Genomic DNA, 282,380 nt, shown 5'->3' on the forward strand with positions numbered 1-282,380 from the left:
CCACCAGTGTTGATTCCCAAGCTGTGTTACACGGAACCAAGTCTCTACCATCATGATTTTCCAATCTCTGCTTTCCCTTCCTTCCACACACAGCTTTCTGTTTTCCTCTCTTTCTCCCAGCCTTTCTCTCTAAATTTCTGACACACCCCTTTCCTTGTCCTTTCCCCATTACTAACCCCTTCTGTTATGCCTGTCTTTTTGCTTGGTTCTCTCTCCAACAAAGAAAACCAAAAGATGAAATTCAAGTGTTTTCTGCTGAATGTCAGCGTACCTTAGTGTCTTGTCAGGGCACAGTTCATGGGCAGAAATTATGAAAGTTGATTTTCCAATTCATTCCATTTCTATACCAACCTCTTCAGTGATTACATCATATGAAGGGCATCAGAAAAGAAAGACAGAATTATGACTCAAAGTCGCTGCTATGTAACCTTGGATAAGGCACTTAACCTCTTAGGATCCTGGTTTCTTCAGTTCTCAAATAAGGGTATTAGATGAGATAATGATCTCAGATGAGTCTATAATTTGAACATCAAAGTTAAAGCTAATCAGTCTGGTGAATTTGTTTTCTCCCAAGACCACTATGTACAGTTGCTCAGGTTGTGCACTACCCAAACCCAGGGACTCCACACATGTAGCCATTGTGTTATGGTGCCTAAAAACTGCACAACTCAGCAAGCATCCCTTCAACAAATTATCCCTCCCTGGTCTTCATGCTAACTGTCCACGGGGACCTTCTCTCTGACCACAGTTCTCAGCCTCTCCCATTCCCAGTGCCATCCCCATCCTGTCCCTTACAGAACCCTGCAACTGTCTGTGTTAATGTATTTCCACCCCATTCTCTGCCTTCCCTGTCCGCCTACACCTCCCAGAAATGTACATACATCTAACATGGATGAACTGCGGAAAATAGGCTTCTATCTAAGCAAGGAAACTTTAAGGAGCATGAAGGTTGGAATGAGGAAATTAGTTGGTAATTGATGGGATCTACATGATGGAGAAATTCTGAAGAGGGATAATGAGACTCTGGTTGCCTACCTAATAGAACTCCACCCGGAGGAAACCATGTATATGGTGTTGCATTGAAAGGGACTTGGCGTTATCATAGACGCACAAGCACAAATGCATCGCAGACGCGGGGAGGCTGGCGCAACGAGGACTCTGAGGCTGCAGATGCCCCTCTGGGATATACCGTACTGTTTAGCATCCCTGTCATTTTTTCAGTTGAGGTGAAATTCACACAATATAAAATTAACCATTTGAAAGTGAACAACTCAGTGGCACTTAGTACATTCACAGTGCTATACAATCATCACTTCTATGTAGTTCCAGAGCATTTTCATCATCCCGAAAATAAAACCCCACACCCATTAAGCAGTCCTTCCCTCTTCCCCTCCCACACAGCCCCTGCAAAGCACTAATTATTTCTGTCTCTTTGGATTTACCTATTCTGGACATTTCATATAAATGGAATTATACAATGTATGACCTTCTATACCTGACTTCTTCCATTTAGCATAATATTTTCAAGGTTCATCCATGTTGTAGCATGTGTCAGTACTTCATTCTTTGCTATGACTGAATAATATTCTATTGTATGGATATGTTACATTTCGTCCGTTGATGGACATTTGGGTTATTTCCACCTTTTGGCTATTGGGAATAATGCCACCATGATTGTTCGTGAACGACTATTTGTGGAGTCCTTGTTTTCAATTCTTTGGGGTCTATATACCTAAGGATGAAATTGCTCTGCATCCCCATCATTTTGATTTCACAGCAGACCCTGCTGAGACCTTACGTTTCAGTGTATTCTGTGTAATATCTGCTCATATTTTCAACATTTATCTTGAATCTTTTTGCTGTAGATCAAAGGTCAGCAAACTTTTCCTCTAAGGGCCAGATAAGTAAGTAGTTTAGGTTTCATGAGCCTTGTGATCTCTGTTGCAACTACTCAGCTCTGCCTTTGTAGCATGAAGCAACCACAGACCATACGTAAAATATTCATGGTCCTCCAATAATCCTTCATTCACAAAACTAGGCAGCAGGCCAGATGTGACCTCGCACTGGAGTGCGCCAACCTCAGCTCCAGGACGAGCACAAAAGGATGTGACCTCCTTCCAAGTGCTGCATCCTCCAAGGATGGACGGGACAGGATAGGAGAGAACGCATATACATATACACATATGGGTACAGGCGCAATTACATCTCCACTGCCAGGGAGGATGCCAAGGGAAGTGAACTTCACTTGTGGCAGATGGGTCTCGAGACAGCACCGTAAGAAATTCTTGATTATGAAACATCTGAAGTCCTGGGGTGTGTTCCCGACATGAACAGCTGAGTGAGTTTGAGGAAATGTGGCCACCCTCTGGCTGGGCTGGTTTTGAAGATGAAAGGCCAATGACTTCATTGACAAATTCCTCAATGTCTTTTCTAACATTCACCCTGTCTAAGATTCCTCAGGGCAGGAAAGGGGCGCCCAAGCTCAGAAACTTATTCATCCAGCAAGCATTTATTGAGTGCCGACTGTATATAGGCACCATGTTATATCTTGAGTATTCCAAATCATGCATTCCAGGAGGTCTTCTTGGGCAATTTGGTTACTTCCAGTAGCGGGGAGCTCATGACTTGCACAGAGCAGCCTACCCCATGGCTGGACAGTGCTTTGCTTCCTCAGAAACACCTAAGCCTCCACAGCATGATTCCACGCTTGCTTTCCACCAGTCAAATATCAACAGGCACCCCCGCCATATACAGGTTCAAAGAGAACAGGCAAGGAAACAAGGAAATAGCAGGCAAACAAAGGAACACTGACAACAGCTTTTATCACTCCCGATGTTTTTAAAAGCAAAATCGATTTCACATCTGATGACTTCCTGGGAAGTTCCCTAACTCGGGCTGTTTCCCACAAAGAAGAGCACATCCTCCCTCCAAGGACACTGTCAGAGCCCTTCCCTTAAACAGTGGTTTCCGGGCTTCCCTGGTGGCGCAGTGGTTGAGAGTCCGCCTGCTGATGCAGGGGACACAGGTTCGTGCCCCGGTCCGGGAAGATCCCACGTGCCGCAGAGCAGCTGGGCCCGTTAGCCATGGCCGCTGAGCCTGCGCGTCCGGAGCCTGTGCTCCGCCCGGGGAGAGGCCACAACAGTGAGAGGCCCGCGTACCGCAAAAAAACAAAACAAACAAACAAAAAAATGTGGTTTCCAAAAAAGGCAAAGAGAGTCTGGATAACAGAGATGAAAACCACAGGCCTGGGGGCCAGGCAGGTCTGGGCTGGAGGGGCTGCCCTTTCCCCTACTTGCTGCAGGACCTGGACCCGGGGCGAGTTAGCAGCTGGAGAACTGGGTGACAACCGAGCAGCTTCACAGAGTTGCCTGGATGAGCCACCCCATCTGCAGGGGCCGCGAGGCTAGGCGCTAACAGTCAGAGGCCTTTCCCACCTGGCTGCTCACGAGAGGCTAAAGAGAATCCAGTGCAGGCCTGAGCAGAGGGAACCCCATGGAAACCAAGCAGCCGTGGGGTGAGGGATTAGGCTGACAGCCTGAGGATAAAACAAAAAAAGTAAGCGTGATGGAAACAGAGGCAGACAGAGGTCAAGGCCAGGAGACAAGGGGAGGCGCCCCAGTGCTGAAGCCACAAGAAGCAGGCCCCTCCCCCCGCCAGCCCAGGAATTCCTTGCCTGCATCACAAGCCTCCATGCATCCTGCCCACGCCTGTAAGATCTGTTCCCCAGCAGCCATCTGTACGGGGGCTCAACCCACCAGTAAGGCATGAAACCAATTGAGATATCACAGCCAGCAATTGATAAAAATGAAACAAGAATGGACTAGAATAGAATATGTAAGAATGCATAGCATATGTAGGGTGAGTGTGTCGTGTTACACTGTTTCATCAACATGCACATGCATGTACATGCATGTGTATACATACATGTACATACATGGATACATACATGGATACAGGTATACTCACATGGCCTAGAACCAAAAATGTCAGCATGTGTGTGTACTTTAATTTGCAGAAACCTCCCCAATTATACACACACACACACACACACACACACGTAGATGTGTATGTATGTATACACGTATTTTGCTAAACTTTTCTCAGTTACAGCTGGGAAGGATTGGAAGCCTCTGTCTAATGCATCCTTCAGGACCTCTGGGAGCCAGTGAGGGGAAACACCTGTGGTTCAATTTCATGACCCCATCGTGCTGTCTGGGGAAGGTGGACAGGGCAGCAGAAGCAGACGGTAGAGCCAATCAACAAGTATTTTATGTATGGGGAGCCGTGAGGTGTTCATTTATTTCCTGAAGAGACAGGTTCATGAAATTAATTCTAAAGGCAACAAAGAAATTCCACAGTCAATAGAAAAATGTGGAAAAGAGCTCTAATCGTTACCAGCCAGTGCCGCTTTGCATCTTTCCCAGTCCCATTGGCGTAAAGTATAAGCCAAGCTTGTACCCGAGAAAGATCTGCATTTTCATAAACCCAGTGTTCACATGCTCAGGAAGCACAGATTAGAATATTGACTTTTCTAGCTTTCAGCGCCAGCTAACAACACCTGGCAGGGGGCGGTGGGCGTATAAACTGCAACAAATCCACTAAAATATCGGCATGAAGAATGGAATCCTGATTTTACAACACTCAAGTAGAGATACCAAAACCTGTGGGCTCGTGAAGAACTTTCTAGTCACCAATCAGCCTGTTGTTACAGCAAAATACCCAAGTCTGAGGACCCCAGGCAGGTGTCATCAGCCTGGGAAGCCCATGGTGAAGCAGGACCCATGCAGGTGGTGCCCAGGGCTCCCTCTCAACCTGTCCGTTCATCGTGCTAGTGTTCTGAGGTTTGGGCTTTACGTCTTCCCTCTTTTGAGGCACTAGATTTTAAATCAGGTGACAAAGGGTGGGCCTCCTTTTAAGTGAGTTGCGAAGAAAATCAAAATCCCACAGGACTCCCTCCCCTTGAAGGTCAGGCTTGCAGCCTCCCACCCTCCACTGTCACCTGCCTTTCCTTTCCTCCTGCTCATGCCCTGGCAATGCCATCCCACAGGGTGACGGTAGCTAATGCTTGCTGAGCACCCAATGGGGTGACCAACTCATCCCCATTTGCCTGGGACTATCGAAGTTCTAACCCTGGAAGCCCGGTTTCCAGAGAACTTCAGTCCCTTCAGGAAACCCCAGGAAGATCAAACAGCTGGTCACCCTGACCATGTACCCAACGTTCTAAGCACTCCTGAGATATCAGCGCATTTGACCTGGGCCACCCATGGATCAGCCCCTGATCTCCTCTCCTCTTAACAGGTATGGAATTGAGACATCAGGCGGTGATGGGACTAGAAGAAATGATAATTATGGGATGTGGTGGAAGTGTTAGCTAATGCTACAGTGGTAATTAAACTGCAATATAAATGTATCAGATCAATCTGCTGTACACCTGAAACTTACACAATCTGTCAACGATATCTCAATATTTTAAAAAACAGATGTGTCTGGGTCACACCAGTGGTAAGGATGGAGTTGGGATTCTGACCTGGAGCCCAGAGCTCTACATCAGGGCTCCTTCTCCTCTGCCTCCAACCCTGGCCAGCTGGGACCATGCCCCAGCCGCAGAGCTCCACGTGGAGGGCGGGGACCATGGTAGAGCTCTTCTTTATCAATACCTGACACGGCACTGGGCTCACGACACAAGCTGCCCTCATGCCTATAATCGAAGGAATTCGTTCCTTCCAGAAATATTTATTAAGGGCTATTTTGTATCAGGCTGGGAAAAATAGTGGGGAAGGAAGGGAGGGAGGGAAAGAAATGTACAACATGGTTGCAGGAAGCCAGGAGACATTCCTAGTGAGTAAGCTCTAGTTCCAGGGGTCCTAATCAGGAGTGTCCATGGGCAGAACTTAGGGGGTCTTTGAAATTGCATAGGAAAATCATGACATTTATATTTTCACTAATCTCCAACTGAAAATCAGCATTTTCTTCATTACAAATGGACACAACAAACAGCATGGACAGAACCTGGTACTTGGTCATGGATTTGAAATCATAGATACTTTGATGGAACATTACAGGAGTTCCAGAAATCTCAGAACAGCACTGATTGCCCACCACTAGTTTCGTATGACTGGTTATCAAAACTGCTGGTAGGTCTTATTACAAAATACAGTAAAAATAAGAGCACAAGTTTTTTAATTTGATAACTGTATCGATACACTAATTGATTTCTTTCGCAATCCAGAGTGTTTTATTCTTTTCTTTATTTTATGCATTTAAAAACATTATCCTAACAAAGGGTCCACAGGCTTCGTCAAAGACGTCATGGCACCCGGAGAGGGAAGAACCCCTGTCCTAATCAGAACCCAGCTCACAATAGCTGGGAGTACACCCAGGAGACCCCGAAGCGAGGCTTCGCCCCTCCAGGTGAGCAACTGAGCAGCTCAGACTCCAGGGAAGGCGGCGCGAAACGGCTGCTCCTGGGGCTTCCATCAAAATCTTCGCCACGTTCACACTTTGGTGTAACTAAACTGTCTCAAAGCTTTTCTGCAGAGCAGAGATGACTGGTTATAAAATGTTTCATTCTCACCTAACAGTTTACAGACAGTACGCGAGCCACGGCACTACAACCCCGTAACTGCGAGGCTGGCAGCTTGGAGATTTTGCCATTTTTTAAATAAAGAAATCGAAACAAAGAAATACATTTGTGTCTTGCCCAGCATCACGCAATCCACGTGCCAGTGGTGGGGCGAAGCCTCATGCCTCGGCCTGCGTGGAGCTAAGCCCTGGACCTGGCGCTGGCCGCCCTCCGCCGGGGCATCCTTCATGCCTGCCTGCGCCGCGCATGCGCTCTGTGCAGCCGCCCAGCACCCCGGCCTCCCAGCCCACCTGACTTTGACCGCCCCTCCGCCTGAACTTAGGTGGATGCGACACCACGTGACAAGGTCCGTTAGGACAAGTATGCCCTTGTTTATTGGCCTGGGTGTCCCTTGGTTTCTTAAAGCATGGTGCTACCTCCCCGTCTTCCGTTCGGGTGCCCTTGAGGATGCCATGAAAGCCAGGCAATGACAAATAGAATCGATGAAAATAACAACGGGGGAAGCACCCGGCCAGTCTCCCACTTCCTCCAGGATATTCGTAAAAGTACACATAAAAGGTCAGAAAGCATTTTGATTTCCTGATCCACTGCTGTCCTTAGACTCCTCGGGCTTCTCCAGATGGGTTCCCCATTAAAATCCGACACCTGAAGGGGTGTGGGGGGGCGGGGGGGCTGCCTGATCCCAGCCACTGTCACTGGGGAAGACCCAGCAGGCAGCCTAGTGATGGTAACCCTCCCAGGAAGCAGCCTCAAGTACAGCGCATCCTCTCAGATGGCGCTCTTCAAGGAGCCGGAGAGACAATTTCCTCTCGTTTTACAGATGTAGAAACTGAGGGACTCCACTCGGGTATGGGCGAGACAGGTTGGCGCCTGCCCCCTGTCCTGAGCTCTCTTTCTACCCCCTCCCCCCCATTGGTTCTGCAGAGGGGAGAGAGAGAGCGCACACAGGCTTCAGCGTTCTGCATGAAGCTCTGTGATCTACAGTCGTGATTGCCCCAAAATAGTCTGGCAGCAGCAAAACTGCCCTTTGCCCTCTTACCCTGCCCTCTGACCTCTTAAATCTCCCTTCAGGCTCTGCGACTTTCTTGGAGGAATCTCCCTGAAGTACTAGTCACAGGATTGCATGGGGTGGAGCTGGAACATTTTGCTTAGGAAACCAGATCCTGTTTAAACTGCACAGTTTTGCAAGCACCCGCGTTTAGCATCCTTCAATCTCCTGAGTGCTGGGGTGGGGCACGGGGGGTGGGGAGGTCACTCAGTCCGCTAGGTTGCATAAGCCTTGCACAGGAAAGACGAGAGAGAAGCCAGGAGCACATATGTGCATGAGCATCTTCATATCATCAGCCGTTGGATAGCATATCTGTTTTCTTGCAGATTGGAGGTAAGGATTCAAAATGCTGCAAATGGGCTCGCTGAGCCTCTTACCGAGGAAACAGTCAATGGCCACTGAAGTTGGGGGGCAGGGAGCACTGGGAGGTCCAGGACCCAGCCCTAATGAGCTTGAGCCAGGTCGAAATTTTCCTCACAGCTGCTGGGCATTTCCACAGTTGAGAATACCAAAGGGTGTGGGCAACTTACTAAGTGCCAAGCATAACAGGATGGACAATGGCCACCTCCTGGACCCACACTAGTGGCTGCACTGCTGCCATTGGGTGGGGAGGGGGAGGGGGGCTGGCAGTGGGAGGTGGGAGGCAACCAAGGTTTGACAAAGGGACAACAGATGCTTCCTCCCTGGTGAAGTAGGAGCTCCCACTCCGACTCTTTCTCCCCCACCTGGCCAGTGTCATCTGGCCCTTTGTAAGAGGCACAGGCGTGCTTGTTAAAGATGCAGGTTTGACCTAGAGGGGTAGGGTAGGGAGGGTAGGAGGGAGACGCAAGAGGGAGGAGATATGGGGATGTATGTATATGTATAGCTGATTCACTTTGTTATACAGCAGAAACTAACACACCATTGTAAAGCAATTACACTCCAATAAAGATGTTTAAAAAAATAAAAATAAATTTAAATAATTTTTTTTAAAAAATGCAGGTTTGGACCCTGCCCCAGAGCTCCAGAATCCAGCTCTCCAGTGGCAGGACCTGGGGTGCTGCAGCAACAAGCACCCCCGTCCATATGCCGGTGGCTCACAGATATCAGAATCCCCAGGAACATTGTCAAAATGCCTGCACCTTCTTTCCACGCCAGATAAGGGTCCATACGGCTTTGTTCTGGATTCCCATCATAACTTAAAGGGAAACTTTCACAATGTCCGGGGCCCTTGATGTCCTGCAAATGAAGGAGGAGGATGTCCTCAAATTCCTTGCAGCAGGAACCCACTTAGGTGGCACCAACCTTGGCTTCCAAATGGAACAGTACGTCTACAAAAGGAAAAGTGATGGCATCTACATCATAAATCTGAAGAGAACCTGGGAGAAGCTTCTGTTGGCAGCTCGTGCCATTGTTGCCATTGAAAACCCAGCTGATGTCAGTGTCGTATCCTCCAGGGATACCGGCCAGCGAGCTGCCGCCACTGGATCCACTCCTATTGCTGGCCACTTCTCTCCTGGAAACTTCACTAACCAGATCCTCCCGGGAGCCAAGACTTCCGGTGGTTACTGATCCCAGGGCTGACCACCTGCCTCTCCCGGAGGCCTCTTACGTTAACCTGTCTACCATGGCTCTGTGTAACGCAGACTCTCCTCTGTGGTATGTGGACATTGCCATCCCATGCAACAACAAGGGAGCTCACTCAGGGGGTCTGACGTGGTGGATGCTTGCCCGGGAAGTTCTGCGCATGCGTGGCACCATCTCCCGTGAGCACCCACGGGAGGTCATGCCTGACCTCTACTTCTACAGAGACCCTGAAGAGATTGAAAAGGACGAGCAGGCGGCAGCTGAGAAGCCTGCGACCAAGGAGGAATTTCAGGGTGAATGGACCGCCCCACCTCCTGAGTTCACTGCTACTCAGCCTGAGGTGGCGGACTGGTCCGAAGGTGTGCAGGTGCCCCCGTGCCTATTCAGCGGTTCCCCGCTGAAGACTGGAGTGCTCAGCCTGCCGCTGAAGACGGTCTGCAGTTCCCACCACTCAGGCCTCTGAGTGGGTAGGAACAACCACTGAGTGGTCTTAAACTATTCTTCCACAAACTCTTAAAACGGAAATAGGTTGACGGAAAATAAAGAGTTTCTAAAAAAAATGCATGCATCTACCCCAATACATGACAGACTTACTGAAGTCGAAATCTCCAGAAACTAGGCCCAGATGAGTCTCAGGCGTCCAAAGTTTGGGACCCCATCTTAGACATGTGGTTCTCAAAGTGTGATCCCCAGACAAGCAGCATCAGCATCACCTGGGAACTTGTTAGACATGCAGGTTCTCAGGCCCCATCCCAGACTGGCTGAATCTGAAACTCTGGGGGTGGGGCCCCACCCTCCAGGTGATTCTGATGCAGCTGAAGTGTGAGAATCTCAGGGGAGACTGTGAGCTCCCAAGGGCATGGACGTGTCCATGGCTGCTCCAGAGGGGGCTGTCTGTGCCTCCCAGCTCCCAGGGCAGCTGTGTCTGTGCAGGGGAGACACTGCTGTGAGGGGAGAGAGCTGCCTGCCTACTGCTGTGGCAACCTCTTGAAGGTTCTGGTTTGGTCTGTCTTGCACCACATAGGCCCTAAAACCTGACCAGCGCCTTATGCATTCCCAGAGTCCCAGGAGTGCAAAGTCCAGCGTGAATGTGCTTTCTCTACTTGTTTGACAAGTAGAACAGATATCCCCAGCTCCCAAATTCACACTCAGGGCCAGTTCTAGGGACAGCTCTGAACGAAATAGGGAACCCTATGTGGTCCCCATTGAATTGACTTGGACTTCACATTCCTGCTGCAATTCTGCTCATCCCCTGGGAATCACGTGACACGTGGAGCCTCCCATCCCACACCCACCTGTCCCTTGTGCTTTGAAGCCCCGCTCAAGCTCTCCTGTCCATGAATCTTCTCTGGCCCTTTCCAGCCCTCACTGACCTGTCCATTCTCCACTCATGGAGACTCAGTTACCCTCAACATTTGGCTCTTCTGGGGCTCTTGGACTTCTGTTTTATTTCCCCACTGAAAATACCAAGTCTGTGAGAGCAGGCCCGATATTCATATACTGGTTTTTTTCCCCTTCCTTCGAATTGTTCAGCACCCAAGAAAGTCATTGCCTAGGTGCTCAGCAAAGATCTGCTGATGACAGTAAAATCCTCATCATGGAAGGCAAGAAATCTGTGTCACTCTTGCTGCACGAAGAGCTCTAGCTTTACATGCACCTTAGGACGGTTCCAGATCAACAGGGCATTTGTCCTGAGGCCTGTGGGTGAGCTTTGGTCCTTTATAAAGACAGGAAAGCAGTACCACCCGCTGAAAACCATGCCTCACGGTCAACCTGGCTCCGAGGGACTTCACACAAGCCCCCACACGTGCTCCTGTCGACAACGTAACAAGGGCTTGGGCGTCCACAGACACGGGTTCAAGTCCCAGCCTCACAGCTTATTAATAATATTAATATAACTGTTAACCACAGGGGACCTGCTTCTCCCTGGAAGAGTCTGGCTTCACACACCTGGTGTCTCCCCTTCCTGCACCCATCCAGGCAGGTGTCCTGCTCTGGGAGGCATCTGAGTTTGGGAATCAAGAACTGGGAAAGCATTTCAGAGAGGAGACTCGGGCATTGGAAAGGTGTCCAGAGAAGAAAGCTGCAGTGCCCGGGAGAAGGAGGAAAGAGCAGGGTTGCTGGACGTGATCGACTGCAGCTCTTTCAAGTCTTTCCAGACCACGGATAAAGAATGGCATTTCCAGGCTTCCCTGGTGGCGCAGTGGTTGCGAGTCCGCCTGCCGATGCAGGGGACACGGGTTCGTGCCCCAGTCCAGGAAGATCCCACATGCCGCAGAGCGGCTGGGCCTGTGAGCCATGGCCGCTGAGCCTGCACATCTGGAGCCTGTGCTCCACAACAAGAGAGGCTCCAACAGTGAGAGGCCCGCATACCACAAATAAAAAAAAAAAAAAAAGAATGGCATTTCCATCTACCTCACTACAAATATAAATAACTAAAAATATCTCGATTTCCTTTCTTTTTATGGCTGAGTAATATTCCATTGTATATATGTGTCTGTCATACAGAGTGAAGTAAGTCAGAAAGAGAAAAACAAATACCGTACGTGAACACATGTATATGGAATCTAAGGAAAAAAAAAAGGTCATGAAGAACCTAGGGGTAAGATGGGAATAAAGACACAGACCTACTAGAGAATGGACTTGAGGATACGGGGAGGGGGAAGGGTAAGCTGGGACAAAGTGAGAGAGTGGCATGAACATATATACATACTCCAATAAAGATGTTAAAAAAAAAAAAAGAATGGCATTTCCTGTACATGATCTTTGATGACCAGACTGTGCCTTCCACAGCGAAGCGGCAAGAGATCAGAGTGATGTAAGGGCCGTGAGTCAAGAACTGAAGGCACATCTGGAAGCTGACAAGGGGAAGAAAAGGGATTCTCCCCTTGAAGCCTCCAGAAGAAATGCAGCCCAGCCCATGGCTTGATTTTAGGCTTTTGACCTCCAGAAAGGTAGATGGAAGCAGATTACGAACAAGAACAGGAACAAGAAATGTGAACTTGAACGTGTTTGAGGGATAAGTCCTTAGATGATACTGATTTTGGTGACCAGCCAGATGATCTGCCGGAAACTGATCGGTATTTCTGTCAAAGTAAATCGCGGTGGGTTGTTAAAGTAACGGAACCGATGAATTACACCTCCCAATGTTTAACTCCACATGTGGGCCCCCTCTCCTATTTAACTCCTGGTCGGGCCATATGATTTGCTTTGGCCAATGGGATGCTGGCAGACGTAACACAAGCGAAAGCTTAAAAAGAACTTGTAGTATATATCACATCTCTGAGATTGCCACGAGAAGGAGCCCAAGCTACCTCTTGGAGGATAAGAACACAGGGAGCAGAGACAAGCCATCTCAATGGAGACTCCATAGCCCGGGCAGCCCCAGCTTACGCACCAGGAGATCACAGCGTCGATAGTGACCCAGGCAGAAGAGCACAGCTGCCCAATGACCCCAGCCCAGGTGCTGGCCTACAAAAGCATAAGCAAATAAAATGGTTGTTATTTGGTGGTAGTTTGTTATACAGCAGCAGATAACTGACATACTCCATTTCCCTAAATTTCAGGTCAAAACTTAAGTAAGTTGAAATTATCCTTTAAAAATAGAAAAATTCTCAGGCAGACTCACAGCTTCAGTAAGGCCCCAGCATTGATAGCGAGCATTTACTGGGCATGGGAGCTAAGGGTCACACGTGATCACCCCTTGTCATAAGCACATTAGGGGGGTTCAAGGAAGCACAGAGAGGTTAAGAAATTGCTCCAGGTCCCACAGCTTGGCATGGCAAAGCTGGGCTGCGAGCACAAGCCTGTCCTGAGGGCTGTGCTCTGGGGCAGGCAGAGATGTGGACCCCACAAGCCAGCCCTGTCCACGTGGGGCTTCACCAGTTTCTCTTCTCCCTTCCCTAGAAGTGAGCCAGGTCCAGGATTGAAAGCCTGAGGCTGCCAGCCCTGGAAACTAAGCCCCGAGCTGACGTCTAAGGATCCTGTTTGCTCCGGATCCGCCTCATGAGAAGCCAGCTGAGGTCTGAGCTGGGGCAGTGGGGACAGAGCCACCCGGGGGGTCTGGTGCCAGTGAGGCTCCCACAAGGAGGGGATGCAGCCCTCGGGTGGAACGGAAACCAAACGGGGCTGTCAGAGCCGCAGGGTCTGCTGTCCAAGGGCCTGCAATTAATTAAGACAGAGGGGAGCGCTGAATGGCCCTTTTGTGGGTCAAAAGCCTTCACTTGGAAACCCAGCTGACAAACCCAAGAAAACCGACTTCATGGTTTCTTATAAGAAAACCATTAATACATCGTCGAGGACTGAAGAAACGCTTTGTTCTGACCTTCATGTGACCACCAAAGATGCGGATTACAAAGCAGCTGGTACTGCCCAGTGACAACAGACATCACCTCGCAAAGCCAAGGCTGCCCAGGTATAAGAAAGCCAGAAATAACACATGACAGCTGACCCCAGAGCTAGGGTGCCCGCAACTGCCCTTTCACGATGTTTCATTTACCAAAAAAAAGATACACACACACCCTACAACTAAGGACCCAGCAAGGCTAGAAATTGCATCGACCCCCTCCACCAGGTGGATCCCCAACTGAGCCTGTCTCGGTTTAGATTTCTCAGTATAAAAGGCAACTGAAAACACAAGACTCCCTTGGGTTTTTCAACAAAGGCTGCATGTTGGAATCACCAGGAACTTTGAAAACTCCCAGGTCTGTGTCCCGGTCCCAGGTCTGGTGTAACTGACTTGGGGTGAGCCTGGACAGCAGGAGTTTTAAAACCCTCCAGGTGTCGTGGGCTGAGTGGTGTTGCCCACCAGGAAATATGTCACCCGGAACCTCAGAATGTGACCTGATTGGGAATAAGGGCCTTTGCAGATGTAGTTAAGGTAAAGCTCTCTAGATGAGATTATCCTACATGAGGGTGGGCCTTCCATCCAATGACTAGTGTCCTTATAAGAGACAGAAAAGAAGACACACAGAGACACAGGACGAAGGCCATGTGAAGATGGAGGCAGAGATTGGAGTGATGCGTCTAGAAGCCGAGGGATGCAAGGATTGTGGGAACCACCAGGAGCTGGGGGAGAGCCTGGGACAGAAGGAACCAGCCCTGCGGACACCTGGATTTTAGCCTCCAGAACCATGAAAGAATACATTTCTGTTGTTCTGAGCACCCAGTCTGTGGTTCTTTGCTACTCGTAGCAGCCGCAGGACAGGATTCCGTAGGTGAATGTCAGGTGCAGCAAAGGCTGAGAATGGCTGGCGGGTCAGGACTGAAGGTGACGCCTGGAGAGGCTGGGGGTCAGGGGGTGGCCAGGTTGTTGGCCGGATCTAAAACGTGCCGCCCACAGCTCCTAGACCAGTGACCTCCAAGCCTGGCTGTGCACTAGAATCCACTTTGTAAAATCTTGCTGTCCAGGCCCCCCTGGAGATTCTGATGACACTGGTCTGTGTCGGACTCTGTTGGGGGCACACTTTTTTTTTTTTTTTTTTTTTTTTTTTTTGGTGGTACGCGGGCCTCTCACTGTTGTGGCCTTTCCCGTTGCGGAGCACAGGCTCCGGACGCACAGGCTCAGCGGCCGTGGCTCACGGGCCCGGCCGCTCCGCGGCATGTGGGATCTTCCCGGACCGGGGCACGACCCCGCGTCCCCTGCATCGGCAGGCGGACTCTCAACCACTGCGCCACCAGGGAAGCCCGGGGGCACATTTTTAAAACCCCCGAGGTGACACTAACGTCCAGCCAGGGTCTGTAGCACCTGCCAGAAACTCAAGGCCTTTGGAAAGCAAAGCTTGGCTGTGTCCACATGCTGGACACCAGCGATCTGGCCCTTAACTAGCACGACGCACACAGAGGGACAGTTCCGGGCTTTCTTTGCTGAATTTCCCACAGCTTTTGCTGAGTTGAGCAACCTTAACAGCTGGAGAGGAAGCTTCTCTCCCCAGCCACTTCCCCAGTGGAGCTGGACCCAGAAGGTGTCCAGTTGTCGTTTCTTTGCTTTTTGCTGTTGCTGTACGGTTGGTTGGTTTCTGTGGGGATTTTTCTTTGGATTCTGAGATGCTCCAAAGAAGCGGTGCCTGAAAGCAAAGCGGAAGTGCCGGGAAAGCAGAGCCAGTCAGTTTTCCCAGGCGGTCAACGCAGGCAGGCGCCTGGCTGCCAAACAGTGTCCCACAGACTGAGGGGTTTAAACGACAGAAATATACTGACTCAGGCTCTGGAGGCCAGAAGTCCGAGGTGAAGGTGTGGGCAGGGTTGGGTCCCCCTGAGGGCTAGCAGGGGGGATCTGTGCCAGGCCTCCCCAAGTTTCTGGTGGTTTGCTGACAATCTTTGGCTTGAGAAGCGTCACCCCAACTTCTGTCTTCCGCTTCACGTGGCCTTCTCCCTCTGCTTGTCTGTGTCCAAATTTCCCCTTTTAATAGGACACAGTCCTATTGGATTAGGGCCACCCTAATGAGCTCACTGTAACTTGGTCACCTCCATAAAGAACCTGTCTCCACATCGTCACTTCTGAGGTACCAGGGGCTAGCATTCCAACATATCTTTTGGGGAACACAAGGCAACACCTAACAGGCCCCGAGCTCACACACCCGCCCAGACCCCAGAGGCTGGCACTGGTCCTTTCAGGGTGGAGGAGAACAGGGCCCAAGAGGACTTCTGGGATGATTGAAGGCCTCCAGGCTCTGGCCGGCTCCTGACTTATGGGAACCAACAGGTTTGTTCGGGCTGTCCACAGGTCCCGGTGCCTCGGCCTAAGACCCCTGGCTTCGTCTTCAGGATCTCTGGTCCCAGGTTGAGGGTGAGTGAAAGGGCGGGTACCCTGAGCTCAAAATGGAGGTGACCCAGCTCCTTGGCAGGTGTTCGGGGGCAAGGAAACCTCGAGAAGGGGCTTCTTCCAGGGGCAACCAGAAGGTACATTCACTTACAACAGGGACTAGATTTTAGCTCTTTTAATCCCAACAAAACTCCCCACATCTTATACTGAAATAAGCTGTTCTCAAGCACTCTTACCAAAAGTATCTATTTTGATCCTTAAAACAGGCCAGACTCAAAAAAAAGTAGGTGCTCAGCTAAAGGCCACGAATGGTAATATTAAGCTCAAGGTCTGGTGCTGATTAGAGACAAATCCAGGTCCAGGTCCCCTGGGTTCTAGAAATTTCTGTGCTCAACACACCACTCACCTCACCCCGCTTTTTTAGGAAGTTGACTCATGGCTCGGATGACACACTCTCCCTCCCCTTCCTCCCTCACAGCCCTGGATGCTGACCACGTCCCCCCCCTGCTCTCCCCCCTCCCATACTTCTATCCTTCCTGGGCTGGGGAGTGGGGAGCCAGCAGAGGGCAGCTCCCCTGGCATCTGACTGGTTCCTTGGCCGCAGAGAGAGTTTGTGAGTTTGGGCTGAAATTGTTCATGAATGGGCAACTAGCCCAGCTGGTTACTTGGAAGGTTCAATTTTGATTTTAATTTCTACGTCTCACAGTATTGCCAGAAAGAAACAAAAGCCTCTTTTATAGATTGAGACCCAAAAACACAGACCTACTCCTGAGCTAAACAAATACTGATTCATGGACACAAGGTGGGCATCATTTATAATAGTAAAAAAAATCACTGTGCTAACACCAGGACGTTGAACAAATACATCGGGGATAAAAATTAATTCCATATTGACAAAGTAAGTCGTATTGAAGGAATAGTAGCATAGCAAAACATTTTAACGTGGGAAGATGTTCATAATACAGCTAAGCAAGAAGAAAAGCAGGTTACAAGCATTGTGGGTAAGATGGAAATATCAACCCCACATCCTGGGCAGAGTATTTGACAGAAAGCAATGTTGACATTTTTCCTTTTAATTGATCTATTTTCTGCAGTGAACAAACATTAATACTTTCATAACAAAATAGCTCTTTTCAAATAAAGTTAAAGGAAAAAAAAACTTCCATTCATCTCACTGACCCCTTTGGTTGTCCAGGGACCTCTCAGTGGAGGGGATTTAGAAACGCGACACCAGTCGAAAGACCAGCCGCCTTGGAGGGATCTGAGTTCGAAGTGCAGCCTTGAAGAGGAAACCAAAGGAATGCCAAGTCCAAGACGAGCCTTTCATCCGCTCCCCGGGCACCCGGTCCCCATGCTGACCGAGCCTCTGACCCTTCCCACTGCCGGGGTTTTGCCATCCTGGCCTGGAAGGCAACGCCACCCTCCGCCCAGCTTGGTGCTGATTCCCCGTGAAGCGTGGGATCGGGTTCCAGCTGAGGCAGCCCCAGAGTCTCCGTGAGAAGAGTGCAGTGTTGGACGCTGAGGCCAAAGGGAAGGAAAAAGTCCTCTGTATCCAAGGCTCCTGATGCGGGTGGCCGTGTGGGGGGAGCCTCTGGACCCCTTCACGAAAGAATGTTCTCAAATACGTAAAATAAAACACGTACGAGTACAAAGGAAGCCCGTGATACCGACACATACGGTCTGATCAGAACAGTGTTTCCTTTTCTGGTATAGAAATAGATGTGCTATCTCTTAAAGATAGTTTTTCCTTGATTGTCCTACTAGCCTAACTTAGTCCCAATTTATCAGATTACCTTACTTCTTTCACAGAATAATAATAAAACAAATATTATCTTTGGTGGAAAAAAAAAAATAGATGTGCTCCTTTCACTCATTGGATAACAAGGGCAGGCAGCGAGTCTAACACGCCAGCCCGATGTTTTGAAGGAGTAAAGGGTAAACCCAATTTCTCTAACTCTGTAGCAAGTGTACCACAGCGGGAAGTGACCTGGGGTTTCCGTGGGGACAATGTGGCAGGAAGTCCTGCCACCATTGCTGCTGGGCACTGGCTCCACCGTGCAAGGAGATGCCAAATTTGGTCCAATTGCTGGTGGTGGTGAAAATAGGGATATGGTTTGTTCCCAAGTGGGTCCAGGACCCTTGAATTGGATCTGTGGTTGAGAAGGGCTCCCCAAGGAGGAGGGTGAGGGGCTCGCTGTGCTTCCTGGCCCCTCATCCGCCTTCCCAGCATCGCTACCGTCTCACGTCTCCTCCACCAGCCTGGCCGGGCACTCATATACACGTGGGCCCCGGCTGAGCCCTGCCTGTAACCATGAGACCATAACGATGACTGGCCAGTGGCAGTCAAAGACAGCATCTTTCCCAGAGATTCCTATAGTCTGTGCCCTCACAACCAACTCCAACCCTCAGCGAGATGGGGCAGCCAACAAGTGCAGATGCTACCCAACTTACCTGCCACTGTGACAACAGGTGAAGTAGCCGCCCTTCCTGGTGACCCTGAGAAAAACTCAGGAGTTATCAAGGGAAGAAGAAAGTGTCCAAGAGACACCTCTCCTTGTCCCCTTCTTGTCCCCCGTACATCGTAGCCCACTTGTAGAAACTGGCCAACATACACTTAGGAACTCCTGTTTCCCCAGGTGAAGGGAGCCTGTCCAGGTGAGGAACCCATGGAAAGGGCGACCCATTTTGGAAGCAGCTGAGAACAGTAGAAATGGCAGCTTGCCTGTCTTGAATTAAACTGAATAAGCAAAGCCACGACATCATTCGAAGCCACAAACAAGACACGCAGTGCTTAAGAGGACTTTTCTCAGCTTCTTTAATGTCAGTGGCCCATGGGCAGTGTTCCAACCATGGACCGTGGCTCTAGGTTTGGCAGGGGTGATCTTCAAACACCACAAGCAAGGCAAGCCCTGAACCCCAGGAGCCCAGGATGACACCTCATTGCCTCATTCCGTTCTTAAAAAGCCCTCTCAGAATCTGTGCTGAGTACCATCCTTATTTTAGATGCCTGGTTCACTGAAGGCATACGTCATAGTTCTATAAGCAGTTTGGGGTTTCTTTTTTTCTTAAATTGAATTGTTCTGCTCGTTTGTTTCACTTCCTCTTTGGGGAATACCAGGGAATACAAGTTCCCCTTTTCCTGGTATTCAAAGTACGTCAAGTCTGATTAAATGACAAGTGAAGAATAAGAGGTTGGCTTCATTGTTTGGCAAATCACATCCGCTGTGAGATTTGGGAAACTACGGTTTGTCACTGTTTTCCTTTGTTTTCTTTTCCAAAGTGCCCTCAGAATATGAGTGAGTCTCTGAAGAGACGTCTGCACCTGGCAACACGCGGCTTCGATGGCAGGATGGGGGTCCAGGGACGTGTCTGCCCACTAAACTCCACAGCCTTGCAACCTCCAAGTTATAACCGAACAGAGCGTTCAGCTCAGCAGTGACCCTCTGTGCTTTCTCTGTCCCTTTAGGACCTTGAACCTTCTGAAAGCTTCGGTGTGAATAATGAATTCTGCACATGAAGAGGACGGCTTCTGATCTATTCGTTTATACCATCTCAACATGATTCGAAAATAGAGTAGCAAGTATATTGATAAGAAAGACTGTTTAAATACACTATTAGAGTCAGAGAACATGGGAGGTATATGTGGACGGCAATTTGCATAAAACTGACATTTTTCGTGAGAGTTTTAGATTATGATTTTATTTTGGATTTTTGCCCAGAACACCACAGAAGTGATAACGTGTCTTGTGTGCTTCCACCACCTGATATTCATTTGTTCCCTAGTTCAGGTGCTTTCTGCAGGATTCCTCCGCTATGCAGTTCATATACTGTATCTTTAGTAAATGTTTGATGTGATTCACTGAGAAATGTGCATGAACCGTCAAGGTAAATGTGGAAAATCCCGTTTCTTCTTAGTCTTGTTGTTTTTTTTTTTCTGCTTGTAGTTTGCTTTGGAAAATGAACGTTGTCACCTTTGTCTACTAAAGATATTGGCTTTTCAAAAAAAAATAAAGCCGAGTAGCAAAAACATATTTACCCCAGGAATTCCGTGGTGGTATAGTGGTTAGTGCTCTGCGCTCTCACTGCCGAGGGGCCGGGTTTGATCTCTGGTCGAGGAATTAGGATCCCACAGGCCATGCGATGCGGCCAAAAATTTTTAAAATGTACCCCTCAAAATGCCACATTATCCAATGTGAATGGCAACATGGATTTCCTCCCTAGCCCAGGACAGAGAAACAGAAGGGCTGTCAGGGCTGGATACACAGGCCCAGTATGACGGCAGATAAGAATATAATGTCTACGCGAAGAGCACAGTGTCACAGAGAGCTTCAGTGGATGAGATCCATGAACTCCAGTATCACACGACATATAAAGGCGCACCGTACGTGTATGCATCACTTTACACAGGACCTGACAGACAGGGTCCTCCTGGGTGTCAGCGACCTTCAGATGAGGCCAAGTTCTAATCCTCCTTCACCAAGTCCTCACGAGCTTAAAATAATTGCATTTTTAAAAATCTGTCCCCTTTTGAAATTTTCCCAAGCTCTCTCTCTCCTCTGGAAGAGGCTGTTTCATGTAGACCCCTACACGCTTCTCCCATCCAAAGGCTGGGGGCTTCCACATGGGCCACCAGGGCTGCTCTGACAGGTGATTTTCTTCTATGTGTTCTCTTCCTTGGTATTTATCTCTACATTAACCTGGTAGTATAGGAACTCAGGACATGGGAGTCCCTTGTGCTGTGTAGCTGAGTGAGATATAGGAAAGCATGAGCACAGAGGTGAAGGGAGAAGATTTGGAAGCCAGACACACACGGCAGGCCCGGCTCTCACCGTCCTGCCTGACCATGGGCGACTCCTCTGTTTTCTCTGATGAAGGCAGATAACTTGTGTAAAGCCCTGACCTCTCTTTCCCTCCTGAGTCAGGACTCAGTAACAGCAAGGCATGTCCAGTGCTGAGTATTAACACCAAGCAGCCCAGGGAAAGGCTACAGGGGGGCCCCGTCAAGAGGCAGGGTCCTCCCCAGGCCCGGTCACCGTGGGAGACCCAAAAGCATCCCCAGGGTGAGTTTGCGATTGGAGGGGCCTGCTGTCCTGGCAGAGCCACCCTCAGAGCTCTCAGGGGCCAGATCGGAGGATACTAAGGTTTGATCTGGCTTCATAGAAGTCACCGCACACCTGGAAAAGTCACTGTCTTTTCCAAGCGGTGGAACCACATACAAACGCCCTTGGCGGGAGCATGTCTAGATCCTTCAGAATCTCACTTTGTGCAGAGGCTGCCAACAAAAACGCATCCTATCACATTACAGTATAAATTTCAGAAGTGAAGACAGGGAGTAGGGGGGGGTCCTGCTTCACAGGACCACCAGCGGGGGAACGGCAGCAGATAAAATGAGAGGTTCGAGAGACACGCGGTGGAAAGTGCCCATGGGGAAACTGTGACATCGAATATTAAACTGCAAAGGATGTGCAGCCCAGATAAACACGGTGAGCTAAGATCAGCTGAGGAAAGTGTGGTTTGCTTGGAGGAAACTGGTACATTCACATTAATGCTTGTAAACGGGCCTCTTAATAATTTCTCCCAAAGGAAGGACCTTGAGAGCTGATTCTTCAGGGTGGCCACAGGTGAGACGACGTTCTTTCAAGTGACTGACCTGAAGTCTTTGGGCTCCTCTCCAGGCCCCCAACAGGGGGTCCAGAGGAGCTCACCAGCAAAGCCCACCCAGGTTTAATCTGGTTGGAAACAGACAGAAGCATCTGAAAAAAAATTAAAAGAATATACATGTGTTTGTATATACATAGATGTGTTTATATGTATATATGTGTGTGTGTTTATAATATTTGGTTTTATGTATTTATTTTATACACACACACTTTCTTTTTTTTTGTAATCACAGAAAGACATATCGGAACAGTTCTCAGCGCTTTCTGAGATGCTCTTCCCAGGTTATAATCCTCAAATTTGGCTCAAATAAAATTTTCCAATTATTTCTTTAAAAAAAAAAAAGAGACAGTGTATCTTTCCTGTAATATGGAATAAACTCTACTGATATAGATTCAAGTGGTCCAAAGGAAGGAAGGGGAACATGGAAGAAATTTCTGCAAAAGCATTCTGCTTGGTGAGAATGGGAAATGCAGAGAGAATGAGCTCATTAGGGAAGATGGGAGATGCACAGAAGTGCAACGAAGAAGACGAATCACCCATACTCCATCGCTCGAGCTGCTGTTCACATTTGTGTCTACATCCTTCCAGACTTTTTTTTTGTGGTACGCGGGCCTCTCACTGTTGTGGCCTCTCCCGTTGCGGAGCACAGGCTCCGGACGCGCAGGCTCAGCGGCCATGGCTCACGGGCCCAGCCGCTCCGCGGCAGGTGGGATCCTCCCGGACCGGGGCACAAACTCGTGTCCCCTGCATCGGCAGGCGGACTCTCAGCCACTGCACCACCAGGGAAGCCCCTTTCCAGACTTTTTTATTGAGTATATTTATTTCAAATGTTATATACACTTTTTCACCTAATATTCTATCACACAATCTCCCATATTATTGCCTGGCCTTAGCAGCCATCATTTTCAGGGCCATGTAACATTTCATCAAGGGATACACCAGTGGACATTATCCATTCCCCTACTTTCAAATATTGTTTTGAAATTTCTCCTGGTATTAATCACATAGCCATGAAAATCTCTAAGAAAAAAAAAAATCTGGATACTTCTCAAGCCTGTAAGCTTGTCTTATATGTTTTCATATTCTCATCAGTATGGGGGGGAAATGAAGGGAAATAAATACATGAATAAAGGTTTGGATGGATGATTTGATAGATGGATAAATGAATGGATGGATGGATAAATTGATGGTTTGATATGGATAAATGGGTGGATGGATGGATAAATGGATGGGTGGATGGATGGATGAATGGCCTGAAGGCTTTAATCTTAGGCTTCTTTTGACTCAAAATTCTCTAACAAAATATCATCTCTCCAGCTAGGATATGGGTCACCTCCTATTTCTGATATGAGAGCCAAACCTCCTAGATATTTCTTTTGGAACACAGCCTTCACGTACTCTTTTTTGAAGGTGAACTCTCTTGATCCCTTGAAAATCTGGAAGAGGATTCCACCATGTAACCCTTTTGTTCCTCCAGCTGACGTGTATTAAACACCTGTTGTTTGTACTTGTTTGGACCAAGTACAAAGAGATGAAGGTGAAGAAAACCAGGCTGGTCTCTGGATAGCTGGGCAGCCCCTGGACACCAGGTAGATCAAGGCTGGCTCCAAAGTGCTTTCTGAGAAGGAGGGTAGTGGCTCTGGTGGCTAGAGAACTGAGCTATGGTCACACAGATGGGGGTCACAGAATTGACCTTTGGTCTGCGCCTGACGAACACAGACGGCGCTGCTGGGCGTGGAGGGTAGTGAGGGCATCAGACAATGAAAAGCTGGCTGTAAAGACCAGGAGCATCCAGAACAACCCAAGCGCCCAGTTAGGTGGATCACGGGAACCATGGAAGGAGGGGGTGACACAGGGGAGGCCAGCAAATTGAGGCGGGTCACGAGGGCTGCACAGAACAGGCGATGGGATCCCACCAAGCCTCGGAGCACGTGTACGAGCCCTGGGACTGTTCCCAGCCCTCCCCGCAGAGGTCCTGGGCTATGACAGGGAGGTTCTTCAAAGTCAGGCCAAGACTTGGCCCCTGAGGTGACCATGCCGCCAAAAGAAGGAAGACCCGCTGTCGTGGGTCAGTTGGTGCAGTGTCTGGAGCAGTGAGAAGAGAGAGGACCCGCCTCCCTAAACCGCCACCATCATAGTAAACATAAAGGCAACTGGAATCTGTCCTGATTTCATCCTCTCTCCCCTCCCGCCCCTCCCCATGGCCTTCCTGCCTTGTTGTGCTCAGACCTCTGCCGACTCCCAAGGTCCCTCTATATGTTTTCTCTGCCTGGATCATTCAACTCAAAAGTTCACCAGATCAGTGCATTTCTCCACGGAGGCCAGGAATGCTGCTGCCTTTGAAAGCCAAATGTGCTTCTACAAAAGATGACCTTTGGCAAGAAACAATGTTTTCTTTTTCCTGTGGTTTTAACAAGATATTAGGGAAGTGAAAAAGAACAGTCGGCTGAGGAAGTGGAAGTAAACTTTGAGGGGAATCAAACAAGACTTGTAAGCCTCCAACTTAAGCAATAAACCTGAATGTGCAGTTTTCGTTTCTTGCCAAAGTGGTCTGGGCCCACCTGTGGGCTGGACACGCTCCAAGCCAGTAAGACATGTCCCCCGATGGCGTCCCAAGTTCACACAGGACCCATGTCAGAAAGTCATGAAACCGTCATTCCAAAAGCAAAAGTACCCTCTTATTCTGCCAGCTTGTCCCCTTCCAGGTAAGGAAGTGTCAAACATGCAAAAATCGCTGGCGTGATTTCTTGAACAAGCAACTGCAGGTCATTGGCAGCATTTCAAAGTGCCGATGAAAGAGTCTTCATTTAAAGACAGAACAAAAACAAAGCCTGCCCTTCCCCTGTGTGGCCTCCTCGGCAGAGCCCCCGGTCCTGTTAACGAGCTTTTCTGCAATTACATCAGTTCCATTTGTATCTGGTTTCCATCAGTAGCAGAAGTGTCAGCTCTCTTGCACCGGGGCCAGATGGTCATTACGCCTGGGAGCAGAGCTGTCAGTGACACCCGGCAATCTCTCCCCGTAAGTGCAGGGTCCGTGCTAACCACTCAGGGGACGGCCCCCGCGTAACTGGGGTGAAAATCTAATAGAGCACCGTCTGGAAATTTTCCCCATACACCTAAGCCAGGGCTCGGGAATTAAAGTGTCTCTGACGTTACGCTGCCATCAAATCTCCTGCACACCTACTTGCAGAGTGAAAATGATCCTCTGTACAAAACCCGGCCCCGTCTGAAACCTACAAGGGAGTTCAAAAGAGACGTGACAGACTGCAGTTTCAGGTCAGTTGTATCGATGAAAAGAGAGTTTTGTAGGAAGGGGCAGACAGGAGGGTGGCAACGAGCAGGGCATGGCATCTAATTTTTAAATCACAATTTGGTGTGCAGATTCTAGAAAACCCGATTCTAGAACCCTGTGATCATATCCCCACATTGCTGTTCCCAAGTTAGGTCTCAGAAATCTGGAAAATCCTCATGCGTGGGGGACACCAGAGTCATCGATTAGAGGCCAACGTGGTGCATGTCAACCCCAAATTGGCCTTGGGTTTTCCAGCAGCAAAGCCCTGCTTAATTAATTATTTGTGATATGAAGTGACCCAGCACAACGTAGGGAGGTATTGTGTGTCAGTGACCCCCAGGAAAAGGACAGGGTCAAAAGTCATCCCAAGAGGAAATTTGGCCTTGGCACCCAAGGCCTCCCATCTCTGTCTCCAGGAAACTCACATCTAACAAATCAGAGATTCGTGCCATGGACCCTGAGTGAGACCCAGGCTCTGAACTCGCTCAGCAACACTAGAAAACACTTGGAGTCATTTACTCCTCAGTTACCCAAGGGCCGCCACCGAAGACAGAGAGTGAGAAAAGGAACCACGCTGCAGGATCTTGGTGGACATTTTATGGCCATATTCACTTGTTGTTGGCATCTTTATCACTTTACTCCCCAAAGACAATCACTATGGCAACCGATGATTTTTCCTTTAGCCATTCAATAAATAAAAAGCCTTCTTTAAAAATTTTTTAAATCTCTTTCAAGCTTCATGTCAATTATCTCAGGAAAAAAGTCTCAACTGCATTAACTGGGTCTTTTAAAAAAGATTCATTGGCTGTCGTAAAGTTCTAAGTTAAATTGAAAAATCACGAGACATGTAATCCCAGCCAGAGCAAATGTGGACTTTCTGAAGAGGAGCCTTTCATCCCCCAAAGCCTCTGAGAATTTGTATTACACTGTTTCACCTTTATAGCTGGGAGAGTAAGCGTCTTCTACAGCCTGTAAAGAACTGTTTTCCTTGGTAACCTGGGGACTGATCCCACCTGATGAAGGGATCACCCAACCCTGCAGGAAGTGTCCCCTGATGAATTCATCAGAATGAAGTGCTCTTAGGATTCTTCCACATGCCTACAGCACCTACCAAGTGCCCAGCCTTCACTCATTCATTCTTTCATTCATGCATGCATCCAACAATATTTATTGAGGCTAATTATGGGTTAAGTGCTGACTGTATTCAATACAGGAGTGAAAAAGACACTCCTGCCCTCATGGGGTCACCATTCCAGTGACAGGGACCAAATAATACATAAATACACATGTAATAATGAGTCAGGTAGTGAAGAAAAATAACACCATGGAAGTAGACAGAGAACCATGGGCAGGGAGCCAAGGGATTCCTAGGGTGGTCGGAGAAACCCTCTCTTAGGAGGTGATGTCTGAGCAAAACCTGAGTGATGTGAGGGAAGAAGCCAAACAAATATCTGAGAAGAACTTTCTAAGGAGAGGGAACGGAAGTCCTGACTTGGGAACAAGCTTGTTGTGTTCAAGGAACAGCCAATCAAGAAGGCTGGAGTGACCTCACACCTGTTAGGATAGCTATCATCAAAAAGACAAGAGAAGGGCTTCCCTGGTGGCGCAGTGGTTGAGAGTCCGCCTGCCGATGCAGGGGACACGGGTTCGTGCCCCGGTCCGGGAAGATCCCACATGCCGTGAAGCGGCTGGGCCCGTGAGCCATGGCTGCTGAGCCTGCGCGTCCGGGGCCTGTGCTCTGCAACGGGAGAGACCACAACAGTGAGAGGCCCGTGTAGCACCAAAAAAAAAAAAAAAAAAGACAAGAGAAGACAAGTGCTAGTGAGGATGTGGGGAAGAGGGAAACCTCGTGGCTGTTGACGGGACTATGAATCGGTATAGGCTCTATGGAAAATAGTGTGGCAGTTTCTCAAAACATTAAAAATTAGAATTATCTTGTGATCCAGCTATCCTATTTATTTATCCTATTTATTTATTATTTATCCTATTTATTTGGGTATTTATCCAAAGGAAATCAAATCACTGTCTGGAAAAGATATCTGCATCCTGTGTTCAGTACAGCATCTTTTACAATAGCCAAGACATGGAAACATCCTGACTGTCCATTGATGGATAAGTGGATAAAGAAGATGTGAAGATATATACACACACACACACACACACACACACACATATATATATATATATGTACAATGGAATATTATTCAGCCATTAAAAAACAGAGAAGGAAATCTTGCCATTTGTGACATCATGGATGGGCGGGCCTTGAGGGCATTATGCTAAGTGAAGTAAGTCAGAGAGACAAATACTGTATGACCTCACTTACATGTAGAATCAAAAAAACTCATAGATACAAAGAACAGATGGGTGGTTGCCAGAGGTACAGTGTGGGTGAGATGGGTGAAGGGGGTCAAAAGGTACACATTTCCAGTTATAAGATAAATAAATCCTAGGGATGTAATGTACACCTTGGTGACCCTAACCCTAACCAATACTGTACTATATATTTGAAAGCTTCTAAATCTTAAAAGTTATTATCCCAAGAAAAAGAAATTTGTAACTATGTGAAGTATAGATGTTAACTAAACTTATTGTGGTGATTACTTAGCAATATATACATTCATCAAATTATTATGTTGTACATTGTGGACTAATACAATGTTATATGTCAATTATGTCTCAATAAAACTGAGGGATAAAAGGCTAGAGTGACATAAACAAGGTGGAGGGTTGCAGGAGATGAAATTGAACGGGGGGACCAGGTCGTGCAGTCTTTGTCAGCCATTGTAGGGAACTTGGATTTGATTCTTTTGAGGTTTCCCTTTGTCTTTGGTGGCCAGCCATTTTACTGTAATGCACTTAGATGTGGTTTTCTTCCTATTTATCTTGCTTAGGGCTCAGAGTCCTTCTGGAATATGTCATTTGATACGTATTTTGGAATTTTTTCTGTCATTATCTCTTCAAACATTACTTCTGCCTCATTTTCTCCCTTCTCTCCTTCTGAACCTTCAGATATATACATGTTAGAGCTTTCTCTACATTGTATGTCTCTGGCTCTCTTCTGGTCTCTTTTCTGAGCTTCCTTCTAGATATTTCTGTTATTTTAATTCACTAATTTTCTCTTTAGCTGTGTCTAATCTGTGAATGAAAACTTAGTGTCTTAATTTGTTACTTTATGTTTCATTTGCAAGATTTTCTTTTGATTCTCCTTTATAGTTTCTATTTTTCTACCAAAATCCTCATTTTGTATTCATTTCCTTGAATATATTAAGCATAGTTATTTTCCCCGTTGGTATGTTTCCTTTACCTCTTAATTCTCTCTTTTTTGAATATCATTGTTTTGTCTCCCCATGCACAGGTTATTTTGATTGAATGCCAGACATTGTGTATGAAAAACGAGATCTGGGAAGGTGTTTCCTTGGTTCACCGAGAAATTGCATCTACTTATGGCAGGCAGCTGTGGGCACTAGCAATGCCTAATCTCCTTAATCCAATCTGGGATTGAAAAAATTCAAAGCTGGGCTTCATTTCTTCAAATGAATTTCTTGTCACCGCCTCACTCCTAGACCAAAGCCCTGTGCCATTTTCCCAAACCAAACGCTCTGGGGGCATGGGGGTGTCAAGGGTCTCCAGTTCCTTGTGGGCCCAAAATGCCAATGTTTGTTCTTCTATCCCCATTTGTCTATCAACAACTCTGTTAGCTTCTTCTTCTCAGCTTCTTTCTTCTTCTGGAAAAAGAACACCTGGGGGAAAGGAGTCACAAATGCTGGCTCACATTGCTGTACTTTATTCTTCTCCCAGATCCTGGCCCTAAAATTCTTCACTGCTCTGTTAACTCTCCAGTACCTTCAAATACTTTTCCTATTGTCCTCATTTCCAGCTGTTCTCAGGAGGAGAGTTGGATTTCATTCTGTGTGTGTGACGGATTGCTTGCAAAAATAACCCAAATTCTCCACTCCTCCCTCTATAAACATAGACACACACAAACATATTGTTTATAAATTATCAGCATGCTCTGTTTTAGTAATAGATTATGTACATTAGCAAATGTACAATGTGTACATTTTTAAATAGATGGAAGGATGGGAAATGAGAAAATGTAAATAAAAGATTTAATGGCTTCCTTTCCTCCCTACTCTGGAGACCACTGGTCTAGGAATATTTGAGGGATGGGATGCTAACTATTATAGGTCAGGTGGTGAGGGTGGAGGTGGTGAGAAGTTGTTGGATTCATCATGTGTTTTGAAGGTTGAGTTGAAAAGACTTGCTGATGAATTGGATGTGGAGTGTAAAGGAAAGAGGACAAATCCTGTTTTTGGTCCCAGCAGCTGGATGCAGGTGCTATTGAATGAGATGGGGAGGACAAGGCTCGGGGCGGGCAGTGGGTGGGAAGGGGAGGATGAAGAGTGTATTGTGAACAGTGAATATTAGCTTTCCCCCAAAGAATCCATCTGAAGTTGAACTCAAGAAAGTTGTTTAGTCCCCTCACCTTCTGAGATGGCCCACACCATGGAATGTGTTTCTCCCAGGCTGCTCTCGCCTTTTAAGATGGACCTCGTTCTGTCTATGGAATGTGTATCTCTCTAAATAAATCCACTTCTTACCTATCAAAAAAAAAAAAGTTGTTTAGACTTAAATCCCAGCTTTTCCAAAAACCCTCCTTGGACTCTTCCCACCCCTTCCAAACTGTGCTCAACAGGTTTAGGACCTCTAGGCCAACATTTCCCAATCTGGGTTCTTCAGAATACCAGTTCTACAAGGAGTTAATATGTATCCTATGGTGAAGAAGGAGGAGGAGGAAGATTCTCAGGACCAAGTGTGGGAAATGCTGCACTAAGTAAACAGTGGGAAATGCTGCATAGGTTATTCAATTGCAGGACTTCTCAGAATCTTTATTATGCTAATGTGTACCACGACTCTCTAAGAAGGATACAGAGTCTGTAGTAGTTCCCAAACTTATTTTTCTGCATGCCTATTAATAGCCCATGAAGTAATTTTGTCCTACTAACCAATTCAGGAGACACATCTTTAGACCAGGGATCAGCAACTACAGCCCACAGATCATATCCAGCCCACCACTTGTCTTTGTATGGCCAGCAAACTTAGCTGTTACATTTTTTAATGGTTGGAAGAAATCCAAAGAAAAACAGTATTTCATTACAGGTTAAAAGCATATGAAATTCAAATTTAGCATCTGTAATAAAGTTATTCTGAAACATGCCCATGCTCATTTGGTTATATATCATCTAGGGCTGCTTTCTTTTTATATATATATATTTAATTATTTATTTATTTATTTATTTTTGGCTGCATTGGGTCTTTGCTGCTGCACACAGGCTTTCTCTAGTTGCCACAAGCCGGGGCTACTCTTCGTTGCGGTGCGCAGGCTTCTCACTGTGGTGGCTTCTCTTGTTGCGGACCATGGGCTCTAGGTGCATGAGCTTCAGTAGTTGCAGCACATGAGCTCAGTAGTTGTGGCTCATGGGCTCTAGAGCACAGGCTCAGTAGTTGTGGTGCCCGGGCTTAGTTGCTCTGTGGCATGTGGGATCATCCTGGACCAGGGTTCAAACCCATGTCCCCTGCATTGGCAGGCAGATTCTTAACCACTGCGCCACTGCACCACCAGGGAAGTCCTAGGGCTGCTTTCTTGCAACAATAGCAGTTGAGTAGCTGAGACAGAGATGGTACGGCCCATTAACCCTAAAATATTTACTAACTTTATAAAAGAAGTTTGCCAACCCCTGCTCTAGACTCCCAACACAATAGAGTATTAAAATATGTGCTCTCAGAGGATTTTTAGGACAACGAGACTGTTTGGTATGATGCTCTCATGGTGGATACATGTCAAACATTTGTCCGAACCCATAGAATGTACTGCACCAAGAGTGAACCCCAATGTAAACTATGGACTCTGGGTGATGATGATGAGTCAGCGTAGGTTCATCAATTGTAAAAAACGTACCATCTGGTGGGGGATGTTGATAACGGGACAGATTGTAGGTGTGTGGGACCAGGGGGTATATGGGAAGCCTCTGTACTTGTGTTCAGTTTTGCTGTGGACCTGAAACTACCTTTAAAATAGTGTACTTTCGATGAAAACTCTAATTCAAAAAGAAAAATGCACCCTAATATTCATAGCAGCGCTATCTGCAGTAACCAAGACATGGAAGCAACCTAAGTGTCCATCAACAGATGAGTGGATAAAGATGTGGTACATATATACAGTGGAATATTACTCAGCCACAAAAATAATGAAATAATGCCATTGGCAGCAACATGGATGGACATAGAGATTATCATACTAAGTGAAGTAAGTCAGGCACAGAAAGATAAATAGCATATGATATCACTTATACGTGGAATCTAAAAAATGACACAAATGAACTTATCTACGAAACAGAAACAGATTCACAGACACAGAGAACAGACTTGTGGTTGCCAAGGGGGAAAGGGGAAGGGGAGGGAGCCTGGGATTAACAGATACAAACTACTGTATATAAAATAAACAACAAGGGCCTACTGTAGAGCACAGGGAACTATATTCAACATCTTGTAATAACCTATAATGGAAAATAATCTGAAAAAGAATATATATGTATACATATATATGTATATGTATAACAGAATCACTTTGCTGTACACCTGAAGCAAACACAACATTGTAAATCAACTATACCTCAATTTTAAAAGATAGTCTAGGGGCTTCCCTGGTGGCGCAGTGATTGCCAAAAAAAAAAAAAAAGTAGTCTATGTTTTTTTTTTTTTTTTTAATTTTTTTTTAATTAATTTATTTATTTTATATTTATTTTTGCTGTGTTGGGTCTTCGTTTCTGTGCGAGGGCTTTCTCCAGTTGCGGCGAGCGGGGGCCACTCTTCATCACGGTGCGCGGGCCTCTCACTGTCGTGGCCTCTTTTGTTGCGGAGCAGAGGCTCCAGACGCACAGGCTCAGGAGTTGTGGCGCACGGGCTTAGTTGCTCCGCGGCATGTGGGATCCTCCCAGACCAGGGCTCGAACCCGTGTCCCCTGCATTAGCAGGCGGATTCTCAACCACTGCGCCACCAGGGAAGCCCTAGTCTATGTTTTTAAGTGCATAATGTATTATCATTTGTGTAAGAGAGAGAAATGCATGTATGTATTTATTATATATATATAATGCACATGTGTATGTATTAACATATGCATATATTAACATGTATATATATATAATATGTATAAAATACATATACATAAAACATCACTGGAAGAAATTAGTAAGATTGATTGCTTATGGAGAAGAGACTGGGTGGCTGGAGGATTCGTGTTGAAGGAAGAGCCTTCTGTGGCTTATTAATTTTTTTTTTTTTTTGTGGTACGCGGGCCTCTCACCGTTGTGGCCTCTCCCATTGTGGAGCACAGGCTCCGGACGCGCAGGCTCAGCGGCCATGGCTCACGGGCCCAGCTGCTCCGCGGCATGTGGGATCTTCCCGGACCAGGGCACGAACCCGTGTCCCCTGCATCGGCAGGCGGACTCTCAACCACTGCGCCACCAGGGAAGCCCTGACTTATTAATTTTGAGCCATGTGATCACATTACCTATTCAATGTTTTTTTTAATTAAAATTGTTGAGAAGTAAATTTTTTAAAAGCATGTGCTCTCTCATACTATATTTCTTCCTCAGTTCTACTCACTACTCAGAGAGCAGGAACCATGTCCTATAATCTTCCATCTTTGGCAGAACCTGGCACAGCCCTGAGCACAAACATCCCTGTTGTGATTTTCTTGCCAAGTGTCCAGTATTTGTTAGGAGGCGGCATTTCCACAGGCCATGAGGAGGCACGTGAAGCATGGCACCTGCCAGAGTAGATCTATTAGGGAATCAAAGCCACTCTGTTCCTCAGGACTCAGGTCTGCTGCATGGAAGAACTCCCAGCGCTGGGTGTACATTGGCCCCATGTGTGCAGTGCCGTGATCATTTTTCTTCCAGGAAAGAAATTTAAACTACATGATGGAATTACGTGACGTGTTAGCTTCAGAGCATTCAATACTGTCAAGTGGGGAGTCACAGTAATACCCCGGTCTGCGGTTGCTTTGATAGTTAATAAGAGCAATCAAACGAGATAATATAAATTAAAATCACTCAGTCGATGGTTGAGGCACCATAACGGCAACTCAGGAGCACCATTCCGATTGGGCCCACCCTTAACACTGAGGGGACCCAGGCCGAGAACTAAAGTAGAGGCATACAGACCACACATTTAAATATTTTAAAGGGATAAATCCAGTGGACAAAGTGTTCAGTTGAGTCCTAGCCTTCCACCCCGGTAAATAGATCTTATAACAACCTGGAAAACTCAGGTTGAATGTAGACCACTCCCTCTCCCAGGGGTTCCGGAATTGGTGGCAGGGGAGCAGACGGCCTCCATCCACCAGTCCAGGACCCCTCCCTCACTCTGTCATCTCTATACCCCCACCCGGCTCCCTCCATCCCCTGCGAAACCTCCCAGCCACTGTAGCGGTCCATCTCACTTAGCTGTCCAGCATTCACCTCACAAACAGCCATCCCACAGCCTCCTCCCTGGGCCTAAGGGGGCACAACCTGCCGCAGGTTCACCCTGGGGAGGGGGGCAGACCCCAGGGAGATGCAGTCTTGGGACCACGGGGGTGGGAACTCCAGAGTCCCCGGCACCTGGAACAGGGCCTAGAAGGGGGGCATGGGTTCAGCCCCACAGATTTCTGACCCCACGGGGAAGCCAAGGTGGAGCCCTTCTTGTCCAGACCTCAGGGCAGGACTGATCATGACATGAAGCTCAGTGATCGTCGCTCATAAAAATCATAATGGGGCTTCCCTGGTGGCGCAGTGGTTGGGAGTCCACCTGCCGATGCAGGGGACGCGGGTTCAGGCCCCAGTCCGGGAAGATCCCACATGCTGCGGAGCGTCTGGGCTCGTGAGCCATGGCCGCTGAGCCTGCGCGTCCAGAGCCTGTGCTCCGCAACGGGAGAGGCCACAGCAGTGAGGGGCCCGCGTAACGCAAAAAAAAAAAAAAAAAAAAATCATAATGTCAGTAGCTACTTCCTGTGGAGGGCTCTATATGCCAGGAACCCGTGTGTGTGCTTCACACAAATTACCTTACTCCATAACAACTCTGACTGTCAAGTGACTTATCTGTTTCCATCTCAGCAAGACTGTCCCTTGGAAGGCTGTTCTCATTGAGAAGAAGGATTTTCTGAGTTCTAAACGGAGGGGGGGGGGGGTCAGATCATCACGATGCTTCCCTGGGGAAGGGAGGATCCCCCTTTCCTTGTGGCGACCAAGCCGCGAGTAAGAGAAGATTGTGACATTGAAAATGACAAGGGAATTCCCTGGTGGTTAAGACTCCGGGCTTTCACTGCCATGGGCCCAGGTTTGATCCCTGATCAGAGAACTAAGATCCCAAAAGCCATGTGGCACGGCCAAAAAAAAACTAAGTTTAAAATAATAAAAATAAAGAAGAGGTCAGAAAACCAGTCCTGCATCATGTGATCAGGGGGTCAGAGAGAGGAGGAAGTGAAAACCTGACCCCTTCTGGCCCACACCTCAGTGGCTGGGACACAGAGCCGTTAGAAAAACCCAGAAAGATACCTGGAAGGCTTAGAATATCCCAGGCACAGAGGAAGGATTTCTTCAAGCCCCATGGAGAACTCCAACCCTCAACTCAGATAAGAAGAAGATGGAAGAGGAGGGGACCATAGATGGAAACCTAGATGAGACTGAGAAATGGCCCCCACGACCTGTGTACAGCGTGCAGGGGACCAAGTGCCCCAGTGAGGGGGTGTGGACTGGCTGGGTGTGTAGGTGAGCTGGAAGGAAACTGGGGAGCAGCAGAGGTATTTTTTCCTCCTTGATAAAGTCATGTGAGGAGAAATGTGTCTGCCTCTAAACAATCTGTCTGTTGCAGTGATTGCTGGAGCAGCAGCAGCCATCTTTTGACCAGAAGAGGACAAAGGCTACAGAGCAGCAAATCCAAAGGGGAAAAGGATTCTGGTCTTTGATGACGTCTGTGGGCCACTGAGCCCCAGAAGTGCTGCCTCTGGGCTTTAGAGAAGTGGTGTTTTGTTTTCATATTTAAGTCTTTGTCACTAGGATTCTCAATGGCTCATAGCCCAAAGCTCCCTAAGGACAATGAACCTTTTCCTGGTCATACGTGGAAAGTTTCTTTTCTGCAAAGGGACTTAACATCTTTGATTTTCCTGGAGAAAGGAACGGGAAAGTAAACAGATCACCAGCAACCACTAGCGTATTTTGTGAGAAAACAATTGTCTAAGCAGGATGATCCTTGTGAGAGAGAAAAACACTTGAAAGTATTTAATGAAAAAGAGGACATCTGGTTGAACAGCAGCTTTGAAGGAGGCAGCCCGGGACGAGTGGTAAAGAAAAGAGGAGGATAAAGTGAGGAAGCCCAGAGCAGCCCGCCTCCTGAGCTGACAGATATGCAAGATGTCAGCTTCCCTCGGATCCCTGGCACTGAGATGCCAAGGGAGGCTGTGCAGGTCCAGTGAGCTCTCTGAGCTTCAATGTCGTCATCTCCAAATTGGGCCTAATGAAAAAACCAGCCCTATCTACGGCAGGTGAGTGGGTGTCACATGGTGAAAGATGAGTTTTCCTCAGCGTCCTTGGATGTGGAACCACTGTGGTCCACACGACAACCCCATCTAGCCACTGAAGGGCATGGGCGTTCATCTTCCAACCTGCTCTGATGAGGACAACGCAGCCGCTCATCACTCCTCCCCAGCGCCAGCCTGGGCCACGCGCTTTCCTGGAGCCCATGCCCCCTCTAATGAGAGCCCACCCCTGCCTCTGCTACCCACCCAAGGACTTGGTGGGTGGGGGGGTTCTCGGGGTGTCTTGCCCATTCTGTGAACAAATCTTGTCAGATGTCCAATCACCACCACCTACATCAGCTGTTTCCTTCTCAGCTCCTCCTGGGGGCCCAGGTCCAGGCCCTACCATGCCCACCAGGTGCCACCTGCCCCCGGATTTCCTTCCCGCCATGTGTACCAGGTAGCGCAGGACGCCTGCAGCTGCCCCGTGACTGTACACACTGGACGCTGAGAGCACGGGTCAAAGCCAAGGACTCTCTCACCGACACACACGGTAACACACGTAAAAGGAAGCCGTGAAAACAAATCCGTGTAAAGTACAAACATGGGTTGGCTATTCGAGCTACGGGGTGTTTGCAAGTGTTTATAAACAAGTAAACAAACTTCATAGTCCCTGGTTATTGAAGTAAACCAAGTCACTCTCCACTGGGTTTTGTTTTTAACTTTGCCACGAAGACAGCAGGGATCTCAGGCGCAGTGAGGAACAGCAGCTTTCACGCTGACTATTTTTCTTATAATCCCCAAATTATAAATTCCGTGTTGAATCAGAAGTCACTCATTTAGAAAATATCCCTGATTGAGACAGAAAATGCATTGTCCAAGCCTGGGCAGTGCCCGGCATACGGACGGCACACAAGAAAGTTGTGGTGGGAACTTCCCGGCTGGTCCAGTAGTTAAGACTTCTCGCTGCCAATGTAGGGGGCACAGGTTCGATCCCTGGTCAGGGAACAAAGATCCCACACGCCGTGTGGCCCAGCCAACAGATTAAAAAAAAAAAAAAGATGTGGTGTCTCCTGCAATCTACAACTAATGCCACGAAGGACCAATGATGTGAGCTACCTAGAGGCACACAGTGCCTGCGAAATTTAAAAATAAGTAAATAAATAAAAGAAGCTAGGGCTTCCCTGGTGGCGCAGTGGTAGAGAGTCCGCCTGTCGATGCAGGGGACGCGGGTTCGTGCCCCGGTCCGGGAGGATCCCACATGCCGTGGAGCGGCTGGGCCCGTGAGCCATGGCCGCTGAGCCTGCGCGTCCGGAGCCCGTGCTCCGCAACGGGAGAGGCCACAGCAGTGAGAGGCCCGCGTACCGCAAAAAAAAAAAAAAAGAAGAAGAAGAAGCTAATACATGAATACAGTCAACTGATCTTGTCACCCACCATCTCAGACACACCAGGAAGACAGACAGGGTGGGGAAACAGCAACGTTGATTCGTTTCGTCTTGGGCCTCTGTTGCTTTGCTGTCCCAATAATACATTCTTGACTTGCAAGCCTTTCAAGAGAGGCTGAAAAGGAAAGGGGGAAAAGGAACAGCCTTGGATAAAACTTTGGCCACCAAGTCGAGAGGCTGGTCCACATGCATGTCTTTGTGTGGGTTGAAATCTATTTTCTCTGGGTTCCAAGGATGGTTATAGCACCCAACGTTTTCCCAAAAACGTCAGGCGAATTTACCACAGCAGTTAAGCTGTCTGCCATCTGCAAGAGGCTCGGCTTAAGGTTTCCTGAAGTAAAATATATTTTGAAAAGAAAAAAATTAAGTCTGTCAGTGTTTTGAGTATCAGGCAAGCCCAGCTGCGTGAGGCCTCGGGATTCTCAAGAGAGGGTTGTTCTCTCTAAAGGAATAGTTTAGTGTTGGCACGTTGACATTTCAGAACACAAGGAACATTCTGAAAAATGAAGTATTCCTTAAGAAACACTTCACCTAGTCTTGGGATTAGCAAAGTTACAACGTCTCTAGGAAATTCGGCCAAGCAGTTGAGATCAACACTCTTTATCATCTTCCCAAACGGCAAGTTATTTTCAGAAAAAAACCAGACTCGAATGGTAGCTGAATCTCATATTCCCACCCCACGGTCTCTTTAAAGTAAATAAGTGTCTAAAACGATGACAGTAAGACCTGTGGTTTAACATTCTCAGTGTCCGCAAAATCTTATATTCTCTCAGCAAAATCCCGCGGCTGAACAAAAGCTTTCATGAGAAAGGGAGGGGGGAGGAGTGGTTTACATTGCGATAGCACATGTGCCTGGGAATATTATGATTATTTTCAGTTGCCCGTCTTTAACCCAGAGTTATTTATTTCTTTTTATTTTTTTATTTATTGAGAATAAAAAGTTTATTCTTTATGGAGAAAGAAAATATTCCAGAAAGCAAAAAAGCACCGTCGATTTTATCCTCTGAACGAACGGGGGCGGAGTACGGGAATCCAAGCGTCTTCCTCATTCTCCTCCGGGAATAAATGACAGGAGATTTTTCTCATCTTCAAGCAGTGGTGTGTAGGTAAACCATCTCTCTGAGAGGAAAATTTGCTGCCTTTGCCAGTTTCCATGATGTAACTATTCCTACCATGGCCAATGTCAAGGCGTCAACAGTTTAACAATCAGATCCCTCAAATTCCTGAATATTTAATAACTGCTTCTCGGAAGAGGGTATAAGCCAGCGTCAGCTCACCGCTGTCTTGAAGAGAATTACTATTATTGTCCACAACATGTATTATTCATCTACGTAGCTAACTTTACGAGGCATTGGTACAATCCTAATAGGAAGGATAGAATATAGGAAAGGTCCCTGCTGTTAAGAACCTTACAATTTAACGAGAGAGAAAAGACACACAATAGAGGGCTTGAAAAGCACAGCTGGGTAGCATCCTCTTTTTATGCTACGTCAGTTTGGAATGTTCTCTCCCCTTCCGGACACAACATTTAAAGACAGTCATAGTATCCAAGAGTGTCCAGGCAATTAAGATGGTGCCAGACATTGAAACCATATGGTTTGGGGATGATGGAGGAGAGCTAAGTGTGTCTAGCATGGGATGGAGGAGGTACGAACCCAGAGGATGCACTTCAGTACGTCAGGCAAAGACAAATATCACATGATAGCACTTAATGTGGCATCTAATTAAAAAATGATACAGGGCTTCCCTGGTGGCGCAGTGGTTGAGAATCTGCCTGCTGGTGCAGGGGACACGGGTTCGAGCCCTGGTCTGGGAGGATCCCACATGCCGCGGGGCAACTGGGCCCGTGAGCCATGGCCGCTGAACCTGCGCGTCCGGAGCCTGTGCTCCGCAACGGGAGAGGCCACAGCAGTGAGAGTCCCGCGTACCACAATGAAGAGTGGCCCCTGCTCACCGCAACTGGAGAAAGCCCTCGCGCAGAGTCAAAGACCCAGCGCAGCCAAAAATAAAGAAATGTTTTTAAAAAATGATACAAGTGAATTTATTTACAAAACAGAAACAGACTGTAATTTGAGAGTTTCTTCTCAGAATAATACTAGAATGTGCCACATTGAAAGGTGACCACTGCTTAAAGAGCCTGAAGTGAGTGCAGTGCCTGGAGTCCCAGGCCAGGCACCCCCCTCCCAGGCACTGGATTGGGGGTGTGAACTGAATCCAGTCTACATACAGGCACAGTGTGAGTGAGAGAGTGTTCTCCTGGAAATGGTCCTAACTTAGCGATTTAGACAACCTGAGTGGGAAACAACGAGTCAATGAGAAGAGGTGCTGCTGAAGGGCCAAGGTCCCCGTGGACATAGTCCTGCAGGTGCAGGGATGCGTCCACCAGGGATGGCTCGGAACAACTTTATCCCACTCCTGGGGACGCGTCAAGGTAAATATTCCACACTCGGAGCCACAATCCACCACAAATGAAAACATTGCTCATTCAAAGATCACGAACATAATTCTGAGGAGAACAGTGGTTTCTTCTCTGGGGGTTGTTAAGGATTGTCACAGATTCAAGAAGTTTCCAGAACAAGGTAGACATTCCTCTCTCCGCATTGGTCCAGCCACTGCCCACCCAGCCGCCTGCATCCCAAGCCCTGCACTTAACCCAGGGCCCAGACGGTAAGACCACAGGCTCCCGACATTGGGGTCTCTCTCGCGAATAACTATCACTTTGTAGATAGAAATTGCAACGCACGAACCGATCTGCAGACCTCAGAATAAAACCTGGAGATCTTTCAGGTGGTGTTTTTAAGCTGCCAAAGGCACCCCTAGTTGGGATAATCGTGCAGATGTTGGATGCTTCTTTGGGCTGACCGTGAACTCAGGACGTACAAGGCCAGCTTAGCCCTGCGGTCCCCCCTCACCTCCCCACACAGCCATCCCTCAAGGGAGCTGACCCCGGCCAGTGAGCGCTGGTGGCCAAGCTTGCCTCTGGCGACACAGCCAGCCCCCAGCAAGGCTTCAGGGCCCCCTGGCAGGGCTCGCCCCTGCTGGTACTCGTGCTGTGAGGTAGTGTCGCCACTCAAGGGCTAAGTGTTCAGTGAGTGTCTTATCCTCTCAAAGACGACAAATGCATTACCCTACAGCTTGGGGAGCTCTGGGCCCTTTCGGGCAATAGGGGAGTGGTGAGTGGAAAATGAAACCTCGCTGGGAAGGCATTGAACGGTTTCCAGATAACACAGTGGGAACTGACACAGAAAACCAGAATGTTTTCTATGCACACATGGGCAAACCCACACCAGCTCCTGGGGGAAAACAAGTCTGCACCACACTTTGCCCCTAAACAAGGTCTCTCATCTCTCTGGATTTGGGCGTCTGGAGATGGTGTCCCCCGATGACTTGCCGGGGAGGATGGTGGAGCAGGAATGAGGCCTCCGCTCAGGCTGACGTGCTATCCATCCATCCCAATGTTACACCCCCCTCCCCCGCCTCCAGCCCCTAGGAAGGCAGAAAAGCTGTCGAAAATTTCCAGGCGCTGGGGGAGAGCGCAGCTTTCCACCAGCCTTGCCCTTTGTCTCCGGCTGAGGTGCGCTCTGCGTGTCCCCCCACAGAGGGTGGTGATGCTTCTCCTGCAATCATCGCCTTGCTCAGGATTCTGGAACCTCAGCCCTGCAGTCTCAAGAGCCCAGCACTGGGCCGCTATGGCGTCCCTGTGCACAGCACAGCTGCACACGGACCTGCCCGCCACAGCAAGCCTCGGGGTCTTTCCCACCCCACCTCCTTGGCGGCCCAGGCCCAAGGCAAAGGCCAGGAGCCTTCCTGCCACCCACCACAGGTCAAGCCTAATGAGACCCCCTTCCAAGTGGTTCTCCCCAGGCCCCAGGGGAACTGAGTCCTCAGGCTCCCACGCACTCCCAGCCCAATCATGCCTTGGTTACATTTGATTTTTTAATTTTTAAAATTGTTTAATGGTTACGGGTTGCGATGGTTAATTTCATGTGTCAGGTTGGCTGGGCCACAGTGCCCAGTTGTTTGGTCAAACACAGATGTGGCTGTGAAGGTATTTTTTGTTTTTATTGAAGTATAGTTGACGTACAGTGTTGTGTCAGCTTCAGGAGTACAGCAAAGCGATTCCATTATATATGTACACATATATATTCTTTTTCATATTCTTTTCTGTTATACATTATTATAAGATAATGAATATAGTCCCCTGTGCTATACAGTAGACCCTTGTTGTTTATCTATTTTATATATAGTGTGTATCTGTTAATCCCAAACTCCCAGTTTATCCCTCCCTCTCCCTTTCGCCTTTGGTGACCATAAGTTTGTTCTCTAAGTCTCTGAGTCTGTTTCTGTTTTTGTAAATAAATTCACTTGTGTCATATTTTAGATTCCACACATAAGTGATAGCATATGGTATTTGTCTTTCTCTGTCTGACTTACTTTTAGATGTGATTAACACTTAAATCAGTGCACTCTGAGTAAAGCAGTTTTCCCTCTGCAATGGGGGCAGGCCTCGTCCAAGCAGTCGAAGGCCTTAAGAAATAAGACTACGTACGGTCCCCGGGGGAAGAGGCGGCTGCCACCAGACTTCCTTTGGACTCAGGCTGCAGCATCAACTCCTCTGGGAGTCTCCAGCCTGCCAGCCTGCCCTGCAGATTTTAGATTTTTAGAAAGATTAGATGGTTGGATAGATAATCGCTAGTTAGCTAGCTAGCTAAATGGTAAATATATATATATATATATATATAATTCGTTAATTACAAAAATCCTTTATATATATGTTCTTTCTCTCCATATATATGTGTGTGTGTATATATATGGAGAGAGAGAGAGAGACACGGAGAGACAAGAATTCACATCCTATTTGTTCTGTTTCTCTAGGGAACCCTGACACACATTGGTAGACATATGGGCCTCCCCAAAATGCTATCCGGATAGTAAGTCACGAAGACGCACAAGCTGAGTGTCTTTGACCTCTGTGACCCCCAGCAGGTGCCCAGCCCCCACCTTCCACAGAACAGACCCTCAATAAACACATATTGGACGGGACCGGCCCCCAGCCTGGGCCGGGGCGAAGGGCAGGAGGCCGGGCAGGGCAGGTTGACGCCCCGAGAGCCCAGGCGCCTCCCGCGGGGTCTGCGGGGAGGAGTCGCTGGGCCACGTGCACTGACGGCTCCCCTCCCCTCCTCCCCCGCCCACAGGGCCAAGCGCCTGGCTGGCACCGCCCTAAACGCTTGCGGTACCCGCTGGGCATGAACGAGGGCCAGGGATGGTCTGCAAATTTCAGCTGACCACAGTGTCCCGGGGAGTCAGAACCTTCCAGACCGCGCACAGTTCTGCCCAAAGGCCGAGCGGTGCCCCTTTCCGACGGCCCAGGGCGGCCCGCAGCAGGCGCGGCCCTCAGCACAGGGAACGGGGACCCTGGCCTGGCCGCCCCAGCGCTGAAGCTTCTCCTCCACGAAGGATGTGGCCTCGGGTTCCCTCCATCCCGGCAGCGCTCACTGTTTCCCGCTAATCTGGGAGGAAACGGGTGCTGATACAAAACCCCGGCGTCGTGCCCCAGGGCCTCGCAGCTCCACGCACAGCTCACACCCCCAGGGCGCCCTCGAAGGTGCCTCCTGTCTTGTCACCGCTGCTCGTGGCTTTTCCTGTCCGGAATCCCGACAGTGGACCCACATCCTTCCTGGGGCCTGGAACGCTGGTTCTCCTTGAATCCGCAGCCCTTTGGGGATGGAGCCAGGGAGTCAGGAGCCACCGAGGCCTCCCCTGGCCCCGCCCCCGGCAGACCCCGGGTGTCCCGTTCCTTCCCCTGCCCGCTCCCGTCACCACCACAGAGTAAGCAGAAGTACACACGCCTTCTTGCTTTGCGGTGTCGGCACAGGAGTGACTCAGGGATCTGAGGACATCTCACATCACAAGAGGCCATGAATGAAATTCTTGATTTGCTCATCGATTTGTTTGTTTTGGGCCGTCCACGCAAAGTGGAGAACTCTGGGGGCTGCCAGGCGCCTCCTGGGGACCACGCCCTGAGATCAGACAGCTGATAAAAAAAACTTGGCGGGTCTAAGAGCCCCTTCAACGCTGACAAAACAGCTGGTTCGGCCAGGTGGGCGTTGAGGGTGGGGTGAGGTGACGGGCAGGTAGGAAAGCCGTCAAGGCCACGGCTCCCACATGGGGGCTGGAAAGGCACCTCGACTTGTGGCTCTTTCTCTCTCCTCGGAGCAATCAGGGCCGACCCCTCCCAGCTCCCCCACCAGACTTGCACTGCTCAGCTGAGGGCCGCAGGGTTTCAGGGTGCTCAGGGCCCCGAGAGACAGAGGGCACAGAGAGAAACCACCGCTATGCGCTCACAAGCTTGGAGCCTGGGCCCCCAGCATCCTTGTCCATCCCAGTCTATCCCCAGCTCGGGGAGGGGGCTTTGAGCCAGCCTGGCTATCCCTGCAGCCCTGGAGCCAGGCCAGGGGAGCCCCAGCAAAAGTTGCCTTCCCCAGGCCTCCCCAGGGCAATTATTTGCAGGCTGGCTTCCCCCCACCACAACATAAAGGGAAATGCTTGGAAGGAGGTGGGAGGGCGTCTGGGGGTGAGGGATGAGGCTGATGAGCCCTTTTCATACTAGAAGCTTCTATCTTCCTAAAACCCCAACGACCTCAAGTAGGCCTTTTATCCAGCCTCTAGGGAGACAATATCAACCTGCTGATAGTAATAAGAAGATAAGGATTAAGGAGAAGGTGAAATTTCAAATCCCCCAAAAGGAAAAAGTAGATTACCTACTGTGTTAGTTTACCTGGGCTGCCCTAAGGAGGTACCACAAACTGGGTGTCTCAGAACAACTGAAATGTCTTCTTTCATAGTTCTAGAAGTCCAAGATGAAGGTGTGAGTAGGACCAGCTTCCCTCTGAAGGGTCTAGGGGAGAACCTGTTCCAGGCCCCTCCCCCAGCTTCTGGTGTTTGCTGGCGCTCCTTGGCGCTCCTTGGTTTGTAAACACATGACTCCCATCTCTGCCTCCATTGTCACATGGCATCTCCCTGTGTGTCTGTGTCTCTTCTACTCTTCCAGTCGTATTGGATTAGGGCCCCCCCTACTTCAGTCTGACCTCATCTTAACTAATTACATCTGCAACAACCCTATTTCTAAATAAGGTCACATTCACAAGGTACCAGGGGCTAGGACTTCAACATATCTTTTTAGGGTACCCAATGCAACCCACAACTCCTACAAAAGGTCAAAACCAAATTTTCACAGAGCTGTCAATGGTGACAGATACAAGAGAACAGCAGAGAATCACTTAAATATTTGGAAGGAAAAGCATTTTAGCCTAAAACGGTATATCCAGGTTTGTGATGAAAACTAAATTATTACTTAACATAATAAGTAACATTATTCTCATACGTACGTGATTTCAAAGAATTTATCCCACAAAATCCTCTTTGAGAAAATCCTTGAGTTGTTGACTCTGGTAAGAAGAAGAAGAAGAAAAAAAAGGAATCCGGAAGAAAGCAGAAAGATACAACAAGTAGGGATCAGGATAAAATTTAGCAAAAGAAAAAAAAATGTTGTCAAAAATCATCAACTGCTACCAAGTCCAAGCTCGTACTGCTCGCTACATGGCAGGCCAATAAATCAGGAGACGAGGTGTTGGGGCAAAGAACAGTGGCTTTATTAGAAAAGCCAGCAGACCGAGAAGATGGCATTTGCCCCATCCCAGGGCTGACTTTGGCCAGTGATGACCACCGGTGAGCTGATTAGAGCTGGATTCCAGCCACTCACAGCCTTTCCTGCCACGTACCCTCCCCCCACTCCTCCCGAGCCCCTCATATACCCCTTCCCAAGACCCCCTCTCCAAGGCTCTGCTTCCAGGAACTTGGCCTGAGGCACGAGGAACCTAATTTTATTTTTTAACATTTTAAAAAATTTATTTATTTTATTTATTTATTTTTGGCTGTGTTGGGTTTTCATTGCTGTGCGCAGGCTTTCTCTGGTTGCGGCAAATGGGACTTCTCTTGTTGTGGAGCACGGGCTCTAGGTGTGTGGCTTCAGTAGTTGTGGCACGCAGGCTCCGTAGCTGTGGCTCGCGGGCTCTAGAGCACGGGCTCAGTAGTTGTGGGCTCTAGAGCACGGGCTCAGTAGTTGTGGCTTAGCTGCTCCACGGCATGTGGGATCTTCCTGGAGCAGGGCTCGAACCCATGTCCCCTGTATCGGCAGGCGGATTCTTAACCACTGCGCCACCAGGGAAGCCCAGGAACCTCATATTTTGGACTCGTGTAATAGGGAAGAACAAATCTAACTCCATATTGGATCTGTTTCTTTTACTTTAACCTTTGTATTCTGTTGCTTTTGCTTTCAGTTAAGAATGTTGCCTGTAGCCTGAAATATACGGGATAGCCCATCCTCAAGGCTCTGACCTTTAAGAGTATAATACTTTTCCATTCATATAGAGATAAAAAGTTGCATAACAGACAATAACATTTGTCTCGTTGGAGGTTTGTGACCTGACCTACCTGGGCAGATGAAAAAACAAAGAATTCCTGCACGAAGAAGTTTCCAACAACCAGCCACCCTCCCTCTCCTTTTAATATAAAAGAAGCCTGAATTCTAACTGGGACATCAGTCTGCCATCCTCTCGGTCTGCTGGCTTTTCTAATAAAGTCACTATTCTTTGCCCCGACACCTTGTCTCCTGATTTATTGGCCTGTCGTGTGGCGAGCAGTACGAGCCTGGACTCGGTAACAGTTGATGATTTTTGACAACATTTTCTTTTCACTCTGGAGCCGAGAAGCTCAGCCCCAAGCCCTCTCCCAGCTCTGCGGGCCTGAGAAGACCACCCTCCCCCAGAAGCAGTTCACCCATTGCTTTGATGCCAGCACTGTGTTTGAGGGGCTTGTGAGATCCCCAGATCCCTTACAATCAATACCACACTCAGAAGGTCACCAGGGTCCGCCAGTCTTGGGGGAGGAGGTCTGGGGTGCAGCCCTCCCGAGCAGGGGGTCTCACTGTGGATGCAAAGACGCAACCATCTTCAAAGATGCTCACATATTTCATTTTAAGAAAATGGAACCAACTTGTTTCTGTCGAATTGAGCACACGTGGAACATTTTTTCATGCACCCCAGTCGGCTGATCTGCCAAAGTTAAAGACGTCAGAGGAAACAAAAAACTCACCCACACTCACAGCCAAAGATGTCATGAACATCCAAGAAACGCAGGAAGGGTTCAACACAGCATTGCTCAGCCTCATGGTCAAGAAAAAGGCGGGCTTCTTTCCCACTCTGGTAACAACTGCTTTCCTCCAAATTGTCCCCCCAAAATGGTATCAAGACTTCTCAAACACATGCGTGACGTGCACATGCACACACACTGGATCTGTGTCCCAGGAGAGCATGTCCCACTGGAGGTGGCCATGCACGTGCAGCTGTGAGTCCAGACACAGGCTGACGGGGGCTGCACGCTCGGGTCCCAGCACCTGCCCTGCTGGGAAATGACGAAAGCTGAAAACAGGCTGAAACGGAGACTCTCGTTAAAGAAAGCTGGCCTTTTCCTCCTCAGATAATTTGAGGGCAAGATATTATTTTTTGTCTGAGTATATTTATGGTATTTTTCCATTTGATAAAGCATTAACAAAGGAAAAGGAAACAATGCTAAGAAACACTATTTCCGTTTTCAAGGGGGGGTGGGAATCCCTTTCGGAGGGGCTGTGCCCAAATCTGTAAATAGCCAACCTTGGAACGAACACAAGGGAAACCAACGTGCGTGCCTACGTGTGAGTGGGGGGCGGGGATCCTCACCTTCCAGAACGTCCCCATCCCTTGTGGCGGAGGGAAACCATCTACAGCTGGAAGGCTGCAGACCTGACAGGAGCCCAGGCATGAGGAGTTGCTCCTGGGGTCCAGGTAAGACCCTGTCCCACCACCATGAGCTTGCAGGCACGCGCGCGCACACGCGCGCACACACACACATTACATACACTTGTTTCACTGTGTTTCTTTCCACTGCAGGAAAGGGACAATCAGAGGTTGGGGGCACAGTGTAAGGGACACTTGCTTTACACTGTCTATCTCTTTGTGCCTTTTGTGTGTGTGTGTGTGTGTGTGTGTGTGTGTGTGTGTGTGTGTGTGTGTGTGTGTCCTTCGGATGAACTGTTGTCTTCTAAGAGATTCTGGCTCTACTTCCTAATCTCCAGCAAGGACCCACTCTCCTTCTGGAACACAGCATGCCCTCCCCTCCCCACCCACTCTGACACACACACCACATACAGCACACACACCACCCGCACCCCACGTGCATGTGCACACACCCCTGGCCCGGAGGACACCTCCCGCAGAGTTTCTGAACCCAGGTGCTGGCAAGGCTCAGCTTGCAAAACAGGTCAAGCCAGGTCAGGATGCACCCTCGGATGGGACAGGAAGGGCCCTGCCGAACAAATCTCCAGGGTGCAGTGCCACCTAGAGGCTCCTCTGTGGCGCTATTTCCCAACTCCGGTGGAAAAGGAACGCCAGCGCTTGGCGTCATGAAGCGGGGGGCGGGGCTGGGATCCAGAGGAAGGCGCCACGTTTCCTAGGAGGACTCGGGAGCTGGGGCTGCCCCTTCGACGTGCTGGCCTGGCCACCAAGGCAGCCAGATGTGCTCCACACTCCTGCAATTTTGTGGCTCCACCTTTTATATATTTATAACTCCTCCTTTTACACACATGCACACACATATTTACATTTTTTTCGAATTATAAAAGTAAAGCATTTGAAAAGAGGCCAAATGTCATTAGTCATCGAAAAATGCAACCTAAAATCATACACTCCCACCCGAACGCTCATAGGAGGAACACTGAGTATTGGTGAGATCGTGAAGCAGCTAGACTCACACCACACACATCAGGGCATAAACCCAGTCACCGGCGGAAACTATGTAGTGCTTACCTGTGGAAGTCGAGCCCGGGCAGCCCTTGGCACTGCAGTCCCTCTCCTGCTGTACTCCTAACACTCAAGTGGGCACTCAGACCCGCTGCCCCCTCCCAGGTGGATAAAACGAGGCTCTAGGGGACTTCAGCCCCCTCACTGAGCCCTTCACCCCTGCAGGGGAAGGTCCCCCCAGGTGCAGTGGCATCACGGGTGTGGCTGGCCCCCTCCACCTGCGATCTCTCCATCCCCTTTCGAGGCAGCAGTCCTCCACCAGGGACGGTTTGGCGCCCAGGGCGTCTGGAGACGTTTCCGGTTGGCAGCACAGGGGAGGATGTGCCTCTGGCATCTAGTAGGTGGAGGCCAGGGATGCTGCCCGACATCTTCCAGCGCACAGGCAGGCCCTCACCATCGAAGGCCCATCTGGCCAAAATACCAATAGCGTGAGGTTGAAAAATGCTGCCTGAAACGCCCAACTGTGGAGCAGTGGTGTAAATTATTACTGCTTTTACATAAATGGACGTTTTAGCTAAAAGTTTAGAATAAAAAACTTCTAAGTAGAATTAAGCAGGACACGGTTATAATGTAAATACATTCAGTCTGTATCGAACAGGACAAAGCTGCAGAAAGACAAAGTCAGGGAATGAGAGCACGTGTTTTCCGGGGCTTATGTGCAACTTTTTTTTTTTTTTTAAGAGGGATTTGGTTTTTTTTTAAGATGTTGGGGGTAGGAGTTTATTAATTTGTTCATTTATTTTTGCTGTGTTGGGTCTTCGCTTCTGTGCGAGGGCTTTCTCTAGTTGTGGCAAGCAGGGGCCACTCTTCATCGCGGTGCGCGGGCCTCTCACTATCGTGGCCTCTCTTGTTGCGGAGCACAGGCTCCAGACGCGCAGGTTCAGTAGTTGTGGCTCACGGGCCTAGTTGCTCCGCGGCATGTGGGATCCTCCCAGACCAGGGCTCGAACCCGTGTCCCCTGCATTAGCAGGCAGATTCCCAACCACTGCGCCACCAGGGAAGCCCTATGTGCAACTTTTAATGCTTCCTTTATCAGCGGCGGGGCCACTCTGGTCTCCAGCTAATACTTCTCTCCTTCACCTAAGGGCTGTATGTCTTTGGGCTTGTGAGGGTGTCCACATCCAAATGCTTCTATATGGAGCCATTCAAGAAATACATTTCTGTGTATTCTTCCCTCCCCTAAAGAGAGTGTCTTGCTCGACATTCCTTTTGCCTATTTGGGTAATTTGAGTGATTTAATTATTTTAACTCTGAGATTGATGATTGAAAGATCAACATAGTCAAAATGAACTAGTCATATGATCTATTATCATCGACATTAGCCGTGAAAATTGTTTCCACCCACCATGGAGTTATTAAGCATTTAACTTAATACTACATAGAATTTACTGAATGCCATGGAAGACACAAAAAAGTAGAAGACATGGTGTCTACACGTGAGGAATTGTGTGTGTTCATTTTTTGCCAAATGCTGTCTCGATTGTGGCTCTATTTGGTGTCTTAGAAACACTGAAGCCTCTTTCAGTGACCTTTATTTGTTGATTCACATCATTCAGATACAATCCAACAAAGTTTCAAAATTTATTCTGGCTGTTTTGCTGTTGAAGAATTAAGTATTACCCTCTGGAAAACAGTTTTGTAGAAGAAACCAAAACCCAACAGCTCCAAACATCTCAGCAGAAACCAACATAAGGAATCAGTATAAGCCTCAAGGGCTGGCCCCAGAGTAATCTAAGGAATCAATGTAGGAGAAAATCCAATCTCCTCATTAATAATTTGTTTTAAATTTTAGAAGTAAGACACGTACGTCATAAACTAAAATTCCAAACAGCACCAGAAAACATACAAACGTTGGTCTCCCCGTCATCTGATTTCCCAGCCTCCCTACTGTGGGTTTTTTTGTGTATTCTTGCAGAAATTCTCTATGTATACAAGAAACAAGCATACATGTTTTTATAAATTGGGGTTGTGCTACATATTATTTTTGCACCTTGCTTTTTTTCAACTTTTGATACGTATAAAATTTACCATATTAACCATTTTTAAGTATACGGTTCAGTGGCATTAAGTGCATTCACATTGCTGTGCAAACGTCACCACCATCCATCTCCAGAACTCTTTTCGTCCTGCAAAACTGAAACTCTGCCCCCATTAAACAACAACTTCTCACTCCTCCCCTGGCACCCACCATTTTGCTTTCTGTCTCTATAAATCTGACTACTTTAGATGCTTCATATAAGTGGAATCATACAGTATTTGTCTCTTTGGGGACTGCCTTATTTCCCTTAGCATTATGTCATCAAGGTTCATCAAGGTTGCAGGATGTGTCAGAACTTCCTTCCTTCCTTTTTAAAGCTGAATAACATTCCATCGGAATGGACCACAGTTTGCTTATCCATTCTTCTGTCTGTGGATACGCGGGTTGATTGTACACTTTAGCTACTGTGAATAAATAATGCTGCTGTGAACATGAGTGTACAAATATCTCTTCAAGACCCTGTCTTGAATTCTTTCAGGTATATCTCAGAAATGGAATTGCTGGATCATATAGTAATGCTATGTTTAATTCTTGGAGGAGCTGTCAAACTGTTTTCCTGGGAGGCCATACAATTTTACATTCCCACCAACAGCGTACAAGGGCTCCAGTTTCTCCATATCCTTGCCAACACTGGTTATTTTTTTTATAGTAGCCATCTTAACGAGTACAAGGTGGAATCTCATTGTGATTTCAGTTTGCATTTCCCTAATGACCTAAAGATGAGTGATGTTGAGCATCTTTTCGTGTGCTTATTGGCCATTTGTATGTCGTCTGTTCACATTCTGTAGATTAGAGCTTAGTCACATGGCAACATCTAACTGCAAGGGAGCCTGGGAGATGCAGTATAGTTGGGTTTGCATTAGCTATCTATTATGCCTAATAATGTTGCCATTAATTTAGTATCTTAAAACTAAACATTTCTTAGCTTGCAGTTCCTGTGGGTCAGGAGCTTGGGCACAGCTCAACTGGGTCCTTTGCAAGGTTGCGGTTAAGGTGTTGGCTACGGCTGCAGTCTCATCTGAGTCTGGACTAGGGAAAGATCTGCTTCTGGTTGTTGGCAGCTGTAGAACTGAAGGCTTCAGTTTCTTGCTAACAGCCCCATCTGAAGCTTCCCTCAGCTCCTAGGAGCCATGTTCAATTCTTTGTCATATGGGATTTCCTCGAAGCCAACAAAAGAGAGAGAGACTCCAGCAAGATAGGTGGTGCAATCTTACATACATCATCATTTGCACACAAGCATGTGTGTCCTGCTACCTTTGCCATATTCTATGGCTAGAGACAAGTTGCATGTCCTGCCCACACTCAAGGGGAGGAGACTATGCCAGGGCATGAACATCAGGGATTGTGGGCACAATTCTGGAGTCCTACTGAGGCCTCCCTATTCCACAGCAATGGAAGAAAGAATACAGATTTCAGAGGGCACTGGCTATCAGCCCCCACCACATTAGGTTGCAAGTATTTTTCTTAGCAATGGAAAATTGCTAGGTATTTTAGCAATTTTATATTTTAATATAAAATTCATATTTTATTTGATGGTTACTTTTTGGTTGATATTTTAAATTCGTTTGTGGTACCCTTGACATAAAATCTTTCAAATTGCGTGCAGTCAAATGTATCAATATTTTCCTTTACAGCTTCTGAATTTTGTCATGATTTGTGTCATGTCATGCAAGACCTCCCCCCTTCCAAGATTATATAAAATCCCATTCACATTTTCTCCTAAAATAACTCATTATTATGGCCAAGCATCCCATTTGGGGGAATTTTTCTTCACTACTAATGTAATTTATGTAGACTGTTTTGCTGCTGACTTGCTTGAAAAGCTATTTGTTCACAATTTTGCTAATCAGTGACTTTTTAAGGGGAAGAAGTAGGATTTCAGCAAATTATTTTCACCCTTTAATATACAATTCTTAGTGTGGTTCTCAGATAAGCACTAAAATTTGACGGGAAGCTCTTTTTTGGTGCAAAATCAGCATTATTCACATGTAGTCACTGCTACTGTTTATTCCAGTTCTGAGTTCTCAGCCTTTCTTGAACAGGGCATGACTTTATGTGCTCTGGGCTGTTTACCCTCACAGGTCACTCTTTTGCTGAGTGTTTACTTCCAACAGAAACTAATGATTGTGCCAATAGTATTCACTCAAATAAAGTCACCTGCCTCTCAAACAGAGGCTAAATCGTTTGGGAAATCATGAAGAAACAGAGTTTCCTTCTTTTCCCTCAGCAAATATTTAGTGCACCCCCGACTCTGGGCAAAGCAAACTATCCAAAGTGGGGAGCTGCTAGCAAAAAAAGTACTTTGAGAACTTGCCACCGGCAAAGGAACCCCATAATTTAGTTCTACAGGTTCTACACTCGTGTTAATAGTATAATAGCCCAGCATTCTTCAGACATCCAAGTAGCATGAGACCTTCAAGCTTGGCCACCTTAGGCCCTGGTGGCTGGAGTGGAGAATAAAAGGATAGAAAGAAGAGACCAATGTCTCCTGCATCTCTGTGTCTGTGACAGTTTTTGCATCTGCAATACTCATTATTTTGCCAGGCCCAGAACTGATGTCCATAAAGCCATGTGTAGTAGATACAAATATCGGTTGATAAATGCAGGTGTAACTCTGTTCATTTCTCTGTAGCTCAGCATAATTTCCACCAATCGAATCCGGGTCCCCGGACTTTCCTGAGTTGCAGCTGAGTTCAAGGAGAAGTTCATGGTTCCCTGGTGTTGCAGAGGGGCTCAGGGGGGGTCATCTGTCCATGCTTGCCCCTGCTGAGGTGGCCTCAGGCCCACCCATCCTGCTGAGTCAGGCCCCTCTCCCCGGCCCAAGGCCCCCAGGGCCCGGTTTTTTGTCTGGGTCTCTCCCACCTGCTCCCACTCAGTGGTCTGCACAGAGGAGTCCTTTCTGATGCCCCCCAGGGTTGGCCCAGACCAGACTCCAGTTTTTTCTCTCTGTGGTCCCCTCCCTTCCCTGAGACAAAAAAAAAAACCCACCTGAGTGAAGGATCAGAGGGCAAAAAGGAAAACATCAACTGATATTTCCAAATCATATGCTGCCACACTTGTCAGATAGGCTGACACACCACAGGGAGATTCAGACCCAAGAGCAAACTGGACCGTCAACCTACCGTAATGCAGAAAACTCCTTTTTTAAAAAAGGAGAAAAAAATAAATAAATAAAAAATAAAAAATAAAATAAAAAAGGAGGCTATACATTGTTGCTTAACAATGCAAGGCTAGGTAAGCTTTGATTTGGTTAAGTGTGATTAAAGTTAGCTTTCGGGCTTCCCTGGTGGCGCAGTGGTTGAGAGTCCGCCTGCCGATGCCGGGGACACGGGTTCGTGCCCCGGTCCGGGATGATCCCAGATGCCGCGGAGCGGCTGGGCCGGTGAGCCGTGGCCACTGAGCCTGCGCGTCCGGAGCCTGTGCTCCGCAACGGGAGGGGCCACAACAGTGAGAGGCCCGCGTACCGCAAAAAAAAAAAAAAAAAAAAAAATTAGCTTTCAAGAGACCCTAAAGCTTATTATTTTACATTACGACATAGGCTCATAGCTTTACAGAGCTGTAACCACATTAATACTGGTTTAAACAAGAAAGACTTTTCTTTTCTGTCACATCCGGTCTGGGTGTAGGGTCCCTCTGTCTCATCGCTCCATCAGTCCTGGAGGTGGCTTCAGCCGTGGCATTCAAACTGGCTAAGTACCACCATGGCCACCTGCCTGCAGGTAGTAGAGAAAAAAGGGAAGGGTGTCACTCCTGGGAGTTGCATCTAATGCTTCCTCCCCTTGGCCACACTCAGCTTCAAGGAAAGCTGGGAAAGGTAGTCCTTAGGGAGCCCCAAAACTGGGAGTGTCATTACTGCAGAAGATGGGACAGTGGCTAGTAAAGGACAATTAGCAATCGGTGATGCTCTTCTATAATAAAACAGCTACTTTGTAAAAATGCTATCCATCCTTCAAAGCCTAGATCAGACACCTCCTCCCTCATCAGTTCTCTGAACTAAGTGATTCCTTCCCCCTCCAAACTATACCCACATCATTCATGTGACAATTACTCTCAAACAGCCTCCTCCCCACAAGCTGACCCCTGAACCTCCTCTATGTCCCTATATGGCAGCATCCACCTCAGACAGCACCCACCAGGGGAGGAAGGGTCGCCTTTCCCAATCACGTAAAGGGCCTGTTTATTGAGTTTGTGGCAACAGACCCCTTCTATTACCCCCCAGCATCCATTCAACACACACACACTCACACTCACACACTTCTCTGCTAACAACCCCCCATGTCTTCAGCAAGCCCCTGCCCAGTGCTGGGGGGGGCCACGATGGGTCTAGACCCATCTTGGCAATTTCTTTCCACTCTGATGTCCAGATGTGGCCACGTGACCTGGTTCTGGCCAGTGAGATGTAAGGGGACATTCCCTCCAGGGGCTTCACCAAAAAGGGTGCAGCCTTGGCTGCCAACACCCTTCCCCCTTTTCTTTCCCTCTTCCTCTGGCCTCTGTCCTAGAGGCACTTTCTGGAGACGCAACTGCCTCTGCAACCACGAGTGGCCAAGGCAACGGGCTGCAAGGGCAGAGCCAAAAGAGTAACATGGGTCTCTGAGCCCCTGCAGCAGCCCATGACCAACCCACTCGGACCTCTTGATAAACAGGACTATTCCATTCATCAGGCTAAGAAGAAATGCACTAGCACGCCACAAAAAGACATGCATGTTGCTTACTACTGAGTGAAAGAAGTCAATCTGAAAAGTCTGCACACTGCACCATTCCAACTCATGACGTGCTGGAAAAGGCCAAACTATGAAGGCAGTAAAGAGATTAGTCTCCAGGGTCTAGGGGGAGGGAGGCATGAAGAGGGGGAGCACACAGGATTCTTAGGTACTGAAAATTCTATTCTATATGATTCTCTTTTTCTTATCAGAGCATAATTGCCTTACAATGTTGTGTTACTTTCTGCTGTACATTGAAGTGAATCAGCTATATATATATATATCTATATCCCCTCCCTCTTGGATGGACCTCCCTCCCACCCCCCTCATCCTACCCATCTAGGTCATCACAGAGCACGGAGCTGAGCTCCCTGTGCTATATAGCAGGTTCCCACTAGCTAGCTATTTCACACATGGTAGTGTATTTATCTCAAACCTAGTCTCCCAATTCGTCCCACCCTCCCCTTCCCCGCCCTCCACATGTCTGTTCTCTACGTCTATGTGTCTATTCCTGCTCTGCAAATAAGTTCAACTGTTCATTTTTCTAGATTCCACATACATGCGTTAATATATGACATTTGGTTTTTTCTTTCTGACTTACTTCACTCTGTCTGACAGACTCTAGGTCCATCCACATCGCTACAAATGACCCAATTTCATTCCTTTTTATGGCTGAGTAATATTCCATTGTATATGTGTACCACATCTTCTTTATCCATTCATCTGTCATTGGACATTTAGGTTTTCTCCATGTCCTGGCTATTATAAATAGTGCCACAGTGAACATTGGGGTAAATGTGTCATTTTGAATTATGGTTTTCTCAGGGTATATGCCCAGTAGTGGGATTGCTGGGTTGTATGGTAGTTCTGTTTTTAGTTTTTTAAGGAACCTCCTCCATACTGTTTTCCATAGTGCCTGTATCAATTTACATTCCCACCAACAGTGCAAGAGGGTTCCCTTTTCTCCACACCCTCTCCAGCATTTACTGTTTGTAGATTTTTTGATGATGGCCATTCTGACTGGTAAGAGGTGTTACTTCATTGTAGTTTTGATTTGCATTTCTCTAATAATTAGTGATATTGAGCATCTTTTCCTGTGCCTCCTGGCCATCTGTATGTCCTCTTTGGTGAAATGTCTATTTAGGTTTTCTGTCAGTTTTTTAATTGGGTTGTTTGTTTTTTTGATATTGACCTCCATGAGCTGTTTATATATTTGGAGATTAATTCTTCGCCCATTGTTTTGTTTGCAAATATTTTCTCCCATTCTGAGGGTTGTCTTTTAGTGTTGTGTATGGTTTCCTTTGCTGTGCAAAAGCTTTTAAGTTTCATTAGGTCCCATTTGTTTATTTTTGGTTTTATTTCCATTTCTCTAGGAGGTGGGTCAAAAAAGATCTTGCTGTGGTTTATGTCAAAGAGTGTTTTTCCTATGTTTTCCTCTAAGAGTTTTATAGTGTCCAGCCTTACATTTAGGTCTTTAATCCATTTTGAGTTTATTTTTGTGTATGGTGTTAGGGAGTGTTCTACTTTCATTCTTTTACTGAAAGATGTAAAATGCAGCTGTCCAGTTTTCCCAGCACCACTTATTGAAGAGGCTATCTTTTCATCATTGTATATTCTTGCCTCCTTTGTCATAAGTTAGGTGACCATATGTGCGTGGGTTTATCTCTGGGCTTTCTATCCTGTTCCATTGATCTATATTTCTGTTTTTGTGCCAGTACCATACTGTCTTGATTACTGTAGCTCTGTAGTATAGTCCGAAGTCAGGGAGTCTGATTCCTCCAGCTCTGTTTTTCTTTCTCAAGATTGCTTTTGCTATTCACAGTCTTTTGTGTTTCCATACAAATTATGAAATTTTTTGTTCTAATTCTGTGAAGAATGCCTTTGGTAGTTTGATAGGGATTGCATTGAATCTGTAGATTGCTTTGGGTAGTATAATCATTTTCACAATATTGATTCTTCCAATCCACGAACATGGTATATTTCTCCATCTGTTTATGTCATCTTTGATTTCTTTCATCAGTGTTTTATAGTTTTCTGAGTACAAGTCTTTTGCCTCCTTAGGATTTATTCCTGGGTATTTTATTTATCTTTTTGTTGCGATGGTAAATGGGATTTTTTCCTTAATTTCTCTTTCTGATTTTTCCTCCCTCCCTCCCACGGTTCTAGGACCGACATGGCCCAGAGGGGGCTTCAGAGGGCGGAGGACCCGGCCCGGGAGCCCAGCAGCCTTCCCGGAGCCCGACTGGGCAGGGAAAATGCTAGGCGCACTCCCCCCGATCCTTCAAGCCCCCAAGCATCCCTCCAGGAGTGGGAACCCCTCCCTCCTCCCAGCCACCCCTCAGGGGTGCTGGTCCTGTCCAGCCTCCACTTCTTGTCCCCCCTCCCTCCCCCCCATGTCCTACCCAGCTGCTCGGGGGTTCCTCCCATCTCCTTGGGCATTGAGGTCCCCCACCAGCATCCAGCAGGTGCCCTAGGTGTGGGGAGACACAAATTCCGCATCCTCCCATGCCCCATCTTGACTCTGTCCCTCTATATGATTCTACAGTGGTGGATACATGTCACTGTACATTGGTCCGAACTCACAGAATGTACAGCACCCAGAGTGAACCCTAATGTAAACTATGGAGTCTGGGCGATGATGCCATGTCAATGCAGGTTCATCGATTGTAAAACGTCCCCCTCTGCTGGTGGGTGGTGATAGTGAAGGAGGTTGCATGTGTGGGAGCAGCGGGTAGATGGAAGACCTCTGTACCTTCTGCTCAATTTTACTGTGAACCTAAATTTGCTCAAAAAAATAAACTCTATTTATTGAAAATAAATGCTTATGACTATTCACCCCTGTTTGCTTCCACCTCTGCCGTCAGGTGTTCTGATACGAGCAGCCAGATGTGACACGAGCTGCAACCTACCTTCTCTCCACGCTGGTGTGAATTCACGGAACCCACCAATCCCCTCCCCGGGCAGAAGGGCTGGGAAACAACCCACCTGAGTCCACTGGCACCCCATCTCCCTTGGCCAACCCCCTCATCTTGGTGGCCGGGGATGGCCCTGGGTTTTGCGGACAAGAGCTGGGATCCAGGTTGGAGCAGACCCAAGAGACCAGACAGCTCCCAGACCACAGCCTCGGGTCTCGTGACCACGTGAGTCTAAGGTGACCCAGGACTCCCTTCGCAGGGAGATCTGAACTCTTGGGGTGCTCCATGCTGGCCTTACTTCTGTAATGGATGGGTTAGCTCGCTGGGCCGCAGGCTCCCAAAGGGCAGGCCCAGGACTGGGCCGGGCATCGCATCAGTGTCCGTTAAACAATATCAAGCCCCTATTGAAATTCTGCCGTGGCCTCAGACAAAGAAGAGAGCTCCCACACAGTCGTGAGGCAATTATACTCCAATAAAGATGTGGGGGAAGAAAAAAAAAAGCACTTCCTACACAAAGTGAATATCTAAATGTTTTGAGGACCTTAGTTTCATTCATTTTACATATTAATGTTATAAATAATATAATATTCATTTGATAAAAGATTGCTACCAACTTTGAAAAAAAAAAAAAAGAAGAGAGCTCCCAGCAGGCCAAATGGAAGCCACCAGAGAGAACACGGAAACTGTCACCTTCCATGTCACCGTGGATCCAGCCTCTTGAGTCTGCAGCCGCTCCAAAGAAAACCCACATTGATGGCTCGAAAGCAGAGCCCTGTGTGGGGTGCCGAGCTACCTAGAAGGAAGCCCAGCAGACACAGACAATTTATGGTTCCCGAGGGGGCAGCTGGAAGCCAGCCTCTTCAGAGGTGGCTGCGGGAGCATGTGGGGTCACATATGGAAACAATCTCGGCGTGGGGGGGGGTGAAGCTGGCCTCTGGAGATGTGGCCGGGCGGGGCGCGCAATTAACCCAAGAAGAAGCCTCGTTAACGAGCCTGCAAAACAGCACACGCAGCCCCGGGGTCCAGGAAGGAAGAAAACGCCTGGCGTTCCAGCAACTCCTAGGTCAGACGTCTCAAAAAGGAACAGTGCAGGAATCCACGCACTTTGTTTTGATAAACGTCACCATCTGAGACCCATGCAGACCAGCATCGAGGGGGATGTGACGGGGCTCAGTTTGGAACAGGCGACGGTGGACCAGGACATTGTGTTCTGGGAGACCCCTCGGCTGTCCCATTCATTAGTGACCGTTGCCCCTCAGAAGAAACTGAGGCAGCAACTGAAACATCCAAAATAACTCATTCTTGAGTTTCTCAGCCAACAGGCTTCCCCACAGATCAATATCTCCTCGGGAACAAAAATTCCTGAATCTTAAGAATATTAATGTCTCCGGGGCTGGATGTTCCAGCACTGCTGATAAAGAACAGCGTCTTCCAGGAAAGGATCACTTTTTCATCTTTGGTAATAATGAGCTAGAGTCGCATAAAAATTTCAAGAGAAAAAAAGTCCCTAAAAATATTTTTAAAAACAGTCAATAGACATTTTTATAAAGGTCCAATGCCTACAGATTTGGGGGGCATGTTTTTGATTGCTTCCGGGTCTTCGAAGAAGGAAGAACAAAGAGTATTACTGATACATAGATGTATTTAAAAAGAGCAGGTGACCAGCTCCAGGTTCAGCAGCCGAAATGAAGAATCTTTGTGGGGCAATACTGCCCCCTCGTGACCAACTTTTACTTAACTATTTCAGGACGTTAACCTCTGGAAACCGACACAGGTGCCTGATTTGTACAACCTGCAGGAATATATTTTCACCCCCGGCTAACGCTCCTGTACTCCTGAAGGAGGTGGACAGATACAGCACCACCTCTAAGTAAGGAGAAATTTGATTTAACAACAATGTCAGCAAAGAGTCACAATGGCGTTCCCAGGACAACTTTAGAAAATGTGGACTCTGCTGACATGGTGAAGAAGGCCTCACCTCCATCCCAGCTGTTTTTTTGTTTGTTTGTTTGTTTGTTTGTTTTTTAACATTCCCCACAAATAAGGGAGCTGCAAATGCCTGAGGGATTTAAAGTGTAAATTCCTTCCAGCCCACATAACTCACCTGCTGGATTGTTTGCTGTAAGGAGAGACTGCTGTTCAAAACATTTCCAGCGATTTTTAAGACTGTGTAAAGAGCATTCACTGTGGTCATTTTGTTTGTTTGTTTGTTTGTTGTTTGTATGTTTTTAACTTTTTATTTTATATTGGAGTATCGTTGATTAACAATGCTGCGTTAGTTTCAGGTGTACAGCAAAGTGATTCAGTTATACATATACATGTATCTATTCTTTTTCAAATTCTTTTCCCATTTAGGTTATTACATACTATTAAGCAGAGTTCCCTGTGCTACACAGCAGGTCCTTTCGGGTTATCCATTTAAAATATAGCAGCGTGTATATGTCAACCCCAAACTCCCTAACTGTGGTCATTTTTACCCTGTGAATCATGGGTAGTCACCCCTATGGCACTTAATCCTCATCTTCACCAAATATTTACCCTATTCACCAGGGACTTAACTGAGCATCTACTCTATGCCAGTGTCACGGGGACGCCATGCTCAGCTGAGCCCGCCCACCAGCAGAAGCTTCAGCACTGGGAGCTTATGAGAGAGGCAGGATCACAGCCCCGCCCCTCCCCAGCCCCCGACCCCTGAACCCAGAGTCTGAATCTGCATTTCGACAAGATCCCCACATGGTTGAAGTTGAGCGTTTGGGATGCTCTGCGGAGGGGGGTGGGGGGTTCCCAGGTGTGAACAAGCTTCAGAATCATCCAGAAGGCGTGTTAAAACACAGGCTGCTGGACCCGACCCCGGGTGCCTGACTCAGTGGGTCTGAGGCGAGCCTGAGAATTTCCAGGTCTAACAAGTTCCTGGGTGACGCTGGTGATGGTGGCCTGAAGACCACGTTGGTCCTCCAACCCGGCTGCCTGTTGGCATCTTCTGGGAGTTGTAAAAAATAACGATACCTGGGTCTCACCTACAGAAACGAATGTAAATAGTGTGGTGTGTGGCTTGGGCATCAAGCATTTGAAAAGCTCCCTGGGTGATTCTAAAGGCAGCAAAGTTTGGGAACCCCTGTTCTTTGTTTTGTTGTCTCTTCATTTTCTTACTGAAGTACAGTTAATGTACAATGTTGTGTTCCTTTCAGGTGTACAGCAAAGAGATTCAGTTACATGTACATGTATGTATATACATGTACTGTATATATGTATTTTTTCAGATTCTTTTCCCTTACAGGTTATTACAAGATATTGAATGTAGTTCCCTGTGCTATAGAGTAGGTACTGGTTGTTTATTTTATATATAGTAATGTGTATTTGTTAATCCGAAACTCCTAACTTATCTCCCCCACCCCCTTTCCCCTTTGGGAACCATCAGTTTATTTTCTGTGTCTGTGACTCTATTTCTGTTCTGTAAATAAGTTCATTTGTATCATTTTTTTAGATTCCACATATAAGTGATATCATATGATATTTGTCTTTCTCTTTCTGACTTACTTCCCTTAGTATGATAATCTCTAGGTCCATCCATGTTGCTGTCAATGGCATTATTTCGTTCTTTTTTATGGCTGAGAAGTATTCCATTGTGTATCTGTACCACATCTACTCTATCCATTCATCTGTCAATGGACATTTAGGTTGCTTCCATGTCTTGGCTACTGTGAATAGGGCTGCCATGGGGAACCACTGTCCTAAGGGATAAAAGGGAGAAATTAGAAATCCTTTATCACCAAGTTTCACTATGCTCCATGATTTTTTGATGAAAATATTTCGATGGCTTTGGTAAGGGCCCTCCAGGAACCTATATGTACCTCTTTGAGCGATAACACGGGACAAAACATAGTGTTAGCAATAAAGGGCCGTGTGCAATGCTCACCATAATTTCCCACTATTCTCAGTTACAATGTGTGTGAACTGCTATGTTTCATGCACTGCATGCCGCGGTCCTCACCTTTTTAAGGTGGCAGGTGAAGGACAGGCAGAAGGTTTTACTGGTGTGTCCCTGGATCATCACCTAGATCAATGCAGCCTCTTTTCTGGAACCATGGAATGATGGGCAAGGTTTGTCCTCCTGACCGAGAACCCTGCAACAAAGAAACAGATATGACCAACCCTACGTCACAGAAGAAGAGGTGCAGGAAGAGTAACTGTCCAACATCACTTAAAGTAGCACAATTAGTCTGCAGGGCTGATGGGTGGGCATAAGGCTACTGGGCTGAGGACAGAACAGCGTGGAAAGGCTTTGAGCTAGAAATCAGAGGGCCTGGCTCTGTGAGCTCTTGGGCAATGTAGACCAAGCCCCTTGGTCTCCCCAAACTTCTATTTAATTACTCATAAAATAGTGTTAAGAACTGTCGCCTAGCTCCTTAGGCTGATGCAGAAAGCACGTGGAAAACATCTATGGAAACACTTCATAATTGAGAGAGCATCAATAAAGTGTTTTCTGACTACACAGAGGCAACTAAGTTAAAATAAACACACAGCACATGAAACATAGCTGTTGCATACGTTTTAACTAAAAATAGTAGGAAATTATATACTGCATATTCCCTTAAGAATCACTTTTCCCTTACAGTTTAGAAGGCCTTTGGGGGAAATTGTTCAATGGCAATGAGTTTCCAGAAGGTTGTCCAGGATAGTTTCTTCATTAATTTCTTCATTCAACAAGGTTTTATTGAATGGCATCTGTGTGCCAAGTGAAGTGATGTGTCCTTTATTCTTTGTAAATATCTTTATGACAATAACATTCAAACTATTGATGGGGAAATACATACAGAAAGTTCTGTGTAAAACAAGATACAGTTATTTTCCTCCTTCCAAGAACCCATTCAAATGAAAGCAAAGGATATTTAAAAGCAATAAGCCCATAAAAGCATTAAGTTGAGACCTCTCGTGGTAGAAATGAAGCAGACGAATGGTTTTCCCTCCCGGTAAATCCTCGTGAAAGGGAATTTATAGGAATATAGTTCACGTAGAAGGCGTGTGATTTCAGATGAGAGGTCTAAAGAATGCAACAGGAATGGAGGACAAAGAAAGTGTTAAATGGGGAGATTTAGTGGGGAGATTTGGGGAGAAATGGGGAGATTTCAGTGACCATCAGTTATCTAAATTGGTAGTAATAATAACCACTGGGTTTTTTAAATTTGTATAGGTAGACCTAAAACCCCATTTGATAGTCACATAAGTCAGGAGCATGAATAGGCTGAATGTTTCCTAAGATCTGTGTATTATCTAGGAGAAGAGTAAAGGTCTTCATACATTTTAAACAATAACTTAATTTTTTACATTGTAATTTCTAAAGTAACCACTAAAAGAATAAAAACAGACAGTATAATTTACAAACCAGTGAATGGGGAAAAAATGGAACAATATAAGAAGAACTCATTAGATGCCCAAAAATGCAAAAAAAAAAAAAAAAAGAGAGAGAGAGAACACAGACAGCACAAAATAAGATGGCAGAAATAATCCAAATATAACAATTACATTAAGTGTAAATGCAGTAAATGTTTCACTTAAAAGGCCGTCCATTTTTTTTAATCCAATTTACAGGAGATGCAGCGAAAATATATATTTATATACAAACACTAAGCAAATACTAACCAAAAGAGAGTGAATGCCACTAATTAATATCAGATGAAATAATATAATTCAGCCTTGAAATAGAAGGGAATTTTGCCTTTTGCAAAAGTATGAATGGACCTTGAGGGCATTATGCTAAGCAAAATAAGTCAGAAAGAAAAAGACAAATGCTGAATGTTCTCACTTTTATGTGGTATCAAAAAAGCCAAACTCAGAGAAATAGTGAGTAAAACTGTGATCACCAGGGGCTGAGGTTGGGAGAAATAGGAAATGTTGGTCAAAGAGTACAAACTCCCAGCTTTAAGATGCATACATTCTGGGATCAAATTTACACACGGGGACTCTAATGAACAATACTGCATGATATACTTGAAAGTTGCTAAGAGAGCAGATTGTAAATAGTCTCACTACACACACACACACACACACACACACACACTAAAAGTGTAACAAGTGAGGGGATAGATGGGTTGACTAACCATTTTTGTGGTAATTATTTGCAATATATACATGCAGAAATCATCACATTGTGCACCTTGAACTTACATGTGTTGTATGTCAACGGTATCTCGGTACAGCTGGAGGAAAATATATAAATAAATAAAAGTAGTGGGTGAGGGACTTCCCTGGTGGCGCAGTGGTTAAGAATGTGCCTGCCAGTGCAGGAGACACGGGTTCGAGCCCTGGGCTGGGAAGATCCCACATGCCGCGGAGCAACTAAGCCCATGTGCAACAACTACTGAGCCTGCGCTCTAGAGCCCACAAGCCACAACTACTGAGTCCGTGTGCCACAACTACTGAGCCCGCGTGCCACAACTACTGAGCCCGCATGCCACAACTACTGAGCCCACGTGCCACAACTACTGAGCCTGCATGCCACAACTACTGAAGCCCGTGCGCCTAGAGCCTATGCTCCACAAAAAGAGAAGCCACCGCAATGAGAAGCCCGTGCACCACAATGAAGAGTAGCCCCCACTCGCCACAACTAGAGAAAGCCCGCGGGAAGCAATGAAGACCCAATGCAGCCAAAATTTAAATAAATAAATAAATAAAGGTAGTAGGTGAAAGTTAAAAAATGTGTATCAGATAAAATATAATTTTAGTCAAAGGCATTTTTAGAGACAGATAAGATTGCTAGTGGAATGCCATTTGGGGGCAACGTCCCTGTATTTGACCTGGGTGTTCACAAGAATGTGTCCACTTGTGGCCGTAGGTTTATGATCTGTGCACTTTCTGTACAGGGGAAGGGGGTGCTGCTCTGGCCACTCCGGCCTCAGGTCTCGTTCCCTCCCCAGTGTGGCTAAAAGAGGACTTTCACAAGTCAGACTTGCACTTCGTGAAAAGACAGCATCTGTTCTGTGTCTAAGGTTTGGGATCCTAGAATCTCCCCCATGTGGCCCTGAAATGCCTTGTATTACCGCTTATTTGGCTTTGCCTAATTAAGACTGCATTTGTGTGCCAACTGCATGTGATAATTAAGGGCATAAACCGCCCCCCCCAAAAAAAGCACTAGAAGTGAAAAATAGCCTTCTAAAGTTAGATTTTAAGTCCCTATTTATATAAAAATCTTTTTAAAGAGATATACATGCAGAAAACATTCTAACCCACTGAATTTATAAGGTGATTGAAAGGTACATAATTTGTGGATTGGAGGGCCGCATGCCTTGGTTCTCTTCTCGTTTCATGAGCAGAAAAGTGAGGTCAGAAAATCCAGGACCTGAGCTCTCCTTGCAAGTCCTCCTTCCCCCTTGAGGACATCAGGGCCTCATGGGTGAGCCCTCTCTACCGAGCCCCACCATCCGTGAGCAGCGCTGCAGGTGCCCCAGCAGGCACGGTCCTCCCTCTATAGGAACTGCAATACCAATATGCTTAATCAACACCATTATCAATTGTGCTATAGGTGGCTGTCTCTAGGTACCTGCCTGTAGATGCAGGAAGATGCTCAGGTATCACGACAAGGACCCTCGGGAAAGCAACATGCACACTTCAGAGCCGGCTGGTTTCAACCAGCTAGGAGGGAGACCAGGGGTCTTTGGGATACCCTGATGGAGGGAAGGGGAGCCCAGAGAGTGAGTGCAATCATTCTCTTCCTCCCCTGTGTTCTACCAGAGCCCAGGTTTCCAAGAAAGCAGAAAGATACCACAGAAGAAGCCTTTGCGCAGGACTAACTAAACCCAAGTTTACATCCTGACTGTGTCACTCGCTAGTTGGTGATGGACAAGTTACTTCTCTGATCTGCAGTTTTCTCAATCATAAAAATGAGGAAACACTTACCTTAGAGAATTGTTACAAGCGTTAAATACATCTGGAATACCAGGAGCTGGGCTCATCGTAGACTCTCAGCTAAAGCAGGTCTCTCTGCTATTGGCTGATGACAAAGGGCCAGCAGACAGACAACCCACCAGCTTTCCTGAGGGTCCCAACACCCCTTTGGGGATCTCTCCAGACTGAAGACCACTGCCCTCCAAACCCATTCCACGTCCCCAGAGCGATCCCTGCCAGCCTGGCTGCTCTCTACCCTAAAGGTAATAGAACTTTCTGTAATCCCGGAAATGTTCTATATTTCCACCACCCGCAGTAACCCCATGAGGCCACTGAACATGGGCAATGTGACCAGAGCAACTGAGGAACTGAACTTCTCCTTTCCTTCATTTCACTGGAAAGAGCCACATGTGACCAGTGGCTTCTGTTCGGGACCGCTGAATCTTCACGAGCTCCGCTAGCCCCACGTGGTAGCTGGAAGGGTCAGACGAATTCCAAGCAAGGGTAGCCCGCGTTTATTAAGCAGCTCATCCAGGGTGACGTCTGCACGAAATGCTGGATTCCGTGGCTGGGAGTACAGACTTCGGATAAATATTTATTTTTACACTTTCATAAAGCAAGCCATCCTGATTGGACATGAAGCCAAACCCTAGCAGAGCCCAATTTTGATTCGTTGGGTAATTACATCTAAAACATTTCTGTTTCTATCTGCATTGTTTCATACCCCACGTGTCCAACGCACACACACACACACACACACACACACACACACACACACACACAGGCACTTGGAACCTCACACGCTTAGCGCTTGGATGTCCCAGCATCCTCCGTCTGCTCTTCAGCTGGTGGCCAAGGCTGCTAAGCAGGCGGGAGCTGGGGTTCTGAGAGCTCGAACCCCGCTCGCCATTAAAAGCTGGGGAGAGTGCGTTTGTCCTGCTTCCTTTCTCAACCCCAGGACCTCCAAGGCCTTCCAGGACTGGCCTGGGCCAGGATGTACTTCTCCGCAACCAGAGTAATTACAAGATTTCGTTTGCTTTAAAATAAACTGGTTGCCAGCCGCAAAGCGAAGCCTCCACTGTGAGCGAGTGGTCTATCATCTGGCAACTCTGTGAGCTGAGCACGTGCTGGCGCTGTCCTGGGTCGTGGGGTCTGGAGGCGGGCAGCGCAGACAGGGTCTCTACCTTCATGAACCCTCAGGAGGGCCAGGGGGCAACAAACAAGTAACAAATTCCAGGCAGTGATTGGAGTCATTGTGAAAAATAAAGAGGGGTGGTGTGATAGAGAACGACTGGGTAGGGAGGGCTCTCAGGCTCTTCCAGCCGCCATAACACAATGCCTCGGGCTGGGGGGCTTAAAGGACAGGCGTTTGTCTTCTCACAGTTCTGCAGGCTGGAAGCCCAAGGTCAAGATGTCAGCAGGGTTGGTTTCTCCTCGGCCTGTAGACGGCTGTCTTCTCCCTGTGTCCTCACGTGATCTTTCCTCTGCCCGTGTCTGTGTCCTAATCTCCTCTTCGCGTAAGGACACCAGCCAAGTTGGATTAGGGCCCATCCACAGGATCTCATTTTAACTTCCTCATCTCTTTACAGACCCATGTCTCCAAATAGAGTTCCATTTGTAGGTACACATGAATTTGGCGGGGTGTAGGGGGCCCAGAGTTTCAGCCTACAGCAGAGTTTTAGATAGATGTTATTTGAGGTAGTATGGGAGGCGAAGAGGGAATCAGTTTGCCGTGGACCTAGGGGTAGACGAGGTCAGGCTGACTTCTGAACTTCACCTCTTGGCGGTAACAGATGAACAGAGCTGTGGTGGTCAGCCTGGTCCCTGAGGTCAATTTCCTCCATCATCCCTGTGCCCGGAGGGAGATGGTGAACCACGTCTCCCACTGTGGAGGCCAGAGGCTGCCTGCACAGAAAGGGCTGGAGGGAGGATGTCACAGAAAAGGCACACATACCAAATTGCCCTGGGCTGAGGTCTTGGAAACCATCCCGCTTCTTTGTTGCTTAGTCTAAAGAAAAAAAACTGGCCCCCAGCAGTGCTTGGCTTTGGTTAAGTTTCACTAGGAAATGCATGCATTTTAGTACCCTTCACTAGAAGCTGAAGGAAGGGAACTTCCAGACACACCAGAGAAAGACCTCGAATGTTGCTGCAAGGATCAGGGGAGCACTGAGGGGGCGCACAGAGAGAGGGTCTCCGAGATGCCAGAACCACGTGCTGAACGGACACCACAGGGTGGAGCCCAATGGTGCCCACTGGGCCCCCTCAGAACTGCAGCCCAGAGGGAATTCCCCCAACCAAGAGAAAAGGGAGGATCACTCCCAGTGGTTTTGCCATTTGGGGAAGAGGTATATGTTCATTTTGCAGGTTGGAGAGGATGACAAGCAATCAGAGTGGGGCTTCCCAAGCCCTGGGGGCACCTAAAGCTGAAATACCATCCCCACATCCCCACTGCGGGGTGTGGCGGGAACCACAGCGCTGTTCAGAATCACCACCTGCAGTGGTAACAGCAGTACTAAGTTCAGGGTGATTTGTAGAGCGAAATCTGATGTGGTCATAGAAAAATCCCTGCACAGTCCTCCACGTTTGCTCTTCATGCAGCTTCCAACTGAAAGGAAAGGACTCTGAAGGTCTAGAGGAAGGAGGAGATACAAGACGGAAGAAGCTGGTCCCTGAGTCACCAGGTGAAGCAGAGTCTTCCCTCCCCTCCCCCAACCCACACAGGACTAACATGAGCAAGAAATGAGGGCTTCCCTGGTGGCGCACTGGTTGAGAGTCCGCCTGCCAATGCAGGGGACACGGGTTCGAGCCCTGGTCCAGGAGGATCCCACATGCCGCAGAGCAACTAGGCCCGTGAGCCACAACTACTGAGCCTGCGGGTCCGGAGCCTGTGCTCTGCAACAAGAGAGGCCACGACAGTGAGAGGCCTGCGCACCGTGATGAAGAGTGGCCCCCATTTGCCACAACTAGAGAAAGCGCTCGCACAGAAACGAAGACCCAACACAGCCAAAAATTAATTAATTAATTAAAAAAGAAAAAACTGAAATGAACATGTCTTCTGTCAAGGCCCCCAGGTAAGATGACAAAAGAGTACCCAGGATCTTTCAGACCATGAACATGGTATATCCCTCCATTTTATTTAGGTCTTCTTTAATTTCTTTCATTAATGTGTTTTAAATTTCAGAGCAGGTTGTTTGTAATATTTTCTTGTTACCCACTTAATGTTTTTATGATCTGTAGTGATGTTCCCTCTTTCATTCCTAATTGGTAATTTGTGTCTACTCTCAATCCAGATAAAGGTTTGTCAATTTTATTGATCTTTTCAAAGAAACCGCATTTGGTTTTTTTGTTTTTTTCTATTGTTTTTCCATGTTGTATTTTATTGATTTCCCTACTGATCTTTATTATTGCCTTCCTTCTACTTACTCAGTATTTAATCTTCTCTTCATTTTTAGCTTCCTAAGTTGGAAGCATAGTTCACTGATTTTAGAACTGTCTTCTTTTATAACATAAGCTTTTAAAGCTATAAATTTTCCATATAACCACTGCTTTGGCTACATCCCACAAATTTGAATATGTTGTGTTCCCTGTTTCATTGTTTGATGCATTTTCTAATTTTCCTTGTGATCTCTTCTTTGACTCATAAGTTAGTTAGAAGTGTGTTTAGTTTCCCCGTATATTAGGATTTCTCAAATTTTGTCTGTTGCAGATTCCTAAAGTTATTTCCATTGTCATCAAAGAGCATGCTATATATGATAGTAACCTTTTTAAATGTACAGACATTTAAAATGTTTTATCATCCAGCATAGAGTTTATTTTGTAAACATTCCATGTACATTTGAAAACAAAAGGTATTCTGCTGTTGTTGGGTGAAGTGTTCTATAGATGTCAGTTTGGTCAATTTGTTTGATAGTGCTGTTCAAGTTTTCTGTTCTTACTGTTCTACTTGTTCTATCGCTTACTGAGAGAACAGTATTGATATCTTCAGCTATAATTATTGGTATTTCTATTTTGTCTTTCAATTCTGTCAGTTTTTACTTTATGAATTTTGGACCTCTCTTTTAGGTACAAATAAATTAATAATATTTCATTTCTTTCTCTTGTATTGACACTTTTATCATTATAAAATACTCTGTCTCTAGTAATATTCATTTTTTTAAAGTCTATTTTGTCTGACATTAATAAAAAATCATTCATCTCCCTTCTGATTATTGTTTATGTATTTGCCTCCTATATATTATTCATCCATTTACTTTAACCTCTTTATGTCTTTGAACTTAAAGTGATCTCTTATAGGCAACAGCTCTCTCTTTTTTCCAGTCTGACAGTTTCTGTCTTTTGATTGGAATTTTTAGTTCATTCCCACGGTTATAAGTCTGCCTTTAGCTATTTTTTTCTTATTTGTCTCATCTTTCTCTCTTTTTAATCCCTGTTACTCCTGCATTTTTATATTAAACAAATATGTTTTTGTATTTCATTTTAATTCTTGTATTAATTTTCTATTTTTTTAAAAAATTTTATTTTGTTTTAGCTGCATTGCGTCTTCATTGTTGTGCAGGCTTTCTCTAGTTGCAACGAGCGGGGGCTACTCTTCATTGCAGTGCACAGGTTTCTCATTGTGCTGGCTTCTCTTGTTGCGGAGCATAGGGTCTAGGTGTACGGGCTCAGTAGCTGTGGCTCGCGGGCTCTAGAGCGCAGGCTAAGTAGTTGTGGTGCAAGGGCTTAGCTGCTCCATGGCATGTGGGATCTTCCCAGACCAGGGATCGAACCCATATCCCCTGCATTGGCAGGCGGATTCCCAATGACTGCACCACCAGAGAAGTCCCTGTATTGACTTCTTAGCTATATTTCTTTGCATTAATTTTAGTGCTTTACCTAAGTATTACAATATACATCTTTTATTTATCACCATCTATTTCAAGTTAATACTGACTAACTTCAAATAAAATGTAGGAACTTTGCGTTTATATAACTCCATTCCCTTTTGTGCTATTTTTTGTGCTATTGTGGTCATATATATAATCTTTATATGTTAAAGCCCAACAATGTAGTATTATAATTTTTGCTTCCAATAGTCATATGTCTTTTTTAAAAAAGTAATAGAAGAAAAAAATGTATTATTTCCATTTGGGGTATTCTTTAGTCCTTCTTGAATCTAAGTTACTATACAAGTTACCACCCGATGTCACCTCTCTTTAGCAGTTCTTTTAGCACAGGTTTGCCAGCAACAAGTTCTTTCAGTTTTATTTTCTCTCTCTTTTTTTAACCTAGAAATGGTTTTATGTTTTGTCTTCAGTTTTGAGAGACGGTTTTGTTGGTTATAGCTTTTTATTTTCTTTTATCATGTCACTAAACAGAATAGGCAATCACTAAAAAAGAATAGGAAGCCACTGTTCTTTCACAGAAAATGCAGCAAATTCACAAAGTATTTTAGGCTTTCAATGTCCTTTGGCTTCCGTTATTTCTATGAAAAGTCAGCAGTAAATTATATTGTTGTTCCCTGTGTAGAATGTAACATTTTTTTTTGCTCTCTTAAAAATGATTTCTTGGGACTTCCCTGGAAGTCCAGTGGTTAAGACACCATGCTTCCACTGCAGGGTTTTGATCCCTGGTCGGGGAACTAAGATCCCACATGCCACAGGGCATGGCCAAAAAATAGGAAAAAAATGATTTCTTTACTTCTAGCTTTTGGCAGTTTGATCATGAGGTGTTTTCTTTTTGTTCTTTGGATTAAATTATTTCTATCATTCTATGAAATTCAGCAATTCTTTCTTCTCACATCCCAAATAAACTCATGCCATGAATTTTTCATTTCAGTTAGTACAGTTTTAAGCTCTAGAATTTCCATTTGCTTCTTTTTTCCATTTCTCTGTTGAGATTCTTTATTTGTTTATTTGTTGTTGGCATAGTTTCCTCGAATATTTTGAATATATATATTTTTTAACATCTTTATTGGAGTATAATTGCTTTACAATGGTATGTTAGTTTCTGCTGTATAACAAAGTGAATCAGCTATACATATACATATATCCCCATATCTCCTCCTTCTTGTTTCTTCCTCCCACCCTCCCTATCCCACCCCCAAGGTGGTCAGAAAGCACCGAGCTGATCTCCCTGTGCTATGCGGCTGCTTCCCACTAGCTATCTATCTAGTTTACTGCTTTGAAGACTTCGTCTGCTAGGTGTAAGTCTGAGCTGACTCAGAGTCAGTTTCTATTGAATGATTTCCCTCCTTCCTTCCCTCCCTGGGTATGGAAAATATTTTACGTTTTCTTTGCCTGTCTAATAATTCTTTATTTAAAACCAGACATTGTAGGCAATATGTTGCAGCAATTCTGGATTCTGTTTTGCTCTTCTGAGGGCTCTTATCTTTAGCAGACAAGTAACTTGCCTGGATTCAACCTGAAAATCTATCTCACTTTCAATGGACAGCCACTGAAATCTCTGCTCATTTTTTTTAAGGGGGTGGGGTCTGATTCTTAGGGGTTTCCCCTTCACCTGCATGGTTTTATAGTCACGCAATGATTTAGGCAGAGATTATGCTCAGACACTTCAAGCCAGTAAGTCTTCCGCTCTCCGCTGCCTAAGCTATGTGTGGACTGAAGCGTGTTCTCAAAAGTGCAGTAAAGTCACACATCTCCCAGGCTTTCCATTTTTGCTAGACCTCCTGTGGTTCCCATGTGCCTGCACTGTCTAGCAGTCAACCAGCAATGTGTGGAGAGACTTCCGTCTGTGCTCTTCCTTGGCTCTCTCACTTCCAAAATCTCACCCTTAAATTTCTAGCTGCTCTGTCAACTCCCTGAATCAAATCTGTCAAGTCCAGCTGGTAAAGTTGTAAGTTTTCCTCACCCAAGTTGGGTGAGATGGAAATGCCTCCAGACTAGAAGGCCACAGACTCACCACTCTTACCCAATGTTGTAACAATTTTCATGGGTAAATTCTTCTCAAGTTGTTGCCTATCTTTTGTCACTTTCCAGTGACCTGAAATGATTGTCTTTAATAATTTTGTCAGTTTTGTACTTATTTTCTGCAGAGGGAAGTCACTTGATTTTCTTTCACCACCATTACCAGAAATAGCCCCTAGATTTTATCTTAAATGGAACAGGAAGTTACTGAAAGGACTCAATCTACAAAGTGACATGAGTCAGCTTTGTATTCTTAAGTGCGCACTCTGACTGCCGTGTGGAAAATCAATTGGTGGGAGAGAGTTCCAGTCAGGATGAGTTCCAGGGACAGGTCACAAGAAACACAACGCATTTAGCTAAAACAATGAAAGCGATTTGTTGTCACATAACTAAAAAGTCCAGAGGTACGACAGTGCAGCTGGGGCCCAATATTCATGATGTCTTCAGAAGCAGTTGTTTCTCTGGGATGCCCCTGGGTCTGTCTCAAGCCCTCATGGTAGTGAGGTGTGTGTCAGGAGCCTACAGGCTCATGTATCGTCATTTATTTCCAAGCAGAGGGATCTTCTCTTTCTTCAACCATTGAGCAAGAACCCTGGGCTTCTCTCTGGTTGGGTCAATATGCTCAGTCTTAGACTAATCGCCATAACCAAAGAATTCAACGTGCAGATGGCTTTGATTGATCAGAATCAATCCCACCCAGTTCCCACATAGCTGGGAATTTCTGGATCCCATTAGTAAGGGTGGAGGGCTAAGTGGAGGCTGAGGAAGCTCCGGGGTACCAGAGTGGAGAAGCCCTGATTCCATTCTTCATTACCAGAGGTATTAGTCAGCTTGGGTGGCCATAACAAAATACCACAGACTGGGGGCTTAAACAATAAAAAAAATTTATTTTCTCACACTTCTGGAAGCTGGAAGTCCAAGACCAAGGCATCAGCAGGGTGAGTTTCTGGTGAAGCCTCTCTCCTTGGCTTGTAGATGGCCACCTTCTCCCTGTGTCCTCACACGGCCTTTCTCTGTGCACGTGCATAGAGAAGGAGAGAGTTCTGGTGTCTCTTCCGCTTCTTACGAGGACCCCAGTCTTTGTGGATTAGAGCCCACCCTTATGACCTCACTTAACCTTAACTATCCTTAGAAGCCCAGTCTTCAGATACAGTCACATTGGGGGTTATGGCTTCAATGTATGAATTAGGGGGTGAGTGGGGGGGACACAGTTCACTCTAACATCAGACAAGAAGCAAGGCTTTGGACCACCACTGCTCTCCTCCATCCTGGCCAACATAGCTGCAGAAGATCAGCAATGAGACCACACTCCAGCCCAGAGGCTTTGCAGTGGACTCCCAGGCCAGCCTGGTAGGGAAAGGAGGAAGGGAGAGTCACAAAACCCAGCGATTCTAGTAAATATTCCACTCAGTTAAGACTGAAGACTTGGGAAAATAAATCTTTCTTTGGTAATGAAGGGATTAAGATAGTGTTTGCCGGCTGTGACGCAAATGCAGTGGCCGTATCCCAAAAACTGTACGTTCAAGCTCCAAACCATCCGTAAGTCAGGGGGAGAAATGGTAAATGAAAATGAAAAACAAAACCTTATCTTAAAAAATAACTCATTTTTTAACCCACGTAAGAAGTTATAAATATAATTGGATTTACTCACTTGCAATGCGTCACTGGAGTGGCAGCCTGAGGACTGCTCTCCACACCGTGGAAACGTGTATCCTCAGCAGCCTCCAGTCTCCCTCTCTGCACTTTCTTTCCATTCCTCCCCAAGGGCTGAGTACAGAATTATCCTTCCCTGACTATCTATAACCTCCTTTTGCAGGCCTGCCCTGCAGGGCAATTGTTCTCCCTCATTGCTATGGGCTAATTTTTGTGTCCCCCTCCCCCAAATTCACATATTGAAGCCCTAGTCCCCAGTGTGATGGTGTCTGAAAATGGGGCCTTTAAGAGGTAATTAGGGGACTTCCCTGGTGGTGCAGTTGTTAGGAGTCCTCCTGCCAATGCAGGGGACACGGGTTTGAGCCCTGGTCCAGGAAGATCCCACATGCCATGGAGCAACTAAGCCCATGTGCCATAACTACTGAGCCTGCGCTCTAGAGCCTGAGAGCCGCAACTACTGAGCCCACGTGCCACAACTGCTGAAGCCCATGCGCCTAGAGCCCGCGCTCCGCAACAAGGGAAGACACTGCAATGAGAAGCCCGCGCACCACAACGAAGAGTAGCCCCCGCTCGCTGCAACTACAGCAAGCTTGCACGCAGCAACAAACACCCAATGCAGCCAAAAATAAATAAGTAAATAAAGTTATTGTTTAAAAAAGAGGTAATTAGGTCATGAGAGTGGAACCCCCGTGATAGGATTAGTGCACTTATAAGAAGATACACGAGAGCTTGCTTCCTCCCTCTCTCTCTCTCTCTCTCTCCCTCTCTCTCTGCCATATGAGTATCCAAGGAGAAGACAGCTGTCTGCAAGCCAGAAAAAGAGTCTCATCATTAACCAAGCCAACTAGCATCTTGATTTCGGATTTCCCAGCCTCCAGAACTTTAGGTAAATTTCTGATTTTTAAATCAGTCAGTCTGTGGTCATCTGTCGTGCAGCCTGAGCTAAGACACTCAACACAGTTCCTCCTGTCCCACACAGCCCCAGTCCTCAGGGCACAGGACTGTCACCCTGCCAGCCGTCCACCTACCAGGAGCCTCTTTGGCTGGAGACCTCTAAACCCAGTGGAGTCCATTCTCATTATTCATGTTAGTAGTAAACTTGCCATAAACACTGGATCAGTGAGTGCTGAGCCATTGCCCTAGGGGAGATGTAAACCCATTGATGGTATGTATATACCAATCTCACACAGATCACAATCTGTAATCTTAAAAACAACTCATCCAGGCAGATCCTATTTTCTTTATTTTACAAAAGAGAAAACAAAGGAGGCTCAGAAGTGTTGAGTGAGTTGCCTGAGGCCATCCCACTAATGGGTTCCAGAGTTGGGATTCAACCCCATCCAGCTGGCCCCAGAGCCAGAGCTTCTTACTCTGCACTGCACTGTCTGCTCCCGGCTCCATCCTCTGGTCATCTATGTATGATGCCGAGGCAAGGAGGCAGAGCATCACTTGGTTCAACCTCAGCTGGAAACATGTGCATCAGGCAACTCGAATTTTTTGTTGCTCTGCGCATGGCCACACAAAGGACCAAAAAAGTATTGGGAGTATTTGGGGCTTACAAATAAATTTTAGTGAATAGGGAATTTTGCAAATACGGAATCCGCAAATAATGAGGATTGGCTGTACTTTTCTGCTACTGTTAACATGTAATAGCCTAGACACAAGTTAGCTTTGTGAGGAAGATGTCTGCATGTGGGGCTGTTCCTGTGTTTGCTTGTTCAGAACTGGGAATCTGGGGGTCAGATCCATGCATCCATCAGGTCAGTCCCTCAAGGGCCACAAACTCTGTGAGGACAGAAACTGTCTACCTTGCCCGTTGCTGCATCCCGAGCACCTGGAAGTAAGAACATGCTGAATGGTGGACAGAGGGAGATGAATGACAAGGTTTGGAATTAGTGCTTTAACTTGGGTCTTTACGAAGATTAAACAAGATTTGCTGGGCATGGGCTTCCCTGGTGGCGCAGTGGTTAAGAATCCGCCTGCCAATGCAGGGGGACACGGGTTTGAGCCCTGGTCTGGGAAGATCCCACATGCCGCGGAGGAACTAAACCCATGTGCCACAACTGCTGAAGCCCACGTGCCTAGAACCTGTGCTCCACAGCGAGAGAAGCCACTGCAATGAGAAGGCTGAGCACTGCAACAAAGAGTAGCCCCCGCTCACCGCAACTAGAGAAAGCCCGTGCGCAGCAACATAGACCCAACGCAAACAAAATTAAAAAAAAAAAAAAAAAAGAATAATATTAGGAAAAAAAAAAGATTTGCTGGGCATCCTGAACACACACACTGAAATGAGATCCAAACCAGACATGTTTAAGAATGAAACAGAGTGGGTCTTTTTTTATAGGTCATTGGTTTGGGTTTTTTTCCCCCTAGTTATAAAAGTAATTCATGTTCAATGTTGAAAAAAATTTAAGTAGAAAACAAAAAACTACCAAATCTCCACCACCCAAAAACAGTTCTAAAATTTAAGTAAATATTCTCCTTTCTGCCCACAGTTTCTTGCAGTTTGACTCAGGTGTGTTTTCCTCGTAGATCCCTGCACCCCGGCCTCCCTCCAGCACTCCCTGCTTCGTGCCTCAGAGAATGGATGACATGCCAGAGCTCAGAGAACAGGAGTCAGGCTGTGGCATCTTGAGTTCTGAAATGTGAAGTCGGGCTTCCCTGGTGGTGCAGTGGTTGAGAGTCCGCCTGCCGATGCAGGGGACACGGGTTCGTGCCCCGGTCCGGGAAGATCCCACATGCCGTGAAGCGGCTGGGCCCGTGAGCCATGGACGCTGAGCCTACGCGTCCGGAGCCTGTGCTCCGCAACGGGAGAGGCCACAACAGTGAGAGGCCCGCGTGCCGCAAAAAAAAAAAAAAAAAAAAAAAAAAAGGCTGAGGATCATATTTTTAGTGCCCAGATTTTTAATTATTTTTTCAAAAAGACACATGCACCGCAATGTTCATAGCAGCATTATTTACAACAGCCAAGATATGGAAGCAATCTAAGTGTCCATCAACAGACGAGTGGATATAGAAGATGTGATAGATAGATATGTGTATATATATATATATATATATATATGTGCAATCCCACTCCTGGGCATACATCTGGAGGAAACTCTTATACACACACACACACACACACACCATATACAACGGAATATTACTCAGCCATAAAAAAGAATGAAATTCTGCCATTTGCAACAACATGGATGGACTTGGAAGGTATTATGCTTAGTGAAATAAGTCAGATAGAGAAAGATAAATACTGTATGTTATCATTTATATGTGGAATCTAAAAAATAAAGCAAACAAATGAATATAACAAAATAGAAACAGACTCACAGATATAGAGAACAAACTAGTGGTTACCAGTGGGGAGAGGGAAGTGGGGGGCAAGAGAGGGGCAGGGGAGTAAGAGGTACAAACTACTATGTATAAAATAAATCAGCTACAAGGGTATATGGTACAGCACAGGGAATATAGCCAATATTTTATAATGACTTTAAATGTAGTATAATCTATATACATTTTGAATCACTATGTTGTGTACCTGAAACTAATATAATATTGTAAATCAACTATACTTCAATTAAAAATTAAAAGAAAAAACACATAAAATAAATAAGCCATGAGGATGTTATACACAGTCTAAGGAATATTGTGAATAATACTGTAATAATTTTCTGTGGGGACAGAAGGTTACTAGACTTATCGTGATCATTTCACAGTGTATGCAAATGTCAAATCACTATGTAGTACACCTGAAACTAACAAAATATTGTATAGTAACTATATTTCAATAAAAACCCTAGTTCTTTTTATTCCACACCTTGTGATCTCTAATGAACAGACTTTTCCCCACACTTAAAGATCTGTAAATTAAAATACATTTTAATTTAAAATATATTTATTGAAAATATCTGTGTATAAGTGGACCCATGCAGTACACACACATGCATGTGACCTTCTTCCTTTTCAAAGCTGCCCTGCACTTACCAAGTGTGTTCTGATATTTCTATTCTCACGCTTGCACTTTCACAGACATCTCTGCTCCCGCCCATGAGTTCTCCAAAATCCTCCCAGAGCATCCTGCCCTCACCCTCCAAGGTCTTCCCTCGCAGTGAGGTCCACACAGACAGCCCCGTTTCTAGGTAGACAGTCATACATGCGGTAGGGCTCTGCAAACATCCAAGAGCAGAACAGACGGCTTTCAGCTGAGCAGCTGGGGGCGGCTTTTGGAAAAGGCAGCATGTAGTTGAGTTTTGAAGAAAGGGGGTGATAAGGTGAGAAAGATAAGGTAGATCTAGACCGTTCAGGAGCCTGAAATGGGACCAGATATTTGGAGTGTATCTTATAAACAAAGGGTTCCCACAGAAAAAAGAACCTTCATACACTGTTGGTGGGAATGTAAACCAGTGCAGCCACTATGGAGAACAGCATGGAGGTTCCTTCAAAAACTAAATATAGGGGGCTTCCCTGGTGGCGCAGTGGTTGGGAGTCCGCCTGCCGATGCAGGGGACACGGGTTCGTGCCCCGGTCTGGGAGGATCCCACATGCCGTGGAGCGGCTGGGCCTGTGAGCCATGGCCGCTGAGCCTGCACGTCCGGAGCCTGTGCTCCGCAGCGGGAGAGGCCGCAGCGGTGAGAGGCCCGCGTACCACAAAAAAAAAAAAAAGAAAACTGAACTAAATATAGGGCTACCGTATGATCCTGCAATCCCACTCCTGGGCGTATATCTGGAGAAAACTCTAATTCGAAAAGATACATCCACCCCAGTATTCATTGCAGCACTATTTACAATAGCCAGGACATGGAAGCAACCTAAATGTCCATCAAAAGACGAATGGATAAAGAAGACGTGGTACATACATACAACGGAATATTACTCAGCCATAAAAAGGAATGAATTTGTGTCATTTGCAGAGACGTGGATGGACCTAGAGACTGTCATACAGAGTGAAGTAAGTCAGAAAGAGGAAAAACAAATATCGTATATTAATCATACATGTGGAATCTAGAAAAATGGTATAGATGATCTCATTTGCAAAGCAGAAACAGAGGCACAGGTGTGACGAACAAACATTGGATACCAAGGGGGAAAGGGGCAGGGGTGGGATGAATTGGGAGATTGGGGTTGACATATATACACTATTGATACTATGTATAGAGTAGATTACTTAGTGCTCTGCGGTGACTTAAATGGGAAGGAAATCCAAAAAAGAGGGGATATATGTATACGTAGAGCTGAGTCACTTTACTGTATGGCAGAAACTAACACAACATTGTAAAGCAACTATACTCCCATTAAAAATTAATTTAAAAAATAAAAGCCAACTTCAAAAAAAAAGAAAAACTGGGCTCCCACGTCCATGCGGATGTGGGTGGGGGAGGGGAAATGGAGGTGCCCAGGCTGAGAAGGAGACCAACGTGGTGACACGGTGAGCCTTCTGCTCACCTGAGACCCGATTCTCTCCGACGAGGCTCGTCTAAGAAGAGGCGACTGGGTATTTAGGAGGCGCTGAACCTGGTCAGCTAGGTGGTCTGACTGCGGCGTGCACCTCAGCAGACTATTGCTCCAGAAGCGCGAGAGGGCAGAGGACAAGAGAGGGGGTGGGAGCTTCAGGGAACAGCAAGGCTGGAAGAAGCCTGGAGAGTTCTAAAGCAGGGCAGAAGTAACCACGTTTGCTGATGGAAGGACAGCATCCCGGGGAGAGAAACAGAAAAAGGATTTAGTCAAAAATCTAACCAGATCATGAGTCCAAAAGCAGAATTCCTTTTGTGATTATAAATAACATTTCAAATTTTTTAAATTAAAAAGACTGCATCCGTTTAAAGTCCAACCGTTTCTGTGAACTTGCAGCCGTAACTGCAGGGCTTTTTAGCCTTTTCTCAGGATGCCTTTAAAGTGCACTGCACATGTGAGGATTCAGATGTAAACTCCCCGCTTCCCTTGAAATAAATATGCTTTGAGCTATTTTGGTATCAGTCATGTTTAATATCGGTTTCACAGTGTATAGATGTGAATCTATGAACCATCTCACATTTTAATATTAAGAGACAGAGCAGATGGCTGAGTTATTAATATGTGTTTAAATCCAGCACTCCAGCCTTTGGAAAACGTGCGCGGGATTTCTGAGTAATCACCGGCCATGCTCAGCAGTCTGGCAGCCACATGGCAACCCGAAAAGCGGGTTGTTTTGTTATAAACGTCAAAGGCCCAGGCTTGACCCGGTGGAGACAGGCACCACCCAGAGCATTCACTGGAGCAAGACCTCCATGGGGAGCTCGGAGTCCAGGGGTCAGAGGCCCAGGCCTTGCCTGCACCTCGAGGACAGGGCAGCCGGGGTATCTGCTCCTCCTGGGGCCTCTCAAAGCTGGAGGCATCCTGGGAGCAGAGAGAGAAACCCCACCTCTCCATGGGCGAGCCCAGAAGCCAGCCTGGGCGGCCAGGCCTGCAGAGAGGCTTGGTCTTGGCAGGCCGGCTGGCACTCGGCACTGGCCGTCAGGTCTACGGCCAGGCCTAGCGGGTGATGCTGTCTGGATTCAGACTCGAGGTGGAGGGTAGGCAAGCCCTGGGACGGCCACCCTGGCACTTCGGCCGCTCCTGTTTGGGCCCCACCGGTCTCGTCTCAGGAGTTGACGTGCCCACCAGACGGACTTCCAAATACCCTTTTGCCGTCGAGAGCCCAGTTCCGCTGCCAGGTCTCTGATCGGCGGTATATCTTACCCTTCACTAAACGCTTGCAGACATCCTCAGCCTGGCAGTGTGTGAGCCACAGCCTACGCGGCCTCTAATTCCCTTTCCACTAGGACCTGAGACTTGGACCCTTGCTCTGTCTGCCCAGCCAACTGCCCACGCTTTTCAAACTGTTGCAGCAGGAAACGGGTTCCTACAGAGACTGCCGTGTTCACATCAGGGAGGGACATCAGCAGAGCCAGGCCCAGAGCTCTGAGCATGTGGCCCGCGGGCAGGCACCTGTGATGGGAACCCTCGGGCAGAGCTTGGAGAGGCCAGCACTGGGCAGCCTTGCCCCGTGTCACCCTGGCCTGGCCAGAGGCCGCCAGCCGGCGTCCAAGCGCCCCAGCTGTGGCTGAGATGGAGCTGCCGAGGCTGGGAGCCTGGCGCTTCTGGACGCTTTCCCTCCCATCAAGGTGGAGCGCAGGCTCCAGTGGCAGCAGGGTTTCCAGTCTGCTGGGTGGTCCCAGCCCCCAGGACTTCGCGTCCCCAGGCAGGGCAGGTTGGCAGGATTGAATCCACTCCTTACCAGGGCCCAAGGCTGTTCTACTCAACTCATTTGTATTGTCAACTAGGCTCTTCCTAGGCCTGTTTCAAGAGTGATATGATATCAGGGGAGGGATAACTTAGGAGGTTGGGATAAACACATACACACTACTATATACAAAATAGATAACCAACAAGGACCTACTGTATAGCACAGGGAACTATACTCAATATCTTGTAATAACCTATAATGGAAAGGATCTAAAAAAGAAGATATATAGATATATATAGATATGAATCACTTTACTGTACAACTGAAACTAACACAACATTGTAAATCAACTATCAATATATTCCAATAAAATTTTTTTAAAAAAAGAAACAAGGGACTTCCCTGGCAGTCCAGTGGTTAAGACTCCGTGCTTCCAGTGCAGGGGGTGCAGGTTCGATCCCCAGTCAGGGAACATGCTGCACGGTGTGGGGAAAAAAAAAAAGAGACACACACACACATACAAAACAACAACAGCAACAAAAAGAATGATGTGAAATGGCAAACATAACCCTGCCTAGGCAACGTCACATACAGTGTGAGGATTTAACAAGCATTAGTCCCCTGTGCTCTGGTTCTTTTTAGGAGGGAATTCAGGTGGAAGGGGAGTAGACGCATCTCCAAACGGCACCGAGGATGGAGAAAGGAGAGGGGGGTTTAGTTCATTCTGTTCATCGTTTTTCTAAATAAGCGAGTCTGATGTTCCTGGCTGGAAGTTATCATTTCCCACAAGGAACAACACTGACCTGGCTTCGTTGGAAACCGTCCCCTCCCACCCCCCGTCTCGGCTCTGCTGGAGGAAAAGCCAGGACGGCCCAGATAACTCTGCAGGGAACTCAGGATCGCCTTTGCCAGACATATGAACAGTCATCAACATGATTTGACGTTCAGCTCCCCTTCTTTGCTTTTCGGAGGCACTAATGAAGAGCGACACTGCTGTGGGGTTTCACAAATTATAAAATATAATTTGCAGATTATGCCGAGACAGGGCTCCTATTTGTGGCCATAATGGAGTGTATTTAAGCAGCGTCAGGCAGTGCTTTGTTAAACAGGTCATGAGATGGGGAGCTGGGGACAGTGTTCATATTGCAAAATGGTTGTGGCGGCCGTATTTAATGGGAGGGGGTGGACCACAGACTGGATTACCAGCACCGAGACATTCTAAAGTTGGATGATTAGCTCAGAGCTGCACAGACGTGGGCGGCATGGCATGCAAACTGAGTTCCTCCTGTTATTGGAGGCTCTCGACCAAGCCGAATCTGAGCTGTTCTTGAGCCCTGATTTATCTGGAAAGTCCCAAAGGGGAATCCAAGCTGCATCACTCATCCCACTTCCCTAAGAACCCAGAATTCCAGGCCGCTCTTTCTCTTTTCATCTTTCTCACACCTTCCCCTTCTCTCTGCCCTCTCCTCTGCCCAAATGAAGATCGCGAAACTTTACAACTCAGAAATGAGTCTCCATTGCATTGAAAAGACAGAAATCAGAATTAGAAGTAATCGTTTGTGTACGTTCTGCTGTTTACTTTTCTTCAGAAACCACCACCATTCACATTCGTGATCCACAAATCCTAAACCTCAGAACAATTATTGATCTGTTATCCTTTATGAATCTCTGTGCAAAATAAGGACTATGTAACTCATTCAACCAACCACCACACAGAGAAATCCAACCTCAGTTTCCTTGATGTGTCTTCAGCATGAAGCCCAGGTAACAGTCCTTCCTGCTTCAAGCACCTTCTTCACAGGCTTCCAGGAAACCATGGTCTCCCAGCTCCATCCTCCTTTACCGGCGGCCCTTCTCGGTCTCCTGGGATCTCCCTGACCACTGACACTGCAGGGCCCCGGGGCTCAAACCTCAGTCCCTTGTACACATTGCCCGGTGATCTCACCCAGTCCCAAGGCACTAAATGGTCCCTTTGCCGATGACTCCCATCTTTAGCCGCCAGCCGGGACCTGTCTCCCAAACCCCAGCCGGTGTCCAACTCAACATCTCCACCTGAACACCCAGCTGACACCTCAAACTTATACCCAGAACCACACTGAGCTTCTCTCCTTAACCTGCAAGCAGCCCCGCCTCGGCTGATGTAATCCCACTCTACTAGGTGCTCAGAACACAGACCTGGGGTTCACCCCGGCTCCTCCATCCATCTAAGCTGTTAGCAGATCCTACTGGTCGGATTGCTCAGTGGCTGGAGGGGCAGTGTAGATGCAAGGAGTGAATACTATTGGGAGAGAAGTCTCACACATCTGCACTTGTTAAGAGCAGAGATGCTATCTTTTCAAGGCTGTTTGTAGAGCAGACGGTCTTGGAAGACAGAGGTGGTGTCTCCTGGAGCAAAGGGCAAGTCTGCTTAACGTCCAGTGAAATAATGTTTCCTACAGAGAAAAGACAGGTTTGCTTGCTGTCCATCATAAAAGATCTGGATTCCCTAAGCCTGAGGGTCCTCAGTGGTGATGCAGACCCACTGCGATCACAGTATCCACCTGGATGGTTCTGCATCATCCTTGTAGGACTTGACGGGGGCAGGTGAAACTGATACAAACAAGAAGCACAGGCTTCATGCTATGCTGTAATACAGTCCTTTGTCCCTATCCCAGGGTCTCAAGTCTATACCAGGATCCAGGACATTGTGGCAGGCTTACCTGTAAGTTTGCAAGTCAGCAAAATCCCTGACCCTTCACAGTTGTTGACAGTGTGATGTTTGGAGCATGGAGCAAACTATGATTATATACATAGAGGGAATTCGTGGTTAGGGCTCCACGCTTCCACTGCAGGGGACATGGGTTCGATCCCTGGTCAGGGAACTAAGATCCCGCAAACTGTGCAGCACAGCCAAAAAAAAAAAGATACCTAGAAAACCCACAGTGTTTTAAGGGTGTTGTATTTCGGGCACTCATCTTTCTATGAATCAGAAAGCTACAGAGCTGCTAACAAAGCCCATTTCTTTGAGAGTAGACAAGGCATGAGATGAAAAAGGACACCTTAGATAAAGGCTGAGAATGAGACTGAAGAGGCTCTGTCAGAGGACAGAAACTGGGCCTCGTCAAGGAACACTTCTCACTCCCAGGGGAGGGGAGCTGGGCACTATTTGCCCAGCGGAATTTCAGAGTCGGTACAGACCAACGCCTACAGTCTATGTCCTAGTCTTTCCTAGCCGTTTCAAGTGGAAGCACTTCCTGCAGATGGCCTGTCCCTGTCTCACCGCTGTGCACTGGGTGTGTAGAGAACAGACACCTTGTCTTCTTAGTTTGTTGGTTTCTGTAGAAGATGCATCTAGACCTGATCTAGGTTACAAGATTCTAGACTTCAAGCCGGATACTGGACGAGACGCTGGGTGTCCTAGGACTGGGACGCACATATTTTGCACGTGCAAGGGGCATGAGTAACTGTGGTCAGAGGGCAGACCAGGCAAAATTAACGGCCCCCTCGTCCCCACCCCATCCACACCTTTTGGTAGTGCCCCCCTCCCCCATACTGTCTGGATGTGACCATGGGGATTACAGCAAACTTGATACAGAAACTTGAAGAAGCACTTGCTAGTTTCTGTTCCCTCTCTTGCAGCTCTGTAATCACCATGAGAAATGCCTAGACAGCCCTGACCCAGGCTTGTCTGCTGGGGGGACAGGAGTGACACATGGAAGAGAGCCAAACCACACCAGCTGAGGCCATCCCAGAGCAGCCAGGACCCCGTCAACTCACATCAGACGCCTGACCACAGATACAGGAGCCAAGACCAGCTGACCAGGATCACTCATCCAACCTGCAGACTCAAGAAATGGATCATGGCTGCATTTAGTCTCCAAGTTCAAGTGTGAGTATTAGGCAGTAATAGCTAGTGGACAAGTTATCATTTTGCTCTTATGTGCCTAGCACTTTGGCCTTTAGGTTCGGTACATCTAGCTTTTTATGTCTTCGTTCTTACCACTGATGGGGCTCTTTTAATTTACAGACTCAAAGTCTTTCTTCACTTCAGAAAAATCTCTGTTGTCGTTCATTACTGTCTTGATCTGATCCCTTCACCAGGACACTACCTACATGTTGGAGGCAAGCTATCTTGTGCCACCTTGGGTCATCTTTCCATTTCTGTCCTTCGGCAACTAAGGACACCACTTCAGCTTAGTCTGCAACATAATGGCGCTGTATGATATACTGTAATTTACATGTAACAGTATATACACTTCAGATGACATACTGCACTCGTTCTGCCCTTCACTTCTATACGATACCGATTTTAGTTCTAAAGTTAAAATCTTGTCTCTTTCAAAATCTTCTATGCAGTTCTCAAATTTTCCTTTCATCTAGCTTCATCTCATACATTCTCATTCTTTCAGAAAAATCCAAAGTCCCTGAATTCTAAAAAATAGCCGTTTTCTATAGTTTTCAATAGAATGCGCTTCTGTATTTTTAAGGCCGTTTCCTATCCTTTACATCACCAGTTCTCTTCGTGGGGCTCACGTATGTTGTTTCGGCTTTGAATGGGAACCCTACCCAAGCCCGACGTTTGCCCGGAAAAGGCGACCTCCCAAGTCCGCGAGCTCTGAGTCTCCCCCGACACCTCCCGCGCCCCCCGCACAGGGCTGTGGACCCACACACCCTACACCAAGTCTCTGGTATCTCGCTTTTCACTGCGGCCCCCTCTGCTGCGCGGATGACCCATCTCCCACAGGTGCCACCTGCTGCTTCTCGCAGAGGCTTATTCCTGGATAGCTGAGGCCGCCTGTGGTTCTTTCTTTACCAAAATTAATGAGAAACCACCATCCCAGGGTATCTGTTTTTATGGTTTTCCCAGGATCACGCCTGATGAAACTTTTCCAACTACTCCACTCCTGGCCGCTCTACATCGCCAAGAATTGTGGTTCTCAGATTGGTGGGAGGAGTGCTGAAAAGGAAATGGCCTCCTCCTGGCTGCACCATGAGGTCGGCATCTTTGGCATGTGTGTACACGTGTGTGTGTGGGGGGGGGGGAAATACCACTCTACTGTTCACCAAACGCATTTTTATATTTTTATTCTTACAACCACCCAACAATGTAAGCAGAGAGAATCCTCATCAGGCAGGTGAAAACCTGAGACTCAAGGGAAGTAACAATGACTGCACATTTACATTAATTCATTAAACTTTGATTTCTAGTTTTGTTTTTTGTTTTTTTATTTGGTTGTCCCAGTTCTTAGTGGCGGCACGCATGTGGGATCTAGTTGCCTGACCAGGGATCGAACCCAGGCTCCCTGCATTGGGAGCATGGAGTCCTAACCACTGCGCCACCAGGGAAGTCCCTGATTTCTAGTTTTACCTGCAGTTTACAGATGAGGAAACTGGGCATCTGCCCTGCTTGAAGGCATCTGCCTTGAGGTCACCAGCCTGTAAGGGTTGCCCTGAGATCTGAACAGAGGTTCACTCCAGGATGGATCTTCCTTACTTTCCACACTAACCCTCAGGGCAGAAAAAGACTCCAGGTCCAGCTGGGGCCAGAACCCAGTGTTACCTCAGGGCTGTACAAACGCAGTGCCGGATGGATACATACATTCTTGCAAGAAGTAAAATATTTCAGTTTCTATCACCCGGGCACGTTGACGTGTGCTACGCATAAGCCTCACAGCACTTGACTACGAGAGAAACCGAGCTTACTTGGGGAGCCGACAGTCTCCCCTGCCCACCTCCAACCAGTAGCAACAAACACACTGAATCTAGAAGACAGAAATGGGTAAGCTGTCTCAATCTATAACATATCAATGACTCAATAACGAAATAGGAGGAAAGGTAGAAGACATAAGAAGCACTTCTCCACTCCACTATCTTAAAATTTATCTTCACTGATGCAGGTTCCAGTTTAGTTTGTGGGTTTGTGAAGCAGTGTGGCTCCTTGGAGCTCACGATCTAGTCACATTCTAGTGTAATACTCTACCACAGTAGAGCTGGGGACATCGACACATTAACCCTGCAAAAGAGCCCAGAAAGTCTGCGTAAAGAGGCTTCTGTGAGATATTACTGAAAATGAGGAAACACAAATTTTTTGGTTTCACTTTGAGTAAATTGATTTTTATTCACACAAAAAAAACAAAACTGAAGAACTCATAAAATAGAACCTTTCCAAATAATAAGAATCACCAATAGATCATCAACTTTCAGGTTTCATACAGAATTTTTGCACCAAAGTATATATTTTTCCATATTATAAAACCTGTCGTTATCTGTAGCTTTTGAACAATTTAACTCTATTACCTTAAAATATTCAAATAAAACAATACTCCCACCTAGTGGATAAAGAAAAACGTCTGACTTATTTCAGGTGTGAACAGTACCACCATAAAAAAGGAACAAAAACTACAATGAATTTAAAATAAGTTTATTCTGTTAACATCCTCAAAATACCTCCCTGAAAAAAAAGTAACCTACAAAACAGTGCACGCCGCTCCCCTTCTAGGAATGGATGGGTAATATACTCTACAAAACAATCTTTGGAATCATGTGTAAATGTTACTCTGAATCTCATTTGTTGTCATCAATTTCTTCAGTATCTCTGTGCTCTGGGGAATATTCTGGAAGGAGAGAAAAAAGGCGTTCATATAGTGAGGCTGAGCATTCAGTCAGGAGCAAGGCACACTCTCGAGGCAGAAGCAGAGAAGGGCACCAAACGTGACAGGCCCTGCCCCTCACCTCCTCGCTCGGCAGACACGACATTGAGCGTGTCCCCCCCCCCGCCCCCCGCCCGAAGCTCTACCGGGACCTCAGGTCTCCCGGGAGCCTAAAGCCCTCAGACGGACACAACACTCTGCTTGGCCCACCCGAGCTCATGCCCGTCTGCACCCCAATACCACGCTCCCCACCGCTCTCCTCAAACGCACCCTGAACTTGCCAACTTCGTGCTCACGCCGCCTCCCTCTGCACGTTCCTCCCCCTAGGACTCACCCACCCTTCCAGTCCAGCTGGAGGGCCACCCTCCCCGTGGGGCCTCTCCTCGGGTCAGCCTCGCCCCCATCCCCCCGCCCTGGCTGGCACCTGGCAGAGCGGCCGCCTGTGCCACCTCCAGGCTGTGGACCACCCAGCACCATGGGGTCCACGCGGCAGGCGTGCAAGAGAATTCCATTTTGTTGACCAAATACCACTTTGAGAAGGACAGAAGAGATGACCTAAGCCAGGATGACTGTATCTGGTCATTAAGAAAACAGCACCGTTCAAAGAGCCACTTTAAAAAAGTTAATTAAATTTCCTCTCCAAAGAATATTTTTAGACACTGGAAGTTGACTTAAACCCCACATGGCAGATGATTTGCAAGTCTGAGAATGAGTGCAGATGCTCCTGGAGCGTCTGTGCCCTGAGCACCAACTGCACCACGAGCAGAACCCACCCGGCCCTCCTGCTGCAGCCCCAGCTCCTCTCTACTGTGCGCACCGCGGGGCTAACTGGCCGCACGGCAGTTCAGCTACAGAAGACGAAACAACTGGCCGACAGTCTGGGTCTCTCTGTTGACACAGGACTCTCTAAGTCACTTAAGCCTTGGCCCTCATGATGGTGTGCAGGGTGACAAGCAGACCTGGCGTCTTAAAACAGGGGATCGTGACAACTATGCACATCGACTTGACACAAAATACGGTGACAAAACTTAGGGGAAGTGTGAAACAGGAGAGGATAAAGCCAGATCGTGTACTACACTAGAAAACGGTAACACACCAGTTCACAAATCCTTCGGTGATCTGAAGGTGCAGAGTGGAGTCCACATTTCCCATACTACTTAGAACGTCCACCAGTGGACATGTGACAACAGGCCAAGAACAAACAGTGCAGAAAAGGTTTCACAAGGCAATAAGGAGGCTCAGGTCACACATATGCATCCCAGTCTTGGAAACTGATATCTCTCTTAATGAAGGAAGAAATTTTGGTGAAAAAGAATAGGTGCAATGCTGAAAGAAGAGACAAATCAACAAGCCTGTGTGTGTGTGTGTGTGTGCACGCACATACACGCGCACATATATGTATACGTATATATACATACACACGTATGCTCACATGTATGTACAACTTGGAAGACAAGAGCTTACGTACAACCCACAGAATCTGTTATTTGCACAGTACCGCCATAAATTTACATATTTAAATGTATTCAAATATTTTGTATTTTGCAATAAAATCTTTCTAAATTTGTTATTCATTTCTCATGTTTCACTATGTCCTTTTTAATGTCCCTCTTTTATTTTTCGTTATTTTATCTTTTATGGCAAACTGCCTTTCAGACAATTAGTTATGTGATGAAAATTTCTGCAGTGAACATGCTTGCAGCCACAATGTCTGTGGCAAAGATGCTCCAGTGAAAGTGCCCAGAAGAGACACAATGGCCATGGCCCCTGCTCTCAACGAAGTGGGAAGAGCCAATCGGTTAACTACAGATGCAAGCAGCACTATTAGTCACTATATCCTCGGAAGGAGATGCTAAATACAAAATAACTCAATTTGTCTGAAAGATTATCCATGACTCTAGCTCATCTGAAAGATATACTTGAATTATACTAAGCTACAGTTTCACTCTTACTAATTCAACAAATGGTTGAGGGCCTTCTACACATCATATTCAGGATGATCTGGGGACACCAAAAGGGAAAACGTTCCCACGGAGTTGACAATCTAACTAATTTATGAGAGCTATGAAATGAGATGACGCCAACAGAACTTACAAGAAAAGCTGCCCTAATACCAATGGCCATTCTAGAATAAAACAAGGCTTCCAACTTGGAACAATGTTGTTATAATCTCTTCCCTTTAAGGAAGAAGTTCTTAAACCAGGAGTCCACGGACTTTCAGCTAATCTCTTAGGGAGAGGATTGGAGTTCCTAAACTACCTGAAATTACTGGCAAAACTTTTCTATACATGTTCCCATATGTATTTTTCTGGGAAAGGAGCCCACAGATATATCCAGACTGAGAACAGGGAACAGATTTATCTCATCTAGTCCCATGTAAAATTAAGTGAATAAACATGACGATAATTTGATCCATACTGTGCTCAAAAATGCCTTCTCAAAAATTACACCTTCCAAATTAATTAGTTACAGAAACTTCTTGAACAGTGAAAACATCTTTCCACACAAACATCTGGGATTTAAAGCCCTGATCTATCCTGACAAAACATGAACAAAATATTCTCCAAGTTACAGAAGTATATCTAGAAGAATATGTGACAATCAAATTCAAACTGCCAGACCAGCAGTTTTCTCTTTACGTGGAGAAAAAAGGATCTCTACGTGCTGCTTAGGTTTCACACTGATACCATACATTTATGTTTGTTACTAAGTTCATTATAATAACTCAGCTATTAAGTCAATGAGATAAAACCTTACCTTAACCAAACTTTTCAAGCTTCTGGAAGAAAGTACAGGCTTAAAAGCTTCAACTGTGATTAGGTCTAATTTCATCACATCAGTATAACATAAGTACAGAATTGCAGAGATTTTCCATACTTGACAATAACTCAGAACTATGAATATACAAGAAAAAAAAATCACTTAAGTTTTCTGTTATATGATTTTGAAATTAAATACCTCTAACTCATAAAGGCTGCTTTTAAAAAGTCATCTCTGTTGCCTCTTTTAATCAAAGCATTTACTGACATTCTGAACCAATTATAATGCACATTTTCTTTCAAAGCCAATTTATCTTCCTAAGTTATCTCTTGCTTTTACAATTATGTTTATTTTGCATTTTCTGAACATACTACTGAGACACATCTGGGTTAGCTAAGACACAAGATTAAAATTTTGCTGACTACACTAAAGTAAACTAAATAATAAATATACAATGCACAATGTAAAATATTTAGCCAGTTATTCTAGTAAATTTAACATTTAAAGTTAAAAACATTTTATTTATTAACAAATAACACTGAATTATCTATTATAACATATTAGCCACTAAAAAGTGACAATCATAATTTGATATGATGTTATCATATCAACATGTATAATTGGTAACAGGAATAAAAAATCATATCAACATGTATATGTATAATTATCAACATGTATAATTGGTAACAGGAATAAAAAATAAACTATTGAAGCAACTACCAAAATTCAATATCTGAAGCTTCTATTCTGACAATTAAAACGTACTTTACCAACTTCTCATACACCAACAACTTACATCTAACACTAGCTTGCATGATGAGTTATCAAAGACCAAAAAGAAACGGCAACTCGGAAGCTAACAGTTAAGAACTCTGAGCTGCTCTCATACAACTGTGTGTCTGGAAAGTTTCAAGACACAAACCAAACAGAATATACCAGCAACTAGAGCAATTAGTGAGGACAAACAGCAATACAATGGCATCAATCATCATTAACAAACGGCCTCAAAAAGATCCCTACTGGTCCAACTCATAACTATGAATAAAGTAATAACAAGATAAAATGTGAATGCTATGCACTGTAATACCACCTGCTGCAGGAAGGTCATGCACGATATTTGGTTGTTCTAGCAGTGAACAGCAAAGAGGCTCTCTGAAATTCTGTGTTTTTAGGGCTTTCAGGAAAGGAGTATGAAGACTGCTGGTAGATTCTGAAGTTTTATAGTCAGTAACATGTCGACATGTAAGAATAGTTACTTGCATATTCTTCCTTGGACAAGAGCCAAAAACCTAGCACAAAATTGATTTCAAATTAAAAAATATATATATATAATTTTGTGACAGAATAGAAACATCCCTCTAGTTGTTTATCTACACCATTCATATATATATACACACATACACACACACCTTGCAGGGGTGGAACTGTCCATTGAAAAACAAAACCCATGCTTTGCTGTGCCCTCACCTGGGTCTGATCTTAATTCTGTCACTTTCTAGTTGGGTAACCTTCTCCAAGTTACCTTCCTCCCCTGTGAACTAAGGGCTACTTACCTGAGGGAGGTGTGATCTGGATTAAATGAAGTCAGGAACAAAGGAGGCAGAGCAGCTAACAGCCAGGGATGCCATGGCAGGTAAGGCAGTCACTCAACTATGAGCACCTGTTCGTTTACGCCCTCTCCCGCCCGCCACAGATGCCTGCAAATTATTCTTTTTGGTTTGTTCCAGTTTGTTCTGTTTCTAAGATCACTACTTGCAATCAGTGTTGAGAACAGTGTTACACTGAATAGAAGTGAATGGGAATGACACCCATTCTTTACTGGATAAAGTGACGTGATCAAGATCTCTTCTAACACAGGTATCTCTAAGAACGCTCCACTTAGACTAGTGTTGTATCAGCAACAGGAAGTGATCCTTTCACTAATATAATAGGTTCAAGAACACTGTATTAAGGATGTTTCTAAGAACATCACTTGCAAGTTGCACTCATAAGTGTTGTATCAGTGCAAATGATTCTTAAATTCGCTTTTAAATTTATTTCAATCGTAGACTAAGTTTCAATCGCTCAAGACCTCAATGTCCACCTAAGTTGGTATTTCATGGATTTCCAGGGACCCTTCCAGCTTTTAAAATCTTTGGTGATGGAAGAAAAAAAAAAAAGCAGCTATCTTTTAAGGAAAAAAAGAGTAGATTTTAGGTCATTGCACCTTGTTTGAAAATATTTTATGAAGAGAGCAAAATGGCTATTTCAAATAGCAAGGGAACTGAAGATTTTATATTATGTGCCGTAAGTGATTTATAAGGCGACTTTAATTGTAGTGTAGCTTTATAAATAAACACAAAACTTAACACCACATACATTTGTCAGCAGATACGTCCCATTTAAGGGCTATAACGTTACTCACAAGGCCTGATTTATCATCCTCCCTAAAATACTTATCATCTGAAGCCACAATACTTGACACCTGTTGGACTGTGTGTGATTATCAGGATTATGCAGCTGACATGAACCCAACAGCAGAGGGACCCGAAGAGTATCCCCGGGGCGGGGAAAATACTGATTAAAAAATTCTGTTTTGGAAATGCATAATTCTACATTTTTTCAAGTCTGAGAGAGAACAGCTGTTCCATAGTACAAAAATAATAAAACGTCCTACATAAACTGACAATACAATCAATATGGCAGCTTCCCACCCTTCTGATATCTGCTGAAAGCTATGGACCCTCTCTCTAGAAAATACACATAGGTACACAGCATAAAATCATATATACAACCATAAGATTCACAGATCTTATTAGAAAATTCCTCATTTAATAAAATGCATTGAATAACTTTTAATAAATGTTTCTAAGTATGCCAATCTGGTTTAAAGCAGGTGTACATCAAATTTTTTATTTCTAATGAACTTAATTGTAATACCTACATAAAAATATGCCTAAGATTTAAGTTGCAATGTTGAAAAGACGTATATAAAAGGGCTATTTCATTTAAAAATAACCTGCAACTACCAACTGGACTTCCCTGGTGGCGCAGTGGTTAAGAATCCGCCTGTCAGTGCAGGAGGCACGGGTTCGAGCCCTGGTCCAGGAAGATCCCACCTGCCGCGGAGCAACTAAGCCCGTGCGCCACAACTACTGAGCCTGTGCTCTAGAGCCCACGAGCCACAACTACCGAAGCCCACGTGCCACAACTACTGAGCCTGCGTTCTAGAGCCCACGAGCCATAACTACTGAAGTCCGTGCGCCTAGAGCCCATGCTCCGCAACAGGAGGAGCCGCCGCAATGAGAAGCCCACGCACCGCAACGAAGAGTAGCCCCCGCTTGCCGCAACTAGAGAAAGTGTGCACAGCAACAAAGACCCAACGCAGCCAAAAATAAGTAAATAAATAATTAAAAAATAATAACCTGCAACTACCAAAATTAATGATTATTCTCTAAAATTTCTAGCTAAGTTCTTCACTGAAAAATTTGTTTTGGTGGACACATACCATGTGCTCAATTTTCCCACAAAATGAAGCCTCAATTGATCCATTTTAATGCTACGAAAAATGGATGAAACCCCGGTGTGAGTGTCAGCTGAGCACCAACCCCAGGAACCCAGGTTCTCACCTCCCGTCCCTGCGCTTCCGGGCAGCATTGTCAGCACGGCCCATTTTCACCCGTGGCTGCAACCCTGCTCTGTTTCATGGGGGTAACTTGTTCCAACTATGTCTTATGTTTTTATGACCAACGATCTTTAGCACATTGCTGATCACATCTGCCAAATGAGTTCTTTTATTCTTTATATTCTGTAACAAACTCCTACTATATTTCTAAGGGAAAAAGCAAATACTTACCCCACTTCAACATCTGACTACATGGGTTTAAGTGTAAAGAAACGGAACCTTGATGAAGTAGCAACCCCAGAATCTCTCTTACCTTTTCCAGCCACTGATACTGCTGATCTTCAGCAACGTAGCAACTACATTGACAGAGCACAACCTGAAAATCAAACCCCGAGTTTTCTGTCAGGTCAAATAAATGTTACACACACCCCACACTGTCATCATATACATATCATGTGAATCCCAACATAACCTCTGGATAACACTTGTTTTGCTTAATCTGCTACTGCCTTACTTATTTTTCTTTTTAAAATTTAAGAATCAAGCCACTACTGGCAGTTAGTATCAGAGAAAAGTGCACATTGACAGAGCAACTGTGATGGCCGGCACAGAATCGAGATTCTAAAGATACTATCAGTAAGTACTACCGGAGTCCTCTTTATAAAACAGAGACGACACCAGGCCTGCTGCCCATCCGGGGGTGGGTGGTGCCACACACTGTGAAGATCAAACTCAGAAAGCGTTACAAAAACATTAAGTGCTATCAGGACAGCAGCCCAGCAGCATCTCAGCCCAGCGGCACCCTAGGACACTGCTGATGCCTGGAAGGCAATATTATTCTAGCCACCATGTCCAGACCATGTGCTTGAAGTGAAAACATGCAATGCACAATGCTGTAAAAGGATGACATTCCGGATTATTAATGCTTGTGGAATGATAGCATCCATAAAAGTCAACTTTGTCTTCTATTGAAATATCGCCAGAAACACTAACACTTAATGACACAAGTGGGAAAAAATGAAACACAAGGACTTCCCTGGTGATCCGGCAGTTAAGACTCTGCACTTCCACTTCGGGGGCACGGGTTCGATCCCTGGTTGGGCGGAACTAAGATCTCGCATGCAGTGTGGTGTGGCCAAAAAAAAAAAAAAAATGAAGCAGCAGCACAAGAGGGAAAAAGAGGGCCCAGGGACAGGGGGAAGAGAAAGACTAGATATGGAATTAGCTACACACAAAGATTCTGGATAGTCAAGAGACACCCAACCAATCAATGGTATAACTAAATGCAGTAACAGAAATTTCTACTGCTTGACCTCCATGATGTATTCTAGAGTGAAAACTTCCTACTAAGGATCAGATAAAGAACATGCTTTGGGACTTCCCTGGCAGTCCAGTGGTTAAGACTTCGCCTTCCAACGCAGAGAGTATAGGTTCAATCCCTGGTCAGGGAGCTAAGATCCCACATGCCTCGGGACCAAGAAACATAAACCAGAAGCAATGTTGTAACAAATTCAACAAAGACTTTAAAAATGGTCCACATCAAAAAATCTTAAAAAAAAAATGCTTAGTTTCCTTATTACTTATTTCCTATAAATACTGGATGTTTACAAAAATCCTTATGTAAACTTTAATAACTTTGGATAACATATTACAAAAACAAACTGTAAGTATTACAAAATCAAATTTTATAGTTTTCAAGGCTAACATTAAAGTATTATGGAATTACTGACTTCTTGCATTGTCTGAATCCCTGCCCCTGGCCTCTGTTCAAGCACTCAGCAGCTGTGGAACGGCACTCTGTCAGACAAGCAGGTGGCGAGACAGACATCACCTGCCCGGCCACCTCACCTGCCTGACCTGTCTCCCAAACCGCCCAGGACACTCCTTTCTCTCAATGAACCCAAGGATAGGATTAGGACAAACGGTTCCAATGAAACCACTAGGCATCAGCTACAGAGTTATCTTTCATAACTTAAAAAATCGGGATGAATTAGGAATTCGCTGACGGTCCAGTGGTTAAGACTCTGCACTTCCACTGCAGGGTGCACGGGTTTGCTCCGTGGTTGGGGAACTAAGATTCCGAAAGCCGAGGGGAGCGGCCAAAAGAAAAAAAAAAAAAAAATCAGGATGAATCAGGTGAGGATGAAAGCTTAAGGTCAACAGAATTGTATTTAGAATGCACGAAGCATCCATTTGCTCAATGTTAACTGAGTCCCTAGGCTGTGCTCAGCATTGGCTGAATACCGGGTGGGTATACAGCGACAAAGCAGAACTCCCTGCTTCCACAGCGGGTACGCATTTTCCCATGTTTACCTTTGCCAGCTTAAATCATTCTTTGAATGTGGGCAAAGTTTAAATATCTAATGTTTCTGGTTTGTTTCTAAAAAAGTTATTTCAGAATTTCCTCAGAAGTTTACCAACACACCACGGTAACATTTATATAAACAAAAAAGTGACGTTGTTGACCAAGTATGCTTCAATAAAAAAAGGTTTTTTAATTAAAATTTTTTTAAATGTTTTTAATTTTAAAAAATAAAAATAAAAAAACAAGAACCAGACAAAAAAGTGGTTACTAACACTGCCTACAGGCAGAAGTCCTCAGCCCAAAAGGAAACATAAAGGAACATGAAATTCAAAGGAACACTACATAAATAATGCCTAAGGAACCCCACTTAAACATACAAGTCAGGCCCCACATACCGAGGGATTCGATTTTAGGTGATAAAACACACAAAAAGCCTCTGTGGGGGACAGGTGTGTAGTGTCCACTGTCCTACACCATTCATTCCAGAGTTTAGCACAACCAACTTCTTCCCAGACTCCTGAATTCATGATGAATGATGACAAAAATGCTGTGAAAAACAATTCGCATAAGTTAGTGTTTGGATCCGCAAGTTGCATTTTCTATTCAATAAAAAAGATATTCAGGTTACTTGAGAATCTTAGAGCTGAAAGAGCCATGGAGACCATCAACCTTATGCACACCATCATCTTGCAGGAAAACACGCTGAGGCCTCAAGAAGTTAAAGGCCACACCCTGAGTACAGGTGGTACTGGAGCCAGGAATCGAGAAGACAGGTTTGCTGACAGACTTTACCAGACACACACTGTAACACCCTTGTGGAAAATTTCAGGCCAGGAGAACTTCATGTAAATGAGTCAGCAGTTATTTACCATGTACTCCTCTACAAGCACTAGGGGTACCTTACAGGGCAAGGAATCTTCACTGGGGTTCCCCAAGGCTCTCCTCCACGCCTGTGAACCCCCTAAAACGATACAGGTTTGTGTACTTATGTGTCTGTGCGTTGTTCTAGCTGCACTCTGCACCGTTCTGGCTTTAACCTATCAAATGAATTCATATATGTGAAGATCTTAGAAACCAAGTACTGAAAAATGTAGCAATTATTATTGTCATTTTTAGAGTGCTCCATATGTTTTTAAAGGAGCTGGTTAACTCAAAAACATGCAAGGACCACTGTGACAAGGGGGCCGTGTTGCACATGCCACCGCTGCCCTCCCAGTCTGGCCACGACAGGCCCAGAAGCCTAAGAAAACCTGTATACTAGAAACCGTGTTTCCTTGACTTCGTAAGTTCCCAAAACCAAGAATATTTCCTCTAAATCTCATTTTTCAAGCTTATCAAAAAGACAGTGCCGCATGAGCAGGGATAGAATTCACTCAGATACAAAGTTACTCTGCTACGACTTTTTCTAAAAAAGTAACAGACATTAGAAATCTTTTATGGTGGAAATAAATAAGTAACTTCAGCTTTTGCTCTTTCAACAAAATGTGTAGTCTAATGCACTTGCACTTACCTACTGCATTATTTCCTATAGCAATTATAAACTTGGAGCAAGGATATTTTTCTAGCAGAGAAACTTCCAAAGTTGTTTTTGTTTGTCTTCGAAGGAGCCGCACCTCCCTAACACAAGAAAACGAAAGCAATTTAAATGTAATCAGTACTATACTATGACAAAAAGGCTACTATAAGTATGATTTTGTATTAAGTAAAATGCAAACTTTAATTCTATAAAGCACATAATTATAATCCTAAGGAAACAATGGATTCAGGCGACGATAACTAACAGGTAAAACCCTTTGCTGCAAAGTTCCTGGAGAACTGTACAAGAGGGATCAAGCTGTCCAGCTGACCCACTGATCAATCCATCTTAGAACCCCTAAAAGTGGGACAACTGGGCACAGTGTGCAGTGAGAAACTGCAAATACCACCTCCGAGGCATCCGCGCCAGCAAAATACTGACCAAGCCTCTTAGAAGGAGCTTCCCTTTACAGGAGATGCAGGTGATGGACACACATCTGCATAAATGACACCAAGAGGAAGCAATCAGGCAAATCCAGAGCATGGGACAGCCTGCAGGACAATCAGTCTCTCAGCCAGGGTGAAAAAGGAGGGGGACTGCTCCAAACGAAAGGAAGCACAAAAGAAGAAACATCTAAATGTAAGGTGCGAGCCTGGCCAGGATTCTGATTTCCAGAAGCCCACTGTAAAATGTCACGTCTGAGACAACTGCATAAATCTGACCACGGACTGGCTATTAAACAGTATCCAAAAAGTATTATTAATTGTTAAGGAGGATGACAGCATACGTAAGACAATGCCTATATCGTTGAGACGCATTCGGAAAACTGTAGCGGTGAAAGGCCACGGTGACTGGGACCCACCTAGGGGGTGGAGGGAGATAAAATAAATGTGGCAAAATCTTCATAACTGTTGAACTTACGTGACTGGATGGGCTTAAAGTGTCATTTTACTATTTTCTCCAGTGTCTGTGTGTTTGGAAATAATCCAGTTTTTAAAAAGACATATCCATCTGCTACTGACACGTAATACTGAGGTGTGCGGCGGCGAAGAAAGTTCTAAGAGACCTGTCTTATGTCCATAAACCAAAGACACGACAAACCTGGAGCGGGAAGACAGCCCTGCAGCGGTGGAAAACCTAACAAGCCCGCAGAAAACCACCTGCATCAAAGCTAAAGAATGCCTTTAAAGACGCGAGGATCCGACGGCTCCACGGAGCCTGCAGCAAGCCCCGTGAGCCGCCTCCACCCGGCGCCCCCGGAGCTGTCTGGACCCCCTGTGCCCCTCGAGGACCGGTGCCGAGCGCGGAGCAGCCGCGACCCCTGGGCCTGCACGTCTGCTCCTGCGCCCGCCAGGCCGGGTCTGCGACGTCGCGCCCAAGACCTCACCTCTTCCGCGCCAGTTGCTGCCGGACCTCCCCGTCTTCGGGCGTCTCCCTCCTCCCCTCCTCTTCCTCCTCCTCCTCGTCCTCCGTCCCGGCTCGGCACGGCGCCCTCACCACCTCTCCGAAGAACGTGGCTGCCATAACCGCCCTCACACCCTCCCGGCCGAACTGCGGCTCCACAGCACGACGCAGGCGCCCCGCGCAAGCGCTCCTGATCACCACCACACACCGCCCCCGCCCCCCCCCGAGGGCACCACCCCCGCGCATGCGCCCCGGTCCTTGCGGCGGCGCAAGCCCGGCGCGTTTATTCTTCAGCCGCCTGAGCTCTGCGGGGCCACCGAGAGATCGGATGACTGCGGGCTAGAGAGGCAAGAAACGAGAGGCGAGCCAGGGGGCGGGGCCTCCCGTCCAGCAGGTAACGGGCAGAGGAGGGGCTCGGCCGCCCCAGCCCCAGTTTGTAGCGCTCCGGGAAGAGGGCAGCCAGGTTACCTTTCCTTCGTTAAATCCGTTTCCGTTTTCTTCTCCGTTAGGAGTGACTGGGTGAACTTTGGTTTATTAAGCACCCGGCTTCAAACCGCGACCGCCCCAGGTAGGTGCCAGCCCGGCGCGTCCTAGGGACAGTGGACAGAGGAGGGCAGGAAGAAATACAGTGCTTCGCGGTGTTGTAAAAATGAGCCTTTACTCTGGCAATAAGAAGTCACATTTCAAAAGCTGATGCTTGTCAAGCTGATCTAAAAGACTTAATGAGAATGCAAAAATAGTTGCTTCTTTTTTAAGACTTGGCCATTTCTAATACAAAGTTTGTTTTCGTTTTAAATAGCCTTTCATTAATAAGCAAAGTACGTAATTTTTGAATTGGTTCTCATCTTTCAAATTTAATCGAGACAAAGTTAACGGAGCACTAATCCAAGCAGGAGAGAAAAGGGACACTATACCATAGTGTAAATGAAAATACCCAACGGAAAAAAAAGTCCATTCACCTAGATTTAGTTGTGCTGAAACTAGAGGGCATTGCTTACATTCTGAAACCCTATCAATAAATAGTAACAAAGTTAAGTGCTAATTTGGGGTCGGGGGAGCCTCTTGAGATTAAAAAAAAATCTCAGAAATCTGTTGCTAGAAACATCTTGTTTAAAGAAGTGGAACAAGCCTTTCCATAAAATCAGTATTTAGCAATTTTACACATTACTGCAAAATAATATATTGAGTTTTGAAGAAATTTGAACATTTAAGTATAAACAATAAGACCAAATTGCTATCCAGTTAGAGCTTAGGAAACTTTGGGTATAGCTAGCAAGCTAGAATATACAAGATTACCAGTGTAATATTTTAAAACTGCATTAACACTCCTGGGTTACTTGGTTTTATAGAATGACTGAATTGCAGAATAAAAGTTTGGGCATCACTTAGTCCTTCTGTTCAATAAAATAGCTTCATTTTTACCAGTAAGATCTAAATTTGATTTCAATTACATTATGAAAAAAATCACTTGTGGAAAGCTGATTAAAATTATAAATAGGGTAATGATAGTACATTTAGCCATGATTAAAATTCTGCATACATTTCAGAGAGAGAGAGTTTTACAAGAATGTTAAATTTTAAACAAATGCTTACTTCATGCAGTTACAATAAATTTAGGCCAAACACTTAAAAAAAGGCACGTATATGTTCAAATTAAAAAGTCAACCAGAAAAGGGATTCCACTATGAAAGAAGGCTGATGATACAATCTCAAGTACTGACAGAAATTAACCCCACCACAGTAAGTTATAATTTCAAAATGAAATTTTCATGACACTGAACCTGTCAAAACACTTTGAATAAAATAGTCTTAAACTGAGATTTTAACATTTTCATTTTATGGCATTTGTTGAGGACACAGCATACCCAATAAGAAGTTTCTATGAAATTAAGTGTAAATATGGGACTGAAAATGGGTTTAAACATTTCATTAAAGATCAAAAATCAAACCTCATGCACCTAAAAATATTAGTTTATTAGGAATTCTTCCCTTTCTCACCTGTACTAGTAACAAGTTACTGGTATCAGTATTTCAGATGAAAATATACTATAAACAGAGCAAAGAACACAGACTCCGTAGGTTAGAAATACTCTGGCTTATGCTAAGAAAAAGAAAATGACAACAAAAAGCCTTTTTTTAAGCAGACATGCAACCACAAATTTCTCAAGTAATCAAGACACTCAGTTGATCTGTATAACCAAAAAATATGCACTACATTAGTCTAATGAAAAAGGAATAGAAACCCTTAAGTTTCTATATTTTACTTTCTCAGATTTACACATGCAAATCTTATATTAATATTCACAGATATTTTTAAATGGGAGAACAGCTTGCTTCTAACAATTCAGTTTTCCAATAGCATGTTACCATGTTAAAAAGATTTGACAGTGCGTTCATTTAATCTGGTGATTTTAATTTCAACTATTAACAAATTAAACCTCATTGCAAATAAGTTCTTTATAGTATCAAGACCAGATTTTCCAATCCTAGTGAAGGACTGAAATAGCCCAGACATGCTGCCATTGTGATGAGACTGCAATAAATTTGTAATAAGTTCATAAAGTTCTTTTAAGGTGCTATAGAGAAACATAAGAGGATGTGACTGTATCATCTAAAAATATGACTGTTTTGATCTACACTTTTTATTTTCTATGTCATTAAAACTAAGATCTGCCTCATAGTGAGGCACATTTTGGCCATCTCTGTAAATGCTGCTACATGAAAGTAAAAATGAGAAAAAGTTGTGATAGTCACCTTCATAGCTTTCATAGAAAAATATATATTCCCTGAATTAGTCATATCAAGTGGTCACCATTCAGTATGAATTCCAGTATTATAAACAAAAGAATACTACTAATGGATTTTCTCTAATTGTCTATTTCCAACGCTCTACTTCAGAACTCATTTATCAACATCCCCATCATTGAATCCCCAGGTCCTTCTATAGTTTAAGTTGTTTATAACTTTCGGGGCTGCGAATTATGGGGACTGGATCTTGTTAAAGTATTTGCTTCAATCAAAAGTCAAATAGGCTTGGGCGTCCCTGGTGGCGCAGTAGTTGAGAGTCGATGCAGGAGACGCGGGTTCATGCCCCGGTCCCGGAGGATCCCACATGCCGCGGAGCGGCTGGGCCCGTGAGCCGTGGCCGCTGAGCCTGCGCGTCCGGAGCCTGTGCTCCGCAACGGGAGAGGCCACAACAGTGAGAGGCCCGCGTACCGCAAAAAAAAAAAAAAGGAAAAAAAAGTCAAATAGGCTCAATGGCACTTCCTCTTGAAATGTGCCTTTTTTTCTCTTATTTCATTAATGACACTATAGTCATGGTGGTCTGAAATTTTATACTGTAATGCAGAACGCTGAAAATTAGCATCAGGTTGAGATTTTGAAATCTCAACCCTGTACAATTCCCATTATTTTCTTCCTCTGAAGAATCAAGAGATTTCTTCAAGGCCCTCCCTTTCTGGAAAGGAATAATCTCATGACAGGCCATTTGTCTTTTCTTTCCGCCTCTCCAGCTACAGGCTCCACAATCTATTTCCCCTTCAGAATTCTCTGTAACGTGTGTCTGTACGAGGGCTGACTAGGAGGAAGCCGTCCTCCCACTTTGACCCACTGGATTATGGCTTTTAGAAATTCCTCCGAAGGTGCCAACAAGGGATTAACGTTTAGAGCTAGGAGCAGAATGCAACTGCCAGTTTACTTGTGGCCCCTGGTTTTCAATTCTACTCTACATTTTCATAGTCACTACTGTGCTTTTTCTTTCCAGGATCTGAACCGCCTTAAAAAAGGCATTTTTCTATTAATATCTTCTAGCTCCTTTTCACTTTCAGAATTTATGGTTGTGTCATCCTCTTTATAAACATTCAGGAATTTTTCTTAGCTGCAGCAGCAGCATTTCGACGGGGCAGTCTTGTGCTACTCTCCCTAATCCACCCCTTTTCTGGTCCTGAAATCGTTTCCTTTAGATTACTCATTAGCTTTATTTTATTTGCACCAACAGTGGCACATCTGCGGGGAACTTTCTCAGGCACCATTTTTGCTTTCAGAGTTTCACTAGGCATTTGCACTGCATCCTTCTGATTATGCATACATGTTCTCATTTTTGTATTGGGGTCTCTGTCTCTAGAACAGATTCTGAAAAATGAGTGAAAGTTCATATAAATGGAAAAATCTTGTAACACAAGATTTTACTACTACTTACATTCCTCAACAATAAATGTTAAAACTACTCACATTGCTAAATTAAAAAACATAAATGATCATCGTCAATGATACGTTTTCGACATTGATACAACCTTCCATTTCCTTATCTACAAAAGGAAGTCTTGGGTAGAAGCTACGATCCCTTGCACCTGGCATACTTTGCAATCTGGAAGGATAACTGTCACTCAAAGCAGTAGCAGACTTGTAAGAATGGAGTTAAGTACGTTCAGTCACTAACCTAAAGCTACTAACCTAAAAGCACTTTTTAAAAATCTGAATTTTTTCAATAGAACTTTGTAGGTTTTAAATTTTTGGTATCATTTCTAATACTCTATGTTGAATTACTTTAAAATACTCAATATGATTTCTGAAATAATTTTCCTAGAACCTAAACAAGGAAATGCCATCATGACTGATGATACAGCATCAGCCCTACTTCAAGATCGTTAAGGTTTTAGTTCCAACACCAATATTTCCTTCAGTCAAAAAAAATTACATGGGTAACTAGTAGATAAAAAGGAACTGTATATTAGTTTTACATAACTGAAATGTGGTTTTCATCCTAGATTCATTTTTTTTCAAATTATTTCAGCATTTTATATAACTGAAATGATTAAATCCTAGTTTCACTATTATTCAGATACTTTCTGAGCTGGTATATGCTGGGCACACAGAGGATCAGGCTAAATATTCTAAAAGAAATGAACTCTACACACACAAGTATAGTTGCTATAAGGAAGCACAGGGTGCTGTGAGATATACTCTAGAAACCTAACTTCATAAGGGACAAGGAAAGCTTCCTTTGAGGAAGTGTTATTGTAGCTGTGAGCTAGAAACTGTGACGGGATCCACCAGCCAAAAGGCAGGACAAAAGGCACACTAGAGAAGCAGGTCCTTCATGTGGCCTGAGGCAGCCTCCATGGTAGCTCAGATGGATCTTAGTGGGGCTGTGCTGAGCTGCCCCATGGTGCTGGGCCTACCAATCCACATCTACCAGCTTAGATGGGCTCATATCATTTTTATTTTTGCCAACATCTGAATGCTGTATTTTCAGGTTTCAAATACAAGATTAATGAGCAAAAGTATCTGGGGCAAAAATATCTCTTGATAAAAATGCATCTGAAGTTCATCAGCCCCTGAATATTGGGCCTTATCTGTTGGCAATCTAGTCTTGCTGCCACTGAGTCAAACTATCTAAAACTGTCTTAAAGGTTCACAAGTCTTGCTGGGGGGTGAGGTTGTAGGACCCTGCCTCATGTTTCCAGACATTCAGCAGTTGATAAGGAAAGGCTGCAGATACTGAAATCACCACACGTCTGGAGGACTCACTTCCACTATATCCTCTTCACTGCTAAGGAGAGAAAGTAAGGGTTTTCTCAGCTATCAACACGGTTACTCTGTAGCAGTGAAACTACAAATTACCAGCCTTCTTAGTTTTTCCTTTTGTGAGGGGAGATGTGTATCTTTCTGTCACCAAGGGCAAATGAGTACAGGTGAAAATGGCTTCTGTGGATTGACATGTTCATTAACAACAGAGCAAGGATTATGAGGAAGGTCTTCCACACTCAAAAGAAAAACCCTTCAGATTTTACCTTAAGTCTATGAAACTCGTTTCAAAGATGTGCTTTGTGCTTTCTCCAAGACCCATGAAAGTTCTTCCAAAGTAGATTAGGAACTACTCTGCTAAAAGCAACCCCCCACAAATGCCTCAGTCTTCTATTTGTTTTTCCAGTGAAACTCTATTTCTAAAGACATGATGTGCTCAGTATAAGTCCCACGGCATTGCAAAAATGGCATTTTAGCAGGCTGAGCTACTCAGCAGGGCGGGGCTCCATGCAGCAGGTCCACCCCCCCCCACACACACACACCCTTCGTTGGGCTCTGTGGAGTCCCCTGCACATGAAATTGGGGAGTGAAAGGAGGACTGGCTTAAAGTGGTATCTTTACCACTTCAAACAATGTTTTTAAATTATAAACTACTGTCTCAGCAAACCAACCCTGGATTCAAAGTGAATCTTTAGCACATTAAATCAATGTTAAGCAAATGCTAGAATATAAATGTGCTACAACAGATGTTTTTAAAAATATATGGCAAAATTAAGGTGAAATTTGTACTTTATGGTAAGATAAGGATATGCTATTATCAGTCAACAAACTGCATCCATTTGCATGTTGAAAAAAATATTAAAAATAGACAATTGGGGCGTCCCTAGTGGCGCAGTGGTTGGGAGTCCGCCTGCCGATGCAGGGGACACGGGTTCGTGCCCCTTCCGGGAGGATCCCACATGCCGCGGAGCGGCTGGGCCTGTGAGCCATGGCCGCTGAGCCTGCGCGTCCGGAGCCTGTGCTCCGCAACGGGAGAGGCCACAACAGCGACCGCAAAAAAAAAAAAAAGGCAATTGGTTCATTCCCAACAACATATCCAGTTGAATGGTATAGATAAAATCCTATTACACTAAAATTTTCTGTGGGACAAAATGATTTAAATTGCATTAACTAATTCCTTTTTATTTTTTTTAAATTCCTTTTTAATGTAGTGATGAAAGTACTTATACTGACAACTTAGGAACCTAGTAATACCAACTCTTAAGACATTTGTAATCCAAAATAAGGGAAAAGTTAAGATTCTACAGAAGAAACTATAATTAGCCTTTTAAAAATGCTTTAAGGAAATATGAACTATGTCCAGAGGGGAGAGAATACAGGAATAAGTTATACTGTATAAACAACTTCAACTTGATAAAGCTGTTATCTCTGAAGACTTAGACCATAAAATGGGAATTTCATAAAAACAATCTGAGGAAGACAGAAGAATGACAGTGGTGAACTTTTTAAAATATAATAATAGATACATGTAAGTCAGTGTTAATTTTATTACTGAGAACTTAGTAAATTATAAAGTGTTTTATTGTCCTTGAGAAAATCACAAACAGTTTTTAGAAATATATACAGGATAATTCAGGGTTAGAGAGAAGTCCAATTTATGTATTAGGGTACAAGCTTAAAATTTTTGGAGGATACTGCTCTAAAAATACATCTGTGATCGTGTCATTTACTACTAACAGATCAGTATAATCCCCAAAGTCCTACTGTCCTAGATGGTCTTGGGTCAGCCACAGGTGTTGGAACAGTCACTGAGTGCTAGAGGCATTGTTGCTTTTCTGTAAATGATTCCCTATTTGGGTATGGTAAAAACTTCACTAGTAGAGTGAAAATTTACATCTTTAATAGTGCCTCATCACAGTTTACCTAGATGACCACTTTAAATTATAACTCAGAGATCACTATGTATTCTAATATAGTCTGTAGTGAATAGAAACCTAGATATAGACATTACAGTTCTGATTCAGAGCAGCAATCTCTAGTTTCTGTATTTTAAGGATCATTCATATTCCAATTATGATACTTCATGATACAAAATTGTATTCCTAAATCCAAAATAAACTTCATATCACTGCTACAGAAGCATAAACAATTTTAATCTTATCAGCATTTCAATTGGGAGTATTAGAAACAAATTTGATACTGGAAAAATATAAAAGAATGTCTGAATCAAAATGAAAATATGCTAGCCTATTTCATATACTTTAAGTACAGACATTATCGGTCACTGTGATTGGTGGATAAATCAAATCCCTATAAAGGGGAAACATTTTAGTTGCAAGTCATAACCTCTGTCCTGCAAGCCTCTTATCAGAGCAGATATGAGATGTCCTTTCTTCATTCTCTCCTTCATTGATAGGCAGTGAAATGACCAAAACTCAGGAAGCAAATAGCATTTACTACTGATATTCCTTACAGCGTAAATTTCCAGAAGATCCCATAAACTGAAAGTCTCTTTAGAGAAGGGCTACAGAATAGTGTTTTCTGTAACTCGCTGGGTTTAACATTTTTCTAGGGGGAGTTGGTAACACTGAGAAGTCAATGTCTGTAGTATGGCAGTGTCAGGTCAAGGGATTGTCAGAAATAATTCTGTAACCAAGAGCTGTTCTCTGCTAGTTTGGTCACTTCTGTGGTTGAACACATGAACTTAAGTCTTTAATTCATTCAATGATGGGTACATAGAACCTTATTTTGTTTTGCATCTACAGCTAATCTGACTCTAGTTTTCTTTCATCTCTAGGAGCAATTAATTGGTAACAGTCATATAATGATTCTCACAAGAGTTGTGATGGCTACTGCAACTTTTTTTCTAAAAATCTGATAAAGACTATATGAAGTATGAATTCAGGGATCTCACATTTATCTGCTTAATGAATTTTTTCAGAGAGATCTTAACATCATTTCAGACTAACATAGGCAGGATAAGAAGATATCAGAAGTAAATACTGGCTTTTCCATCTACTTTATTAGTTACGAATGAAAAGCAGCAGGGCCACACAGTCCAACGGCAGCCCCTTTGCAAGAACATCTGACTCCCTCCAGTTTCCCCTGGCTCACAACGAACTGTAGCCCTGCATTCTGCCTGCATGAGAAGAAATCACAAATGAATAAAGGCTGGAGAGTTGCTTAAGACAAGAGGTAAAGATGAGCTGCAATGGAAATTGACTGGATGTTGCAGACCTCACAGACTTAACCAGCTAGAAGGCTCGTAGTAGTTTAAAAAAAAAGCCTTTGCTTATAATTATGATGACTTAAATTTATTATACTCTACTACTTCAGTTGTCTAAAAAATTGGTTCCTAGGTGACAATGCTGACTCAGTCGTGGTAACGAGCTAATTTAGAAAAAGTTAAAGTAGAGCTCTCATGTGGGAGTGAAAAATTAAAGATGTGCCTTTCTGACAAGCTCCACTAAAATGGTAGAATTTTACAGATGAACTGAATATGTCCATACAGTCCAAGGACTAAGGGTGGATCAAAACTTAGGAAATCAACTTCAACCTATTAAAAATTAAAGATTCCTTTAACATTTAACCACTGATCGAAAAAGGTAATGATTTCTATATAATTTTCCTTGTGGAACCAACAGTAAGTAGGGCTGGCTGCTGCAGTCCACATAGTCTGTGCGATCTCATTTCAATTTCAGAATGCCTCTTTCTCTTTACAGTCCTAATTCCCATTAAAGATTTTAATAAATGATAAAACTTACCTTAAAATTAATGTAAAAACTAAAGTGTGACCAGACAATATGCTGTAGCACTGATAATTAAATTCAATGAAATGATCGGTCTTGACAAATAGTCTGTAGCGACTTGCATGCTGCCAAAGATAGAGCCTGCAAATCTGTAGGACTCAAATGCTGTGAGTGCCCCCGCCCCTCCTCCCTCCATCAAATCCATAAAGGCAATCTTTGAAGAGATACCAAGTAAGAGTCTTGATATTCTTCTACCAAATTAACAACATATTAGGAACCAGTCTGGCAGATTATGAGTGATTGGTAAAAATTTCTCTTAACTTTGAGAATTCCCATGTATCCTTAGGCAACATATATAATTTTAAGAAACAGCTATAAAAACTTTTCTTAAAATGTGAGAAAACACAACACAGCCCTCACCATTATACTTTTCACACTTCAGTTCTTTCCATTAAATTCACAATTTGAGCTATAAGTAGGATTAGCATTTACAAATCAAGTTGGACTAGATTCTTCCACAATGCTCCATTTTCTCCCTAGCTTTGACAAATATATTTGAGCTGGTATGTGTGTTTCCGAATACTAGAATAAGAGACAGTCTTATTCTGTTAGGTTGCAAATTTCTTAGGGTTTCTGCTTTATTATTCCCTGATACCCACAGCAGAAGTTGAGAGATATAACTTAAATAATTAACAGGCGGAAAGTTCTTCTACAATGAAGGTGCTTTGTTAAACTCCATCATACTAGAATAAGTGAACTATAATTTCTATACAATGTACGTACTAAAGGATTTGACGACAACCACAAGATACCTGATAAAGTAAATATATTGACTTAGTATCAATGAAAAGAGTGGAGATGGCATTTCAGCTCTAAAAAGGCAGGCAAAAAAACCTTTTCTAGCCATTTAAATATTACTCAAAAAAACGAGTACAACTGAGTAGAAAGGAAAACCAAAAATATTGTATGCACCTTTAACAATGTTCTTGCAATCTACTGATATACCAACCTCTCATTTTCTTCAGGTAACACAAATTCAATTTGTACTGACAGGAGAGATTAATAAAATCCTTTCATTTTAGTTTTTAATACCATACAGTGAAGTTAATAAATTCTGTGTTCTGATTATTCTAAAGAAAAAAAGGCTGGAAGAGGGACAGGGAACACAGTACGGACCCAACATTACTCTAAATAACAATTTTTACTTAAGAAGTCATCAAGCAATGGAGTGTGAAGGATTCAGTGACGTGTCTTATTTTTGGACAGTAGTTACCTTCAGATGGCATGTTTATTGGTTTACGTCTCCTTTTCCCATTTGCACTTCTAGGTTTTGAAGAGCCTTTTCCTAAAACGTAAGTTATTTCCCCCCATTCTCTTATTATAAAACTAATTTATTTTTTAGGTACAACTCTTAACTATCTAGAAGAAACTTTTTTGTTGTAACTTAGAAGCTGTGAGTAAATAAATGCTTTATCATTCTTTCAAGGATTACTAAATTGACAAAGGGTTTAATCCCTAAAATAAAGGGAGAATGATTACCCTAGGAATTATCTGAAAATGGGATAAACTTTTCCTTTTATTCAGAAGTTACTACACATTGTCAGTATACCCTTTTTAAATAAGCAGGAGTGGGGGAAAAAAAGCTTTTTTAAACCTCACCTTTTTTTTTTAACGTCTGAAATCTTTTTGTCTTAATATGCTTGGTAAAATTAGTCTTTCAAAGGAATCAAAAATCAAATCTAAATACACCTCAAACCTTTTTTTTTTAACCATAAATGAATAAAATCATAGGACTTTGGACATAAACAACCACAGTAGTCTTTTTTTCATATACATCATTAAGTTACTTCAAGTGCAACTGAAAGCTATAGCACTTACTTCTGGATCAGTTCACATTCACTTTGTAACCTTTTGTCTTTTTTCACAAGAAAAATACAAACTGATCCCAAACATATTAAAGTACATCTGTGCATTAAATCCCTGCTCATTTCACATAAAGTAGAAAAAAAGTCAAACATGTTCTAGTGCTCAATGTAAACATTTTGAACTATTAATTATTTATTAATTTTCCTTAAAGGTACTTAGCAGTGTGTGTCACATATTCAAAGTTAACCTTAGGAATAGCACCGTGACCAAAAAAACCCATAAAAATGATTCTTTCTATAATCCCTTAGTTTTACTTCAGAACTTGAGAAGCTACCATTGTCAACCATGCTTTCAAAGTCACCAGGCCAATTTTTGGGGGGGTTTGTTTGTTTGTTTTTCAGATGAAACCAAAATACTGCTTCTACACACAAAGGCCTAACCATTTTGGACAAAATGAACAATTATGAACGGTTGACCAGCCAATCAATTCAGTTAATTCAGTCCAAAAGATAAGACTAGTTCTATTGATGAAGCCTAAATGGTCAAAGTATCATTTTACCAAAAGAACTGATGTATTTATGAATATATTCCATATTTATTTATGGATTTTTTTGGTACCTTTTTCCAGGTGATGGTAAACATGGAGTTATAACCCTGAGAATAGATATAAAACAGAGAAGCTTAAGAAGAGTTAAAATAAATTAATGGATACGACATCTATCACCATTTCTTAAAATTAAGGAAGAGCATGCCATTAATTTTTTTCAGGTCAGTAGTCAAGGACAATTACCCTGACTCAATCTGTTAACAATACAGTTAACACGAGCTTTGAAAAGAAAAGCATCATAGTTTTGAAGTGGTGATAGCTCTCTCAACAACCAAAGGAGAGGTAGGTATACCACCTACCTCAGTTGGTAATGTCTAAGAACATCCTTCCCCTTATACCAGAGTAGAAAGAGAAAGTACCTTCTACCATGTCAACTGGAAAAGATAACTAAAAAGTAGCAACACTTAAGAACACTCTAACACTGATACCAGAGTCTGATGCTTTTCCTTATCTGCCACCTTAAGGATACACAGGAGAAAAGGGTTGATTTTGTCTGAAACCAAACACAGTTAGGGCCAATAAATAACAAAGGGTGGGAGTACTGTAACATACCCCTTTAGCTACGAAATATGTAAACCACTTGAATCAAGTCCATCTTCAGGCACAAACAAGCTAGGAATGGCCACCTATACTGTTTGGAGTAGCACAACCTATCAAGTAAAAATATTTGGCTCGAAAATAAGTGTACTATGGTATTTGATGATGTAAAAGTTACGCTTTAAGTGGATTTCAAAATTATTTTCCAACAACACATGACAGTTTCTTAGATTTAAACTAGAGGTCACTAATAAAGATACTTAGTTGCACCAGCAAAGAATGCTTGGGATTGCACATGGCAGCAGTAGACTAAAAGAGATGGAGAATGACATTTAACTATTTTCCTATATAAATGAGATTTGTGATTGCACTCTTAACAAAAATCAACTCTACAATTTCAAGAGATGGGGGGAAATTACACATAATTTACTCTTTTAGCCCTGTACACTCTATTAAAGAACACACTTTATCTAAATCTAAGGCACACAAACTCCTCTATTTCACAGAGTAAGACTATGGAAGACCAAGATTTTGGTTAAATTCCGTACATGGAAACCAGGAGATCTTGGAAAGACAAATTATATAGCATTTTGTTAGTGCACAATTTAAAAGAAAATGCTAGTACTATGGTCTGGCCTTAGAGGTTTATAATGCACAAACGTTAAAAAAAATAATAATTTACCAGCACTTTATAAATTCAAGTTTATAAAATATAATGGATGATATTTTCCTTAAAAATAAAGAAAAAGAGAAAGACCCAACAGGGCTTTGAAACAAAAATTGGAAACCATTTCAATGAAAATGACCAATCTGGTATAATGCATTCTACTCAAGTAGCCAGGGAAAGAAAAAAGTGGTAGGTACCTTGCCTACTAATCATGGTTACCCCTCCCACAATTGTTATGTCAGTATGCACAGAATATTTATGAAGAATCTGTAAACAAAGGTCACATGAAATTCATACTACAATAGGACTGGGATTAGAAACTACCACCTCTTGACGAATTCTGAAAATAACTGTATGACAATTGCTACCATGAAAGTAATGCTCATTGGTTTTGATAACCAGAATGTCTAGTGTTTAACGTATTTCAAACTCTTGCTATATGTAAATACTGTCAAAGTAGATCTGCCCCCAAAATGAAGCATATTTTGGCACCTGTGCTGAATGCTGCTACAAAGGCAAGCAAGTGCAAATAAAAATAACAGTCATGATTTAGTCACATTCATAACTTTTCATAGAAAAATATAAATATATTCCCTGAATTGTAGGACAAAAAATAATTTCAACAGCCAGCTTTCACTATAAATTCCAGTCCATTCCCTCTTTAAATGAACTGGTTTTCCCTCAAGGTCATAAGGTGCAATCATCAAAATCTAACACATTTTCTAAGCTTCTATCGTCATCCCCATCATGGTATCTCACGGTCCTCCTACCCTGATTTCTCGTCTTTATTTTTGAACGCCGAAGAACTCTTTTAGATTTTGCATAGTCCACATCCTCCCAGTCATTATCATCCACGTTTAACCTAGGACGTTTGCTTTGTCTTTGTCGTCTCACGGTTTTAGATACGTTAGCTGTAAAAGTTTTACCTTTTCTAACTACTTTTGCTTTTCCTTTCATTTTCCTCTTTTTGGTTTTTGTATCATCAGTAAAGTCAGCATCTGATTCAGTGGCAGACCCCAAATCTGAATCAGATTTGGGACTAGTGTCAGGTCCACACTTTGAGCTCCCTGTTGTTTCAGAAGCTTTCACATTTTCCAATTCAGGATGCAGTCTCTTCCTTTTCATTTCTGCCATCTCGGCTGCTTCCTGCGAATCCCGCATCACTTTCGTCTTACTGAAAGGAGCCTTCCCATAGGTCCTGAGTCTTCTGCCATTCCACCTGCGTAGCCCATAATTCAGTTCCTCTTCAAAGTTATTCTCTGCAGTAGCCTTTTGCACCGGAGTTGACTCAGAAGAACATTTTCTACCAGTCTCGTTCCCTGGAATATGGCTTTTTGAATCTTCCTCCGAAGACCCAATCAAGGAATTCTTTGTTTTAGAAGGTGCAACATTTGTTTTGTGACTACTGGTATGCCTGTTCTTGTGTCTTGAATTCAACATACCTTCAGAGTCTGAGTCTTCATTTAAAGACTGATTAATACTTTTTGTACTACCGTCTGAGTCGGCTTCAGGTGGCTTCCCTTCACAGCCATATTGTTCGTTTGGCACGTCACAGTTTACATCTCCCTCAGAATCACTCACTACCTTCTTAGCTGTGGTACATGCAAAATGGAGGGACTTTTTCCTTCCCTTTTTGCTTCTAGTACACACATTTTCTAAACCGACGTCTTCCACATCACTCATTAGCTTGATCCTAGTAGCAGCGGTAGTGGCACATCTTCGAGGAACTCTTAGGAGACCCGTTTTGGCTTTTGATGCTTTCTTAACCACCTTCGAATTGCTGTCTGAGTCACTGGAACAGACCCTTTTCCTGGCAACTTTTCTGCTTTGTCCATGGTCTTGTGATGCAGAGTCTAAAAATTAAAGAGTACTCTTTTAATCTTTAATAGAAGATTAAGTCTAAAGGAATTAAATGTTCAACATTTTAAACAACTGAAGTCCGAGATTCTTTCTAACTTGGAAAGAGGGTGGCGGTGAATGGGTTGGGCTTTTACTACTTTAGAACAGTGACTTTTTCAGCCTCAGCACCAGCCACAACTATAACATACTCCCATCAATAACATCCCATGCCTTTCTGTCTATATACACAAAGCACCTGACACTAGAGTGTTTTATTTACATGAATACAAACTGCACTCTCTTCATCACTGCACTAAAGTATGCAAACTCATCACTCTCAGCCTCCCTGAAACTTCTTAACTTCACAGGTTCCATCACACACTACAGTTAGTCTTAGCTTTAGATGCCTCTTGCTCTTTAATACTTTTCAATCTCCATTTACCAGGACAATCTTAATTCAGAAAGTTATCTAAATTCTCCATGCTCCAGAGTTATTATCAGTAAAATGGACATAATAATAATAATAGTACTTATCTCATAAAAGATATGAAGACTAAACTGGTTCATAAATAAATGTAAAGCACTTAGAAAAACTTCCTGATAAGAAATAGCTTGGTAACTTGGTAACTGTTCTTAGCTGCTATTATTATTTTTGTTTGTTTTTTTGTTTTGCAGTACGCGGGCCTCTCACTGTTGTGGCCTCTCCCGTTGCGGAGCACAGGCTCCGGACGCGCAGGCTCAGCGGCCATGGCTCACGGGCCCAGCCGCTCCGCGGCATGTGGGGTCCTCCCAGACCGGGGCACGAACCCGTGTCCCCTGCATCGGCAGGCGGACTCTCAACCACTGCGCCACCAGGGAAGCCCCTGCTATTATTATTATTACTTATCACATTCCTTTCAACCCTTTTCTTTCCTCTCCTCAAACTATTATCACCAACAGCTTATAAATGTGCCAGCCTCTGCTTTTCTTAAGCCCACAGCCAATACAATATCCCCATTCCATTATAAGAACTGAAATCTCTATTAAAAACAGCTATGAGGCTTCCCTGGTGGCGCAGTGGTTGGGAGTCCGCCTGCCGATGCAGGGGACATGGGTTCGTGCCCTGGTCCGGGAAGATCCCACATGCCGCAGAGCGGCTGGGCCTGTGAGCCATGGCCGCTGAGCCTGCGCGTCCGGAGCCTGTGCTCCGCAACGGGAGAGGCCGCAACAGTGAGAGGCCCGCGTACCGCAAAAAAAAAAAAGACAAAAAGAGAAAACAAACAGCTATGGCCAAGGCTTCCTGTTACATAAGCAAAACTAAACAGGTGGCAAAGAAAAGTTTTATGGGGGGAAAAGACATGTATGCTATAAAAAAAAAAAGACAGTGAGAAAAATCAGTGAACCAAGGTTAAACGTTTTGAATTACCTTTCATAAAATTGTTTGGTTTTTCTTTTGTTTTCTTGTCATCATCTGAATCCAGATCAGTTTCAGATACATGATCTGAAAAACACTGGGACCCAGCAATAGGTTCACACTTCACATTCCCTGAACTCGGGTTAATTTCCATTTTATGACATCTACCGTCTTCTCCATCTTCTGCTTCAGATTCAGAGTCCTCTGAATCACTGAAGATTTTTGCTTTTTTAAGGAAAGCAGCATTCTTGCGACCTGTGTTGTACCTCCTACCACCATATTTTCTTGGTTCAGAATTTGCTTCCTCCTCTTCCTCTGAGATGCTTTCTGCCTTAGGTTTCTGCGAAGATGTTGATGGGCCAGCAGTTCTGTTACGTCCATTATCTGAATCATGACTTTGAGAGTCTTCCTCAGAAGACTCTATCTTAAGAAATTTTGTTTTAGAAGTTGCTGCAGTTTGGGACTTGTAACCATTAGCATGCCAATTTTTCCGGGCTACCCGCAAATCACTTTCTGACTCTGAATCTCCATTTTCAGTATTCTGGGCAGCATGAGAACTGGACAATGGTGATGGTTGATTTTGATCTTTTAGCTCCTCTTCTTCAAGTTCTGACTTTAAGCTCTGGTCATCCTCAGAATTATGTAATAACTTTTTTCTAGCTACAGCAGAAGCATTGCGGTGAGGCAGCTTACGGCCAGAACAGACACTTTCAGAGCTAGAATTCTCCTCTACGTCACTCATTAACTTTATCTTATTGGCAGCCACAGCAGCACACTTTCGTAGCACTTTTCGGTTACTTCCAGCTCTGGCTTTTAGACTTTCACCAGTCTCCAAAAAATTGTTATCAGAGTCACTTAAATAGACTCTCTTTCTAGTGGCTCTTCTACCACATCCATTTTCTAAAGAAACTGGACCTAAAAATAAAGTAACAGTAAAATTAGAGAGGTCTTCCTTATTTCAACATTTTTAAATGACTTCATTTTAGTACTGATGTTCCTTATTTTTTTAATGCCAAAACAAGTTTACCTTTCTAAATTTAAAAAGTTTAAAGGACAGAACAGAGAGTCCAGAAATAAACCCATGCATATATGGTCAGATAATTTACGACAAAGGAGCCAAGAATATAAAAATGGTAAGGGACAGTCTTTTCAATAAATGGTGTTGGGAAACTAGACAGCCACATGCAAAAGAATGAAACTAGACTACTATCTTATACCATACACAAAAATTAACTCAAAGTGGATTAAAGAATGTAAGACCTGAAATCATACTACTAGAAGAAAACATGGGTAGAAAAATCCTTGACATCATTCTTGGCAATGATTTTTTAGATCTGACTCCAAAAGCAAAAGCAACAAAAGCAAAAATAAACAAGACTACATCAAACTAAAAAGCAAAGGAAATCATCAACAAAATGAAATGGCAACATACTGAATGGGAGAAGATATTTGCAAATCATATACCTAATCAGGGGTTAATATCCAGAACTCATACAACTCAATAGCAAAAAAACAAACAATCCAATTTAAAAATGAGCAGAGAATCTGAAGAGGCATTTTTCCATAAGAGGCATACAGATGTCCAACAAGCACATGAAAAGATGCTCAACATCACTGATCATTAGGGAAATGCAAATCAAAACCACAGTGAGATATCATTTCACACCTTTTAGAATAGCTATCATCAGAAAGACAAGAAATAACAAGTGTTGGTGAGGATGTGAAGGAGAGGGAGCCCCTGTGCACGGCTGGTGGGAAAGTAAATTGGTGCAGCCACTATAGAAAACAGTATCGAGGTTCCTCAAAAAATTACAAATAGAAATATTATATGATCCAACAATTCCACTTCTGGCTATTTATCCAAAGAAAACAAAAACATGAATGTGAAAATATATGTGCACCCCCATGCTCACTGCAGCATTATTCACAATAGCCAAGATACGGAAACAACCTAAGTGTTCGATAATGGATGAATGGATAAAAAAGGTACACACCCACACGAATACTTCCCAGCCATAAAAAAGAATGGACTCTTGCCATGTGCGACAACACAGATGGACCTTGAGGGTATTATGCTAAGTGAAGTAAGTCAGACAGAGAAAGACAAATACCCTATGATCTCACTTATATGTGGAATCTACAAAAACAAAACAAAAAACAAGCTCATAGATACAGAGAACAGACTGGTGGTTGCCTGAGGGTAGGGTGCATAGGGAGTGAGTGAAATGGGTGAATGGAGTCAAAAGGTACAAACTTCCAGTTATAAAATAAATAAGTTATGAAGATATAATGTACAGCATGGCAAGTATCGTTAATAATACTGTATTGCATATTTGAAAGTTGCTAAGACTAAATCTTAAAAGTCCTCATCACAAGAAAAAAGAAAATTTTGTGACTATGTATGGTGACGCAAAGTAACCATTCTGTAAAGTACACAAATGTCAAATCATTACATTGTACACCTGAAATTAATATAATGTTATATGTCGATTATACCTCAAGAAAAAAAAAAGCCTGAAGGACATGTAATCATGTGCAGATGCGTTAAGTCAGTAAACCATCCAGGACTTGCCTGGTGGTGCAGTGGTTAAGAATCCACCGGCCAATGCAGGCGACACGGGTTCGATCCCTGGTCCAGGAAGATCCCACATGCCGCAGAGCAACTAAGCCCGTGCGCCACAACTACCAAGCCTGCGCTCTAGAGCCCGTGTGCCGCAACTGCTGAGCCCAAGCGCCGCATATACTGAAGCCTGCACGCCTAGAGCCCGTGCTCCCTGCAACAAGAGAAGCCACCGCAATGAGAAGCCCATGCACCGCAACGAAGAGTAGCCCCCACTCGCCAAAACTAGAGAAAGCCCACGTGCAGCAACAAAGACCCAATGCAGTCAAAAAATAAATAAAAATTTAAATTAAAAAAAAAATTTTTTTAAGTAAATAAATAAATAAACCATCCAATATTTAGCTTTTGAATTCTCTTGATATACATTTCTCCAAAGTACCACTGAGCCTCTTCTCACCAGTTTTTCTTTTAGCGGCTCTGGTTCTGGTCATCCTGCTCCTGGCCAGCCCACTACGTAAGGAGGATTCACGAGCTCTTGAACTCTCTTTGCTTTCCTCTGAACTATTTGAAGCTGAAGATGATGAAGAGGTACCTAAGGAATCTTCCATTTCACTTTCTAAGAAAAATGAAGCATCAACAGTTCATTACATATATTCTCCTATCTTTACACACAAGCAGTTATTTTGTAACAATAGACTAAAAGCAGATTCTTAAAATACTCTGAAGAGGAGAGTATATTTTTTAAAACCGTTCCAAAGAATAGCTGATAACATTTTGGTATTAAAAGGTACATAATCAGCATCTGAAATCAAGTTTGTTCTCTTATTTCTGAAAGTAACATGTGAATACTGGTTTGGATTCAGAAAATACAATTTATATATTTTATAAACAAGCTTTCATTAAAAATTTAATTAGCTCCACTATCTTCTTCCTTCTGTTATGAGACAGGTATTTCCTATAGAAAAGACAATCATTTCAAGTCCAGTATTTCAGTAGGCTTTCAGGTCTCTTTCTAGTAGCCCTTCCTAACAGCATAGTTGTACCATACAGGCTTCCAAGCTCAAGAAAGAGCATTTCAACACACACACACACAAAAAAGGTAGAAAAGGTGTGAGATGAATAATTTAAATAGTACAGGTCATTTCCCCCCACCATAATACTTAATGAGTATATGCACAAGTGTAGGCACAAGATAGGAAACCAAATTTCCTGCTCCTTCATCCAGGCTCAGTTCTTGCATGCCTTTCACAAAATAAATATTGCATCAAAATGAGTGGGAACATACTGTTGAAAGACAAAATTCTGCTCCATATTACAACCCAACTATACGTCAAAGAACAGAGTGGCTGTTAGAGGGGTATCAGTCACCAAATCGTGTTCCTTCCTTTGAAATTGCTCTGCAGTTTGCCCACTCTGCCTGCTCCTACTGTATCCCACTTCCCATCATGTTGACTATGTTTCCAGATTCTTCTCCTTCCCCACATATCACTGCCAAACTGATTAATCTTCCTGAAACAGAATTCGTCATGTGATTCCTTCACAACAAGAGACCCTATTAAGTAATCCAAACTTTTCTGCAAGACTTGCCAGTCTCTAAAATTTGGCTGCATTTTACCTGTTTGATCCTACTATTTTAAATCACAACAGTTATCATTATACCATCATCACAAGTCACCAAAATCACTCAGAGCAATATGCAAGTATGTACACACCATGGCCTCATTCGCACAATGCTAACAAAGGGTCAGCGTCAGCTACAGTTATACCACCAAATAGTAATAAAATAAACAGTTTAGAATTTACTAGGTCATCAGCTTTAAACTTACATGATTACCAAGTCCTTTTTTTAATTTAAAGAAATTTTTAAATGTCAAATTTTGCACAAACAGTGGTACTTATATCACATTATTTAAAACCTGAATGATTCAAATTTGCTTAAAATGTGGCTGCACCACTTGCAAAAACAGTATTTATCAAATATAATCTAATTATTCCATGTATTACTTAAATCTCTTCTGTTAAATTTAAGTTCCTTGAATGTCAAGGTCATGTCTTACTTCTTTATTCTCTCCTCTAAACTCACAGTAACTACCAATGTTACAAACGTGAGTGCTCAACAGGTGAATATATAACATTCCATTTCTCACCAGATAATGTAGAACCATTTGTTAGAGTGACAGGTGTATTTCTCCTCATTCTTTCTGATGATGCCGCTGAATCTGAAGAATCACCAGAAGTAACACCCGAAGAGACACTAGCACTTGTCTTGTGGCTTGTAGAATAAGCTGCCCTACTTGAGGTAGACTGGACAGGAGAACCTACCAACTCAGGAATTACTTTTGCCTGAGATTTTAAGCGCTTCTGCTTGATATTTCTGGTCAAAGAAAAAATAAAACAATATTTAACAAAACAGAGGATGCCTAAATAAAGTGTATTATTACTTAACCTGAGAATAACTTTATGATCAAGACATTAAAATATTCATTATTAACATCTTATTCTAGCATGGATTACTGTTCTCTTTAAACTTGACATCATTTTATTCCAAATTTGAGTAATGAACAAATGATCCAAGTAACAGAATTACAGAAAATCATGCTGAATACCTTAGATTCTTTGGATTAAATGCTAAGAGGAGCCAACATTTATGTAATACAGGCATTCATTCATATTACAAATTTTTTTAAAGTTATATCTGCAATAGAGCTTGTGATGTGATGTGATTTTGACTGACTGATTGATTTTTGGCTGCACCACGGCTTGCGGGATTCTCAGTTCCCTGACCAGGGACTGAACCCAGGCCACACAAGTGAAAGCCTGGAATCCTAACCACTTGGCCACCAAGGAACTGCCCATATTACAAATTTGAGTCTCAATATGACAACATTCCCTCTAGGCTCCTATTTATATATTCCTAAAGACAGTATAAAATTAGGAGAAATTGACAAAACCTGAAGAGAAAGAACAGAGAGGCAAAAAAGAGAACAAGCTAGTTTTTTTCTGAGACCAATCTGTTTACATCTAAGGGCCAATTCACCAAAATTGGCCCCTGAGCCATGGATTATGGTGAAAAACAGTGGAAGTTTAAGATAAGACAATCTTTGGGTTTAAATTACAGATCTGAGTAATATTCATGTTTTTTAAAGATAATCCTTTAAAACAAAAGGATTTGGTTTTGTTTTCCTTTAAAACAAAAAGACAAAGGAGCTTTTAGGAGCTTAAAGATAACCACAATTAATCAACTATACTTCAATTTTTAAAAAACACAGTTCTTTTAAGCAGTTATTGTTTATCATAATCAAGAAAATTCAAGTTTCCAAATGTAAACAGACCATGTTTAAAGACAAGTAGTCTTTCAGTTTCCATGTGTTAAATCCAATCTGTCAGCTACAAATGGGAGGGGGACAAATGACTGTAAAACGTAACATCTTGGTTTCCTCCTTTTATTAAAAAATAAAAATAAAAAAAGGAAAACTCAAACTTGTTATGTCAAAATTTTAACTTCCATTAATATCAGCTGGAGGGTAATACAAAAAGAAATAATTATATGCTTATATACTTATCATAAGTATATACATATTTATTTATTTATTTTTGCGGTACGCGGGCCTCTCACTGTTGTGGTCTCTCCCATTGCAGAGCATAGGCTCTGGACGCACAGGCTCAGTGGCTATGGCCCACAGGCCCAGCCGCTCCGCGGCATGTGGGATCTTCCCAGACCGGGGCACGAACCCGTGTCCCCTGCATTGGCAGGCGGACTCTCAACCACAGCGCAACCAGGGAAGCCCATAAACTTGATTTTTAACAGTAGACAAGGTGATAGTAGCTCAAGAGTGAAAACTTTTCCTTTTTATCCTATCCTTTATGAAGAAAAAAAATGCAGAAGGCCTCAGAGACCTTTGGGAGACCATTAAACATACCAACATATGGGAGCCCCAAAGGAGACAAAAGGAGCAGAACAAAGTATCTGAAGAAATAATGGCTGAAAACCACCCAAATCTGATGAAAAACATTATACATCCACAAAGCTGGACAAATTTCAATAAGGATAAATGGAAAGAAATCCACACCTACAGTCATTTGCAAGATGAAGACAAAAAGAAAACCTTGAAAGCACCAAGAGAAAACTCCATATGCACAAGGAAGGGAACCTCAGTAAGATTAATAGCTGACTTCTCATCAGAAACACTGGAGGTCAGCAGGCAGTAAGATGACATATTCAAAGTGCTAAAAGAAAAACACTGCCAACTAAACTAGTTTTAAATAATAAAAGTGAAATTAAGACATTCCCAGATAAACAAAGATTAAGGGAATTCACTGCTCGCATGTCTGCCTTACAAGAAATATTAAAGGACTTCAGGTTGAAAAGAAAGGACACCAGAGGGTAACTCAAATCTATAAAAAGAAATAAAGACCACTGGGAAAGATAATTACATAAGTAAATATAAATAACAGTATAAGTAATTTGTTTATTCTTATCTGATTTAAAAGACAACTTCATAAAACAACCTATAAAGATATAAACTGTATGACAGTAACAGCACAAATAAGAAGGGGAAGGGAGCTAAACTAGAACAGAATTCCTATATCTATGGGAATTAAATAGTATTAACCTGAAGTAGATTGTTTTCAATTGAGATGCATGGTGTAATCCCAAGAACAACCATGAGGAAATCCATCAAGGGTATAGTGCACATTCAAAATGTACATGATGGGTTTCCCTGGTGGCGCAGTGGTTGAGAATCTGCCTGCCAATGCAGGGGACGTGGGTTTGATCCCTGGTCCGGGAAGATCCCACATACCATGAAGCAACTAAGCCTGTGAGCCACAACTACTGAGCCTGTGCTCTAGAGCCCACGAACCACAACTCCTGGGCCTGTGTGCTGCAACTACTGAAGCCCGCGCGCCTAGAGCCCGTGCTCCGCAACAAGAGAAGCCACCACAGTGAGAAGCCTGCGCACCACAACCAAGAGTAGCCCCCGATCGCCACACTAGAGGAAGCCCACGTGCAGCAACAAAGACCCAATGCAGCCAAAAATAAATAAATAAAATAAATTTATAAAAAAAAAAGTACATGAAAACAAACTAAACACTGGAAAACTCAATTTCCCTATTTCTACATGTCAAAATATCTATAAATTTGATAGTAATGTAAGCTACATAGTCATAAATGGCAAAATATAAATTAATATTAATTTACTATAAAGAGAATAAATCCTTCATTTTATATTTCTTCTCTACAACTAATCCCCAGTGAAAATAGAGTGCATTACATCTAACTGGCATTTTCCCTTACACGATCAAATGCTCAATAGCCATACACAGTAATCATTTTATCCTCTGCATTAAAAACAAAAATTCTTATGCAAAAGACAAGAAATATTTTGAATAATCCTTAGTAAGATTTAGTTGATGCTTTTCATTAAATGCTTACAAATGTATATAATTAAAAATTAATGCAACAGCTCTATATGCAGAGAATGCTTTCAAGCCATAAAAAACAATGACTATTCTTTAGTGAATATACTGTAAAATGATTAAGAATTTTTAGCTTAATAAAATCAAAGAAGTATCACAACCTGAAATTTTTAAAAACTGCACACAAAGACTGCAATAACCAATTTACCTGATACTTTTGTTAGACTGATTGACACGGTTACAATTTTGCCGTCTCTTGAACCTCTGGCTTCTTCGAAGTTTTTCACTGAATTTTTGACCAATCTTAAAATCAGAAGAGATTTTCTTCATTTTTTCTTCAAATAAGGCAGACAATCTCAACGTCATACTGTAAATCTGCAAGGACATGAAAGCAAAACTAGTACTATAAAATATCTTTTAAAATATTTTTACAAGTAAAATTATAGTCATTGAGGCTACTTGTAATCTATTATATCACTGTTATAGATAAATGACTGTTCCTTACTTCATTTCCCATCGCTTCCCTGCAAGGACAGTGGAAGTATCAAATACACACTTTTCCGATGAAAAGAAAGTAATTTTAAATCAATCAACCCTAGGGTTGTATCTAGGATTTATGTCTGTATGTCAATGGTTCTCAACTGCTTTCTTCCACATCCACCTGTACAAATCCCCAAAACGCTTCCTTCTCCCAAACTTAGATAGGAAGTTGGTTGTTTTTTTTTTTGCGGTACGCGGGCCTCTCACTGTTGTCGCCTCTCGCGTTGCGGATCACAGGCTCCAGACGCGCAGGCTCAGCGGCCATGGCTCACAGGCCCAGCCGCTGCGCGGCATGTGGGATCTTCCCGGACCGGGGCACGAACCCATGTCCCCTGCATCGGCAGGCTTACTCTCAACCACTGCACCACCAGGGAAGCCCCCTGGTTGGTTTTAAGGCTGCTATTTGGGCAGCAGAAAAGCAGTGTCTCCTTGGGGCAAGGGAACAAAAGCACTTCTACACTACTCTCTACTTGAAATCTGACTGCCTCTGATGCCACTTAGATTATTATTGGGAAAAAAACGATTGCTTACATCCAAAAGGAGACATTACGCCCTATAACTTTATATAAGATTGTGTTCTAATAACTTTTATAATTAAATAACATCAAATCTTCAAAAGAACAGCAATGTAATGTTGAGTGCCACTATAAATAACTTTTTGGCACAGCTCTGTATTCACAGGAAGTACTCTTTACTCATCCACAATCATTCCTGTAAAGTAAAAATCTAATATTCAAAAGCTAAATATCAATCATTCTGGTGCATGGTAGAGGAGGGTGAAGAGACTAACACTGGGGAACCTTTAAAAAGTATGTAAAATGTATGAATTTGCCATATTCATATATATATATATATATACACACACACACACACATACATATATACACACATACATATACAGGTATCCCCACTTTCAAAAACGCTACTTTCTGCCACTTCACTTTTACAAAAGACCTACTTTATTAGTACTTGTTTTCGCTAACTGAAAAAAAAATCCAAAGGAGATTTTCACTTCTATGAAAAAAGGTGAAAACAGAGTTCAGCATTTGTTTGCAGCAAGCTGTTATAGAGGTAGTGCGTACCCCAAACAGCAAGAGTAGCACCGCCAAGCTCCTTCCCCAGCAACTACACTCAGCATCTCAGCATCAGGTCACCTCAGTTTTTTGTTTGTTTGTTTTTGTTTTTTTTAGCAACGCCCCAAACCAGAGAGATATATTTATTATGGTTGCTGAGCTTGCATTGACACGTTATCACCCAAAGTCCATCAGAACCATTAGGGTTCATTCTTGGTGTTGAATATTCTATGGGCTTTGACAAAAGTATAATGACAACAGATTTTCCCTTTCGGCACTTTGAATATGTAATTCGACAGCCTTCTGGTCAGCAAAGTTCTGGCAGAGAAATCAGCTGACAGCTTTAAGGGGTATCTATTACCTTATGACTCTGTTTTTCTCTTGCTGTCTTTAGAATTCTCTCTTTATGCTTAGCTTTTACCATTTTAATTATGATGTGTCTTGGTGTACACCTCTTTGTGACTCATTTTGTTTAGGCAGGTCACCACAGTTTTGAACTGTATCTGTGAGCATCTGTGCTTTATCTTGATCTATTCCGTGTATCTGTTATCAAGATGTGTCCTAAGGTAGCTGGTTCTTCACCTAGAAATGGGGTATGTTCAAATACAGAAGGAAACCTATATACACATACATATAATAAGTATATGTGAAATCTGTAATCCCTCTTTATCTTTGAAGTAGTCTTTAACAGTTATTTCCAGTATTTTGTATATATATTATTCTTTTCCCTCAAACCTGAACTCTAGCATAAGTCACCAATTTTAACAAGAGTGATTTTTTTTTCCTCAATCGTATTAAGTTTGAAAGCTCTGATACTCCTGAGTACCACCACTTTCATCTGAAAAATTCAATAATACATTTGAATTAAAAATAAAATTGTTTAACAAAAATGAGTGCTAAAATTATTGGTTCCTCAACATGAAAAAGGGCATGTGTGAAAAACCCACAGTTATCATTATACACAATGGTAAATGACTAAAAATCTTTCCCCCTTAGATCAGGAATGATACAAGAATGCCTGGTTTCACCACTGTTATTCAACACTGTACCTTAAATTCTACCAGAGCAATTAAACAAGAAATAAAAATAATTCAAATTGGAAAGGTAGAAGTAGAACTATCTCTATTTGCAGATGAAATGATCCTATATATAGAAGCAATCAAAGATTCTACAAGAAAGCTATTAGTGCTAACAAATTAATCCAACTAAATTACAGAGTATGAGATTAACACACAAGAATCTGCTCTGTTTCTTTACACCAACAATGAACAAGCGAAAAAGGAAATTAAGAAAGCAACTGCAGGGCTTCCCAGGTGGCACAGTGGACAGTAAGAGGCTCGCGTACCACAAAAAAAAAAAAAAAAAAGAAAGAAAGAAAGCAACTGCATCTCAAATAGCATCTGAAACAATAAAATATATGGGAATAAATTTAACCAAGGAGCTGTAAGACTCTCCACTGAAAATTACAAAACATTGCTGGAAGAAATTAGACCTAAATAAATGGAAAGACATCTGGCGTTAAAGGATAGAAAAACAGTAGTCAGGATGTCAATACTGCCCAAAGCAATCTACACATTCAATTCAATCCCTATGAAAACAGACACGGAAAAAGTCAATCCTCAAATTCATAATGAATTGCACCCCCTGAACTGCCAAAACAATCCTGAAAGAGAACAATGTAAGAGGACTCAAATTTCCTTTACTGCCAAACTTACTACTAAAGCTACAGTAAACAAAACATTATAGTACTGACACAGAGACAGACACTCATATGTATAAACCAATGGAACAGAACTGAGTTCAGAAATAAACCCATATATCTATGGCCAACTGATTTTCAAAATGGGTGCCAGGCCATTTAATAGGGAAAGAATAGTCACTTCAACAGATGTTGCTGGGACAACTGGATTTCTACATGCAAAAGAATAAACTGGACCTCTATCTTACACCATACACAAATATTAACTCAAAATGGATCAATAGCTTACATAAGAACTAAACCATAAAACTCTTAGAAGAACACATGAGGTGAATCTTCATGACACTGAATTTGGCAGTGGATTTTTTTTAAACTATTTTGAACACTATTTCCAAACATTTGCCTCTATAAATTACTCCTTAATATATATGTTTTGTGCAAGTAGTCTTTTCCACAGTTAACACTGTCTATAAAAAATAATAATTAAAATTAGAATTAATGGGGCTTCCCTGGTGGCGCAATGGTTGAGAGTCCGCCTGTCGATGCAGGGGACACGGGTTCGTGCCCCGGTCCGGGAGGATCCCACATGCCGTGGAGCGGCTGGGCCCGTGAGCCATGGCCGCTAAGCCTGCGCATCCGGAGCCTGTGCTGCGCAATGGGAGAGGCCACAACAGTGAGAGGCCCGCATACAAAAAAAAAAAAAAAATTAGAATTAATGGGTCAAATGGCACTTAAGTTTCTGACACATATTTTTCAAATTGCTCCATAATAGTGTTGGGCATCTTACAGGCTGTGTGATGCTAAGTAGCAATGGGTTCTTAAACATGAAACCAAAAGCACAAGAAACCAAAGAAAAAAAATAGATTAATTGGACTTCATCAAAATTAAAAACTTTTCTGCATCAAAGGACATTATCAAAAGTGAAAAGACAACCTACAGACAAAATAACTGGAAAACATTCATCTGATTAGGACTTAATATCCAGAATATATTTAAAAATTCTTACAACTCAACAACAAAAGGACAAAAATCCAATTAAAAATTGGGCAAACCACTTGAATAGATATTTTCCCAAAGAAAATATACAAGTGGTCAATAACCACATGAAAAGATACTCAACATCATTAGTGTACTGACTATATTTTCTTATTTTCTGTATCATTGATGCTCTGGCATTTGGAGCCTTGATCCTGGAGAGACTACCCCATCCCAGGGCTAGTTCCCAGAGATAGCAAGTGGCTTTTTTTTGCAGGTGTACCTCTGATACAGAAAACAATCAATCCAGAGATCAAACACCTAACAAGTCTTCTTTATCAAACTCTCATACACCAAGCCAATATTCCCCCTACCCAAATCACCCCAGGGCCAGGAATCAGACATCTAGAGACCACCCCTACAAATCAAAGCTCCAATTACTACAAACTAGCCAATCCCAGACTGTTTACTCTGCCCTGCCTTGCCGTCCTGTGAAAACCCCAATCTAAGCTCTGCGCCATACTCTTCCCTTCCCTCCTCTCCCCACTGCCTACTCATCAACCTTGTATCACACACTTCTGTTTCTAGGGATCTGTGAGTATAAACTTCTTCCTTCGTGACAATTCATGTCTGCATGTCTTACTATATCTGATTTAAATAAATTCTAGATATAATTTTTAATAAGTCATAACATAAATACAAATCAAAACTACAAGGAGATAACACTTCACAGTTACTACAATGGCTATAATTTTTTTAAAAAACACAGAAAATAACAAATTTTGGCAAGTATGTGGAGAAACTAGAATCCTCGTACATTGCCAGTGGGAATACAAAATGGTGCAGCCATTATGGAATATAGTTTGGTGGTTCCTGAAAAAGCTAAACATAGAATTACTCTATGAACCAGAAATTCCACTCTTAGATATATACCCAAGAAAACTGAGGAAAAGAACTCTTACAAATACTTGTATTCCCATTAATCACAATAACCAAAAAGTAGAAACTCAAGTGTCCATCAAAAGATGAATGAGCAAAATGTCATATACCCATACAATGAAATATTATTCAGCCAAAAAAAGGAATGAAGTTCCAATACAGGCAACAACATGGATGAACCTTTAAGATACTATTTTAAGTGAAATATGCCAGACACAAAAGCCAAATATTGTGTGATTCAATTTGTACGAAATATCTACAATAGGCAAATTCAGAGGGATACAAAGTAAATTAGAGGTTACCAAGGGCTGAGGGAAAGGGAGAATGTGGAGTTACTTGCTTACTGGTGACAGAGTTGCTGTTTGGGATGATGAAAGAGTTCTGGAAATAGCAGTGATGGCTGAGCAACACTGTGAATGTAATTAATGCCAGTGAACTATACATTTAAAAATGGTTAAAATGATAAATTTTGTTTTATATATATATGTAACCACAATTTTGAAAATTTGGTAATATACTAAAGCCCACTAAATTGTGCACTTCAAATGCATGAGTTGTATGATGTATCCTCAAACATATTTTAAACAAAAGGGAAAAAGACATGAATGAAATTTATTTTCTGTCTGGAAAGAAAGTCTCGCAAATGGTGAATACTGACAACACAAGCTTGGAAAAATGTTAGACTTGTATGTTAAACTGATCCAATAAGCAATTTGGATACTGAATGCAATGAAAAGGTTCTCAGATTAAGAGAAGAATTAATGCAGGCAGTCTGATAATAAGTAATGAGGGAGAAGTGAAATTAAGACAAAATGGTTAATTAGCAGTGATAGTCACTGATGATAGAGAAAGTGCTGTAACATCAAGCAAGGGCTTTATTTTAAAGTCTTACTCTCAAATTATTGCTTTTTTTTTTAATTACCCAGCACACTGGCTACAAAGGTTTATGAATATTCACTGAGAGTACGTGTATCCTTTTGTGTATTTATTATGTTTCAACAAGTTTTGAAAAGTTATCCAACATAGAACATTTGAACAAAAATTTAGGAATGTCCACTCTACTTGTGTTCTTAACTAATCAGATGGCCGATGTGTTTCTTCTTCAGATAAAAAATGTTAGTATGCCATCAGTAGTCCACGCTCACTTCAGATTTTCCTTTTCTTACTTTTAATATTCTTCCAGCCTCTATCACTAAGTTCCCAATCCACTTTTCAAGATTCCCATATGTAAGAAAACACATTTTTCTCACTCTATACATCAAATACAAATTTGTTCATTTTTCACTGGTGTCCTCACTCGCACCAATCCTCTTTTGTTTATAAAACTTGAGGAAAGCGGAACAGTGTCACAAGGAAATGATGTTTCCTAAGCAGATGCCTGGGCAGTGGCACTCTATGCTTAACAGGGGTCTTACTCTACTCACTGATCTTTTATGCTCCCACCTCTACCAAACACTAGAAAATTACCATCTACACAGGTCACACGTACTTTTTTTCTTTTTTATAAACCACTTTTAAAATTACCTTTGATCTTTTATTTGGTGTATATGCTTTTGCATTGCTAAATATCAACCGGATGTCTTTGCAAAATTCCAAAGGGCTGTCATAATTTCCCGCTTCTAAAGTTTCCCTTACTGTTCCAAAATCCATTGGAGTATCTATAATATCTCGGTAATCCTAGGTTTTAAAAACAATAATTAGTTCAAAGATTCGATTCCTGTTTTTAGAAATGTAAGTGCATCAAATCTCTAAAATATTCAAAATGACAGAAGAAAAAAAGGGTACAAGGATCTTAAGAATCAACAATAATTTTAAAGAAGACATCCAAACATATGGACAAGAAATATAACAAAATTATATACTTGGCAGCAAGATATGAAATTGTTTTTATTTCCTTCTTTATACCCTTCTATAATTTCTAAGCTTCCTACAGTAAATTTGTGCTTTCTAATCTTTTTTTTTTTTTTTTAGGTCATTTTCCATTTCCCTATTAGAAAGTAAAGACAGACACTTTTAACCAATTCATAGTTTTCCTGGGGCTGGGCCTACTAATCCTCCAATTATATTACGTAACACTGGTTAACTACGTCTTAACCCAAGTTACAAGGGTGTCTATTAATTCAAGAAAACTGTGTAAAACAACTCTTCCACAGCTGAATTAGTGGTCAGAGACAAAGTTAACAGGAAGCCTAGTCATCTTACTTTTTGGTTGCTGGGGATTTTTTCTTTCTTTTTTTTTTGCGCCACGCCACGTGGCTTGCAGGATCTCAGTTCCCCGACCAGGGATTGAAGCCAGGTCACGGTAGTGAAAAACCCAGAATCTTAACCACTAGGCCACCAGGGAATTCTAGACATCTTACTTTTTAATTTGAATACCTCTATCCCAATCTCCTCTACACCAACAAGAAAAGCCCCAAACATTCAAATAATGACAACTTACTGGATATTCAACCAAATCAACAGGTTGTCTAAATGGTTCAGAATCTTCACATTGAAATATTAAGTTCACTAGTTCCTTACACTGTTTCTTCCAGTTGCTTTCAACATAATTGGTTGCTTTGATGCTCCTTGTTTTCCAATCATGAACCTAAAAATACATTCATAATATTAAAAGTTTTTTCAATCTTGGAAAAGCCACACTATGGTATGATATAGTATAATGGCAAGAATGCAACTGAGCTGTTGTCTTCTGTATTATGTCATAATATGTCATTACATGATTTTCTATCTACTTGGGGAAAAAATCCACTTTTTTAAAAAACCCAGTGTCACATCTGTTACTCTAAAAACATTTTCATTCCACCACTTATCTCCTAAGTTTAGAAAATGTTCTCACAGAACATGAAGTATTACAATGGATAATGCAGTAGGCAGAATAATGCTCCCGAACACGTGTACATCTTAGTCCCAAGAACCTGTGACTATGGCAAAAGGGATTCTGCAGATATGACTAAAAGAGTAGACAGACTTGAGATGGGGAGACAGTCCTGGATTATCAGGGTGGGCCCAATGTAATCACAAGGGTCCTCATACAAGGGAGGCAGAAGAGTCAGAGGCAGACTGGAAGATGCTATGCTGCTGACTTGAAGATGCAAGGGGACCATGAGGCTCCAGAAGCTGGAAAATGGAAGGAAATGAATTCTACCCTAGAGTTTCCAGAAAGGAACACAGCTATGCTGACACCTTGACTTTAGTCCAGTGAGACCCATGCCAAACTTCAATCCACAGAACTACAAGGTATTTTTATTGCTTAAGGCACTAGATTTATAATTTGCTACAGCAATCATGACAAATACTAAACAGATACTAAATACTTAGAAGTCTGTTTACAAATGAAATTATATGAAAATGGTAATAATTCAAATCTTAACTTTTCATTGTTATTTGAGGCAGCATATTATGAAAATTGATGTGATAAACAGCTTAAATTTAAGCATTTGAATGAAATATAACACTATTAAGCATTTTCCAATTAATAAGCTTTACTTTTAATTAACATTTACATAAGAGCTTCAAGAACTGCTGATGACACCACAATTTTAACTACCCAATATCCAAAGCTTATTTCCCACTTTGTTCTCCCCTATCCTCCCAACAAATCCTCATTTTTAAAAAAGGTTCAGTCACCAAATCCTAGTTAATTTTCCCATTAAAAGGTCTCATCTTCTTTCCTTCCTCTCTATTGCAGGCCAACACTATTCTTTTGTTTTTCTTTTTTAATGGCCACGCCACTGTGCGCTTGTGGGATCTTAGTTCCCTGACCAGGGACTGAACCCGAGCCCTCGGCAGTGAAAGTGCGGAGTCCTAACTGGACCGCAAGGGAATTCCCAGCCAGCACTATTCTTGACTAAGTTTCCCACTTTTTCTCTGAGATTCTTGCAATGAACTCCTAACTTTAATACAAATCTATCTAACTTTAATCAAAATCTGTTTTGGCTATGGAATTGACTCTCTACTGTAAATTTAAAAGAAATCTTTGGTTTACAATATCACCATAATCTGCTCCCAACGTAACAGCCAGACACAACCACTTTGCTCACTCCAAAATTCAACCCCTACGCCAGTCAGGCCAATGCTCTCAGTAGCCCACTGACATGCCACACTTTCCTACTTTTTTAGCTTGAATCATAATAACCCTTACTTTTCAAGTGTCCTCTTCTTACTCTATCTCATTCTGAGGACACAGTCCAAATCCCAACCCTTCCACTAAACCTTACCTAGCCATCCACCTTACAGTGATTTCTCCCATTTCTCTTATAAAATATTCAATATCAATATCAATGTAACTTTTCAAAAACAACACCTAAAATCTTATGTTGATTTTAAAACACAGAGTAAATAAACAACTAAGGTTAATCACACAAATTAACTTACTCTCCTTCTTCCAGAAGATGTTTTCGGAAGATCACTATCATCCTAGGAATAAAAATCAGAGCATTTTAACTGTTAATATTTTCATTAGATATGCAATAATCTTAGCATATCAAAGACATTAGGTTTACGAGGGTTATAACTTGTTAACAAAATCTCAAAATACAGACTATCGGATGGTCTTTGTGGCACTCACCCTCCAAGAAACCAACCTTTATTCTTATTCTTAATAACCATTTACATTCCCTAACGTAAACATGCACTAAATCCAAAATATAGCTATAAAAAGTTGCCTTGTGCATGTCCACAGAAGACATGCCCAAGGAGCTTTAAATTTGTGTTTTTACCTCTTCCATAAAACTCAGAAGAGTCTCCCACAGATTCCTACATTTTGTACGCTACACATTTTCTTATTCCCTAAATCACATATTAGCATCCCCATTTTTATTCCAATGAAAATCAGTGAACTACAATAATAGTTTGTGTAGAAACTGACACCACACTGTTTTTAAAAAAATATCCTTCCTGCAACTCCATACAACAACCTGATTTTCTATGAAGTGAAATTACACAACATCAATGATATCCGCCTTTACTTACACTTCAACACCATATTGAGTGAAGGATTTTAGGGTACTTACAGCATGGTAAAGTTCATTAATTTTTAATTACAATTAAATCCAACTCTCAGATACTGATTTTTTTTTTTTTGGCTGTGCCACATGGCTTGTGGAATTCCAGTTCTCCAAACAGGGATTGAACCCAGGCCACGGCAGTGAAAGCACCGAGTCCTAACCACTGGACTGCCAGGTAATTCCCTCAGATGCTGATTTTACCAAAAACATATCCAAGGTACTTCTTATAATACACCTTTCTCTATCTCAAATTTGGAAAGAGAATATATTCCACACCTAAGTTAATTCACTTAGACATAACTTATTTAATATCAATTATTGGCTATTACCTCATTGATGATCTAGATAATTTTAAAATGTAGTTTTATCAAGTGCCCTATTTTCATAGTTCATTGGAATATAGCAAGAATTGATTTAGGTAACCAACGTTTTCTACTTCACTCTTCATTCTAAGTTATCATTTGAAATTAACAAAAATCATTATAAAATTGACAAACTTCATACCAAATCCCCGGCATTTTGCTCATCATTTTCAGAAGTGTTAGAAAGTTCTGAGATATTTGTACAGTCTTGACTCCTAAAAGACAATTTTTTAATTTAACAGTATGCAAATGTAGTCCCTGTCTCCAAATATTCAAACTACAGGTTAAGATACAAACAGTTCCCCAACTATGCAAACAGTTCCTATGCACACCTAATTTCAAGCAGTAGAATATCAGGTTTTTACTCTATCCTCTGTGGAAACAACTGACCATACTAGAACACTGAAAGTTAATTTTTTTTTCAATTTAAGTGTGTACAGAAATACTATATGTATAGCCTCAACTGGATGAATACACGGATGAGTTTTTCAAAGTTATCACCACTAGTAATATTTGTACAGTGAGTACCAGGAAAATGGTTGATTTGAGATAAAAAAAAAATAGAAGCAAAAAAGGAAGTAAAAACTAAAATAAATTATATCTTAACCTCACTGTAAACACAGCAGAAGAAAGAATCATAAAATAGGGGTATCTAGACACAACGGAGATGAAAATGGGTATGTGACCTTCCTGAAGTAGAAAGAAGAAACTTTGGGAGGAGAGGCAATAAGTTTGAGTCCTCCAGACATCAGACAGATTCAGCCCAGGAGAGTGAAACAGCTGCAATCAGTTATTCCCCAGTTTGTAGCCAGATACTGAAAATGATGTCAGAGTTCATAAATTATCTTCTCCAGTATATAATTCTTTCAAAGAATTTTTATAACTGGGGGAAAGGCATACAAGGTCATATAGCAAAATCATTCATTTTAAAGGAAAGAGGCTGAGTAATGTGTGCAAAGTCACCCAGAAAATTTCACCAGAACAGATTAGGTTAGAACCTGGATCTCAATCTGCAGGTCAGTTTTCATCCTACTAGTCCAAATCGATTTCCAAATGCAAGAAAAGTGTGGAATATTCACAGGATACAATCCAAAACAGATTAAAACTCTACCTAATCATGAGAAAATATCAGACGAGCCAAATTAATTACACACTACAAAATAAGTGTCCAGCACTCATTAAAAAATGATGAAGTGATAAAAGAAAGGAAAGACTAGAGAACAGATTAAAAGAGACTAAGAAAACAAAACAGTGAATGCAGTGGGAATTTTGGATTGGATCCTGAAACAGAAAAAAACATTGATGTAAGAGCTGATGAAATCCAGATAAATTCTACACTTTAGTCAATAGTATTGTATCAAGGATAATTTCTTAACACTTCATAAGGACACCACAGTTGTGTAAAATGTTAACCTAAGGGGAAAACAGGTGAAGGGTATATGTATACATAGGGCAACTCTCTGTAGTATAAAATTATTTCAAAATTTTTAAAAATAGGACTATTCAATTTCTCATTCCTTTACCTAAATTACAATCACAAAAGAAGAAATGTAAAGAAATGTCATTTAATGTAACACATTAAAAGGGTATAATTCAGAGAGCACAAATTAAGAACTGGATAGTTTTAAGAGCACAATATGCAAAGGCACTTTTCCACAACATCTATAATATGAGGTCACTTACTTGATAAATTTCAAAAGCTGGTCAGTTATCTTCTTAGCTGATCTTGCAATTACACTCTCAGGTTCATTAAATGTTCTGGCATTATGTTCTATATATCTGACTTCCCAAACTAATGCAGATAGCCTCCTTCAAAGTAAAAAACAGGCAATTTAGGGCTTAAAAAATGACAAGACAGAAACCAAGTAAAAAAATCCAGCATGTTAAGCCAGCATGATATATTAATTAAACCGTAAGTGTAAAGTTATAATGAATAACTTTCTAATACTGTCAACTTGATCACAGTCATAAGCAATTATACTGGAAGCTGAACTGCAGAGAATACATTTAAGGACTGAAAGTCGTAACAGATCACTTAATCACATCCAGAAAACCAAAAGGGCAACCCTCCCTTTTCACACTGCCTATAGGTATATTTAAACCTACTGAGACTCAATGAAGAAAATGTGTTAAATACCATCAATCCTAAGAAAGTCAATCTGACTATAAACTGACAAACTGGTTTCTGAACGAATGCACTACAGAGGTAAATTAACATCAACAATGTGAACTCAAGAAGTCAGTTTTTTGTAAAGATAATTTCTCAAAGCAGCTGAATCATACAGAATACCATCACCTGCTTTAAAAAAAAAAAAAATCACTGAGAATGGGAAATTTTATAGTTTTCAAAGCTCTAGAAGCCAGAGATAAAAAGTTGATGACTCTGGGGATTTAATCTTTCAAAGGCCAAAGTCATTACTAACTAAATTTTATATTTAAATGGAGCAGCTTTTGCAAGAAAAACAGACTACTAAAGACTGAGGAATGAAACGTGGTACTTCTCCTTATCCAGGTTCTATCCATACCTACCCACAGGCATCTAACACACTGTCTTACACAGGACCAAGAAATGACTATAACAAAAGAAGAGAATGAAACAGAAAATAATGTCAATCAGCCCCCACTCCACCACTGTCACTATCAGCCACCATTACCTCTGTTAACTCTACCTGGTTAACTGGCCAAATATCTTTTCAAATTTTTTTTAAAGTAGGTTTCTACTGACCTGTAAAATCGATTAACAAGTCTCATTCGAATTGTGTACAGATCAGTTGGATAGGCCACTACAGTACAGTACTTTGGATATGTACACAGATCAACTGGACCTGCAAAAGCTGCTGCTATATCTGTAATGGCAGAAGGAAGAATTTTCATCAAGAAATTCATTACCTCTAAGTGATATTCCTCTACAAATCATTCATAAAACAGAGCTACAATTAGCACTACAGGCTTACCCAAAAAGTAATAAATACAAATTGTAATAAAGAACACAACCACAACTATGCTACTGTTTTAAAATACTTTTGTGGAAAAGAAATCTTGAACATAAACTTGTCACCGTAAAAAAACTTACCAAGATTCAAAAGTTGATCTATACCACTAATAATTCGTTCACATTCTTCATCTCTCGATTTCTGACCCCATTCACCATCTTGGGGTTTGTAGAGCAATTTCTCTAGCTCATCTGAAGTGACAGAAATACTGGCTCCTAATTCTTCAGGTGGATCAACTATGAGTCCATCAAAAAAGAAAAAAAAAATCAAACCAAACTAAATATACACTATATTTAAATTCAGTTGTCCAAGTTCACATACAAGATACTAATCAAAGGAAAAAGAAGTTACTTTATAGCAGAAAAACCTGGCAGACACCACCTAAATTAAATGATTAAAGTTAATATTCCCAGTAACAGGACAAACTGCTATCACGTGCCTCCTGATATGATGCACTGAGAAAGACACAACGTCACTTCTCTGACACTCTTGCCAAATATGCAAACTCTGGACTTAATCATGAAATATATCAGACAAACGCAAACTGAGGGAAATTCTACAAAGTGGCCAGTGCTCTTCAGAAGTGTCATGGTCATGAAAGATAATGGAAAGATTCAGGGATTCCAGACTAAAGGAGACGAAGAAGACATGGCAATGAAATCCAATGTGTGAAAGAACATTAGGACCATGGTCAAAATTTGAAAAAGGTCTATAAGATTAGAATTGTATCAATGGTATTTCCTGATTTTGATAAATGCACTATACTTGTGTTAAGATGTTAACATTTGAGAAAATTGGGTGTTCAGAAATTCTTCGTACTCTTTTTGTAATATTCTTAAGTTTGAAATTATTTCAAAATGAAATGTTTAAAAAGTGCAGTAAAAATTGATAATGGAAGAGTATGCACATTTTTAAAAAGAAAAAGAGGCAATGTAAATATTCAGAGAATAGTTTCTTGAAAACTATTTTTTTAAAAAGAAAAATGTCAACAGAAAGAAGACAAACGTATCAATCTAACAATCTGATAGGTAAAACGATGTTTTAATATTTTAAATTATTTAAAATGTTATTATTTTAATATACCTTTCCGAGACTGATAATGCAAATGAGCTTTTCTTCATATGCCTCCAAATTTATTTTTCTGCCTGTTCATGTCTTTTGACAACTCTTCTAAAGACTTGTTGGCCTCATTAACATGTAAAATCTCTTTATGCAAGTGCTTTTATTGATTTGGTATCGTTTACAAAGCGTCAGCTATAACTAGCAGTTAAAAGCACTGGTTGGTGCCAGATGGCTTAGGCTAGAATCCAAACTCCTATCCTTTTTAGAGGTGTGTGACTTAGCTAAGTGACTGAAAACACTCTGAGCCTGAGTTCCTTCATCTGTAAAATTAATAATAGAGCATCACCTCAGAGTAAGATTAAATGAATCGATACATATGAAGTTCTTAGCAGCAGAGTAAGACCTCAAAAAAATGTTGGTTTTCACTTATCTATATATGTTTTATACAACGCAAAATGTCATTTCATATTGCTAAGTGTAGTTATTCAGAAAACATTTTTTTGAAAAACACTCCTTAGTGGGAAGCAGCCGCATAGCACAGGGAGATCAGCTCAGTGCTTTGTGATCACCTAGAGGGGTGGCAAAGGGAGGGTGGGAGGGAGACGCAAGAGAGAGGAGATATGGGGATATATGTATCTATATAGCTGATTCACTTTGTTATACAGCAGAAACTAACACACCACTGTAAAGCAATTATACTCCAATAAAGATGTTAAAAAAAAAAACAAAAAGAGGAAAAAAAAGGAAAAACTCCTTATTTCCAAAGTAAAGCAAGGCAACAGTTGATGGAGATATGTCAGAGAATAAAACACAAAGGGGGCTTCCCTGGTGGCGCAGTGGTTGAGAGTCCGCCTGCCGATGCAGGGGACACGGGTTCGTGCCCCGGTCCGGGAGGATCCCACGTGCCGCGGAGCGGCTGGGCCCGTGAGCCATGGCCGCTGAGCCTGCGCGTCCGGAGACTGTGCTCCGCAATGGGAGAGGCCACAACAGTGAGAGGCCTGCGTACCAAAAAAAAAAAAAAACACAAAGGAAAAAGGGCTTGACCCTTAAGGTAGACACAAGCAAAAAACACAGGGCAAAGATTTCATGTGTCAAAAATGGTGGATGTGGAAGGACACAAGTTCTTGCATGTTTTTATGCTGAATCAACACTAATATAAAAGAAAGCTTGATGGTGGAGAGATGGGAGCCAACAGATATACAGGGTACCCCTTCAAAAAGTTCAACAAGAGTGAAGTAATTCAGTAGCAAAATGTTCAAGAAAATGAAATGAAAGCTATTTTAAGGTATAAGACACAAATCCAAACTTGAATGGAGATAGGAAGGAGGAAACTAAAATTGTTGGAGGGAATGAACTAAGTGTAAATACCAGGTCCAAGAGAAGTTCAAAGGAGTGGGACAGCAAGCACTGGAGAAGATACGGCCTTTGCAACAAAGAACTCTACTTCTCAGACAAGTTGAGGTAATGCAAAAGACAGAAGTCAGGTTAGAGCTCTTCTCTGAAGAAAGAACAAGGGTAAAAGAATAAGGATGAGGAAAGAGAAATGGAGGCTAAGTGAAGGAGATCAAGAAGAGACTAAAGCACAATTACATGAGAAATGACAGTTGGTGACTAAGATACAGCGAGCAACAAGCTGGAAACAGGATAAGAATTAAGGAGCCAGATACACATAATTCTGTTCACTTGTTTTAGTAAAGCTCAGTTACCATAAATTTAAAAATGTTTCTCAAAGACCACAAATGTGCTCTATGTGCATTAGTAACATAAAAACTTGAAAATGTATTTTCATTGTTTAAAAATTACATACCATTATCAGGTATTGGTTCCATGTCCCATGGGCTAAGTTTTTCAATTTCAGTATTGTCCCACCTGTTAAAACCAAAAAAAAGTCTGGTTAGCCCTTCATAAAGACAATTGATAGCACATATAAAATAGATAACTAATGAGAACACTGTGTACAGCACAAGGAGCTCTACTCAATGCTCTGTGGTGACCTACATGGGAAGGAAATCCAAAAAAGAGGAGATATATGTATAGTTGATTCACTTTGCTGTACAGCAGAAACTAACACAACATTGTAAAGCAACTATACTCCAATAAAAAATAGGGGCTTCCCTGGTGGCGCAGTGGTTGAGAGACCGCCTGCCGATGCAGGGGACGCGGGTTCGTGCCCCGGTCCGGGAGGATCCCACATGCTGCGGAGTGGCTGGGCCTGTGAGCCATGGCCGCTGGGCCTGCGCGTCCGGAGCCTGTGCTCCGCAACAGGACAGGCCACAGCAGTGAGAGGCCCGCGTATCACAAAAAAAATAAATAAATAAAAAATAAACCTGTGGCTAGTAACTAGGTACCCACTACAAGAGTAAACAAAAAGATAGAAAATGCAAAAATTAACCTCACTGTAGCAGTAAGTTTAAATAGTATGTTTTTTTTCGAATAGATTATAACAAACAAGTATAAAAATGTATGGTGGATTCAAGGACAAAACCAGAAATCCTGTGTGGACTGTACCCAGGGTAAGTGAAGAAAGATAGTGTGAAGGCCTTGAATGCCACACTTCAGAATGTGGACTTTGTTTCCACAGCCAATGGAAAGGCAGCAAAGACTTTTTTTGAACAAGGGAAATGAAGTAACATGTGCTCCTGAACAATGATCCTGCAATATTGGGTTGAGGAAATATTAGGAGGCTACAAAAAAGGTCCCAGGGAAGCAAGCAGAACCTGTACCAAGGCGGGTACTAGTAACAGAGGCATTCTAGAGAGATGCTGCAAAGGTGAGACTGACGTGACTTAACAACGAACTCAATGGTGTTTTTTTTAACCTGAAACACATCATTCATACCACAACCTGCCGCAGCGAACAAATGTTTGTAGATGACTGGTTTTCATCTGCATACATACCTAACAATGTAACACTGGAAATGACTATCAGGGTACTGTGGCTGATACGGCTCTTGACTCAGCACCGTTCCAAACCACCAAGCATCGTCAATGATAGAACGAAACCTATCACCTATAAGAGAGACGACCAAGTCTGAGACATCAATTTGCTAACATTAACATTTTTAACTTACAAAATACCTATGACAGATAAAACAAATCAAATAATATTTTTATCTTAAACTTAGCCATTCTTCACCACTTACCTGCAATCTTTAGTGATAAAACATACGTGAAAAAGACATAGTACTACACTCGGCAATTTACCAAAGGTATAAAACCATATAATATAATTGATGAAAACGGTTTATGACTAGGTTCCATTATTTAATGGATCCAAATGCCCACTCCAAAATAAGTTCTATTACAAAGAACAAAATTTAACAAAACTCAAAAATCTTTTACAACGATGTATACAAATCAATAAATATTTAATAAGCATATTAAATATACTTATGAAATATGTAACTTTTCCTGAATAAAACAAGTTATAAACGTATGATCAGAAGTTAATCCATGATTCTTCTAAAGTTGCTGCTATGTAAATATCTCCACATAAAACGGTGTTCTAATTCTTAAGATCTCATAATAAAAATCAGGTCTAAATGTACCCTTAAAAATACGTATTTATTATTTAAAAGATTTAAACATCCACATACCCCATTATCTCAGCATAATATAAAAGCAGACAAGCAGAGCTTAGGAGAGCTCCCTATACAAACCAAAGTAACTGGAAAGAATACTTCAACTGACTTCAGTGATTTTAGATTATACATATACATTTCTAAATATATTCTATAACTGTTAACAACTTCTAGAGAAAGAAACTGTATTCGATCTTTGTTTTACATATATTACAAAAGAAACACAGACTGCTGTAATAACCCTATCTCCTCCTTCCCATCCATCCCATCATTTTCAAAACAAAATCAATATGAAAAAAAGTTACTTATCCTTCATTAATAATTCTTTGGTAGATTAACAATTCCTTCTTCAAGAAAAGTTTTACAGAAATAGTATCAATCAAAATTAAAGCTACATATCACTCCCAAGAAAGAGAATATTCCCCACAAATGGTCTTGACTAAAGAAAGTATGCTTTCAATAAATTCTGTAAAACTGAAAAAAATAGCAATATCACAACTATTGGAGCTACGTGTTTTGAGGTTAATATATTTTCAAATTTATATAAACATGATCTTTAAGTATATTTTACTTCAAAATCATTAGAAACCCATAAGCCCCTCATCCCACCACCCTTCTACCATTAATAAAATTCAACTTTTGACAGTATTTCATTAATAGATATTCCAAAACACTTTAACTTTAAAAAGAAGTCTTAATAAATTTTAACAACAAACCTTTTTAATAGAAGGAATATACCAAAATTTTGATGTAACACCAGGATTGCTGTCCAATTCTATAATGTAAATAACCTAATTTAACAAATATCAATTATAATATTTGTTACAATAAGTATTACTGTAATAATAACAAATCCAGGGGCTTCATTTTGAGAAACCTAATACAAAAATATATGGTTACTAAGTGAGCCAGTCTTTGACACCAAGAATTAGTTAGGTAATATTTTTCTTCCCTATTTATCTATCATTAGAATACTTTCAGTTGAGATAAAAAAGTTCTTTGGTATAAGACTAAAAACTTTAACTTAAAAGGAGGCTTAAAAAATTCATTTTCTCATGGTAAAAATGGGCATTTCTATTCCATTAAGATTTTTCAAATAAACCTATTTTGGCTAGTCAAAAGCAGGATAAACATCTGCTCAGTAAAAAGTTCTCACAAGCAACTTCCTATAATAACTGCTCAAACTTCAGCAGAAGAGGTAAGATTTTTATGGGGGAGCAAAAACAAATTAATTAGCATAGAAGATATGATACAATAATTTCACAACCTCAAAAATAAAACAAAACCCACCAAATTACAAGGGGTAGTCAGGAATCAATCTCTAGCATTTACTTGTAGAGAATCGAGGTTAAGAAATCTTTTTGAATGGGTATGTTGGTAGAACAAAATGAGAGCTTCTAATTTACACATCATGGGGGTTGAAAACCAGACTGGCTAGGAAACTATAAAGTTCTTTGGAACTTGGCTGTACAACATTAGCTTCTACATACTCCAGCTGTCTGGTTTGTTTTTTATTTTGTTCTGTTTTGTCTTTGGTGGCTAAATGCTTCTCTTCAAGAAAACTTTCCTTTACACCTCCAGTCCCCAAAATAACCCTGATTACTTGTGTGGACATTACCATTAAAAATAGTGTACTAAAAAAAAAAGTCTACTAAGAGCAGCCACACTCTCCGATAAGATTTCGTTTCAAATAGGGACAACTCAGGGAATTTATTTACCTGTTTCTACTGCCTGCAGAAAAAGGCTGCAGGAATTACGAAAATTAATGAGGTCTGAACATCATTTATGAATGTGTACACCAGCTGACACAGCCTAGGTAGAACTCAGTATTTCACTAAAATTGATAAAAGGAGAATGACTTTTCATTCTCCTAGGTGACTAAAGTCAAACTCAATACATGAGCTCCCCGGACAGCATTACATACTGGAAAGTAATACATATACACCTGTAAAATAACTATTACAGTTGCTGGCCTAATTACAGTCATCAATTATATCCTGAGGAGATTAATAACCTACACAAGTCTAAGCAAGTGAGCCTACCAGCCTGCCTTAAATAGTCACCATGAAAACCACATTGAAACCACATTCAAAAAGCCACATTCAAAAGTTAGTGCCCACCTTTAGGTGATTTTATTTTTTCTGTCGACACATACAATGCATGGTTATAAAGCGTAAGTTTTACACAAATTTTTTATGTTTTAAAGGAATGGTTACCTCAAGTCAACCTATTTAAGTCTGGGTTGATATGATTATCAAAGGTAAGATATTCTGGCATACCAGAACATTATTGTGTTATTTTTCAAATTTCTTATTGTTTTACATTACAGGTAATTTTGTTAATTATACCAGTGTCACATTAAAGATGGAAGTAATGCAGTGTGGACAAGTCTGAAAGGAAATAGAAGGTCTACTCTGGCCTATATTCCAGGAGTAAGAAATCATGCTTCCAAAATGTCACATACCATACCAAGCCCTAAGCAAAATATACTTAGCAGTCTTATATTTCTTTCCAGAATTTACATGTTTGCATCCACCATAATAAGCAGCACCACAACCAAAATATTTAGAGCAATAAAATGAGAGATTCATTTCTCAGGGTATATAAAATTCAGTAAGGACAGACTTACAAGACTGCCAGTTCCTCTGTCTTGCTTCATCGTAAAATTGACGCAATACAAGAAAGTCAATAACATCTGGCATATCATGATATCTAAACAAAAATAAAAGACTGTTAAATTTCCTGCACAGCAGGTTATAGTCTAGAGCAGCAATGTCCAAAAGAAATACAATGGGAGCCACATATGTAATTTTTAATTTTTGACTAGCCTTATTAAAGTAAAAAGAAACCAGTGAAATTAATCTTAATAGTGTATTTTATTTAACCCAATATATCCTAAATATTGTTTCACCACATAATCAATACAAAACAATGAGATATTTTACATTCTTTGCCTTCATACCAAGCCTTCAAATCCAATGTGTACACTTACATCACACTCAATTCAAATTAGCGACAGTTCAAGTACTTGGCAGCCACACGTGGCTAACGGCTACCATATTGGACAGCACAGGTTTAGCAAATTATTCTACCATTTTCTCAAAAACAAATGCGGAAGCAATTTCCACTACAGGCCAGAATTCTCTACACATTTAAGTGGCATGAAAAATGTATAAAACACGCTCCCGCCTAATTGTTGCTGCAGTACCAGTATTTTTACTTCCAGTGGGTCCCATCTATCAGAACTTCAACTTACATCTTGGGCTGTCCACAGTGCTCTACTATTTACCCTGCAGCTGAATGCAAAGGACATGCTGATCAGCGAGAGGGAAAATCTAAATTTAAATAATTCCATTTTTTAAAAAGTAACACATACCTAATAGAGAAAGATTTGTCCATAAGTTTTCCAGTCGCAGGATCTATAAATGCTAGTTTGAGGCAACAAAGTGTAGGGGGCCCAACCTCATATCGTATTCCAACTATTTTGACCAACTCTTGATCCTTTAACAGATATTTTTAAAAGAATAAATGGTTAAAATAAAGCAATTCCTCAAGATTATAATTCTCCACATATTGCCAAATTAAGTCAGCTCACAATTTAGGATTCCAAACCAGAAGAGGGGTTTAATTTACCATTAATTACAATTGTTTTTGCTAAATCTTCACATCTTTTTGAAGACCGGTATTTAACACTGTTTCTAACGTAAGGAATATACCAACTTTAGAAAAAAACACGACAAATGTATAAGAAGGAACACACAAATCACCCATCAGCTCAGTATCTAAACATAACCACTGTGCACAATCAGAATTTCCTTCTGGCTTTCTTCTCTTCCTAAAGAAACATTTTCATTTATGTAACTTTGTATTATGCAAATCAAAATATGTAAGCGTTTGGCTTATTATTCTTCAAAAACTTGACAATAAATTTCTACCTAATACATTTCAATAAATATTTGTTGAAGATCTATGTGCCGTGACCTATTCCAGGCAGTAGGGGTAAGACAGGGAATGGGAGAAACTTCCTACCATGATAGAGCCTCCTACTCATTATACTGTAATTAGCCTTCCCCCAATACCTGTTTCCTTAATACTAAGAATATGAGATGATTCACCCATTTATTCACTGCACAAAATATTATTGTTATAATGTGCCAAACAAAGTGCTAAAAATGCAGTTGGTTCTCATTATCTGCAGCATTCTTACTATTCTATAGTGCCGCCCAAAATGATGAATTAGTGAGTTCCCAGTGAACACTTAACCACTGCTCCTGGAGGGAATACAAGGCTAGGTGGCTACAGGTCCCCAGTCGTAATATTTCAGTCACCTAATTAAGACAGTATCTTGTGTAATGTGAATTTCTATGTAAAGACACGTCTTTTTTCTTTTTTTGCGGTACGCGGGCCTCTCACTGTTGTGGCCTCTCCCGTTGCGGAGCACAGGCTCCGGACGTGCAGGCTCAGCAGCCATGGCTCACGGGCCCAGCCGCTCCGCGGCATATGGGATCCTCCCGGACTGGGGCACGAACCCGTGTCCCCTGCATCGGCAGGCGGACTCTCAACCACTGCGCCACCAGGGAAGCCCGAGACACGTCATTTAATCTACGTTGTTGAGTCATTAACATTGAACTCACAACCAACAGCACTATGACTCATGCCTAAAAGAAGCTTATCTAACACACAGATTTTCTCCATAAGGTACATCATCACCTTCTTGTACACAGTAACACAAGACAGCACTTTAGCACTACGCTAGGCGGCCATCTTAAACAGCAAGTCACCAACACAAAAATCTGAAAAAAAAAGCACAAAAATCTGAAAAATGTTTAATGTGGCACTGAATAGACTGCAAAAAGAACATTTAGGTACAATATGAGAGCTCAAAAGAAGGAAGTATCACCTTGTTCAACCTCAGCTAAGAACATGCTGGGCAGACAACTCAAATCTTTTGCCACACTGCATGTCTGCAAATGACTAGAAAGCACCTTGAGTAGTGATTTTGGTGTTACAAATAGCAAACAGTGAGAAAGGCAAATTTGTAAATACAGAAAACAAGAAATACGAGGATCAGCTATCCTCAGGTACACAGTAATAAGTGAAAGAGACACAAATTCGAATGTATCTAAAGCCAAATTCAAAGAAGTAGAGCCATTGAGTTTTTTCATCTTCTAACAGTTAATGAAAGTATCAAAAATATGAAGTATAAAGATTAAAAATCACCTGTAATACTACTCTACATGTAATCACCACTAACATTTTAATGTATTTATTTTGGTTGACCATATATGTCTTTAAATTTTTATCATAACCAAAACCAGAATTTCACATTCCGTTTTTCCTCTTAGTAACACACTGTGAATACGTAACATTCATTCTACAAACATTTTAAAAGCCTCGGTTACGTGGTGGGCTCTACATAGTAGCCAAATGTGTGAATATATCATGGTTTGGTTCGTTCAGTACTGTGGGATATTTGGATTTTTTCCTAATTTTTTGTTTTTATAAACAGTGATACAGAATTTAAATTTGTATGCACTTCTGGTTGTTTCCTAAATTACCAAAAGTAGAACTGCTGATTTAAAAGGTCTAAATATTTTCAGTTTCAATTCCAACTGCCAAGATACCCTGTAGGGAGCCTGCACCTGTTTCATGCACCCTTATCACCAAGTTGAACAACTATTAACAAACCTAAACCTTTGCTACTTGTTAAAACATGGTATTTTCTTTAAGTGTTAAAAATATGTACATACATAAAATTGGTTAAGTACAGAGAAGCTAAAGTTTTTTCTGTATTTTATTACATGTGAGGTCGAACCTTTTTCTCCAATTTGTATTGGTTTCTTTGAAAACTTGCACTTCTTTTGAAAATCTGTCCTGGGTACAATCATTTTAAGATTAATGATATACACAGCCAAGCTGCCTTCCAATAACGTACAGAGTGCCCAGTGACAAGCATGTCTTCTGACTAGACCTTAATGCTTAGCAGGTAACAGCAGAAATGTTTTTAAGTTGGAAATTAACAGAAAGGTAGTAATGAAGTATGCCTCCAGTAAGTTATTTTTAATGGATTTATAAATAATTTAACTATACATGTATGTGCTAAATGTTTAATGATTTAATAATACCATCATCTTACCCTAAGATCCATTTTCCTCCATGGCTCCTTGTTAGGGTTCAGTTCATAAATGTTATTTCTTCTGACAGCCTCAATATAAGCTTCATGACCCTGTCGAAAATATATTACCTACAAAAGGGAAGTATACGTTTAAAAATAAAAACCTAAGAGTAATATTAATTTTACGTTCCATATTCACATTTTTAAACTTTATTACTCTCACCTCATCACCCATTTGAGGAACAAAAGGAGACTTCCGAAGTGTGGTGTCAGTTATCCAAACCGGAGGATGAAATTCATATAAACGTTCCATGTTTGCAAGCTCTGCCTGCGTCATCCTCCGCAGATTCTGCCAAGGGGAAGAAAACAAAGTTTAGTAGAATAGAAAGGGGCAGCATGCACTGTTTAATTGAAAAACAAAAGACTTCACCATTCAGAATGGCTGTTTTATTAGCATGTCACCTAATGATTAATTTTTAAACAGCATACATATTTGGTTCTTTAACATACATAGGAACATTATCAGCTGTGCAAGCATTGTAGATCTACCTAGCACTTTCCTAGCATCTCCTGAATTTCTAACAGATTCTGCATAGCACTTTACATCCTATGAAGTGGGTCTAATTTCCAGCTGGATCCTCTTCAACACACTAAGGCTGCTTTGCCAAGACTCCACAGTGAATTTCACCACAGACTAATCATCTCAGGGAGTCTCCTCTTGATTTGAGGTTTTAAGACTGGTAATCTTACATATGATATCACATGTGGAATCTAAAATATGATACAAATGAACTTTTATGAAATAGAAACAGACTCACAGACATCGAGAACAACTAGTGGTTGCCAAGGGGGAGGGGGGTGGTACAGGGATGGAATGGGAGTTTGGGGTTAGCAAATGCAAACTATTATATTTAGGATGGATAAACAACAAGGTCCTACTGTATAGCACAGGGAACTATATTTAATATTCTGTGATAAACCATAATGGAAAAACCATTAAAAAGAAAAGACTGGTAATTTTAAAATACAACCACAAATTATTTGATACTCCTCCTTTCCTCTCTAAGAGGTGGAGCCTAAGTACCCTCCACTCAATGTGGGCTCCAACTACTTCTAACAAATAGAAAAAAACAGAAGTAACGATGTGCGACTCCTAAGACTAGGTCATAAAAGGCTTAGCCCCTGCTTAATTTTTGGATCACTTGCTCTGGGGACAATCAGCTACCATGTCAAGAAGACACTCAAGCAGCCCTATGGAGAGGCCCATATGGTGAGGAACTGAGGCCAGCAGCCAACTGTCCCATTAACAAACTTCAAAGATCCACCCCCAGTCAAGCCTTTAGACAACTGTGACCCAAGCTAACATGATGACTGCAACCTCATGAGCCAAAAATCAGCTAATCAGTTCCCGAATTCCTGATTCATCAAAACATGAAATAATACATGTTTCTTGTTTTTAAGCTAAGTTCCAAGATGATCTGTTACACAGCAATAGATACCTAATACAAAGACATAGCATCTTTAAATAACAACAGCTACCTATATGACAGGAGCACATGTAGCACTGTACATGGAACAAGGTATAGCAATATTACAATTAGGAGAAAAGTATGAAGACAAAACATGTCAAATGAAAATGGGAAACAGGACAACAGCAGACAAAACAAGAAGAAAGGATCTTAAAATGCCTTGAAGTATATTTTTGGTGTTGGAACTGGAGGACAAAATAAGAGTTATGGTGGGGATCTGAGCAAAATAGAGCTTTCCCTCTAAGTTACAGATTCAGAAAGGTATAAGTGCCAAGTCCAACTCAGAGCAGATTAGAGAAGTTTTAATAACAAAGGAAATTTTCCAAAAATAAGTTTGTTTGCATTGTACATTTGTCTCCTGATGATGTATATCGATCAAAAAAATAATAATAATAAAGCCTCCAAATTCCCAAAGATTTCTATTTCTAAATATGGACAGAAACTATAAAAGTGTAGATACATGGTATTTTTAAAGATATACTTTTCTTACCTCTTTTTTAGGCTTATTTTCTTTCTTTCTCTTTCGTCTCCTTTTTGGAGGAGATAAATTCTCAGTAGACATTTCGTCCTCCGAACTACTACGAAACCGAGTAATTCGTCGACGGGATGACGTTCGTAAAGGAGGCTGCAGATTGATGCCTGCGTCAGCCGTCCAATCAGAATATCTAGATGAAGAGCCACTAGGGAGGAAAACAGTTTCAGTCATACAGAACCAGAATCTAAGCCCTAAGAGTAAATTCATCCTACAACCTTAAGAGAGGAGAGATAACAAGGAGGAAAGAAAAGATCCTGGGAAGATTCGACTGCCCTCCCTATCAGTGCATACTGAAATGACCAAAGACCATGAGAAGGAGAAAAATCTTCACTGACACTGGAAATTAAGGATATAAGCCTGAGAAATTTTTTGCAGTATAATTTGGATGAGACCTCATAGAAGACAACATCTAGAGCCAACTAATAATACCCTTTCCAAAAGTGAAGTGTAGCTACGAAAGCAGGAGAGACTGTGCAGAAGGGCAGCACACCCCTAAACCGCAGGAGGCTCCAAAATGGGACTAAAATTTGTAAGTAGAATGACAAACTGTCAGTGACTACACTGAGAGCCACAAGGAAAGCACAGAACAGAAAGCTCTAAGTGGACAAAGCTTCTTGCCAACAGGGGGACTCTCCCTGATATGAGAAAAGATCCCAGAGAGGGCCTAGTCCTAACCTACCCTGGAGCAAAAGCAGAGTCAAACAGGAAACTAGGAAACTAGCCCCTGGCCCACTCCCAGCTTTAGCAAACACAGAAAAGGATAAAAATCCTCTACTGGGGCCATCATTGTCCAACCACATACCTCTCAGGCTTGATAACACACAGTTCCAAAAGCTATTTATTACAAATATTATTTTTGTATTATATTTTATATTATAAAAAGAGCTGTTTTAAAAATCTTAAGAGCATCTGCTTTGTACAATAAAATTCAAGAAAAATTGAATTAAAAGATAGTGAATATAGAGACAGGAAGGACAGTGGTGGTTGCCAGGGGTGGGTGGGGTGGAGTGGCAAACTGCTGTTTAGTAGGTACACAGTCTCGGTTTTGCAAGACGAAGTAAGTTCTGGAGATTGGGTGCACAACACTGTGAATGTACTTAACACTATTGAACTGTACAATTAAAAACAATTAAGATGGTGAATTTTATGTTCTGTATATTTCACCACAATTAAAATTAAGTTAACAAACAAAAATAAGGGTAGACAAGTGCTCTAGAAATCACTCCAGCTCCTAAGCATAATGGAATAAAAGAAGACAAGAAAGGAAGCCAGGAGTATGGGATGGTGTTCTGTAAAGCACAGTATCAATGGAAATTAAAATAATCTGAGTCATATTTAGAAGGGAGAATTTTCTAGACTTGGTGATGGAAATGTTATGAAAAGAGAATGATATCCAGGTTTCTGGCTGAAGCATCTGCCAGGACAAAGTTGACATTTACCAAGACAAGGAACAGATGTTAACATCTTAGTCCCATGAAATTTGGATACCAAAACTAAACAAAAGGTAATACGTATGATAAAATAAAATTTATATTTTAAGGCAGGACAAGAAAAATTAAACATAAAATTCTCTCTCTGTGTCCATTTGGGCCTCCACCCTCCCTAATGTGCAGCGGGCATCGGCATTACACATTAACCAGAGCTGCTCAAAGATGGGAGTGCCTGCTCAACAGTAAAGATCAAATTTTTTCTTTCTTCTGATGTTAGCAATTTAACTTCTTAAAAGAATAACATTCTTTCCCAGCTCTGTAGGGGGTCATAGTGCTTGGTGCTCACTTTGCAAAAGTTTACCTGGACTATGTATCCTTCGTGAACTTTATATAAAATAGCAGTATGTCATCCTGATGTACCATCATTGAAAATGTACATGACTGTGCCTTCAGCTTCTAACAGGTGGAACAGTTCTCAGAGCTTCCTGAGAATCTGCTTCCCGGTTATAATCCTCAGTTTGGCTTGAATAAAAGTCCCTTTTTTTTTTTTCTTCTTGATAGTTAATTGAACTTACATCACGTATGCAGTAACTAGTAATAAATTTAACGGTGATTTTACCAAACAGACGTTGTATACTCCTCTTTATAAATGTAGCCCAAGACTAAATTGATGTTTTGAGCACACATACTTACACTGTTGGCTCAAATGTTTTATAGTCCAAAAAAAAATACCCAAAATATTTTCTATAGAAATAGCAGTTAATCCAGCTTTCTTCTCCTTTTAAATGTATTAAAAACTCAATGTTAGTTGTTCCACAGCTGGAAGCTCTTACACCTTGAATGCCATTCAAGTATGATTCCATTCAACGTCATGACTAAAATGCTTAGAAGATTAAAACGAGTAAAAACAGGTACCTTGAACTTTCACTGTCACTTTCACTTCTTCTATCACTTTTCCATTCTTCTTCTTCAGAAGAACAAGAACCTTCACTTTGATCACAGGAAGTCTCCTAATTTTGTGAGGGGGAGAAAAATAAAATAAAAATCTTGATCTCTGAGATTAAATAACACAAGGCAAGAGAAACCACACAGTCATTCTAATCATCTCAGGAGTAAGTATGGTAACCGGGTAATAAAATAGGTAAACTTAAAACAAAAAGCAAGTGTCTTTACTACATCCTTTTTCTTATCAAAAAATTAGACAATAGAAAATATTTGTGAGACTTAACACTACTACTATTAACAAAAGAAACTGATACAAGAGGCCATTCTCTGAGCAAAGTTAATAAGTCAATGTAAATGTTCTCAGTGTTTTGGACTCAAGCCACTGTAATAGGTGGGCAGTGGTATCTCATTTTACTTTCAATTCTCTAATCACATATGATGTTGAGCACCTTTTCATGTGCTTATCTGCCATCTGTATATCTTCTTTAATGAAGTCCCCGTTAGATCTTTTGTCGATTTTTAAATTGGGTTGTGTTCTTATTGAGTTTTAAGAATACAAGTCCTGGGCTTCCCTGGTGGCGCAGTGGTTAAGAATCTGCCTGCCAATGCAACGGACACAGGTTCGAGCCCTGGCCCAGGAAGATCCCACATGCCGCAGAGCAACTAAGCCCATGCGCCACAACTACTGAGCCTGAGCTCTAGAGACCGCAAGCCACAACTACTGAGCCCATGTGCCACAACTACTGAAGCCTGCATGCCTAGAGCCCGTGCTCCGCAATAAGAGAAGCCACGACAATGAGAAGCCCGCGCACCGCAACGAAGAGTAGCCCCTGTTCACCGCAACTAGAGAAAGCCCGCACACAGCAACAAAGAACCAACACAGCCAAAAATAAGTAAATAAATAAATTTATTTTTTTTTTAAAGAAGACCTTCCCAGTCCTTTTCTCAAAAAAATTAAAAAAAAGAAAGAATACAAGTCCTACCACCTAGAGAGGTGGGATAGGGAGGGTGTGGGGAAGATGCAAGAGAGAGGAGATATGGGAATATATGTGTATGTATAACTGATTCACTTTGTTGTAAAGCAGAAACTAACACACCATTGTAAAGCAATTATACTCCAATAAAGATGTTAAAAAAATTTTTTAATAAAAAAAAAAGAATACAAGTCCTTTATCAGACATGAGTTTTACATGTATTTTCTCCCAGTCCATGGCTTGTCTTTTCATTCTCTTAACAGTATCTTTCAGGCTTTTCAATTTGTCAAGTTTTTCTTTCATGGATCATGCTATTGGAATTGTATCTAAAAAGTGATCATCACACCCAAGGTCACCTAGATTTTTATTATATGTTATCTTTTAGAAATTTTATAATTTTGTGTTTTACATTTACATTAAGTTTATGAGATATTTTGAGTTAATTTTTGTGAAAAGACTGTGTCTAGATTTTTTTTTTTGCATGTGGATGTCCAGTTGTTCCACACCACTTGTTGAAAAGACAACGCTTTGTCCATTGAGTTGTCTTTGTTCCTCCATCAAACACTAGTTGAGTATATTTGTATTGGTCTACTTCTGGGTTCCTTATTCTATTCCATTGATCTATTTGTCTATTTTTTCACCAGTACGACACTGTCTTGAAAACTGGAGATTTATACTAAGTCTTAATGTATCTATCAGTCCTGCACCTTTGTTGTTCTTCAGTATCGTTAGCTATTCTGGGTCATTTTTTTCTCCAAACAAACTTCAGAATCTCTTTGCCAATATCCACAAAATAAACTTGCTGGGATTTTGACTGGAACTGTGTTGAATCTATAGATGAAGTTGGGAAGAAATACCATCTTAAAAAGATGTGAAGCACAGGAACTCTCATTCACTTTTCATCAGAATACAAAATGTAACACAACCACTATGGATAACAGTTGGGCAGTTTCTTACAGAGCTAAATATAGACTTATCATAGAGGAAAATTAAACTCATATTACTAGAAAGTAGTCAATGTGAAAAGGCCACCTACTGTTTGATCCAACTATATGACATTCTAGAGAAGTCAAAACTATGGAAACAGTAAAAAGATCAGTGGTTGCCCGTAGCTCAGGAAGAGGGAGGGAGTGATGATTAAGTACAGCAGAGGGGGCGTTTAGGACAGTGGAACTATTCTGTATGATACTATTATGGTAGATACATAACATTATGCATTTGTCTAAACCCATACAACACAGAGTGATCCCTAATGTAAACTACAGAATTTAGTTAATGATAATGTATAAAATTGGTTCATCAGTTGTAGCAAATGTACCACACTAAATCAAGATGTTATTAATAGGAAACACTTAGGGAAACAGTATATGGGAACTCGCTGTACTTACTGTGTAATTTTTTTTAAACCTGAAACACGGAAGTCTTTAAAGGAAGAGAGGGGAACAAGCAGCTAATTCCCACAACCCTAATAGCTGCCATCTACTTTAAATTCTGGTCTTGGATACTAAGCAGGTACTTTTAAATTGAGATACAACCTTTTCCTGTAACAGCTACTTACATTAAGTGAATCATAAACGGATGATGAAAATGCCATGGAGAAACAAAACTAAAAAGATGGAACTGCAAGGAAATAGCTATTTTGTTTACTTCATTTGAGTAGGCAAAATGCAAAGTAAACATATTCTTAAAAAATGTTCCTCAAAATGTGAGCCCAATGCTATTCAAGGAGTACAGATTCCTAGGCCAACCACACTAGATCTACTCAACACGAGTCTGCTTTTTATGCTCAAAATAGACTTCTAAAAAATCACAGTAATAAAATAAACTCTTAAAATCTACTACCTGGAAACCATGCATTCTGGGAAAAAGTTTTAAATGTTTTATCTGCATTAACTCTCAAAATACTTCTGTAAACAGAGGCAGGGTTAAGAAAAAGCTAATGAAACTTAAGTTTCAGAGGTTTTCAATTTAACTTGCCTACCAAGGCCCTGTGTCTATCTGTAACTTTGAATTCTTTTTCTAAAGAACGTCCCTAAAATTATACAAGATTCAAATCCCACAAATCTTGGATCCGTCTTGCCAATGAGTTTTGTATTATCTCAAGTCACTACCTGCCCACTACTACCTTTTCATATATAGAGAAACCCAAGGCTAAGAAATGTAAAGAAATACGCCTGGGGTCACAGAAGAGTAAGTATAAGAAATGGAATCAGAAACCAGGCCAACTCTAAAACCCATACTTTTTCTACTATCAGTGCTTTCCAAACTAAAGCGTAATGGAACCAATATACACATATACACAACCGTCTCCACCCATCTGCAACACTCAGGAGAATGAATTCATACCACTGTAGGAGGTAAACTACCATAACACAAAATTATGACTTATCTTAAAAGATCAAGTGGATTTAACATTCTACATTATACTTGTGTTAACTTAAAAGTACCCCATTAATTGCAAATAAACCAAATTAAGACATAAAATCGTAAGATTAATACTACTGATCTAAAATTTAAAACTCAATCTATAATCATTCCTGATTTTTCAGAAACACTTAAGAAAATAAGAATTAGTTGCTATTTCCCTAGCATAATATATAAGTATACTGTAGAAACCTAAAACAAAGCATCTTACTTATTGTGAAAATAGCAGACACATTTCCACTGACAACAGGAATATGGTCCACTATCTCACTAGTATTCAACAATGTACTGGAAGTATTAAACACTGCAATTAGACAAGAAAAATCAATTAAAAGTATAAAAATTAGAAGAGAAGTAGTAAAACTGAATACTGTATAAATGAGAGTGTACCTGGAAAACTTCACAGAATCCAATGATAAAATTAACTCAAAAATACAGTAATGTAGCAGGGTGGAAAAAATTAAAACTTGAAGGGGGAAAAAGGCCAAAAACACGATAGAAAAATGGCCAAAAGACATGACACACAATGCACAAAGATGAAAAAGCCTCTAAATATATAAAAATATGTACAACTTCACACATAAGAGAAATGTAAACTACACTGTAAATAAACCAAAGACAAAAGTACAAATATTGTGATTCCACTTACATGAGGTACCTAAAACAGGCAAATTCATAGAGACAAAGTATAAGAGAGGTTACCAGGGGCTGGGAAGAGAAGGAAATAGGGAGAGTTCTTGTTTAATGAGTACAGAGCTGCTGTCTGGGATGATGAAAAAGTGCTAGAAATGAAGAGTAGTGATGGTTGCATACATCTGTAAATGCAGTTAATGCCACTGAACTGTACACTTAGAAACAGCTAACTGTAAATTTCATGTTACATATAATATTCTATCACATAAAAGAATAGCCAAAACATATAAAAAATAAAACTAAGATACCATCTCTCGCCAATTAATTGGCAAAAATTAGAAATTGTAACACACTGTTAGTAAACAGTAAGAAAACGGACACTCTCCTACGCCACAGGGAGGAAAGCAAGTTGGAATTCTCCTTTATGAGGAATTTTTATCAGTATCTCATAAGATGCAAACGTGTTTATCTTTGGGCCCAGCAATCCCATTTCAAGGAATGTACCCCCCCCAATAACATCTCCATCATTAGACAAATACATACATCTACAAGATTATTCATTGTAGCATTATTTAAAATGAAAACGCTGTAAACATCCTACATGCCCATAACCAGGAGAGTGGTTAAATAAACTGTTACAATCAGATAACTTAAATATGATGCAACTCTTTAAAAATAAATAAATAAATAAGGAAGGCACTTATGAACTGATATGAAGTGATTTTAAGAATATTTTAAGTGAAAAAACCCAAGTGCAAAAGAGTATCTGTGGTATGTGACATTTTGTGTACAAAAGGAGAAAAAATATACATGTATCTAATTGAGTATATAGGGGAAAGAAGAAAAGAAAACACAGGAAAGATATGCCAGAAACTAGTGAGGATGGATGGGAACATTTATCGTAATTATCCTGAATCATTAAAGGTTAAAACATGCTCAATACATATAAAGAAGAAGAAAATAAATAAGAAAGGTGTTAACACAAAATCATTTAAGTGAACGGTTAGCAGCTAACATTATTGGATATTAGGCAGTGTTTTAAATACTTTACATGGTTAACTAAACGAATTCTCACAACACCTCTGAGGGACATACTATTAATTACTTTTACAGATATAGGCAGAGGCACAAAAGTTTAACCAACTTGTCGAAGTAGAAGAATTTGGATTTAAATTCAAACCCTATGTTTGACTACTACCTTAATGCTTTATAGAGGAATTCAAATTGTTCATCCTTATGTAGCATTTCAATCCTCAAAACATTACTGATTAGAGAATACTAACATTCTAATATTAACCTTTAAAAACTCTTTACAGAAATACTGGTTTCCCCCCAAAAAATCAAAAAGAACAGTAACTTACATATGATTACTGTAAGTCAAGAAAAGGGTTAAGACAAAGACTTCTTAGATATGATGGCAAAAGCACAAGCAACTAAGGAAAAAACAAACTAGACTTCATCAAAATGTAAAACTTTTGTGCTTCAGTGGAAACAAGCAAAGAAGTGAAAAGACAATCCAATAAATGGGAGAACATATTTCGAAGTCATACATCTGATATAAAGGATTTGTATCCAGAATGTATAAAGAACCCTTATAGCAATAAAAAAGACAACCAAATTGAAAAATGGGCCAGAGATTTGCATAGATATTTCTCCAAAGACATACAAGTGGAAAACAGCACACGAAAACATGTTCAACATCATTAGTCATTAGGGGAATGTATCAAAACCACAGTGAGATACCATTTCACATCCACCAGGACAACTGAAATCAAAAGGACAGAACATAACAAGTGTGGACAAGGATGTGGAGAGACTGGAAACTTCATACATTACTGACTGGGAACATAAAATAATACAGCCACTTTGGAAAACAGTCTGGCAATTCCTCAAAAGGTTAAAATACAGAGTTACCATATGACCCAGCAAACTGACTCACAGATATAAACCCAAATGAATTGAAAACTTATGGCCAAACAAAACCCTGTACATTAATGCTGATAAGGAGCAACATCCGTAACAGTCAAAAAGTAGAAATAATACAAATATCCACCAGCTGATGAGTGGGTAAACAAATTGTGGTCTATTCATATAATGGAATATTGGGCAATGAAAAAGAATGAAGTATTCATCCATGCTATACATGGAATCAGCCTTAAACATTACATAGTAAGTGAAAAAAGCCAGTCACAAGATCATACTGTATGCTTCCAATTAAATGAAATGTCCAGAATACAAAAATCCATGGGGATAGAAAGATTAGTGGTTGCCAGGGGCTTGGGTGGAGTGGGAATGGGAAGTACTTGCAAATGGGTACAGGGTTTCTTTTTAGGTGATTAAAATATTTTGAAATTAAATAGTGGTGGTGATGGTACAATTTTGTTAATATACTAAAACCACCAGATTGTACACTTACATGGTATAACAAAGCTGTTCAAAACTGTTAGAGAAATTCAAATGTGAAATTTCATCTTAATCTCTAGAGAATACTATACTGCCACAAAATTTCAAGGTAGATTCAAAGTAAAGAGTTAAGACAACTTATTCAAGATTATTTTATATATTTTAAAGTTATGAAACTCACATGTCTTACGGAGCTTGAAGATTCATTTCCAGAAGACAACTCAAGCCGTCCAAGATTTCTTCTACCATAATTTGGATATTTACGCCTACATGTCCTCTGCCTAGACTGTGACATCAAAGCCACGGAATCAGACTGAAACACAAACATGCAGGTGAAAATCAACTCTTAAATAAGTACAATCTTCAATAAAGTATTTCGCACTCTATCCAATCCCAAAAGGATTTAAGGCAAAAATAATAATAATAGTTCAAAAAATGAAATATTCTTGAATGGGTATTTTTGCCACATACTGTTAACCAAGATTGGTTTTTGTTACTTTTAAGATATTTAGAAAACATGGCTAAATTTAGGCACATTAGATCATCATTTCCCAAACTAAACCATAAGTTAATTGGCTTACCATAAATTAGATAATAATAACTATAATCCAAAAAAGAAATCACTTTAAAATATATATCTTAGAAGTGAAAATATATATTCATATATTATGATGCCAACCTTAAGGAATATATCACTGTGTGAATACACAGGTATAGAGAAATATCTGAAATGATCCTCAAATATCAATCCTAGTTATTTCCAGGTTTTAACTTTTTGGATGATTTGTTGTCAGTACTTTCAGTTGTGCTTGAATTTTTTAAATATCTTTTTTTTAATTAAAACAAAATAATTAAATAATCTTTTAAAATCAGCCAAATAAAATAGTTAGACTGAAATGGCGGGGGGGGGGGGCGGGGGAGGGCACATGCTATTCCTCCAACACCAAAGTCACATATGCGAGATCACTCAGTGAAAGTACATATTCCCAGAACTGATACACAAATCAATTTTCACGTTAGTGCCATCTGTTTGATAATCATTGAGATGTTTTATCATTTCAACATATCCTGAACAATATATCCTGGCTGATTTTAATACAACTCTTCTTTCCTTAATTTGTCAGTACTTTTTTTGTTAGGGCAAAAACTCCTATTAATGAATTTCATGACTAATAATATGTAAATTCAGATGGACCAAAACTACCACTAAGAAGAACAAGAAAATCTGTCAAAATATATATTTTTTTAAAAAACGGTTTGAGGGCCCTATATACCTAACAAGGCTATGAAGATTTACAGGACCAATACACGAAAAAGGATACAAGCAATAAAAAAGAACCCTAGAATTTCACTCTGGAAGAGGAAGCTGAAAGGTTTAGCAGGTAAGCAAAAAACTGACAGACTAAACTCTTGAGTTATGCTAACAAAAATTACAATTCAGAGTCTCCTATGTATAGGCAAACACCTCAAGCTTCAGCTGTTAGCCCAAAGAGCTATAATCTAGACCTATAGGTAAACTACAGATAAACAGTAATCCCAAGGAACTAAAAGCCCATCCTTGTCTGGGTGAAGGTGATACAGGCTTGAGAGTGGCCTTAGTAGCCTACCAGAAGCAAATTAAAACCTTCTCTGGAGAAGAAATGCCATCCTAGGCTTCAAACCATCTCTAACATCTAACATTCAACCAAAAATACAGGCAACAAAGAAAATGTGATTGTAATAAAATGAGAAAAAAATCAACACAGAATGCAAAGAGATTAACAGGGGAACAAGATAATGAAATAACCAGAAATGGGTTTTTTAAATAACCAGGGCTGATTTTCAAGGAATTAAAATAAAGAGAACTTCAGCAGAAAACTAAAAACTCTGGAAAATTCTGAATACAAAAATACAATAACTAAAACTAAGAACGCAAGGTTATTAGCAGGATACACACAGCTGAAGAGAACTGAGTGGAATATATTCGGTCAGAAAAAAATTCAGAACAGCAAGAAACAGCCTAAAAACAAAAAAGACAGAAAATAGGGCTTCCCTGGCGGCGCCGTGGTTAAGAATCTGCCTGCCAATTCAGGGGACACGGCTTCGAGCCCTGGTCCAGGAAGATCCCACATGCCACGGAGCAACTAAGCCCATGAGCCACAACTACTGAGACTGTGCTCTAGAGCCCGGAAGCCACAACTACTGAGCCTGTGTGCCACAACTACTGAAGCCCACACACCTAGAGCCTGTGCTCCGCAACAAGAGAAGCCATTGCAATGAGAGGCCCGTGCACCGCAACAAAGAGTAGCCCCCGCTCACCGCAACTACAGAAAGCAGCGCACAGCAACGAAGAACCAAAGCAGCCAAAAATAAATAAAATAAATTTATTTTTTTTTAAAAAAAGGCAAAAGGGAAAGACAGGAAGTAAAGTATAAAAACATGTACTATGCAAATGCTAGCCAAAAGAAAGCTAGCATAGCTACATTCATATACAAGAATTTGAAGAATAAAGCATTACTAGAGATAAGTTCATAATGGTAAAAGGTTCAATTCAGTAGGAAAAAGGGAAATTCTAAATTTGTACACACCAAATAACATAGCTTCAAACTACACAAAGCAAAGTAAGTAGAAACAAAGAAATCTACAAACATAGTGAGACTTTAATACTTATCTCACTATAAGCAAGAGTGCAATCGTTTTGAAACCACATGTGGCATTAACTACTAAAGTTGAATATACGCATATCCTATGCTCCAATAATTTCACTCCAGTACATATACTCAAAAGAAATACAGACGGGGCTTCCCTGGTGGCGCAGTGATTGAGAGTCCGCCTGCCAATGCAGGGGACACGGGTTCGTGCCCCGGTCCGGGAAGATCCCACATGCCGCGGAGCGGCTGGGCCCGTGAGCCATGGCCGCTGAGCCCCTGTGCGTCTGGAGCCTGTGCTCCACAATGGGAGAGGCCACAACAGTGAGAGGCCCGCGTACCGCAAAAAAAAAAAAAAAAAAAAAGTAATTAAAAAAAAGAAATACAGACGGATACCAAGAAATATGTACAAAATGTTGAAAGCAATATTGTTCCTAACATACTATTCCTAATTCATACTCCTAATATGAAAACAACCCAAATGTCCTTTAAGAATAGATTAAACAGCAACATTCTCATTAAGGAATACTATCCAACAGTGAAAACAAATGAACTTCAACTACTCACAACAAAGATAGATCTCACAAGGGCAAATGCAAGCCAGATACAAAAGATTACATATACATACTGTATGACATTTAGATCAGTGTTTCTTATCCTTTTTTTCTTTTTTTTTTTTGCGGTACGCGGGCCTCTCACTGTTGTGGCCTCTCCCATTGCAGAGCACAGGCTCCGGACGCGCAGGGGCTCAGCGGCCATGGCTCACGGGCCCAGCCGCTCCGCGGCATGTGGGATCTTCCCGGACCGGGGCACGAACCCGTGTCCCCTGCATCGGCAGGCGGACTCCCAACCACTGTGCCACCAGGGAAGCCTTTCTTACCCTTTTTTTTAACATTACCACTACCCTATAGGAAACTTGACTTTCTCCTAATTTGCTCCCTCGAATTGTAATACCACAGACAATACATACAGTATGTAAACACTTATGTAGTATATCTGTACTTTGTACATCAACAGATTAAGTATAAGGCTTAGCCTTCTTATCCAATACAGGGTTTAAAATAGATAACATTTTTAAGACAAAAGCTAAATTGAAATTTTTAAAGCTCTCTGCATTTAACTTTATAACTTTCTTGAATAGCTTTTGATGTATTTAATTACAGATTGTATCAAATTACATATCCAAATTAGAAATTTCTGAATACATAACAGCAATCAAATGTTTAAAAATCTTTCAAAATTTTTCCAGCAAAAATAAAACAAATGAAAAAATTTCTTAAAAATTTTAGTAAATTTAACTTTGAAGGCTTTTTATCATGAGAAAATATTCTAACTATAGCTGAAGATAGTCAACATTTTTTTCTTTTCAGTACTTGACGTAATAGATTTGAATTATTTTTAAATTAAATAAGATAGAAACTATTTTTATTTAATTCTCAAAGCCCAAGTCATAAGCAAAAACACCATGCATCAAGGCAGTTAATGTGGCAGACAGACATGCACAGGCCATTTCTCACAATATGGCTACAAAATTGAATGACCAATTGAGAGAATATCTTGCAAACACAACCATTTTCACCATAGTTTTGTAGCACTGATCGTGCATACATTTTGTATAAATTCCATTAACTTGTTAATACTTCACATATGATGGTCAAGAAATTAAACACTAAGGAATAAGATTTTCTCAGGTAGGGTTGGGCTTTGTCGCAAACCACTGTGACATCTAAGATTTTTTATAAATGCATGATTTGGAAAACATCAGAAACAGACAAAGCTAACCAGCATCTTTAGAAGTCACACAGTTGGTTACCTGCAGGAGAAAGGAGAGAGTAGTGATTGGGAATGGATACAAAATGCTTTTGATGGGCTGGCAATGTTCTAGGGGTTATTAGACAATAACATTTTGTTTTTAGGCCGTGCCGTGAGGCATGTGGGATCTTAGTTCCCCGGCCAGGGATCAAACCCGTGCCACCTGCATTGGGAGCTCAAGGTCTTAACCACTGGACCGCCAGGGAAATCCCAACAATAATTTTCTAGAATCCTTCATCACTGTTAGGCATCAGGCTACTTCCCGCAAGTTTCAAGCCACTTTTCCTAACACCTGTACAACTTTACGTCTACTACTTTAAATCCCAAACAGAAGACTAATATTACTAATATTCTCAGTGATCAAAAAGAAAACTATAAATTTCAGTTTAATTTCTAATTTGTTTATTCCTAAGGAAATGGAATTTAGGTTACCTTTTGTGAAAGATGGAGAGTCTTCCTCTTTCTTCCAATTATATAAAGATTTCTTTCTTCTTCACCTTTCTCTATTCTGAAGTCTTCCAACTTCCTACAAATTTAAGTACCCAGTTATATTAATTGCTGATAAATAAAGGATATATAGAGAAAAAAACTAATCATTATGATTCTGGGAATCATAACTTAAGTATTTTTTTAATTAATACAGAAAATTCCTAAACTTATAACGAAACTTAAGGCAAACTACACTTTTCTAGAAATTTAATATAACCAAAATCTCAGAGGCAGCTAGTAGGTCCTATTTTTCATATTTAACACAGAAATATTCATTCATTTGTATTTTGATTGGCCCTATGAGGACCAACTCAAACAGAATCTCTCGTGTTAGCTACTCAGAATGTACCTATGATTTTCCAAGACTGCAAATCCATTCTCTAAAGGATTCTACTGTATCACTCAGCATCTCCTTCATAAAAACTCAAATGTATTTTAGAATAGAGTTCTAGAAAGAGCTATGCTCTTCTTTGGGAAAATTATACTGCAGCGGCTAGCTGACTCACAAAATCCATTCTTCTTTCTTCCTTAGAAACAAAATCTCAATTTTCATCTAGGCTCTTTGCTGCTCTAAATAGAGACTGTATTACCTTGCCTCCTCTGTAGCTAAGTGTGGCCATATGAGGACATTCTGGTCAATGAGTTATGAGGAGACATGTCATGTGGGACCATTAAGTCTGCTTAAATGAAATCCCTTTAACTAGAAATGTCCTTTTTGCCGCCGGGGAAAATGCTGGGGAACCATGATTCTAGCCTTAAACTACTTCCAGTCTTCCTTTATGTTAACAAAATAAATGCTCGTTTAAGGAACTATTCTTCAGGACTTTCACTCCTGATACCTATTTGCTTCCCTTGATTTTGACAACAAAAAGTATCCTAAAATGACACTTTCAGTTCTGATGAGCATGCAACTCAGACATAATTTTAAGGCTTAATTATAGAATACTGCATACACGACAGTGATTTTCTGTATTTCTCATCCCAATTCCAGATTTTGCTTTTCATTAGTTTATCGTATACTTATAAATATCCTTAAGTTCACTGTATGAAATATAAGTATTATCCAATATTACTCCACCAATCAACTGACTCTTCTGGCTGAACACATGAAAACTTTTACAAAATTATCTTCAAGGTATTAGTTATTATGAGACACAAACATGACAGAATACTGAAACATTTTAGATATCAATGAAAAACAGTATTTGCTGCCTCCATTCTGATAACTTGAAAATCAGTACATCACAATTCAGTACAAGGAAAACCCTACGATCCACACTATACTTATTAAATATCATTTCTCACTAAAAGAAAATAGGGCTGCTTAAGAGAAAAGACTAATCCTAAGTCTAGGTCAAGAAATTTACAAGAAGAACCTATAACACCCTGCCATGCCTGACAGCAAAGATGCTACACAAGGCTACTACATCATTTCAAAAGGACTCAGGAGCCAACCTGAAGAAGCTCCTCCTGGCCCGAGATAAAAAAAATTTAAACATTAACAAGGACATTAGAAATAAGCTAAATCACAGCAGTGTAATTAATACAGTGAACAACACAAACACACAAATTGGCCACTGCGGGAGAATATAAAGGAATAAATCTTTATTTTGAAGGTAAATAAAGCAAAATGAGCAGGCAGCTATCCTGTTTCTTATACAGAAACTTGTTTATTATATACAAACTTTACTACTGGATAATCAAATAGTAGATGTGGGTAAATTTTTATTTGGAAGTAGCCAAGATAATAAAGACTTCAGAGCTGAAATATCACTATTTATAATCCCTAATGAATTAATGAACCTGGGCAGTGAGTATCAGTTCCTGCTAGCATCACAAAAAAAAAAAAGAAATAAAGGAAAATATATTATGTGCCTTCTGATGGAATTTTACCACTTACGAAATACTCTTGCGAAAAACTAAAAATATGACATTTGGAACAACTGGAAATTTAAACACTGGCTATTTGGTTCTACTGAGGAATTGTTTGTTTTTTAAGATATGACAATGGCATTATAGTTATATTTTAAGACAATTCCTTATCCTTAGAAATTACATACGGACATACTTTTAGACAAAATGATATTAATGTCTGGAATATCTTTCAAAATAATACTGAAGGGAGAACAGGGGGTGTCTGTATAGATGAAACAAGATTGGTTATGGAGTTAGAGAACAATTTTGACATTTTCCTACCACAATTAAAATACATCCCAACCCATTACTAAAATATATGTATATGATTATTTATACCACTAATGATTAAAATGTGTAAATAACCATATAGATATATTTTCACAGATATAAACAATATTAATAGATATCCTAAAACAAACCTAAATATGCCTAGTGGTACCTCTGGTACAACCACTCTTCGTTTCCAGGCCTGCAGGTCACGCTCTGTAGCCATCTGACTACGTGGAGCATTCTGGTGCATCTGACGAACACCTTCCACTTGACCACTACGACGCAGACCAATATTTGGAGGGGACTGGATGTCTAAGCTTAGTCTTCTAAAACCTAGGGAAAAATTGTCAAGAATGATTACAAAACAAACTTCAATCTAATATGCATATACATTCCTCCTACTAAGACACAAACCAAAAAAAAAAAGATCTACTGAAAAAACTTTGGAAAAAAGAATCAAAATGTAGGCTACATGGGGACTTCCCTGGTAGCGCAGCGGTTAAGAATCCGCCTGCCAGTGCAGGGGACACAGGTTCAAGCCCTGGCGCGGGAATATCCCACATGCCGCGGAGCAACTGAGCCCGTGCGCCACAACGACTGAGCCTGCGCTCTAGAGCCCGTGAGCCACAACTACTGAAGCCCGCACACCTAGAGCCTGTGCTCAACAACAAGAGAAGCCATCGCAATGAGAGGCCCATGCACCGCAATGAAGAGTAGCCCCTGCTCACCACAACTAGAGAAAGCCCGCGCACAGCAACGAAGACCCAACGCAGCCAAAATAAATTTAAACAGATCTCTTTAAAAAATGTAGACTACAGAACAAACACTAACATAACTATTAAGCTCAATTTCCATTTTTATTAGACTTTCTGAAATTTAATGTACAAGCGTTTTCTATAATAATGTTATATTTGCAGTCCTAAAAACCTCACCTTCCTCAAAACTGCAAACTAAAAACACATCTTTCTGGAAAAATTAGCACTGCAAATAGATGCCTCAAGCTGTGGTGGCTTTATAATAAGAGCTCTAACAAAAAACGTTATTTGTGACCTAAAGAGATAATCTAAGCCACTCAAGCAAGCAAGTTGCCAGAGCCCATTATTAAAAATTCACAAAAATGCAAAGTGGGGAAATGCTGGCAGCACCTGAATTGGAGCTAGAAGAGTGGGTAACAGGGCAATGCAGACCACATCAAGCCCTAAGCCTATGCAGAGCTGATCAGGTAGACACAGGAGGCAGGGCAACCTCCCAAGAGCTGGAAGTCACAAAGGATGGAGACCACCCTGGGGGGATGTGGAGGGAATCCCAGGCAAAGTACTTGTTTTCTTGAACCACAGGGTGAAGGGGATCCTGCTACTAAGGCAACAAAAAAAACTGGGGGCTATATCCTTTCCTACGGGAGGCTATTAAATTTTACTCCAAATACACCAGCTCTCCTTGCTTAGGGTAAAACTCAAATATGAATGAACAAACCTCTGCATTCTTCTATGTACAATATTCTGTTCACCAATCAAATGTGAACCAATTTGGCCTGCACAACATATTATACTCCATCTATTAAAAATGACATTAAATGCCCCTGCTATTAATCCAAAATTTGTATTAAAATATATTGATGTTTAAGAAACACTTTTTGAATTGAGAACTAAAAATAAATTCTAAATTTTGTGTGTGTGTGTGTGTCTGCAATGGGTCTTCGTCGCAGTGCATGGGCTTTCTCTAGTTGCAGCAAGTGGGGGCTACTCTTCATTGCGGTGGGCAGACTTCTCATTGCCGTGGCTTCTCTTGTTGCGGAGCTCGGGCTCTAGGCACATGGGCTTCAGTAGTTGTGGCATGTGGGCGCCGTAGTTGTGGCTGGTGGGCTATAGAGCACAGGCTCAGTAGTTGTGGCGCACGGGCTTAGTTGCTTTGTGGCATGTGTGATCTTCCCGGACCAGGGCTCGAACCCATGTCCCCTATGTTGGCAGGCAGATTCTTAACCACTGTGCCACCAGGGAAGCCCTAAATTCTAAATTTGACTGCCCAAGTCATAGTATTATTCTCCAACAGTTTGAAGAAAATATATGTTATGTATCACAACATTACTTGTAATAGCAAGCATGAAAAATAACTTAAGTGGCCATAAAGAGATTAATTACAAAGACTGGTTATTCCACACAGTGGAGTCCTATGAAGCTATAAAAAGTAATGAAGACAAGCTCTGTGAATGGAAAGAGAGTGATTTCTAGAATATGCTGTTAAGGGAAAAAAGCAAGGTGCAGAAAAATGCATACATATCTTGTGCCTCTTGCTCTGATGCGCTGAGAAGAACACAGCAACTATGCAGTATTCTTACCTAAAATGTTTAACCTGAATCCAATTTTGAGATAATCAGACAAATTCAAATTGAGGGAAATTCTGTGAAACAACAGGCCTGAACTCTTCAAAAGTACCAGTGCCATGAGGGAACTGTTCTAAATTAAAAGAGACTCAATAATTAAGCACATGGACCAAGGCTTGATTAAACCCTAAAATTTTAAAAAGCCATGAAGGACAATTTTGGGACAAGTGGGGAAATGTAAAGATTGTACATCAGAGAGCAGTACTGTATAGTCTGTACATTGTGTAGTACTGTAAAGTCTGTTGACTGTGACCATTGTATTATGATCATATAAAAGAATGTTCCAGTTCTTGGAAGATATAGAATGAAGCCTAAGGGATAAAGTTCACATCTTACTCTAGAATTTAGGAAAAAAACATACCTGAGAGAGAGAAATTCTTTCAAGTGTATATGAGACCCATACAAGACTGTTAATAGCATTTCTGTTTGAGATTAGCAAAATCTCAAAACTACCCAAAAGCCCATCAAGAGAATGAATTAATAAAATCAGATATACAACAGAGTACACAATAGTCAAAATTAATCCAATGTGACAACTGAGCAATCTTAAAAATACAGCACTATGTGAAAAAAATTAAGTCGCTTTATAAACCTTTTATAAACCTTTTGATAAAGTTAACCTTTATAAACCTTTGGATAAAGTTTAAAAACAAATGCTTTTTATTCATACATTTAAGAGTGTCAAATCTATTTTTTAAAAGGCAAAGAATCAACATGAGATTCAGAATAGTTGTTATCTTGGGATAGGGAAACAGGACAGGACCACATAAAAAGATGTAGATTATTATCATGATTTAAAACAAATAAAAGAGGAGCATGTGTAAATGAAAAATAAGAGTATGTCAATGGGCTTCCCTGGTGGCGCAGTGGCTGAGAGTCCGCCTGCCGATGCAGGGGACGCGGGTTCGTGCCCCGGTCCCAGAAGATCCCACATGCCGTGGAGCGGCTGGGCCCATGAGCCATGGCCGCTGAGCCTGCGCGTCCAGAGCCTGTGCTCCACAACAGGAGAGGCCACGACAGTGAGAGGCCCGCGTACATCAAAAAAAAAAAAAGAGTATGTGAAGAACAAAGTTTTGATAGACCCAATTCTGCGCTGCTAGAATCCAAAACAGTTAAATGTATAAAAGAAGTAAGACTTAAAGTACAAGGCACTAATTTTAAAGTCATATTTTAAAAAGAAAAAAATGAAACTTGTAGACCTAACAGTCGCTGCAAATAAAAATCTAAAGCACTGCGAGTTCCCTGGCGGACCAGTGATTACAACTCCCTACTTTCATTGCCAAGGGCCTGGGTTCTATCCCTGGTTGGGGAACTACACAAGCCGGGATTTCCTGGTGGCACAATGGTTAAGAATCCACCTGCTAATGCAGAGGACATGGGTTCAATGCCTGGTCCAGGAAGATCCCACATGCCACAGAGCAACTAGGCCTGTGTGCCACAACTACTGAGCCTGCGCTCTCGAGCCCGTGAGCCACAACTACTGAGCCCACGTGCCACAACTACTGAAGCCCACGCGCCCAGAGCCCATGCTCCACAAGAGAAGTCACCACAATGAGAAGCCTGCGCACCACAACAAAGAGTAGCCCCCACTCACCGCAACTAGAGAAAGCCTGCGCACAGCAATGAATACCCAACGCGGCCAAAAAGAAATTAAAAACAAACAAAAAAGATCCCACAAGCCATGCAGCCAAAATAAAAAATAATAATAAAAAAAATCTAAAGCCCAGTTACGAGGCAGATTAGATGAAAGGAAGATCAAGAGTGAAAGGGCAGGGCTTCACTGGTGGCGCAGTGGTTGAGAGTATGCCTGCCAGTGCAGGGGACATGGGTTCGTGCCCCGGTCCAGGAAGATCCCACATGCCGCGGAGCGGCTAGGCCTGTGAGCCATGGCCGCTGAGCCTGCACGTCCGGAGCCTGTGCTCCGCAACGGGAGAGGCCACAACAGTGAGAGGCCCGCGTACCGCAAAAAAAAAAAAAGAGTGAAAGGGCAGAAAGAGCTGAAGAAACTGTTCAGAACACAGCACTGAGCGATAAAGAGACAGGAAATTTTATAGCATTTTACAGCCTCTCAAATCTTCTCTTATCTTCCACAAGGTTTTAGCTTTTCTAGAGTAAGTTTTCAGTTGCATAACAATCGCCCATCTCTTCTAGATTATTTCCACTAACATAATTATTACCACATTCCAATATCAAGTACTTTGCCCTGAAAACTCACTTCAAGCTTTCTGATTCAGTAAGAAACGTTAGGGCTCTACTCAATTCAGTTTTTTAAGGATTATAAAGGAAAGAAAATCTAGTGTTTCCTTTAGAAAACACTTTGTTCTTTACTCTTATTTATTTCATGTAATTTTGTAAATACTCTTATTTTAGAGCAAAAAGATTTCAATAGCCTTTCATAGTACTTGAAATTCAAATGTCCATTTGTTAGTCCATCAACCTTACACCTAACAAAGCTACCTCCAGACTACTACTCAAGTTGTAAGCGTACATTGCTTAAGGCTTTTTATACTGCATGTAGGGGACAATGACTTCATTTATTCTTCAATTTCAATCCAGCCATATTAAGGCAAAATACCTCTCATATATTTATTACCTCTTCGGGGTGTTTCTTCCCCATTTGAAAGTCCACTTGGAACAGCATCTTGACCTGCTCCCATTCTCTGATCTTGCTGCTGCTGCAACTGTCTTATCATTCCATCAAGAACACTGGACTCTGGGCTTCGTTCACCATTGTCATTGGTTTGTAGGCTTATAATTTGTTCAATTACCTCTCCATCACCTGCAAATTCAATGAATGAATATGAAATCATAATACATATGAAGAGGAAAAAACTTTATATAGGCTACAATTAAAATTACATTAGCAATTGTCAGAATTCTTGTTTTCCAAAAATAATCAATTAAAGATATCCTTTATATTCATAACTAATTAAGTCACAGAAAAAAATTCAAAACAAACTTTAGGGTACTAAGTACCACAAAAACCTCAACAGAGGTTCTGAAATCCTTAGCAGTGAGCACCTGGAAACACACTTGAGTGAAAGTGAAAGTCTTGTTTTTCTGTTTCACATTAATGCCCCTCATTTATACAAGTATTTCATTAAAATCTTATCTCTCAAGGTCTCTCTGACTGTAACAACCAATAATGTGCGATTTCTGATGTAGAGAAAAGCAGTGGCATTTCTCTGTCTTATGAAATAAAAAAAAGTAACACCTTTTAGGCCTTCAACAAATGACCACTCCCAACTCCAGCTCTCTCCCACCCCAAGTATGCACAGTTGAGGGAGGCAGTTTCCACATGCCTCTCCCACCAAGCTTAAGTCACTCTTTCAAATAAGCTTTAAGCATAGCCATAATCCTCCACGTACAAAATCAGATATTTTTAAGTGTCTTTGCTTCTTTATTTTTCAAATAATACATTTTCAGAGATATTTAATAGGTTCAGTTAGTGTTCATGGATAAAAAGTGTTAGATGGTTGTGGGGTCTTGAAATTTACCTAAACATTGACATTTTCATGCAATCAACTCGTTACATATCCTCCCACCATAAAACGCATCTTCTTTGAACATAATAAATAACATGGACCACCCCCCCACCAGTTTATAAGCAGAACCTTAACAAATTGAAATTAATAGGGTATTAGGCAAAAAGAATGCAAAGATATACTTCCATCCATAGTAACACGTCAGAAACTGAAAAATGTCACATACTATTTCAGGGGGAAAAATACTTCTATTCTACTAATCTACTTTTAGATCCCTTAAATCTTATTGATGACATCTCCATTTTACTGTGGAAATCAATGAAGAATTTAGAAGAGCTAAACAAAATCCACGGAAATTTTCTGACCACTGTCAAAAAATGAACTAAGACAGCAAGAAGTGGAGCCCTAATCTAAAAGGATAACAAGAGACTTCCCTGGTGGCACAGTGGTTTAGAATCCGCCTGCCAATGCAGGGGACACAGGGTCAAGCCCTGGTCCGGGAAGATCCCACATGCCATGGAGCAACTAAGGCTGTGCACCACAACTACTGAGCCTGTGCTCTACAGCCCACGAGCCACAACTCCTGAGCCCACGTGCCAGAACTACTGAAGCCCATGTGCCTAGAGCCCATGCTCTGCAACAAGAGAAGCCATCGCAATGAGAAGCCCTTGCACAACAACAAAGAGTAGCCCCCACCTGCTACAACTAGAGAAAGCCTGCACACAGCAGCGAAGACCCAACACAGCCAAACATAAATAAAAATAAATAAATGTATATTTTTTAAAATTTCGTAAAAGGATAAAAAGACTTTAATTAGGACTAGGAATAACATAACATCCCTAAGATCACAACATAGAACCAAAGGGAAATCAGCAGAAAAGGAGACTTCTAATCCTCTCCCCTCCCCAAAAAACCCTATGTAACTTTTCTTTCGCAGCACTGAATTTAAACGTAACTTGGGAAATATCAAGAATGATACCTGTTTCTACTTGGCATATGCAGTCACCATTCAAATACTAAAGAAGGGTTCTACACATAAAGGCTTAAGTACTACAGTGCCCTTCCACTATAAACTACTACAACACTGGAAAAAATATATATGAAAGAAGGGCTTTCAGATATTGGATAACAGCACAGGACTGTGATCCCTGAGAGAAGACAATGGAGCCCAATCTTTTGATTGCTCCAGGTAACAGCCTGGAGGCAATCTCCAAACTACAGAACAAGGAGAGGGAACCCAAGTACCATCCAGAGGTCACAATGAGTTGAGAGACAGAGGTCAGAGTTTGAGAGCAGGGGAAAGACTAAAATATGCAAGGCTGAATATCAGAGAGGACTGGATTGCACAGAAAGCTCAGAGGTACACAATGAGGAATCGATTCTTTGGCTAAATAATATGTGCACACATTGGTTAAAACTCCACCATGCTGGGGAATAAAACATGAAAAAGCCAAGCCATTTTTTAATGCCAAAAAATTGCCAGAACTCTCACAGGGCTGGCAATAGTACACGTTCCCACTAGCCAGTACAGAGACTTCAGACACAAACAAGAACTGTTTTAAGCATATTTCCAATTTTAACACTCAGAATATTTTAAAATGTGTGTTCAAATCAGTGGAGAATACAATGACCGCTAGCAGTTTGGTGCCACGGCCTTGATTTGTGCTCAGGTACCAAATGTTTCACCCACCACTGCTTCTGTTTCATCAGTGCAAATGTCAAAGGTAAATAATAGTTTCATATTATTATGAAGATAGTCACAACCTCGAAGACCCCATAAAAGGTCATGGATAAAACCATGGGTCTGCAAACTACACAGTGACAATTTAGGCCCTAGAACAACCATTAAAAATAAGTAAGACTAACAGGTATTGCTAATAAAACATTAGTGGCAATAATGATAAAACACTAAAAAATAAGCAACTTCAAAAAAGTTTGGAAAAAAAGGAGAAACGGCACAAAGAACAGAAAGGATAGACAAAACAAGTAGCCTTATGTAGAGCTTTAAGCCTGACTACACTAATAATTATATTAAATGTAAATGGTCTACACAGTCCAATTAAAGGACAGGTTGTCAGACTAGATTGCTGCCTGCAAGAAATCTGTTTTAATATAAAGACATATTGGTTAGAAGAACTGAAAAGATACAACATGATAACACTAATTTTAAAAAGTTGGATTATTTACTTTAATATGAAACAAAGTTAATAGTCTTCAAAACAAGAAATACTCCTGAGGATAAAGAGGGACATTTCATAATGATGAAAGAATTAATTCAGGGCTTCCCTAGGGGCACAGTAGTTGGGAATCCACCTGCCAATGCAGGGGACATGGGTTCGAGCCCTGGTCCGCGAAGATCCCATATACCGCAGAGCAGCTAAGCCCGCGGGCCACAACTACTGAGCCTGTGCTCTAGAGCCCGCGAGCCACAACTACTGAAGCCCACATGCCACAACTACTGAAGCCCGTGTGCCACAACTACTAAAGCCCGCGCACCTAGAGCCCATGCTCCGCAACAAGAGAAGCTACCGCAATGAGAAGCCCGCGCACCAGAACTAGAGGAAGCCCATGCACAGCGAGGACCCAACACAGCCAAAGATAAATAAAATTGTAAAAAAAAGAATTCACCAGGAGCACAATCTGAAATGTGTAGGTATATAATAACAGAATTTTAAAATACATACAGAGAAAATTGAGAAAACTGAAGGAAAAAATAAGACAAATTCACAGGATAGTTGGATATTTCAGCACTCCTTAAAACAGCTACAAAATGGAAAAAAGACAAATGGTTTTCAGCTACTAGTGAATAGATAAATGATGGTATATCCATACAATGCTGCACTATCAATAAACAGGAAAAAAAACAACCTGCAACAGGAATCTCAAAAGAACCATGTTAAGTTAAAGAAGCCAGACACAAAAAAGACTACATATTGTATGATTTCATTTATACAAAATTCCTTAAAAAGGAAAAATCAAAGTGACAAAATAAAACAGTCATTACAAGGGGCCAGGAGAAGGGAGAGGACTAATTCCAAACAGGCCCAAGAGAACTTTTGGGGGCAATGGAAATGTTCTGTATCTTGATTGTGGTGGTGGTTTACATGACTGTTTAACATTTCTCAACTCATATGAATTGTACACTTAAAAGTGGTAAATTCTGTTGTATATAAAGTACACTTCAATCAAACTAATAAAAAAAATTTGAAAGAGTAAACATATAGTGATTTACATTAATCTTTAACCTTAAGGTGATTTAGTTTCAGTAAATTAATCCTCATCCAAACAAAACAGAAGCACCTTTTTTCTTCATTTAATAATATTAGGGCTTCCCTGGTGGCACAGTGGTTGAGAGTCCGCCTGCTGATGCAGGGGACACAGGTTCATGCCCGAGTCCGGGAAGATCCCACATGCCACGGAGCAGCAAGGCCCGTGAGTCATGGCCGCTGAGCCTGTGTGTCCAGAGCCTGTGCTCCGCAACGGGAGAGGCCACAACAGTGAGAGGCCCGCGTACCACCAAAAATTTTAAAAAATAAAAATAAATAAAAAATAGCATTTAATAATATTAGGGAAAAACATTACACTGCCATGAACAAATACAAAAGCAAACAAAACAAAAAACTCTGTACTTGGCTAGGACAGGCAAAGTACAAGACGGGACTGGAACATCTTTTGCCAGAAAGTAATGAAGTGCTCAAGGAATGATGGGGACTTGGGAAAATACACAAAACTCAGCTTGAATGGACTCTCCCAGCCAAATCCAAGGATAATATGAGCAACTAAACAATGATAGTACTAGATTGTAACCCACTATATAACAACCCGGAAGTCCATACTAAAACTTAATAAACGAAATAAATAAATAAATGGGAGAGTAGTAGATGGCCAGCTAATGATAAAATGCAGATGCAATGATAACAGAGTTAGAAAACCGTTTTGCAACGTTCAGAGTAACAACTGATTCAGGCAAATATTATCAATGGATCCTAAAGGTCTGAAATAGAACAGGTTATTTAAACCACAAGCTACTTAATAATTACAAAGAGAAAAAAAAATTCATAGTGGAAAACCTTGGCGGATACCAAGTGTTCAAAGTCAGCGCCACCAATAAGTGCACAAAACACAATCATAAGCATCCTTACATGATACTCCAGGAAGGCTACAACACCATTTATGTTGTCTTCTTTCCAAAATGCATAACCTGAACTTAATCAATGACAACTGAATTTAATGTGCAGTCCCAAATTAAAATCTACATCAAGGGAGGAAAAAAAAGCTATAACAGGCATTATTAGAACAATAATATTTGATTACAGACTATAGATTTGATAACAGTATTATATAATTGTTAAATGTCCTAATTTTGATAACAGTTTATGATTACATAAGAAAATATCTTTGTTCTTAGAAAATACATACTGAAGTATTTAGGGGTAAATGGACATGAGGGCCAGAACGTAAGTGTCAAATGGTTCAAAACAATAATATGTATCCAGCGATACAATAATAAAACAAAATATTAAGGACTGGTGAATCTGAAAGTACAGAAGTTCTTTGTATTATTACTTACATTTTTCAAATTAAAAATTAAACAAAACAAAAAAAAAGACTTAGAACTTACTTGTTGCCACATAACCTAGCTGTGGAACCAAATGTTCATCTGCAGAATTTTCTCGGCCTGGTACTAATCTCTGATACTTAGTTGGATGAGGATTTCCATCTACATCTACCAAGAATGGTGGAGGCATAAGATGAGGAGCCTGCTGAGTTTGCTCATCTAAGACATAATTATTAGAATCCCTAATCAGTGGCCGATAGTCAGTATGGAAGAACATCTGATCGGGAATCTAGAAAAGGCAAGTTTACAAATTGATATTTTGAGGTTTACGCATGTTAAAGAAAATAAATTATTAACCAGTTAACTTTGTTTGAAAAGACAAAAAAAATAAATCAATACATCTAACCTATTTTCAAAACATCCTTTATAACTATTTTACATGCTGTGAGAAAGTATATGAAATGACCTTTTCATATGGCTTGCTGCATCCAAAACCAAATATCAGAAGGTGACCGTGAGAATCTGTACAGGCAAAATGCTGTCCATCCTGTGAAAACTTACAGTCAAATACAGCTCCATGTCCTTGTCCTTCAATCTAGGAAACACAGAGGGAAAAATGTATGACCATTTCTGTGTAAGAGCTTTTGCTATATCAACTTCTGAAAAACCAAATTTTTAAACAAAGTTTTCGTTAAGCACATGTTAATATTTTCAGAAAATAAAATTCATTTTAGATACCACTAGCCTAGAAAAAAATCTCAAAAGATCTTCTAAGAATTAGCTCTCAAATTGATCAAATGAAGGATCATAAACCAATCCAAAATGGCTTTCTTTACTTCTTACATGTGAATGACAATTTCACAAACTTTTCTTTCAATATATAACAAAAATCTTTTGATTAATAACCTACAAGGGAGGGGCTTCCCTGGTGGCGCAGTGGTTGAGAGTCCGCCTGCCTATGCAGGGGACACGGGTTCGTGCCCCGGTCCGGGAAGATCCCACATGCCGCAGAGCGGCTGGGCCCCTGAGCCATGGCCGCTGAGCCTGCGCTCCGCAACGGGACAGGCCACAACAGTGAGAGGCCCGCGTACCGCAAAAAAAAAAAAAAAACTACAAGAGAAATGATTAAAGATTAATAAAGTTTGGAATTCATGAACTAAAATCAATACTTTTATGGAGTTTAAGCTTTCCACTTAGATGACTAAGTGGAAACGCAAAATTTGTAATGCTGCAAAGTCTCAAGGGTGCATATGTAAATGCCTGCACCTGCAACTACCTTATTTCAAACTGCCACAAATTTCAGAAAGAATACTCTAAGTGCATCATGAATGTTGCCTTAAAGAGATAACTTTTAAACTGTTTTCTGTTTTATTCTTGTTTTTTTAACTGTAAATTATAGTAGTTTAGTATTATCAATTTATAGTTAAATGAGTTGTTTCATTAACTCAATAGTGTAGAGCTATGCTTATCTGTTGTCTCAGCCTATAACGTTCCAATAATTAAACTTTAGGACAAGTTAAATCAGCGTTGGAAAAAGGATTCATCCACCCAGCTAACTGCCAAAACAAACTCACATACATACCTAAATACCCGCTGGAAAAGCAATAATTCACTACTGCTATACCACACATGACTGAGTGCCAATTAACAAAATGGGGTGGGGGGGAGGAATTAAGGTATTGGGATATTTAGGGACTTGCTGAATAAGATAATCCATGTATACAAATTTGCATTCTCTCATAACATAAAAAGGAAAAAAATGTGTAAATATTTTCCCTCCTATTACACAGATTCACCCCCAGGGTCCTTTGAAGAGCCACCTCCACCACAGCCCAACCTGCACCCTGGCACCACTTCACACCTCTGGCCTGAGACCTTCAGTCCAAGTAAAGCAGAGGAGGGTGGGGAGGGGAGAGTCCTTGGCTGGTAAAGCAAAGATGGTGATAAATCAAAAGTCTTAACAATGTACAAGCCCTTTTACACATTTCCCTCAGAATTTATCCCAAGGAAATAATCAGGGATCTACCTAAACAGCCAAGTATAAAAACATTCAAAGTATTGTTACTGTGCATATTTTAGAAACCACTTAAATACTCGACAACAGTAAATTAAACATATAGGTAACATACTTCTAAGATAGGCTGAATTTACCGTCAAAAATACATTTGCAAATTCTTAAAAAATATTTAAGGGTTTGAAAAACATTCTTTACATAAAATGAGAAAGGATTACAAAACTATGTGCAACTACTAAATATGTAAAGAACGATGCCATTAGAAAGCCTTCGATGGATACTGATATTTGTGAAAGTTTCATGAGGAACCAGACATTTACATAGTCTCTGAACAAATCAGTTTAAAATTTACAAAGAAAAAACAACTATTTTAAAAATCAGTGGGGAAACTTGGCAGATGCCACCTTAACCAAATATTAATAATTACCACCATATAACAGTGGAACATATAAATATCATATGCTAATATAATGCATGGACGGCACACTATCATTTATGTTTTATTACATCAAAAAAATGTGAAACAGTATTGTATCATGAAGAAGTATCAGACAAAACAGAGATATCCTGTAACATTATTTGCCTGTAAAAGGGCAAGATATAGGGGGAAAAAAAGGCAGAATTATTGATCTTACAAAACTAGGGATACATAACTACTTAATACAATGCATGATCCTGAATCAGATCCTGGTCCAAGGGGTAAAATATAACTATAAAGGCATTATTAGGACAACTGACAAAATTTGAATGTAAACGTGGATTAGATAACGCTACTTTATCAATGTTAAATTTGCCTATTTTGGTAACTGTATTGTAGTTATGTATAAGAAATTCTAAAAACATGCAATAAGATCGTAATCTGGTTTTCAAATATTCATGTGCAAAAAGCAGAAACACTGAAAAACAAACAATGATGTTCGATTCCCTAGATGACTCTGAGTATTATTTTTTATTATCAAATATTTTTTTTGGCTGCACCACGTGCCATGTGGGATCTTAGTTCCCCTGCATTGGAAGTGCTGCGTCTTAACCACTGGATGGCCAGGAAGTCCCTATTATCAAATGTTTTAATAAATTTAAATAGTGAAAAAGTTGTGTGAATTACCATAATTTTGCCAATTTAAACACAGACAGGGAAAATTCACACACACAAAGCTAAATAAATAAATTTTGAAAATCTTCCCCTCATGTGAATTAGTTATACAGATTAATTTCACATTTGTATGTATGTACGTATATATGGCTATCAGATATTTATCAGACTAGGTAGTACCCTGATTTCTAGAAATATAAACTGCCAAAATATGCAGATAGGTTTCTGGCTGCACTTCATTATCCAAATACTTGGAACAAATGCAAACATGCATAAAGATACCTCTCACTCCACTTACCATATTAAAATAATGTTTCATCTTGGTGCCTTTTGTAATATCCCATATAAATATGCTGCCATCATGTCCTGCAGATAACATAATTCTGGAATCAAAGGGATGTGTCTCCAAAACAAATACTTCATCAGCATGTCCCTTTATTCAACAAAGTCATACAGTTAAGGAGGGTTTGCAAGTTACAAGTTTAAAATTAAAAGCCCATATTGTCACAGTGTATAACAGTTTTTAAATATGTATTAATGACAGTAATTTATACATTAGTATATATACAAATTTCTATTCATTTGATAATATAAATGAAACATGTTTATTAAAAATAAAATTACAGTTCAAAAATTTTTGATTTGTTGTATGTTATAAAAACTACCTACCAATAAGTTATGAAGCAGTTGTCCAGTATAAGAATTCCACACTTTGAGGACATGATCATTCACAGCTGTGACAACAATGCTATCATTCTGATTCCAAGCTATCATTGTTACTTTGGGTTTCATAAACCTTTCCTCTTCTAAAGATAAATCTCTAAGAAAAAAAATATGAAATGTGCAATGCTATATGTGTAGGAGGCTGTACAATGTACACAATCCCTCATCAATACAAAAATAATTGAAGTAATCCAGCTCATGTCCATACCTTACCAACTCGATAGAGAGTTCATCACATCTGACCCGCAAAAGATTATCCATAAACAGATAAGGGCAAAATCCCGAGGGGTAAGGGATGATTTACAAACAGTTCGGAGACTGAATACAGGCAGATTTCAGAATACCGCCGCTGCTCATAAAAGCAAAGCTTTTTCTCTCTACCTCTTTTCTAATTATTCCCTTCTCCTGACCCCAAGCCCTATAAGTAATACTTTCAACTGCTTCACTCTCTATAGATGACAAAAAACTTCAGGAAGACAGAAAGAAGGTAATTCATCTTCATGACCCCAATGTCTAGCAAAGTGCCTGACACAGACTCTCAATTTGCTGAACTGTAAATGAGCTGCATTCATCTCTTTCTACTTCCCTATAAACTGTTCCTACAGGTCCTTGCCAAGAACGGTCTTGGATACACGTCTGCAGTGTTTTGCTGCCTTTATGAAAGCAATATGCAAAGCTTCTGTATAAAATACAGCAGTCAGTAGTATGGGGTTGCGGGGATTGGGGGGACCTAGCTGCTTCTGAAATCATAGAGCACATTCTAAGAAATGATTAAGCATATAATAAACATGTATTTTAAAGAAAACGGCTACAAGAATATGGAATGAGTGCTATGTAACACCTATCTATGTAAGCACCATGGAACACAAATGAGAGAATAAATCTAACTAGATTGGTCAGAGGAAGTGTAACATAAAAGACAAAAGGGGACTTCCCTGGTGGCGTAGTGGTTAAGAATCTACCTTCCAATGCAGGGGACACGGGTTTGAGCCCTCGTCGGGGAACCAGGATCCCACATGCCACGGGGCAACTGAGCCATGTGCCACAACTACGGAGCCCGTGCGCCACCACTAGAGAGAAGCCTGCATGCCGCAATGAAGATCCCACATGCCACAACTAAGACCCAACGCAGCCAAATAAATAAAATAAATAAATGACAAAATGGAATACAGGCTAAGACCCTCCACACTTCATTTGAATTTACTAACAGACATGTTGCATTTCATCAAGTTGATTAGCCAAGATTAGAACACTAAAACAAATATATCCATCAATTTTTACACACAGAAAACACTGCCTTTCAAGATTTGAAATAAGTAAAACTTTAAATGAGAAAAGAATATTTCCACCATGAGGGAAAATACAAGAAAAGTTCTCTCCATGAAGAGAGGGTGACAACAAGAAAAATAAATAGTTCTCAGTCTCACTTAAAAATTTTTATTCAAGTTTTTACAATGGTATTCCTATTTTGCCTAATAAAATAATTATTCATGGGCGAATACCATTTAAAATGTTCTTCACTGCCATTCTTTCATTATTATTTACTTTCACACTAAGATGCTTCTAAATATCCAGATGTAACATTTTTAAATAACTGTAAAGATTTGTTTGTGAACAAGGATTATCAGATTTCTAGTATGTATTCTTTCCATTCTCTACCACAGATCATTCCACAAAAATATTAATATCAAATTTATTTTGAAATCCAATACAACTGTTTGAGCCACAGCAGAGAATGGGTTAATTTCTCCTACTATTACTAAAAATAAAGCAGACATGAAGATCTAAAATGTGTAACATTTCTCAGAAAAACTCCTAAGAATATTGATATGCCTACTCTAGACCAAGCAGTGCTGGAAATTTTCATATGATTTAAAATTGCCAACAATACTTAAAGGCAGGTAGTCTCACTTCCCAGATGATGAAACAGATTAATAAATATTAAATGATGATGTCAAAATTATATAGCTATAAACAGTGTAAATGGTATTTGAGCAAAGGTCTGACTCCAAAACACATATTCTTTCTACCACCTGTACTGCCTCCCAAAATATACAAACCAAAAAAGCAATGTATTTGAAATTTGTAATATTTATCTTGCAAAGTACTAAACTTATCTCAAAGATGCTAAAGATACGTTTTTGAGACTTTGGAGGTTGAGGGAGGGGGACAGTTAGACAAACTTGCCTTCAATGCCATTTTACAAACCAAAATTTCAGCATACAAAAAAAAATTTTCACTCCCACTGGAGCCCAATTTTTTTAAACCTAAATAAAGTGTGTTTGTTTGCTTTTTTCACCAGACGTAGCTGTGTCTTCTTAAAAATTCCAAAAATCCTACCTTCAAAAAGTGGAATTTTCTGAAAATTTTCACATTTGATATACTTGAGTTATTTTTATATATTTTTTGAAATAGTAGGCGGGGATTTCCCTGGTGGCACAGTGGTTAAGAATCCGCCTGCCAACACAGGGGACACGAGTTTGAGCCCTGGTCCAGGAAGATCCCACATGCCGCGGAGCAACTAAGCCCATGCACCACAACTACTGAGCCTGTGCTCTAGAGCCTGCGAGCCACAACTACTGAAGCCCATGTGCCTAGAGCCCGTGCTCCACAACAAGAGAAGCCACTGCAATGAGAAGCCCGTGCACCGCAACAGAGTAGCCCCTGCTCGCCGCAACTAGAGAAAGCCCGCGCGCAGCAACGAAGACCCAACGCAGCCAAAAATTAATTAATTAATTCTTAAAAAAAAAAGAATATACGAGGTTTAAGTATTTAACTGTCAGATGTGCAGGAGGGAGCCATTCACTTAGATCGTAGCTCTTCTAATAGGAGGTGGCTCCAGTCCCCTGAACAAAGCGATCAACCAACCAGAGAGAGAGAGAGAGAGAGAGAGAGACCAAGTACTTAGGATGCACCTACTTAGAAACAAACCATCTCAACTTACCCTGAGATTCTTGTAGCCATATCCAGTAAGATGCTTCTCCATTCTAACTGCTCAAATCTCCAAATCCGTGCTGTTCCATCTCTGCTACCACTTAAAAACCTTAAAAGAAAAGAAGATCTTCTACTCACATACGTGCTACCAAGGGCTACAGTTAATATTTCAAGTGAAAAAATTTTTATTGTAGCTATCTTGACTGCAGGTATATCTATAGGTGTTTATTCCAAAAGACACGGAATTTAGCGCGTATCTAAACAGAAAATCTGGTTTGCTATGATTTGCCTAGCCCTATTAAGTAAAGCACATTTCAAACTCAATCACTAGCTTCTCGAATAGATTGAGTTTTGAAAAGACAATGTACAGTAAGTATTTGGAGGGGGGGTGGGGGGGGAGAAGGACAATTAAAGATGTATGGAAGATGGGCTTCCCTGGTGGCGCAGTGGTTGAGAGTCTGCCTGCTGATGCAGGGGACACGGGTTCGTGCCCCGGTCTGGGAAGATCCCACATGCTGTGGAGCGGCTGGGCCTGTGAGCCATGGCCGCTGAGCCTGTGCATCCGGAGCCTGTGCTCCACAACGGGAGAGGCCACAACAGCGAGAGGCCCGCGTACCACACACACACACAAAAAAATGTATGGAAGAAACAGTAAGACCAAAAGCACCATTATAAGCATTTTAACTCTAAACTCAAATTAATTCATGCTAGCCATGTGTAAAAATAAATCAATCATTTAATAAAGTTAAGTGTTAAAAAATCACAGTTTAGGAAAGGTACCTGAAAAGACACTGGGGACCATAAAGGATATAATTTAAGTGATAATTCTGTTGCACTACATCACAGTGATTGATTAGAAAAGATTTTCTTTTAACTACTCAAATATAACAAATTTCTTTATCCTTACACCTAATTTTCCTATAAATCAAACATTTAGCCAGCAGTGAGATAAAGAAAAACTACTTTTGGTCATAGGAGGCTGCAGAAACTACAATTCTAAAAACTTACATTTAATTGTTTCCTCCCTGCCCCAGACACTTTTCCTTCAATTATTACATTTACTAACAAGTACCTGCAATATGATATATACCTACAAAGTGATATATTAGTTATACTAATAGGAAGCATAGTATATTTACCTAAAAACACACTCACAAATACAAACACGGTGGGGGGTGGGGGTGGGGTGGGATGAATTGAGAGATTGGGATTGACATGTATACACTGATGTGTATAAAATGGATGGCTAATAAGAACCTGCTGTATAAAAAAAATTAAATTAAAAAATTTAAAAAAACAAACACACACACACACTTACTTACCGATCACCATTGTTACAAAATTGGATACTATCAACTTTATCCTAAAGAGGGGAAAAAACCAAACACAAAAGTAATCATCTACATAGTCTGTACACAAAGAAAACCCACGCAGTTTTACAGCCAGAAGCATATTTGGTTTAAAGCTAGAGATATGCACTTACGCTGCTTAACCCTGCCATTCAAACATATATTGTACGTTTAAGTGCAAAGAATCTAACTACGAACCTAATAAGACTAAGATACAGCTCTTGTCTCAAAGACAGACACATGTGGTAAAAAGAAGCCTACTTCTAAAATTAAAGCAGTATTTGCAATTAATTACATCTGTATAAAAATTGACGTGTAGATAGTGATCAAAATAAAAGGTTTAAATAGCTGAAAACAAGGCATATTCACTTCGATGATTATGTGCAAAAAATAATAATAATTTCTTTTAAAGTGATTTTTTTTATCAAATAACTTCACAGAACTTCCTACAGGAGAAAAGATGACCTGACCGCTAACCAGCACGCCAGAATACTGAGAGTTATCTATCTTAGTACACATTGATAAAACAGCATTCTAATTTCATGAGTTTGGTTTAGATAAATAGACCCAATTCAAACCTAATCACCCAGATTAATTATCATAATCAAGAGTTTGGACTTAAAGCTGAAATAACCACTGCAAAGTATTTGGCGCCATAAGGTGCTGAGTTTGTCAATATCATGTTTCACCTCCAATTCCCCCTAAATTTAAGTTAAAACTAAAATCAGTAACAATTTCCCTTAGCAATATGAGGCTATGTACCAACAGGAATATTAACAATCTACAGAATTTTAAAACGTGAATACTTACAGTGTGACTTTCAAGTTCTGCGATTTTTTCAGGTGCTTCAAAACCCAAAAAATACATTCTGATTACATGATCAGTACTACCTGTGGCTAAAAACATACCACCTGAAATAAAAATTTTAAGGTTTAAAAAATCCAGTTTGTAACAAATATCTTAACCAAATTTCTATATTAAATTAAGCAAGCTCTCTATGCCAAAACTAAATTTCTCTCAATAAATCTGTTTTCTAATTCATTATATAAAGAACTTTTAAAATTAATGCAGTGTAATGCTGTGACTTTTAGGAAGAAATATATATTTGGTCTTCATCCCTTTTCTGGCAGAACTCCTCAAACCCTTAGAATGTCCTAAGCGAAGTGATACTGGTGTCTTGATTTCATCAAACCCATTTCAAACACAACAGAGTTTATGTTAATGAGGTGACTTTTGGAAAGCATCTATGGATGGGAGCTAACTGCTAGGGGAACCAACCATGTGATAAGAGAGCTGGGAGAGAGCTAAATCAACAGTGACGACCAATGATTTAACCAACTGTGCCTATGTAATGAAGCCTCCATAAAAAACTCAAAAGGGCAAGGTTCAGGGCTTCTCTGGTGGCGCAGTGGTTGAGAGTCCGCCTGCCGATGCAGGGGACACGGGTGCGTGCCCTGGTCTGGGAAGATCCCACATGCCGTGGAGCGGCTGGGCCCGTGAGCCATGGCCGCTGAGCCTGCGCGTCCGGAGCCTGTGCTCTGCGACGGGAGAGGCCACAACAGTGAGAGGCCCGTGTACCGCAAAAAAAAGGGCAAGGTTCAGAGAGATTCCAGGTTGATGGACAGGTGGAGATCAGAGAAGAATAGCACACCCAGAGAGTGCCCCTTCCCATGTACTTTATCCTATGCATCTCTTCCATCTGGCTATTCCTGAATTATATCCTTTTATAATAAAACGAAAATCTAGTGAGTAAAATGTTTGAGTTTTGTCAGCTGCTCTAGCAAATTAATCAAACCCAAGGAGGAAGTTGTGGGAATCTCTGCTCTATATAGCCCATCAGTCAGAAGCACAGGTGACAACCTGGTCTGAGGCTGGGGGTAGGTGGGGCATCTTGTAGGACTGAGCCCTTAACCTGTGGGATCTCACACTATTCTCTAGGTAGGTAGTGTCAGAATTGAGTTGAATTATAGGACACCTAACTAGTGTCGGAGAATTGTTTGGTGGTGCTGGGGTGGGGGGGGAGGGCAGGAAGCACACATCAAATGAGGCTTAATTTTTAAAAGTTAATTCAGACTGGAAATGTTCACTATCTCCTTCTGCTGTATTAGTTGTGACAATGACTTTAAGATGCTGCGGCTCTGAAAATGCATGAAAAGGGGCTCTGCTTTCCGAACAGCTTTACACACCTAAACCTAGCTTTGGAATATAAAGTTCACTTGTTCAAATTTTCAGACTTCTATGAGGAAAGATCTTTGACCTCTCCCAAAAAGATAGGTTTCACACAAGTCCACTGTACAAGAAAATGGAGAATAATTTCACAAGATGTGTGGAAAACAAATTTAAACTACCAAAAACATGCAGTTCAGTTAAAAGAACCACAGTCTTGGTTTATCATACACACAGGGCACATGGCACAAGAACTGCTCATATGGACACTTTAAGCCTCCTTTCTGCCAGCTCTCTCTCATAATGTGGTCATTCAAAATGCTAAAATAAAACTAAGAAAAAAACACTAAAGTTATCTTACCAACACTAAAAGAAGAACAAAGCATTTGAACGCCTGGTCTAGGCTTTTCAGTGAACTTCAGGGGACGTGGACTTGAAAAGAAAAATACATTAGTTTAGCACATTAACATGGTTTAAAATATTGGTTTTAATCTAGCATATTTAAATGTTATAATCTTATTTCTAGTACCTCACAGTATACCAAATATTTCCGCATATGCTGTTATAGCTGGTTGGATTTCAGAGAACTGTCCAATCCCCAAACTTATACAGAACATAGTATACAGAAAGAGCAAGCCTACTAACCCCCGTTCTGTAACTTAGGTGACTAAAGCTCAGACAGTGTAAGAGAATCCATTATCGAGGCCGCAGAGTGGGATGTAGAACCACCGGGTGATAGCATGATAGCATGGTCCAACAGAAAGGGCATGCGAGCCACACGTGTAACTTTAAATTTTTAGTAGCCACATCATTAAGTATAAAGATAAAACTAGGGTTTTTTAGTAGCCACATTATAACTAAAAAGATAAAATTAGTTTTACTTCATTTAAACCAATATATCCAAAATATCACATCAATGTTAATAAAATTTTATTGAGAACTTTAGGTTCTTTCATATTAAATCTTTTAAATCTTCCAGATCATACTAGACACTAATAATACATCTCAATTTGAACAGTTTTCATCAAAAATACTTGATCTGTACTCAGATTTCATAAAACTTATAGATGAAAAACTAAATTCACATATTCAAGTTGTTTGAAATACGTTTAAAAGTTTTGTAATAACTGAATCGTATCAGTTAAATTTAAATTAATAATTCGATTCCTCAATTGCACTAGCCACACCCGAAGTGCTCAATAGAGACATGTGGCTAGAGGGTAACACACTGGGCAGTGCAGGGCTATGATCCAGGTCTGATACTTAAAGGATCCTTCCTAAATTTCTGCCCATGTAATTATACTTTTCTAACATTTTTCAAAATGTTCACATATATACTATCACTTTTTCTTTTTCAAAAAAATGTGCCCACTAAGACAGCATGGCTATGCTCCTTTTACATATCCAACTATCTAAATCGTACAGTGTAAACAGCAGTCAATATGGCACATATGCTGTATATAACAAAAATTAAATTCAAAAGTAAAAAGGGAACCACAATACACAATTTCTTTTTATAATCAGATTTCATTTCACTAGACTAAACTGTAACAACATTAAAAAAGAAAACTTATTACACAATTAAAGTCACTTACCTGAATTTCAGGGATTCTAAATCCCACTGCCAAAAACAAACTGTCCCATCAGCACCAGTAGAGACCATGTATCTTTGAGAGCCTTTGGCCATTGGGCTAAACTAAAAAGGAATAACATTTGCAATTCAGTTTCCTGAGCTGCTACTGAAGTTAACAGTTTTTCAAAGTTAACTTCAACTAACACTTTAAGTAAAACACAAGAAATCCAAAACATAGGTAATATTATTGCAGTGAAAACTCATAACCTGTAAAAAATGAAGTCTATCTCTAATTTGTAAATGTAATGTGATCTCAATAAATGATTATTTTCAAAACTAACAAGAACAGTCAGAAAACTTTTACAAAGAGAAAGTAAAGATCTAGTCCTATCAATGTGAAACCGACCACAAAGCCAATTAATTAAAACTATTGGGGCACAGTAGGTACACAATGACAGAATGACCAATGGAAAAATGTGAAGTCCAAACTGGACGCTAATACACAAGACTTAAGATAAAGGAGCCATCTCAATCAGTTGAGGAAACAATGGATCGTAAATGCATAAATGGTAAAGGGACAACTGTGCAACAATCTGGGAAAAAATGGATCCATTCTTCAGACTGTAAAGCAAGATAAATTCCAAGTGATCAACATTTTAAATATTTAAATAACAAAACCATAAAAGTATTATAAGAAAACACAAAAATTATATCGTAACTTTGGAACAGGGCTAACATTTGTGCTACACAAACAAGCTAGAGAAAGCAAGATCAATTTGGTCCAGAGACATCCTGGACCAAAGGCAGCTTTTAAGGCAGCTTAAAAGACAGAAAAATATAAGGAAAACAAGAAAAACGCACTAGGCAAAGGAATAAGATGAACAAAAATACAAAAGTGAGAGGGAATGTGATATGTGATAGTTAACAGAAAGATCTATAAGACTAAGTGTTCACTTTGGAAGTGGTATGGAAATGGGTTAAATGGATAGAAAATCTGGACCCAATAACACCAAGTTAAGAGGTTAACTGTAGTTCTCAAGTAAAACACTGAAGGCAACCCAAAGATCTGTCTGACAGCAGTATATAATATTGATTGAAAAGGAACAGATAAGATAAAGAACCAAGAATCAATCCAATTGATCCAAGAACCTTAACTGGATGGCAGTACCCCCTACCTTCATGAAAGAAGCAACACAACTTGCTGACTCATGAGACATTCAAGATAAAGGAACTTATGCAAAAGGAAGACCAGTATTGCCATTAAGAGGAAAGGAAGTGTTGGGAAGAAATGGGTTGGTTTTGTTTTTCCGTATGAGTTACATACTTACTTATCATTACAACATGCCAGAGAGATATAGTTTATTATCTCTGTTTCATGCTTTTTCCCAAAGTTATATACATTTTGTAAGAGAGATAAGATTTGAACCTATGACTTCTTCAGTGAAGCTTCTTCTAAGCTCCTTCTCTTCGAATATATGAAATCAAGGGTTTTTTAAGTGATTATTTACATCTAAGTAGATATGTTTCAGAATATGGACTAACAATGAGTTTTAGAGAATATCCCATTAAAAGTAATAACTGAAATTATATTAACAATTGGATAATTCTTGTTAATTAAAACAAGGTAAAATTTGTAACCTTGCAAACACAGAGTAAAGAATTTTAATTAAAGTTAGTTAGAACACAGGTGACTTAATATGACAGATACACAAGACGTTTGTTGCTCTCTATTTTGTCTCACTGATGTCTTTGTCTAGCCCTGGGTTGACACTATACTGTTTATAACATCTTTTAAAGCATTTTTAAATATCTAGTATCGCAAAAAGTTGAGGGTTTTTTTTGAGGGACTGGGTGGGTGGTTGGCTATTTGTGCTTATCTTTCTCTTTCTAAATGAACTTGATAACATGCCAAGTTCCATTAAAACAAAGCAACTGGGATTTCAAATGTAAATACACTGACTTTACACCATGATCTGGAGATGTGACAGCTTTACAACATTGAATCTCCTGATTCAGGAGCATGGTAGAAATTTTCACTTATTTAGACTATTCCCTCCCCACCACCCAAGGTTCTGCCATTATTTTTAAGACCTTTCCCCGTCTCCTGGTAAGTTTACTCCTATGTGAAGCTTTTGTTGCTATTATGAATTATGTACTTTTTTCATTATATTTGCAAACTGATTATTGATGGTTTATAAGAAAGTTTTGGTTTTAGGACATGGGTCCTATATCTAAATGTTTTACTAAGCTCTCAGCAGTTCTAATAGGTTTTATAGAATTCACCACGTAAATCCTCTTAAGTTTGCATTTTAAGAGATTTTTTTTTTTAGTACCCAACAGGCATTTTTAACTTTTGAAGCCTTCCTTTTACTGTTTCTAAGTAACAACATTTCCTCAAATGCAGTATCGCTGACATATAGCCATGTTTTATTAACCAACCTCAAAGCTACTCATCGATGACTGTAACATGCATCTCTAAATAAAGGAAACAGTAAGAACCGCAATTTCTCAAAGTCCCTTTTGGCTTTGTGATTCTGTACTGCAATCTCACATGTCTACTTCCAAAGTCAAAACAGTTTTCCTGAAATCACACATCCTGAGTAACTGTCTAGTATATAACATGTGCCTGAGAGCATAATAACTTCTACTTTTACAACTTATTCAGTGACAAAATAAGCAGTCTTTAATATATGTTGATCCTCTATTTTGCTATTAAAGAATGCAGTATTTAAAGGTAGTAAGCCGTCCTACTAACTGTTAAAATGCAAATCTTTCCTGTGTGCTCACATGTGCATTCTAGACAGAGCTATTAGCATGGGGGAGTGGAGGAGGGGGTAAAATTCACACAACGTTAAATTCACCACTTTAACCATTTTAAAATGTATAATTAAGTGGCATTTGGTACATTCACAATACTCTGCAGCCATTATCACTATCTAGTCCCACAACTACTGTAAGATTAAACTGAAATCTGTCAAGGCATTTTCCATTGATTCTCTTGGCTTTTTCAAGTAGGTAATCAAACTGTTTGAAAAATGAGAATTTGGGGGACTTCCCTGGCAGTCCAGGGGTTAGGACTCCATGCTTTCACTGCAGGGGGCAGGGGTTAGATCCCTGGTCAGGGAATTAAGATCCCACATGCCACACGGCACAGCCAAAAAAAAGAAAATGAGAATTTTTTTCTCCTTCTTTCCAATATTTATACATTTTTGTTTTTTCTTGCTTAGTAGTACTTGCTAATGTTGAACAGTTGCAGTGATAGTATAGCGTTTGTTCATTTTCCCCAAATGTCGCTTTGCAATCTTTCAAATCTGCATAAAAGCTGCAAGAATAGTACAATGAACACTCACATACCAGTCACCAAGATTCACCAATCGTTAATATTTTGCCACACTTGCCCCTGGCTACTGGATGGACTTGAACCATCTGAATCTAAGTTGCAGACATCATGACACTTCAACCCTAAAATCCTCAGCATGTATCTCCTAAGAACAATGATATTCTCCTACATAATACATTTATTAGACTCAAGACATTTAATATACAATTAATATTGAAATTTCCCCCAATTTCTCAGATGTCCATTATAGGTTTTCTTTTTTTTTTCCTCTCTTAAAGACAGGATCCAAATCACATATTTATATTTGTCACAGTTTTTACTTCCCTTATAAAATAGTTCTCCCACCTTTTGTCTTTTTGAAACTAAGCTTTTGAAGGATATAGATTGCTTTCATAAACTGTTAATTTGCATTTGTCTGACTGCTTCCTCATGTGATTCAGGTTAAACATTTCTGACAGAAATACTAACAGGTAGAGAAAGAATTTTAACTACAGATTCAATGCATTTTATAGTTACAGGTCTATTCAGATTTTATTTCTTTCTGTGCCAGTCTTAGAATAATTCACTTTTTCAAATTTTCCATATAAAACTTTTAAAATATACTTTTTAGTGTCTGAAGGGTCTATAGTGATTCCGTTTTTCAAATATGATAATATTTATGATATTTCTATTTTGATCCTAGATTAATCTCAGTCTTACACCATTTTTAGTATTTCATTCAAAGAACTTCTGGCTTTGTTGATACTCTTTACTGTTATGATTATTTTTTCCATCCTTAATTGTTTCCTGTTCTTTTTCTAACTTTCTGAGAAATACATCTAATCACTGAATTTCAGCCTTTTCTTTAATATATGCATTGAGGGCTATAAACTTCCCTTTCAGCACTGCTTCAGCTGGGTATTAATTATCTACTGTTGTATAACAAACTATCCCAAAACTTAGCTACTGGAAACAACAGTAAATATTCATTATTTCACAGTCTCTAAGGGTCAAGAATTCAGAACAGCTTAGCAGGGTGGTTCTGGCTCAGGGTCTCCTGAGGTTGAAGTCAAGATGTCAGCCCAGGCTTAAATGAGGATGGAGGACATGCTTCCAGAAAGGCCAACTCACACGGCTAAGGTAGGAGACTCCAATTATTCACCATGAAGACCTTTCCATAGGGCTGTCTGAGTGCCCTGTCGACATGACACAGCAGGCATCCCTCAAGACAAGTGAGTCAAGAGAATAAGACAGATGTTTCCATTCACGTCAAGAGAATAAGACAGTGCCTCCCACTGTCTTATAACCTTTCACAATCAAGCAATGGAAGTCACCCTACATCACTTTCCCAGTATCCTATAGGTTACACAGGTCAACCCTATTCAACAAGGAGACTACCAATGGGTAACAGCATGAGGAGGGAAGAATCACTGGGCACCATCTTGGTGGCTGGCTACCAAACTCTATATCCCACAAGTTATAATATTTTCATTATTAATCAGCTCAAAATATTCTCAAATTTTTATTGTGATTTCATCTTTGATGCATGGGTTACATAAAAGTGTATTGCTTAATTTATAAAAGTGAGGATTATTCTATTAATTCTGGCTGCTAGTTAATTTCCAGCTTAATAGCACTACTGGAGAATATACTTAAGATTATTTTCAGTATTTTCAAATTTATTGAGAACTTAGTTTAAGGGTTGGAATGTGGACAATATTTATATAATAATCCACTTAAGACTGAAAAGAAATGATGTGAATATAATACGCAGTGTTCTAATGTATCATACAGATCAAGCTTATTATTTACATTGTTCAAATCTATATTCTTAATGACACAGATTGTTCTTCCAACTACTGAGAGAGCCAGAGATGTGCTTATTGCCCATTAATATTATGGAGGTCTATTTTTCCCCATATGTTCTATTTTTGCTTAATGTATTTTGAGGCTGTGTTACTGAACACATACAAATTCAGAACTCTTCTTCCTGCCTAATGAAACATTTAATCATTATAAATTGTCCCTCTTTATCTCTAAAATTGGTATTTGCCTTAATGCCTTTTTATCTAATAATATTAGTATGTTATACCAGCCTTCTTATGGTTAATTTTTGGATAATTGTTTCCATCCTTTACTTTTTTTTACATCCAGACTCCCTATACCCTTATATTGAAGGTGAGGTTTGTTTTTCAATTATGTCTGAAATCTTTCTCTCTTATCCAGACCATTTAATGCATTTACAAGTAATCTATGATTACAATGCCATTTAATGATATCCTAGTTTCATCTCAGTACTTTTCCTACACTTCTTTTTCTTTCCTTTCTTGCTTTTTTATTATTCCATATTTCCCCCTCTATTAAGCTTAGTAGTTATATATTCTCTTGCTAGTCTTTTAATTATTTTAGAGATTATGAAATGCAAAGATCTAACAAATACTAAAGTTACCTCCTCCCTATATACAAGCTATTACTACTGTTAGTTTAATTCCATACATAATTTAAAACCCTAAGACATTACATGTGTTGCATGGAGTCAATGTTTATTTCCATTTGCTCACACACATTGTTTTTTTAATTCTTCATTCTTTCTTATTCCAAGCCTGGGATCACATTCCTTCTCTGCCTAATAGATACTATTTCGAATTCGCTTTAGTGCTGTTCCATCACTAAGAAACTCTCCATTTGTCTGAAAATGTGTTTATTGTAGTTCAATGGTTATTTTCAGTAGGTTCAGAATTCAAGACTGGCAGTCATTTCCTATTAACACTTTAAGAAGAGTACTCCTTTGTCTATCAACTTCCACTGCTTCTACTGAGAAGCTAGCCGTCAGTTTTATTCCTTCTTTATTTTCCCCTCTGGTTACTTAAGATTTCACTTTGTCTTCGGTTTTAAAGCTTTTACTGTAATGTTTAGTATGTCTGTATATTTATTCTGCCCAGGATCCTTAGTGTTTCTTCAATCTGTGGCTTTATTTCTTTAGCGTATTTTGCAAAATTCTCAGCTATTATCACTACAAACAAAGCTTTTGCTTCATTCTCTCCTCTTCTTCAGGAATTCCAATTACACATATGGTATATATGTATGTATACACATGTGGAATCTTTTCAGCATTTCCTGTCTATTTCTTAACCTCTTTCAGTACATTCCAAACTCTTCCCTCTGTGCTTCCATCTATTTATTTTCTTCTAACCTCATTTCCAGCTCATTAATTCTCTCTTTGATTTCTTCAGTTGCATCTAATACACTGTTAAAACCATCCACTGAATTATTAAATTCAGTTATATATTTCAATTCTAGAATTTCCTTTTTACTAACTTCTAGTTCTCTGATGAAATTTGCATATTTATTATGAATTTATTATGCATACATACTTCCAAGATATATCCTCCCCAACCCTACAAGTCTGTCAAAATTTCAGCTAAGCTTCTCAGCCACCTCCTGTGAAACTGGCATATGCCTTCAAACTCAAGTTCCTCTCCCTGGGCTTTCCTTATTTCCTGTATCTTGGTCCCATAATTTCTCATTCTATTAGTACTTCAGATACTTTTGTCACCCTCATCCAGCTTTTCTATAGTTGCCAGCTCGGCATTATGACTTTTACTCCTGAAGAATGTTCACTTGATCCTCTTAGATAGACAAAAGGTTCTACCTCTAACCCAGTTAAGTCTAATACTAACATTTTTGAGAATGTAAATTATATTAAGTGACACTGTATACTGCTACCCATGAGAAAGGTGTGTGCTAAAATACTGAAAGTGATTATTTCTAGATGGTAAGATTATGGAAGTCTTTAATTTTATTTGCTATTAACTACTGTCTAATTTTTTTGCAAACCATATTACTTACATACCATTTTTTAATAAATAAAAAGAAAACCTTTACTAAAATTTAAAATGGTTTATACATGCCAGTAACAACAAGGCAAAGAACATGAAAAAGATTAATAACTAAAATCATGCATTTGCTTGACTTTGAACTTCAGAGTAACCACTAGCAAGCACAGATAAGCCTTCTGAAGTATAAAAACCTATCACCACCCAAGTAGAGTTTTTTGATATATTCAGTAGGTAGTAAACACATGTGGGCCCCCATTATCAAAAGAATGGGGCTTTCAGTGAAGTCCAGAGCTCCACTTTCACACTGAAGAATTCCCTAATGGTTTTAAGACAGACACCCTCAAAAAGTATTATAAATGTTCTTATTTGCTGTTATGTTGCCTATAAGTTCATACCAAATAACAAAATGAAAAAAAATTTTTTAACCTCTAGAACATAGCTAGGATTTGAATTAATTTTTAACCTATGAAATCCTCTAGAGAACAATATACTCCTTGCCAAAAAATAAACAGGCAAATCAAAATTTTTGCTTACATTTTCAAAGTAAAACACAACCCCAATTAGAGTTGTCATCCTTCAAAAATAAGTCTGCAGTCTTTATTCTTCAAGAATATTGGTCACAGGAGTTGAGAAAAGTCACTTTTATCACAGAACTTCACACCAAATCTACTTATAGACCACTTAACATATACCCTAGGTAAATTCACATATGAAAATGAAACCACTCTGCTTGTCTTAAACTCAAATCAGAAGCACCAACATGTCTTAAAAGGCCTTACAAATCATTATCTACTAACAAAACGTAATTTTCAAAAAAAAAAAAAAATGACTGAGTAGCACCATTCTCAGTACTAATGGATCTAAGACGACTGCAGAGTCCACCAGACGTTCGATGCCTGGAAGAACATACCTCAAGGTAACCAAGCCTCTCGATCAATGATCCTGAAAGTGTAGTCCCTAAGGGGGAGCAGGGCTTCCCTGGTGGCGCAGTGGTTAAGAATCCGCCTGCCAATGCAGGGGACACGGGGTCGAGCCCTGGCCTGGGAAGATCCCACATGCCACGGAGCAACTAAGCCTGTGCACCACAACTACTGAGCCTGCGCTCTAGAGCCTGCATGCCACAACTACTGAAACCCGTGCACCTAGAGCCCGTGCTCTGCAACAAGAGAAACTACCACAATGAGAAGCCCACGCACCGCAACAAAGAGCAGACCCCGCTCGCCGCAACTAGAGAAAGCCTGCACACAACAACAAAGACCCAACGCAGCTAAAATTAAATAAATGAATAAATAAATAATAAAATAAAAGATACAATGAAATAAAATTTTTAAAATAATAATAATATATAAAGGAGAAGCAGAAGCAGCACTCGAGAACTTGTTATGAAGGCAAATTCTCAGGCCCCGCCTCCAACATTCTGAATCAAACAAAATTTCTGGCACTGGGGCCTAGCGATCTGTGTTTTTTTGTCTTTTTTGTTTTTATATAAATTTATTTATCTATATTTGTTTTTATTTTTGGCTGCGTTGGGTCTTCATTGCTGCATGCGGGCTTTCTCTAGTTGCCGTGAGCAGGGGGCTACTCTTCGTTGCGGTGCGCAGGCTTCTCATTGTTGTGGCTTTTCATTGTCGTGGCTTCTCTTGTTGCAGAGCACGGGCTCCAGAGCACAGGCTCGGTAGTTGTGGTGCACGGGCTTAGTTGCTCCGCGGCATGTGGGATCTTCCCGGACCAGGGATCAAACCATGTCCCCTGCATTGGCAGGCGGATTCTTAACCACTGTGCCACCAGGAAAGCCCCGCAATCTGTGTTTTAAACAAGGCCTCCAAGTGATTCTCATGCACATTAAATAAAACTACTGCTCTGGATTCAACAACCAACTTACAAGAAATACAAAGAAACATGTTATCTACTCCACAAGGAAGCAAATGGTACCCAAACTGTGGGAACTCTATAGATAAACCCAACTTCCTCAACAAAGAAACTGCGAGTGGTTATAAAAAAAAAATTGGACAACACTGTGCAATTGTTTTAAAATTCTTTTCATCTATAGCAATTGTAAGGTACAGGCTTTGTCTGATTCCTAATTCAAACAAACTAAATAATGTTATTTACGAAACAACTGGAAATTTGAACATCAACAAACAAGTGTGATGATAATGTTTCTAATAAAACACAGTATGTCTTTTAGGAAGACATACTGAAGTTTTTTACAGAAGAAATGATATGAAATCTAGGATTTGCTTTGGGTACAAGGTGAAATGGCTGAAGAAGAATTGGCCTGAGGTGATGGGCACATAGGGGTTCATCATACTATTCTGTCTACTGTGTATGTGGTTCAAAATTAACATCCCCCATGAAGGAAAAAAATTAATATATTTCAGCAAATTTAATCCACTCATCAAAATCCACAAGTCTTAAATTGATGATTTTTCTCCTTTAACACCATGAGTGTGTAATGACACTCATTCAGTTCAACTATAAACCTTAGGGAAACAATAAGTCATCCATCAAGCCTTCATATACAGCTCTTAACTGCATTACATATTTGTTACATCACCCTTCTAAGATTCATGGAACTATGATTAATTATATTTCTCTTCATTACTAAATTTAAAATAGAGCATATAACTACTAAGCATCTTACTATTTCTCATCTCCAAAGAAAAAGAGTTTTAAAGGAAAAGGAGATAATACACAAATGTGAACACTAAAGCTGGTTTACCTGTAAAGATGTAATTGACCCCGTGTGTCCTTGGAGCACAGCAACTGGAGCACAAGTTCTCAAGCACCACACTCTAATTATTTTATCACAGCTCCCTGCAGCAATCATTGTATTCTCATAGTTTACTGCCATATCTGAAATTTCTGCAGAATGACCTCTTAATGTGGATAATAGGCGGCCATTGTGTGTTGACCAAATCTTCACCAAACAATCGTCTGAACCCTGAGAAAAAATACACCCAAAAATAAAATGTTAATACAGCAAGGCTTTTTTATCATTTAAAAAAATACCATTTACATGTCACTCAAATTAAGTGTCTATAACTCCTCCTCTCTTTCCAACTGTAGAACATTCTGCAAATTATGAATCTTACAGCCAACAACACTTACAATAGTTTTTTCTGACAGCCAAGAACACTTATAATAGTTTTTTCTTCAAATCAAATAATAAAGATACCTTGAAGTTTTCATTTCTATGGCTTAGACTTATTATAAATACTATTTTCCCCAAATTCTCTGCCATGGAATAAGTCCAACTAAAAGTTCATGGCTCACCCATTTCAATTAACAATGGTTAAACGTTCGTTTAGCTCACATCAAGCTAAATAATTTGACAAATGTTAGTTAAGACTGATCTATGTTTCACAAGTTGATTAAGTGGCAATTCCAAAAACGAAAAATAATGGGACTAGAACACTCATTTTAAATAACTAAGCAACAGAGTCTCAAATTTATAGTACCAGCAAGCATCCATCCATTCAGCAAATATTTGAGTATCTACTGAGTCTCAACAACTGAAAAATGAAATTTAAACTTCTTACCCACCTTAATTTTCCCTTAAAACATTAAAATGGTAAATTAAATTCCAAATATTTACATATAGTTTTACAACAATTATAAAATAATCTTTCAGTGTTAATCAATTTCCCTAGATCATGATTAATCAATGTGAATATGAATCACCTGTAGAGATTTGGATTTGGGGGAAGGGGGTCTTTTTGATTAATGTAGAGGGGTTTTGGGGGGATTGTTTTTGGTTAATACATACTATAACCTAATTCAGTAGGTCTAGACTGGGCTGGAGGGGAAGTACTAGGAATGCATATTTTTAAGCATCCTTGATGATCATGCTCAAGAACCACTGCTCTAAATCAGTGTATCACAAAAAACACACAAGGCCTGATTATCTGCATCTGAATCACTTGCGATACTGAATAAAAATGTAAATTCATGGGCCCCACACCAGACCTACTGAGTCAAAATTCCTGACAAAGAGGAAAGATAGAATCTACATGTTCTATAAGATTTTCTAGATAATTCTGAGGCACACTAAAGTGCTCCAGATGATACCAAATTGAGTTTAAAATGTTAACTCACTGTAAAGATTCTATGTCCTGTCCTATCAAATGCTACACAGTAAACAGCAGATAGATGTCCGAGAATCCTTCTGTGCATTTTTATATGCTGATACATAGTTCCTGGAAATGCTGTGCTAAAAGTGGAACACCCTGTGAGTTGTTTTCCTCGATGTATCTCCACTAGGAAATAAAAACAATGAAAGTGGTTAAGGGGGAGCCAATATGTAAAAAGCTAAGAAAACCTCCAAAACAATTTCTAGAGGGTCACAAAAATCAATGCTCGAGAAATCCTAAAGACGAAGTTTCTTCCCAATTCTCTTCTACTATAAGCACTAGTACAGACTTCTTATTAAAATAAGATTGTTTTCATTGACTTTTATTACTTTTAGTAATAATTTTAGGAAAACCACAAATCTGAAACATTACCAGTACTACCTTTTAAGTTTTAATATAGAAGTTACAAAGCTGGTCAAGAAATTTAAAAATGGTTTTGGGCCTCTAAAAAGTCAACCTCACTTACCAAGATTTGGTGGGGAACCATAATTCACCGGCATTTCAGGAGGTCTTCCTCTATGAAGAGCAGCAAAGGCAGAGCCCTTCCAAACTGTGTGCCTGCAGTCTTTAAAATGAATTTTAGATACACATAAAATCTTGAAAGTTAACCCCAAGAAAGATTTTATAGAATACTTACGTATATTGTAATAAACTGTTTATTCAAAGGTTTACCAACTAATATACTTTAACAGAAAAGCCCTAGAGGTTTATTAGACTATTTCTGAAGGAAAAAAAAATTTAAGACATCTCAGATACAACAGCAACAACTAACATTTGTGTAGCACTTTACAATTTACAAAGTGCTTTCCACATACATTATCAAATTGAATCCTCACAACAACCCTGTGAGGTAGGTATCATTGCCAATTTACAAGTGAGGTAACTGAGGCTCAAAGGTTCCAGGACCTTTAAAGAGATCCACTGTAAATGATTAGTCAAGATGGACCATAAAACCAGATCTTTTGACTCCAAGTCCCACTCAATGCCAAACAGGTTTTTATTTTTCATTGCAGAATTATACCATACAATTATTAATGATAAAGGTCTTAATCACAACCGATCCAACTCTCCAAAACCAGAAATTTTTGTAAGGAAAATTTCAATTTTTTTGGTTTATAAGAAAATCCTGACTTAATTAACTTATTGAAATGTTACTGAGTTTTAAAAATAATGATGGCCAATATTACCATGATTTTAATCTCCTTAGAAAGTACTGACAAAATTAAATGACTTTCCTCTTGTTTTAGGATCATAGATAATCCTTTACAAAAGAGCATATGTAGGATCTTTGAGTCTGAACACCAATTCTCAAATCCTATCCCTCTTAGCAAATATACTAAGAAAAACTGTCTACCCCCTCTATAGGAGATAGCAGCAGAATACAGATCATGCTGTGCTAGAAATGTGCTTCTTCACAACTGAAAGAGGAAGGTAAGAAAGGCATTATATAAACCCTCTACTGAGCCTCGGGTACCCCAAACTAACAGGCATATCATGTGTTACATGAATGAATTCATTACCACTATCATTATCAAAGAGCAGTTACAAGGCATCCTCTTGCGTCACTAGTACAAAACAGAGAAATATGGTCCCTACCCTAGGACAGCTTGCTGAAGTTTCTTCTAAGGTCTGCCAGTTCTAAAGCAGTGCTCATCACAAAACGACATTGAGCTTGACACAAGTAAAGAAAACAGGAAAACAGGCTACCCAGGCAACTACTATATAACAACCTAAAACAGAATAATTACAAGGTGAATAGGGACACAGAAAAAGGAAGAATATGAACAGTTTCCTGATTCAAGCCACAGTGTGGCATGACCATAAGAGCACTGAGAAACAACTAAAGCTGACAAACCAGTCTGGCATGGAACCAAGAGGAAGGGTTGTTCTTTCTCAGTCAAACTTTACACTGGTGGAGCATCTAAGAGGCAGCATCACGTCAGCAACAGATCTTAAAAATAATCATGAGGGATGAACTTGACGTATACTCAGGATCAGAAGAGCCAACATTCTTGCCCATTAGCAGTTAAGCCACGTTGTATACATAGATCATATCACATACATATACTGAGTCTAAGTAATTTATACCAAGCTAACAGAAAAAGAACAGCAATTCCAAACATTTTGCTACCACATAATTTCGCAAAAAAATTAAACTGGTGAAAAAGAACCATGCATTTGTACATTTTTGGTGCTCATTTTCAAACTGCTACCAAATTTAGAAAATCACTTCCCCTTATAAAAGGGCTTCAGAATCTAAATATCAAGTGAAATACTTCTAGCATTTAAAGAGTTTATTAGACACATACAATTACATTCAATGAAGTTATAAGTGAGCTACAAAATGGAAAAATAAGAACTCACATTGATAAAACCTCAAACACATCTCAGAATAAATTCAAGCTTTTAAGCTTAACATCTATACCTTTATCATTTTTTTAAATGCAGAAGGACCCATTAAACACTGATGTAATAAAATTCAACATCTATGCTAAATGCAGAGAATTTTATAGTCCACAGCATGGTTTTTAGTTACATATCACCTTTCTTCCACAATGCTTACATTACTTCACAATTATAATAATTATTAAGCTAGTAATACAAAGCAGAACACTTCTTCAAATTAAGGTACCTTTTGCTGTACGTAGCAAAGACTGCCTTCCTGCACCAAGTAAAGAAGTGACTCTTGAAATACTGGGTGGAATTTCTTTATCCAACATGGGACCGATGCGCTGGCAGATTTGCAACAGATGATCAGGAGCCACATGCTTATTGGACAACACCTGATTGGAGAGCAAGTTTCAAAAACAACATTTTTTACAAGAGTTTCAAAAAATATAAATACTTAGGGATAAGTCTGATAAAACATGTGAAAAAATATGTACAAGGAAAACTACAAAACACTGCTGAGAGAAATTAAAGAATGAAATAAGCAGTAAATTAATCTACAGATTCAAAGCCATCCCAATCAAAATCCCAGTAGGCTTTTTTTGTAGAAATTGACAATTTTATTCTAAAATGTATATGCAAATGGCTTAGAAAAGTCAAAGCAGCTTTGAAAAAGAACAAAGTTGAGGGCGAACAATACCTGATTTCAGGACTTGTTATATAAGAACAACTGATTTTTGACAAAGGTACAAAAAAAAGATAATCTTTTCAACAAATGGTGCCAGAACAAATGAATACCCATTTGCCAAAAAATAATTATAATATTAACTTTAATGTATACATCACACAATAAATTAAAATTATCTCAAGACAGATCATAGATCTAAATGTATCATCTAAAACCGTAAAATTTGTAAAAGAAAACATTGGAGAAACTCTTTATGACCTGATGTTAGGCAAAGATTTCTAAAATGACACCAAAAGCATAATCCACAAAAGAACAAATCGATAAAATGGACTTCAGCAAAGCTAACAACTTCTGTTTTTTCAAAAGGTATTGTTAAGGGAATGAAAAGACAACCACAAACTGAAAGAAAATATTGGCAAAGCATATATCTGATAAAGGACTTGTATCCAGAATATATAAAGAACTAGCAACACTATTTTAAAAAACCTAATTTTTAAGAATGATTTGACTAGACACTTCACCAAAGAAGACATACAGATGGCAACCAGACACATGAAAAGATGCTCAACATCACCAGTAACTGATGAAACACAAATTAAAATCATAATAAGCTATCACTACACACCTACGAGAATAACTAAAATTAAAGACTGACCAGACCAAGATCAGCAAGAATGCAGAGAAACTGCTGGTGAAAATGTAAAACAGAACAATCACTGTGGAAAACAATGGGGTAGCGTTTTTAATAGTAACACATACATTACCATATTATCTAGCTATAATACTCCTAGGTGTTTACCCAAGAAAAGTGAAAGCACACATCCACATAAAGGTTTGTATGTGAATGTTCTTGAACAGCTTACTTTTTAAGAGCCCCAAAGTGAACACAATCCAAATGTCCATTAACAGGTGAATGCCTACACACATTACTGTATGTCTGTACAATGGAATACTATTCAGCAATAAAAAAATTTAATAACACACAACGACATGGATGAATATCAGAATAATTATGCTGAAAGAAGCCAGAAAAAAGAGCGCATGCTATATGATTTCATTTATATAAAACTCCAGAAAATGCAAATTAATATATAGTTACAGAAAGCAGGTCACAGGTAACTGGGGGCTGGTAGATAAGCAGGAAGAATTATAAAGAAGAGGAAACTGGGCTTCCCTGGTGGCACAGTGGTTGAGAGTCTGCCTGCCGATGCAGGGGACATGGGTTTGTGCCCCGGTCCAGGAGGATCCCACATGCCACGGAGCCGCTGGGCCTGTGAGCCATGGCCCCTGAGCCTGCGCATCCAGAGGCCGCGGCCGTGAGAGGCCCGCGTACCGCAAAAAAAAAAGAAGAGGAAACTTTTGGGTGTAATAGGTATGTTCACTATCTTCACTGAGGTGTTGGGTCACGGTACACGTAACACATCTAAATTTATCAACTTGAACACTTTATGTTCAGTTTATTATGTCAATTATACCTCAAAAAAATAAATAGGGCTTCCCTGGTGGCACAGTGGTTGAGAGTCCGCCTGCCGATGCTGGGGACATGGGTTCGTGCCCCAGTCCGGGAGGATCCCATGTGCCGCGGAGCAGCTGGGCCAGTGAGCCATGGCCGCTGGGAGCCCGTGCTCTGCAACGGGAGAGGCGACAGCAGTGAGAGGCCCGCGTACCGCAAAAAAAAAAAAAGAAGACTTCAACATAGGCAAGTAGATAAAGACAAAGTCCAGATACTATAGGAACACGGACTCCATCCGGCAGCTATTAACTCCCATAAAGAGAATTACAGATTCTCTGCTTTTCTGAGGATTCTAACAAAATCAAATCAAAGATCGGGGGGGGGGGTTATCCTATTTTTGTACAAAATAAGGTGTATCTGAAAAATAATATGGTTCTAGTCCCAATACAGACCAAAAAAAAGAAAAAATGGTTCTGAATTTTTAAGAATATCAGACAAAAATCAATATAATAAATAGCTAATTTTCCTTTAATATTTTCAAGTCCTAGATATGAACGTTAGTAACAGTTTCTAACAGCAACTTCAATGAGTAAGCCACAGTTACACAAGGTCCTCAAAAGTAAAGCCAGAAACAAAGTCCCTTCAATGGTCAAACAGCCCATCTCTCTACCATCTTGTTTTTCGCAGGCATATTCAGTCTCAGAAAGTTTATCAGCAACAATCCTAGAATCACTGTATTACTATCATTATCACCAAATACTGCTGTGAGCATAAGCCCCTTCAAGCCCTGGGTAGCAGTTACAGAAAGTGGTAGTAGGGTCTAGATAACCTGACTAACAAACTGAAGGAAAAAAAGTCATATTAACAAATTTAAGGAGAAAACCCATATGATCATCTCAATAGATGCAGAAAATGCTTTGGACAAAATTCAACACCCATATATGATAAAACTCTCCAGAAAGTGGGCATAGAGGGAACCTACCTCAACATAATAAAGGCCATATATGACAAACATCATTCTCAATAGTGAAACATCATTCTCAATAGTGAAAAACTGAAAGCATTTCCTCTAAGATCAGGAACACGACAAGGATGCCCACTCTCACCACTATTATTCAACATAGTTTTGAAGTCCTAGCCAAGACAATCAGAGAAGAAACAGAAATAAAAGGAATACGTATTGGAAAAGAAGTAAAACTGTCACTGTTTGCAGATGACATGATACTATACGTAGAGAATCCTAAAGGTGCCACCAGAAAACTACTAGAGCTAATCAATGAATTTGGTAAAGTTGCAAGATACAGAATTAATGCACAGAAATCTCTTGCATTCCTATACACTAATGATGAAAAATCTGAAAGTGAAATTAAAAAAACACTCCCATTTACCATTGCAACAAAAAGAATAAAATACCTAGGAATAAACCTACCTAGGGAGACAAAAGACCTGTATGCAGCAAACCGTAAGACACTGTTGAAGGAAATTGAAGATGATACAAACAGATGGAGAGATATACCATGTCCTTGGATTGGAAGAATCAATATTGTGAAAATGACTATACTACTCAAAGCAATCTACAGATTCAATGCAATACCCATCAAATTACTAATGGCATTCTTTACAGAACTAGAACAAAAAATCTTAAAATTTGTATGGAGACACAAAAGACCCCAAAGAGCCAAAGCAGTCTTAAGGGAAAAAAATGGGGCTGGAGGAATCAGACTCCCTGACTTCAGACAATACTACAAAGCTACAGTAATCAAGACAGTATGGTACTGGCAAAAAAACAGAAATATAGGTCAATGGAACAGGATAGAAAGCCCAGAGATAAACCCACGCACCTATGGTCAACTAATCTATGACAAAGGAGGAAAGGATATATAATGGAGAAAAGACAGTCTCTTCAATAAGTGGTGCTGGGAAAACTGGACAGCTACATGTAAAAGAATGAAATTAGAACACTCCCTAACACCATACACAAAAATAAACTCAAAATGAATGAGATACCTAAATGTAAAACCAGACACTATAAAACTCTTAGAGGAAAACATAGGAAGAACACTCTTTGACATAAATCACAGCAAGATCTTTTTTGATCCACCTCCTAGAGTAATGGAAATAAAAACAAAAATAAACAAATGGGACCTAATGAAACTTCAAAGCTTTTGCAAAGCAAAGAAAACTACAAACAAGACGAAAAGACAACCCTCAGAATGGGAGAAAATATTTGCAAATGAATCAACAGACAAAGGCGTAATCTCCAAAATATACGAACAGCTCATGCAGCTCAATATCAAAAAAACAAACAACCCAATTCAAAAATGGGCAGAAGACCTAAATAGACATTTCTCCAAAGAGGACATACAGATGGCCAAGAAGCACATGAAAAGCTGCTCAACACCACTAATTATTAGAGAAATGCAAATCAAAACTACAATGAGGTATCACCTCACACCAGTAAGAATGGGCATCATCAGAAAATCTACAAACAACAAATGCTGGAGAGGGTGTGGAGAAAAGGGAATCCTCTTGCACTGTTGGTGGGAATGTAAATTAACACAGCCACTATGGAGAACAGTACGGAGGTTCCTTAAAAACTAAAAATAGAATTACCATATGACCCAGCAATCCCACTACTGGGCATATACCCTGAGAAAACCATAATTCAAAAAGACACATGTACCCCAATGTTCACTGCAGCACTATTTACAATAGCCAGGTCATGGAAGCAACCTAAATGTCCATCAACAGACAAATGGATAAAGAAGATGTGGTACATATATACAACAGAATATTACTCAGCCATAAAAAGGAATGAAATTGGGTCATTTGTAGAGACGTGGATGAATCTAGAGACTGTCATACAGAGTGAAGTAAGTCAGAAAGAGAAAAAAAAATATCGTACATTAACACATATATGTGGAACCTAGAAAAATGGTACAGATGAACTGGTTTGCAGGGCAGAAAGTAAGACACAGAAGTAGGGAACAAACATATGGACACCAAGGGGTGAAAGCGGCAGGGGGTGGGAGTGGTGGGATGAATTGGGCAATTGGGATTGACATGTATACACTGATGTGTATAAAATGGATGGCTAATAAGAACCTGCTGTATAAAAAAATAAATAAAATTCAAAAATTAAATAAACAAATAAATAAATAATTGGAACGTTACGGGGAAAAGTAGCTTTTTCTGTAAAGTTTGGGATGCTGTAATCTAATCAGGATCTAGAATTAATATTTAATATCTTTCATATGTACCTGTCTAATCTTTAGCTTTCCCTCAAATTATTTTAAGCTACACCTAGAAATCCTACAACAGAAAACGTGTAAACTACCATATCATAATTCCTATAACAATGAAAAGTACAGTATAACAATGAAACATAAGAAGTGACAGAAAACACTGCCTTTTATTAAAAAAAAAAAAAATTTGGTGTCTTCCTTGCTTAAGAAATTCCCCCCAGCTCCTGATGAGACAGACATTCTTCTTTATTTAAAAAGTGCAAGTTTAGGGACTTCCCTGGTGGTCCAGTGGGTAAGACTCCATGCTCCCAAGGCAGGGGGCCCAGGTTCGATCCCTGGTTGGGGAATTAGATCCCACACGCATGCCACGACTAAGAGTCCACATGCCCCAACTAAAGATCCTGCGTGTCGCAACTCAGTCATGGCGCAGCCAAAATAATTTTTTAAAAAATTTTAATAAATAGGGACTTCCCTGGTGGCGCAGTGGTTGAGAGTCCGCCTGCCGATGCAGGGGACACGGGTTCGTGCCCCGGTCCAGGAAGATCCCACATGCTGTGGAGTGGCTGGGCCCGTGAGCCATGGCCACTGGGCCTGCGCGTCCGGAGCCCGCGCTCCACAACGGGAGAGGCCACAACAGTGAGAGGCCCGCGTACCACCAAAAAAAAAAAAAAAAAAAAAATTTTAATAAATAAATAAAAAGTGCAAGTTTAGTAGTCAATGGCAGAATATTCCTATATAAATAAGAGGAAAAAGGAGCTTAACAGTATTTACCAAAGGACCTAGGCAGAGAAATGTTCTAGTGCTGGCATGAAGATCCTTCATTTAAAAGCATTTCAATGTATTTTAATTCAAAAAAGTTAACCAGTTTTAGCTTCCCAGAGCAGTGACTGCCTGCTTAGCCAACACTGAAGTCAGCATTAATAGCATTTTCCAGACAAGCCTCACTTTACTGAGATGGTTGGTGGGTGACTTTGTTACAGGTATTCAGATTGGTGGACATGCTTTTATGATTTGTAAGATTGCGCAGCACATGAAAATAGGCTGTTGAATACTCCATTTGCTGCAAAGCAGTGGCTTAAGTAATAATAAAGATATGTAATGGTGTCTTACAAGTCTGTAGATGGAATCGATGCAGTGATCTAATGGTGTCATTAAAGAGCGTGTCTTTCTGCTTCGGCAGCCTTGACATTTTGGCTTTTTTCCCCTCAGACTCTTAGTTTTTACGTTGCTGGATGTTTTTTGCAGCTCTTGCCATCATACCCTGGAAACGCTGGAAGGGAAGGATTCTTTCTTCCTGTGACTATTTTATTAGGGAGGAGAATTTTTACGGGAACGGTCCCCTGCCTCAGGAGATTTCTTCTCAGTTTCATTGCCCGGACACATCCTTAGTTAGCATTTCTGTGCAATCTATTAATATTTTCTTCCTCCCTTAGCAAAACAATGACCCCTGTTTCTAGACCATATAAGCTTTTCCAACTTACAAACTATTCAGGAGAAAAAAAACCTAAAACTTCTGATATTCTTTTTTGTTTGTTTGGTCAACACGCAGCTTGTGAAATCTTAGTTCCCCGACCAGGGATCAAACCTGGGCCCCAGCAGTGAAATCACCGAGTCCTAACCACTGGACCACCAGGTAATTCCCATAAGGTTTCTGATACACTTGACAGGGAGTTCTCCTGCTGTTTCTTGAACTACCATCAGATCACCTGAAAAGAATAAAACACAGAATGCAAAATTCTCAGGGACTTTAGACATAAATCACCTGACTTCTGAAAAGAAAACACTCATCTTGAGATTTTTGTTGTACCAAATCAAAATGACAGAATTTTCTTAGCAGAATGATCAAAATGTGCAAAGACTAATTAAAGTATGGATCCTATATGGCAGGGGTCCCCAACCCCCAGGCCGAGGACCGTCAGAGGGCCACAGAGCAGGAGGTGAGCAGCGGACGAGTGACCAAAGCTTCATCTGCCGCTCCACATCACTCGCATTACTGCCTGAACCATCTCCCCCTACCCCGTGGAAAAACTGTCTTGCATGAAACTGGTCCCTGGTGCCAAAAGGTTGGGGACCGCTGCATATGGAACTTAATGAAGACAGAAATATTCCCAAAGAAGTTAAACTTCATTTTTTAAAAATACTGTTTAACAAGATGTATTAAAACAGAAGAGACAGGCACACTTTTTTTTTTGGTGCCACGCATCTTGTTGGATCTTAGTTTCCTGACCAGGGATAGAACCTATACCCCCTGCAGTGGAAGCACAGAGTCCTAACCACTGGACCGCCAGGGAATTCCCGAAATAGGCACTTTAAAATGCATGAATTTTACACATGTATAGCCTACAGAAGATATGAAATAATAAATGTTCTTGGTCAAATAACAATTTCAGCCACATGTACATAGTAAAGACCATAGATTTCAACATCAATGTAAAACATCTCCTAGCCAGACTCAGTTATTTCACCCAGAAGTCTGTCCTATTCCAAATGGCCAAAAGAAATAAAACCTATTCATTTTAGCTATGTCTTTAAAACAAATTCATAAAGTGCAATACAAACATAAATCAAGAGTTTACAAAGAATCAAATAAAAGAAATGTACTTGGTGGAGAGTCAAAGGTTCAGGTGCTGAGCCCTGAAATGTCTAAAATACTTAAGTAAATGCAATTAAATAATTTAGAACAGAAATATTATTTCCCAAATACAAGGCCAGAAAGCGTACATGGCTACACAGCTATTGGTTAAGGTATAGTTCAAAACCAATTCCTTCCTAATTCCCTAGCACCTTAAAGCACAACACAATGTATTTAATGACCACCTTCTTTTTGACCTACAATGCTGACTATATATTATAAAAGTTCAATCAACTTACCTCAACATAATAAAGGCTATATATGACAAACCCACAGCCAACATGGTTCTCAATGGTGAAAAACTGAAACCATTTCCTCTAAGATCAGGAACAAGACAAGGTTGCCCACTCTCACCACTATTATTCAACATAGTTTTGGAAGTTTTAGCCACAGCAATCAGAGAAGAAATAGTAATAAAAGGAATCCAAATCGGAAAGAAGAAGTAAAGCTGTCACTGTTTGCAGATAACATGATACTATACATAGAGAATCCTAAAGATGTTACCAGAAAACTAATAGAGCTAAACAACGAATTTGGTAAAGTAGAAGGATACAAAATTAATGCACAGAAATCTCTTGCATCCTAATACACTAATGACGAAAAATCTGAAAGAGAAATTAAGGAAACACTCCCATTTACACTGCAACAAAAAGAATAAAATATCTAGGAATAAACCTACCTAAGGAGACAAAAAAACCTGTATGCTGAAAACTATAAGACACTGATGAAAGAAATTAAAGATGATACAAACAGATGGAGAGATACACCATGTTCTTGGATTTAAGAATCAACACTGTGAAAATGACTCTACTACTCAAAGCAATCTATAGATTCAATGCAATCCCTATCAAACTACCACTGGCATTTTTCACAGAACTAGAACAAAAAATTTCACAATGTGTATGGAAACACAAAAGACCCCGAACAGCCAAAGCAATCTTGAGAAAGAAAAATGGAGCTGGAGGAATCAGGCTCCCTGACTTCAGACTATACTACAAAGCTACAGTAATCAAGACAGTATGGTACTGGCACAAAAACAGAAATATAGATCAATGGAACAGGATAGAAAGCCCAGAGATAAACCCACACACATAAGGTCACCTTATTTTTGATAAAGGAGGCAAGAATATACAATGGAGAAAAGACAGCCTCTTCAACAAGTGGTGCTGGGAAAACTGGACAGCTACATGTAAAAGAATGAAATTAGAACAGTCCCTAACACCATACACAAAAATAAACTCAAAATGGATTAAAGACCTAAATGTAAAACCAGACACTATAAAACTCTTAGAGGAAAACATAGGCAGAACACTCTATGACATAAATCACGGCAAGGTCCTTTTTGACCCACCTCCTAGAGAAATGGAAATAAAAACAAAAATAAACAAATGGGATCTAATGAAACTTAAAAGCTTTTGCACAGCAAAGAAAAACATAAACAAGACAAAAAGACAACCCTCAGAATGGGAGAAAATATTTGCAAATGAAGCAAATGACAAAGGATTAATCTCCAAAATTTACAAGCAGCTCATGCAGTTCAATATCAAGAAAACAAACAATCCAATTCAAAAATGGACAGAAGACCTAAATAGACATTTCTCCAAAGAAGATATACAGATTACCAACAAACACATGAAAGGATGCTCAACATCATTAATCATTAGAGAAATGCAAATCAAAACTACAATGAGGTTAACATCTCACACCAGTCAGAATGGCCATCATCACGAAATCTACAAACAGTAAATGCTGGAGAGAGTGTGGAGAAAAGGGAACCCTCTTGCACTGTTGGTGGGAATATAAATTGATACAGCCACTATGGAGAACGGTATGGAGTTTCCTTAAAAAACTAAAAATAGGCCTTCCCTGGTGGCGCAGTGGTTGAGAGTCCGCCTGCCGATGCAGGGGACACGGGTTCATGCCCCGGTCCGGGAAGATCCCACATGTCGTGGAGAAGCTGCGCCCGTGAGCCATGGCCGCTGAGCCTGCACATCCAGAGCCTGTTGCTCCTCAACGGGAGAGGCCACAACAGTGAGAGGCCCGCATACCACAAAAAAAAAAAAAAAAAAAAAAAAAACACTAAAAATAGAACCACCATATGACCCAGCAATCCCACTACTGGGCATATACCCTAAGAAAACCATAATTCAAAAACAGTCATGTAGCACAATGTTCCTTGCACCTCTATTTACAATAGCCAGGACATGGAAGCAACCTAAGTGTCCATCAACAGATGAATGTTTAAAGAAGATGTGGCACATATATACAATGGAATATTACTCAGCCATAAAAAGAAATGAAATTGAGTTCTTTGTAGTGAGGTGGATGGACCTAGAGTCTGTCATACAGAGTGAAGTCAGAAAGAGAAAAACAAATACCGTATGCTAACACATATATATGGAATCTAAAAAAAAAAAAAAATTGGTCTGAAGAACGTGGGGGCAGGACAGGAACAAAGACGCAGACACAGAGAATGGACTTGAGGACACAGGGAAGGGGAAGGGTAAGCTGGGACGAAGTGAGAGAGTGGCATGGACATATATACACTACCAAATGTAAAATAGATAGCTAGTGGGAAACAGCCACACAGCACAGGGAGATCAGCTCGGTGCTCTGTGACCACCTAGAGGGGTGCAATAGGGAGGGTAGGAGGGACACGCAAGAGGGAGGGGATATGGGGATATATATATATGTATAGCTGATTCACTTTGTTATAAAGCAGAAACTAACACATCACTGTAAAGCAATTACACTCCAATAATGACGCTAAAAAAAAAAAAGTTCAATCATAAAAATAGTACAGAATGTCACAAGAACAGAAAAAGTCCATAGAGGAAAGTCAGAAAGAACTTAGAAAATGATAATGACTGCATTCTCTGCAGAGAAAGAAGATGACTCAGATGTTACCTGCAAACTGACTGACAATCTGGAAAAGGCTAGATCCATATATCATACCAACCAAATGCTAAAATAAACTCTACATAAAAACATTTAAAAAGAAATTATGGGCTTCCCTGGTGGTGCAGCAGTTAAGAATACGCCTGCCAATGCAGGGGACACAGGTTCAAGCCCTGGTCCGGAAAGATCCCACATGCCGTGGAGCAACTAAGCACGTGCACCACAACTACTGAGCCTGTGCTCTAGAGCCCACGAGCCACAACTACTGAGCCTGCAAGCCACTAGTACTGAGCCTGTGAGCTACAACTACTGAAACCTATGAGCCTAGAGCCCATGCTCCGCAACAAGAGAAGCCACCACAATGAGAAGCCCGTGCACTGCAATGAACAGTAGCCCCCGCTCGCCACAACTAGAGAAAGCCCGCGTGCAGCGACAAAGACCCAACATAGCCAAAGATAAATAAAATAAATTTATTTTAAAAAAATAAAACGATAAAAATTTTTAAAAAGAAATTATAAATGACCTAGGAAAAATATAAATGAGTAAATACATAATATTGCCTTTATAATTTTCTAGTACAGAAAGTATGGTTTAAGAACAACCATAAAAGCAAAATAAAGATTAAGACATGTAAAAAGTTAAAAATCTTAAACCTCTAAAAACAAAACCTCCAAAGAAAACTAAAAAGCAACTTGCAAACTGGAAAAAGGAATTTAGAATATGTGACAGACTAAAGAATAACCTAACATATAGAGAATTCTTGCAAAACAATAAGACAGCAGGAGAAAAGCAGGTAAAAGATATAAAAAGGCAGTTCAGAAAAGATGAATTACCAACCGCCAATAAACGTACTTCCTTAAAAAAATAGTCCTGGTGCTTCCCTGGTGACGCAGTGGTTAAGAATCCACCTGCCAATGCAGGGGGCATGGGTTTGATCTCTAGTCTGGGAAGATCCCACATGCCACGGAGCAGCTAAGCCCATGCACCACAACTATTGAGCCCACGAGCCACAACTACTGAAGCCCACACACTCTAGAGCCCACGTGCCACAACTACTGAAGCCCACAAGGCTAGAGCCCATGCTCCGTGACAAGAGAACCACTGCAATGAGAAGCCTGCACACCACAACCAAGAGTAGCCCCCACTCGCCACAACGAGAGAAAGCCCGCGCGCAGCAACAAAGACCCAATGTAGCCAAAAAAGAAAAGTGAGAATTTATTTTCAAAAGATGTGATGTGCTATAAAAAAAAAACTTTGAGGCCTATCTATTTAAAAAACAAAGAGTTATGTGCTATAACGCTTTTGAATTCCTATATGTTTTCTTCACATGGAGCTTACCTAGTCCATGACTACATTTCCCAGTGATTCACTATTGTGTAAGTACACATTTGGTTCAGAAATCAGTTTTTATTTCTCCCATTTCTTGTTTTATCAAGATTTTGTTGTTGTTCCATGTGATTTAAAACACCATCATTTGAATATACATAATTTTTAAAAAATGCCATTTCCCCATTTCCATATAAAAAAGGAAAGATAATAAACAATCATTGAAAAATTCTATTTTGTAGGTTCCTAATGAAATGGATTAAGGAGCTTTAAAAAAAAAAGGGATGTATAACTTCCATGTATCTCGTGACCATTCGGTGCTAAACACTGCCCTACCTGCCCTACAAATGAAGTAACACTTCTTAGAGAAATTTTAAGAACTCAAAGATCAGACAAAACACTATTTAATAACCAAACTGTTAATGACTGGTTCTCAGTAAAAAAATATACTAAGCATTAAACATTAATTATTTCGATAAATACTGAGCGCCTACTATGTGCCAAGAAATATAATTAGCTGTACCTACAAATAACTACAGGTGGTTGTATGTCCCACATAAATTTAAAAAAAAAAACTATGTTTGGCTGCGTTGGGTCTTCGTTGCGTGCGGGCTTTCTCTAATTGGGGCGAGCGGGGGCTACTCTACGTTGCGGTGTGTGGGCTTCTCATTGCAGTGGCTTCTCTTGTTGCGGAGCATGGGCTCTAGGCATGGGGGGCTCAGCAGTTGTGGCTCACGGGCTCAGTAGTTGCGGTGCATGGGCTTAGTTGCTCCACAACATGTGGGATCTTCCCGGACGAGGGCTCAAACCTGTGTCCCCTGCATTGGCAGGTGGATTCTTAACCACTGCGCCACCAGGGAATTCCTGTGCCACATAATTTTTAAAAGTCAAAAGTAATCATTTATCTATTCCAACTATTTCAAAGGAGATAATGCAAGAAAAACCATTGCTCTCACCTTAAAAATGAGAACAAGCTAGATTATCTACCCCCTTCACAGGGCTAAGGAAACAAATCTAAATTAACTGTACCCCAGGAACTGATGAGCCCTTCTGTGAACAGAAAAAACACTCACAGCTGTTTTCATCCATAGCAGACAGGCAGGAAGAACTGACGCAGACATAAGGAAAAAGGAAAAATCTGTCAAATTTTTAAACAGCCACCTGTGGGCTGACGACTGATTAGAACACTAAGGAGCCTCCTCAGAGTGAGTTGCACCCATGCCAATTCCCTTCCACAGGCCTTCACCAACTGCACAGGGCCAAAAACTGGATGCAGAGCAGCTGGCTAGGGATAGGACAACAAGGTAGAACTGGAGAGCAAAGAGAACTCTTCGTGAACCAAAATGTAGGCAACTGGACTATAAAATAGCGCAAGATCTTACAAATTTGGAAAGCAGGCAACTCAGCTATAAAGTATAGACCTCTCAAGAATCTCACTGGTGGGATCTCTCTGGTGGTCCAGTGGTAAAGAATCCACCTTACAATGCAGGGGACACAGGTTCGATCCCTGGTTAGGGAACTAAGATCCCACATGCCGCAGGGCAATTAAGTCCACACACCACAACTACTGAACTCACGCGCCTCAACTAGAGAGCACGCACACCACAACTACAGAGCCCACGTGCCACAACTAGAGAAGAGAAAACCCGCATGCCACAGCTAGAGAAGCCCGTGCACCGCAAAGAAAGATCCCACATGCCTCAACGAATATCCCGCATGCCATCAACTAAGATCCAACGCAGCCAAAGTAAATATAATTAATTTTAAAAAAAAGAATCTCACTGGTGCCCAAATTCCAAACTCTGCTGCAAGAGTCTCAATCCCACCCTCAAAACACGTGAAGCCAGTTATGAAGTGAATGCAACTAAAGCTGCACCAAAGGCCAGAGATGATCAGCTACAAATCAGATTGACCCAACCCCACAAACTAACAGCTATGAGAGAGGAAAAAAAGCACATCCTTTACTGAGACTAACTACACTACTCTTTTAACGCAAAAAGGCCCAGTATACTTCAAAAGATGATGAGACAGGGCTCCCCTGGTGGCGCGGTGGTTGACAGTCCGCCTGCCGATGCAGGGGACACGGGTTCGTGCCCCGGTCCGGGAAGATCCCACATGCTGCGGAGCGGCTGGGCCCATGAGCCATGGCCGCTGAGCCTGAGCTCCGCAAGGGGAAAGGCCACAACAGTGAGAGGCCCGCTTACAGGAAAAAAAAAAAAAAATTATAGGCTGTTTCTGTGGCATGCAAAATGAAGTAACAAAGTCACTCCAACAAAGTTTTAGGCAAAATATAAATGTAATCACTAAGTCTATTTTCAAAGACAACAGCAATCATTCTATCTTGTTTATAAAAATGGATGAATAGAGGAAAAATCTTGATACAACAAAATTATCCAGAGAACTATACTGTGAATATACCAAGCATATGTACCATGCAATATGCTATGAATGACAAGCATATTCTTAACATATATGGTAGGAATATATCAAGAATATCAAGTAATGAGATTCAGTCGGTCTGGAGTAGATCCTGAACAACTATATATTAGTAAAACTACATGAGTATATTGTTGTAGTTTATCTTACGACAGGGCCGAATGTAAGCTGGGCCCATGAGCCATGGCCGCTGAGCCTGCGCATCCGGAGCCTGTGCTCCGCAACGGAAGAGGCCACAACAGTGAGAGGCCCGCATACCGCAAAAAAAAAAAAAAAAAAAAAGATGATGAGACATACAACAAAGCAAAATATGAGACCCAGGGTCAAGAGAGGGAGTGGCGAAAAGCAGCAGACCCAGAGATGGCCCAGATGCTGGAAAATGCTCAGCCATTGTCTCTTCAAAATACTTATTCTGCCCTATTCTTCTATGCTTTCCATATGAGACTTTAATTATACAGTGAACTACTTGATATACTACAGATTCAACAAGCTCAGAGAACCCCAAGCAAAGTAAGTGCCAAGAAATCTACCTAGGCACATGTGGTAGGCAGCTTCTGACATGGACCCCAACATTCCCACCTTCTGGTACTCAGACCTGTGAAATCCCCTCCCCTTGAGTAAGTTACTTCTAACCAACAGAACACACTAACATTGAGTAACACATCCATTATTAGGTTACAGAAGACTGTGACTTCTGTCTTGCCTGCAGACTACTGCCCTCTCTGCCTTCATCTTTCCATGAGGCATGCTGTTATGTTGGAGAGATCAATGTGGCAAGGAGCTGAGTGCAGCCAAGAGCCAACTAGGAACTGAGGCTCTCAGTCTAACAATCCATTCCAGGAACTGAAGCCAGCCAAAAACGATGTGAACTTGGAAGCAGATCCTTCCACAGTCAAGCTTTCAGTTGAAACCCCAGCTCTGGCCAACACTTTGATTGCAGCCTTGAGAGAGACTGAGACAGAGGATTCAGCTCAGCTGTGCCTGGACTCCTGACTTAAACAGAGACAATAATAAACCTGTGAGACTTCCCTGGCAGTCCAGTGGTTAAGACTCTGCTCTTACAGTGCAGGGGGCACGGGTTCGATCCCTGGTTGGGGAACTAAGATCTCACATGCTGTGTGGCGCAACCAAGTAAAAATAATTACTTAATTAATCTGTGTTGTCTTAAGTCACTAAGTTTAGGATAATTTTTTATGTAGTAATCGATAATGACTACAGTATATCATAGTAAAACTTCTGAAAATTAAAGACAAAATTAAAATCTTAAAAAGCAGCCAGAGGAAAAAACATTATCTTGAAAGAAGGAATAGTAAGACTGCTGGCTTTACACTATTAATGTGCTGAAAGAAAAAAACACCAGAACCAACCAACGAACCAGAATTTCACAGCTTAAAAACAAAAAAAATCTGGGGGGCTTCCCTGGTGGCACAGTGGTTAAGAATCCGCCTGCCAATGCAGGAGACACCGGTTCGAGCCCTGGCCCGGGAGGATCCCACATGCCATGGAGCAACTAAGCCCATGCACCACAACTACTGAGCCTGCGCTCTAGAGCCCACGAACCACAACGACTGAGCCCACGTGCCACGACTACTGAAGCCTGCGTGCCTAGAGCCCGTGCTCCGCAACAAGAGAAGCCACCACAATGAGAAGTCCACACACTGCAAGGAAGAGTAGCCCCTGCTCACCGCAACTAGAGAAAGCCCGCACGCAACAACGAAGAACCAACACAGCCAAAAAAAGCAAACAAATTAATTAATTAAAAAAAAAAATCTGGGCTTCTATGGTGGCGCAGTGGTTAAGAATCTGCCTGCCAATGCAGGGGACACAGGTTCGAGCCCTGGTCCAGGAGGATCCCACATGCCGCAGAGCAACTAAGCCTGTGCACCACAACTACTGAGCCTGCGCACAACTACTGAAGCCCGTGCACCTAGAGCCCATGCTCTGCAATGAGAAGCCACCACAATGAGAAGCCTGCACACCACAACCGAGAGTGGCCCCCACTCGCCACAACTAGAGAAAGCCAGCGCGCAGCAACAAAGACCCAACACAGCCAAAAATAAATGAAAAGAATTTTTTTTAATATTTTTTTAATAATAATGAGTAAAAATTATTTAAAAATTAAAAAAAATACCTTAAAAATAAAGTCAAGGGACTTCCCTGATGGTCCAGTGGTAAAGAACCTGCCTTCCAATGCAGGGGAGGTGGGTTCAATCCCTGGTCGGGGAACTAAGATCCCACACGCTGCAAGGCAACTAAGCCCACGCGCCACAACCATTGAGCTCACGCACCTCAATGAGAGAGGCCAAATGCCGCAAACTACAAGAGCCCACGTGCCCTGGAGCCCATGAGCCACAACTAGAGAGAGAAAACCCGCACGCCACAACTACAAAGAAGCCTGAGCACCGCAACAAAGAGACCGCACGCCACAGTGAAAGATCTCACGTGCCGCCAACTAGGACCAGACACGGCCAAAAATTAAGAAAATAAATAAATCAAAAAAATAAATATTTTTTTAAAAATACAGTCAAAACAAAGAAGTTTTCAAACCAAAAAAAAAGAAAGAAAGAAAAAGGAAAACTGAAGTCACTGCCAACAAACTTTCATTAAAAGAAATACCAAAATAAGTTGTGGAGACTGAAGAAAAAATAATCACATATAAGAGGCATGGAAAGACAGGAAGGAATTAAAAATACCAGGAAAGATATACAAGTGGATAAGCAAATGAAAATTGACTTTAAAACAACTACAGGGACTTCCCTGGTGGTCCAGTGGTTAAGACTCCGCACTCCCAATGCAGGGTATGCGGGTATGATCCCTGGTTGGGGAATTAAGATCCTGCAAGCTGTGCAGTGTGGCCAAAAAAAATAAAATAAAATAAAACAACTACAATAACATCTGGAAAAATTTATAACATATGTAAAAGTAAAATATGCTAATAGCCCAAAGGACAAGAGGGTGACAACTAATAGTTTTAACTCCATTCATATGAGAAGTGGTTAAAGTACCTAAAGTAAATGGTAATGCATATTATAATCTCTAGGGTAACCACTAAAACAATAAAAAGATATACTATGGAAAAGCAATAAAAAAATAAATAGAATAACAGCTGCTTAATCCAAAAGAAAGTAAGAGAGGAAAAATAAATGGGACATATATAAAACAGATACTTGGTAGGTCTAACACAATCATGTTTAAGTAATTATATTAAATACAAATGGTTTAAACACTCCAACTAAAAGACTGAATAAAACTACATGCTGTTTCAGGAGACACACTTTAAAAATGAGACCCCAGGAATACCAAAAGTAAAAGGATGAAAAAAATATATATACCATGCCATCACTAACCAGAAGAAAGCTGGGCTGGCTACAATAACATGAGGCAATGTTAGACTTTAAGGCAAGAAGTATGAAGAGAGAGTATTTCCTAATTTTTAAAAAAAGGGTCAGGGCTTCCCTGGTGGCGCAGCAGTTAAGAATCAGCCTACCAGTGAAGGGGACATGGATTCGAGCCCTGGTCCAGGAAGATCCCACATGCCGCGGAGCAACTAAGCCCATGCATCACAACTACTGAGCCTGCGCTCTACAGCCCGCAAGCCATAACTACTGAAGCCCGCGTGCCTAGAGCCTGTGCTCCACAAGAGAAGCCACCGCAATGAGAAGCCCACACACCGCAACGAAGAGTAGCCCCCACTCACCACAACTAGAGAACACCCGTGTGCAGCAACAAAGACCCAATGCATCCAAAAATAAATAAAAATAATATAAATAAATTTTAAAATAAATAAATTTTAAAATAATAAAAATAAAATAAGGGTCAAATTCTGGAAAAAGTGAAACTATGGACACAGCAAAAACATTAGTGGAAGGGAGGAAGGGAGGGATATTTAGGCAGAGCACAAAGGATTTTTAGGGCTGTAAAATTACTCTATGATACTCTATTGGTGGATACATGTCACTGTACATTTGTCCAAACCCAGACTGTACAATACCAAGAGCACTGAATGTAAATGTAAGAGAACACTAACAAACTATAGACTTTGGATGAGCATGGTATGTCAAAATAGTCATCAACTGCAATAAATGTACCACTCTGGTGGGAGATGTTGATAATGAGGGAGACTATGGGAGCAGGAGTATATGGGAAATCTGTATCTTCCACTCAATTCTGCTATGAACCCAAAACTGCTCTAAAAAATTAAGTCCATTTGAAAGAAGGAGCGGGATCAACTAAACAGGAAGATAAGTTTGGAATTTGTATGCACCTGATAACATAGCTTCAAAGTAAAGAACTAAGGAAAAAAAAAGAGAGACAGATAACTCCACATAGAAGATTTTTTAAAATCTGTAAGGATTTAGACAATTTGAAAGGAAAAACGTCACATGACCTTTGTCCTTTAGAGCAGCGGTCCCCAACCTTTGTTGCACCAGGGACCAGTTTCGTGGAAGACAATTTTTCCACAGACCATGGCGGGGGGGGGCGGGTTGGTGGGGGGATGGTTCAAGCATAACGTAAGTGATGGGGGGGAGCAATGGGGAGCGGCAGATGAAGCTTCTCTCGCTTGCCTGCCACTCACCTCCTGCTGTGCGGCCCAGTTCCTAACTGGCCTCAGACAGGTACCAGTCTGCAGCACAGGGGTTAGAGACCCCTGCTTTAGAGGAAAGTAACTGTTATGATTAGATGAGCCTATGAAAACAAAGTAACTAATAACTATTCTCTTTTAAAGTAGCATAGTCAAGGGACTTCCCTGGTGGTCCAGTGGTTAAGAATCCGCCTTCCAATGCAGGGGATGCGGGTTCCATCCTTGGTTGGGGAACAAAGATCCCACAAGCCACGGGGCAACTAAGGCCGTGAGAACTACTGAGCCTGTGCGCCACAACTAGAGAGAGTTTGTGCGCCACAACTAAGACCCGACACAGCCAAAAAATTAAGTAAATAAATAAATAAATAATAAAGTAGCAGAGTCAAGGCTAAGTGACTCAGATAGTGACACCACTACCGTTATTCAGCACTAAGGTATAGAGACTGCCGTTCCCCTTCCTACTCTGTGGTCATCCATAAGGGTGAATACCAGGTATCATTCATACAAGTGTTAGAGCTCATAAAGACTGTATTTTGTTATTTCATAAGACCCTACAAATATAAATTAGGTGAAGGGGAAGTCTAACAATATTATGACTTACTGTCCTATCAACATTGTTACTAATAAACACTGCAAAATCATTTATTTCCATATAAGGTTCACAACACTTTGATATAATTATTATTACCCTTGTCTTGCAGATCGAGGAACTGAGGTAGAGACTAAATAATCTGCCTTAGAACATCTAGTAAGTAATGCTAAAAAGTCAAGATTACAGCCTAGCCACCTGGCACCAAAACCCAAATTTCTGATTTAATACTGCTCTATTGCTAGACTGTAACTTATCATCACACTACCATGATCATTAAGTGTTCCCAAGTGTTGTCAATGAAATGCCTGTAGAATGATAGCTCTCTATAGTCAAGTACAAAGAAAATGCAGAGAGGAAAGAAATAAGCTGCACTCAGGATGAAGGGTCTTTAGAATCCCACAATGAAAATAAAATGGTAATGTGACTAATTGCAATACAGGTGGGGAAAACAGAGTTTTATTTATTTTTGGCCGTGCAGTACTGCATATGGGATTTTAGTTCCCCAACCAGGGATCAACCCCATGCCCCCTGCAGTGGAAGAGGGAATTCTTAACCACTGGACCGCCAGGGAAGTCCCAGGAGTTGTTCTGTTTGAAATGGGTAAATAAGTAGCCTTGCTATTTTTTTAAAAAAGGCTCAATTTGAGACTACAGTAGAGTCTATGTGGCAGTGCACCCAAATTTCAAGACCTGAGTCATAATCTTCAATCATAACCTGAGTCCTTAATCCAGTAGGAAGCTCAAGATGGTAACACCACTCTCCCCTTGGTTTGGACAGTGAATTCATAAACCGAGGAAGGTTGACAAGTAGAGATGAAGAAAAGAAGTATGAATACACTTGTGCAAGTTATAGTTATTCTGATATGGTAATAAGTTTTGTAATAACTGAACTATTTTTAATGTTTGTAAGAGTAAAAAAGAATAATTTGCTACAATAAATTTAAAATACATTTACGGGACTCCCTGGTGGTCCAGTGTTTAAGAATCCACCTTCCAATGCAGGGGACACGGGTTCGATCACTGATTGGCCAACTAAGCCCACGCACCACAACTACTGGGCCCGCAAGATCTGGAGCCCGCACGCCACAATGAGAGATCCCGTATGCTGCAACTAAGACCCGACGCTGCCAAATAAATAAATTTTTTTTAAAATAAAAATAAATAAAATAGGACTTCCCGGGCGGCACAATGGTTAAGAATCCACCTGCCAATGCAGGGGACACGGGTTCGAACCCTGGTCCGGGAATATCCCACATGCCGCGGAGCAACTAAGCTCACAACTAGTGAGCCCAGATGCCACAACTACTGAAGCCCACATGCCTAGAGCCCGTGCTCCGCAACAAGGGAAGCCACCACAACGAGAAGCACTCATACCACAAAGAATAGTAGCCCACGCGCGCCATAACTAGAGAAAGCCCGCATGCAGCAACAAAGACCCAAGGCAACCAAAAATAAATAAATTAAAATGAATTTATAATAAATAAAATAAAATAAAATAAAAATATACTGGGAATTCCCTGGTGGTCCAGTAGTTAGGACTCTGCACTTCCATTGCAGGGGTCACAGGTGCGATCCCTGGTTGGGGAACTAAGATCCCGCGTGTTGCATGGAGCGGGCAAAAATATAAATAAATAAATAAATAAAATATACTTACAACAGTTAAATTCTTAGAAACATTATGCTTAGATCTTATGTTTGCCATCTTGAGACATCTATAGATTAAAATCATCATCTATTTGCATATATAGTGTGGAAACCCCCAAGGAAATTTAATTAACAATATTAAGTTGGTGTTAAATATTTTAAGATTTAATTCTTGTGACAAATTAAACACTAATCAAAATGTAAAAACAAATATACTTGTTTCTATATGTTACTAGACGTCTAAAATTTGTAAATGAACGTAAAAGTTTAAAAACTATGACCACCTACAATTCTAATAAACCAGATACTGATTTCAATACAAATAACTCTGAAGACTTTCCCTCACACAAAAGGCCTACTCAAACATTATTTTAAAAAATATATATATCAAGGGACTTCCCTGGTGGCACAGTGGTTAAAAATCTGCCTGCCAATGCAAGGGACACGAGCCCTGGTCCGGGAAGATCCCACATGCCGTGGAGCAACTAAGCCCGTGCGCCACCACTACTGAGTCTGCGCTCTAGAGCCCGTAAGTCACAACTACTGAGCCTGCGTGTTGCAACTACTGAAGCCCATGCGCCTGGAGCCCGTGCTGTGCACCAAGAGAAGTCACTGCAACGCTCGCCACAACCAGAGAAAGCCCACGCACAGCGACGAAGACTGGACGCAGCCAAAAATAAATAAATGACAACTTAATAACGATAAATCCCCTAATGATAGGCTACACTATATGAATCTTCTGATTTTTTTTTTCTGGTTAAGAGATTGCCTACAAAAATTGATCTATCATGTTACTCAATCACAAAGTATATCAAATCACTTTCCTCTTTTTAAATACACCCCTCCTTTTACAAACCTAGTCCTTCCCAATTCCCATGCCCAGTTCTATACTTCTATTTCACTCTTCCCCTTTCTTCACCACCTATAAATCATAAAAATTCCAATTAAATTCACAGGCCCAACTGCTAATGCAGGGTTAGGTATTGAGAGATAACTAGTCTCAATTCTCCTGAGAAGTATCAAAAACATTCTTACTTCCAAAGTACATGCTGGAATAACAGCATGGTCACAAGTCTAAGATAAACTGTAGCTTTATAAACAGTGATATGGGAATCACCTGAAAGGCTTTAAAAAATAGTAATGTCCAGCCCCACCACAAAGATTCTTATTTAACTGGGGCATAGCCTGGGCATCCAGATTTTATAAAGCTCCCAGGTGGTTCTGATCCAAGAATGCGAACTACTGAGAAAAAGAAATAAATTAAACAAAGTAAAGAAACAAACAACATTATAAGAAACAATCAGACAAAACCAATATGTGAAACATTCTACAGAATAACTCAGTCTCTTCAGTAAATCAACAGCACGGGGAAAAAAAATACTATGCAAGATAAAAAGAGATTTAATTTCGGCCCAATGCATGGAACTTGTCTGAAGCCCAATTCAAGCCAAATATAAAAAAATAAATAAGTATAGCAAATTGGGGGACTTCCCCAGGGGTCCAATGGTGATGCCTCCGTGCTTCCACTGCAGGGGGCGCAGGTTCAATTCCTGGTCAGGGAAGTTCCACATGCCACAGGGTGAGGCCAAAAGACAAAAAAAAAAAAATTGCTAATGAATTTGTTTATGATATATGCAGATTCATTACATTATTCTCATTTGTGTATATTTAAACACTCCTTAAAATTTTTTTTTTTTAAAAAAGGAGACTTTGTTGGAGAACTAGAAGCTACTCATACCTTTGACAAAAGAATAATTCTCTATACAGGAAACTCATCCTCTACCATTTAGTGCTGGGAGAGGAGGAGGCAGGAAGGTAAAGGAGGAAGAGGATACCCATCAGACAAATCATCCAGACAATGAGAAGACATATGTCACAGCCACATCATAGGGATATATCACAAAGAGAGATTCTGAATAATTTAAAGCAGAATTTTAAGTTTTAAACAATTCTACCAGCAAAAGCCAAAAAATATACAAATCTATTTTTAAAGAAACTTTTCCAGTAGTTACAGCATTACGCTTATTTCAAAATGTAAGCAATTTTCTCTTCAGCAGCATGACTGCACTGTCATGTCAATGATGCTTTTCTGGGGAGGGAGGTGGGAGAGGGTTGGATTGGGAGTTTGGAATTAGCAGTGCAAACTGGTATATATAGAATGAATAAACAACAAGGTCCTACTGTACAGCACAGGAACTACAGTCAATATCCTATGATAAACCATGATGCAAAATATGAAAAAGGATGTATATATGTGTATAACTGAGTCACTTTGCTGTACAGCAATAATTAACACATTGTAATTCAGCTATACTTCAATAAAAAATAAATTTAAAAAATATTAATGCTTTTCTGCTTCACTGACAACACTGTTTTCACCTACCAACAGGAGTAAAACAATAAAACGGAGCACTCCTTTAAACATTTCCTTAAGTCTCAAAATGTCAAACTCAAGAAAACATAAAAACTGCCATGATACAGAACCTTTAGAGCTCACTTGCTTGAAAATATTCACTTTTAAGTGTTTGCTTCAAAAAACTCTAGGAAGGCAAATATTAAAACTGACAATTGAAATAGAATCTTTTGTTACATTCAACCAACTTTAACTGTTAACACTGAAGTGTTCAGTATCTACGAAAACAGAAACAGACTCACAGACAGAGAACAGACTTGTGGTTGCCACGCGGGAGGGGGAGTGGTGGAGGGAAGGACTGGGAGCTTGGGGTCAGCAGATGCCAACTATTATATAGAGGATGGATACACAACAAGGTACTACTGTAGAGCACAGGGAACTAGATTCAACATCCTGTGACAAACCATAATGGAAAGAAACGTGAAAAAGAATGTATATATAACTGAATCACTTTGCTGTATAGCACAAATTACCTCAACATTGTAAATCAACTACAATTAAGTTTTTAAAAAAAACTTGACTGTTCACATACAGATAACAAATCCCCCTATTTCTGTTCTTTTGTATAATTCAACAATGGTGATCATATTCTACCAACTTCTGCTTGCAGGTATTAGAACTGTGATAAAAAATCATTCAGGAACTCTTTTTTTCCCCCCCAGTTGTTTTGTGCATACAAGATGCTGAATATGACCTGGCAACTAAAGAAATCCTTTGTCCTAATATACAAATTGGAAAAATATTTTCCTGAAAAATGTTTTATTTCACTAAGGACAAAACGAATGAATCAAACCAAATCATATATACTGTGAGAGCAACTAAAAAAGACAACAAAATACAATGGAAAGAGAACTGTAATCTATGTTAAATGGTGCTCCAGAAAGAAACTGCGTATTTAGAGCCTATATTAAGTAACATACGCTAAACAGCAACATAAAAATTCATCACATTAACTTTCCTAAGGCATTCAACAAGTGTAGCACAGTTTACAGCGGCACAAGTATTGGAGGAGCGGCACAGTCTCACAGCAGCCAAGATTTTTTATTACTCTGCTGAGGAAAAAAAGAGGAACATTTCTCCACCTTTCAGACACCGAAGCTTCTATTCCTAGGAACAAGTGGTTGGAGAAGATGGGCGGGGCAAAAGGAGGAAGACCAATCACAGGTCGAGTTACAAGTTGCGTTCAGGAGAAACACGGATGAGAGCAGCTCGCTGAATGGCTGGCGCGCCCCCGGCTCTCACCAGAAGCACCGCACCTGGGGACCCACCCCGCCACCTCGCCCCCCGCAGCCGTTTCCTACCCAAACAAACCCGGCCACCCCAAAGCAAAATACTACCTACAGGGGGGAGTCCCGTCGTCCCGGTGACGCCCGGGCCGCCCTCCCGCCCCCTCCGAGCGCCGCTCGGTCACTTCGCCCCTCCAGCAGGAGACCAGAAAAGGGGGCGGGGGGCGGGCGCTCGGAAACACCGGGATGGAAATGTCAAAACTCTCACCAATTCCTCGTAGCTCCTGTTGTGCTCGTTGCCCTCCCAATCCAACCTCTTCGGCAGCAACTGCAAAGACCCGAGACGCACACGAGTGACCACCGCGCGGGGCCGGGCGGGGGGCGGCGGGGCGGGGGGCGGCGGGACGGGGGACGGGGGAGCCGGGAGAGCGGCCCCCGGGCAGGGCCGGCAGGGGACGCAGGGGACGCGGCGGGCCGGGCGCCGCCGCGCAGCACAGACCTGGTACTGCTCCAGCTCCTGCACCAGCACCTGCAGCCGAAGAGACGCGCAGTTAGGGGGGCGGGGGCCGCACCCCGGGTCCGCCAGGCGCCCTCCTCCCGCGACCCCAGGCGGCGGCGGGGCCGCGACCCCCGGAGCGCGGCCGCCGCCCGCGGGCCCGCACTCACCTGGGCGGCTCTCCGACACGGGCCGGCCGATAGGTACCGAGCGATAAGGAAGTACAGCTCTGCGGGGAGACGGGGAGTCGGGTCAGGAGCAGGCGCGGCGGCGGGGAGGGGGCCGCGGCCGGGGCGGGGGCGCCGCGGGCGGCGCGTCTTACCCGACTCGATGAGGGGCACCGGGCGTCGGGCGGGCGAGGACTCCGCCATGGCCGGGCGCGGAGCCGGGGCGGGAGCGGGTGAGCGAAGCGTGTAGGCCGCGCCGAGGCCTGACCGGGCCGGCGTCTCTCTACCTCAGGCGCGCCGCCGCCGCCGCCGCCATGCCGTGCGCGCCGCCAGCGCCGACGCCTCCGCGAAGTAGTGCCCCTGAGGGAGAGAAAGTAGTTCCTCCGTGGGGGGCCGCCGGCGCCACCGGACGAACGGCGGTCGGGCCGCGGCTGGAAGAGCGCTCCTCGCCTCCCTCTCCTCCGCTTCAGGGGGCGCAGGGCGGAGACTATGTGCGCCAGGGGCCGAGCCCCGGAGGAGGCGGCGCGTGGGGGAGGGGAGCGCGCGTGGCCGGGATCCCTGCGCGCGGTGAGAAGGCGCCCGGCCATTGTGAGGCGGCGGCCCGACTGCGCTGAGGGGCGGGCGGCGGGGGCGGAGGTCGGGTGGGGGTCGTGCTGGGGCGGGGGCGGGAGAGGGACAGGTCTCCGCTTCAAAGGCCGGAGCGGACCCCCCTCGACGCGGAAGCGGGGGTCCCAGGGCGCGCGGCGGGTGCGGCGCGGTCGCCAGCTTCGGGTTCTCGGAAAGGACCTCACGGACGGTCATCTGGGGCCAGTGTGTTTGCCCCCCACAGACGATCGCTTGCTTCGAGGACGCGAAACCCTTACAACTGAGAATCGTGTCGCCCGCAAAGAGAAGGCCGGCCGAGAAGCTTTCCCCCGAGAGTGGAGGAGGGATGTAGGGAAGTCACAGGATGGGGGTGGGGACCGGGGGGCCGCGGACACTGAGCCTCTGTAGCTTGGAGAGCACAGCAAACGTTTACTAAGAGTCCACGTTGCCGCGTGCAGTAGAAGAAGATAGAATCATGAGGCCGAGCCGCAGTCCTAGGAGAGCCCAGCAGTCTTGTAGAAAGGGTTAAAGAAAATGCAGTACAACGCTGAGGATGTCAACTTCGCTAGTCCGGGAAGGCAGTCCAGGCCGGCGATGACTTAGCCGGATAGGAAGGCGGGTGGGAGGAAGCGGGCAATAGACACGCAGCAGCCCAGTCCCTTGAGGGACACCCGGGGCGGGGCGGGGGGGGGGAAACCATGCGTCACTAGGATGCTCTTGGAAGACAGTAGTAGGATTTGAGGCTGGAGCAGTGCACAAGGGTCCAGAAAATTCCCTTAATGCCGTGGTAGGCTGCGGATTTATTCACTCGGCATAGCCAACGAGCCCTATTCGGAATCCTAAGGTACAACAGCGAGCAAAATACTGTCCTCGTGGAGAGGACATTGTAATCCCAATTCCTACGCAGTAGAATAACAACCACAGCATAGAAAAGTTAAAGGTAGTGGTTTAGAGCAGACCCTGGAGTGGGACTGACCCTGGGCCTTGCCGGGCTGTTCAGTGTGTGACTTTGAGCAAATCACAACCTCTGAGCCTCAATTTTCCTCGCTTGTAAACTGTAGATAATATTTGTGCCTACTTCATAGGGTTGTGAGGGTGTAATGGGTTAATATGTGTTCTTAGCGTACAGCAAGCACCCTGTACGTGCCAGCTTTTAATTATTTAGACACCACATAGCAGAAGTTTTTATATATGTTTGTAAGGGAGCGATCCAAACGTGTTTGAACGAGTGCATCAGCAGTCTTTTCTTGTATCTGTTGGTTCAGCAAACACTGATGGGGATTGAGATGAAGGAATGAGCTACAGCTTTGCCATCCAAGATTTCAGTGTCTTTTAGGAGAAATGATGCTTACATCGTTGCAAAGAATGACAAGAAGGAAGGTTAACCCACCTGTGGGAGGGGGAGATGGTAGAAGTTTGAGTCTTCAGTGTGTGGAAAGGGATTCCAGGTACATGAACAACAAAGGGCCAAGACATGAATAACATTCCAAGTTTAAGGAATTCAAGTTTAATATGACTACTTGGGGTGACTTTGGAAGTATGAATGGGACCCATTAAATCAAAGTTTAAATTGGGGGGGCAGTTAAAATTGGGAACAACTGAAGGGTTCTAAGCCAGAAAGGATTCTTTTCATTGTAGGATAGATTTGAAAGGGTTAAGACCAAGAGGCAGGAAAATCACTTAGTCGACCCCGAAAATAGGAAAGAGATGAGATGCATTAGGGCAATCATTGTAAAGATGGAGAGAGAGACGGGTTCAGAAATAGGAAGTTCAGGGCTTCCCTGGTGGTGCAGTGGTTAAGAATCCACCTGCCAAGGCAGGGGACACGGGTTCGAACCCTGGTCTGGGAAGATCCCACATGCCACGGAGCAACGAAGCCCTTGTGCCACAACTACTGAGCCTGCACTCTGGAACCCGCGAGCCACAACTTCTGAGCCCACATGCCACAACTACTGAAGCCCGCGTGCTTAGAGCCCATGCTCCACAACAAAAGAAGCCACCGCAATGAGAAGCCCACACACTGCAACAAAGAGTAGCCCCTGCTTGCCACAACTAGAGAAAACCCGCGCACAGCAATGAAGACCCAATGCAGCCAAAAATAAATATAAGTAAAATAAATTTTAAAAAGAAGCTCAGAAATAGGCAGTTCAATCAGTAAGATGAGGTTGAAGTGGAATGAGAGGAAAAGTCACAAAAATCTCAAGTTTGGGGCTTAGTAGGTCAAGGTTGTGCCACCAACTGAGATAGGGCATCCAGGCTAGTTAAATTGTTACGATGGATAACTACTTGGAACAACTTGATTAGTTGAAGTTACAGTGCATATATTCCTGTGGGACAGTATGATCTGATGCTACAAGATTACCAAAGTTAGCAAATAACAAAGACATGAAGAGAAGAGAATTTAACCTTTCAGAGATAGACGAAGGAGTTGCATATTTCATTTTGTAGCAAAATCATAAAAGTAAAAGCCCCAAAACATGTTACAAGAATTTATATCGCAAGCACTGGTCATTGTCCAAAACTGCAATTCTGGTGTGGGCAGCATGGTAACCATTACAAGAGGTCAGAAAAGATGACAGGAGTTTTCCCTTGTACAAGCGCTACTAGTTCCTTTACAACTTACCCTGATGTCCATGACAAGCACTGTTCCTAGGTTTGGAATAGACGCAAGGATTTCTGACAAGAGGCAGAATATCTTCCCCCTTCAGCTGTCAAGTGACAGAAACCCAGATTTGACTCCCACTTACAGACAATGAAGAGGAGGAAAGGGGAGAAAACTGTCCATCAGCAACTCCATAGTTGGGACATGCCTTATTTGAAGTGGTCTCCAAATAAGGCGAGAATCGTGTTTGGGTCCCTCACGCAATTGAATCCAAGCCATCCCAAATGCACACACTAAGGTTTGCTTTTGGGTAAATGGAAATAGCTTTTGAATTTCACCACAGGAAAGCTACATGGAAAACTAAATTATCAAAAAAGTGCTTTGTAAGCAAGGGTTGGAAGATCTTAATGGCTGGTGACATCAGCTATAATGCTGTCACCCATCTCCACTAAAAGGGAACTACTATGATGTTTTAGTCCTTGGCAAGCATCCTGGATACACATCACTGATCTTCACAACGGTCAGGTGCTGTTAATACGCTAACTTCACAACTGAGAAAGCTGAGGCCCAGAGAGACTGAGAAGCGCCCAAGGACATGTAGCTGCAAGCCCGGTGGGACAGTACTACCTTAAACTGAGCACAAGCACTGCAGAATGCTTTCTGCCCTCGCCACATTTCATAAAGGAGGAAATCAGAGCCCAAAGACCAGGGGGCCTAGACAAGATCACACAGCTAGTACATGAGAGAGCTGAAATTTGAAAATGCATAATACGGGCATTATCTCACCACAGGCAAGTCTGAGCTAGACTCTATTATTCTCATTTTAAGAATGAGGAAACTGAGGCTTAGAAAGTTTAAGAATTTGCCTAAGGATGAATCATCATAAAAAAAAAAAATTCAGTGGGGCCTTCCAAGTCACCATTTAGGAGTCACAAAGGTATTAAGTGTGAAAAGCACATCTGGAAAATGGTGAGCAAACCAGACTGTTTCCAACAGTTCACATAGGAGAGTGGTCCAAAATGAGGATTAAAGAGTAGATTAGGGTCAATTTTAAAAGTGAAAAATGAGGTCGGTCTGTGAGCAGTGGAGATTATGCAAAGAAAATTATATCCATCATTCAGATTCTAATATCAATATGTTAATGCAAATGTCCATTATTAACTGAAGTTAGATTCAGCTAGCAGACATCAATGATGCAGGCACAGTATCAGCATAGTTCTGAGGGATGTAAAAAAGTAGATGACGTTGGACCTACAGAACAACGATACCACAAAACTGAATCAGTACATGGAAGTGAATTCAAGTGCACCCGAAGCCCTGCATCATTTCATTCATTCAACAAAAACTGAATTTCTCTAAGGCGGGCACCATGTGGTAAACACTGGCTCCCGGGCTTCCGTAAGATAAATCCCTAGAAATAGAAGAGTTAACATCTTGAGAGACTTCCAGAGGACTTTTTTTTTTTTTTTTTTTGGCCGTTTTGGGTGTTTTTTGCTGCGCGCAGGCTTTCTCTAGTTGCGGCGAGCAGGGGCTACTCTTCGTTGCGGTGCACAGGCTTGTCATTGCAGCGGCTTCTCTCGTGGAGCACAGGCTCTAGGCGCGGGCTTCAGTAGTTGTGGCTCGCGGGCTCTAGAGCGCAGGCTCAGTAGTTGTGGCGCATGGGCTTAGTGGCTCCGTGGCTTCCAGAGGATTTTAAAAGGAAAAATGAATGAAGGTGTCTGACTTTGGGATCAGCCCCTAGTCACTCGCAGACCTTGCATCTAATTCCCAAGGCCCTTCCTCCCCCTTCTGGCAGTGTCACCTTTCTCTCAGGGCCTCTTCTTCCCTCTAAGTCTAACCCAGCCAGCTGTCCCCTTAATGCAACTTGTCCCTGCCTCCCTCAGCAAATTGTTTCCACATTTATCTCTTGCCTCTCCAGTTCTGCCTCTCCCTTGTTGTTGGCTTCGGTCCCTAGTGTTCCCACATTGCAGGCATTGGCCCGTGTCCGTCTCCAAGACTTACCAGTTCTTCCTTTGAAGTGTTTCTCAGGGCGTTGCAGAAAACACAGGTTGGACATGACCTTGGGAATGTGGGAGCCAGAATCAGAATGGCCCTGTGTTTGAACACCACTTACTAGTTGAGCAACTTTTCTGTGGCACAACGTTTGTTTTTGGTTTTTTAATCATCTTTAAAATGGGGATGACAGCTAACAGATAACACATGTTGAATGTTTCTATATCCTGGGCACTGTGCTAAACCACTGACGTGTATTCTTTCACGCTCATGCAATGGCTGGCGTTGTTTGGGAGTTCTGCCAGAGAGGATGCCTGTAAAACTCTTTGAACAATGCCTCTCTCTTAGCATGATGCTATCACATAAAAATGAGTATCTTTCTCTCCATTCCCTCGGTCACCAAAGAGCCTCCTCCTTGACTCCCCGCCCAATTAATCCTATCACAACTTTTACATTTCCCGAAGCACAACTTGGCATATTCTCTAATCAAGCCGTTCTTGGTCCCTATCACCTAAAGCTGAACTCCTGGCTTGTTTTGAAAGCTGGGTGGGCTTTCAAGGGGGGCTATCCAGGCTCTACCCTCCCCCGCACTGCCCCTGCTGCACCCCCAGCTGACTGCACTAACAGTTAAGGGCTCTCTTGCCCTCTGGCTTCATCCAGTAGGAGGCCCCAGCGGGAGATGGCAGGGGTGGGTTTCTATTTTCCCAGCTCCCTTCCTGCCAAGCTGTAGGTTAGTGGCGGCTACTGTTCCTCTCCTGGAGGCCACAGTTCACGAGGGACAGCCCTCTTTCCACACAGCAACAATCTCGGGGTTTTGATACCCCTACCTTCCCTGGCCCCCCAGGACTTGGGCTTGTCTTCTGAGTCAGATGGCCATTGGAGGCAGCCCAGGGCGCTGTGCCATCCTTTGCTGATTTATTTTAACCGCCCACACCCTCGTAAATAGCATCATTAATGCTCCTCAACTATCCCAGCAGATTATGCATTCTGTTTTCTTCCAGAACTCTGATAGGTACTAATTCTCTCCGTAATGATTCCTACCCTCCACTGTAACCCCTGTGGCTGTCCAGAACACCTGCTCTCCAGGTCTCCCCTCTGCTCCCATATTTCTTCCTTGTCTGTATATATCTGTCCTCTAGTCTGAAAGAATCCTTCTAGATCCCCAAACTCCTTCCTTCACAGAAACTTTCTTACATCATTTGGGTCCTGGTTAATCTCTTTTCAAAAATCTTAGAATCATCTGTCTTTTCTATCACACGTGCAATCCGTCAGTAAGCTCTGATGAGCCCACCTTCAGAGGAGATCTTGAATCTAACCACTTCTCACCCAGATGAGCACAGCAACCTCCTAAATGTCTTCCTCCTTCTGTCTTCATCCTGTTACCGCCCATTCTCAACAGGCAGCTGAAGGATCCTTAAAACCAGTCAGGTCTGCCCTCCTCTCAAAACACTCCGATGGTTCCCATCTGACTCAGAGGAGAAGCCCAAGTCCCAGAGGCCCCAAGGAGCTGGCCTTCCTGGTACTTCTCTGACCTCTTGTCCCACTGTTCTCCCCTCCTTTGACTCTGCTCTGACTACACCGGCCACCTTGTTGTGCCAGGCATGCTGCTGCCTCAGGGCCTTTGTACTTGCTGTTCCTTCTGCCAGAACCCTCTTCCCCTAGAAAACTGCATGGCCCAGTCCCTCTCTTCTTTTAAGTCTTGGCTCAAATGTTACCTTTCCAGAGAGACCTTCCCTGACTACCCTAAATAAAAGTAAAACTTACCCTCACTCTGCACCCCCATTTCCCTTTTCTCCTTCCTGCTTTCTTTTTTCCTTAGTACTTTCGACCTTCTAACCTACTGTGAAATTTGCTCATCTCTTTTGTTTATTGCCTGTCTCCTCCCACTCTATGAGGGTAGGCAGAGATTTGTGTGTCTTGCTCTCTGAAATCCCTCTAGAGCTACAACCAAGCCTAACATATGGTAAGTACACAATAAATAGTTGTCGGATGTTTAATGAAAAATTCCTTTTGACCAGACAGTTCCTCAATATGAGATAGTTATGCTCTCAACATTCACTCATAAACCTTTTGGATGGTGTGGTGGTTAGACCTGGGGACAGCCCACAAAGTCCTCTTGGCTCATAACATACCTGGAGACCTGGCCCCCAGCCCGGGCTGTTGCCACGAAGACAAGGCCAGCACGGGTAGAGCTTGGAAGGCCGGGAATGCCTTGTCCCTCTCCAACCCACAGTGACCCCGTGAGGGAAGGGCCTCCTGGCTTCCCTCAAAGGCAGGAAGAAAACAAAGTTTCAAGAGATGAAGGTGAGTGGAAAGAGAATTTTCAGGAACAGGATTGGAGGCTGCTTTGGGGAGAGGACTGAGCACTCCAGGGATGGAACATTCTGTCATGCCTTTCCCGTGGGCGTGGCGTGGCCTCTGCTTCCCTGGCCACACGGCGCCCCGTGCCCCCGGGACCAGCTGGTTCACCCCCACCGCCAGCAGCCTCCAGCCTGAGCCCCAGCTGAAACCGTGCACCTCAGATTGGGACTTGGACCCACGTGCCGGGACTCAACCCAGCCTAAAGCCAGATTTGGACTTGAACCCGGCCAAAATCCACAGTCTTCCAACTGAGGTCACATACCTGGTTTCAGGACTTAATGAAGCTCAGGTTCTTGATGTCTCATCGCAGAAAGTACTCAGCGGGAGACAAAGTGATCAGTTAGAAGTGGATTTATTTAGAGAGAAACACATTCCACAGAGCGTGGGCCATCTCAGAAGGTGAGAAAGGCACCAGGGTATGGGGGTTGTCAGTTTTATAGGAGTGGTGATTTCATAGGCTAATGAGGGGGAGGAGTATTCCAGCTTTTTAGGAAGGGGCGAGGTTTCCAGGAATTGGGCCACTGCCCACTTTTTTTTTTTCTTTTTTTTTTTTTTGTGGTACGCGGGCCTCTCACTGTTGTGGCCTCTCCCGTTGCGGAGCACAGGCTCCGGACGCGCAGGCTCAGCGGCCATGGCTCACGGGCCCAGCCGCTCCGCGGCATGTGGGATCTTCCCGGACCGGGGCACAAACCCGTGTCCCCTGCATCGGCAGGCGGACTCTCAACCACTGCGCCACCAGGGAAGCCCCTGCCCACTTTTTGATCCTTACGGTCGGTCTTGGAACTGCCATGGGGCCTGTGGGTGCGTCATTTAGCTTGCTGATGTGAGCGTATACTGAGACTGAGGCTCAAGGTCTAGTGGACGTGACTTGTCTGCCATCTTGGACCCATTTGTTTCTAATGAGTTTACGTCATGTCCTCGGGCTGTGTCATTCTTTCAAAGGTTGTGCCCTGCCTCCTTCCCTCCTGTTTCACAAGACAGAAAGCACCCCCTCCCCCTCCCCCATTCTCCAGCCTCTCCCCTCAAGCAGGCACCGCCTTCTGGGGTTTCCTCAGGGCTTCCTCAGGCAAAGATGAGGAGACCAAGGAAACTGGCTTCGGGGCCGCCCGACAGATAAGCCTCTGGAGCTGCTGGGAGGGAGCGGAAGCCCCGGACAGGAGGAAGTCTGTAAAGAGGAAAGGACGAAGGGTGGAGGCTGGGGTTGAAGGAGCGCTCCAGGGACCCCGGGTCACCTCGCTGGGGAATACCGCCCTCCTGAGTAGTGCAGGTGGAGTGTAAGCTGGGTGCCTAAGGGAAGACTTCCCGTTTTCTGTGATAATGTTTGACACCTAATTGCAGTAATAACTTCCCTGTTTACAACCTGGAGAAAGCTTCCTGGTCCCTCATTTTCACTTACGGGCAAGTCTGGCCTAGAGCAGGTCAAGAAACCCACAGTCTAACACAAAATAATGTTAATTTAAAAAAAATTAAACCCACCAAAGGTTTAAGATATGAATGATGGCAATGATGAGGTTAAGATAATGTTTGAATTAAGAACCCAGAATCTTTCTAGCTACGTGAGAGGGAAAGACTTTATCGACCTACTCCCCATAGGACCCAGCCTAACCTCCAGAAGAACTGGGCTTTGTGTGGGGTTAGACAGGGGTTGGTTTCTTTCTCCAGGCCTTTAAGAGAGCAGAGGCTAGAATACTGACCAGCCCATGGATTCGTACTACTCACACAGAAACAAAATTAATGCAGTCATAGGTAGTGTGAGAATTATCCCAAAGTGGGTATGTTCATTACAATTTTGTGAGTAGATTTATTTTCCATAACAATAACAACTAAAAGATAGAATTTCCTACAACAAACCGATTAGACAAGCTTTGCCAAAATCTAACCTCACAAAGGTTACACATCCCACAGAATTTAATTATAAAGACTTTGCAGAGAGCAGAATATGACAAAAGAACATCTTGCTCTTTGCAGTAAAATATTCAAAAACTCAATTTTATGATGACAAGGTACACTATAAATTAAACGTTTACCTTGATACAGATCTTGGTCCGACATGGCTAACACTTTCTAATTAGTAACTGGAATTACTAGAATATAAGTTCTTCAGCTTTCTCTTTTTTTCTTTATAAAAAAAGAATAATGACCAGCCCAATACTCTGAATTCTCTACAATCTTACAGCCTTTCCAGGATTCTAACTGCATGGTTGTCTCATTAAGATGGGGATGGATTGACCTATAGGTATAAAGTTCCCCCAGTGGCAAAGAACACAGAACTAAACTTTGCCAGCTACATAAAGCAGGAGACACACAAGCTACCTGCTTGCTACCAGCCAAGCACAGCTTTCAGAGCTTCCTAAGTTCCCCACAAGAGCCTAGAACCAGCAAAGATTCCATCAGGTGGAAGAAGCTATTTATTTTTTGCCATTCTCCTGGTTGTTTTTTTTTTTTTAAAACCTTTCTGACGCTCTTTCCCACCTGACACTTGAAGCTTTAATGCCCTGCCACCAAGTACAAAACACCGCAGTCGTCTTCTGAATGCATGTATTTTAACACACCATTGGCATGCACCTTCATTTGACCCAAGGGACATTATGTCACAGCCTAAAATAAATAGACAGTTAACACTTGCATCATTTTAAGAATCAACCAAGGCATGCATGAAGTACCTACATTCATCTGATCCCTCAGCTTCATTCCAGAGCTGAACTTTACCCCGTCGCCAGTTCCTGGGGCATACGGTGTTGGGAGGCGGGATCAGAGGTTGCAGAATAACAAGGAGGTCAGGGACAGGGGTAAGGGGCAGCCTCAGGAATGGGAGGGATGCGGATGGAGCAGAACTGTGTTTCTGAAGTACCTGGGGAAGCTGAGTGTATGCAAACCCCGTGACCCGGCAGTCCCATTTCTCAGATTACACACAGCAGAGATGCATGTTTGTGTTCATCAGAAGACACGTGCAAGTATGTTCATGGCAGAACTACTTATCATAGTTCCCAACCGGAAAACATCCAAATGCCCAACAACTGTAGAATGGATAAAGAAACTGAAATTTATTCATAATACTGGTAAACTATACAGAAGTGAAAATGGATGTTCAACATAAATGACTCATAAGGATTGAGCAAAAGAAATCAGACGGACACAAGCGAATTCCCTGGCGGTCCAGTGGTTGGGACTTTGCCTTCCAGCGCAGGGCGTATGGGCTCGATACCTGGTCGGGGAGCTAAGATCCCACATGCCTCGTGGCCAAAAAACCAAAACATAAAAACAGAAGCAATACTGTAACAAATTCAATAAAGACTTTAAAAATGGTCCACATCAAAAAAAAAAAATCTGACACAAAAGAGTGCATACTATATAATTCCACCGATGTGCAGTTCAGAACCAGGAAAAATGAGCATTAGAAGTTAGGACAGTGGTTGCCTTTCGGGGTGGGGAGAGTGACGGGAAGGACACTTCTGGATTTTGGAGTATGCTCTGTTTCTTAATCTGGGATGTATTATTCACTTGGCGAAAAATTCATTCATCCATATGCTTATGACTTATCTACTTTTCTAAATAGATGTTACATGTTGATTAAAAGTTTACATTAGAAGAAAAGAAACAAGGAAAAACTTCCATGGTGCCTGTGGTAGTGAGCTTAAAGGCTCCCCCAAAATACCCACATCCTAACCCTGAGAATTTGTGAATATATTATGTTACACAGCAAAAGGGATTTTGCAGATGTGATCTAGTTAAGGACCTAACATCCTCTATCCAAACTATCCAACTATCCTCAATTACCCAGGTTGGCCAATGCAATCACAAGCGTCCTTATCCAAAGAAAGCAAGAGTCAGGGTCCAAGAGGAGGAAAGCAGAGGTTAGAGACGTGCTTTGAAGTTGGAGGCAGGAGCCGCAGGCCGAGTAATGTGGGCTGGAAAAGGCTCGGAAACTCACCCTCGCCCAGAGCGGCCAGACGGAGCACAGCTACCCCCAGCACCTGGGCTTTGACCCATTAAAACTCTTTTTTTTTCCTTATAAATTTTATTTATTTATGTTTGGCTGCGTTGGGTCTTCGTTGCTGTGCACGGGCTTTCTCTAGTTGTGGCGCCCAGGGGCTTCTCACTGCGGTGGCTTCTCGGTGCGGAGCACAGGCTCCAGGCACACAGGCTTCAGTAGTTGCAGCACGCAGGCTCAGTAGTTGTGGCTCGTGGGCTCTAGAGAGCAGGCTCAGTAGTTGTAGTGCACGGGCTTCATTGCTCCGCGGCATGTGGGGTCTTCCCGGGCCAGGGCTCGTGTCCCCTGCATTGGCAGGAGGATTCTTAACCACTGTGCCACTAGGGAAGTCCCTGAAACTCATTTTTGACTTCTGACCTCCACAACTATATAAAATAATAAATCTGTGTTAAGCTACTGTTTGTGATCATTTATTACAGCAGCTATAGGTGCCAGAAGCAACTTTTAAGATCCTAATAATCAACTCCAGTAACGTAATTAATAATTTGCCAAGTTACATGAAACTATTTAATTCATCATTCAAAAATTCCAGACTCTGGAAAAAATACCTTTCTTCCCTCTCAGCTTAATTAGATAATTCTCCAAAGTAGGTTCAGCTGTGACTCCAAGGTATTTAAAGATGAATGATCAAGTTATTTCCATCTGGCCACAGAAAACAGTTTTCAGTTTTTTTGTTTTTTTCTTTGTTTGTTTGTTTGGTTTTTAAGTTTGGGCTTCTATCAATAATCGGGGTTCGATCACAGAATGCAAACCACTGGGTACATAACAAGGATCTGACCTTCTGCAATTGTGGAAGCTGGTTAAACGGTCTCTGTAAAGTTATCCTCTTGCTTTCTAACGCTGGAGCCTGACGTCCACAGGGCAGGCAGTCGGAAAGAGAAAAAACTGTACGTAAAGTGGGTAGAAGGAGGACAGACAAATCCACAGAGACAGAGGGGAACCGATGTCAGCTCACCGCCAGGCTCCAAATTTGAGGATGTGGTGTCCTGTGAGAGAAGGTAAAGCACTCTTTGTCAAAGAGCTAAGTCACATCTGGAGCATCTGGGGCGAGAAAAGAGTAGCTCCGGAGAGGCTGGGCCAGCAAGTAACCCGTGCAGGTGAACTCCAACAGCACCTGGGTGCTTTGCATAGTCCTGCTGAGTGTAAACCACCACAGGGCTCTGGCTCCACCCCTCCCTTCCCAACTGGACGCAGAATGTCTTTTGTAGCCCCACCCCCACCCCCCACAATGAAAACACACAGAGAGGAGAATTCTGGGAAATGCTGTTCAGCTCACCAGGTCGGCCGGCTCATTACAAAGCCACCAGTGGCTGTGTTCTTACTAGCTGGCATCCCTTGGGGAAAATCCCTTCACTTCATCTGAAAGATGGAAACTGTAATAATTTCGCAGGGACCTTCTTGAGACTTAAAAGAAATAATATATGTTCTAGGCACCATGCCTAGAATATAAGACACTCAAATTTTTGTTGAATGAGTTCATTGATCCTTAGATGCTCAAAGAATATACTTTTGGTCTAAATGTACTTCTGGTCGCTCATAAAGATAATTAGCTCTTTGAAATGGTACAAGAATTCTTACATGCAAATTTAAGATTAGTGATAACATCATAAATCTTTTATCTATTTCTGGAGGACAAAAAGGTCAGAGGACGTGAAGTTGACTCTGGATTCCACCTCGTACTAGGCACGTGAGCAAGTTAGATGAACATGGTGACTGTGCTGTTAGTGAAAGACAAAAGGGATAGCTCTCACCTCGCGGAGTCGTGTTATCTAAGAAAATGTGGGTACCTGGCACGTAGCAAAGTGTATAATAAAACCCTTCTTTTTCCCCCTCAATAATGAAAGACTATTTTTGTGGGGTCAAATGCAATATGATGTGAAAACATTATTTTTTTAAATTAATTATTATTATTTTTGTTTTTGCGGTACGCGGGCTTCTCACTCTTGTGGCCTCTCCCTTTGCGGAGCACGGGCTCCGGACGCGCAGGCTCAGCAGCCATGGCTCACGGGCCCAGCCGCTGCGCGGCATGTGGGATCTTCCCAGACCGGGCATGAACCCGTGTCCCCTGCATCGGCAGGCGGACTCTCAACCACTGCACCACCAGGGAAGCCCTAAATTAATTAATTAATTTTTGGCTGCGTTGGGTCTTCAGTGCTGCACACGGGCTTTCTCTAGTTGCAGCGAGCGGGGGCTACTCTTCTTGCGGTGCACGGGCTTCTCATTGCAGTGGTTTCTCTTGTTGTGGAGCACAGGATCTAGGCGCGTGGGCTTCAGTAGTTGTGGCACGTGGGCTCAGTAGTTGTGGCTCACAGGCTTTAGAGCGCAGGCTCAGTAGTTGTAGCGCACGGGCTTAGCTGCTCCGCGGCATGTGGGATCTTCCCGGACCAGGGCCCGAACCCGTGTCCCCTGCATCGACAAGCGGACTCTCAACCACTGCGCCACCAGGGAAGCCCAAGGCAGGTGGATTCTTAACCACTACACCACCAGGGAAGTCCCTGTTTTTTTACATTTTTAATTGAAGTATAATTGCCTTACAATATTATATTAGTTTCAGGTGTACAACAATGTGATATTTTTATGCACTACAAAATGGTCCCATGATAAGTCTAGTTGCCATCTGTCACCATACAAAGATTTTGCAATACTATTGAGTATATTCCCTATGTTGTACATATATTTTGTAAATGGAAGTTTGTACCTCTTAATCTCCCTCACCTATTTCACTCATCCCCCCCAACCCCTCCCCTGTGGCAACCACCTGTTTGTTCTCTGTATCTGTGAGTCTGTTTCTGTATTATGTTTGTTCCTTTGTTTTCTTTTTTAGATTCCCAGAATACACATTTGCTCATCATCATCATCATCATTTTTACTAATGTGTAGAAAACAGCCTGGAAGCAACCTAAATGCTGTCCTCTGTGGTGGCATGTTGGTGGCTCTGTTTTCTTCCTGGTGCTTTTCTTTGTCTTTAAAATCATCTACAATAAACTTTACGTGTTATTTTTGAAGCAACGTTCCCCCTTAATAAAACCCCTTGTCTTATTTTCACAAGCCCTTTCCTTTGACTCCACTTACATAGTTTCCATGGTGCCTTCTGCTCCTCCACATATGAAAAAATACTTAGAATTAGATCCTTTCTGTGTTCCCAAGACCAAGCATGCATCTCACCCTCTCCATATAGTTTTTATCATTACCCCATCTGTTAGATTCCTCTAGCTCCTCCTTTCCATAAGAGGGACAATTTCTGTCCTAACTCCTATTATGGTAAACAGTAAATGTATCTTGTGAATAGTTGTATTGTAAAATTCAAATATGCTTAGCATAGGGAGAACGTTTTCTTCTAGCCAGTAGGCAGGGCACAGCCTGCCAAAATCAACTCTACCTTTTCAGCATCTGATTCAAAGGGCAAATATTTCTCCATGGCTACCCTGTAATCTAAATTTAGACGTTTCAGCAAAAATATCCACATTTTAAAAATATTTATTTCAAGATTCCAAAGAAATGCAATGCCAAGTTTAACAACGTCAAAGCACGTGTTTTATTAACCAAGTGATGCTCTTCTTTTACTGTTCTTTTGCATTCTTCCCCCTCAAATTTTTATCTTGACATTCACCAAGCCTATAGAAAAGTTGAGAGAATGGTACTAAAGGAACCTTGTATATCCTTTATGTAGTCCATCAATTGTTAACTTTTTGCCACGCTGCCTTATATTTCTTTCACCTGACCCATGTGAAACAAGTCATACACATCATGGCTTTTCATCTCAAATAATTGAATATGTACCTATAACTGGCTGCTCGCCACTCAAAAGCCAATAAAGAGGCAAAGGTGGTGGAAAGGAAAGCTTGCTTTATCTTGGATGCCGGCAACGGGGGACGGGGGAGGGCGGATGCCTGTCCGAAGATCAACTTCCCCCACTGACAATCAGTGGGCAAGAGCTTTTACAGGCTGAGGGAGGGGCTACATGCAGAAACAGCACAGGTAGCTCTGACGGTCATCTTTTTTTTTCTTTTTTTTAAATTTATTTTTAGTTGCATTGGGTCTTCGTTGCTGCACACAGGCTTTCTCTAGTTGCGGCGAGCGGAGGCTACTCTTTGTTGTGGTGTGTGGGCTTCTCATTGCGGTGGCTTCTCTTGTTGAGAAGCATGGGCTCTAGGTGCGCAGGCTTCAATAATTGTGGCACGCGGGCTTCAATAGTTGTGACTCGAGGGCTCTAGAGCGCAGGCTCAGTAGCTGTGGTGCATGGGCTTAGTTGCTGTGCGGCATGTGGGATCTTCCCAGAGCAGGGCTCGAACCCGTGTCCCCTGCATTGGTAGCCGGATTCTTAACCACTGCGCCACCAGGGAAGTCCCTGACAGTCACCTTGAAATGGGTCATCGGTGGTCTGATCAGCATCATCTTGATTGTTTTAAGTAGAGTTGGTCTTCAGTTCCAGGGTCGGTTTGTTCCCACTTCCTTGAGGCCAATTCTTGGAACTGTGGCAGCTTATGTCATAGCTACAGTCTCATCATCATGTGGTTAACTCCTTCCACCTGGTGGGGGTTTCATTATCTATAAGACAGCTCATAGGACATGGCTCAGAATATTATCTGTAGCCCTTAAGAAGGAACTAAAGTCCTTGACCTTTAGAATTGTTCCTTCCCCAACATTCTCCCCTACCTTTGGTTTGGTTTTTTTTTTTAATTGAAGTATAGTTGATTTACAATATAAGGTAAGTTTCAGGTGTACAGCATAGTGATTCAGTTCTATATATATTCATATTCCTTTTCCATTCTTTTCCACCATAGGTTATTACAAGATTTTTTTTGTTATTTTGTAGTTTTTTATTTATTTTTTATATTTTTAACATCTTTATTGGAGTATAATTGCTTTACAATGGTGTGTTAGTTTCTGCTTTACAACAAAATGAATCAGTTATACATATACATATGTTCCCATATCTCTTCCCTCTTGCCTCTCCCTCCCTCCCACCCTCCCTATCCCACCCCTGCAGGCGGTCACAAAGCACTGAGCGGATCTCCCTGTGCTATGCGGCTGCTTCCCACTAGCTATCTATTTTACGTTTGGTAGTGTATATATGTCCATGCCTCTCTCTCGCTTTGTCACAGCTTACCCTTCCCCCTCCCCATGTCCTCAAGTCCATTCTCTAGTAGGTCTGTGTCTTTATTCCTGTTTTACCCCTAGGTTCTCCCTGTGCTAAACAGTAGGTCCTTGTTGTTCATCTATTGTCTCCCACATTTGTTTAGAAATTGACTTTTTGCAAGAGTCCAGGCCATTTGTCTTCTGAACTGTTTCACATTCTGAATTTGTGCAATTATTCTTCATGATTAGATTCAGGCCAAACATTTTGGACAAGATTGTCTCATAGGTGATACCATTTAGTTTTCACTGCTTCATATTAGGAGGGGCACAATACCACTCTGGATACTGTGAGGTGATGCCAAGTTTGATTACATTTTTTTTTTAAGATTTAATTTTCTATTTATTTTTGGCTGTGTTGGGTCTTCGTTGCTGAGCGTGGACTTTCTCTAGTTGTGGCGAGCGGGGGCTACTCTTCGTTGTGGTGCACGGGCTTCGCCTTGTGGTGGCTTCTCTAGTTGCGGAGCACAGGATCTGGGCACATGGGCTTCAGTAATTGTGGAGCACAGGCTTAGTTGCCCCGAGGCATGTGGGATCTTCCCGGACCAGGATCAAAGCCATGTCCCCTGCATTGGCAGGCAGATTCTTATCTACTGTGCCACCAGGAAGTCCCTGTTTTTTTTTTAACATAAATAAAATCATGCAATGATTAATTTGCTTGAGATTAAGTACAATTTAATTATTAAATTAATCTGCTTCTCTCTAACAATATTTTGAAAATCTTTGTTTTAGTAGCTCCCCTGTGTTTTTCATTTTTTAAACTGCCCCGCTCTTCCATAGGGTGATGTATTAAACACTTGACAAGATCTGGGTTGTCTACTCATACAGACTGAATATTTGAGTCCCCCCTGTCCAATATTCCTATACTGAAACTTTACCCCAAGCGTGATGGTCTTAGGAGGTGGGGTTTTGGGGGGTGATTAGGTCATGAGGGTGGAACCCTCATGAATGGGATTAGTGCCCTTATAAAAGAGACCCTGAGAGCTCTCTTGCCCCTTCTACCACCTGACAAAACAGCTAAAAGATAGCTGTCTAAGAACCAGGAAGTGGACTCTCAACAGACACCAAATCTGCTAGCACTTTGATCTGGACTTCCAGCCTCCAGAACTCTACTAAATAAATGTTTGTTGTGTAAGCCATCCGGTCTATAGCATTTTGTCATAGCAGCCCAAATGGACTAAGACAACTAGCCCAAATTTTTCTTAATCAAAATCCCAGTGAAAGATGGGAAAAACATTTGCAAATCATGTATCTGATAAGGGATTGCTATGCAGAATATGTAGAGAACTCTTAAAACTTAACAGTAAATAACCTAGAGATTTGTCCAAGGGTTTTTTTCTGCCTCTGGGCTGTACCAACTAGATTATTGCATAATGTTAGGTTATAACATTTACTTCAGCCTCCTATGAGATTTTTTCTTTTCTTATGTTTTAGCAGATCTGTCCCTCCCCCATATTTTAGCTTTCAAAGTTGATTCATGTAAAATAATTTATGTATTAAGTCATGAAGCTAGTATTAAAATGAACTCCCTTGAACACACCATCCAATTAAAGAGTTAGACCATGATGGGGAATTCCCTGGTGGTCCAGTGGTTAGGACTCGGTGCTTTTGAAACCATGCATCTCAGATTGGGACTTGAACCCATGAGTCTGGGACTCGAACCTGGCCAAAAACCACAGTCTTCCAACTGAGATCACACACCTGGTCTCAGGACTTAATGAAGCTCAGGTTCTTGATGTCTCATCGCAGAAAGAATTCAATGAGAGACAAAGTGATAGGTAAGAAGTGGATTTATTTAGAGAGAAACACACTCCATAGACAGAGTGTGGGCCATCTCAGAAGGTGAGAAAGGCACCAGGGTATGGTGTTGTCAGTTTTTATAGTGGTGGTAATTTCATAGGCTAATGAGTGGGGGGAGTATTCCAGCTATTTTAGGAAGGGGCAGGGATTTCCAGGAATTGGGCCACTCACTTTTTGGTCATTATGGTCTCCTTAGAACTGTCATGGAGCCTGTGGGTGTGTCACTTAGCTTGCTGATGTGTTACAATGAACATATACTGAGGCTCAAGGTCTAGTGGAAGTCGATTTGTCCACCATCTTGGACCCATTTGTCCACCATCTTGGACCCATCTTGGACCCATAAAAGGACCAATGGGTCCTTTTATGTCTAATCCTTTTATGTCATGTCCTCAGGCTATGTCATTCTTTCAAAGGTTGTGCCCTGCCCCCTTCCTTCCTGTTTCACTTTTACTGCCAAGGCCCAGGTTCAATCCCTGGTCAGGGAACTAAGATCCCAAAGCTGAGTGGCACAGCCAAAAACCAAGACAAAACAAAACATGATCAGCATTGTTGAAGTTAACCTCCCAATTTTATTCCCAGCTTGGCCCCCAGAGGTACCCACTGGCCTGAACTGTATGTTTATCAGACACTGCTTTGGTTTTTAGTTATAAATAGTTTTACTAGGTATATAGGGTTCCTTCCATAGCATACTGTTTAGCATCCTTGGTTCTGAGCTTTGAAAAAATGAGATCATATGTAGCTGTATCAGCTGAGATCTCTCCCAAAACAAACATCCACTCTCATGGTTCAAAGGAAAAGATTGTATGGAAGGAGGTACAAGTTGGGGCCTAAGTTGTGGGAACCAAGAAGGACAAGACCAGAGCGGCCTTGCAGAGCAGCCAAAAAAAAAAAGAGGACAGAGATCAAGTGGATGGAAGCAAATAAGTGAAAACCTGTGTATGCTTGGTTGAGATTTTCTTTCACTCCGTACAGTAGTGTTTCTGTTTCAGCCTTGTTGCATGTGACTGCGGTCCATTCATTTTTAAGAACTGCTTAATATGCTGTTGGATGGATGTACACCATGTATTAACCCATTCTCTTGTGGACGGACGTCTGGACTGTTTCTAGTGTTTTACGGCTATGAACAATGCATGCTGCTATGAAGATTTCTGGGCTAGTGGGTGGAGGGCTTTGCCTTCAACCAAGAGTCTCATCGAAGCCGGGAAGAATCCTGGGGTTTTACAACCTTTCCTGGAGCAGAGATGACCCAGTCACTCCAGGGGGGATTCATTAGCAGGACAACAGTTTCTGTTTTTCATTTTGCTAAAATACATATAACACAAAATTTACCATTGTAATCATTTTCAGCGTACAATGCAGTGGCATTAAGTGTTCACAGGGCAACTGTTTATTAAAGTAGTAAAATTGAACAGGTAGCTCGCATTATTGGTTTTTTTTTTTTGCGGTACACGGGCCTCTTACTGTTGTGGCCTCTCCCGTTGCGGAGCACAGGCTCCGGACGCGCAGGCTCAGCGGCCATGGCTCACGGGCCCAGCCGCTCCACAGCATGTGGGATCTTCCCAGACCAGGGCACGCACCCGTGTCCCCTGCATCGGCAGGCGGACTCTCAACCGCTGCGCCACCAGGGAAGCCCTGTTTTTTTTTTTTTAGCTGGCATTATTGTTAAGCCGAGGTTTCTCCCACAAATTTTACACACACAGTATGTACAAATTTTCAGATTTCTTGATTTATTTATGAGAAAGGTACACACAGTTCTGGGTAGAATTTAGCTGAGAAGAGAATACAAGTTTGGGTTTAAAAAAAAAAATCTCTTTTGGGAATTCCCTGATGGCCCAGCGGCTAAAACTCTGTGCTTCCACTGCAGGGGTCACAAGTTCGATCTCTGGTCAGGAAACTAAGATCCTGCAAGCCGCGAAGTGCGGCCAAAAAAAAAATCTCTTTTAATAGATTTTTTTTTTTTGAGCAGTTTTAGGTTCACAGCAAAATTGACTGGAAGTTATGGAGAGTTCCCTCTACCTCGTGTCCCCACACATGAATAGCGTCCCCTGATATCAGCATCCCTACCAGATGGTACTTTTGTTACAACTGATGGTGCCGCACTGACCCATCATTACCATCCAAAGGCCATAGTTTACATTAGGGTTCACCCTCGGTGTTGTACAATCTATAGGTTTAGACAAATATCTAATGACAGCTATCCATCATTATGGTATCACACAGACCAATTTCACTGCCCTAGAAGTCCTCTGTACTTTGCCTGTTCATCCCTTTCTCCTCCACTAAGAGTGCAAGTTCTTATTTTCATGTTTCCTTTCTTTTCCTAAGGGGGCCCCCAAACATGAAAGGTGTGGTGAATGTAAAGGAGGTCTTAGGCTTATGAAGCAGGATGTGATGAAGTTAATTTAGCCAATCCCCTACTGAGAGACACTGGGCTCCTATCAATTTCCGCCATTACTATCAATACAAACATTTCTGCCATTAACATAAAAGAATCTGCAAAAGAATATATGTATATGTATAACTGAATCCCCTTGCTTTACACCTGAAATGAAGACAACATTGTAAATCAACTATACTTCAGTAAAAAAAAAAGGAATGAACTGATACATGCAATAACATGGATGAATCTCAATCTCAAAAACATTCCTGAGTGAAAGAAACCTGTTACAAGAGTATATATCACGTGATTCCATTTACATGAAGTTTTAGAATAGGCACAGCGAATCTATGGTGGATAAGGTAAGACTGGAGTGGGAGTAATGATGGAACAGGAAGGGGTGTGAGGGGATTTCTGGGGTGATGATGATTTTCTATATCTTGACTGGGGTTTGGGTTACACAGGTGTGTCTCATCAACAGTACACTTGAGATCTGAACATTTCAGCAGATGCAAATTTCACCTCAAAAGAAAAAAATAGAACCATAAACAAATATTGAACTCTAATTAATAATATGCATGCTGAAGTATTAGGGGGAAGTGTCCTGATGTCTGCAACTGACCTTGAAATAAATGAAGAAAACAAGATGAATTGTTGGTTGCAGGGAGGAACGGGTAGATGAACAGAAAGATATGGAATAAAGCAAATATAGTGAAAACATCAATTGTAGAATCTAGGTGGTGGGTACATGGGTGTTCTCTATAAAATTGTCAACTTTTCTGTATATCTGAAACTATCATAATAAAATGTTGGGACAAAAACTGTACCACAATTGGGGAAACTAAACTTTTATTGGAAAGTTAAAATTGAGCCATATAAAACTGAAATAAAACTCAAGTTCTAGCCATGCAACTTTCTAGCTAGTTGCTTAATCTGTGTCTGCTGCAGTTTTCCCATATATTATGTGGACATGATTCTTCTTTTGTAGGGTTTTGTGAGAATGAAATTAGGTAATATACTTAAAGTATATTAAAAACATAGTGGGTAAACAATGAATGGGTGCTTTTATATTCCTCTTTGTGACTATAATCTAAGAGTTCAAAGAAGACGGCCCTTGATGCGGATTAGAAAAATCTAAGGAGGCTTCCTAGGAGGTGTGATTTTAAAGAAGAGTAGAATTCAGGCAGAGCAAATCAAGGGCTTTCCTGGTGGAAAAAAAGCCTGAGGAAAGGCCTAGAAACAAGAATGAGTTCACGTGGGCAAGTTTGGTGAGAGGCGAAGACCCTGCGTTTTGTTTTTTTCAAAATAAAATTAAAATATCTGTGTATGGGCTTCCCTGGTGGCGCAGTGGTTGGGAATCTGCCTGCCAATGCAGGGGACACGGGTTCGAGCCCTGGTCTGGGAAGATCCCACATGCCGCGGAGCAACTAGCCCCGTGAGCCACAACTACTGAGCTTGCGCGTCTGGAGCCTGTGCTCCGCAATGGGAGAGGCCGCGACAGTGAGAGGCACGCGCACCGCGATGAAGAGTGGCCCCCGCTCGCCGCAACTGGAGAAAGCCCTCGCACAGAAACGAAGACCCAACACAGCCAAAAATAAATAAATAAATTAATTAATTAATTAAAAATTAAAAAAAAAAATCTGCGTATGTCAATCTCCTGATAAAGGAAGACTTGAACAATTTACTAGGCACCCATGAACACTTTCAGGGGCAGGGTCTTTACATGTGAAGTGAAGACAATTTTCAATTCCGTTGTCTGAGAGTAGAATTTTACTCTCTACTGCTCTACAACTTCCTGGAAACAAAATTTCATTCTCTTTACCCTCTTTGCCAAGAGATGCGGGACCTGGCAGGAACTGAAGCTGCCAACAAGAGTCCTTTCTCGGGCTTCCCTGGTGGCGCAGTGGTTGAGAATCCGCCTGCCAATGTTTGGGGAACGAAGATCCCAAATGCCACGCGGTGTGGCCAAAAACAAACAAACAAACAAAAAAACACGCCCTCCAAGGTGCAAACCATCTCCCCTCTCAGCCTCCTTTGCTGTGTCACTTCCACTCTTGTCCTGTGTAGTAGGCAGAACGATGGACCCCAAAGGTGTCCACATCCAAATCCTGGAACCTGTGACTTTGTTACTTTACATGGCAAATGGATTTTGCAGATGGGATGAAGTTACAAATTTGACACAGGGAGATTCTTCCGGATTATCTGGGTGGGCCCAACGTCCTTGTAAAGGGAAGTGAGGCAGGAGGGTCAGAGGCAGAGAAAGATGTGACGGCAGAAACAGTGGACAACGTGATGCAATCGCTGAGGGGCGGCACACAAGCCAAAGAATACAGGCGGCCTCCAGAGGCTGGAAAAGACAAAGAACCAGAATGTCGCCTAGAATCTCCAGAATGAACGCCGTCCTGCTGACACCTTGGTTTTAAGCCCAATGAGACGCATCTCAGATTTCTGACCTCCAGAACTTCAAGGTGATAAACTTGTGTGGTTTTAAGCCACCAATGTTGTGGCAATTTGTTCCAGCAGCCAGAGTTAGCTTTTATTTATTTTTATTTTTAAGAATAAATTTATTTATTTTTATTTTTGGCTGTGTCGGGTCTTTGTTGCTGTGCGCGGGCTTTCTCTAGCTGCGGCGAGCGGGGGCTACTCTTCGTTGTGGTGTGCAGGCTTCTCATTGCAGTGGCTTCTCTAGTTGCTGAACACGGGCTCTAGGTGAATGGGCTTCAGTAGTTGTGGCGCGTGGGCTCAGTAGTTGTGGCTCACGGGCTCAGTAGTTGTGACTCATGGGCTCTAGCGTGCAGGCTCAGTAGTTGTGGCGCACGGGCTTAGTTGCTCTGTGGCATGTGGGATTTTCCCGGACCAGGGCTCAAACCCGTGTCCCCTGCATCGGCAGGCGGATTCTTAACCACTGAGCCACAAGGGAAGCCCCAGAGTTAGCTTTTAAAAGTATAAACTGGAGCACATTGATCCCCTTTTCAGTGTTTTCCCATCACACTCGGAACAAAACCCAGACCCTTTCTGTGATCTGGCTCCTGCATACCTATTTCTCCTCAGCCCCTACTGCTCTCCCTAACCCTGATTAAGCCTGCCTTTAATTCCTGGACTAAACCCAGCTCATGTCAACCTCAGGGCCTTTGCACTTGCTGTTTCTTCTGATCAGAATGCTCTTCCCGCAGACCCTCACATGGGGGGCTCCTTTCCTCTATGTCTCTTCAGAGATGCTGCTGCCCCAGGGCAGCTTTCGCTAAACACCCTCTGCAAAATAACATGGCTCCATTTTCTAGAGTCTTGCCCTCATTTTGTTTTCTTTGTAACCTGACTTCCTGAAATTATCTCATGTATGTAGTTTTCATTTGTCTCCTGCTGGCCTCCTCAGAACGTAAGCTCCAACAGGGCAGGGAACTTGCCTGTTCACTGAAGTATCTCTCACCTTACCCGGACACAGGGGCCATCCTAATAAGCACATGTTGAATGAGTGCGTGACTCTATCTTCCTGATCACACACCGTTGTTTCACCAGTGCACCTTCCACTGATAAATCATTTTTCATGCAACATGAGCAAAGAGCTAGATCGTCAAGCATATCGGGTCGCTGATTATTTTATTTCCAGTGCTTCCTGTCAGAGCTGGGGATAAATCAGCATATAGTCCCCAAACCAGTCATGAAGTAAGTAAAAAAGGACCCTAATTCAAAAATATATCCCCTAGGGGACTTCCCTGGCAGTCCAGTGGTTGGGACTCCACGCTTCCACTGCAGGGGGCCCGGGTTCGATTCCTGTTTGGGAACGGAAGCCATGCAGCGCAGCAAACAAACAAATAACCTCCCCTACATCATGCAGCTGAAGGCTTTTAAAAAAACTTATCTTTGGGCTTCCCTGGTGGCGCAGTGGTTGGGAGCCCGCCTGCCGATGCAGGGGACACGGCTTCGTGCCCCGGTCCGGGAAGATCCCACATGCCGTGAAGCGGCTGGGCCCGTGAGCCATGGACGCTGAGCCTGCGCGTCCGGAGACTGTGCTCCGCAATGGGAGAGGCCACAACAGTGAGAGGCCCGCGTACTGCAAAAAAAAAAAAAAAAAAAAAAAAAACCAAAACAAACAAACAAACAAAAAAACCTTATCTTTGGATATTCAGATGCCTTGCCTCATCCTCAGACACTTAAGCCCTTTCGCAGCTTTTGGTCTGTCTACATGGAGACTGTAGTCCTCTGTGAAAGGGATTTTTTTCTTGGAGGGATTTAGGGAAGGGTAAAGGAGGGAGGGTGAGCACAGGATATAAGAGATGTGAATAGATTCTTTTTTTTTTTTTAATTTATTTATGGCTGTGTTGGGTCTTCGTTTCTGTGCGAGGGCTTTCTCTAGTTGTGGCGAGCGGGGGCCACTCTTCATAGCGGTGCGCGGGCCTCTCACTGTCGCGGCCTCTCTTGTTGCGGAGCACAAGCTCCAGACGCGCAGGCTCAGTAGTTGTGGCTCACGGGGCTAGTTGCTCCGCGGCATGTGGGACCTTCCCAGACCAGGGCTCGAACCCGTGTCCCCTGCATTGGCAGGCAGAGTCTCAACCACTGCGCCCCCAGGGAAGCCCTAGATTCTTTTCAAGTGACCATCTTCTCCTTGAATGCCCCCTACTCGTCTTTTACGATATTTTTATGGATACTTGAAGATTTCTTTCCAGAGCCTTTCATCCAAAAGGAACTGTGACAGAGCAGATGGTGGAGATGTCCATACTGAAATGCAGAGGGCACACTGCTGTTTAATGGCAAACCGTTGTGAAGTATACTGTTCCTCTTTCCTGCCAAGGCATGTCTCACCAAGGGTTGACTGCAAGATCTTCTTCAGAAACGTCTTCAACTTATCAATAAATTGCTGACGCTGCTGGAATCTGTAACCTCCCATTAGCTGCCACTCCGTTCAGTTGTTCTGAGTCAGGTACCCTTCTCTCCTCAACCTCCACGACCCTGATTCTTGGCCAGTTTGGGGTGGGGTGGGAGGGGTTAAAATTACCCCGGAGAAGACCTAAAGCTCTGACTTTGTTCAGGACCCCCAGACCCACCAAGGGGTTTGTCCAGTTCACCCTGAAGTGGGAACCCCAGCCTCTTGGTCCTTTTTTGAGACTCTCTAGCTAACCTCTAAAAAAAACTGATCTGGACCTGGATTTCTTTTTCTCTCCTTGGTTTCAAAAAGTTTTTTACAAAAGTATTATGGACTTGCTTCAATAAATTCAAATCATATAGACATAAATCAATTCAAAAGTTAAATTCCCTTTCTAACCATTGCTCCCCTCTGCCTTGAAGCCCTCTCTCTGGGGGGAGTAGCCACGGTTAACTGTTTACAAGTGCCCTTATTCCATGCTCATCCAAATACATTCATGAGAACGGCATCATATTCTTTTTAGCCAAGTGCTATTCCATAATATGGAACAATGATGATATACTATAATCTATTGTTGGATATTTGGACACTATTACAAATTCTATTACATTGAATGTTCTTGTATGTATATCCTTGTGCAATTGTAGTATGAGTAGATTCTTCAAAAGTAAATTGTTAGGTCAAAGGATGTATTAAACACATTCAGGGAAACAGAATGTGTAATATATAGAGAGATTTATTTAAAGGAATTGGCTCGTGCAGTTATGGAGGCTGGCAAGTCCCAAGTCTGCAGTTCAAGTCCCAAGACCATCTGCTGCAGAAAGCCCTCTTGCTCAGGGGAAGTCAGTCTTCTGTTCTACGCAGGTCTTCAACTGATTAGATGAGGCCCACCACATTATGGAAGGCAAGCTGCTTTACTCTAAGTTCACCGTTTAAAATGCAAATTTCATTCAAAAACACCTTCAGAGAAACATCTAGAATAATGTTTGACCAGATATCTGGGCACCATGGACCAGCCACATTGGCATATAAAATTAGCCATCACAAAAGATATGTTAATTTAAAATTTTGATAAGTTATTACCAAACTGTGCTCTAAAAAGGTCATTCCAATTTATACTTTGACCCAGCAAGTGTAAAGGCATGCCCTTAAACCCACATCCTTACCAACATGAAATATCATTTTTTCATTTTTTAACCGATCAATAGGTGAAGATGGTATCTGTTGTTTTTATTTGCACTCATCTCTAGTGCAGTTAAAACTATCTTTTATAGAAAATAACAAATGTTATTTGTTAGGATGTGGAGAAATTGGAACACTGGTGCACTGCTGTTGGGAATGTAAAATGGTGAAGCCACTGTGGAAAATCGTATGATGATTTCTCAGAAAATTGAATCTAGAATTACCATATGATCCAGCAATTCCACTGCTGGATATATACTCAAAAGAACTGAAAGCAGAGATGTAAACAGATATTTGAATACAGACGGTCCCTGACTTATGATGTTTTACTTATGATTTTTGACTTTACAATGGTGTGAAAGTGATACACATTCACAAATTTGAATTGTGAATTTAGATCTTTTCCCGAGCTAGCAACATGCTTCCTGATCCTCTCTCGTGATGCTGGGCAACAGCAGCCACAGGTCCCAGCCAGCCCCGCAATCACGAGAGTAAACAACCGGACACCAACAACCACTCTGTACCCAGACAACCACTGTTTTCCACTTTCCGTACAGTATTCAATAAATTACAGGAAACAGTCAACACTTTTTTACAAAATAGGCTTTGTATTAGACGATTTTGCCCAACTGTAGGCTAACGTAAGTGTTTTGAGCATGTTTAAGGTCAGCTAAGCTAAGCTAGGATGTTCGGTAGGTTAGGTGTATTAAATACATTTTCAACTTAATGATATTTTAAATTTAGGATGGGTTTATCAGGATGTAACTCTACTGTAAGTCGAGGACAATCTGTACTCAAGTTTATAGCGGCGTTATTTACAGTAGCCAAGAGATGGGGGCAACCCAAGTGTCCATCAACAGAAGAATGGATTAAAAAAATGTGTTACATACATAAAATGGAATATTATTCAGCCTTAAAAAGGAAGGAAGTTCTGACACATGCCACAACATGGGTGAAACTTTGAAGTTATGCTAAATGAAATAAGCCCAAAATGACAAATACTACATGATTCCACTTACATGAAGTACTTAGTCAAAGCCATACAGACAGAAAGTAGAATGGTGGGTGCCAGGGACTGGGGGGAGGAGAGAATGGGAAATTATTGTTTAATGGATACAGAGTTTCAATGGGGAAGATGAAAAAGTTTTGGAGATGAATGGTCACAGAACAATGTAGATGTACTTAATGCCAGAGAACTGTACACTTAAAAATGGTTCAAACAGTAATGTTATGGTACGCATATTTTCCAATTAAAAAATAACTATTTTTAAAATTTATATTTCTTTTGTGAATTGTCTTTTCATATCATTTGCTCTTATTTCTGTTGAGTTTTTTCTTTTTCATATTGACCAAAGGAATTCTTTCTATACTTTGGACATTTAACAGTTATACATATTGCAAATATTTTCTCCCTCTCTAACATTTCTCAGATATTTGTTTAAATAACACCAAATAAAAGTTTAAAATATTACAACATCAAATATGCAGCTTTTCCTTTATGGCTTCAGATTTATTACTTTGTGGAGAAAAGCAGGCCTTCCCCATTTCATAATTATAAAACTATTCTATACTTTCAGAGTTTTTCTATATTTAGATTTTTTAATCTATTGGAATTTTTCTTTGTGTGTAGTGCAAGGTAGAGAACCTAATTCACTAACTGATAGTTTCCTAAATCGATGGCCAATTGGACTGAAACTTTTTTCTGAATGGTCTCTTCCTCAGTGATTTGAAATGCCACATTTATCATAAATTAATCTGTTTTGGCCTATTCTGTTTCATTGATCTTTTCGTTTATTTCTGCTCCAAAATCACATTGCTTTTATTTTAATTTTTAAAAATATTTATTTATTTATTTATTTGGCTGCGCCAGGTCTTAGTTGTGGCGTGCGGGATCTTCGCTGCCGTGTGTGGGATCTTTAGCTGCGGCACGCAGGATCTTTGTTTTAGCTGTGGCATGAGGGACCTAGTTTCCCCGACCAGGGATTGAACCCGGGCCCCCTGCATTGGGAGCGTGGAGTCTTAACCACTGGACCACCAGGGAAGTCCCTCACATTGCTTTTATTACTGTAGTTTTATAGGACATTTTGATATCTGGTAGGACAGGGACCCCTTATTCATATTCTTTTATCAAGAACTTCTTGACTAGTCTCACAATTTTCTCTTTCTGATGAACTTTAGAATCAGATTTCCAATTCCTGATGGAAATTCTACTGGCACTCTGATTGGAATTGCATTACATTTTTAGATATAAAGACCTGACCCCCTTAAATATTGACTCTTCTTAGGAACATTGTATTCCTCATCTACTCAGATCTTTCACGTCCTTCAGTCAAGTCATATTTTTCTTTGTAAAGAAAAATGCCCATTTTTTAAAATACATTTATTTATTTATTTATGTTTGGCTGCACTGGGTCTTCGTTGCTGCGTGCGGGCTTTCTCTAGTTGCAGCGAGCGGGGGCTACTCTTCGTTGCAGTGTGCGGGTTTCTCATTGCGGTGGCTTCTCTTGTTGCGGAGCGCGAGCTCTGGGCACGTGGACTTCAGTAGTTGTGGCACGTGGGCTCAGTAGTTGTGGCGCACGGGCTTAGTTGCTCCGCGGCATGTGGGATCTTCCCGGACCAGGGCTCGAACCCATGTCCCCTGCACTGGCAGGCGGATTCTCAACCACTGCTCCAAGCCCCTCTTATTTATCTTTGAAGCCAAAATGAACTAAATATTAAATTCAACTAATTTAGTTGAGCTAATATGAATAAAATGTTTTTTTTAGATTTTGGGATAAACAGAGCCTGGATACTTGGCAAAGGAGCACACTGCTCTTCTGAACTTCGGGACTCAAAATGGGTCTTGGCCAGCATCAAAAACAGGCATTTTTCTCTGGGACTTCCCTGGTGGCGCAGTGGTTAAGACTCTGCCTGCCAATGCAGGGGACACGGGTTCGAGCCCTGGTCCGGGAAGATCCCACATGCCGCAGAGCAACTAAGCCCGTGTGCCACAACTACTGAGCCTGTGCTCTAGAGCCCACGAGCCACAACTACTGAGCCCACGTGCCACAACTACCGAAGCCCCCGCACCTAGAGCCCGTGCTCCGCAACAAGAGAAGCCATTGCAATGAGAAGCCCGCGCACCACAATGAAGACCCAACAACGCAGCCAAAAATAAAATTAAAAAAAAAGTAAGATAAATAAGTGAAGCAAAAAGTGAGAAATCATGCTACAACAGCTAAGACTGTCTTTAAATATATTTCTTGTAAAAACCCAAATCAGCATTGGTGGCAATTATAATCTTGCATATTTTAATACACAGCCACATCCTTATACAGACACATCCAAGCATGCAAGACTTTCAGCTTTTCCTCTCTATGAATCATGCATAACAGATTAGTGTATTTAAATTTTTACATACATAAATTGAATGTATCATTAGTTTTCATACATTTTTCAACTTGAATTTTCTCTGGGTAACAAAGTGCTTTCAGAGATAAAATGTAATATTAACAGAATTTACAGTTATGAATTAAACCTAAAACACAGCAGTAATCTTCACAGTTAAAGATGTAAGGAAACATTGCGGGACTTAACCAACGCCATAGTCTAGTAAGTACCACAGCCAGATCTTATGAGCAAGAGTTCTCATTTACAGCGCTCAACTTAAAGTTAGTTCAATCAAAAGTATTTTCTGGGCTTCCCTAGTGGCGTCCGGAGCCTGTGCTCCGCAACGGGAGAGGCCACAACAGTGAGAGGCCCGCGAACCGCAAAAAAAAAAAAAAAGGGCCTCTCGCTGTTGTGGCCTCTCCCGTTGCGGAGCACAGGCTCCGGACGCGCAGGCTCAGCGGCTATGGCTCACGGGCCCAGCCGCTCCGCGGCATGTGAGATCTTCCCGGACCGGGGCAGGAACCCGTGTCCCCTGCATCGGCAGGCAGACTCTCAACCACTGCGCCACCAGGGAAGCCCCCATAAAAGATTTTAAAAGCTGCCTGGGAAACCCATGGAATTTCAGCCTTCCAAGAGACAGAGGGTTCACATAATAGATACCCTTCGTTTAAAAGCTCACTATCGAGAGGAACGAGGTCCTTCTTCTACTTAATTTAAAGAGTTCCTTTATAAGATTCACTGTCACAGATAAAAGCTAGTAACATTCAAAGATCCCCAGACTTAAATTCATAGAATATTCAGGAAAAGGATTTAAAGAGTGACACTTAGATGTATTCTTTTACACCTTGGCTTTGATGAACTTTTTTTTTACTCACATCTTTTGCACAGACTTCTTATTTTGGTCTCTGGTATTCAATTCTTTAATGCTTCCTATCTAATCTAATGCTATTCAATAAACTTGAGCAAATGTTTTACTTAAAAAAAAGAAATCAATGTGGAATCAGCATCCGAAGGTAGTATGTTGATGCTAAAGATGGAACTAGCCACACTGGATTAAAAAGAAAAAGAAAAAAGCAGCTTCTCGTTAAATTGAATCTGCATGTAACTCCCTGACAAAATGTGTAAAAGACCAAAGATAAATTAATCATTTTTACTACCTATGTAAATATCTGCTTCCTGTGCATTTTGTTCACTTTTAAGTTCCTATTTATAGATACTATTTTTAAAATATCCATCCTTATTTGCTTCAAAATAATAAGGATGGTCTAGATTAGCAATGGTTGGATGGCTCTGGGGACTGGTTAACTAGAATATGGGGATTTAGTATACTGTACTGCTTCTGAGTATGGGTAAAATTATCCTTAATTAAAAAGAAAAACTGTAATGGCCAAATTATGGCACAGCCATACAATGAACAAATAAGCAAACATTAAAACATTTTACAAATAAAGAAAAACCCAAACATATATGAAGAAAATTCAACACGTTGAAAATAATTACTTTCAGCTTCTGGGATTAAATGATTTTACTTTATTTTTATTTTATTTTATTTTTTTTAACAACCCTAAACATTTATGATCTGAAAATCAATTTGTTACTGAGCTGCTTCCCATTATCTATTTAAGACTCTTCATCACCTATTTAAGTTTAATGTCTTGAAACTCTCAACTGTCTTGCAATTATGTATTTTTACTGCAAACTCATGGAACAACTGTGGACTGTGATAGGCAAATATATATTTAGGATATATCTGTATGCATTAATAGAAATCACCCATATTTTAGTTTCACAATGCTTGTCTTAATGGGGAAAATGTCTAAATGTCTGACAAATTACATTCTTGAAATAAAATAGTATGCAGTGCTTACAAATGCTATGTAAGTATACTCATTAACCTAGGAGAAAGTTCACACAGTATGAGAAAGATTACAAACCAGGATGTAGCAGGAATTCCCTGGCTGGCCAGTGGTTAGGCCACTGCAGGGGGCATGGGTTCAATCCTTGGTCGGGGAACTTGCAAGCCGTTGAGGCTCGGCCAAAAAAACAATAACAAAAAACAAACCAAAAAACAAACAAACAAAAAAGAACACGGATGTATAATGACACCAATCTTGTAAATTTGTAAAAACACAGAAAAGGATCTGAGAAAAATGCATCTTTAAACAGTTGCCTAGTGAGTGAATTATAATTTCGGGTGTTCTTAGCTTGTCTGTTTCCTGAGTTTTTCCCCCAGTGAGCACGGATTGCCCCTGTACTGAAATTACACACACACACACTTCTCCCTGCCCCCGCCCTCACACTTGTATACACACTTACCAAACACCCAGACAAGACTCCTTTCCCAGGGCCTCCGTGATTATCATGCATCTCCGCATCAGGCACCAGGTTCCATGCCTTAATTCCTGATTAGTCTACATCTGAAAGGTCAAATTCAACCTCAAACAAGCCAAGAGAATGCAGGGTTCTTGCTAACTGCCTTTTCTAGTTAACAAACGAGACTGTCTGATTTGTTAGCATCATTACTAAACAGTTATCTTCCTTGTCCTTCTAGGACATCTGAACTGACCTCCACTCAACCATTCCTATCACTCAGTTCTCATTCAACTAGTTGTTGAAAGGGCAAGAAATTAACTTTTTCTAAGTACTGATCCCAGAAAAGATGCCTCAACGTGTTTTTTGGGGTTTTTTTTTAAAGTAATTGTTTTCTTTTGACAGCTGAGGAGAACACCCACTTGAGGGTTCATTTTATCATTAAAAAATCATAAAAGGATGCTTAAGGCAAGGATCTAGAAGTACTACATTCCAATTTTCTATAAAAGAGGCAATTTCTTTTAGGTATCAATCTATACAAGAAGTGAAAAACCCTTACCTGCTGTGCTTTTTAGAAAATTAATTAATCTCTTTAAACATATTACTAGCAATGAGTTCAGAATAAGAAAATCTTTGCATCTGTAGACATTTATCACATTCCTAGGGGTGGACGGTTGGGTAATACGAAATGAACACTGCCAGATGGGTTACAGGGTTAAAATTCACTAGTTTTTTTCCCCATTGGTTTATTTTTTAATTTTTAAATATTTATCTATTTGGCTGCACCAGGTCTTAGTTGCAGCATGGGGGTTCTCAGTCAAGGCATATGGGATCTTGCTCCCTGACCAGGGATCGAACCTGGGACCCCTGCATCGGGAACGTGGAGTCTTAGATCACTGGACCACCAGGGAATTCCCTTTATTTTTTTAGATAACCCTTTTAACTGCAACAAGTAGCTGCTAGAAATTCTGGTACCAAAAAATCGCATGAAGTATCCATACATACAGCAAGAGAAAATGTTTCAGCTCCATTTAAATTTGCATATCCAAACAGTCTAACAAAACTTAGAAACTACAGGCAAATCTACTTGCATCACTGTTTCAGGTCCTCCACCAAGAATTTTCCCACTCCCCAAGAGTTGCCAAAGCCCTCTTTTGGGTGTCATTTCAACCCAAATCAATGTCCTCTGCATTTCTTTCTGTAGTTTCATGTTTTACGATGCCACACCTCACCGCTGTGAGCTCTGTTCACACTGGGCATTCCAGCGGCACACAGCCCTTGCAGAGTTCTATGATCCCCCGGGACTCGTCGTTAATCTTTGGCCAGGCCACACAGCAACGTAGCATGTAGGACCTTAGCTCCCCAACTAGGGATTGAACCTGCGGCCCCTGCACTGGAAGCTCAGTTTTAACCACTGGACCACCAGGGAAGTCCCCCCAAGGACTAATTTTTAAAGCATTCTTGGCTCCTACTAATCAAGTCCACAGGCAAAATAACATCAAACGTAGAGTTCTAAACTTCGTTCCAAGGCCTCTCCCTCTTTAGTGGTGACCTTGGCAAGATGCCATCTCTGGCTCCACTTCTGCATTTGCCAAAGCAGCAGTGTCCAGTACCTCTAAAGACTATTTAAACGGCAAAACAGAGGGAAGGACTTGCATGAAAGCGAATCTCGAAAATACACAAATACAAACCTATAAGATCTCGTGCTAGCTTATTCAGTATTTATAAGCGTAGTTCATAGGAAGAGTGAATAATTAACAGGGGACTGATTTCCCATTAAACCAATTTAGTCACAAAAGCATCTTCAAAGTACACTGTTGAAGTATTACAGAAAAAATGAAGTATTCCACTCTTCCAAAATTTTATTAAGACTTTGGAAAAACAAATGTGAAAATTCTTTAAAATGAAATTTAAACCACAACTTAATCCATGTGCTTCAAGAAATTCTTTCATAATTGAGATTTTATTTGTTGTTTTGAGGATCAGTACACAGACATTTCAATTTGTACACAATTCTCAACATACGTACCAAAAACCTAAAAAATCATGTAGTTGTGATTCTTTTCTGAACAGTTATTCCAGTGACTTTCCAGCTTAAAATTTGGGGGCAAATTTTCCTTCACAGGATATCAAGTACCAATATCTTCAAATATTGATATGCTGTTACATCGTAAGTCCCACTAATTCACAATTTAATATCACATACACTACATACTCAAATTGTCAATCGTTCACAGCACATTAACAGTTACTAGAAGAACTGGACTACCACGACCAAAGATGTTACAGAGTGCACAAAACTCTGCCCAGGAGAGCCAAGATCAAGGGGTGAGTGGTTTGCTTTAGGAAACAATTCTACCAAAAACAACGTGGGAAGAGAAGTAATTTAAAGTGTTTAAGACATTAAATGCGCAACTGACTCCAAACTGCCATGTAGTATGCTTTGTATTATAGGATATAAAAGCTACCCTCCATCTGTGGAATGTTAAGCTGACACCCAAGACAATCAAAGCCTCCCATATTCAATATCCCACTATTTTCTGGTTGTATCAAAAAATAAACAACCAGCAAATGATTTCACCTCTTAAAAAAAAGCATTTACACTTAAAAAATGGGATGAGGTGGGATTCCTTCCTTTTTAAAAATGTTTCTAGAGCTACTAAAAAACTTGCATTTACAAAATAGTTGATAAAAATATTCCTCTGGATTGTACAAGAAGGGAAACAGGGACCACTGATAGGACCAGGTGTGTGATATTAATCAGACTTGGCTTCTTTCTCTCCTGCTTCATCAGAAGCTGGGCTCTGCAAAATCAAAGGAAAAACAGTGATACAACATTTGACTTCTGTGTCAGTGTTATAATGTTAGAGATATTTAGCATTTAATACAGTGTAAGTTTTACTCATTACTATTATTAAGTCTTAACAATACATTCAATCCTCATTATTTGTAGATTCTGCATTTATAAATTTACTGACTCACTAAAATTTATTTGTAACCCCAAATCAATACTCATGTTTCATGTTCCATGGTCATATACGTGCAGATACAGAGCAGCAAAAATATGAGTCACCCGACACAGACATTCCCAGCTGAGGCCCTTCTGCCTTGTTTCAGCTGTAACACTGTAAACAAGTATCTTTTTCACACTGTTTAGTGCCACACATTTCACATTTTTTTTGTGCTTTTGGTCAACAATGTTTACTAGACAAGTATAGTGCTGTCCAGTACTATGTGCTATGCAAGAAGGTTGTGACGTGCCATGTGGAGAAGACACACGTTAGACAGCTTCACTGAGGCACGAGTTATAGTGCTGTTTCTGTTGGCCCTGAGTTCAATATTAACTTACCCAAAACATACATTAAACAGACACACATAAAATAAGGTTATGGTTTGATCTGTTGATGGAAATGTTGTGATGAGAACATTTTGAGAATTTCCACTATGAGCAACTGTCCAGCATACAGAGCAACCTTATAGAACACAACCATCATGAATAACGAGAATCAACTGTAGTTGATAAAAGGGCTCAGAAGGCCTCATTCTCCCCTTATAACTGGATTAATTTCATCTTACTATCACATAATATTTGACTTGGGGTTAGATTTAGGAATTTGTGACTGCAAATCGGGGGAGTAAGTAGTTATTACGTTAAAATCTGATCTATAAATATAAAAGTCTAAAAATTAATATTCTATTTATATTTTCTGCTTAGCCAATGTTAAAAAAAAAAAAGGCTTGGCTTAAAAAGTTATTTACCACAACCTTGCAACACACTTTTTTTTTTTAAGGTAAAACCTCTTTTTCTCAGAGCTTAAAAGGATAAAGATTAAGGACATCAATCTTTTTAATTGCTTAATCTAAGTTACTACTTAATCCTAGACAAGTGGCTTTTAAGAAAAATAAGCCTTCTTTATCAGAAAGTGGGAAAAATAAGACAAATGAGAATCAATTAAAAAAATTTAAAGCAATATCCAGAATATAAAAACCAAACAAGATTATATTAACAGTTCTACAGATGGCAATTTGGGAAAAAAAAAACTAGAATATTTGTTTAAAGAAAACCCCTAGGTCATGTTAAAGAAAGAAAAATGTGTTATACCATTTAGTAAATTAAATCTTTTTTAAAACTCACACAAGCAATTAAATTAATGAACCCTATATACAATAAAGATCATGAATCTGATTTTGAAATTCTGAATACATTACAATTTCTTGTTCACTCACTTAAAAAAACCCATTTACACATATATTTTCAAATAGGATCTAATGCATAAAAATAATCTGTCCATTCACTTGGGAGTTACTGTACAAAACTCTGTTCAATATCCTAAAGGATAAAGACTGCCTTATCTGCTACATAAAAATATAGTTTATTATCTACTCTTCAGAGTCAAAATGAACAACACACAAACACTTCTGACCTCCTCATTTTTAGTTTCTCCATTTTCTGCAGGTAAGTCTTCTTTAGTCTCTTGGTTAGCCACTTCAGCCTGCTTTCCCTTTGCTCCCCTTTTCCCTTTTGTTTGCACTTTTTTGTCGGAAGATTTATCCTGTGACAGAACAAGAATATATTTTAAGTATCAACTCTGCACTTACTAACATTTTCTGACTTGCTAGAGAGATTGCATCCACCGCAGTTGCAATGTTAATGTGGTCGTGTGTCACTCTGAGTTACAGGACACACCTTAAGGTCCACCCCCAGTAATCAGGACCACACAGCACACTGAGGAGACCCCTAACAGCACCTGCACACCAAGCGTCATCAGACTTACAACAATTAAACCTAATTAAACCTAAAGCCTCAGCTACAACCCTTCTCCACTTTCTCAATTACCCACTATTCTCTAAAGTTCCACATGAGAGAACAAATGAAGTGAAGAAATGCTGGAGGAATCGTTTCCCCAATATAACCCTACCTACCCCCAAACTCTTTAAGCAGGAAAAATAATCAAAACCACTGTCCTGACAAGATGGTTACCCTCACAGTTAAGACCTTTCACCTGAGAAAAGCACCATGTTGTTAAGGTCAGACTGACTATTCTACTACAGTTCTGCTACAGTTAGTCCCTTGATATCATATAAGAAGTAGCTAAAAGGATCAATTTTGAGTTTATCGTTTTCATTTAGGTGTTTGAAGAACCTGAAAAGCACAGGTGTTAGTATGATGATAAGAGATTCAAAGGTTAAGCCACTTTAAAGTAATATAAAACAGTATTTCTGGACACCATCAACTGGGAAGGAGACACTTAAGTATTTCCTGTAAGTAGAGAATGTAGTTAACAGCCGACTTAGATAAGACCAATAGTGACCGATACTTCTATAATGGCATTCCATACATGAATGCATGACAACTACTAGTAATTCAGTATCTTTAGAATAATAAATTACCTAAACAAACATATTTGGGACAACACCGCTACATACATTGCCACCATGAAGTGTGACAATCGTTTCTGTATTTAAAAATGATTCTTTTATAATCTGATTTCTTTAGATTTCTCATTAATTTAATAACCATTATCACAGTAACATAAAAATGTAAAACCTGAAACGTGAAAACAGAACTATGCAATAGCCTGGACTGAAATAATACCATTTTAACTATCAACAGCCGGAAAGTGACACAAAACAAAATAAATCAACACGTCCGTAGTATGGTAATCAATACATCAAAAGCTTTACCTCCTTTTTAAGGCTTTAAAACGATTCGGTTATGAAGACAAAGATATGTTATTGAAACTAAAAGGGGAAAAAGGCTCCTCCCCTCTCCCCATCATTTTTCCTTTGGGAAAACTGAACTGACAGGTTTGTTTCTCAAGAAACACTGACGTGAAAACTTACCTGTTGATTATAACTGATGTCCCAAACCCAACCGGAGGTAAAATTTGAACTGTTTTCATTAAAAAACAAATTTTAGGGCGAATCAAAATACAGACGCAGGTAAATAAAGAAAGAAAACTTTGGGCTTCCCTGGTGGCACAGTGGTTAAGAATCCGCCTGCCAATGCAGGGGACACGGGTTCGAGTTCTGGTCCGGGAAGATCCCACATGCCGCGGAGCAACTAAGCCCACATGCCACAACTACTGAGCCTGTGCACTAGAGCCCGCGAGCCGCAACTACTGAGCCCGCGTGCTGCAACTACTGAGCCCGCGTGCTGCAACTACTGAAGCCCGTGGTCCTAGAGCCTGTGCTCGGCAACAAGAGAAGCCATTGCAATGAGAAGCCCGCACACTGCAACGAAGAGTAGTCCCCACTCACAACTAGAGAAAGCCTGCACGCAGCAACGAAGACCCAAGACTGCCAATAAAAATAAATTTTTAAAAAAATTAAAGAAAAGAAAAAATTGAGAAAACAGGCATAGTATTCCATCCAATCAGTTTATTTAAAAAAGCAAATAATAAAACGTGTAATAATAAAACAGTATACTGTTCAAGCAGACTTTTTGCAACAAGAGCCACTATTTTTCCCGCCTACTCTTATTTCTCATACAGAATTATCCCATTATTTTCTGGTGTAAGAAATTTCAAGTTGACATACTACGCCTACACCTTCCTTGAACCCTCTTAAAAAGGATCACAAAACAGAACTTTCTATTGAAAAAACGTTAAGATTTTTACACTCAGCTCTGTACAATGTTTAAAGAAAGAAATGAAAGGAATCTTTGATTATGCAGTGTTTATCTTTCACCTACACTTTTAGGAAAGGGGTAATGACGATAAGGATTTTGGGGAGAGACTTCTAATAGCAAACTCTCACTTAAGTTTTGAGTAAACAGAAATTAATCACACCATGAATTTCCCCTGAAGAACAAGGAAGAGCTTTACAGAGGGTGGCATCAATGCTAAATCCAAACACAAAGTTACAAATAACATGCACACATTTAGCTTTTCCAACTTAAAAGTTTTCAAACCTACATATATATATCCAACAACTACCCAAAGACCGGCAATGTGAATAAAGCAATCATGAATCTATTCTAGAGCAGCAACCATGATACTATTCACGATAAAATAACTTAGTGAACTCCTATACATGTAATGGTATATAAAATACTTTTAGAAGACTGTTAATCATGTTTTCAGAGAACACAGCTCTTGATCTACCCCTGGACATAAGATATGTCCCCCTACCTTGCCTCGAGCACCTTATATGCAAAAACTTACACATTCCCTATCTACTGGCCTCAGTCCTAGCCTTGCTGATATTGTCAAAAGAGGAAGTACAAGCATGCAACCAACAGAGGACCCCTAACCAAAACATACACAACACAAAGAATGGATTTCCCTGGTAAGCGAAAGTTATTCTTCAATATTTTTAGCCGTCTTAAGTTTCCCAAATTCTGCAGCAGCATTAAGGTGATACATTATGTTCCCGTAAACCGGGATGATAACTACATCTACTGTATTTTACCCAAACCAGAAAAGGCATTGTTTATTGAAGTTACTATAACATAGAATTAAAGTGATAAATAAGGTAACACTATGACTTTTTAGGAGACTATGACATCAAACTGTAGTTGATTTCGAGATTCTCAAAGTCAAGATCTCAGCTGCTGGCAATGCGCGTGAGGTAGCACTGCAGCATTTCGAAGACACCACGATCTCTTAAGGTGAGTGTGAAACCTACCTTTCCTGCCGCCTTTTTTGGCTTCGTTTCCACTTTTGCAGGAACCGGTTTCTGAAAGGCAAAGATAGCACTGAGTTTCTTCCCTGGGTACAATCCCACGGAAAAGAGAGGTCAGGGGGCTCGCTTTACTTACAGCTGACAACCTCGCCGATCTCCTCTTGGGCTTTGGGAGAAAAAAAGGAATATGAGCAAGGAATGCGGGGTGCGGTGCAAACCGAAACCACCCCCGGGAGAGAAGAGGAGCGGGTTCTTACCTCCTCCTTCGCCGCCCCCTCGGCGGAGCTGACCTGCGGGAGAAAGCAGACGGCGAGTGGACGCAGCCCGCAAACAAAAGTGCCCACGAGCCCAGCGCCCGCCCGCCCGCGAGAACAATGCTCGGCCGCGTGACGTCAGCGGCTTCCCGCCGCCGCGTTCGAATCTCCCACCCTGCTCCTCGGGCCGCCGAACGTTCCAGAACGGCGCGCCCGGGGCCGCCGTGCGCCCACCCGCCGCAGGTCCGGACGCCTCCCGGGCCCAGCGCTGCCGAGAGCGCGGCGGGCCTGGGCCTCGCGGGGCGCCGGGGCCGGCCGGGCGGCGGAGGGGGGCGTGTGAGGGCCGCGGCCGCCGCTCACCTTCCTCTTGGGCATCGTCGCGGCAGGGCGGGCGCGTGCCGGGTGCCTGCGGGCCGCGGCGCGCCGAGAGCCTTCGCGAACCTGGGCTGCCTGGCCGCTGCCGCTCCTCCCGCCGCCCGAGCTGCTGGGACCCGCGGCGGGGGCGGTGGGAGAACCGGATGGAACCGGATTGGGAGCCCGCCCCCTCCTCCCCCCGCGTCCCCCAGCCGCGGGCTCCCCCTCCCCGTCGGCCGGGCCGCCCCCCGCCCCCGCCCATTGGCTACGGGGCCCACCGCGCCGCGGCCCGGGCCCTGAATAGGTGAGGCGGGCCGTCACTCGACCACTGTGCCCCGCCCCCGCTCTCGGCGCCCCTACCCGCCTGCCGTCTCGCAGGGCCCCAGACCCAGGCGAGGGGGCGGGGCCCCACAGGCAGCTCTCGCCTCACGGTAGTTTGTTTGAAGCTGAGCTGCAAAGTGCGGTCTGCGCGCCGATTGGCGGAGGCCCGCCACGTGGTTGCCGGGTGAGCCCGCTCACCACCCTGCTGGATACCTGAGCGCCCGTCAGCTCCCGGAAAGCCCCAGGATAGGGTCTCTCCCCTCTAGGGTCAATTGGAACTCACAGACTGGGAAGGGAGAGACAACAGGTTCAAGTACGAACCAATTCCTCCCAACTCAGTCAGTAAGAAAGGCTATCTAATAGGTCTCCCGTCTTGCTGGCCTGCGGGAAATGGGTCCTAGTGCGCAGGAGCGGGAAGGGAGGCCGTGGGAAGGAAAGTCGGCGCGGGCACGCGCGGGTCTCCAGTGCGCAGGCGCGGGTCTTTGCGAAGGCCATGGAATTGCGGCCCGGCTACCATACAAAGTTGCTCGCGGTCTGGCCTTTCGGTAGCTTCTTTTAAGTCATCCGTCCTTTGGGGGGCCGGGGGTGCAGGCGGTTTGTCTCAGGAGCATAGTTGGCGTCTGAGTCCCGGCCCCCACCGGCCCTAGGACGCGGACCCACTCTCAGACCCCCTGGCCGGCTGATCTACTCCTGTGCAGAAGTGAAACAGGAAGCACGCCCATCCGGCTCCTGCCTGTTTTTTAACCACGTGGCTCACCTAAGCACCTTTCTGAGGTGGAGAGAGCTTCAGGCTGGGGGGTCTGAGCTGGGAACCCCGGAACCTGTGAGGTCACATGTTACCCAGTTTCTTTAATGAATAAGAAAATTATGTTTAGAAGGACTGATTCAGTTGGGTTAATGCAGAAAAAGGTTTTAATCGGAAAATTGTCAGCTGGAATTCATGGAGAAGAAGAAGAGAAAATTCATGGAGTACTTTGAGTCCGAAAATTTGGAAACAGACTAAATGTCCACCATTTGAAAGGCCCGGAGAAACTATGACACCTTCACCTTCACGTAGTAGATTAATGAGCTACGTATTCTAGTCATTCGAAAAAGAATGAGGCCGCTCTTCACGGAAGAAGTGAATTTTGAAAACCACTAGTCAGACTCTGACTCCTGATCAGTAACTCTAGTGCCTTCCCTTCTCATTCAAGAAATTATTGGACTTCCCTAGTGGTCCAGTGGTTAAGACTCTGCGCTTCCACTGCAGGGGTCGCGGGTTTCTGGTGGGGGGTCTACGATCCCGCATGCTGTGCTGCGCCGCCAAAAAAAAAGAAAATAAAATCTCAAGTCCTTAAAGTGACATATACTCCTCTGCCATCTGGCCCACTTCAAACGGTTTTCACCGCTACTTCCCTCGGTTCACCTTCCCAGCCTCAAGTAGGCGGGGCAGTCCTGCTTCAGGACTTGTCGCCTGCTGCTCCCTTTGCCTGGAATGCTTCATGCACTGCATCAGACCAGTGCTGCTCTATTCCTCATCCCCTTTGGATCTTTGCACAGATGTCACCATCTCATTGAGGCCTTTCTTGGCCTTTCAGTTTAGGATTGCAACTCCCCATCTCCAGTTATCTGCACAGCATCTATTGAGACTAAATAGCTATATTGAGTATAAAGTTATACGTTCATTGTATATTTCAGGAAGACGCACAAGGACGTGGTGCCAGTGGTTGCCTTTGGGAAGAACAATTGGGGGGAGTAGGGTAAGATGGAAATTTATCCTTTTCTCTCTCTCTCTTTTTTTTTTTTTGCTGAGAACACTAAGTTTTTTCTTTTCTTCTTCTTGAGATCCATTCTGGGAATCCTGTCCCTCTCTAACCTCCCCTTTTTCTGTTTCTTCCTTTCACATCACCTTGCATATTTCCTTTATGGCTCTGATCACATTCTGTAATTGCTTTATGTGTTTAGTTATTTGTTGCCTGTCTCCCTCACAGGAGTATGAATTCCATGAGGGTAGGAGCCCTGTTAATCTTGACACCACTTCGTTCCCAGAAACTATTACATGTTTGTTGAATTAGTAATTTTTTTTAATTGAAGTATAGTTGATTTACAGTGTTGTGTTAGTTTCAGGTGTACAGCACAGTGATTCATTTATACATATACATATATTCTTTTTCAGATGCTTTTCCCTTATAGGTTACTTTTCTTTATTTTCCCCCTCTCCTATTTGCATTAAAAAATGATAGCATCAGAGTCCAAGTTTGTGGCACAAACATGTAGTGAGCACCTTCCCTGTGCCAGTCATTGTGATAGGCCCTGGGGTAGAGAGACTGAAGGCAGGACACTGTTCCCAAGGACTTGGGGTGGTAGTTTAGTGGAGAGAATAAAGTACACAAATTGGCCTGGCCTACTAAGGGAAAGGGGAAGCTAGAGGAAGAGGGACAGCACATCTCAAGGCGTGCAGACTTAACAGAACGTGATGGCCGTCCCGAGCCCTCAGAATGGCACGGATGGGCCCATCGACGGTGGAAAGTGAAGATTAAAGAAAAGAGGCAGAAAAAAGAAGGGCAGCCTGCAGAAAGCATTTGATGCCAGGCTAAGGGGTTTGGCCATTATCCAAGGAGTGGGAGACACTGCAAGGTTTGGGGTTTTTTGTTTTGTTTGTTTTGTTTTGTTTTCTGCTGTGCGGTTTGCGGGATCTTAGTTCCCTGACCAGGGACTGAACCTGGGCTCTCAGCAGTGAGAGTTCGGAGTCCTCACCGCTGGACCGCCAGGGAATCCCGTACAGTCTTAATCAAGGGATGATGTGCTGAGATCTCAACCTCATGAAGATCTTTCTCCCATGAGAACTGAAGATGCACTAGGCCAGAGGTGAGAGACTTGCGGCCTACAGATGTTTGCTTTGGTCGGGATTTTTTTAAAGTTGCCAAAACAAGCACGTGGAGCAACCGAGAACACAGTAGGGAAACTGTTAGTATCTTTTCAAAGCTAAACAGATACTCCATGACTCAGTAATGCCACTCCTAGAAACATACCCAACAAAAATGCTTAGGCCTGTTCACAAGAAGACATGAAATAGAATATTCATATCTGAGCTATTTTATAGGCCCAAATAGCCTATAAAATAGCCTGGCAGCAACTTGAATGCCCACCAACAGAGGAATGGATGAATAAATGGAAAAGTATGAACAATAAGAAACAGCTGTCTGCAACTGCACACAAGAGGTGGATGAATCTCACAGGCACGATGTTGAGAGAAAGATGCCAGACCACAGTACCTGTGATCCTGTTCATTCCCTGTACTGAGGCAGGCACAACGAATCTAGTCCGTCTGAAGTCAGGATAGTAGTGAGGGTAGGTGGGGGGGTAGTGACTGGAACAGAGCAGCGGAGGGCTTTAGGGAGCTGACCATCTTCCATTTCTTTTCTTTTTCTTTTTTTTTTTTTGCGGTACGCGGGCTTCTCCCGTTGCGGAGCACAAGCTCCGGACGCGCAGGCTCAGCGGCCATGGCTCACAGGCCCAGCCGCTCCGCGGCATGTGGGATCTTCACAGACCAGGGCACGAACCCGTGTCCCCTGCATCAGCAGGCGGACTCTCAACCATTGCGCCACCAGGGAAGCCCCATCTTCCATTTCTTGATCTGGATGTTACTTGGACTGTTGTGTTCGCCCTGTGAATATTCATCGAGCTGTGCACTTAATGTATACATTTCTGGCTAGATATCAGCAGTAAAGTTTTAAAGACTTTTTCGGCAACATGTCAAAATCAGATGATTTCACATACAAATTGAGCGCTTCAGCTTCTCCTGGCCTCCCTTGTGTGTGCATTCCACAGGCTGCACTTGACCTTATAACTTGCAAGGAGGCTTCCTTTCTCCAGAGCGCCAGGGTCCCAGTGCTGCTGATTTTTCTCACCTGTGTCTTCTGCCGAGCCTCCAAAGGCAGTTTGAGTTGCCTTTGTGTGAGCGTGCGTGATTATAGATGCCACCTTTTATATTTCTGTTTATTTTTGGAAGAAATATTTATGTGGCTCAAAATTCCAAGTGCAAAATGATTGCTGAGGGCATCCCTGGTGGCGCAGTGGTTGAGAGTCCGCCTGCCAATGCAGGGGACATGGGTTCGTGCCCTGGTCCGGGAAGATCCCGCATGCCGCGGAGTGGCTGGGCCCATGAGCCATGGCACGTCCGGAGCCTGTGCTCCGCAATGAGAGGGGCCGCAGCAGTGACAGGCCCGCGTACCGCAAAAAAAAAAAAAAAAAAAAGATTGCTGAGAAGTCTCCATTCCACTTCTGTCCCCCCCAGATGTCTGGTTCTCTCAAGGAGGAGCCAATGTTGCTGCTTCTTGTGGATCCTTCCAGACATATTTTATGCACATACAAGCAAATATGTGTGTGTATATATATATTTTTTCTTCCTTTTTCTCATTTTTCACACTGTTTGACAACTTGCATTTTTCACTTAATGGAGTTTGTTTCCTACGAGTACTTATAAGATGCCTCCGTCTTTTTATTGCTGCATTGTAGTCCACTGTATAGATGTGCCAAACATTTTAAAACCAATTCTCTATTGACTGGACTTTTCGAATTGTGCCCAGGCTTTCGTTCCCACAAAGGACGCCGCAGTGAATAACCACGTATGTACACGTCAGGTGGCACGTTGTATAAAACAACAAAATGTTCTTGCAAGTCCTGACTTAAATTATTTCTATTATAGAGTTCACTTACGTCTTTGAAAACTTAAGATAAGGTTGGAATGTTTAATGCTTAGAGGTTTTAAACAACTATAAATCTGAAACTAACTTTTGAACCCCCAAGTCTCTACAAAACCAATAAAACGTAAACCAACAGCATTAACATGAAGAGTGAGTTTCGCTAAACGCAAACTGCTGCAGCCTATGGTGTTTGGCCCATATGACCTGGGACGCTTGTTCTGGCACCTTATGTGAACAACTGACAAGCGGCCATTCACTCAGCCCTTTGTGGTGTGACTTAGGTTGCGTGTGATATAGGTAACACCCTTTATGAATTAAAATCATCTATAATTTTATAGATGCTTTTACAACTACCCGTAAAACTGTGGAAAGCTGGCGCCACTTGGGGCCAAACCTAAACGCGCACCCGACACAGGCACAAAAATAGGCAATGCTTGGTCAAAAGTAGCAGTCTATGCTGGGTGATCCCGAATGTCGACGATCACCTGAACACACAAAATTTTTTAAAAAAATCCCCAAGAGGGCTTCCCTGGCGGCGCAGCGGTTGAGAGTCCGCCTGCCGATGCGGGGGACACGGGTGCGTGCCCCGGTCCGGGAAGATCCCACCTGCCGCGGAGCGGCTGGGCCCGTGAGCCGTGGCCGCTGAGCCTGCGCGTCGGGAGCCTGTGCTCCGCAACGGGAGAGGCCACAACAGTGAGAGGCCCGCGTACCGCAGGAAAAAAAAAAAAAAAGAAATCCCCAAGAACCTTCAGGACCTTTGTATACATTCACAGAAGTATGCTTACCACCACTCCACCCTGGGGTCCACGTGTCCCGCTTTGGAAAATCACGCGTTGATTCAGCCTGGTCGATGAGGAGCTGATTGCAGGAATTTTAGTTTATTTTATTCATTTATTTATTTTGGCTGCGCCGTGCAGCATACAGGATCTTAGTCCCCTAACCAGGAATGAACCTATGCCTGCTGCAGTGGAAGCGTGGAGTCCTAACCACTGGACCGCCAGGGAAGTCTCTCTCTCTCTTTTTTTTCCCAAGGGATTTCAGAAAAAAGAATTACAAGCATAATGTAGGGCAGAATTGGTGGTGATAGACAAAGTTAAACAGTTTGCCTACCCAATGCCAGGTGCTGTCCTAGACCTAGGGATATAGTGGTGAACACAAGAGTCAAGTTGCCTGTCCTCATGGGGCTTCCATTCTAGTGGGAGTACAAATAAAAAAGGTAATGAGATTCCTTCACAGGGTGGCAGTGCCTTGAAGGAAGAAAACTGTCACGATATAGAATGTGCTGGAGGCACACTGAATGGGGCTAGTAGATGGGGTAGTCAGGAGGGGTCTCTGGGGAGAGAAGTGAAGGGTAAGATGACCTGGCCTCTGGGGGAGCTGAGGGAGAAGCCTCTGGACAGAGGAGACAGCTCCTACAAAGGTCCTGAGGTAGGATTGACCTTGGCGTGTTGGAAGGAGAGATTAATTAACTACGTGTTGTAGTTAGAGAAGAAAGCAGTGGCCAGGATGTGAGGGCAGTGGCGGAGCTATGAAGGGGACTTATGTCACTGATCTGGACTCCAAGTAGAGGTCAGGCTGAGAGGCTGCGATGTGAAGTCTGGTTGCTGGGAGGAGGCATGGGAGACCAGAGGAGACATTTTAATGTTGTCTACGCAACGAGTGAATAGGATGTTGGCTGTGGGGATGCAGATCAGCGGAGGGAGGGATTTGAGATGTGTTTTGGTGGAGGTGACTGGCAGGATTCTTCAGTGGATTGGGTGGGAGGGAGAGGAGAGAGAGTTTCGGCTAGGAGTAATAGAAACCCAAATCAGCATAAACAATAAGAAGGTGGACTACCTCCCATGACAGAGTGTTCCAGACTGGGGGATTCAGCAGCTTACTGTATTATCACAGTCTCAGGTTCTTTTCTGCCTTTTGCTGTGCTCCTGGCTGCTATAGACTCCTTCTTCTGAGTTGGCTTCATCCTCAGTCTGGAAGTGCAATTCCAGATGTCACATCCAGATTTATAGCATCCAGGCAAAGCATGTCTCTTTTCCCAGAAGCCCTCACTTGATTGCCTTTACTTACTGGTCAGAACTGGGTCACATGCAAGGGGGGATGGGATACTCTTAGAGCAAATCAAGTCCACCCCTCGAGTCGGGGGTAGGGCCAGGAGTAGAGGACGTGGATGCCTGAACAAAATAAGGGCCCTGTGAGGAAGGACAAAGAAGGGAATGGGCTGATCATCATCTGTGTCCTGTAGGCTGTGTCGATGGGGAGCCACTCACCAGGTTGGGGACACAAGGGGCTTGAGGGGAAGCAGGTGGGTTTGGTGTTGACACATTGAGTTTGAGGTGCTTAGGGAACGTCCAGTGTTCAGCAGGCAGTTGGATCTACAGGTCTGGAGCTCTGGGGAAGGACACAGCTGAAAGAAGTGATGTGCTGTGAGGGCTGAGACCACAGGTATGTGGATAGTCAAATAGGGATTGGAAAGTGTCTACTACACTGACAACTAAGGATGTCACCCACTGTCCTGATGGAGCAGTTTCAGTGAGTGGTAGGGAGGGAACCAGCCTTAAGTTAAAGAGAGTAGAAAGGGAGAAGTGGGAAGAGTTCCAGACCCTATTGCGCTGTGCTGAATTGTACTGTATCCCAAGAAGCCCAGTCTCTGGGCCAGTTTGTCCATGTGGTGAAGATGGAAGATAAACTAGGGCAGGTGTGAGCCTGTGAGCAAAAGGTGCGAAGGGAGATGATGGTCAGAGCACTTGAATGCCTATTGTTCACTGCTCTGCTGGATATCCAAGTTGCTGCAGAAAGATGAGATGCAAAGGGCGCAGATGAAAGCAAAGATACAGGCCCTGATACAGGAGCTCTCAAGGACCACTATGCTCAATGAGTTGGCCAGAAATGCCCCAACACAAACAAAGAGCCCAAAGATGACTAATAGACATAGAACTTACCATGCAGTATATATTTCTAGCCTGCTTGCAAACTTTATGGATACATGACTATATAAATACTTGTTATTAGATAAGATCATTGGAATTATTGTTATAAGCTTTCCCTTCCAGCAGTCCACAGTATCGATTGTTATTTTAGAAAGAACACTAAGAAAAAAATTGGAAACTGGAAAATTGTCACATTATTCTTTCCTGCTCCCTAGTTGAGTTTGGCTTTCCAAATATGAAAAGGAAATGTCTTAATCTGTTCGGGCTGCTATAACAGAAATGCCATAGACTGAATGGCTTATAAAAGACAGAAATATATTTCTCACCATTCTGGAGGCTAGAAAGCTCAAGATCAAGGTGCTGGCAGATTCATTGTCTGGTGAGAACCCACTTCCTGTTTCATAGATGGCTGTCTTGAGCTGTGTCCTCAAGTGGCAGGAGGGGGAAAGCAGCTCTCTGGGGTCTCTTTTATAAGGGCACTAATCCTATTCATGAAGGCTCCACACCCATGACCTAATCACCCCAAAGGCCTCACCTCCTAACACCATCACATGAAGGATTATGTTTCAACTTTTGAATTTTGGAGGAACACAAATATTCCGTCTATAGCAGGAACACTCCCTGCATCTCTTCCAGATTGCTCAGCTTCTGTGGCTTCAAAAAAGAATCACCCCTTCAAATGGGCAACCACTCTGTAATATTTGAGGCTTGAGCAGAAAGAGTCTACTCCATCATTAAGGGGCACTTGTTCTACCCAACTCTTGAAATCACATGAAAGTGTTCAAGGTTTCCTTGGCTTGTGTGAACTCTAAAAACAGAGGCAAGAAAAAATTAATTAATTAATTAAATAAAATAAAAGCAGAGGCAATGGTGTAGATGTGTTCAGCTGACATGGTTTGAGGGTTGCCCCATTCATAAACCTACAGGAGGAAGCTGTCTCAAATTTGGTGAGATGTTGCCCCACATCTGTGGTTTGGAGTGTTGGCTAGAATAACAATTAAAAGCAGAAAAAAAATGTTTTCTTAATTCTACTTTTACATTTTTCAGATAATAATAATAATAAAAAAGATTTCTTTCTGAATCCTTTCTTAGTTTGTAACTGACACATTGTAATTGATGAAGAACTCCCTTTCGTGTAATTTTCATTAAGGAAAAAATGGGAAGAAAGGGATCAGAATGTGACATTTCATTACAGTTAAATGATATAGAATGTGATTCCCATCTGAATGACCTCTCATTTTCCTTTCCATTCAGAGAATAATTAGCAAAAATAGATGAGTCTTAGATATGTTTTCCTGCTTTTTAGCCCAAGTGTAATCCAGTTTAATTCTCTGACTTATGGTCTTTACTTCACATCATTTGGCATAATTTTCCTGTCGCTTGTATTGATCATATTTGCACGTCATACAATGCTCTTTGCTCCTTTCAGTGATACTAGGCTATGTGATCAGCTCAGCCTACCACGTTGTGTATGAAATACCATAAATTTAGGTTCTATCTAAAAAGAGCTTTCCTATTACCAAAAGTTACCTGTCCTGTTAGCTGGACCAGCAAAGTTATTCTTGCCATTAACAGCCCTAAGTGGGATGAGTGATCTCAGACTTGTAGATTCACTGAATCCACTTGTGTGCTTGTCTTGTATACAAGACATGGTGAAACTTGATGTGGAACCTTCCACCTCTCTCATCTCTGAGCCAACTTAAGGGAAAAGAGAATTGCCTCTTCAGGTGTAGTGCTAGTAAGTTCACGGTTGGTGGGAGGGCATCAGTAAGCTGTATTTTTCTCTCTTTCTTTTGGAAATTTCTAACAGAGACCCATTAATCAATCTAGTGTATTTTTCCAGGGGTGTGAGATGAAAAGAACGAAGTATATGAAGTCCTTCGTTAGTTCTTACGTGCTCAAGCCGCACACTAGATCAGGCCCCTCTGTATTTAATAGCATCCTGTACTACATTTTTAAAGTTGAAGTATAGTTGATTTACAAGGTTCTGTTAGTTTCAGGTGTACAGCAAGGTGACTAAGTTATTTATATATATATCTCTTCTTTTCTCTTATAGGTTGTTACAAAATATTGCGTACGGTTCCCTGTGCTCTACAATAGGTCCTGTTAGTTACCTATTTTATATATAGTAGTGTGTAAATGTTAATCCCAAACTCCTAGTTTATCCCTCCCTCCTCATACTACATAATATATATATATATATATTTATTTATTTATTTGGTTGCACAGGGTCTTAGTTGTGGCAGGCGGGCTCCTTAGCTGTGGCTGGTGGACTCCTTAGTTGCAGCACGTGGGCTCCTTAGTTTGTGGCATGCGAACTCTTAGTTTCGGCATGTGTGTGGGATCTAGTTCCCTGACCAGGGATCGAACCAGGGACCCCCTTCGTTGGGAGGGCAGAGTCTTACCCACCGCGCCACTGGGGAAGTCCCCCTCCTCGTACGACATTTTTGAAAAACAATTTTAAATGGTGCACATAACGTTATTATTTCATCCATAACCCTATTATATTTTATTTTATTTCTTTTAAAGGACCACTCTGACTGCTCTGGGTCTTAGAGGCTCAAGGGCAGAAGCAGGGAGACCCGTTTCGAGGTCTTTTATTTATTTTTATTTTTTATTTTTTTGGCCGTGCCATGCGCGGCTTGGGGGATCCTATTTCCCCAACCAGGGATCCAACCTGCGCCCTCGGCAGGGAAAGGACAGAGTCCTAACCACTGGACCGCCAGGGAATTCCCACCCTCTTTTATTTTATGTTATTCACTAACAATCTAATGAGCACCCATAAACCTGTCATCCCGCCTGGGAACTAGGAGAGCGGCAGTTGCTTAGATGAATCTGTGTGCACCTTCTAAACACTTGTATGCTGCAATTATTTTATTTTATTTTTATTTTGCGGTACGTGGGCCTCTCACTGTTGCGGCCTCTCCCGTTGCGGAGCACAGGCTCCGGACGCGCAGACTTAGCGGCCATGGCTCACGGGCCCAGCCGCTCCGCGGCATGTGGGATCTTCCCGGACCAGGGCACGAACCCGCGTGCCCTGAATCGGCAGGCGGACTCTCAACCACTGCGCCACCAGGGAAGCCCTGCTGGCAATTACTGACAGTACTTACAGTTATTTGTTTAGTTAAGCCCCAGGAGAACAAGGACTGAGGACATTTGGTTCCTCAACGTATTATACCTTGCAGGGCTTCCCTGGTGGCACAGTGGTTAAGAATCCACCTGACAAGACAGGGGATGCGGGTTCAAGCCCTGGTCCGCGAAGATCCCACATGCTGTGGAGCAACTAAGCCCGTGTGCCACAACTACTGAGCCCATGCGCCTAGAGCCCGTGCTCCACAGCAAGAGAGGCCATCGCAATGAGAAGCCCCTGCACCGCACCGAAGGGTAGCCCCTGCTCACCACAACTAGAGAAAGCCTGCGTGCAGCAATGAAGACCCATCGCAGCCAAAAATAAAAAAAAAATAAATCAATATTCTATTTAAAAATATTATATCCTGCAGTTAGTACAGTGTCTGAGACATAGAAGCCTTTAATCCCTTTAAATTAAACATTTTTTAATCTTTAAAATTAAAAAAAAATTTAATTGTGGTAAGAACCCACTGCATAAAACTCACCTGCCTTAAGTGTAAAATTCAATGATTCTTAGTAAGTCTACACAGTTGTGCAATCATCACCACTATCCAGTTTTAGAACATGCAAATCACCTGGAAAAAAATCCCTGCTGTCCTTTCTCAGCCAATCTTGATCACATCGTCAGCCCCAGGCAGATTAACTTTCTGTTACTATAGTTTAAAATCTACTCCTCAAAGGACACCTCTAAAAGAACGAAACGATAAACCACAGACTGAGAAAATATTTGTAAAGGATATACCAAAGAGAGGACTTGTGTCCAGAATGAACTCAAAGCTCTATACTAAGAAAATAAACAACTCAGTAAAAAAGGGGGCAAAAGATTTGAACAGATACTTCATCAAGGAAGATATAAGAATGACAAATAGGCATGTAAAAACCTGCTCAATATTAGTAGTCACTAGGGAAATGCAAATATAGCAAAAAACTATAGTGAGATGCAACTACACACCTATTAGAATGACTAAGATTTAAAAGACTGACCATGCGAGTATTGGTGAGAATGTAGAGGAACTGGACTCGAATTCTTCCAAAATGTTAATGTAATAAAAGACAAAGCAAGGCTATGGAAATGGTCCAGATTAAAGGAGGCCAAAGAGACATGTTAATTAAATGCAATGCCTGACCCTGGGCTAGATCTTGTAATGGAGGGAAAATGTTACAAAGGACATTATTCAGTCAACTGACAAAACTGGAACGAACACAAATGGCAGATTAAAGTTGTATCAGCGTCAACTTCACTGAAGTTGATGAATGTACTGTGATTATATAAGGGAATATTCTTAGTGGTATTTTGAAAGAGATAAAGCAAATGGGCTAAAATGTTAATGTTAAAGTAGGTGAATATAAAAAAAGGGTACTGGGTGTTCTTGATACCATTTATATTTTTTGTAATTTTTCTCAGTTTGAAATTATTTTAGAATAATTTTTTAAAAAGAAAAAGCTAATGACAGTTTTATTTAGGGATAAATTTCTGGACATAGTAAAAGCCTGTGAAAATTTGAGGTCTAAATGAAATTTATTGCACTAATAACAATAAGAAGATTAATTTTTAACCTGTTGAATTTTGCATATTCAGAAGGGCTTAGCATAACAAAGAGACAAAAATAAAAACATTTTAAAGGTTATTTGGCTGTAGCAATATTTTTCTTAAATTGAGGTGAAATCCACATGACATGAATTAACCATTTTAAAGCATACAGTCCAGTGGCATTTAGTACATTCACAATGTTGTTCGACCACCATCTAGCAATAACCTCGCTGCTTTTAAAGATATTTAACATTTGCATTTAAAAATTTTGCAGAAATGCTTTTTTAAAACTTGTTAAACAAGTTTAACAAGTTTAAAAAACAACAAAATAGCTTGAATTACAATCTATGATATTTTCCTCTCTGATTACTTCCTCACACACATACACACCACACACACACACACCCACACACACACGCACACACAAGAATGCTTGAACATTCAACTACGTTAAAATGCAGTTTTCCAAGAGATCCTAATACTTCATTCATCGTTAGCTGTCTTGGACCTAAAACTGGCTGCCAACATATGGACATGTCCAGTCCTCTGACAGCCACTGAGCGATATGCTGGCTATAAAATTTGTGCAAATGAGGTATCTGCCTGTGCTTAGTTTGTGACAGCCAGTTACTGAAATAAACACTGCAGATTTTACCTAAGTTACTCTGAATATTGATGTACCCCTAGTTCCCGGTGGAAAGATAGTCTGTTCTTTGATTCAACCTGGTATGTGATCATCATCATCATTTTCATTTAGTAAAACCAAGCGGGCAAAGCTAAGAAGAGGTAAATTCAGTTCCTGCTAAATTGTTTCTTCTCTTTGTCCCCTCTGTTTTCCCTGTTTTGGGAATAGTTGAGGCAATCTCATTTTCACTTTACATTTCAGTGTTGCCTTCTGGGTGTGCCTGTCTTGAGAAGACTCTGCCTCAGGTGGGCCACCCTCAGTCACTGGCCCTAAATCGCTCAGTTCTGGGCACGTCTCTGGTCCCTGCTGACACTCCTCTGAGTCTCTGACGGAGAGTTGGTCTCTATTAGAGTACTCATTTCTCCAATCTCAGTCGTGATTGGTTTAAAATCAACATAAAAGTCACTGATATAGGGCTTGCTAAACACATTCTCTGAAGTCCTATGAAGAGGAATTGTTGTATTATGTTAGAGGTTCCACGACTTGTTTGTTCTGAACAAGAAATGGTTTGATGAAAACCCCCAATGGTGTTAGTATTTTCTGCCAGTCTTGCTCTGGACTGAAATCCATTTGTGACATTATCACAGTCTTTATTTTCTATGGGACGGATACTTTTTTCCTTTTAACTTGACGGCCTAGTGTGGTACTCGGATGGTGTTGGCAGCCTTTGTTAGCGCACTTCTTAAGAGCTGCCCAGATGGAGCAATAGGAGAGAGCTGAGTTGTTCACACTGGCCAGGTAC

General features: G+C 41.8%; 3 protein-coding genes and 1 pseudogene across 3 annotated transcripts; 1 reads left to right on the top strand and 3 right to left on the bottom strand.

The window, feature by feature from the left end:
• Positions 1-8,775: 8,775 nt before the first annotated feature.
• On the top strand, positions 8,776-9,691 carry LOC132520727 (small ribosomal subunit protein uS2-like; annotated as a pseudogene).
• Positions 9,692-87,482: 77,791 nt separating this feature from the next.
• PSMG1 (proteasome assembly chaperone 1) lies at positions 87,483-99,465 on the bottom strand. The gene is made up of 7 exons (XM_060150944.1): positions 99,300-99,465; positions 97,907-98,013; positions 96,792-96,943; positions 94,405-94,467; positions 91,578-91,776; positions 90,485-90,621; positions 87,483-87,691 (listed from the first exon to the last, which is right to left on the bottom strand). The coding sequence occupies exons 1-7, from the start codon at positions 99,434-99,436 to the stop codon at positions 87,617-87,619; spliced, it is 870 nt and encodes a 289-aa protein (XP_060006927.1). The 5' UTR covers positions 99,437-99,465; the 3' UTR covers positions 87,483-87,616.
• Positions 99,466-106,371: 6,906 nt separating this feature from the next.
• On the bottom strand, positions 106,372-227,895 carry BRWD1 (bromodomain and WD repeat domain containing 1). Its single transcript, XM_060150945.1, has 41 exons — positions 227,717-227,895; positions 227,565-227,623; positions 227,398-227,427; positions 227,167-227,226; positions 202,009-202,159; positions 199,843-199,941; positions 199,342-199,502; positions 197,966-198,187; positions 188,108-188,208; positions 186,874-186,944; positions 185,157-185,257; positions 184,320-184,360; positions 183,008-183,106; positions 180,010-180,160; positions 179,639-179,773; positions 176,700-176,828; positions 176,297-176,522; positions 170,784-170,969; positions 165,960-166,143; positions 163,567-163,660; positions 158,877-159,008; positions 152,232-152,326; positions 149,842-150,031; positions 148,046-148,171; positions 147,844-147,951; positions 145,084-145,208; positions 144,337-144,419; positions 141,025-141,136; positions 139,935-139,996; positions 137,146-137,301; positions 136,798-136,918; positions 135,756-135,881; positions 134,215-134,287; positions 133,079-133,120; positions 131,145-131,291; positions 130,229-130,381; positions 123,687-123,853; positions 120,208-120,434; positions 118,518-118,676; positions 115,513-116,415; positions 106,372-114,121 (listed from the first exon to the last, which is right to left on the bottom strand). The coding sequence occupies exons 1-41, from the start codon at positions 227,763-227,765 to the stop codon at positions 112,956-112,958; spliced, it is 6,822 nt and encodes a 2,273-aa protein (XP_060006928.1). The 5' UTR covers positions 227,766-227,895; the 3' UTR covers positions 106,372-112,955.
• Positions 227,896-262,053: 34,158 nt separating this feature from the next.
• On the bottom strand, positions 262,054-268,559 carry HMGN1 (high mobility group nucleosome binding domain 1). The gene is made up of 6 exons (XM_060150946.1): positions 268,368-268,559; positions 268,011-268,043; positions 267,890-267,919; positions 267,757-267,807; positions 264,552-264,680; positions 262,054-262,931 (listed from the first exon to the last, which is right to left on the bottom strand). Exons 1-6 carry the CDS (start codon positions 268,380-268,382, stop codon positions 262,884-262,886), a joined length of 306 nt encoding a protein of 101 aa, XP_060006929.1. The 5' UTR covers positions 268,383-268,559; the 3' UTR covers positions 262,054-262,883.
• Positions 268,560-282,380: the final 13,821 nt, after the last annotated feature.

This window comes from Lagenorhynchus albirostris, chromosome 5 (genome assembly GCF_949774975.1).
Source record: "Lagenorhynchus albirostris chromosome 5, mLagAlb1.1, whole genome shotgun sequence".
Classification (NCBI taxonomy): Eukaryota; Metazoa; Chordata; class Mammalia; order Artiodactyla; family Delphinidae; genus Lagenorhynchus; species Lagenorhynchus albirostris.

What these genes read in the sequence shown, in the direction of transcription:
- HMGN1 (XM_060150946.1), bottom strand. An exon ending in CAAAAAAGGCGGCAGGAAAG is followed by an intron (nt 264,681 to 267,756) that starts GTAGGTTTCACA and finishes GTTCTGTCACAG; the next exon opens with GATAAATCTTCCGACAAAAA. An exon ending in GAGAAACTAAAAATGAGGAG is followed by an intron (nt 262,932 to 264,551) that starts GTCAGAAGTGTT and finishes TTGATTTTGCAG; the next exon opens with AGCCCAGCTTCTGATGAAGC.
- PSMG1 (XM_060150944.1), bottom strand. Translation starts at nt 99,436, where the DNA reads ATGGCAGCCACGTTCTTCGGAGAGGTGGTGAGGGCGCCGTGCCGAGCC. An exon ending in ACCTAAAATCGAATCCCTCG is followed by an intron (nt 94,468 to 96,791) that starts GTATGTGGGGCC and finishes TTTGATTTTCAG; the next exon opens with GTTGTGCTCTGTCAATGTAG. An exon ending in GCTTGAAAAGTTTGGTTAAG is followed by an intron (nt 87,692 to 90,484) that starts GTAAGGTTTTAT and finishes CTCTCCTTCCAG; the next exon opens with AATATTCCCCAGAGCACAGA.
- BRWD1 (XM_060150945.1), bottom strand. Translation starts at nt 227,765, where the DNA reads ATGGCGGAGTCCTCGCCCGCCCGACGCCCGGTGCCCCTCATCGAGTCG. An exon ending in CTTGTTAATCGATTTTACAG is followed by an intron (nt 135,882 to 136,797) that starts GTCAGTAGAAAC and finishes TTTACTTTGAAG; the next exon opens with GAGGCTATCTGCATTAGTTT. An exon ending in CACCAAATAAAAGATCAAAG is followed by an intron (nt 123,854 to 130,228) that starts GTAATTTTAAAA and finishes ATGTCCTTGCAG; the next exon opens with ATTTACAGTATGACGTTGAG.